The 229,879-nt window shown below is 55.5% G+C and overlaps 68 protein-coding genes and 1 non-coding gene across 69 annotated transcripts; 41 read left to right on the top strand and 28 right to left on the bottom strand.

Moving 5' to 3' along the window:
- Window positions 1-3,847: 3,847 nt before the first annotated feature.
- C8Q71DRAFT_782783 (uncharacterized protein) lies at window positions 3,848-5,299 on the bottom strand. Its single transcript, XM_047924946.1, has 2 exons — window positions 4,532-5,299; window positions 3,848-4,213 (listed from the first exon to the last, which is right to left on the bottom strand). The coding sequence occupies exons 1-2, from the start codon at window positions 5,231-5,233 to the stop codon at window positions 4,124-4,126; spliced, it is 792 nt and encodes a 263-aa protein (XP_047774282.1). The 5' UTR covers window positions 5,234-5,299; the 3' UTR covers window positions 3,848-4,123.
- A 1,764-nt stretch (window positions 5,300-7,063) lies between these two features.
- C8Q71DRAFT_861855 (uncharacterized protein) lies at window positions 7,064-8,158 on the bottom strand (the record flags this gene model as incomplete). The annotated part of the gene is made up of 1 exon (XM_047927956.1): window positions 7,064-8,158. The coding sequence occupies one exon, from the start codon at window positions 8,156-8,158 to the stop codon at window positions 7,064-7,066; it is 1,095 nt and encodes a 364-aa protein (XP_047774283.1).
- A 1,811-nt stretch (window positions 8,159-9,969) lies between these two features.
- On the top strand, window positions 9,970-12,481 carry C8Q71DRAFT_715876 (MFS general substrate transporter; the record flags this gene model as incomplete). Its single annotated transcript, XM_047921072.1, has 17 exons — window positions 9,970-10,151; window positions 10,206-10,317; window positions 10,369-10,447; window positions 10,510-10,582; window positions 10,648-10,667; window positions 10,727-10,797; window positions 10,864-10,924; window positions 10,980-11,007; window positions 11,077-11,095; window positions 11,145-11,195; window positions 11,251-11,330; window positions 11,385-11,462; window positions 11,520-11,712; window positions 11,768-11,800; window positions 11,856-11,945; window positions 12,001-12,107; window positions 12,166-12,481. 17 exons carry the CDS (start codon window positions 9,970-9,972, stop codon window positions 12,479-12,481), a joined length of 1,593 nt encoding a protein of 530 aa, XP_047774284.1.
- A 422-nt stretch (window positions 12,482-12,903) lies between these two features.
- Window positions 12,904-14,026, bottom strand: C8Q71DRAFT_715864 (uncharacterized protein; the record flags this gene model as incomplete). The annotated part of the gene is made up of 4 exons (XM_047921071.1): window positions 12,904-13,257; window positions 13,308-13,490; window positions 13,553-13,714; window positions 13,769-14,026. 4 exons carry the CDS (start codon window positions 14,024-14,026, stop codon window positions 12,904-12,906), a joined length of 957 nt encoding a protein of 318 aa, XP_047774285.1.
- A 2,082-nt stretch (window positions 14,027-16,108) lies between these two features.
- Window positions 16,109-18,778, top strand: C8Q71DRAFT_715771 (uncharacterized protein; the record flags this gene model as incomplete). The annotated part of the gene is made up of 4 exons (XM_047921064.1): window positions 16,109-16,234; window positions 16,296-16,613; window positions 16,674-18,366; window positions 18,417-18,778. The coding sequence occupies 4 exons, from the start codon at window positions 16,109-16,111 to the stop codon at window positions 18,776-18,778; spliced, it is 2,499 nt and encodes an 832-aa protein (XP_047774286.1).
- Window positions 18,779-22,513: 3,735 nt separating this feature from the next.
- C8Q71DRAFT_910790 (ABC-2 type transporter-domain-containing protein) lies at window positions 22,514-24,652 on the top strand (the record flags this gene model as incomplete). The annotated part of the gene is made up of 4 exons (XM_047929101.1): window positions 22,514-22,707; window positions 22,764-22,959; window positions 24,180-24,362; window positions 24,417-24,652. The coding sequence occupies 4 exons, from the start codon at window positions 22,514-22,516 to the stop codon at window positions 24,432-24,434; spliced, it is 591 nt and encodes a 196-aa protein (XP_047774287.1). The 3' UTR covers window positions 24,435-24,652.
- Window positions 24,653-24,720: 68 nt separating this feature from the next.
- C8Q71DRAFT_782794 (nicotinamide N-methyltransferase) lies at window positions 24,721-26,116 on the top strand. Its single transcript, XM_047924947.1, has 8 exons — window positions 24,721-24,775; window positions 24,829-24,879; window positions 24,935-25,074; window positions 25,132-25,264; window positions 25,329-25,427; window positions 25,477-25,584; window positions 25,631-25,819; window positions 25,868-26,116. The coding sequence occupies exons 2-8, from the start codon at window positions 24,832-24,834 to the stop codon at window positions 25,943-25,945; spliced, it is 795 nt and encodes a 264-aa protein (XP_047774288.1). The 5' UTR covers window positions 24,721-24,775; window positions 24,829-24,831; the 3' UTR covers window positions 25,946-26,116.
- A 142-nt stretch (window positions 26,117-26,258) lies between these two features.
- On the top strand, window positions 26,259-30,325 carry C8Q71DRAFT_305682 (uncharacterized protein). The gene is made up of 19 exons (XM_047917693.1): window positions 26,259-26,806; window positions 26,865-26,882; window positions 26,941-27,074; window positions 27,136-27,204; window positions 27,251-27,383; window positions 27,437-27,459; window positions 27,522-27,573; window positions 27,631-27,778; window positions 27,832-27,879; window positions 27,935-28,022; window positions 28,069-28,187; window positions 28,245-28,398; window positions 28,453-28,464; window positions 28,521-29,118; window positions 29,173-29,434; window positions 29,500-29,694; window positions 29,759-29,784; window positions 29,839-29,986; window positions 30,051-30,325. The coding sequence occupies exons 1-19, from the start codon at window positions 26,397-26,399 to the stop codon at window positions 30,249-30,251; spliced, it is 2,838 nt and encodes a 945-aa protein (XP_047774289.1). The 5' UTR covers window positions 26,259-26,396; the 3' UTR covers window positions 30,252-30,325.
- Window positions 30,326-30,600: 275 nt separating this feature from the next.
- Window positions 30,601-33,066, bottom strand: C8Q71DRAFT_799051 (uncharacterized protein; the record flags this gene model as incomplete). The annotated part of the gene is made up of 4 exons (XM_047925865.1): window positions 30,601-30,657; window positions 30,708-32,334; window positions 32,382-32,738; window positions 32,792-33,066. The coding sequence occupies 4 exons, from the start codon at window positions 33,064-33,066 to the stop codon at window positions 30,601-30,603; spliced, it is 2,316 nt and encodes a 771-aa protein (XP_047774290.1).
- A 302-nt stretch (window positions 33,067-33,368) lies between these two features.
- C8Q71DRAFT_799052 (uncharacterized protein) lies at window positions 33,369-34,052 on the top strand (the record flags this gene model as incomplete). The annotated part of the gene is made up of 2 exons (XM_047925866.1): window positions 33,369-33,610; window positions 33,665-34,052. 2 exons carry the CDS (start codon window positions 33,369-33,371, stop codon window positions 34,050-34,052), a joined length of 630 nt encoding a protein of 209 aa, XP_047774291.1.
- A 490-nt stretch (window positions 34,053-34,542) lies between these two features.
- Window positions 34,543-35,673, bottom strand: C8Q71DRAFT_850858 (mitochondrial ribosomal protein L16). The gene is made up of 5 exons (XM_047926737.1): window positions 35,642-35,673; window positions 35,164-35,540; window positions 35,056-35,111; window positions 34,936-35,003; window positions 34,543-34,880 (listed from the first exon to the last, which is right to left on the bottom strand). Exons 2-5 carry the CDS (start codon window positions 35,527-35,529, stop codon window positions 34,744-34,746), a joined length of 627 nt encoding a protein of 208 aa, XP_047774292.1. The 5' UTR covers window positions 35,530-35,540; window positions 35,642-35,673; the 3' UTR covers window positions 34,543-34,743.
- On the top strand, window positions 35,674-38,000 carry C8Q71DRAFT_782804 (pre-mRNA processing factor 3-domain-containing protein). Its single transcript, XM_047924948.1, has 7 exons — window positions 35,674-35,785; window positions 35,837-35,843; window positions 35,932-35,964; window positions 36,014-36,274; window positions 36,327-36,995; window positions 37,055-37,151; window positions 37,204-38,000. Exons 1-7 carry the CDS (start codon window positions 35,721-35,723, stop codon window positions 37,896-37,898), a joined length of 1,827 nt encoding a protein of 608 aa, XP_047774293.1. The 5' UTR covers window positions 35,674-35,720; the 3' UTR covers window positions 37,899-38,000.
- Window positions 38,001-38,178: 178 nt separating this feature from the next.
- Window positions 38,179-40,109, bottom strand: C8Q71DRAFT_782810 (uncharacterized protein). Its single transcript, XM_047924949.1, has one exon. It carries the CDS (start codon window positions 39,611-39,613, stop codon window positions 38,285-38,287), a length of 1,329 nt encoding a protein of 442 aa, XP_047774294.1. The 5' UTR covers window positions 39,614-40,109; the 3' UTR covers window positions 38,179-38,284.
- Window positions 40,110-40,116: 7 nt separating this feature from the next.
- On the top strand, window positions 40,117-43,137 carry C8Q71DRAFT_850861 (uncharacterized protein; the record flags this gene model as incomplete). The annotated part of the gene is made up of 3 exons (XM_047926738.1): window positions 40,117-40,617; window positions 40,664-40,778; window positions 40,823-43,137. The coding sequence occupies exons 1-3, from the start codon at window positions 40,459-40,461 to the stop codon at window positions 43,135-43,137; spliced, it is 2,589 nt and encodes an 862-aa protein (XP_047774295.1). The 5' UTR covers window positions 40,117-40,458.
- A 2,526-nt stretch (window positions 43,138-45,663) lies between these two features.
- Window positions 45,664-47,365, bottom strand: C8Q71DRAFT_841670 (Peroxin 13, N-terminal region-domain-containing protein). The gene is made up of 3 exons (XM_047926538.1): window positions 47,147-47,365; window positions 45,988-47,089; window positions 45,664-45,937 (listed from the first exon to the last, which is right to left on the bottom strand). The coding sequence occupies exons 2-3, from the start codon at window positions 47,035-47,037 to the stop codon at window positions 45,803-45,805; spliced, it is 1,185 nt and encodes a 394-aa protein (XP_047774296.1). The 5' UTR covers window positions 47,038-47,089; window positions 47,147-47,365; the 3' UTR covers window positions 45,664-45,802.
- Window positions 47,366-48,814: 1,449 nt separating this feature from the next.
- Window positions 48,815-49,300, top strand: C8Q71DRAFT_861870 (uncharacterized protein; the record flags this gene model as incomplete). Its single annotated transcript, XM_047927957.1, has 5 exons — window positions 48,815-48,915; window positions 48,976-49,004; window positions 49,079-49,096; window positions 49,153-49,213; window positions 49,267-49,300. The coding sequence occupies 5 exons, from the start codon at window positions 48,815-48,817 to the stop codon at window positions 49,298-49,300; spliced, it is 243 nt and encodes an 80-aa protein (XP_047774297.1).
- Window positions 49,301-50,088: 788 nt separating this feature from the next.
- C8Q71DRAFT_850864 (uncharacterized protein) lies at window positions 50,089-54,117 on the top strand (the record flags this gene model as incomplete). The annotated part of the gene is made up of 3 exons (XM_047926739.1): window positions 50,089-50,254; window positions 50,317-50,956; window positions 50,987-54,117. Exons 2-3 carry the CDS (start codon window positions 50,461-50,463, stop codon window positions 54,115-54,117), a joined length of 3,627 nt encoding a protein of 1,208 aa, XP_047774298.1. The 5' UTR covers window positions 50,089-50,254; window positions 50,317-50,460.
- Window positions 54,118-57,884: 3,767 nt separating this feature from the next.
- Window positions 57,885-60,243, top strand: C8Q71DRAFT_782844 (uncharacterized protein). The gene is made up of 4 exons (XM_047924950.1): window positions 57,885-58,266; window positions 59,032-59,360; window positions 59,423-59,903; window positions 59,993-60,243. Exons 1-4 carry the CDS (start codon window positions 58,075-58,077, stop codon window positions 60,032-60,034), a joined length of 1,044 nt encoding a protein of 347 aa, XP_047774299.1. The 5' UTR covers window positions 57,885-58,074; the 3' UTR covers window positions 60,035-60,243.
- Window positions 60,244-61,247: 1,004 nt separating this feature from the next.
- On the bottom strand, window positions 61,248-64,191 carry C8Q71DRAFT_861873 (uncharacterized protein; the record flags this gene model as incomplete). The annotated part of the gene is made up of 4 exons (XM_047927958.1): window positions 61,248-61,322; window positions 61,380-63,131; window positions 63,739-63,908; window positions 63,969-64,191. 4 exons carry the CDS (start codon window positions 64,189-64,191, stop codon window positions 61,248-61,250), a joined length of 2,220 nt encoding a protein of 739 aa, XP_047774300.1.
- Window positions 64,192-68,501: 4,310 nt separating this feature from the next.
- C8Q71DRAFT_882507 (glutathione S-transferase) lies at window positions 68,502-70,054 on the bottom strand (the record flags this gene model as incomplete). Its single annotated transcript, XM_047928502.1, has 7 exons — window positions 68,502-68,892; window positions 68,950-69,103; window positions 69,163-69,312; window positions 69,373-69,462; window positions 69,516-69,568; window positions 69,627-69,765; window positions 69,862-70,054. 7 exons carry the CDS (start codon window positions 70,052-70,054, stop codon window positions 68,823-68,825), a joined length of 849 nt encoding a protein of 282 aa, XP_047774301.1. The 3' UTR covers window positions 68,502-68,822.
- A 315-nt stretch (window positions 70,055-70,369) lies between these two features.
- C8Q71DRAFT_910805 (calponin homology domain-containing protein) lies at window positions 70,370-73,104 on the bottom strand. Its single transcript, XM_047929102.1, has 8 exons — window positions 72,831-73,104; window positions 72,625-72,778; window positions 72,420-72,563; window positions 71,895-72,367; window positions 71,144-71,842; window positions 70,821-71,080; window positions 70,681-70,766; window positions 70,370-70,627 (listed from the first exon to the last, which is right to left on the bottom strand). The coding sequence occupies exons 1-8, from the start codon at window positions 72,905-72,907 to the stop codon at window positions 70,583-70,585; spliced, it is 1,938 nt and encodes a 645-aa protein (XP_047774302.1). The 5' UTR covers window positions 72,908-73,104; the 3' UTR covers window positions 70,370-70,582.
- Window positions 73,105-73,249: 145 nt separating this feature from the next.
- On the bottom strand, window positions 73,250-75,592 carry C8Q71DRAFT_306174 (amidase signature enzyme). The gene is made up of 8 exons (XM_047917695.1): window positions 75,377-75,592; window positions 74,714-75,319; window positions 74,479-74,665; window positions 74,346-74,421; window positions 74,209-74,296; window positions 74,082-74,146; window positions 73,680-74,035; window positions 73,250-73,623 (listed from the first exon to the last, which is right to left on the bottom strand). The coding sequence occupies exons 1-8, from the start codon at window positions 75,406-75,408 to the stop codon at window positions 73,363-73,365; spliced, it is 1,671 nt and encodes a 556-aa protein (XP_047774303.1). The 5' UTR covers window positions 75,409-75,592; the 3' UTR covers window positions 73,250-73,362.
- Window positions 75,593-76,088: 496 nt separating this feature from the next.
- C8Q71DRAFT_782873 (uncharacterized protein) lies at window positions 76,089-78,579 on the top strand. Its single transcript, XM_047924951.1, has 10 exons — window positions 76,089-76,414; window positions 76,463-76,611; window positions 76,668-76,829; window positions 76,883-76,910; window positions 76,960-77,105; window positions 77,170-77,355; window positions 77,414-77,591; window positions 77,645-77,764; window positions 77,814-78,374; window positions 78,429-78,579. Exons 1-9 carry the CDS (start codon window positions 76,153-76,155, stop codon window positions 78,356-78,358), a joined length of 1,776 nt encoding a protein of 591 aa, XP_047774304.1. The 5' UTR covers window positions 76,089-76,152; the 3' UTR covers window positions 78,359-78,374; window positions 78,429-78,579.
- A 320-nt stretch (window positions 78,580-78,899) lies between these two features.
- On the top strand, window positions 78,900-80,923 carry C8Q71DRAFT_306235 (kinase-like domain-containing protein). Its single transcript, XM_047917696.1, has 3 exons — window positions 78,900-79,058; window positions 79,114-79,851; window positions 79,905-80,923. The coding sequence occupies exons 2-3, from the start codon at window positions 79,275-79,277 to the stop codon at window positions 80,798-80,800; spliced, it is 1,473 nt and encodes a 490-aa protein (XP_047774305.1). The 5' UTR covers window positions 78,900-79,058; window positions 79,114-79,274; the 3' UTR covers window positions 80,801-80,923.
- A 457-nt stretch (window positions 80,924-81,380) lies between these two features.
- Window positions 81,381-82,283, top strand: C8Q71DRAFT_691601 (kinase-like domain-containing protein; the record flags this gene model as incomplete). Its single annotated transcript, XM_047919867.1, has 2 exons — window positions 81,381-81,939; window positions 81,988-82,283. Coding segments are annotated over 2 exons (855 nt in total), but the record flags the coding sequence as incomplete, so codon positions are not given.
- Window positions 82,284-83,300: 1,017 nt separating this feature from the next.
- On the top strand, window positions 83,301-84,348 carry C8Q71DRAFT_782879 (uncharacterized protein). The gene is made up of 2 exons (XM_047924952.1): window positions 83,301-83,832; window positions 83,936-84,348. The coding sequence occupies exons 1-2, from the start codon at window positions 83,388-83,390 to the stop codon at window positions 84,070-84,072; spliced, it is 582 nt and encodes a 193-aa protein (XP_047774307.1). The 5' UTR covers window positions 83,301-83,387; the 3' UTR covers window positions 84,073-84,348.
- A 1,328-nt stretch (window positions 84,349-85,676) lies between these two features.
- On the top strand, window positions 85,677-87,295 carry C8Q71DRAFT_306367 (uncharacterized protein). Its single transcript, XM_047917697.1, has one exon. The coding sequence runs from the start codon at window positions 85,841-85,843 to the stop codon at window positions 87,068-87,070; it is 1,230 nt and encodes a 409-aa protein (XP_047774308.1). The 5' UTR covers window positions 85,677-85,840; the 3' UTR covers window positions 87,071-87,295.
- Window positions 87,296-87,426: 131 nt separating this feature from the next.
- On the bottom strand, window positions 87,427-90,641 carry C8Q71DRAFT_782893 (kinase-like protein). Its single transcript, XM_047924953.1, has 11 exons — window positions 89,884-90,641; window positions 89,793-89,817; window positions 89,672-89,739; window positions 89,515-89,621; window positions 88,957-89,320; window positions 88,831-88,904; window positions 88,705-88,782; window positions 88,446-88,649; window positions 88,249-88,396; window positions 87,854-88,198; window positions 87,427-87,783 (listed from the first exon to the last, which is right to left on the bottom strand). The coding sequence occupies exons 1-11, from the start codon at window positions 90,421-90,423 to the stop codon at window positions 87,604-87,606; spliced, it is 2,133 nt and encodes a 710-aa protein (XP_047774309.1). The 5' UTR covers window positions 90,424-90,641; the 3' UTR covers window positions 87,427-87,603.
- A 532-nt stretch (window positions 90,642-91,173) lies between these two features.
- On the bottom strand, window positions 91,174-93,731 carry C8Q71DRAFT_882561 (uncharacterized protein). The gene is made up of 21 exons (XM_047928503.1): window positions 93,543-93,731; window positions 93,402-93,483; window positions 93,332-93,345; window positions 93,244-93,280; window positions 93,129-93,193; window positions 93,052-93,061; window positions 92,982-92,999; window positions 92,900-92,925; window positions 92,813-92,838; window positions 92,709-92,761; window positions 92,627-92,651; window positions 92,559-92,570; window positions 92,488-92,503; window positions 92,374-92,420; window positions 92,220-92,316; window positions 92,090-92,149; window positions 91,994-92,021; window positions 91,877-91,940; window positions 91,796-91,820; window positions 91,613-91,738; window positions 91,174-91,541 (listed from the first exon to the last, which is right to left on the bottom strand). The coding sequence occupies exons 1-21, from the start codon at window positions 93,611-93,613 to the stop codon at window positions 91,475-91,477; spliced, it is 969 nt and encodes a 322-aa protein (XP_047774310.1). The 5' UTR covers window positions 93,614-93,731; the 3' UTR covers window positions 91,174-91,474.
- Window positions 93,732-95,026: 1,295 nt separating this feature from the next.
- C8Q71DRAFT_715751 (fatty acid desaturase-domain-containing protein) lies at window positions 95,027-97,146 on the bottom strand (the record flags this gene model as incomplete). The annotated part of the gene is made up of 12 exons (XM_047921062.1): window positions 95,027-95,212; window positions 95,270-95,337; window positions 95,393-95,441; window positions 95,496-95,654; window positions 95,843-95,958; window positions 96,010-96,092; window positions 96,146-96,166; window positions 96,229-96,389; window positions 96,444-96,494; window positions 96,551-96,616; window positions 96,731-97,031; window positions 97,109-97,146. The coding sequence occupies 12 exons, from the start codon at window positions 97,144-97,146 to the stop codon at window positions 95,027-95,029; spliced, it is 1,299 nt and encodes a 432-aa protein (XP_047774311.1).
- A 1,630-nt stretch (window positions 97,147-98,776) lies between these two features.
- On the top strand, window positions 98,777-100,338 carry C8Q71DRAFT_715759 (uncharacterized protein; the record flags this gene model as incomplete). The annotated part of the gene is made up of 2 exons (XM_047921063.1): window positions 98,777-99,079; window positions 100,186-100,338. 2 exons carry the CDS (start codon window positions 98,777-98,779, stop codon window positions 100,336-100,338), a joined length of 456 nt encoding a protein of 151 aa, XP_047774312.1.
- Window positions 100,339-100,984: 646 nt separating this feature from the next.
- Window positions 100,985-103,301, top strand: C8Q71DRAFT_306710 (amidase signature enzyme). The gene is made up of 7 exons (XM_047917699.1): window positions 100,985-101,133; window positions 101,179-101,784; window positions 101,846-102,111; window positions 102,166-102,253; window positions 102,308-102,369; window positions 102,422-102,777; window positions 102,834-103,301. Exons 1-7 carry the CDS (start codon window positions 101,099-101,101, stop codon window positions 103,092-103,094), a joined length of 1,674 nt encoding a protein of 557 aa, XP_047774313.1. The 5' UTR covers window positions 100,985-101,098; the 3' UTR covers window positions 103,095-103,301.
- Window positions 103,302-104,375: 1,074 nt separating this feature from the next.
- C8Q71DRAFT_715796 (glycoside hydrolase family 51 protein) lies at window positions 104,376-107,651 on the top strand (the record flags this gene model as incomplete). The annotated part of the gene is made up of 21 exons (XM_047921067.1): window positions 104,376-104,505; window positions 104,866-104,901; window positions 104,956-105,117; window positions 105,170-105,507; window positions 105,561-105,614; window positions 105,674-105,774; window positions 105,833-105,906; window positions 105,959-106,029; window positions 106,086-106,125; window positions 106,177-106,244; window positions 106,297-106,316; window positions 106,371-106,429; window positions 106,479-106,562; window positions 106,615-106,655; window positions 106,714-106,737; window positions 106,788-106,958; window positions 107,015-107,035; window positions 107,090-107,112; window positions 107,168-107,234; window positions 107,263-107,376; window positions 107,424-107,651. The coding sequence occupies 21 exons, from the start codon at window positions 104,376-104,378 to the stop codon at window positions 107,649-107,651; spliced, it is 1,926 nt and encodes a 641-aa protein (XP_047774314.1).
- Window positions 107,652-107,705: 54 nt separating this feature from the next.
- C8Q71DRAFT_715676 (uncharacterized protein) lies at window positions 107,706-111,048 on the bottom strand (the record flags this gene model as incomplete). The annotated part of the gene is given in 11 exon segments (XM_047921056.1): window positions 107,706-107,961; window positions 108,010-108,165; window positions 108,221-108,363; window positions 108,380-108,580; window positions 108,653-108,870; window positions 108,923-109,219; window positions 109,272-109,413; window positions 109,461-109,676; window positions 109,725-110,541; window positions 110,596-110,698; window positions 110,847-111,048. The coding sequence occupies 11 exon segments, from the start codon at window positions 111,046-111,048 to the stop codon at window positions 107,706-107,708; spliced, it is 2,751 nt and encodes a 916-aa protein (XP_047774315.1).
- Window positions 111,049-113,587: 2,539 nt separating this feature from the next.
- C8Q71DRAFT_861890 (uncharacterized protein) lies at window positions 113,588-114,349 on the top strand (the record flags this gene model as incomplete). Its single annotated transcript, XM_047927959.1, has 4 exons — window positions 113,588-113,627; window positions 113,774-113,880; window positions 113,940-114,149; window positions 114,206-114,349. 4 exons carry the CDS (start codon window positions 113,588-113,590, stop codon window positions 114,347-114,349), a joined length of 501 nt encoding a protein of 166 aa, XP_047774316.1.
- Window positions 114,350-115,144: 795 nt separating this feature from the next.
- Window positions 115,145-117,585, bottom strand: C8Q71DRAFT_307777 (MFS general substrate transporter). Its single transcript, XM_047917701.1, has 6 exons — window positions 117,020-117,585; window positions 116,370-116,829; window positions 116,209-116,323; window positions 115,881-116,160; window positions 115,551-115,825; window positions 115,145-115,492 (listed from the first exon to the last, which is right to left on the bottom strand). The coding sequence occupies exons 1-6, from the start codon at window positions 117,500-117,502 to the stop codon at window positions 115,270-115,272; spliced, it is 1,836 nt and encodes a 611-aa protein (XP_047774317.1). The 5' UTR covers window positions 117,503-117,585; the 3' UTR covers window positions 115,145-115,269.
- Window positions 117,586-118,218: 633 nt separating this feature from the next.
- On the top strand, window positions 118,219-119,843 carry C8Q71DRAFT_782995 (uncharacterized protein). The gene is made up of 4 exons (XM_047924954.1): window positions 118,219-118,510; window positions 118,579-118,612; window positions 118,673-119,082; window positions 119,135-119,843. The coding sequence occupies exons 1-4, from the start codon at window positions 118,351-118,353 to the stop codon at window positions 119,671-119,673; spliced, it is 1,143 nt and encodes a 380-aa protein (XP_047774318.1). The 5' UTR covers window positions 118,219-118,350; the 3' UTR covers window positions 119,674-119,843.
- A 682-nt stretch (window positions 119,844-120,525) lies between these two features.
- C8Q71DRAFT_850883 (drug:h+ antiporter) lies at window positions 120,526-123,399 on the bottom strand. Its single transcript, XM_047926740.1, has 15 exons — window positions 123,337-123,399; window positions 123,066-123,279; window positions 122,959-123,011; window positions 122,787-122,899; window positions 122,712-122,736; window positions 122,586-122,654; window positions 122,430-122,533; window positions 122,224-122,375; window positions 121,944-122,166; window positions 121,696-121,886; window positions 121,567-121,642; window positions 121,385-121,514; window positions 121,200-121,321; window positions 120,857-121,147; window positions 120,526-120,803 (listed from the first exon to the last, which is right to left on the bottom strand). The coding sequence occupies exons 2-15, from the start codon at window positions 123,222-123,224 to the stop codon at window positions 120,697-120,699; spliced, it is 1,815 nt and encodes a 604-aa protein (XP_047774319.1). The 5' UTR covers window positions 123,225-123,279; window positions 123,337-123,399; the 3' UTR covers window positions 120,526-120,696.
- Window positions 123,400-125,044: 1,645 nt separating this feature from the next.
- On the top strand, window positions 125,045-128,450 carry C8Q71DRAFT_861894 (uncharacterized protein; the record flags this gene model as incomplete). Its single annotated transcript, XM_047927960.1, has 10 exons — window positions 125,045-125,426; window positions 126,209-126,253; window positions 126,305-126,528; window positions 126,587-127,231; window positions 127,288-127,515; window positions 127,577-127,723; window positions 127,784-127,904; window positions 127,959-127,970; window positions 128,026-128,124; window positions 128,182-128,450. The coding sequence occupies 10 exons, from the start codon at window positions 125,045-125,047 to the stop codon at window positions 128,448-128,450; spliced, it is 2,172 nt and encodes a 723-aa protein (XP_047774320.1).
- An 863-nt stretch (window positions 128,451-129,313) lies between these two features.
- Window positions 129,314-130,993, top strand: C8Q71DRAFT_882647 (major royal jelly protein-domain-containing protein; the record flags this gene model as incomplete). Its single annotated transcript, XM_047928504.1, has 8 exons — window positions 129,314-129,382; window positions 129,438-129,623; window positions 129,694-129,803; window positions 129,855-130,398; window positions 130,451-130,481; window positions 130,537-130,740; window positions 130,803-130,876; window positions 130,928-130,993. Coding segments are annotated over 8 exons (1,284 nt in total), but the record flags the coding sequence as incomplete, so codon positions are not given.
- Window positions 130,994-131,904: 911 nt separating this feature from the next.
- On the top strand, window positions 131,905-133,329 carry C8Q71DRAFT_726994 (Pkinase-domain-containing protein; the record flags this gene model as incomplete). The annotated part of the gene is made up of 3 exons (XM_047921812.1): window positions 131,905-131,919; window positions 131,969-132,548; window positions 132,602-133,329. The coding sequence occupies 3 exons, from the start codon at window positions 131,905-131,907 to the stop codon at window positions 133,327-133,329; spliced, it is 1,323 nt and encodes a 440-aa protein (XP_047774322.1).
- A 107-nt stretch (window positions 133,330-133,436) lies between these two features.
- Window positions 133,437-136,064, bottom strand: C8Q71DRAFT_715878 (wings apart-like protein regulation of heterochromatin-domain-containing protein; the record flags this gene model as incomplete). Its single annotated transcript, XM_047921073.1, has 7 exons — window positions 133,437-133,942; window positions 133,996-134,307; window positions 134,364-134,769; window positions 134,821-134,880; window positions 134,937-135,149; window positions 135,207-135,327; window positions 135,382-136,064. The coding sequence occupies 7 exons, from the start codon at window positions 136,062-136,064 to the stop codon at window positions 133,437-133,439; spliced, it is 2,301 nt and encodes a 766-aa protein (XP_047774323.1).
- An 882-nt stretch (window positions 136,065-136,946) lies between these two features.
- On the bottom strand, window positions 136,947-139,895 carry C8Q71DRAFT_816549 (uncharacterized protein). Its single transcript, XM_047926119.1, has 4 exons — window positions 139,521-139,895; window positions 139,338-139,470; window positions 139,160-139,269; window positions 136,947-139,105 (listed from the first exon to the last, which is right to left on the bottom strand). The coding sequence occupies exons 1-4, from the start codon at window positions 139,844-139,846 to the stop codon at window positions 137,023-137,025; spliced, it is 2,652 nt and encodes an 883-aa protein (XP_047774324.1). The 5' UTR covers window positions 139,847-139,895; the 3' UTR covers window positions 136,947-137,022.
- A 181-nt stretch (window positions 139,896-140,076) lies between these two features.
- On the bottom strand, window positions 140,077-141,612 carry C8Q71DRAFT_783037 (kinase-like protein). Its single transcript, XM_047924955.1, has 2 exons — window positions 141,019-141,612; window positions 140,077-140,970 (listed from the first exon to the last, which is right to left on the bottom strand). Exons 1-2 carry the CDS (start codon window positions 141,590-141,592, stop codon window positions 140,318-140,320), a joined length of 1,227 nt encoding a protein of 408 aa, XP_047774325.1. The 5' UTR covers window positions 141,593-141,612; the 3' UTR covers window positions 140,077-140,317.
- A 519-nt stretch (window positions 141,613-142,131) lies between these two features.
- C8Q71DRAFT_308068 (uncharacterized protein) lies at window positions 142,132-143,506 on the bottom strand. Its single transcript, XM_047917702.1, has 2 exons — window positions 143,474-143,506; window positions 142,132-143,407 (listed from the first exon to the last, which is right to left on the bottom strand). The coding sequence occupies exon 2, from the start codon at window positions 143,069-143,071 to the stop codon at window positions 142,181-142,183; it is 891 nt and encodes a 296-aa protein (XP_047774326.1). The 5' UTR covers window positions 143,072-143,407; window positions 143,474-143,506; the 3' UTR covers window positions 142,132-142,180.
- A 5,434-nt stretch (window positions 143,507-148,940) lies between these two features.
- C8Q71DRAFT_861901 (uncharacterized protein) lies at window positions 148,941-149,677 on the top strand (the record flags this gene model as incomplete). Its single annotated transcript, XM_047927961.1, has 3 exons — window positions 148,941-149,079; window positions 149,132-149,311; window positions 149,376-149,677. 3 exons carry the CDS (start codon window positions 148,941-148,943, stop codon window positions 149,675-149,677), a joined length of 621 nt encoding a protein of 206 aa, XP_047774327.1.
- A 192-nt stretch (window positions 149,678-149,869) lies between these two features.
- Window positions 149,870-151,263, bottom strand: C8Q71DRAFT_308098 (uncharacterized protein). The gene is made up of 4 exons (XM_047917703.1): window positions 150,616-151,263; window positions 150,457-150,554; window positions 150,009-150,405; window positions 149,870-149,952 (listed from the first exon to the last, which is right to left on the bottom strand). Exons 1-4 carry the CDS (start codon window positions 150,923-150,925, stop codon window positions 149,927-149,929), a joined length of 831 nt encoding a protein of 276 aa, XP_047774328.1. The 5' UTR covers window positions 150,926-151,263; the 3' UTR covers window positions 149,870-149,926.
- Window positions 151,264-153,652: 2,389 nt separating this feature from the next.
- C8Q71DRAFT_861903 (uncharacterized protein) lies at window positions 153,653-154,074 on the top strand (the record flags this gene model as incomplete). Its single annotated transcript, XM_047927962.1, has 2 exons — window positions 153,653-153,687; window positions 153,756-154,074. The coding sequence occupies 2 exons, from the start codon at window positions 153,653-153,655 to the stop codon at window positions 154,072-154,074; spliced, it is 354 nt and encodes a 117-aa protein (XP_047774329.1).
- A 297-nt stretch (window positions 154,075-154,371) lies between these two features.
- C8Q71DRAFT_308194 (uncharacterized protein) lies at window positions 154,372-155,478 on the bottom strand. Its single transcript, XM_047917704.1, has 3 exons — window positions 155,112-155,478; window positions 155,021-155,059; window positions 154,372-154,959 (listed from the first exon to the last, which is right to left on the bottom strand). Exons 1-3 carry the CDS (start codon window positions 155,338-155,340, stop codon window positions 154,466-154,468), a joined length of 762 nt encoding a protein of 253 aa, XP_047774330.1. The 5' UTR covers window positions 155,341-155,478; the 3' UTR covers window positions 154,372-154,465.
- A 2,532-nt stretch (window positions 155,479-158,010) lies between these two features.
- C8Q71DRAFT_850892 (uncharacterized protein) lies at window positions 158,011-159,519 on the top strand (the record flags this gene model as incomplete). Its single annotated transcript, XM_047926741.1, has 6 exons — window positions 158,011-158,108; window positions 158,162-158,434; window positions 158,477-158,572; window positions 158,625-158,705; window positions 158,760-159,415; window positions 159,477-159,519. 5 exons carry the CDS (start codon window positions 158,011-158,013, stop codon window positions 159,292-159,294), a joined length of 1,083 nt encoding a protein of 360 aa, XP_047774331.1. The 3' UTR covers window positions 159,295-159,415; window positions 159,477-159,519.
- Window positions 159,520-162,877: 3,358 nt separating this feature from the next.
- Window positions 162,878-163,523, bottom strand: C8Q71DRAFT_799078 (uncharacterized protein; the record flags this gene model as incomplete). The annotated part of the gene is given in 2 exon segments (XM_047925867.1): window positions 162,878-162,962; window positions 162,982-163,523. 2 exon segments carry the CDS (start codon window positions 163,521-163,523, stop codon window positions 162,878-162,880), a joined length of 627 nt encoding a protein of 208 aa, XP_047774332.1.
- A 2,096-nt stretch (window positions 163,524-165,619) lies between these two features.
- Window positions 165,620-166,668, top strand: C8Q71DRAFT_783088 (uncharacterized protein). Its single transcript, XM_047924957.1, has 4 exons — window positions 165,620-165,849; window positions 165,906-165,972; window positions 166,029-166,191; window positions 166,247-166,668. Exons 1-4 carry the CDS (start codon window positions 165,750-165,752, stop codon window positions 166,469-166,471), a joined length of 555 nt encoding a protein of 184 aa, XP_047774333.1. The 5' UTR covers window positions 165,620-165,749; the 3' UTR covers window positions 166,472-166,668.
- A 123-nt stretch (window positions 166,669-166,791) lies between these two features.
- On the bottom strand, window positions 166,792-169,556 carry C8Q71DRAFT_308315 (peptidase S8/S53 domain-containing protein). The gene is made up of 9 exons (XM_047917705.1): window positions 168,663-169,556; window positions 168,499-168,606; window positions 168,310-168,438; window positions 168,149-168,256; window positions 167,984-168,096; window positions 167,750-167,932; window positions 167,494-167,684; window positions 167,284-167,431; window positions 166,792-167,219 (listed from the first exon to the last, which is right to left on the bottom strand). Exons 1-9 carry the CDS (start codon window positions 169,405-169,407, stop codon window positions 167,055-167,057), a joined length of 1,890 nt encoding a protein of 629 aa, XP_047774334.1. The 5' UTR covers window positions 169,408-169,556; the 3' UTR covers window positions 166,792-167,054.
- A 601-nt stretch (window positions 169,557-170,157) lies between these two features.
- Window positions 170,158-170,875, bottom strand: C8Q71DRAFT_715862 (60S ribosomal protein L18A; the record flags this gene model as incomplete). Its single annotated transcript, XM_047921070.1, has 4 exons — window positions 170,158-170,307; window positions 170,361-170,537; window positions 170,617-170,668; window positions 170,742-170,875. 4 exons carry the CDS (start codon window positions 170,873-170,875, stop codon window positions 170,158-170,160), a joined length of 513 nt encoding a protein of 170 aa, XP_047774335.1.
- A 306-nt stretch (window positions 170,876-171,181) lies between these two features.
- On the top strand, window positions 171,182-171,275 carry C8Q71DRAFT_t140. The gene has a single exon. It is a non-coding gene; the product is annotated as a tRNA-His (tRNA).
- A 179-nt stretch (window positions 171,276-171,454) lies between these two features.
- On the bottom strand, window positions 171,455-173,525 carry C8Q71DRAFT_783117 (uncharacterized protein). The gene is made up of 14 exons (XM_047924958.1): window positions 173,346-173,525; window positions 173,248-173,282; window positions 173,065-173,189; window positions 172,970-173,017; window positions 172,796-172,859; window positions 172,643-172,740; window positions 172,512-172,582; window positions 172,440-172,447; window positions 172,238-172,378; window positions 172,171-172,186; window positions 172,073-172,115; window positions 172,014-172,022; window positions 171,925-171,962; window positions 171,455-171,875 (listed from the first exon to the last, which is right to left on the bottom strand). Exons 1-14 carry the CDS (start codon window positions 173,390-173,392, stop codon window positions 171,563-171,565), a joined length of 1,056 nt encoding a protein of 351 aa, XP_047774336.1. The 5' UTR covers window positions 173,393-173,525; the 3' UTR covers window positions 171,455-171,562.
- Window positions 173,526-175,382: 1,857 nt separating this feature from the next.
- C8Q71DRAFT_861910 (uncharacterized protein) lies at window positions 175,383-176,027 on the top strand (the record flags this gene model as incomplete). The annotated part of the gene is made up of 1 exon (XM_047927963.1): window positions 175,383-176,027. One exon carries the CDS (start codon window positions 175,383-175,385, stop codon window positions 176,025-176,027), a length of 645 nt encoding a protein of 214 aa, XP_047774337.1.
- A 1,136-nt stretch (window positions 176,028-177,163) lies between these two features.
- On the top strand, window positions 177,164-179,569 carry C8Q71DRAFT_727006 (uncharacterized protein; the record flags this gene model as incomplete). Its single annotated transcript, XM_047921813.1, has 4 exons — window positions 177,164-177,368; window positions 177,415-177,606; window positions 177,653-178,373; window positions 178,435-179,569. 4 exons carry the CDS (start codon window positions 177,164-177,166, stop codon window positions 179,567-179,569), a joined length of 2,253 nt encoding a protein of 750 aa, XP_047774338.1.
- Window positions 179,570-184,237: 4,668 nt separating this feature from the next.
- Window positions 184,238-185,218, top strand: C8Q71DRAFT_715794 (uncharacterized protein; the record flags this gene model as incomplete). Its single annotated transcript, XM_047921066.1, has 1 exon — window positions 184,238-185,218. The coding sequence occupies one exon, from the start codon at window positions 184,238-184,240 to the stop codon at window positions 185,216-185,218; it is 981 nt and encodes a 326-aa protein (XP_047774339.1).
- Window positions 185,219-190,274: 5,056 nt separating this feature from the next.
- On the top strand, window positions 190,275-192,701 carry C8Q71DRAFT_861914 (uncharacterized protein; the record flags this gene model as incomplete). Its single annotated transcript, XM_047927964.1, has 8 exons — window positions 190,275-190,485; window positions 190,545-190,604; window positions 190,659-190,804; window positions 190,863-190,942; window positions 190,998-191,442; window positions 191,491-191,952; window positions 192,003-192,623; window positions 192,681-192,701. The coding sequence occupies 8 exons, from the start codon at window positions 190,275-190,277 to the stop codon at window positions 192,699-192,701; spliced, it is 2,046 nt and encodes a 681-aa protein (XP_047774340.1).
- A 3,242-nt stretch (window positions 192,702-195,943) lies between these two features.
- Window positions 195,944-196,636, top strand: C8Q71DRAFT_676500 (uncharacterized protein; the record flags this gene model as incomplete). The annotated part of the gene is made up of 3 exons (XM_047919713.1): window positions 195,944-196,057; window positions 196,109-196,328; window positions 196,386-196,636. Coding segments are annotated over 3 exons (585 nt in total), but the record flags the coding sequence as incomplete, so codon positions are not given.
- A 1,006-nt stretch (window positions 196,637-197,642) lies between these two features.
- C8Q71DRAFT_861916 (uncharacterized protein) lies at window positions 197,643-198,351 on the top strand (the record flags this gene model as incomplete). The annotated part of the gene is made up of 2 exons (XM_047927965.1): window positions 197,643-197,801; window positions 197,857-198,351. 2 exons carry the CDS (start codon window positions 197,643-197,645, stop codon window positions 198,349-198,351), a joined length of 654 nt encoding a protein of 217 aa, XP_047774342.1.
- A 605-nt stretch (window positions 198,352-198,956) lies between these two features.
- Window positions 198,957-200,341, top strand: C8Q71DRAFT_727010 (uncharacterized protein; the record flags this gene model as incomplete). Its single annotated transcript, XM_047921814.1, has 4 exons — window positions 198,957-199,103; window positions 199,156-199,692; window positions 199,749-199,902; window positions 199,959-200,341. 4 exons carry the CDS (start codon window positions 198,957-198,959, stop codon window positions 200,339-200,341), a joined length of 1,221 nt encoding a protein of 406 aa, XP_047774343.1.
- Window positions 200,342-207,899: 7,558 nt separating this feature from the next.
- C8Q71DRAFT_727011 (uncharacterized protein) lies at window positions 207,900-211,385 on the top strand (the record flags this gene model as incomplete). The annotated part of the gene is made up of 12 exons (XM_047921815.1): window positions 207,900-208,043; window positions 208,114-208,552; window positions 208,709-208,912; window positions 208,973-209,191; window positions 209,246-209,329; window positions 209,511-209,800; window positions 209,862-210,215; window positions 210,265-210,507; window positions 210,540-210,725; window positions 210,782-210,870; window positions 210,923-211,009; window positions 211,058-211,385. 12 exons carry the CDS (start codon window positions 207,900-207,902, stop codon window positions 211,383-211,385), a joined length of 2,667 nt encoding a protein of 888 aa, XP_047774344.1.
- A 707-nt stretch (window positions 211,386-212,092) lies between these two features.
- Window positions 212,093-213,085, top strand: C8Q71DRAFT_799082 (uncharacterized protein; the record flags this gene model as incomplete). The annotated part of the gene is made up of 2 exons (XM_047925868.1): window positions 212,093-212,099; window positions 212,274-213,085. The coding sequence occupies 2 exons, from the start codon at window positions 212,093-212,095 to the stop codon at window positions 213,083-213,085; spliced, it is 819 nt and encodes a 272-aa protein (XP_047774345.1).
- A 2,347-nt stretch (window positions 213,086-215,432) lies between these two features.
- Window positions 215,433-216,400, top strand: C8Q71DRAFT_783126 (cyclophilin). Its single transcript, XM_047924959.1, has 5 exons — window positions 215,433-215,518; window positions 215,586-215,771; window positions 215,829-215,874; window positions 215,943-216,077; window positions 216,132-216,400. The coding sequence occupies exons 1-5, from the start codon at window positions 215,504-215,506 to the stop codon at window positions 216,236-216,238; spliced, it is 489 nt and encodes a 162-aa protein (XP_047774346.1). The 5' UTR covers window positions 215,433-215,503; the 3' UTR covers window positions 216,239-216,400.
- Window positions 216,401-219,915: 3,515 nt separating this feature from the next.
- C8Q71DRAFT_680457 (uncharacterized protein) lies at window positions 219,916-221,973 on the top strand (the record flags this gene model as incomplete). The annotated part of the gene is made up of 6 exons (XM_047919744.1): window positions 219,916-220,055; window positions 220,385-220,402; window positions 220,458-220,536; window positions 220,611-220,873; window positions 220,931-221,060; window positions 221,143-221,973. Coding segments are annotated over 6 exons (1,461 nt in total), but the record flags the coding sequence as incomplete, so codon positions are not given.
- Window positions 221,974-222,939: 966 nt separating this feature from the next.
- C8Q71DRAFT_727014 (uncharacterized protein) lies at window positions 222,940-223,832 on the bottom strand (the record flags this gene model as incomplete). The annotated part of the gene is made up of 4 exons (XM_047921816.1): window positions 222,940-223,142; window positions 223,233-223,460; window positions 223,515-223,652; window positions 223,706-223,832. 4 exons carry the CDS (start codon window positions 223,830-223,832, stop codon window positions 222,940-222,942), a joined length of 696 nt encoding a protein of 231 aa, XP_047774348.1.
- A 1,108-nt stretch (window positions 223,833-224,940) lies between these two features.
- C8Q71DRAFT_715813 (uncharacterized protein) lies at window positions 224,941-226,615 on the top strand (the record flags this gene model as incomplete). The annotated part of the gene is made up of 4 exons (XM_047921068.1): window positions 224,941-225,247; window positions 225,315-225,567; window positions 225,643-225,695; window positions 225,837-226,615. The coding sequence occupies 4 exons, from the start codon at window positions 224,941-224,943 to the stop codon at window positions 226,613-226,615; spliced, it is 1,392 nt and encodes a 463-aa protein (XP_047774349.1).
- Window positions 226,616-229,879: the final 3,264 nt, after the last annotated feature.

Consider the following 229,879-nt stretch of genomic DNA (forward strand, 5'->3'; position numbering starts at 1 on the left):
CATTCAAGTCCGTACTGTATATTAGGATGTCGTCTAGATATACAGCTACTTTTCCAGCGGCGATGAGATCGACGAAGATGGAATTCATGAGCGTTTGGAATGTCGCTGGGGAATTGGTGAGGCCGAAGAACATGACGTTCGGCTCGAACAGTCCGCGGTTGGTTACAAACGCCGCTTTCCATTCGTCACCTTCTTTGATACGGATATTGTTGTATCCCCAGCGGACATCGAACTTCGTGAAGTACTTGGCTTGGCGTAGCCGGTTGACTATGTCGGTAGCAAGCGGGAGCGGGTATCGGTTCTTGATCGTGACATCGTTTAGCTTACGATAGTCTTGAACCATCCGTAGCTTGCCGTCCTTCTTTTTGACGAAGAAGACAGGCGAAGCGATCGGTGACTTGGAAGGCACAATGTAGCCTTTCCGGAGGTTCTCTTCTAAGAACTTGTCTAGTTCCGCTTGCTCGTTTACCGGCATTGGATACACTTTCGACCGTAGCGTCTCGGGCGCGTCTGGCTTTAGGTCGATCGTGTGATCCCACGGCTTGTGCTCGGGAAGACGTTCCGAGTCTGCCTCCGAGAAGACTTTGGCGAAGTCTCGATAGTGCTCCGGCACCATCTCCTCGAAGGTCTTCTTGGACTTCTGCTGATTGGCTTGGGCTGCCAGTGTGGTTGAGTACGTTACACCTGCGCAGCACCAGAGCTCATCGGCCAAGTCATCTATAACTCCGCGCTTCTTCCATTCGCGCCGGAGTTTCCTCGTCCCGGCGATCTTCTGAAAGGGGAGATCATCGTTCTCAGATGAAACCGGCTCCTGCGGTTCCTCGTCGAACGTGACCGTACCCTCCTTCCAGTTGATGCTAGGATTCACCTCTCTTAGCCACGGAATACCCAGTATCATATCTTCCTTGTTCAGATTTGTAACTAAAAAATTGCACACCTCATCAAAGCTACCTACTTGTAATCTAAGACGAGCGTAGTGAGTGATGCTACCAGCTTTGTTCTTACTGCCATCGATGTTATACAAAACGATCGGATGTTTCATAGGAACGGTAGTTACATGATTTTCTAGTACAAAACGAGAAGAAATGAACAACCCCGTAGCGCCTGAGTCAATCATGGCAGCTACTTGCTTTTCTCGACGTTTTCCGGAGACCGATACATCAATACGTAAATGTACATCTCGAAGCTCTGATTCTGGTATAGTACAACTAGCTATGCGAATAGAACCGAAGAAACGCCAATACCTGTCCCACGACCACGACGCCGCTGCCACGGTAGCGTGTGGTCGATCTAAAAAGCCTTTTTGAGGGCTTCGATCTGCGCTGCGAGCTCAGCTTGCTGCTTGAGCATCGCGTTCACCACGTCGGTCATCTGCGAGGTGGCCGCCACTGTCTTCTCCTCGCTTGTCGACGAGGAAGTTTCCGGAGAGAAGATCTCATCCACTTCCTTGTCCGTAGAGGACGTCAAAGACGTCGCGGCTGCCGTTGCCTTCTTTGGCAACCCGAGGAACCGTCTTTGGCAGACCGGGGTCTTGTGCCCAGTTCCACCGCACCAGTCGCAGACGTCGCGCTCGTGACCACCGTCTCGCTTGACGTGATCCTTGGAGCCGCAACCGAAGCAACGACCGCCCATGACCTTGAGAAAGTCCGCCCGGGTCTTCCCGTTACCGCCTTTCGGTGCCTGCAGTGTCGCGTCGATGTCCATCGCGTTCGGATCCTTGCTGATCACGAACGGAGCCGCTGTTGTCCTGACCGGGGTACTCGTTGACGAGGTACTCGACGTTTTACCAGCCTCGCGGGCCTTCTCGGCACGGCGTTGACGCAGCCGTGTGTCGAAGTCCGCAGCGACCAACATGAGTTCATCGAGCGTCTTGGTAGAGCGCTCGGTCGTCGGGAGGAGGTCCTTGATGTCGTTGCTGAGATGCTCGTAGAAGCGATCTCGCAAGTCACCGTCCGAGTAACCAGTCCGTTCCATGACCTCACGGAAACGCGCAGCGTATTCCGGAACTGAGAGCTTGCCCTGATACAGCTCACGAAGGGCCTTCTTCGCGTCTGCTGACTCGTCCTGGGTCTCGAACCGCAGCTTGAATGCCGTGACAAAGGCATCCCAGTTCGTGAACGCAGGCTTCTCAGCCACCATTGCCTCGATGTAGGGCGTAGCCCAGACCGCAGCTTCATCTGTCAGGAATGACAGAGCCGATCGTACCCAGCGCTGATCATCACGCTGCCACAAATTACCGACGCGCGTGTTGAGCTTGCTGCCCATCTCCTGCGCATAGAGGGAGAAGGCAGCCACGAAGCGTCTGGCATCCGGGCTGGACTTGCCGGAGTAGGTACATCAGGATTTCGTGCAATTCCTCTGAGGGCCCTGTCAGGGGCTTCATTAGCGCTCAGAATGCTTCAGATCGCATCAGAGCAGCTCATCTGGCCAGCCCTCAAGATTGCGACTTTTTGTGAATTGTTATCGTCAGACAGAATCCTCAGACAGCCTCAGGTGTTCTCAGAGTAGCCAGAATACTCGTCAGTGTGTCAGATACACCAGAAAGACTTTATCACACAAATATATTTGTTGTACTCTATACGACTCATTCGTCAGTGTCTACTCTAGCTAGTATAGTACATTCGCGCAGGCTACTGTCCTGTCCATGCGCGTCGTGTTAGCGGTGTACCAGCGTAAGCTCAGACTCGCTCTTTGTGTACTTGCTGGTCGATGTGTACACTGTACAGCTCGTTGCGCTTGCGTCTCCTCGCGCTCGCGTCCGCCAGGCTCATTATCTTGCACCGTCCATCCAACTGCGAGGATGTGCGCCGCGCTCCTCGCAGTCGACAAGGCTCCGCTCATTTGACGAGTGAATACCGCTGCACCGGCGTGCATCCAATGCAAAGACGGCGGAACAGCCTGCCGCGCGACGCTCGAAGAACAAGCGCACGCGCACGCTCAACGCGAGCCACTGCCTACTCCCGCCGCCGCCGCCTCGCCGTGTTTGCATGGACAAACCTGGGTACACGCGCACCAAGAACACGAGCACGAGCTCGAGGCTGCTGCCCTTGCAGCCCAGACAGGCGCGCCGAGGCACCCGACGGAGACGTGTCGCGCAGCGAGAACGAATGACCGCAGAGACTCGCGGGTGGAGGAGCTACCAAGCGTCGGAGATGGGCTGGCTGCCCATTTGTCGTCTGCGTACTCGGTAGCATGGCTCTTTCTCGACGTGTGATCCTCTTGAGCTGTCTAGATTACGCCTAGCTTGAGCGTGCGTGTCGGCGCGTGCCGCATCGTAACTGTGTGAGGTAAGTTCGTGTTGGCCATGCCCATGCGCGGCATGTCCAGGTTTGTCCGCTGATGCTTACCGGGCTTGTGTCAACAACTCCGTGCCACTTGGGCATCATATGCCAGCGTTGTCTTCCACTGCGCTGGTCCTTTCTCGTACACACATGCACCACGGCCGTCTCTCCCATGTCCGTCTCCGTCAAGTTGTCCTGGACAGTGGGCATATGCTTGTTCAGTTTGTCTGCTGTTCAAGTGGACAAGCGAAGTGTACTCACTGAATTCGCCGGCCTGCAGCCTGCTGGCCGCCCATTCTTTCTGTCATAATCCTCCGGCACTCTGCGGCGTGTTGCTGGAGCTTCAAGTTGTTGCGGCTGTTGGGCAACGCGATCGCGGGGCGCGCGGCAGGTCGATTCAGTCGACGTCACTTGCGGACGGGCCCGCAATTTTATTCTCGAGATTGGTGGCAAGAAGGGAAGGGCGATGCGAAGGTCAGTGGTGATGAGACATGTGGTGATGTGAGGTGAGAGCGAGAGGAAGGTAGCGAGCGCGTGTGTCGTGGCTGAGGCGCTTAGCACTTCAACCGCGACCTGCGCCTCCGAGTCGTGACTCACCGCATCCACATCGTCTCACTCAGCCGCCCCAGCCGCCGTCGGACCATTCCACCCACTCTACAGCTCGACGTTCAAGCCCGACACTGCGAATAGCAAGCTGCGCCAAACACAACGGGGATGCGAGGGTGGCAGAGACGGAGGAATCGGGGCATGGCAGGGAAATTACCGCTAAGTGTTAGCACTGCAACCGTAACTCACAGGCTCCACGTCGACGTTCATCGACGTTCATCGACAACGTTCAACATTCAACATCGTGCGGTGAGTACACTCCACATGCGACGGGAAAGTGAGGGCAACACGGAAGTGGAAGATCGGGCACAGGAGCGATAGCTCAGGTGAGTGTTCTATCGGAACATACCTCTTACGCTTCGAGTCGTTCTCTAGTTGACTTGCACGCCTTGCGCATATCCCCGCCCGCTCACTGGACTGCGCTCACTCATTCGACCGCCCACTCACTCGGCTGGCCACCCATCGCTTGTCCGCCTGCACGTATGTTCGCTCGTTCTTTGTTCCCTTTCTTGCTCACCCACCCACTATGTTGCATGCTCTCGGATTGCCTGCGCCATCACCCACTTATCCATACATTCTCCCGCTGTCTGCCCGGTCATCCACTCGCTCAGCCCTTTCCTTCTCCTCTTTTTCTCCTCTTTTAGCACATCCCCTTCTCGCGGGTCACAGACGGGCTCGCGGTGCTGCGCAAGTCCCTCCGCTCCGAGGAAATGCACGCTCTGGGCACCTCGAAGACGCGCGCGCTCGTGCTCGTGCAGCGGCAGTCTCACTTGCTCCCCTGATTGGCATAGAGGCCGAGCTCGGCTGTGCCGTCTCCCTGGCTGGGCGAACAAAGGCAAGATTGACAAAGGGCGCAAGAAAGGCACAGACCCTATCAACGTCGAGATGAAGCGTGTCGCGCAAAAAGCGTGCACGCAGGAGTACGGCCGACTCATGCACAAGTTACGCTCCTTCGCCCTTCGCCGCCCACGCCCTTCCGAATCCGACCCGCCCTGCAGCGCCTCGGCCTCCACTGGCACGACCCCTCTGAGGCATAACTCTGCCGCCGCTCCTCGACCTCGGCGAGCACACGCTCGACTTCCGGCATGGGACGTTCCCCATGCTGTGTGCCTTCCGCCCAGATGTGGACCAGCACGCGAAACTTGTATGTAGACCGCCCGCTCTGTGACGCACGCCATAACCTCGACATGCCCAGGGCGGTCAGCGACTGGCACGCATGGCTCCGGACATGGGCGTGCATCAAGAGCGAGCGTGGGGAGTGTAAACGGGATGGCACAGGTGTGGATGGAGAGGGTGCACGAGATGAGGTGTGCAGTTCGACGAGACCGCGCGCAAACACGCCCCATTTGTGCGCTGTAGAGATGTAACACAATGATTGTAACTTTCAAATATATTGCCTTTTCGATCTTCTCTAGTGAGGTTTGTGCCAATTCTAGAGTAACTATTGTCTGATGTACTGCGCTATCTGGCACTGTCTGAGGTCAACTGAAATGATCTGATAACGCAGGATGCCTGAAGTGTCCTGATGCCTCTGAAGGCTGGCTCTCAGACACACATACCATCAGAGATTGCACGGTTTCCTGATGTAGCCGGGCGCTGAACCGTGCTTTTGTTGTCGGAGGGCCGACCCGAGTTATTGGCGAGAGCAGCGACCTGCGTGGTCAGCTGCCCGAGCGTTGTCTGCGTCGCCTGCAGGCCTTGGGCGAGACCTTGGATCATCTCCAAGATCTGGGCGCCGGTCATTGCGTTTGCCATGTCGTCGACGTTGACTGGCGGGGAAGGTGCTTCTGTTTGGGGAGGTGCGGGCGCTGTTTCTTGCGCCGGAGGGATATGAGTGTGAGAGGATTCAGCTGCTTCTTCGCTGAAATCCGATTCTTCTTCGAGATTTGCGTTCTCGGGGGTGCACTCCACGTATCGGGTACTGCGTTGATAGGTGTTGGTATACCTGTTCGGGCAGGGGTGGGTTTTGCACGCAAATAGTTTGCCGGCGAGGGTTACGTATGTATCCTCGTTGTCTTGGACGTCGTAAACGTGCCGAAGACCGTCGCAATCCAGGGTGTCAGAAATATTGAACAACCTGCTTCCTTTGGAGACGCCGTAGGCCTAACCCCCGTATCACGTCTCTTTGGGATTAAGGCTATCTAACACTTCTATGTGAGGGACCCCGAGGACCCTTATCCTATCACAGGATTCTTAGAGCACAAGCGTACGTACTCAACAGAAATCCGCTGGCTGCTTTATGCCTGTTACGGTATAGCCCGCAGGTTCCAGGAACCGCTTTGACAGCTCACGCAACGTAGCTAAGCTGACTGCCTTGGATACGCTCAGTCTCCTCGACCTATTGCGCCTGTCTGCCTACAGAAACACGAGTTCTGTGGCGCTAACCTTGGCTTCCGCTTGCCGCTTTTCACAGCCTCCCAAGGTCTAGAAGACCAAGACTTCCACGTAAATCTACACCCGACCTATAGCCTATGGTAGGGCCGTGTCCAGATGCAGGGCTTAGGGATGTAACCCAAGCGCTTACGTTTCCGTGTGACTATGCGCGTGCGCACGGGGTACCAACGCTAGGAGTTCTGTACTATGCTAAGGGTTTAGGCGACGACGCGGCCAACTGCGGCGTGTCAGGTAAGAAGAGGTAGGAGCTCGTCCTAATGTCGCGGAGCTAGGTCTGACGCGACTAGAAACAGAACTGGGAACAGAAACACTTGACCTCAAGGTGTTGGACCGAGGTCAACAACAGTCTAACAGCGTCGAACGCAATGCTAGCAACTCCAAGTTAGTTACATTGCACTCTACTTAGTACAATGTGAAGTGCTTACCTAGCAACTCCAAGAGGACGAGCTGGAGTGCTAGGCAGCGTACAGGACCCTATATATACTGGCTAGGTTGAGGGCAGGTCTACCTACGCTGGATCCGAGAACTGAGGTCATGTGTACGTATGAGTCAGAACGAGTCAGAACGAGTCAGGTGGCTAGGCGCTGCCGCAGGGCACATGATAAGTTACATAAGCAAGGCCACATGATGAACGAGTCACAAGACAAACTCTAGCACGTGATGTGTCACGTGGCTAGTCAGAAAGCCGTTCCAGGCGAAGTCTACCGTACAGCGTATTGTACAAGTCCATAGGAAATGAGCAAAAATAGGATAAAACAAAGTAAAAATACGGGGCCTCCGTGTCATACCATGACACCGCCCAAGAAGAGACCGTTGTCAGCACCGACGGCTGGATTGCCACCCGCGCCGACGACTGGTCGGTTCACCACAGGTGCGATACCACGCTGGTTCCATTGATGTACTGCGCGGGGGACTTGTTGGTTTCCAGCGCCGAAGAGTTGCTGGTTCCTTACCCCGCCGAGTTGCTGAAGTGGATCCATGAACTGTTGCTGGTTGTGTGTGCCCGCGAGCTGCCTGTTCGCTATCCCAAGACGAGGCTGCATCCCCATATCCCAGAACTGTTGGTTCTGTGCGCCCGCAAACGGCTGGAAGCCTGCACCCATAGTTGACCGGTCCATCATGCCCTGGAAGGATTGACCGGCGATGGGAGCGCCGAGCATCTGAGCCATTGCAGCTTCAGCAGGACCGAACAGAGCTTGCCGCTGGCCAAGCCCGAACGGTCCATCGAAGTCTAGGATGGGTTCGCCCAGTATTTTGGGGAAGATGAAGTCGTTGGCCTGCATGTTACCTGCCATCGGGTCTTCCAACCTCCAGCGTCCGCCGGGCGCAGCTTGGTGTTGAAGCATGGGATTGAGATAGACGTTGTGGCCCAGCATGCCACCCCGTCTGAAACCGGCGGGGCGGCGCCACTGCACGCGGTCGGGCACGTCGTTGTCATCTATCTCGCCCCGGTCGTTGTCGCCCATCGTGGAGTCACCATCGGCATCCGTTGACGCGTAGTTGGATCCCTTGTCGATCTCACGTTCGCCGTCAGCGTTCGTCGTGCCACCGTTGGAGCCAGCCTGGGAGCGGACGTGGCTGGAGCGCGCAAAGCCGAATCTCTTGTGCATCGCTGTAAAGGCCGAATGTTTGCGCATTGCACTGCGCGGAGTCGGCTGCTGGCGGGTCTTTTCCTTCGCATGCCGTGTCGCGGGAGCGACACCATTGACGTGCGTCATCTCTCTGACTCTCCTGCCGCGCGGCGTCCTCTCACGAAGCTGGTGTACCTTCGCGTTGGCCCGCAGCCTCCTGTTTCTAGAGACGGCACGCGTGTTGTATCTGGGGGTCGCCTCCATGGCATCAGTGGCCGTCACAGATTTAGTGGGCGATTTGGGCATTGTGTGGCGCTGCGAACAGTAAGTATGCGAGGGTAGTGTATGCGCCACAGGTACTCACAAGCTGGGATGCGTACGACTTGCGAAGTTGCGACTTGCTTGCGGTGGCTCAGGCTGTTTGGCGGATCGAGCGCGAAGTTGGATGGTGAATCCTTGCTCTCTCTACGCCGTTCCGTTGCCCCTAAATACTCGAAGGCTGATGCTGTCCTCCATCTCGCTAGGGACCAAGATGAGCTGACGTCGCCTTTGCGGCGGTACACTCGCCGCGAAGGACTCATGCACCTGGCTACCTACGAGGACACGCGTGTTCGCTTTGTTGAGTTTCCCGCTCATTCTGACCGATGTATCTTCTAAGAACGCAGGGTCGCGACGTGCTTTGTCCGTTGTCGTAGCGCGTGGCACGCGTGTTGTGGTTCGCGCCATGACTGGACAGTGGCCAATGATCGATGATCATTGGCCAACACCAAGTCACCGATGGGAAGGTCAAAGCAAACGATCGTGATTTCCCTCGATCGCATTTCGCAGGCAGTGCCAGGCACTACGTCTCTCAATTCTCGACTTGACTTCCTCTGCCTCGAGGCTGCTGGCCATGCAGATCAGAGAGCACCGATTAGCGTGTTGAGCGTCCACCGCTCAAGACCGCTCATAGCCCTTACGCGTCCAAGCCAATCGAAGTTGCGGTCCAAGGCACCACCGGTGAGGCTATACACCCACATTGTGCTTTGATAGGCTCGTGAAGCTCGAACAACCTGTTCTTCCTGAATGGCTTTGTAATCTAAAGCTTCCGACCGCGCCACTCAGCGTCAGGCCGGACCATCGCTTGTACAGTAGCGGAGAGGTGAGGGCCAGTCGATAATCCGTTACCCAACATCCAACATCCAACACTGACGCAGCTGACAGCCACTGGGGAGTTTGCTCTGCAATTCCATTCTCTGGGCGAGAGCAGGCTTGGCGACCTTGTGGCGACCCCAATATTCAACTCTCGGGCATAGATGCCGAATCCACCTGGAAACCGCAGTCCCATGGTGCAGTTGTCTCCCAGACGTGTGTTCACGAGGGAGGATGCATCAGGGCAAAGGTTCATCCCGTGGCACACTCTTCGATAGGACGTGCACTAACTTGTTTTTGTCGCTATCCGTCCCCATTAGCACTCTTAATAGAGGACCGGGAACGTCCTCATGACATGGTCAGCTTCGATCACTGTGTCGCAATGGCGCCTATATTGCCGAAACGCGCAGCAAATGCGCAGGTCTGGGATTCATTGATGATTCCCGGCGACTCATGCTCGTTGAAAACAGGTAAGTTACATGTTTGACGTGCGATGGGTTGCATGGGTTGCACGGGTGGCCACAGGGTGGTCAACTAGAATGCGTGTCTTGTATCCACTGGCAGGATCCTACGCGTACGCACGAGTGATAGGGTGGGTTTGTTATTCAACGGTATACCATTGGTATACCATCATCTGCAATCTCACTGTTGGGGTTCTTCGTGGCGCGTGCCTCGGCTACTTCACTTTGGTGGGAACGCTTGGAAACACTGAGAAGGCATGCATGCCCTTACCAGGCTTCTTCCTTCACGCTGCTCTCACCCCCATGTACACATGCGAACAAGATCTTTCTGCGAGAAGCCACTAGTCGGATTTGCGGACCCTCGCCCACGCTATCTCTGATGTATAAGGCTGCTTCACGGAGAAGGGGCGAGATCCTCCGTCGTCAGTGCGATTCCTCTCTCAACTGACGGTATCCTTCCCTTCGCTGTGATTCAACACTGGCACAGAGCTCGGCGACACCGAACGAAGGCTCGGTCTCCTAACGATGTCAGCAGCCGTACCTAGCGCTCGGCCGTCTGCCTCAAGTAGCCTAAAGGACCTGGAGAAGGATCTGGGGGGTGACAAGGTCGTCGTAATCCGCGAGCAAGAGACATCTGCTTCAGTGGGAGAAATCGATCTGTTCACTTACCATGAACGTAATGCTGGAAGGCTCGTCATTGACCCCGAGTACGTTACCTTGATTCTGCTCGCTTGTTATTGCGTAATTCGACCTCAACGTAGGGAAGCAAAGATTGAGTTCGGGGAAGATGTCGCTAAGCGACTGAAGTTGTCTGCGGATGGTACCAAGGTCCTGTGGCCTCAACCCACTGACGATCCGGAGGATCCCCAGAACGTGAGCTATCATTCTTTCTCTGTTATGACGATGGCTCACTGTTCTGCGCAGTGGTCGGACCGGCGGAAGAACTTCCAGTTATTCATCATTACACTAGCAGCTATCGTCCCGGACTTCGATTCTGGCATTGGTACGCAGAGCGATTACGAGCAATTACCTGTATTGATTAGCCCGTACCTTGACGTCTCTCAGGCATTGCGTCCATCTTTCAGTTGGCTCAGACGTACAATACCACCACAGGTGTTATCAATAACTTGACGTCGAAGTACGTGCTAGCCAGCAGACCGTACGGAAGATGACCGCGCTGATCATTCACGTGCTCTGACATAGCTGGAGCATCTTTCTGCTAGGTAGGCGGCACGCAATCCATGGACAAATATCTCCTCATCTGTTTCAATTGAATTGGAAGGCTGGGGAAGCATCTTCGCTGTCATGCTGATGCGACGGTATGGCAGGCTGCCAATCTTGTTTTGGTCGCAGGTATGTACTCTGTAGCTTTTGCCCATGCATACATTGTCTCAACAGTCCTTCTGTCGTCGACGATAGGTCCTGGCCTTGGGATTCTTGATCGGCTGCACTTTCGCTCCGAACCTCAATACATTCACAGGTTCGTCTCGTGGGAATCACTCGTTTGGAACAACGGCATTGACTTCTGCCTGCAGCGATGCGATGCCTAACCGCATTCTTCGGGTCAGTATGCTCGCGCGTTTTTTTTAGTTTGTCAACCCCTTGTATTGACGAGGAACTATGCGCCCACAGAACGTGCCCACAAGTCACAGTACGTACCTTACCTCTTTGATTCCTTGCATCGTACTGAGTTTGGAAAGGGTTTATATGTAGTCACAGATCTATATCCGTTCCATTTGCAGGCAAGAAAGGTTGGACACGAGCCTCTTTGTCGATGACTATCGTTGATGCAAATCTTACACTCAGCTGAACATCTGGACCATGGGGTTCATTATTTCTCCCTTCTTGTCGCCCTTCGCGTTCGGGTTCCTCGCAGCACGTGCTAAGTCAGTATCCTCTCGCATCCCGAATTCGTACTCCTGACGACTCTGAGCGTATAGTTGGCGCTGGACATATGGCATCGGTTCGATGTACGGCGGGCTCGTGGTCTTTATGATTACATTCTTCCTCGAGGAATCGTAAGTTTGAAAGTACCTGCTCGTTCTTCGCATGTTGACAAGAACTCGGTTGCATAGTATGTATGACCGCTCCATGCCTGATCCAAAACCAATTCCAAGGCCCAAATCCCGGTTGCTCTACCGCATCCAGAACTTGGTAGGGATCACGGGCTGGCGCATGGCCAAATATCGTGCCCGCTGGCGGACGGTTGTATGGGCGTGCGTGGATCTTGTCTGGCGCCCGCACATATTCAGTATCCTGGTCTTCGAGGTACGCATACCTTTCAGTCACGGAAATGCCTACCCAAGCTGTGACCCTATGTTAGGCCCTGATCTTTGGATTCACTACTGGTATCAACGTAGGTATCGCTATAGACGACGAGGTATGTTTTGCTGATTACATTGTTGCGATAGACGACAAATGCGGTCATCCTTGCGGAAGCACCTCCAAAAGGCTATGGATTCAGCGAGTATGCCATCGCGGGTGCTTATGGCACTCCAATTGTGAGTGTTGAACAAGCTGAGGGAACTCCGTTTACCAACTGATCTGAGCACACAGGTAGCGGTTGTCCTGGGTGAGCAAATCGGACACTACCTGAACGATTGGATCATGGAAGTATGCATCCGCCGGAACAAGGGAGTCTTCGAGGCTGAAATGCGGCTTTGGTGTGTTTCGTCGCATCTCCATCTACTGGTTCTGGTGCTCATGAGCAATGTCCTGAAGGGCGTGCTATGCGGCTGTCGTTTTGTACATTGTTGGGTTTGTCGTGCTTGGCGCATGCATGGAGCAACTCAACGTCGCCGGTCTGGTCCTCGGCTGGGGCATCGCACAGTGCGTGGTGGTCTTCAACACAGTTGCAGTCTGTGAGTGCCAATACACGGTTAGCCGCCACATGCTTACATCAGGAAAAAAGATAATTGCTATGTTGGACAATATAGTAGATGTAGAAAGCATAGGCTCATTGCGAACCCCCTACTTTATAGCAGTTTATAGATTGCCGGCTGAGATCATAGCAGTCTGTAGCGCCACTGCCAATTGACATAGGACGACATAGGACGCTGTAGACACACTAGAATGATAGCACAATAGACTGATAGGCTTATATAGAGTGATATATATGAGTATAATCAGTAGTTGAGTGTATACCAATCGTACTTGTTGCTAGTACTTGTGATTTGGACCGTTGGCAGGCAATACAAGAATATTAGATCAAATGTATTGCAAGGCTCAGCAAGCAGTGCTACGGTAACCAATGTCCCACGGTGTTCAGCAATTATGATCAAACTAGTAAAGTAAGGCAGTAGCAGTCCGTAATATGTATATGAATCCAACTATAGGGGTATTGATTAGCAGGGAGTAAGTCCATTCAGTACGAGAAGACTGCAGGCTAAGACATACGGTGGGTCAATCAATGACATGACCCGGCGACAGCAAGTGCAAACGCACCATGAAATGTCCTATCTACGTGTCGTCGTCATCGTCAGGATCACCAGCATCCAGGGACTGCTGGAGCGCGCGCGTCAAGGCATCGCGTGAGAGTGTACTGGCTGTGCGATCTGTATCCTCCGCGCCAGAGTGGAATCTGTACATCAACAATGAGCAAGACCTGATTGCATTCATTAGAAGTAGACTATACCGAGCTTCCTTGTAGAGCTTCTTGCGAAGCTTGCGGAGGAGACGGTGTGCAGCGTCAGACAAGTCGTCAAATGCTGTGAGATTCTCCTTGTGGGAGAGGTAGATCGGCTTGTACTCGTTTTCGTAGAAGCTCACGCCCGAGTGCTTCCCTGTTCCCCATTCATCGATGCAACACTGAACCTAGATATACATCAGCATCACACACAGAAGGGAAGCTTGAACAACGTTACCGCTGTGAGAACAAGTGCGATCATCCCAATGGAAATCGCCGGGCCGAAGAATTCCTTAAAAATGACACCTTCGTCGCTTCTGTTCACAAACCAGGTTGCGTTGATTGCCTTCTGAATGATCGGATGGCGGTATATGCCCTTGCGCTCTGCCTCCGCACCCTGCGGCTGATTGATAGCAGGATCCTGCGTGCCGTGAACATCACTACATGAGTACTCGTCAACATGTATTGTTGCAACATCCATACCTCATACACAAACGCTGAGTCGCTTGTGAGTGCGACCGCTTTATCACGGTTCTCGCGTATGGCTTTCTTCGCAGAAGAGCCATTGAAACTATACAAGCTCTCGACAAGTGGTCGAACTTTACTCTTGAGCTCGCCGCGGAGCTGCGATGTACGCGCAGTGATCTCAATTGTCTCATCAGCGAACGACATCGGTTTGCTGTACTATAAATCACTCACAATCTTGATCACTCTTTGATCAGCGGCGTAATTGACATCGAGCGTCTTGCAAGCCTCGCCCCAGCAGATCTGGGCCCATTCTTCTTCAAGCAAGTCGGTCGGAAATGCATCGATGGTAGACACCCGGCATCTGAACAGTGAATTAGCAATATTCAGAAGGGCCTTCACATCCGCGTCATAGTCCTTCGCGCGTGGTCCATGTTTAGATGGAGTGCTGACAAGCTGTGGGCAAGAGATATCTTGGTACGTAGGGCACATTGAGATCAGCCTCACGTGGACGTTGATACACAGAAAGATGACACATAACTTACCGCCGTTCATAGAGCTCCCTTCAGCCTCACTTCCTATGTCGTCCTCCACATCCACTGGGACTTTGCGTGGCTGCTCCTGGTGTTCCTCATCAACATCGTCATACAGGGAGATAGACCGACGTGGAAGAGGACTACTGGAACGTGGCGAAGACGGCACACGCTCGAGGGGCTCGTCATCCTGCTGACTCAAGTGTCCCTCGTCATCCTCGTCAAAGTCCCCAGCGTCATAGACAAATTGACTCAGGGCATGCTCGTTGCCGGACTGATCGTCGTCGAATTGCAGATCGTTGTCGAGACCGTTCCCGATCTTGCTTCCCTCGTTGTCGTCGTCATATTGGCTTGCTCTAGGATTGTCCGAGTCGGCATGGGGGCGACGATACCGAGATGCCATTTCTTCGTCGTCACTGTAGATTGGGACGGGGTCGGCGTTGCGGGGACGTCCTGAAGATACAAACTAATCAGTAACCCAGCATCTGATTAGTAACAGAATAACTCTTAACCATTAGAGCGGCTCTGCATGTTGGAGCTGGAGTAGACTCGGACCTGCCTTGACGCGGAAGCAACATCACCGCGAGCTGACAAACAGCTATGAGTTTCCATCACCATCGCGCCATGCACGGAAAGAACGTACCTTGTTGTCGTTCCGACTGATTTGCGGTTCCGTAGTGCTTGGAGATCGCCGGTGGTGGTGTTTCCGAGCGCCTTGGTAGTACAGGCCTCCGAGATGGTTCCGAGTGTCTTGCTCTTGGAGGCGGCGATGACTCAGAGTGCCTCGCTACAGGCCTTGGACGTGGCTGCTGCTGCTCAGAGTGCCTTGATACAGATCTTGCAGCAGGCGGCGACGGTAACTGCTCGGAGTGTTTGGAAGCCTGGGCTGCGCGTGGCGGGACCTTCGTTGTACGCTTGATAAGGTTCTTGAATGGTGCTTGGTTTGGTTTCGAGCTTGAGACATTCTGCGTAGTAAACTGCCAGCATGTGATGATTAAACGACCTTGTCAATGAGCTGAGATTGTATGGGAACACCGTACCATCGACGTCTTGCTGTTGTTACCGTGAGATGGACGAGTCTTCTTGCGTGACGTGTCACCGGATGCCCTATTATCGTCAGAGCTCTCGGCCGCAGGTCGCTTCTGTGCCTTACGACTCTGCACAGATTCTTGTGCTTCATCTATGTGATCTCGACTAGATGAAGACAAACGCTGAAGGAGGACTCGAGACAGCGTACCCAGTTGGCGCTGTTTCTCTGTTGGACGGCGTGTGCGTTTCAGAGATTCGTCTGGTGTGCTGTTTGACTGTTGCCTAGAAGACTGAGACATGGAAAGAACGATGGAAGTGATAAACGAATGTAATGGACGAACACCATGTACTGGTGATGTCCGTCAGGCTGCAAGGAAGTCAAGACGTGGCGGGACGCTCGCCTAGCTAGTCAGCAACTCGTTGATTGGGGTCCTGGTTGGGGTCCTAGTCATGTGGATGGACTCAGACCCGGATACTGGCCTGCATGCTGACAAACAAAAGTGATCGTGAACATCGGAATCGACGATTGTGCGCAAATTGAAACGTACACATCCTGTACACATCCTACGAGCCCAACACTACCCGACTCTAACTTGGCTGGCCTGTTTGATTGTCCTCGATGCCTCGCTGCGGTTACTGTAAACGTCAACTGCCTACAACGAAAGGTGTTCGAGTCCACGTCAAGAACTCACCACGTTGCCGTCGTAAATGGGAACGTCAACTCGCTCGAGTTGCCCAGGTGATTGCATCAGCTCGGAACATCGCTGCTATTGCCGTGGTCGCCGCAGCCTCATCTAGGGCAAACTCAGGGGCTGACGACCTGGAAGCCAGCTCTCACCTTGCACAAGTTGATGATGACGATCCAATGGACGGCGGCCGATCATCACGCCAGGCGTGAGTCGAGGACGTACCGGAGGATGAGGAAGATGCCCGCCGATATGTCGAGAGCTACCCAGGAGTCGTCGCGACAATCATTCGTGAAGATCACACGCTATTCGAGCAGTGGTGCGCAATGCGTGCCGAAGCTGAGGTTGACGAGTGGGCACCATTCAAGGACGAAGAAGAGTGGGAGTTGTTCCGGTGGCTGATCAAGCATGTGGGTCAAACCAAGATCGACGAGTTCCTTAAACTTTCAATTGTACGCACCATAGATCTATTTCCGTCATAGTATTCAAGTGCACTAACCAATCTCCTGACAGATACGAAGAAAATGCAGTTTGTCAGCCGACAGCAAGTACAAATTCTTTCAACAGATTGACGACCTACCTACTGGAGTCCCTTGGCACTGCGACGTGGTCTCCGTTCAAGGCGATCGTATGGGCGATGATGGGAAGTTCTTGCAGGAACAACTCGAACTGTGGCGGCGCGATCCTGTGGAATGTGTGGAGGAACTCATCGGGAACCCTACGTTCGACGGAAATATTGCTTACGGGCCAGAGAGGGTTTATACGGAGGAGGCGGCTACCATACGACGGTATGATGAGATGTGGACAGCGGATTGGTGGTGGATTACGCAGGTACGCCGGCACAATGTCATAATCACCCAACCTGCACGAGAAGACTCACTAAATTCATAGGGAAAGTTGCCAGAGGGTGCGACAATCGCACCTGTAATCCTCGCGTCCGATGCCACGAAGCTCACAAACTTCGGCGGCGATAAGAAGGCATGGCCGGTGTATCTGTCCATCGGGAACATCTCAAAATCCGTCCGACGTCAGCCTTCGCAGCGCGCAACAATCCTCGTTGGATACATACCTGTCTCGAAGCTCGACTGCTTCAACGATTCGACTCGCAGCCTTGCAGGCTATCGCCTCTTCCATCACTGCATGTCCCTCATCCTCAAGTCCCTTCGCGAGCCGGGCCTCAATGGGAAGGAGATGACTTGCGCAGACCGCGGTGTTCGGAGGGTCCATCCAATTGTTGCCGCTTATGTTGCGGATTATCCCGAACAGTGTCTTGTTTGCTGCTGCAAGGAGAACAGCTGCCCACGCTGCACTGTGCCTCCCCTACGACGTGGCGAGCAGCTTAACTGTGATCCACGTGATGTCAAGAGCACCAAAGACGCACTGCGCGACCACCAGAACGGAAATGACTCACCACGCTTCACTTCCGAGCAACTGCGGCCCGTCTACGAGCCCTTCTGGGCAGACCTCCCCCATTGCGACATCTTCTCATCTATCATGCCTGACATCTTGCATCAGCTCCACAAGGGAGTCTTCAAGGACCACTTACTGTCGTGGTGTACATCAATCGTGGGCCCGGACGAAATCGACCGCCGCTTCCGTGCAATGACCGACTTCCCAGGCCTTCGAAACTTTCGCAATGGCATCTCGCATGTTTCGCAGTGGACGGGTAAAGAACATAAGGAGATGCAGCGTATATTCGTAGCGCTGCTAGCTGGCGCGGTGCCTGCGGAGGTACTGGAGGTGGCGCGTGCGCTCGTGGATTTCATCTACTACGCGCAACTTCAGTCTCACGATGACACGTCGCTCACTCACCTGCAGTCAGCTCTCGACACGTTCCATCGCTGTAAGGACGTTTTTATCAGGCTAGGGATTCGCGAGCATTTCAACATACCGAAGATACACTCACTCCTCCACTACGTCGAGGCCATCCGATCCCGTGGTTCCTGCGACGGCTACAACACCGAACTCCCCGAGCGCTTGCATATTGAGCTGGCGAAGAACGCGTACCGTGCAAGCAACCACCGCGACTATACAGAGCAGATGGTGACGTGGCTCTCACGCCAGGAAGCGGTCGACTTACATGCTGCATACATCGCGTGGTTCCAGGGTCTCCGTACGGAAGAAACGGCGGATGAGATAGCTGAGGAATCAGACTCAGAGCCAGAAGACGAGCCAGAAGACGACGAACCTGATGAAGACGAGGTCTCTCCTCTGCTCCCAGACGGGGATCAAGAGAAAACCAGGCACACGTACGCAATCGCGAAGCACTGTCCTCTTCCCAATGTATCCCTGCGCTACCTGCTTGCCGACCATGGCGCGAGCGAGTTTCTACCCGCTTTGACCGACTTCGTCCAGACTGAGCTACCTCAGGGCACGTTACGGCCGAACCAAATGGATCGCTACGACGTTTATAAGGCCATATCAGTTACTTATCCAGGAGATCCTCATGGCGACGTACCAGAGCATACCGACCGCATCCGGGCGGTCGTGGCCAAAGCAGGGAGGGGGCGAAAGCAGGCCGTGGCTGCACACTTCGATACCGCGTTTATCATCGATCCGGATATTCCTGTCGATGGACTTGAACGTCGGAGCCCACGTTCTATCTTGGGTGAGTACAGTCACATAGAAAGGCAGTGAACGCTTACCTGATTCGGCGAGAACATACAGGAACAAGGATAGCACGCGTGCGCGTCATCTTCGATCTTCCTGCGCAATTTGGATCACACCCGCACCCGCTCGCATACGTCGAATGGTACACGCCATTGCGGCGCAAGGATCCCGGGACCGGTCTCTACCTTGTCTCCCGCTCAACACGCAACGGCAAGCCGAACGCTAGCATCGTCAGCATTGATCAGATCCGCCGCGCCGCGCACTTGGTTCCGAAATCTGGCAGAGAAATAAGCAGGGAACTCACCAAAGATAGTTCACTCGACGTCGCAACAGAATTCCGGGTGAATTCGTACATTTCAGTTGACCTTAGATCCATGACAGTTTGAACTGGTGCACTAGTAGCTAGATAATCTACTCTTCGTCTATGAATTGCATACCCGTGCTGAAATGCCATGTATGTGTTGCGACTTGCAGCACTGTTTGAGTCTGCATCTCAGACTTTATGCTACTCGAGCGACGATCGCATAAGCGCCCACGTTAAAGTACCTCCCCACCTCAGCGTGGATGATTAAGCCTCGAAAATTGAAATTTGGACAGAATAGACCTACAATGTGTGATTCGTGCAAACACGCATCTTCGGGAATTGCATTTGCTCGCACAAGTTCAATAGTTTTGCTGAGCAGCTGCGCCACCGCGACCGGCGCTTCTACTGTCGACGCGCCCAAGGCGCGTGGTTCTGTGCTTCCCTTGCCACTACCCACCATCTTCTTGTACCGTCCCTCTGCATCATACAACGCCCCCAACCTTTGCATTCTATGTCGTCGCACACCTGGCGGCACGATGGTCACCGTGGTCCGGGCCAGCCATGCAAACAGGCCGCCCAAAAACACGTCACCACCTTTCCGAGTCGTCTCGCGGCCTCTCCGCCACCCACCTACCCACTATGCCGCGAACCAAGGAAAGGAAATGCTGCGGTCACCGGTTCTAATGAGTAGGAAGACGAAGCAGGAGAGGCAAAAGGCATTAAAATCAGTGAGTAGATGACTCTTTCGACCGAGCGTACCTCGAACATGCGAGCGATGTGCTGCTCCTATCCCCCTACTCTACCTATCTTACATATCTCGCTACCAAGTGTGCATAGACGAGTTGCTCAGTGCAGACCTGCGTTGATGTTCGCGTTGGGGGTCGGCCCGGGTGGTTGCATCCGCGGTCTGCGGGCACTCTCAACTATCCACTTGGTCCGAGTAAGCACCCATCAATGACCATCCCCTATCCTGTCCCCTCGTCCCGTTCCCCAACCCCTCCTTTCGATATTCCGGGCTGATATACCTCTGAGTGGCAGACTACTTGGTATCCTCGTCCTCCTCAACATGGCGTGAACAAGGATTGCGGCTGGACAACAACACTGCGACGTTCTTCTCCAAGGGCGGTGTTCTTTTTTTGTGAGTGATAGAGTTGATAGTGTGGCCTTAACTTCTGACGCGACGACCGCAGCGCCCTCCTTACTACGGACAGGCGACGGTGGGGGAGGGGAGGGCGGGCGGGCGGCGGCGTTAGGGACGGGTGTGCGCGGTGGTCGTCGCGCGCACGACGGTGCGTGCAGGCGGCGCAAGGACGCGGCGAGGAGGGCAGCGGTCGGCGGGAGTACACATTCTCTTCGCTGTTGGGAATCCTCTTGTGCGGGCGATGCGACGCGACGATGCGGCGCCCGCGGCAGGCGCTAACGTCGGACGTGGAGTGCGGGCGACGCGAGGACATGGCGAGGCGGGCAGCGGCGGCGTGACGGGGCAGCGGCGGCGCGACGGGGCAGCAGCGGGTGCGTACTGGCGAGCGGCAGTGGGTGAGTTGGCGAGCGGCGGGTGCGTGGGGGCGACGCGACGCGGTGAGGGATGCAGTCGGCGAACGCACGCGACGGGTGGACGCGGCGGCGGGAGGCGGCGGCGGCGGGGGCGCGGGCGACACGGGCGGGCGCTCTGCTGGTCTGCACAGTGCTGGCGGGCGGCGGCGGCGGGTGCGAGTGACGGCGGGTGCGTGCTGGCGGGCGGCGGCATGGGAGGGCGGCGGTGACGAACGCGGTCGACGTGACGACGCGTCGGACGCGGGTGGGGGCGACGCGGGCGGCTGGTCTGCACACCGCACGCGCCCCTGCTCCATCCCCGTCAGCAGATCCTGCGGCTTGATCGTAGACGGTTTCGTGCGCGGCGAGAGACTTTGACTGGAACTTGGACCGGCGTGCGCGGCGGGGAGGGTTCGCGCGATGCGGACGTCGATGGGCGCGGTCTGAAGTCATGCGTGTCTTGCGAGTGGGCTGTCGTTCCGAGAGTGGTAGCAGACATGGATGCTTGGGTGTTCACTGAGCCAGGCAGGGTGAGGGTGGAGGCGAGCGAGCCGTCAAAGTCCCCGGCGGCAGCGAGCGAGTCGGCTAGAGAGTGGAGGTCGGAGGACGACATTGCACAGCGTCTAGCAGCGCATGTCAGGCGTTCCGTGGTGCGTGTCTGTGTCCGTCAGCAACCGGGTGAGCTCGTCAGACAGAGCGGCACGCTGAGACTTGGCGTATAATCTCAAGTAGTACAAGCAAGGTCCCGTAGTAGACGAGAACGGTGGTCGGAGGGCGCTGGCGGTGGAGGTGCGTGGCAGACGTGCAGAGCGTGAACGTCGGCCGCATTCAATGCCCTACCACCTGTGGGCCATTACCCCGGCCCAGCTAACGTTCCAGGCAGGCCTCGCTTGTTGAGTAGGTGTCGCGGAAGTGTGCGGCATGGCCAGATGGCCAGCATTGCACGACGCTGTAGCTGTATTGTACCTCAGTATGCGCGCACTTGACGACGCGCGTAGTAGCTAATGAAATATTACCTATGGGTGCAAGAGCACCTGCTGCGGTATACGGCGGTCGGTTGGAATCAGGGGGAGAAGAAGAGCGCACCCGCCGGACAGAATGTCTTTACTGTTACGATGGGGCACGGTGAGAGGGCGCATTGTTTGGGTGGTCCATTTATATGGCCCAAGTGCCGAGGCGCTCCACACGTGCATGCGTTAAACAAACGCGACGCGCGTTGTCCACGTGATCGTGTTTGCCGACGCGCCCGCAAAGTGTGGCCTTAACCCACCTCCTACTCTCAGCTTGAGGGTTTGGTCAATAAAAATTTGGAGATATGTTCTTTGCATATAAAACAGGCATTCTGCGTACAGAGAGATTTTCGGGAGTGCGGTCTTCCGCCAGGAGTTGAATAGCATTGCTGCAATCGCGCGCCACCGCGCCGGCGCTTGTGGTGGTGGCTAGCGTCTACTCACGTTGACTGATAGCGACGACCGCCAACTATCCTCAGCCTTCGCCGCACTGCTTTCCTCTGGTAAACTGGATCTGCGGAGCACTGCGTCGTGCGTGTTCCCCAACAGTGCGTTGACGTTGACCGCGCGGTGTGTCACGTATGTCGTTACCGTTACCGCAGACTCTCCAAACCCTAGACTAGGCAACCTCAGGCTCATCCACTCGAGGCGGTTTGCGGCTCCCTACAACACGACAACCTCATACTACATACACCCTTCTCCCCTTTTGCGTGTCAACTCTCGACTCTTGCGACTGCCCATTGGAGCTGGGCCAACAGCGTGCGAAACAACAAGTAGCCGTCGAAGCCAGACGGCGGCTACGAAATGAGCATCCCCGGAAGACGGAGGAGATACAGGGTTCCATACGAGGTATGTTTTTGGCTGCTTCAATTGTCATAAGTGGCCATTGACTATGCGGCCTATGCGGCCAGCAGACCCCCTCCGGTTCTCCTCAAGTGCGCACGCACTCTTTGCCCATTGACACTGCAGACGTGCGTCAATGTACACGTTGCGGTTTGGCTCGGGTGACAGTCTGCGGGCAAGGTTTTTGGTGAGTTCTTCTTGTCATCGCCGTGTTTGGCAATGCAGATATGACGAACTGATGTCCACTTCCCTCGCAGGTTCTATGATGACTGGGCATGAACTTGCGTAGGTGCCCACGGCTTCTTGCCCTCGACGTCGTACAGCCCCGCGACCGAACTCAGCGTGCCCGCGCTCGAGCCCCGGCGGCTCTCTCCCCATCTCAAACTTTAAGGCGTGGGGCCTTCGGAGTCCTGTTTGCGGCACTCTCGACCATGGCGGAGATCCCGGCACTCTTCATCCAACGACCTATCGTACAGCGGCACTCGCGGGCGGCGATGTACCATCCGTTCGTTGAGTCACTCGCGCTGACACTCGTTGACATTCCGATCACCATCCTTACGCTCGTTCTGTTCACTATAATTCTCTATTTCCTCGTCGGTCTGCAAGAGGATGCGGGCAAGTTCTTGTGAGTGTCAAGTTAATACCTTTGCGTCACGGTTGCGTTGACTCACGGACGTTTAGCATCTTCCTACTGTTCGTCTTCGCTATGACGATCACGATGAAGAGCTGGTTCCGCGCGCTCGCTGCGCTGTTCGCGAGCGCCGCCCCCGCCCAGGCTGTCGCCGGTGTCTCGGTCTTGATCCTGACCCTCTACACGGGTTACACCATCCCCCAGCCGTCCATGATCGGAGCTCTGCGCTGGATCACCTACATCAACGTAAGCGTACTTCTGTCTGGCAACGAGCTCCCTTGCATCCACCGCCTTCACCTGGACAAAGTGCGCGCGCTGTGGCTTGCCTCGAACCGTCCCGCGCGTGTTTTCGACGTGCCTCAATCATGGAGGAGCCAGGATGAGGCATGCCGGGTGTACCGGCCAGCAACTCATGTCGCGCGGCATCGCCACTTGACAACAACAACACAATACGGGTCGCGCGTCGTACGCAATCGCGAGCATGAATGTGAGGCTCGGGACACAGCCGGCGTACGACCGCATGCCAACAGTGTCATTGCTCCGAGCCGTGGCGGGACGCGCTTCGCTGATGCAAGCACAGCGCGCTGCCTATGTACGTACTAACTACTTACTACTTACTACTGACGCCTTCCCATGTAGCGCAACCTACTCGTCTCGCTCCCCTTGCATCTCAGTCACCACCGGCATCGACAAACGTCGAAACGAGCAACCGGCGCCCGTGATTCCCATCCGTGCGATCTTACCGGGAAGGCACCATGACGGCCTGCCGCGCTTCGCATGCCCTCGCACCCCCGACGCGCAACATCCAGCTGACCAGGTGTCGACACAAGGATGCCTCGAGGAGCTAAACGGTGAGCATGACCCTACATGTCGTGCACGCGCCAGTTGACAATTGCAAGGCCTGCAGAGTATATACGTCAGCAATGCACTTCGTACCGCGAACCACCGGACGGCCACTGCTCGGACACGTGTTGGCTGGTTACAGATCTGCCGTCTTGTACATGTCCCGCTGTGTATTATACTAGTCAGGAAAATGTAATGCTAGTGGATTGACACTACAGAGATATATTACATTTTGGGTGGCTTCCTGATGTCAGAACTGCCGCAAAGTCTATGATCACAACCATTTCTCTCGATACCATTATCAACGGTACTACGACACAACCTATTCTACAGCCACAATGGACTGCTATCTACCGTAAGATATTCCTATGGGACCCTATCTACCACCTATGATCGTCTACAAGGCGCTATGGACGACTATATAGTAGGTGCCAGCAGCTATGACACTGATAGCACCTATCCTGGCGATGTATCTAGGGCAGCCGCTATGCCTAAAATACCTTTTTCCTGATGTACTTAGTGCTGGTGGTAGATGCTTATTGCAACGACTGCTTCCCCGACAGGCAGGTGGGTCTACGTCGTGCCTTTCAATGTGATCTGAACTCACCTTGCCCGTGGCACAGGGAGAAATCTCAGCTCTCGTGAACCTTTGCAGGACACTCGGTGGATTCAGCGTTGCCTACTTCCAGGTGCCATGGGCGACGAAGTACGGCGCTTTGCAGGCCTTTGGTGTTGAGGCCGCGATTGTCGCCGGATTATTCCTACTGATTGTGCCCGCGTTGCAAATCAAGGGCGCTTACCTGAGGGTGAGAGACATCTGCGTGCCTTTATTGTTTGAGAAACTTACCGAGGACGGAAAGGCTCGTTTCTCTGGATAGGTCCCGGATAGGTTCCTTGATCTCTGCAACCAGCCACTTCAGGCGGGATTGTCAGCGGCGCTGGAAATGGCGCAGGCTATTGGGGACGCAACATTTGTAGCGTGTAGCATAGGTGTTTCTGACTATGCTTATGGAGGATACACATCTACCAGTGTACGACTTGTGTTGCGGGCTCAGTGTCCAACGTTCGACTCTGAGGCCTGAGGGCTCGGAGTGAGCGATGAGAACGGCGCTTGTCAACATGAGCGCTTGAGCGATCTTCAGTTTCTGCGGGCGCTTACCCACTCTCTAACCTACTCCCATTGGCGATCATACGACGTATCGTGTTCAGAGTCCCACAGGTAGCACCTTATCACGCGTCCAGTAGAGTGTCCATGTAGGCTAAACGAAGTAGAACATGTCAGACACAGAAGAGATCGATCTGGGTCTCGACTCAGTATTCACGGTGAGTGAGCATCGTCTTCATGTTACAGCTAACATACGAGATTCATGGAAGATAGGAGCAACCAAGACCACCTTCTCCTGAACCGACGACATCTATATACAAGCGAGAAAATCGGGATGGTACGAGCGATCATAATGATTGGTCGGAAATCACCATTCGACTGGTTGGGTCGCATCCACTGTGGGGACATTACTTGTGCGTACCTGCGGGCTTCGTACTACTCTGTTCAGGGCTCCGATTCACGACCTGCAGATGGAATGCATCTCGCGCTTTTGCGTCGTATCTCGATGCCCATCCAGACCTGTATCTTGGCCGTACCGTGCTGGAGCTCGGCGCTGGAGGTGGATTGCCTGGTATTGTCGCCGCGAAGAATGGCGCTCGTACGGTTGGCGAAAACATATTCGCTCCGAAACAATTGCTGATCAGTTGCACATTATATATCCTTCCAGGTCGTGCTGACCGATTATCCGGACAGAACTCTTCTCGAGAACCTAGACTTCAATGTAAACGCGAATGTTCCACCGCATGAGTCGCACGTACAGGTTAAGGTGAGGCTGTGTTGCAAGCGTATAGTATGTGTTCTGACAAGCAGACAAGGGGTACATCTGGGGCAAACCCGTTCAACCGCTCCTAGAAGCCCTGGGTCCAAACGCTTCAAGATACAACCTGATCATTATGTCCGATTTGATCTTCAACCATTCCCAGGTCTGTCGTCTCCCCACCATGTGATGTCTATACTTACATCCTTCAGCACGACGCCCTCCTGAGTACATGTGAAGAAACGCTATCTGTACGAGAGAGGTCTGAAAGAGCAGAACCATGTCTCCTCGTCTTCTACACGCATCACAGGCCACACCTTGCGCACCGGGACATGGGGTTCTTCAGCAAAGCTCAGGAACGCGGATGGACCTGCGAAGAGATACTGACCCAGAAGTTCCCCGTGAGTGATCTTGCGACCATGTGGGTTGACGCTGCTTGACGCATGCAGCCTATGTTTCCCGAGGACCCCGGCGAGGAGGAAGTACGGGCTACTGTGCATGGCTGGCGGCTTACCCGCCGTCTGTGAGAATAAGCTACGGTGCAATATGCACTTCCGGAAAGAGGGCAGCAGCCCAACAGCAGCCCTCGCTGCGCTGTCTGCACCGCTCGGCGTTTCATAGGCTTACCACCATCATGTGCATCGTATACATCACACTTGCCAGTGAATGTACTGCGATTCTGGCCCCGTCAGTTGGAATTGACTTCAAATCGTTCCGCCGCCCGCTCACAGAGTTCCTGTGTAACACAAAGGCACAGGTCGAGTGGCTTGTACATTCGACTCATTATTCAGCAGGACAGCGTAAATATCGTGAATTGTCGATCGTTCTAATGATCTCCGAGTTTCTCGGACTTCCACGACCCCATTGCGCCGGCTCGAGTGATGGAATATCGCGCGACTGTGCTCCCTTCTGACGCTCACTATCCCATATACGAGGGGCTTCGACTCGACGGCGAGCTACCTGCCTTGTCTCGACAGGATGGACAAGCAGCGAGTCTCGAAGACGAGGGTTCTGCGCTTCATCGCTGCAGGCTTGCTGACTCTCAGTGCTTTGGTCTCTGTCTTGCTGTCTCACGCGTCGTTCATCGCGTCGGAACGCGTCCAGCGCGTCCAAGTACCCTTGCATGCGGCAGAGATACTACGGAAATGTGCTGCTCTCGAGCTGAAGCCTGGTCCGCCCCAGGACTTCCATACACGGGCACAGTCAGATAGGTTCCAGCCCGGGACGAAGCCTCTGCTTATCCGCAACGCGACACTATGGACGGGACACTTGGATGGTCTCGAAGTGGTGCAGGGCAATCTGTACCTCGACAAAGGGCTCATTGGCGATGTGGGAGAAGTCGCCGTGGATATGTTGGATGAGGAAGTGACAATCATTGACGCGAATGGGTAAGTTATGTTGCTTAGCGGCGAGTTCGTCTGGAGTTGTGATTGACTTGGTGTGTAGAGCGTGGGTCACGCCTGGGTGCGTCGGGAAAATGGCTCGCGTTGTAGGCCGTATCATTGACATAGTAGACGCGTAGGATCATCGACGTCCATTCGCACCTAGCGGTGGAAGCCCTACCTGCCCTCGAAGGCGCGATTGATGGGAACTCCCTCAAGGGGATCACGCAGCCATGGCTGAGGTCTATCGACGCCTTGAACACGCATGATGAAGGTTCTATTGCATCAGTTAGGTCATTGAAGCCCTATCCGCTGAACCGCTCGTGCATCTCAAGGTTTTAAACACTCCATGGCTGGGGGCGTAACCACTTCGTTAATCCTTCCGGGCTCCGCGAATGCGATCGGTATGCACGTACTCAATGACCTACGCGTAATTGACACCTTGTCCAGGCGGCCAGGCATTCGTCATGAAGCTGCGACCGACCAGGGAGCGTTCTCCGACGTCCATGCTACTGGAGCCGCCATACAGTCTCAACGGGTCCGACGTGGACGCACCGTCTCCGCTACGCTGGCGATACATGAAGTACGTTCCGATGTAAATAACTCGACAGAAATCAAAACTCAAGCCTGCCATAGACATGCGTGTGGTGAAAACCCATGTGCGTCACACTGATCGAGTCTAGATCTTAGTACAGTCCATGATAATGAGCTGTACCAATAGCTCGCGTCTACAGCGGCACTCGCATGGACACTGCTTGGGCGTTCCGTTCAGCGTGAGTACCGCACCAATCTTGTGGCACTTGACCTGAGAATGCTCCTGGGACTCCCAGATACGACCATGCTCGCCACATCAAGGTCGCACAAGATGACTACTGCGCCAAAGCCACAGCCGGCGATTGGAATGCAGTCGCCGAGCAGACCTTCCCGGAGGACCTACAATGGGAGGCGCTCGTAGACGTGCTACGAGGTCGCGTCAAAGTGAGTGACCATGTACACACTAAGGTTTCCCCCTGCGTTTACGATATGGTCAGGTCAACACCCATTGTTATGAGGTGGTCGACTTTGATGACTTCGTCAGGGTGAGCGGTGGTTGAAACGACAGGGTGCTATGTGCCTACTTACTCTCTTCTGCAGTTGTCGAACGAGTTCAAGTTCGAAGTTGCCGCGTTTCACCATGCCCACGAAGCATATCTTGTGCCAGACCTGCTCAAAAGCGCCTATGGTATGCAACCCAGAGGTCTCACTGAGTGAATGCTCATGAGAGACAGGCCGTACGCCCGCGATCGCGATGTTCTTCGCGTTTTCGAGGTATAAGCGCGAGGCCTACAGGCATTCCGAGTTCGCACCGCGAATCTTGGCAGACAATGGAATACCCGTCATCATGAAGGTGTGCGTCCCATTGATTGATGGGTGCCAGTCGCTCATCAGGTTGAGTCGTCCTTAGTCGGACCATCCAGCTATACAATCGAGGTTCCTGGTGAACGAGGCCGGGTACGCACATTATTACGGCCTCCCAGAGAATATCGCTTTGGCGTCCGTCACGTCGACGCCCGCCAGGACTATTGGACTGGACCATCGGATTGGGTTCCTGAAAAAGGGTCGGTTCTGCATCACATTTCAATCGTAATGTCTTTGACGTTAGCCTCGCACAGGGTATGACGCAGGTACGCACTGATCGAGGGTCCAGCCACACGGATTGTACAGTGACGAATACTTGCAGACGTCGTCATCTGGGACAGCCACCCGCTCTCTCTCAGCGCCGCTCCCGCCCAAGTCATCATCGACGGCATTCCACAGCTCAACCCGTCTTACCCAGCAATTAAGCCCGCATCCTCCCAGCAAGCCCCACACACGCCGAATTGGGACGAAGAGGCCAAGACTACGCTCGAACATGAGGGACTGCCCCCGCTGGAGCCGGCACAGTCGACAGAAGGCGTCGTCGTCTTCACCAATGTGACGAGCGCGTGGGTACGCGATACCGGGGACTCGGAGATAGTGAATTTGCTGGCTGCTACGGGGGTCATCGGCACGGTCGTTGTCCGCGCAGGCAGGGTCGTCTGTCATGGCTCTATGTACGACTGCGTCTCGTACACTTCCAGTGCCGAAGCTACGCACGTAGACCTGCAAGGCGGCGCGTTGCAACCTGGCCTCATCACTTCTGGCTCCGCCATAGGGTTACAGGAGATCGCCATGGAGGTGTCCACGACAGACGGGGAGACGTACGATCCCCTCTCCGTAGATGTGCCCGCCATTGCTGGCGGGCTGGGATACATGCCCAGAGCTGTCGACGGGCTGCAATTCGGCACGCGCGATGCTTTGTGAGTTCAGTGACTACGATACTCAAGCGCACTTTGTACTGACGAGAAACGAAGACTGGCTTACCGCCACGGAGTCACCGTGGCCGTCAGCGCACCCATCCACTCATCCTTCCTAGGCGGCCTGAGCACTGCCTTCTCTCTCGGGGCCCCGCACAAGCTCCAAAAGGGCGCTGTCGTGCAGGAAGTCACCGCTGTGCACGTCAAGCTGGCTCCCGAAGGCGTGCCTAGTGTGAGCACACAGGTCGCGACCCTCCGGCATCTGCTGTTGAATCCTACGGATGGCGACGCTGCGAAGTACTTCCGACTCGTGACGAACGTCAGTGCTTTCACCACTTCCGCAACAGGGTCGTCAGAATTGACTCTGACTGGGGACTCGGACAGGGCACGCTTCCTCTTATTGTGGAGGCCAACAGCGCGGATATCATCGCTACTGTCATTCAGCTGAAGGAAGAGGTTGAGGTTGAGACGGGAACCCCTTTGACAGTGACGATCTCTGGTGGCGGCGAGTCCCACATATTGGCGAAGGAGCTGGGTGAAGCATCTGTGGGTGTCATTCTGAAGCCACCCAGGCCATACGTAAGCCTCTTTTCGGATCGGTGTGATGCTTGGTGTTTACGCAGCTTGCGACACATGCACGTAGCCCATGCAATGGGATCACATACGATAGTAAGTGCACACTCGCTTCTTGATTCATTGGCTGAGTAAGGTTCTTCTCTCTAGCCTCCCGGGACCCCCTGCTTCCGCAGATAGCGCAATTGCCGTCTTGCTGAAGCACAACGTCACCGTCGCACTCGGACCCCAGGGTGTGACCAACGAAGACTCAATGTACACATGGGCTGTCAGGAACCTTCGCTTCGACGCCGCATGGGTGAGCTCTTGCTGTCAGTCATAGCTAATAGCGCGGGTTGACAATCGATTGTCCTGGACCTTAGGCGCACTTGGAGGCACCCGACGTCGTGGATAAGGCCTCCGCCATTGCAATCGCCTCGTCTAACGTAGTCAGGCTGCTCGGCTTGCAGATTGCGTTTGGTGACGAGGACCTAGTAGCCACCATTGGCGGTGACCTGCTCAGTTTCGAGGGCAAGGTCGCAGCGGTGATTTCCCCGCGCAGGGGTTCGGTCGACATTTTCTGAGCCAGCGCTACGCAGCTACGTCAATGCAAAATGCAGTCTCCCTGCAACTCTTGTGGGTTTCATTTTGTAGTCAACTGCGACATCGCCGCGACTACGGATCATCAAGCTACTAATAGCACTACGAAGGATACAACATGGGACAGGCCACTACGGAACCAACGAAATGAACAAAGCTAGACATCGCATGATACAGAAATCGACGAACGGGTTGCGACTACAGTGGGATGAGTGAGCGACTGAGGTATGAGATGCGGTGATTTGCGACAGGACCAGCGTGCGTGCAAGATCGTCTAGGTGTAGGCTCATAAAGGCGTTACAGGTCGTACATACTTGAGTCTTCGTGCGTGCGCTAAGCTGCGTGGTGGAGATAGTCCTGGTACAGTTTGTCTACGAAAGTTTTGTCTGTCTGAAGGATGTGTCAGACGGCAGAAGTGCAACTGGACGAATGTCACTTACATGAATAAGGGCGAGCAACTCCCTGACGAATTCATTTTTTGGGAGTTCTTTGCTCAGTTCTTTTGGACCGATGGATGCAGCCGCCACGACTGCGTCCCGCGCAGCGTTGACATATAATCCTCCCGCTGTCACTTCCTCTGAGACATGGCCATTGGTGGCGGGCGCAGCCTTTGCCACGCCGTTCACTGCACGCTCTTTGCGCTTCCCCTTCGCTGTCTCGCTCGGCCCTGGCACAGGCGCCGTCGAAGGAGGCCGCACCCCCACGGTGACCTCGCCCTTAACGGGGTCGTCCCAGCCGCGCTCGATCTCCTCACGCTTCCGATCCCGCTCGGCCGCACGCTCCTGGCGCGTCTTCTTTTTCTTCCCTTCCTTTCCCGGGCCCTGACTCTGCTTCTCCTTGAGTCGGCTCGAGAACATCGCCGGGTCGCTAAGTGCACGCGTGTCCGTGAAGTCGAGCTCGACGATATCCTCCTGCGAGCGGTCGTCAAGCGGTGCGCGCGGATAGGGCCACAACTCCGAGTCGGCCTCAAAGGGCACGAGCTGGCGCGGCCCTGATGGTGGCTGGGGAGCAGAGTTAGCGGCGGTGACCGTCGACGCGGAATCGGACTGATTGATGCCATTGGTATGTCCGTTGGTAGTAGGCGGAAGAGCCGCGGGGGATGGTGTAAGGTGCTGCTGAGTGCTTGAGCGCGAGACGGGCCTCTGTGGATGCAAGGGTGGCGAGAAGGGGCCGATCCCTCGTATAGTCTGGCGGGGTGTCACGTCCCCTTGCACGCTAAAGGAAGTTGTCGCGCTCCTCGTGTCGGCGTGCTGAATAGCCAGCAGAGGCAAACCAGAGGACGAGCCCGCAGACAGGATCGCTGGATCGGCATCGACGTCGAGGGCCGTGCTTGTCGCCGAGTAATCAGATACGGACGCTATCTCGCCCTCGCTGTACTCCGTGTCGCCTTCGTACCGATTCGAGCGCGAGCGCCTCGAACCCGCAGAACTGGGTGCGGCAGAAGAAGCGCGGGAGTTGGAGTCGAAACCGAGCAAGGACGAGATGACGTCCTGATTGAGGATCTGTGGCAAGGTACTCGACGTCGGCTTCGGTGAGACGATCTGAATGTCCTCAGGATGGGCTGGAAGCGAGCTTGAGGGTGCCATGGGGGGCGCCTGAGGCGTGTGGCTGGGCCCGGGCATCGACTGCGAGGGGCCTTGTCCGGGAGTTGCGGATGCGAAGATTGAGTCGAGTAAGGCAAGACCCCTGTTGGGTGTAGGGGCCGACGGCGGGGGCACGGGTGGAGGCGTAGGTTGCGATAATTGTGGGCCTCCCAAAGCAGCGAACAGGTCTTGCACCGACATCTTCCTCGGTGCCGACGGTGCAGCTGCAGATGCTTCAGGCACCGGCGTGGATGAGGCACTCGGAAGAAGCTTAGCGAAGAGTTTGTCGAGCTCCGACCCTGAGACATTGGGTGTGCTATTGCCGCCATTAACTTGTGCTTCCTGTGCATCCACGGCCTGGACACCATTGGAGACAGATGCGCGACTCGCTGTGCGTAGGTGTGGGTTCGGAGGCGGCGGGTGGCCCGGGCCGTACCTGAATTCGTCGGGATAGGCCTTCCCTTCCTTAATGTAAGAGTGCAGGCTGCCGCACAATTAGGCACAGTGCGATCATGAAGGGAATGTACTCACCGCATCATAACATCTTTCAGGGGTTCCCTTGCATCCGTCGCAAACATCCAGAGCCCGATGGTGACAGAGGTGCCCTTCCATTCCTTGCTGGTCGTGGACGCGCTCTCCTGACGCGAGACAGCCACCTCCTCTGGAGTCAACTGTTTGAGCAGCACCGCATCGAAGCTCGCGCGATGTTCCGGTGGAACGGGGTACGGCAGGTTCATCGCGAGCCGCACTTGTGTAAACTTGGGGTAGTAGCGGAACGCGAGGTAGTCGCCCACAATTCCCACGTCGTCCTCGGGATAGATGGGGCGGATGTAGTCGTCTGTGCCTACGCGGTTCAGGATGAAGAATCCGTACGCAGGGTAGGTCTGTCTGATGTCAGTCCATCACGGCGTGCCCAGGACATGGACAGCAGTCTCACGCACTTTTCGAAGAGGAACATACTCCCCTCGTAACCCTGCTTCTCCCACTTGTTTGCATGATAGTGGTACACACATACATGGCTGAACTGGTCAAATATCGATAGGATAGACGGTTCACGTCGCCGGAGAACCTTCAGGTTGTTCTCGTAGATCGCTGGGGTCAGGCCAAACTGGCGCTGTGTTGCGGGCGATTGGGTCCGCTGGACGTAGGAGTTCTGAGCATCGTCTGCGTATACATTCGCAGCGTTTGATGCAGAGCGATGTCGTCGGGGGGCCATCGTAGAGTTCGTCGCTGAAGAGGTTCAAGTCAGGGTCGGGCTTGCCGTTCGCAGCTCGCGGTGGAGGCGCGTCACTATAATACTGAGTTACTACTGATAACTCATTGTGCAAAACAACTCAACTGAACCAGTGTAGCGAGCATAAAGTCATTGTAGGCTGGCTCACAAAGATTCAATTCATTAGTGCCAATAAATAATAGTGGAACCATATACTCGGGAAAATTGACCAAATATCACATAATAGCATTCGCGCCTCGCACTCGTTGCGACCGCGTAGATCCTACGCCAAAGTCTCCGCCAGCATGGTTCTAGCTGCTCTGCATCCCTGGTCCCAAAATGCAACAAGGGAAGCCAGACGTCTCATATTATCTGTGCTTCAGTCGCAGAAGGAACCTGTCGGCATCCACGACCTCTTGAAGCTCGTCGTAGAGCAGGAAGCTCAGAAGTCGAGGGCTTCACCCTCAAATGCGGACCAGCAAACCCTTCCGACATCTAGCAATACGCCCGAGCCTCCGTACCCAACCCATGTTATCAGGTCCATGAAGTGCGTGACTTATTCAGCTGTATATAATATTGTACTGAACGATACGGTGTGTAGGTACCTCAGGAGTATAGTCCTCCCTGATCTCATGCGCACGAAGGACGTTCGACGCGTCTACATTCAGAAAGAGCTTACTCCCGAGGAAATCGAGCAACGCAAGCGGACCGTCAAAGGGCACCGCAAGCAGGACACGCTCGCATCGACGACACACGGCGTCTGGAGGTTCGAGTTCCGCAATAGGCCTGTGCTGCCGAAGCCGAAGGAAGAGGTGATTCTTGGGGAGGAGGTGGGCGTCGGGGCCGACTGGTCGCACCTGAACCGCAGGAGGGGGAGGTCGAGGGTTCTGTCGGTGGTGAGGGACGTGAGGTGGCTGAAGAAGCTGGAGAAGGCACGGGAGGAGGCACTCGGGGAGTCTAATGAGACTGCTACTGTTGCATCCTCATAGTCCTGTACGCGCTCTACGTGCCAACTGATCCCAGTATTTGCTCAGTTCTATGGACGCGCGTGCCATTGCAACTCCTTGCGTGCTGACGGGCCATGCCACCGAGCGAAGCAGATTTTGCTGCTACTCCTCCCTACGACCGCACCTCGTATATCAGAGCTGCAGAAACATACCCAGTACGTGGAAAGCAGCAACAGTCATTCATTATTCCACGCATGACCGTAACACGCTGCTCATCAACCGAGTGCTTGATCCTGACGTGTTTGTTCAGCCTGCCGCTACGAAGCACGCACCTCGGAGGTGGACGATTCGTCTGTTAGTGCAAGAGATATGGTGTACAGGACACCCGGTTTTGACAATCTAAGCCGCAGAAACCTGGGCGAGCAGTTCCGACAAAAGCAAGGGCTTCGGCCTACTTTGGGTCGAGCATTCATGCAACCGGTCAGTCAGGTCATCTCAGACTGCCGTAGCCTTGTTTCGTGAGATCTGCGCACGTTTAGAACTCACTGGCAGGCCAAGTCAGACTTGCCGGAGACTCTTGCTGGACTTCCAGAGAGCAAGAAAGCGGGATGCACTACACTCTTCTCGTAGCACTGTACTTATGTACCCACTTACTACGGCGATTGGGGGAACGACACAAGCGACGGAGCACCCTGGTGAGAAACATAGGGATTGACACAGAGCGGTGCCATTACTATGGAGCGCGGTAAGGTGTGAGATCTAGCTTCGCAAGCTCCTCTCTCGGCAAGACCAAGTTACCCAGACGCGGTGGGGTGCTCTTCGTGATGAATTCCATGACACCCGGAAGCTTGGCCGCACCCAGGCGCAATACTGGGCATGGCCGTGTCAGAGGAAACCAATGTAAGGGAGGTAAAATGCTGCTCACCTGTGCGCGCGATTTCTGGTCGTATAGGGACACCGCCAATCTCAAAGATTACGCGACCGGGTGCAACGCTGCACACCACCATTAAACACACAGTCACACGAAGTCAAGACGTCAACGTACCCTGTCGCCCAGTACTCGAAGGTACCCTTTCCCTTACCCATACGGGTTTCATTTCCCTGCACAAATGTTAGTGCCATATCATACGCAAGTTCGCCAATGTTCACGCACCTTGATGCAAACCGGGATGTCAGGGAAGACCCTCAAGTATACCTTCGCGCCCTTCATTGGCTTGATAGCCCTCTTGATCGACTCCTCCGCCGACATAAGCTGCCTTGCAGTCATGCGCATCCCGTTTTCCTTGATTCGGATGCCATATTCGCCGTACGCGAGGGTTGTGCCCTTGATTGACCCGCCAGTTGGGATGGGGAGGAGACCCTTGTGATGTTTCAAGTACTTGACCCTTTTCGGCGCGAGCACACCCCTAAAGCGTACTCGAGATGGCGCAGAGGCTAGCGGATTCGACGCATGAGAGAAAATAGAGGTCGCTGGCCGACACGCTGCTAGCAGCGAGCGGGCAGATGGAAGTGCGAACATGAGGATGAAAGCTTCAACAAGACCGTTAGATTCGGTTAGAAGGCAGTAATAAGCGGGAGTTGAAACGTGAATAGTTCTGCATCATCGGAGGTTCAAGTATACTAACACTCCCCTGTTATGGCTCATCATGGACCGGCGCCACCGCCTTGCAGCTCTTGTCCACCACCCCCACCGCCACTATCTCGCTCGTTATGAGTGACCGAAAGCGACCCTTCGAGGGGAACGGCGATGCCGGAGTCGCAAAGAAGCTGAGAAGGTCAGTAATTTGCACATCACCATCGTAGAGTTACTCACAGCGAGCCCATAGTGACGCGGTAAGTCGCCCTCTTCTGTCTTATTCAAGGTGAATTCGTCTCTCACTTGCGTCGTGTCTGCTTCTATAACCCGTTTGTGCCCGGCCAGACGTCTGCCAATGGCTCATCATCTGGTACAGCGGTGAGTAATCTCCGGCTTCTGGTCGCGCTTGGCCCTCATGGTTCCGTAGATGTCTGCAGAGGTTCTCATCGCACAGAAGAAAGCAGAAATAGCCGCAAAGATAGCCGCAATGAAGAGGAAAGCTCCAGGAGCAGTAGCAGCATCGCCTTCACCCGCTCCTAAGCCTAGCCCTAGCCCTGCCGTTGCCACTCCTCCGCCTACATCCCATGCGTCGACCCCCACGGACGACCTCGCACGGCGGGTCGCTGAAGCGAAGAGGCGTGTTGCTGACGCGCAGAGCAAGTTGGCGGTGAAGGACAACCCGTACATGGTACGTTGTCACAGTGTCTCATCACATCGACTGGTCACTAACCTACGCACAGTCGGCTCCGCAGCGCGGCAAGAAGGCCCCGCCCGTCGTTGAGCCTACCCAGCAGGGTGCTGGTCTGAAGATGGCTGCACACCCTCTCCTTCTCGATACTTCGACTCCGGCCCCCCAGTCGAAGAAGGACCGCTACAAACCCATGCAGCCCAAGTTCGCCTCCATAAAGGCGAACGTACGCAATGCCCCTACACCACCTCCTGCCCCAGTCCCCGTCGCTCAGAAGGAAGCTTCCGCGAACCCGTACGCGGCGGGTGCAGCAGCAGCAGCAGAGAGTGGCTTCGAGGGGGCTCCCAAGGAGCGCGTCGGGCGGAGCATCAGGTTTAACCCGAAGGGCAAGTACGTCCAAATTGCCAATCAGGTCAGGCAGGAGGCGAAGCTCGAGGAACTGAAGCAGCGTATCGCCGAGAATGCTAAGAAGGCCGGCTTGGACGCGGAGTTTGAGACGCTTGAGAAGACTATCAGGCGCGAGCCGCCGCCTGCATCTGAGTGGTGGGATGCTGCCCTGCTGCCCAACAAGACGTATGACGACCTTGCGATGGGAATTGGTGCCATGAACATCCGCACGGACAATTCCCCGATCACGATGTATGTTCAACACCCCATACCCATACCCGCTCCTGGTGACAAGAACAAGGTGGCAATGAAACCCTTGAAGCTGACGAAGAAGGTTAGGGTTGAAACGAATAGCTGCTAGAAATCCACTGATATCGTTCCCTTCGTCTACAGGAGCAGAAGAAGATGAGGAAGCAACGTCGGCAGGCGGAATTGCAGGACAAACGAGACAGGATTCGTATGGGTCTTATCCCCCCGGATCCACCGAAGGGTATGCAAATTCCGCTATTGTTGCTTACTTCGATTGACCATGTCGATCACAGTCCGCTTGGCCAACCTGATGAAGGTCCTGACGTCGGATGCCGTCCAAGACCCGACGCGCGTCGAGGCTCGCGTCCGGCGCGAGGTCGCCATGCGCAAGCACGCGCACGAGAAGATGAATACGGAGCGGAAGCTCACGGACGATCAGCGGCGAGAGAAGATCGAGACCAAGAAGGCCGAGGAAGAGAAGAAAGGCGTCTACGGCGCGGTTTTCAAGGTCAAGACGCTCTCGGATCCTTCGCATCGCTTCAAGGTGCGCAAGAACGCAGAGCAGATGAGCCTCACAGGCGCGTGCATCTTCAACCCTGCATTTAGCCTGGTGTACATCGAGGGAGCGGCAAAGTTCATACGCCAATACAAGCGGCTCATGCTGCACCGTATCGCGTGGACCGAGCCGGCGCGTGAGCGTGGTAACGAGGACGTGGAGTTGGATGAAGGCGAGGAGGGTGAGGGTAGCCCTGACAAGGGCAAGGCCAGAGCCGTATCGGCGAGTCCCGGCGAGGAGGGTGCGGTGTCGCTGGAGGATAACCACTGCTGGATGATATGGGAGGGTCAGTTGCGCGATCGGGCGTTCAGTAACTTCAAGCCGAAGAGCTGCCCGACGGATGCCGCTGCGAAGGAAGTTCTAGGTCAGAAGCTGGCGGGGTACTGGGACCAGGCGAAGAACTGGAAGCCCGAGGAAGAGGAGTTGTTCTGATCGCTGGCTACCTAGGTTCCGCCTTGCTGGTATGGTTCTGTACGTTAGTTGCGCCTCATTAGTTAAGCATATGTGGATCTGTGCATTGAAGTCCGACGACGGTTTCGTAGAGACGTTCGTTGCCGCCGTTTCCACTGCAGGAAGCTGTCATACGGCCGTCGATGTGAGTGCCCGGACGACAGCGTCCCGACGGTACAGAGATGAGGAATGGTTGGGTACGTATCATTCAGATATGTTCTCGCACCACGCAATGCAGAACATAGTCTAAGAGATAGTGATAGACGGGCATACATGGTTATACATTGTACATACAGGCATAGGGGCATATTGTTCGCACAATCTACTTATCAGAGTCGTTCCGGGTGACGTGCATGGGCTCGATACCATTACGCCTGCACTTCCGTCAGAAGAGTCGTCAGCCAACGCTCAACCACGCCGGCACATTCCTTAGCAGCCTCCTGGTGGTCCGACCGCACCTTGAGCAGAGCGACCTTCCCGAACTTGTCGGAGTGCCATCGCAAGAGTTCGGTGATGACCTTCTTCCTAGACGACATCCCCCGTGCGCTCGCGCGCAACGGGTGGAGGATGAACTCCTTCACCGCCTCGTAGGTAATGTGCTCCGGCGAGTAGACCGCATGGAAGACCGGCCAAGGCATTAGATCTCCCGGGATACCCGTTAGCGCCTCTGCACACTTCAACGCCTCCCATTTCGCATCGTAGAGCTCGAAGGCCTCCACAACCTGACGCGCCCGCTCCTCGTTTGCGCGTCGCTCCTCTGCTCTGCGGAGGGATTCTGCTTTGCGACGCGCTTGCTCCTCTAGCCTCTCCTCTCTCGCCTTTCGTGCCGCCTCAGCACGTCTCTCTTTCTCCTCACGTCTGCGTCTTTCTTCCTCTTGCTTGCGTCGTGCCTCTTCGATGTGTTGCTTATGAATGGCATTCAGCCTTGCGAGCTTGGCGAGGCGTTCTGCTTCCTGGCGGCGTTCCTCCTGCTTCCGCAGCCTCGTCAACTCCCTGCGTTCCCGTTTGAGGCGGCGCCTCTCCTCAGGCGGTGCGGCTTCCATCGCCATGGCCTGGCCTGCCTCCGTTTCGGGTCCGATCTCCCGCTTCATCTGTTCGAGGTATTCCGCGGCGTACTGGTTCAGGGCCCGCGTCCGCGAAGAGTACTTGGCACGCTGCACCTTCAGGTCCTCCTGGTGCAACGTCTCGTACCACGGCGCCAGATCGGCCATCTTCGCCAGCTCGTTGGCCATATGGATGTCGTACTTATCCAGCGGTTCGGCGAATGCATTGTCGACGTGTTCGGGGTTGGTGTACGCTTCGAGGATCTCGATGGCGCTCGCAGCTGAAATGAGCTTGTCTTGCGCCTTTCTGTCCTTAGCCAAGGCGTTTCGAGCGTTAGACGCACGATTCGCTTTTTTCTTGGGAGGGGCGAGGGGCGTCTCGACGGGTGGTGCTGCAGGAGCTCCTTCGCCGCCAGGCTGTGGATTGGTGATCAACGGCGGGGACGCGTTGGCATGTACCGGTGGCCGTACTCGAGCACCAGGTCGCTTGGGGAGTCCTTTGATGTCGAGAGGAAGCTGGGAGGCGTAAGGATGGGCGCGACGACGAAGCGAGCTGGTAGTCTTACGGCCACGGCCATGGTAATCGGGCGGAATAGGCTTCGTGCATGCGCCCGCGCATGCGTGACCTAGCAGTCGTCGGAAGAGGCCGACCATCACTGTATTTGTCTCGTTGGCGGTTTCGCTGGGTGGAATGGCTTCCGATCACGCTCACAGCCCAGCGATGCAAGCACTACTCTGCGAGAGTGACCTGTAGTTAGCATAGGCGGAAATGGGAAGGCTGCCACTGGACACGAACCTTGACGTAGACGGGTGGGTGGCGGCTTGATCTTGACGACTTCGGACGTACTCTGGACTGTCTTGATGGGCGGACGGACGAAAAGGCGGGTCTGACCTCCTTTGGCAGCAATATATACTCACCGTCGTAGGGGGCCACGCAGGCGACCATAAAACGCCTCCCACGAATGGAATAGTGCATGATCTTCAACGCCACATGGCGAGGTGGGCAGTGGCAGGCTTTGATGACATGCATCTGAAAGTGGGACGACGATGAAGCTGACGAAAGAGCCGCTTCGGCTCGAACATTCGAAGTTCTACCTTCTCGCCACAAGCAATATGCCCACCTATCACTGAGCCGGCGATCTGGAATGTCACTTCGTGGCACCGGTTAGAGGACAATGGACCCTGAGCTTCTGTTCATGCCTTCGCCTCGTGGTTGGCTTGGGTGCACAGCCCGACTAGTCGTACCTTGAACCGGCGTGGCCACATCAGGCACATAAGCGAAGAACGAGAGCGGTGCACGGGCGCTCCGTGATCTTGTGTGGTCAGTAGCCTCGAGGCACAGAAGCCAAGCTCAAGGGCTCAAAGTCCGGATCTGACGGATACAGTGCGATCAGAAGCTAATCTCGATCCTTTGCTTTGATCTGTGGCGACACTGTGGCGACCGATCTCCTCCTCCTACTCCTCCGCGGACGGTCATCGCCACGTCGGGCGCTACTCCAATGGACAAAGCACATCAAAGACACCATGGTCGGAAGACAAGTCTTCTTAGTAAAGCAAGGAGCAACAAAGCCATTGAGCGCAACTTCGTGATGCAGCCACTGGGCGCGCGGTGGTCCATGTCAAAGCGTGGTGCAGCCACAAAGGCAACGTCCAGCTCGGTGAGTCTTCTTGCGACGAAGGACAGCATCGGCTTCGAGTATTTAGGGGGGCAGGCAAGGCGGGGTGGAGAGCAAGGACTCACCATCTACTCTCGCATTCGATCCGCTAAGCTCTCGCCTCAAATCCGTCGCAAGTTCGCAAGTCGTACCTGCCTCAGCCTGTGAGTACTTGTGGCGCGTCTCTGTACATCCACATACTGACCAGGCCTTTCGCAGCGTCTAGCCATGCCGAAAGTCTCCACCAAATCTGCCAAGGCCACCGCTGCCATGCAGTCGCACCCCCGATACAACACACGCGCTGCTGCCGCCGCCAGGAAGAAGGAGCAGGAGGACTCCAACGCCGAATTACAACGCCAGCTCAGGAGGACGCCACGAGGATGGAGGCCGAGGCCCTCGAGCGTCACGCGTCGCGGTCCCGCAGCGCGGAAGGCAAAGGGCAAAGGTCGTCAGCAGCCCGCTAGTCCTCGTGGCGCGACGCCCGGGCCCTCAAGCTCGACGCCGAAGCCCAGCAGCTCCAGGAGGGTTGCCTTCGCACGTGCTAGCCAGGACCGCTCCGACGACGGCTTGACGGACGCTGACGCGGAACACGAGATCGACGACATGGGGTCCGTCTCCGCATCGACGGATGCCGACGGTGACACCGCGATGGGAAACGACGACCGCGACGAGATAGGCGACGACGAGGCACCCAACCGCGGGCGGTGGGGCCCCGTGACCGTTGCGAGGAGGGGAGGCATGCTGGGCAACGGCCTCCACCCCGTCGTCGATCACCAGGCTGGGCCAGTCAACCCTCAGCTGCCTACGTTCTACCGCAACATGCAGTACAATGACTTCAACCTCATGGGCGATGCGATCCCTGGTGGGCTGAATCTTCAGGGACCGTTCGGGTACGGCCAGCACCAACCCCTGATCGAGCAATTCGGTCAAGGCGCCTTTCCTCAGCCGCTCGGCGCCCCCGTCGGTCGACCCTTTATGGGCATGATGAACCATCAGGCCATGCCAGCGGGCGCGGCGTTCCAGCCTGCCGGAGGCGCAGGGAACCAGATGGCCATGGGCATGGGCATGACGCCTAATTTCGGTGCAGCGAACCGTCACTTCTTCGGCCAGCCACTCGCGGGCGGAGGCAATCAGCACCTGGGCGCGATGGTACAGCAGCTCAACGTCAGAGACGGACACCCGCACTCCTTTGGCGCCTATAACACACAGTTCGTCAGCAACGGAGGGAACCAGCCGTATATTGGTGCTGGCGATCAGCAAGGCATGGCACCTTTGGCCAACCTACCCTTCGTCAACGCGGGTAACCCAGTCGTGCCAGTTGGCGCCGACAATGGTCTCTTCATGGGCGACGCAAACCAGGGCTTCATGGGTGCCGCCGCTGATGCGTCGGTCCTCAACGGGCCTGCACAAGATATGCACGTGCAGCACCAGAACTGGGACGGCGACGTCACAGGGGAATACTTGAATGCCGACGAGCTCGTCGCTAGGATGCCTTCTCCACCCGAGTTCTTTGACCAAGCTCCCGTTGTCCCCCCCTTCCAGCCTCTCGCCGACAATCGCTCGCTGTCGCCGGCGTCGGCCGCCGGAACCACCGCAGGCGATGTCCAACCGCAGGCGGGACCATCATCCTGGCAGACTGCCGACGGTTTCCATTCGCAGGCAGGTTCCCCGTACGAGCAAACAGCGGTCACTCCCCAACCTCAGGCGGGACCATCGAACTGGCAGACTGGGGCCGAGGCTGTCCCATCGCAGGCAGGTTCCCCATACGAGCAAACAGCGGCCACCCCCCAGCCGCAGGAGGGACCATCGAACTGGCAGACTGCCGACGCTGTCCCATCGCAGGCAGGTTCCCCATACGTGCAAACAGCGGCCACTCCCCAACCGTCGAACTGGCAGATTGCCGAATCTGTCCACTCGCAAGCAAGTTCCCCGTACGAGCAAACAGCGGCCACTCCCCAACCGCAGGAGGGGCCATCGAACTGGCAGACTACCGAGGCTGTCCCATCGCAGGCAGGTTCCCCGTACGAGCAAACCGCGGCCACTCCCCATCCCCAAGCGGACCCTCCAATTCACGCGCAGTCCCCTTCTCAGTCTTCATCCGCGGCGACACCCAGAGGGGAAGATCAGTCCCAAGCGGACACCCCTGCGTCGCAAGGCCAGGCGAGCAACGGAGGAGCGGCTGATGAAGAGTCGGTCGCTGACGAGGACGATGTCGAGTCGCAAGGCAGTAGGGCATCCACTGAACGTCTCTACTCCGACAGAGAGCAATCGACAGCTGCGTCGGAGATCTCTAACGACCCACCAGAAATCTCTGACGCGGCGCGGGACTTCGACTTCGGACCGAGAATTCGTCAGGAACAACTGGGGCCTTCTGGGCGTCGCTACCAGAGGGCTAACGGCACCTGGGTCGACGTGATCGAGAACGCGGATCCGATGCGTGTTTGGGGCTTTGTGGAGGGAACCGGGCTGCCGTTCGATCCTGCACGCGTCAAGCGCTTCAGGTGGGACGTCGAGCTGCAATGAGAGTCGGATACTAGAGTCTTCTTTTCAGTCTCAGATATGATTAATATGCACGCACACTCTTTCTCACCATGTCTCAGATACTATGTCACACACTCCCTACCATGCTTATTTTTCTTATGCATCCCGTGTCTTGCAAATGTTGCCTGTGCTATACTAGTACTCAAGTAGATTTCTGCATTAATGTGATTTTCTGCGCGGAACGAGAGAGGGGCCTAGTAAACATTAATATTCATCGACGCCGGCGTATGAGTACAGTCACAGTCACATACACGTCCTCCGAGGTAGACGTCGGACGACTGTCTGTCATGGAGGTTAATATGTGTACAGCTATCTATAAACAGAGCCCCCATCATTCTGCATCCTGCATAGAGCGTGGAGGAGTGACATACGCACCATGTCGAGGCTGTACCGCATGAGCCCAGATCAAAATTTGTCAAGGCTTTGTCATACGTGACAGCATTTGAACTATTGATACTGTCGAGGGATTACCAAGGTCGAAACTAGGTTTAAGACCGCTGACAAGTATCATTGTGTGTCACTGCAATGGTGCGTGTGCTTTACCAGACCATAGTGTATGGATCACCCCGTACAACTCGCCGGATGAGTACTCAGAAGTCACCCGTCAGACCATGGGCCGTATGGGCGACGATCAGTAGGGATCTACGGCCTCGTAGAATTCGGGCGGGGGATACGAACAGATGACCCCGTCCGTCCTGTTTCGTGGCGGCGCTGAGGATACCGCACGGTGTCAATGCAGTGTCGCCAGAAACCACCGGCGAAGAACGACGAACCCCAAGATGGGCCACCATATCACAAAGGATTCTTTACATCGGATCATTAAGTTTGGAAAGGCGCCAAACTCACCAAGGTTGTGTAACAGGAGCGCTGATTGAACGATGTCTCCATTGAGGCCCACAGCTTTGCCCTTCCTCAAAATACCTGGGCGAACGTCTGAGATCTCCCAGTGTTACCTTCTGCCTGAGCTTCCCTTCCGCCGAAGTGAGTGGCTATAGATAGCCTGCATACATCGCGTCAGCGCTTGGTCATTGACCGTCTTGCCAGAAATACCTGTACCGATGTCTCCTATTGCTCAACAGCCCCTGGACCTTGGCCGTGACTTCGAGTCTTGCAAGTTCACGGGGCATACGTGATCACCTTTGGAAAACCCACCGTGGACGTCTGGCGATCCGCGCACGGCCGACTCGACCATGTAGCGCGTCTCGCCGAATTCGTAGAAGCCCCTCCACAAGGGCTAGCTCCCATCATCGACGCCGAACGCAACCTCATCATCATCCCCGACCGCGGCCAGGGCTCGCCCATCCTCTGGGTCTTCAACCTCACCGACGGTCAGCTCATCCGTAAGCCTGAGCTCTACGGCTCGTTGGCCGGCGTCCCGCTTCAGTACGCCAATGGCAAGGCCCTCGTCGCCGTAGAGGAAGGCGAGAGCCCTGACAAGCCCGACGGTCTCACCACCCTGCTCCTCTGCGATGTCGCCGGCGACGGCTGGCTCCTCGGCGGCGTCAACCTGCCCGCGCGCCTCAAGGCTCGCGAGCAAAAGCGGCTCAACACCGTCGGAGGCGTGCTCGTACCTGTCCAGCTCCGATCTAACGGAGACATCATCGCGACGTCCTCCGAGGCGTGGCACGACAAGATGGACGTCCTGCACTGGCGCGGGGCCTACGTCCCGGACTTCCCTGATCCGGATGTGAGCTTCGAGCTCGGATTGTCAGTAGAGGACGGCGACCGCATCCATCCGACATGCAGCGCACCGCTAGATGACCGCAGCTTCCTAATGGCCGTCTCCGAGGCGGACAGCGGTGCACTTTCTTCTGGGGACGGGTCCCAAACCTCGATCTACGCCATTGATGCGGAGGCTATGTCCGTCCGGTGGCGCTCAGAGCCTGTCGGAGGTTCTGTCCATGATGTTCGATATGTCGCTCCCCTTGACGTGGTCGTCGCATTCGGCAAGCACGACAATGGAGACGCCGTGCAAGCCGACCCGTTCGCCTTCGTGCTCGTGCTTGACCCTGCGACAGGGATCCAGCGACGGGTGGAGACCATCAGCCACCGTATACACGGCAACCCAGTAGCACAATGCCAGCTCAGCCAAAAGGCAGACGGCGGTTTCACAGTGGTTGTCGTCTTCCGGGATGGATCAACGTGTGTCACAGACTTGAAGCAGTTCTTGGAGCGAGGATTTCTGCGGGAAGGCGAGCGTCTAGTAGTGAAATCGCCACGGGAGATTTTCAGGGTATTAGAAGCTGTGGGTGTAGTGGAACAGACGGTAATTATGGCTACCAATAATGGGAGTGGGTCCCTACGCACCCAGTACGTCAACCTCGAGTAAAGCAATGTACCTATGTCTCCCACCGTGAATACGAATCAAAACGACTGGGTCAGCCCCTACCTTCAATCCGTTTCAGGACGCAGATATTTCTGGTGTTGTGCGTGAGAGCTCTCGTGAATGTGGACCTGAAAGTCAGTAACGGGAAGGGAAGTGATCACCTCACGAGCCGCACGCCTGGTGGCACGAGAAAGCGATGCATAGAGATAATCCAATAACGACTAGAACCAGGCAGTGAGTAGAAGTACAACAAAGCACAACGTGAGGATATCATCAAGTAAGTGAGTGTATCCAGAGAAATCCAAACGAACGGCACCGCGCTCACTCGACCTTTTTCGGCTCGGCTGCTGGTGCATCGATCGGTTTGCGCCGCTCGAGCAGCTGGATGAACTTCTTTGGGAACCAGCCTTCCCGCCCCTCACGCGTCCGACCTTTCCACCACTCGCTGCCCTCCACCTGCCACTGAATGTCAGAATATCCCATGTAAGCACGCGAGCATAACACACCTCCAATCGTGGATCGACCTCAGCCCCCGAAACAGGATCGAGCTTGCCCATGATGGCGACGATCTCGTTTTCGCGCAATGCGAGCTCCGCAGGCGAAGCCGCCTCAAAAGGATAGAGCGCACGCGCGAACATCAGTTGCGATGGATCGAGTGGCGGCAGACCTGCACCCTGCTGCTCGGCGAGCGCCTGCTGGCGCGCAACGAGCGTGCGCACGAGTCGATGCATGAGATACGGCACACCCAGAACGGCGAGTAGGAAGATGATGAGCGGCTTCTTGCTCGCGCGCGGGGCAGGGGGACCCGCCTGAACCTGCACGGGCCGCCCAGCAACGAAGTCCTTGAACTCGCTTCGGAGGGGGTCGCGCGTGCGTCCGGTGATTTTGTCCCGGAGCCATCGCACCAATCCGAAGAGGCCAAGCACACTCCCTAGCGCGGCGCGTAGCTGGCCGAGCTGGTCTATGACACCGACCATGGCGAAGAAGCTAGAGTGCGTCGCGACGAAGGTGGACTCGAGCATCTGGGCGACGCCCCCAAATGTCTGCACGATGCTTTGAATGAGGGCGAATGTGTGCTGTGTCGCGCCCTCGAGTGCCTGCGTCAACGATGGGTTGTTGGGGTCTGCGCCGGGTAAGGGCGCGCCGTACATGCCCCCGCCGTAGCCACCCATCCCTCCTCCATAAGGAGAGTATCCACCATAGCCCATGCCCCCCATGCCCCCCATGCCCCCCATGCCCCCCATTGCCCCCATGCTCCCCATGCTATACCCCATTCCTCCTCCGTACATGCTGCTCCCGTAAGGCGAATAGGAGGAACCGTAGCGGTTGTAGGGACTGTAGGACGAGTACGGTGATGCGCCATATGCGGAGGTGTTTGCCAGCGTCGACGATGCGCCAGAGAGAGTAGTGGGGCGAGCAGGGACGCTTGGTACGGAACTGGAGGGTGTAGCCGTCGAAGTACTGCTCGTCGGCATGGATGCGGGGATTGGCGCAGACGAAGCGGCCGTCGCTGCAGTTGCGCCGGCACGTTCCCAAGGTTTGGGCGGTGAAGGCATTACCAAAACCACGAAACTTTCTTGCCTTCAATGGAGTGGAAGCCCGACACTGCTTGACCAAGACATAATAAGCCAATGCTCTTGATTCGCCCAACTGAATGTAACTCACAGACCACGCTGCGTTTTCGCTCCTTGAACAAGGTCACTAGGCAAGTCGGACAGCAGATTGAACGTCCAAGCGTGAATGGACGCAGGAGCGAAAGTGTTGCTGCCGATTGTCTGGCACGACAGGCTGAGGTCGTGGTCAGGGGGAAGCCTTTGGCCTTGTGGCGCGTGCTCGGTCGTTGTGCGAATCCACTGCTCAGAAGGCCCAGTCGCTCAATGATTGTGAACAGGATGCATATGTTTCCTTAGTACTACGTATTATACACCCGCATTTCAATTCGATTCGTGAGCAACATTCGATGACGAAAATGATCATTGTCAATAATTCAAAGTGCCTGCGAAGATTCATCACGAATTTGTCCCGACGAACAAATAACCGTAAACAAGCTGGACCTCGATGCCCGCCATATTGGACGTCGGTTTATTTCAGCGTTCAACATACGACTGACTAGCAACCTGCGCACTTGACACCGTTCATGCAATGGATTGTGCCAAATATTCTGAATTCGGCAGAAGTGTGAGGCTAGTACTGTCTTGCTTTCCATGGCTTCAAGCGCGTGAGCAACATTCCGCGAATTCGAAATATATTCAGTACGTGGTGAAGTATTCCACGTTGTCCGTACTCGACAATGAGCAAATTTCACAGGTGCTATGCCGACACATAGGAGCTTCATGGCAGTCAGTCTAGACCGAAAGACTGGATGTGCAATAAACCACTGTTGTTCCTGACAGACACGTCCACCGTATGTTCGATTACACCTGCTGCCTCGACCCTGGACCCTTTCTGCAATAATGACTCACTGACTATGAGCCGCTCGCCATCATTGGGGAAGCCGTTTTCCAGGAAACGCTCTAGGTCAACCGCACACGTTGTCCCATTGCGGAAGACAACAACTACCGTGAACCTATCTCCTGCGTGACTGAGGCCGCAGTACGGCACCGCCTTTACGCGGTTGTTTACCGTCTCCAACCGCCGCCGGGCTCCCGTAGCAGGGTCGAGTACAAGCAGGAAAGCAAACGGATCGGCGTCCTTCTTCCGTGCCGTTCGAACGCGGCCCTGCAGCGAACACGGCGATTATTCCGCCAAGGTGTGTTTCGAAGGAACTTTGGGCGACGTTCGACCACTGGTTGTTCAGTGTTCAAGCGTCTTGATATGATGGACCCTGCGTCCCGATCATTATAGCATACAACTGACTCGGGGTCACCGCGGCATACTGTCTACGCTGATCTAAGTAGAGGACATCGACTCATCCCTCGCCTTGCTATGGTTCATGTAGACGCGTATGTCTCACACAATGCTGTCGTCCGTCACACTAGGTCACACTGCCAGAGCCTAGAGGAGGAGGAGGAGGAGGAGGGATCCATTTAGCCACACAGTGTCACACCACGCGCATCGTACGCGACGTATGACAGCGGAATTACCACGTGCGAATTCCTTCCATAACGGCGGCACTACCACCTGGGGATGACGTCATCATAGGAGGGAGACATCATACATGGGGGCCATGGGGCATCCGCACCGCACGACAGAGCTGCGCAGTTGACTGAGGTACAAAAGCAGCCACGCATTCTATGTCCCAACCTTACTTCTCTTCACGACTTCCACGACCCGTCCTACACGAAGGCTGCCCGCTACTTGTTTATCCACTGCTCTGTATTACCGATAAATACGATGGCTACAACGAAGGGATATGGTACCACGACCGCCGCCCCTGCTGCCCCGAGGCGTAGGTCGTCGCCTACGCACGACGTGTGTCTCTACTTCCTTGCCCTGTGAGTTGTGCCGTCACATCTAGCGATTGGGAACTTCTCGACTGACAATGCAAATCTTAGGATTCTTCCACCTCTCGCCGTGTTCTTCAGTAAGTGATCACAGCTCAGCCGATCCGGCGCGGACGTATGTATCTAACGACGACGTGACTTCCCTGTGTATCAGAGAGGGGTCTGCTAGCTGGTAAGCCGTGCATGTACCACCTTCGCTCAAGCATGGCGATACTCACTCACATATAGACTTCTGGATCAACGTCTGCCTCTCTATCCTCGGATGGATTCCGGGTGTTCTGCACGCTTGGTCAGTTATGTATATCTCGATGTATCTGTTGCGCATGCTGAAAGCGACGACAGGTATATCATCTCGAGGAGCGAGGGTGCTATGTGAATGTCGTGCCACGAGAAGTCGACATGATAGCGCTGTACATCCAGATACCCTCTCGGACTTACTAATGCTGGAGATTGTACGATACGTATCAACACATAATGATGTTGTACTTGCGCCCCGCTGAAAACTTAGCAATGAAACGGCTCGTTGCAAAGGGAATTCGACTGAAAGTGTACCGGTACCAGTCAATATGGATTCGATGCGCGTCGCAATAGGAGAGTGAAACATTGTAAGGACGGACCCAACATAGTGGACGCTTGCTGTCTATTATCGTCTGCAACGAAGATTAATCCTGGCCGAGGCTGCAGCATGCCCGGAAAGGACCTGCCACAGTATCGCAACACCTTGAGAGCCCTGCGAGGAACAGCGGCTGCTAATGCGCAATTTCCATTGCACGCCGGATCACGTCCCACTGGTAGTCTTCTGGGCTCCGAGTAGTACTTGCAAACATCAGTCGAAAAGATCGACGAAGAAGAGAGGAATCATACGGCGTGCCCAACATCATCGGTATGTAAGTAATGTCCGCCGCCACCGCGTACAGGAGGGGAAGAGTTCTGACCTTCCGACTCGGGGCACCCAGCAGTAGGCCAAAATCATACATTACCCGTCTTCAGACCATTGGCCGCAGCACCGGTTTGGGATACCCAGTTATGAGGAATGGACAGACAAGTCGCATTTCGACCGTTTGGACGCGAGGTCTAGAACGCCAATGGGAGTTGCCGAATATGGAAAGGAAGGGTCCGATGCACGCTGCGGTGGTAGCGCCCATAGAACGCGTGGAGGGCAGAGGAAAGCCTTCTAGCGAACGCGTCACGCAGGCCTCGACGATACCATAAGATCAACCATCGCTATCGGGGACAGCGTCCTCGACGGCCTGACAGCGGATCTGCTCTCTCTGCTTTCAGCAACATTGCACACTGCTCACCGAGTTGACCTGCGGCGCGGGTCGACCAGGTATGTGGCGACTCACCTGCTTCTCTCCGAACGTGTGCTGAACATGAGGCACGATCGCCCAGGACTTGTATCATCACTCCTCTCCGCCGCTCTGGCATGCGGCCTGGTTGCTGAAGCCCTCTTCCTGCTCTCGTGCTTGCGCAGTCTGTGCTTGATACCTTCTTCTATTGCTCCTCCAACCTACATCTGTCGACACCTACCACCCAATGGCTACGCTGGCGATGCCCACGCTCTTGTCAAGCATCGAGGAGCAAAGCGTCTCTTCCCCGCTCGTTACCAGTGAGGGCGTGGATCCCGATTTCGACGCAGACCTGAGAGCGAAGATCCAGGAAGGGCTCAGACATCTCGTGGAGGGAGCGAAGGCGGATAGGGATGTCCAGTTGCAGTCGCGAGACCTCTCCGACGCCGAATGCGAGAACATCATTAGGAGATTTGACGACGAAATGAAGAGTGTTCGGCGATTGGCTGAGGAGCAATACCAGCAGATAATGGCCCGCGTCAAAGCCGAACGCGAATGGACCGAGGGCACACCCGCCCCCGAACTTTTGGTCCAGGAACAACAGGCGATTCTTGACGCGATAATGCGGCAGCATGCTGTTCGTCCTCGTCGCCCGCCTTCTCCGCGTCCTCGTAGCTCGTCGGATGCCTCGAGTGTGGCTGATAACCAACGTGGAGAGCAGAGTGCGAGGTCATCGCGCGCAGGTGAGTGAGCCTCCACACGAATGACGATAGAGAAGCTTACGGCGGCCTCTGAAGATGATGGAGAGCGCCCTCCTGAGCGGTCACGGAGCTCGTACGGTCGGCAGCCTGCTACGCCGAGCGGTTCTATCAGAGGCGGTGTGCCTCAGCCAGTGTCCGGTATATCTGCCTACTTCAATGGTCCAATGTATGGCGGCCCTTCGGATGCGGATGTGGCTGAACCCGGCCGAGGAAGTGTTAGTCGACGGCCCAGTCAGGCTTCGATGCCTAAGGTCTCTAGGCAGGAGATCTGGATACCTCCAAATACACCTGATGAGGCGAGACCGGCATCGCATACACTTGCCCATGCGTCGTCAGACTCGCCCGTGGTGCCACAGTCGACCAGACGCGAAAGCTTCGCGAGTAGCGGTGGACGGCTCTCGAGATCGGGAAGCATCCAATCCAACGTGGTGCAGACAGATCCTGATTTGCCCCCGTCTACCCATGTACCGAGAGAGAGGGATGTGCCGGAGGATCACTGGCAGCCGTCAGCCAGAGCCCGAGAGAAGCAGCGCGAGGCGCAGCCGCAGCTGGTCCGACCTCGTGTATCCGCAGACATAACTAGTAGACGGAACGACGACCGCGCCCCAGCGGTCCCCTCTCCAGCATGGTCACAGTTCAGTGCTGATGGCCAGTATCCTTTCTCTGCTCACGCAGGCAGTAGCATGGACTACTCCCCTTCACCGACCGAGAGGAGAGGTATCCCTATCGTCCAGGGCTCTTCTCGCTCCTCGTCTATGCACCAAGGATCTCCAGAGAGTCTACGACCCCACCCTGCGAGGGCGGCAACCAAGAGCTCTTGGTCGTATGACTACAGCCCCTTGGCAGCGGGACCCTACGCCTCACAGAGTCTGCAGAGCAATCTGGCCACGGGACCTAGGGCGTTGGCTACAAAGCGATCATTCACCGTCGACGACGACCTCCGTCCGGCTCAAGGTAGTCCTATCATGCGGACGTACGGCCGAAGGGACTCCACCGGATCGCGATCTGTTCGCTCGCAGCGCTCCAAACCAGACATGTACGGTCGCCATCTAGGCGATGGCTCTAACCTGTCGCCATTACCATCGGATGATTCTGGCATGGATGGCTTTGCCATTGATTGGGATGACTCCGAGTATGGCGTGGAAGCGTTCGAGAGGCGTGAAGAAGACCTCAAGTTGGACCGAAGGGCCGAGGAACTGCAGAGGCGGGACGTGGAGGTCAGACAGAGGGAAGAAGACGTCAGGAGAAAGGAGGACGACGTCAGGAATATGGAGGAGGACGCCAAGAAGAAGGATGCAGACGCGAGGCGTCGCGAAGACAAGGTGAGGGAGAGAGAGCACCAAGTCAGGAAGTGGGAGGAGGAAGCCAGGCAGCTAGAGGATGAGGCACGGAAGCTGGATGCTGCTGCGATAAAGAGAGAGGAGGATGTACGACAGAGGGAAGACGAAGCCAGGCGCAGGGACCGAGAGGCGAAGCGCAGAGAAGACGAGTCCCGACGGGTGGAGGACGCGGCGAGGCGCAAGGAAGAAGACGCCAAACAGAGAGAAGACGAGGTTAAGCGAATGGACGAGGAGGTCAGACAGCGAGCCCAAGTTGTGGGCGTCTTAGAAGAGGAGCTGCGGGTCCGTCGGGGGGAGCTAGACCTGAGGGAAGAAGAGCTCCGACACAAGGAGTCAGATATCAGGCGCAGAGAAGAAGAGCTCCAGCGTAGCGAGTCGGACATTCAGCACAGAGAAGAAGAGCTCAAGGCCAAAGAACTAGGCATACGGTCACTCGAGGAAGACATGCACAGGCAACTCGATGACGCGCAGCGTTTAGAGGCTGAGAGTCTCGCGGAAAGGACGCGTGAAGACGAGGAGAACAGGCGGCGAGCAGAGGCATCTCGTCAAGCAGAGCGCGCTCGAGTCGAGTCGAGAGCGAGAGCGGAAGCCCAGGAAACTGAGCGCGTCCGTGTTGAGAGAGCAAGACGAGAAGCGCAAGAAGCGCAGGAAACTCGCCGACTTGCGGAGGCGAGAAGAGCGAAGGAAGAAGAGACGAGACGACGTGAAGAAGCGCGGCGGCTAGAAGCACAGCGACTCGAGGAAGCCAGACAGCGCGAGGCGGTACAGCGACAAGAGGTCGAGGCAGAAGCGCGGCGTCGAGCAGAAGTAGCACAACGAGAGTCCGCAGAGCGCCCCAACGGTGACCGGGACGAGGCACCTCGTCCGGACTCCGACCTCAACGTCAACGATCCAGACTTGATCCGCGAACAGGAGGTGTTATGGCGGAAATATGGCCGCAACCGGAATGACAGTCTGTCATCCGATGGCTCCCCTCGTTCCACCACATTCGCGTCGGCCTCGCAGTCTTCGGCGCCACGCAATATTCCCGGTCGTACTGGGTCGACAGCGACAAGTGCATCCGCGGATCGTAGTAGCACTGCATCATCGTCGAGCTACGGGAGCACATCCGGCTTCTCATCCTTCTCAGGCCATTCCAGTACGTCCACCTATACGCAAGCTTCATCCGCTACACCAACGAGCACTCCGACGCCGAGTGTCAAACAAACTCGCGGCGGTTGGAAGCCAGCTGGCGCGCCTCCGACCAGTGCCACAACCGGGCAGCAGCCATCCGCGTCGTCGTCTTCGCTTCCGCCTCCGACACCGCAAGAGGAGGAGGAGTGGAAACGTCGCCAGAGGGAGCACGCCCGGCAACAGGCAGAAAAGTTTCAGCGCATGCAAGAGGCCGCGGAACAGGAGAGATACGCCCGGTCTGCCAAACCATTGTCCAGGGAGGAAGTTGTGAAGGTCTTCGAGGAGCACGAGCGTCGTTGGTCAAGATTGGCGACGTTGGATCTGCTTACCTGGTATTCGTTCCCCTGGCCGATATTACAGCGGGCGAATAGTCCGGAAGAGTTGACGGTGCAAGCCATACATGCATACGTCTTGTCGCCGCACCATCCCAACGAGAAGAACAAGTCAGCCAAGGATCTCATCAAGGACTACATCAAACGATGGCATCCTGATCGCTTCGAGACCAAGTTTCTGCCGAAGGTGCGCGAGGACGATCGGGAGAAGGTCAAAGAGGGTGCCGGAGTTGTTGCGCGAAATCTTAACGAGATGTTGACTCGACAGTCGTCAGCGCTGCATGATTTCGCGACGTGATTTCAAGGAGTGAGTGCCACTGTCAATGAAGCGATCCAAGTTGCCGTACGCTGACCTCGTTTCATCAGCTCAAAGACAATTGTACTGCGATATACCCACCATGCAATGTATACTATCCATCCGGCAACCGTCAGCATCATATGTATCACTGCGTGCTGTACGTTCTACTGTAGGAGAGACGAAGCCGCATCCGAGTAGCAGTTAAACGTGACCAATGTACACTAGACTATGTACTCACCGCTCAAGCCTGACACCCAATGTAATTTGACATGCGAGACTCCGATGTTCCTGTCGATTGGAGGAAATCACCGCCCTCGTCTATCCACGTGTGGCGATGGCTTCAGCCACGCGCAATTGGACTGTCCAAAGCTTGTCCAGGGCTAATAAGTAGGAGAGCAGGATTCTCGAGTTTGCAGATAGTCGGTTGAAGTTATGGTCTGGGTAGTGGGTCAACGCTCGCGTGACTGCATGGAATGAAGTGCGTATGAGTGGACAACCGACATATGCACGCCATGGCAAAGTCACCGAAGACTATCGTCATTCCTACGCGCATACAGAGTAGTATCGTCAGGCGCGCACTGTATGACTGAGCCACTCGCGCAGTCATCGATATACCTAGCGCATATATCCATTGCAAAGGCACAGAAGTGGAAGAGCTTCACTCACCACGAGTATTACATCCCAGAAAATGTCATGTCACGGTATGCCTAGCACGTACGCGCGATGGCTCGGTCCGGGCGTCACTCTAGAGCAGCGGAGTGCGGCGGGCCACTAGTACGTCGAGAGATGGTAATAATGCCTACGGACACGCTATAAATCACCATGTCTTGTGCCGTAGATTCAAGAGATGGTGCTCACGGAGTATGAGATGGTGGATGCGGAGGAAGAGTGCAAACCTACTAAAAGTGTCCTACATATCAGGTTCCGCATTTGGAAAGTGATAGCCGAAAACGTACCATCGTCTCATGCATCAAGCTTCAAATTGAAGTTGGACCTACCCACTGGCAGGCTCTTTGATTGTGAGGCCACACCCGGTTATTCTAATGACGCGGGGTTTACACCAGAGAATAGACAAGAACGGATACCGTGAACTTGGGAACCATTGTCAATAATCGCTGGAATCTACTACTAGAACCTGGCCCATTAATATGAGTCGCAGTAAGACTAGGGTAAGACGGTCTCTCAGATTGGCACTGACCAGCTACGTAAGCTGGTATGAATGCATGCCCTGAAGGTGGCTAAATTGTGCTCCAGGCTACTCGGCGTTTTTGTCTTCCGGTCGACGATACTTCGTACTAGGCGAATACGACAACCGAGTGAGTGGTTCATTCTGCAGATCTGAGTAATCGATAGTACCCTTTTCCCCTCCAAGTTGGCATCGGAGGCGTGCTCGCCAGCGAAGACTATGAGTGACGGTTTCGCGGTAAAATATTTACTGGCAGGTCGTAGTTCCGCGGCGATTGACTTACTCTGAAGACTTACTTTCGCGCGACTTAGACTTAGTGCGATTGGCGCCCGCCCGACGTGCTCGAGGCGGCCTTGCCAAATCGGGATGAACATCGCATTTGCCAGGACCACTGCGCCAGACGGCTTCCCCTTTATTCTCTGTGACGCATGACATTTCTGTATTGAATTCATATGCTCGTAATTCATATCACAATATCTGTCCCTTTCGACACTATGAGAACCGCGGGCTCAAGGTCATGGCTCTCCTACTGAAGCATCCCGGGCCATTCGTCTCGTCAATAGTGGGGGCTATGGAGTGTTAAAAGGCATTTCACAGCTCCGAGTGTATAATGTCATGATCGGGCTTCCGGGTTCGTTTTCTCCATGTCATGCAATGGACAGTCGCAGTGCGCGTAGACAGAGTTGCCACAATTGGCTAATGATTCCGCATTAGGCAATTGATCAGCCGCCGAAGTGGACTTGGGCATTCTAGGTGAGCAGACAACGGGTGTGTCTGGGTGTGTCTTACTGCAAATTATATACAGTAGTAGTGACTAGACAAGAGATATGCATGATTGTAGACACCAAGTGCACGAAACGGCATGAATCTATGTCCAAAGTGTACGGCTCACGTGTCAACTAAGTAGTAAGTCTTACGCGACAACTAAGTTTTCACTGTAAGTATTTTTCCGCGATAACGACCGTCATAGAAGACACCCTCCCAAGTCATCATTACAGCTTGGCTGACAGTCTGATAATTTTATTAATTGTGCATAGAGTGACTCGTGCTATGAGCGTCGCGCTTGGCACGAAGTGCAACCCAACTATACTTACAGCAAGTTGGTCGACGAAATTGCGATCACTTTGTTCTTGTTCTGAGTAGCAGACAGAACGTAATCTTTGCCGCCTGACAAGTTCCAGTAGCGCATTCAACGTCACCTCTCGCCAGACGAACTGTGGCTCGTGCATCCTATTTCCTAGATTTACGCGACGAGACATTTCGTCTTCAGCAACTCTAACCAGAGTTGCGCATTGCCAATGAAGGTGCACGCCGACGCGCTATGCCGCTTTCATCAGTTGTACAACCCCCGGCTGCCCTCGGGGACCGACCGAATGGCGTGCGCATGATGGGAAGTTGTAGCCAAAGGACACCCCCAGATGTGTCTGCAAGTCTCAGTCTGTGTGCCTGGAAGACCACCACGGACACCCTAATAGCACTGTATTCAGTATCTCCCAACCCTATTGTATGTGCCTCCAAAGCTTCACCCCTGGGCCGCGCGCCGCTTGGGGCTGACCGTCCGCGGGTCTATGCGTAGGAGCATGGCACGCCACGATCACGATCGGGATGGAAGACGAAGGGTGCTTCAACTGAAAGCGTCCGATATCGTCATGTCAGTCCTCCTTGCGAATGGAGGCTTCGGCGAGACACACGGACTCCAGAGAAGGTGCAGACGCAGCTTGTGCGGCGGACGCTGCAGCGCTGAGCAGTGGGTGACATATGCAAACATTGTTATCGCTCTTCGAATTGGTCGACAGGGCGAGGAACGTGCCTTCAGGACTTCATGAAACACAGGAGGATCCTGGGGAGTTGACAGTTCGATGTGAGCGTGCCAGGGATTGGGCGTATCTGAGCAAACAGTCAGTCGAAAAGTCTGTCGCCCGATGCATTCGAGGAAAACTAACGACAGCTCCATTGACATCAGACGGGAGACATGGCTCCACATAGTGAAGACGGATGGGCCCGTGGTATCTACTCGACAACGCCAAGTCAGGGGCTCTGAACCTCTGCTGTCGTGGACATGGTCACGGTCTGGGAGCATCAGTAGGCCGACCAGTACGGAGCAGATCGTGGCAGGACATACTTATTAGAGGACGAGAGATAATGCGAAGGTTCTGTTCACCCGAACGCTAAGTGTAAAGCAATTGTGGTCTTGTGCAAGGACTGTCAGATGTCCGGATTGAAATCTGAGTCGTTGACGCAGCGCCGACGGTCAGCGGCCTCAAGGCCGAAAATCCACGAGGCCAAAGCGGCGGATCATCATCGAGGGAAACTGTCAGAGCAGGATTCAATGAATTTTAGAGAAGGTCCGCAATGAGCACGGTCGTGAACGCACGATAGAATTGTTGAGGTATGCGCTTTCAATGGCTTTCTGAAGCACCGAAACAGCCAGTACTAATGCTCGAAGCTGGTGTCCGGTCTGCGTTTGAGGCAAGATTGAGAGACTTGAGAGTGTCACTGGGTACACCCGCCCAGGGCCGACGCGACCACGTGGTGTCAAGTTACGGGCGGGCCCGCGTCGGCGCGCGTCACAACTGACATTGTACGCCTTGCACTGGCAGTTAACCCGCGTATACTCTGACTAGTGCTTCATATAACTTGCCCACGTATTCGCTGGGGCGACAACGCAAGTTTCTCGAGCTTCTGAACCCCCAGCTTCCTTACGAGTCATTGGCACCGGCAACTCGAACGCCTCCCCGTCGCAGGTCTCCTGGTTCACCCCGCAACTTGTTATGCCAGAATCCTACCTAGTGACTGGTGGAAACGGCCTCTTAGGAAGCCATATCGTCCGACTGCTTCTAGAACGCAGTGAGACCGCCGTGGCTGTCTTCGACATCGCGCCGTCAGCGGATCCTGACCCACGCGTCAGAGTATTCTTGGGGGATGTTACGAATAGGGAGGATTTCGCACGAGCGGTGAAGGATGTGAGTGGCACTTTGTTTGACAGCACGATTGAGGATGTGAGACCGCCCTGCGCTGCATACACTGACCGACATCAAGGTTACATCGTTTGTATACTGGTTGTCGCATGCGCGCGCGATGAAAGACTTGTTTGGACCTCTTTGCTGGCCCCAAAGCACCACGGTCCACTAGACCTGGTGGGTCTCGTTGCCTGCGCGGAGTGCGCAGAGTGCGTTCATGACGATCTCCTCTCACTCTGGTACTCAGGATGCTTACCCTGCATCCTTGAGGGTATCTAGCACAATAGAGTGTATCCAGTAGCGCACGGTGGGACCCTTGGGTTCGGTAATGGCGGAACTACTCCGTCCATTGATCTCGTGTGGTATACAACGATAGGCATCCACTCCGGATATCCTCTTGCGCCAGGTACTCCGAACAATCCGGACGAGGGGTGCAGGTGCCGTGGCCGTCCTGCCGTGGCGGGTCGGGGAGCCACAATGTCACAGATACGCTGGGAAACGACCCAATCTTTGAGATGACTGTGACTATCACAGCGACTTGAAGCTCCGCTGGCCCGTCGCGATCGACGCTCACGGAGCCCAGTACACAGCACCAACTGTGCCACCTTGGCACAATCGGGTCGTGTAGGCGCAGGGCAGTCTATCGTTTGTACTGGCATTCTGCTCATACACTCCTTGCACACTTTCTCGGTTTCACGGGGAGAATTTGGCCCGTTATGATTCAAGCCGCGGATTTCTGACGGTTTCTGATCAATATCTGATTCATAGAGCAATCCAACATGTATCATACATACTGCCGCGCTGATCCAAGGCGCACCGAAGGATGCAATGTTCCGGGTCAATGTGGAAGGTACACGACGGGTGATAGAGGCGGCGAGGGCAGACTGGGTGCCGAAGCTAGTATTCACGAGCAGCGCGAGTGTCGTCTTCGATGGGCGAGACCAGGCAGGCGTGGACGAGAGCGCACCATACCCGGATGTTCCATTCGACGACTACAACGCAAGCAAGGCCATGGCCGAACGCCTCGTGCTGGCCACGAACGAGGAGGGGGACTCAGGGTTGAAGACATGTTCACTACGCGTCGCGGGTCTATTCGGGTATGTGTCCAATAGACTATCGTCGGTTTCGCTCACCCTCATGCTCTCGTCTTCCCTTCTAGACCGGGCGATCGTAATGCTATTCCTGGTCTCATGGGTGCGCTCGAAGCTGGTCGGACGAGCATGCAGATCGGGAACAATACGAACAAGTTCGACTTCACCTACATCCCGAACGCGGCGCTAGCGCACCTCCTGGCGGCGGACCGCCTCTCCCCGTCACACCCGAAGCACGACCTCGTCGCCGGCCAGGCGTTCTTCATCTCGAACGGCGCGCCCGTGCCGTTCTGGGACTTCCCGCGGGCCTTGTGGAAGGAGGCGGGCCACGTCTCTGCGAAGATCACCGTCCTCCCGCGGGGCGTCGCGATGGTGCTCGCGGTGCTCTTCGAGTTCTGGGCGTGGGTCACGGGCACGCAACCGCTGCTGACGCGCTTCAGGGTCGCGATGGTCACGACGACGCGGTGGTGTGACATCTCGAAGGCGCGCGAGGCGCTGGACTATGAGCCTAAATACAGCATGGACGAGGGGATACGCAAGTCAGTCGAGGTGCGTCTGTTGTGCGCTCACCCTGCGTCCGAAGTTGACACTAACGTGATGACTTTTTCTTCGCGCCTCTTCTTGCGCCCCGGGTGCAGTGGTGGATGGAGTCGAAGAAGAGTCGAGAGAAGCAGCTCTGAACCAGGAAGGGCCTGGCGCTACTCGCTGCGTTTGTATGCCCGAAGTCGGCGCTCGCGTCTGACATGCTCAGCCCGTTATAAGACCACTCTGCTTAGCTCTTCACGTACATTTTGGGACTGTATAATCTTTGAATAGGGTGCTTGTCGCTTAATTCTACGCGCTTCTCTCCGCCTATTACGAGGCAGGCTATTCACAGATGCTCTATGGAGTCTCGGAGTAGGAATGGCTGCATTGAGAGAGGCTACCTGAAAGCTCAAGACCCTTCTGATTCAGGTCGCGCGCCGCGTATGCCACATACGCATTGGTGACTATCGAGGTATGTCACGCGAATGCTTGCGCAAGACTCGAAGAACTTCTCGTCGTGACCGTTGAGTCGCTGGACGGCGGTCTCGGAGACAGATAGGCTTCATTGTCATGGTGTGTTACGTAGAGGCTTCCCGAGCCTGTCGTAACTATGTCCACGAGGCGAGAAGCTGCGTAGGTCGCAGAAAACCCCGCGCCGGTGGTTTCCCATGAACGTCTCTGCGGGCGCGCAGGGCGCGATGTCCCACTCAGGTGCGACGACACATACATCTTTTCCGTCGCTCGAGGCGACGTTGCGTGCGGCGATTCTAGCATGTATTAGACAAACTACTGTTACAACGTCCTATGATACTTTGTACTACTGCACGTCCAGAGTTCAAACCTTCTCCTCTTGGATCGAACTGCCCCGGAACGGAGACAGACCCGCCCTAGCGGCAGGCCATAGTATACTTCTATAAAACAAAGTGGAGCATGCAGATAGATCAGACAGCGCAATGGAGACAGGAGGAGAGATCCGGGATGCAACGGGGACACAAGAGAATCCAACAACAGAGCAGGAGCGGCAGTAGGCTGAGGCGGAAACGAGCCAGTGCGCGGGCAGCTGACCTGCCGACGCGACGAGCGTTTCGTGGATGACGACAACGGGTGAATGGAAGCAGTATGCGAGCACTAGGGGAAATGGAAATAGCAATGAGTGTGATATGCGATCTGTGTTGTACAGTGGGGTGGGAACCGTGACGAGCGCATGTAAGATATCGTGATGGTGAAAGAGCGTGGGCGCCGCATTTGAGCAGTGGCCGATGGGAAACGAGAGTGAGCGACCCGATGAGGGCGGCGCAGCAAAGAGCCCCATTGATGAAGTCGTCGAAGAGCGTGGTGTTGGAGGTCGGCAGAGCGGCAGCGGGCCATTCAGTTGATGAACTGCCAGGCCAGGCTGACGCGGCCAACATCCTTAATGTACACCTGAGCATGAACCCGGCACACCTGCAGGACGGTCGACGCGTCAGTGAGTAACATGTAGGAAATGACAGAGTAACGCACCATGTCTGCCGACTCCCAATCCCGCCAAAACACATGCAGAGTGCCGTCTGGTTTACGCTCGATCTTTCGAACCTCGCCGAACCCTTCGCACCACCTCACAACATTCTCATAGCGTCTCCGCTTCTCGTTGGCCTTCCAGTCCGTATCCTTGCCGTCATCTGCGTCCTCCAGTGGCACACCCGTAATCACAAGCTTTTTGTCTCGCCGCTTGGTGCCCATCTTGAAGGGAAGCGAGGCGAAGAACGACTGGGATCGTTGCTGCGGGGATGAGAGGAATGACGCGGAAGGCGTGCCAGGCGAAGGAAGGGGCAGGGTCGGTTGTGGCGGGGGAGAAGTGGGTGGCGTAGGCGGGCGATGGTGCGGCTCATACACGTCTTGGTACTCGAACGGCGGCAACAGTGCGCCGCCTGCGCCCGGTCTCGGATTGGGGGCGGCGTAGGCTTCCGGCACGAAAGAGCGCGAGTCTGGCGAGAACGGGTCCATGGGCTTGGTCGACGACGCGTGACGGTGCATATCGAACGACACGGGCGTCTGAAGGCTAGACGCGGAGGACGCGGCTGATGAGGTCGTTGAGGTCGACATGGACGTAGAGGTAGAGGTAGATGTAGATGTAGAGGTAGAGAAGGACGTCGTCATTGGCAGGGGCGGGGCTACTGGTGCGCTCAGGGACGGACGAGGGGAGACTATCACAAACGGAGGCTCTCTTGAAACCGAAGATCGCGGGAGCGGTATATTATCCTGACCGGAGTTGGCCGGATTTGGTATGGGCGGGGTGCCCTTGCCAAGCGAGCCTGATCGGCCGCGCGTGATGAAGCTGATCAGTCGGTCCCGCTTCCTACCCGTTGTGGGAGTCTGGGGAGTGCCCGAGCCCGAGGGGGAGTCCCCTATTGGGTGGAATGACGTGGGCGATGGCGGAGATGCTACCGAGTCCAGCGACCACCGCGATGATGGCTGAGACTGCTCCTCGGGCGATACGTCGCCGGCCGACGCCGCTCCCATCGAAGGAGACGTGGGGAAGCACTCGTCCACAAGCGACGTGGCGGGCGTAGTCAGCGGAGGAGACGGGACGACCGTGGAACGAGAAATAGACGAGCTACCAGACATGGACGACCTAGCAGAACGCACCCCAGGTGCGGATCGTAGCTGAGGCGTAGACACTGAGGTAGTTAGCGCAGGGAGAATGGGCCGCTGAGGCCGCTTCGGAGTCGGGCTAACGCCTGCATTGGTAGGCTTCATGGCCTCTCCGCCGCTACGACCAACACTTCCGCTTGCGCTTCTACTGCGGTTAGTCGCGTGGCTCGTCGCCATCTCAGGCGTATCCGTGACAAGCACACCCAATCGTTTCTCCACTGGCGACGCTCGCTCTTCTAGGAGCTCCAGAGTCGAAGTTATCGAGGGATACGTCGCATGACGCTGCCCGACCGGAGGACGTCCGGACGAAGGTAGAGCGCCTTGAGTGGCATCTGTACCGCTCGGCTGCGGCCCCCGCGGAAAGGTACTCGCTTTAGGCGACCTAGGCGGAGACGAGGAAATGCGAGGAGACGCAGGAGGTGTATTCCTAGGCGTGTTCGGGGCTGCCTGCGTACGAAGGGAAGACACGGAGATTGAAGTCTTCAGAGGCAACCGAGGCGGCGAGTTCGAGTTCGAGTTCCCCGGCCAGAGTTGTAGGGGCTGGGGCGTGCTAGGCGAGGGCGGGGGAGCGTCTGGTACGCCTCGACGAACAAGCGATGGGCGGGGAAGAGGGGGTAAAGGCTAGAAGGAGGTCATGTCAGCAATTGCCCGAATAGCATACGAGGAAGACCTGTTCTCGATGCGGAAATAGCTCTTCGGGGCTGTGCAAGATAGAACCCAGTGTTGACCGCTCTCACACCTTGATTGCCGTACACATTCGTCCCCATCAAGTGTGACTTTCCCAGTCTCACCACCAATTAGACATGGAAGAGGTCACAGCTGCTGTGCGCAGCAGTAGGTGAACACGATGACCCATGCTCGAGCGATCACGATGCAACGCGGGTACGCCAACAAACGCAACGACAGTTCGCAAGGTTAACCGCAACCACGGCCGCCAGCACGCTCGCCGATGCTGACCACGACGACGACGCCGGCGCGAGCTAGTGGAGGGCCGCCCACGACTGTCGCAACCCTAAGTGGTACTAGTCCTAATGGGGAAGGCAACCTTCGCAGCACGTGCCTCCTCCGCATTCCGCGGCACCGTCGCCGGTGAAGAAGGTTGGTCTCAACCAATTTCCCGCCATCAGCTATCCACTCTGCCGGCCACTGATGGCCCGCTAAACGACGTCGAGGGCCCAGAACAGGCCTCGGAAAAGCAGGGTGGACAGCGACCAGAAGACACTCGGACGAGCAACAGTGCTCGAAGCCAAAATGTGAGACTCGCCTTGTCTTTCTCGCTGTATGCGCGGTGGTGCAGCTTGTTCGTGGGTTTCGTGGGAAGCGTCGAGGCGACGCGGGGATCGGAGAACAGCGTAGGATCATACAGATGCGGCATACACGCATCCATGTCCTCTTCTTCTGTTGAATTGGGTGAGCACATGAGCGCGCGCAGAAATCATTACGCCCCGCCATACTCACCCTCGTCGAGAAAGCTGACTGTGGAGGTCGCAGCGGACTCCATGGCCCAACCATACTCTGCCTGGATCCAACGCTCGTCGAGGTACGACGTCCTGTTCCGGTGGTGTGGGTTGTCGGGCGCCTGGAGATCCGCGGCGTCCTGCAGACATAGTTGCTGCAGCAGCTCAAGCTTCATGTCGAGCTCGTCGTGGCTGCTCTCGAGGGTTCGTTTGGGGCGCTGCATGGTGGGCGGCCGCAGGTTCGTAAAGACGCGTCGGATGCGGGCGAACGCGACGCGACGTGAGGCGACGCGTGTTGAGCGTTGGGTACGTGACGGCGCGCGGGGAGGCAGACGCGGCTGCGAGGGCGGGTGCAGGCACGCGAGCGCGAACGCGACGTAGGGAGAGAGCTCGTGGTCGTGGCAGGTGTCGTGTCGAGCAGCTGACGGGGGAGGGAGGGATCAGACTCAGAGGACTGGGCGGACCCGTGGGCGGGTATTTGAACGGGGACGGTTCGCAGCCTGAGCAAGTCTTCGCTTCGCTTGCCTGCCAATTCCGAACCCGGCACATCAATTCCAGAACAGGGCCCTGGATATGCGAATTTCGCAGTGCCCAAATCCGGCGGGGTCCTCGACGCCGCATCAGCCCGTTAGGTAAGCGTAACCTCAAAGTTTAACTTTCCGCCAATCGGAGCTGCACGGGCTCGCTCAATGCCATTGGCCCGCTCGGGCGATGCATCTCGTCGCCTTTCCATGCGGTTCGCGGTGGGACCTCTTGGGACGTCCAGACCGCTGCTTCCACTCCCCTCCAGCCAAGTTTTGCCCAGGAAGAATCTACGTCTAGCAGGGCGCCTCAAGGACGCGCCGCTGCCACGACGACACGGACTCAGGTATGTTCAATCCATGCTGCGGGCATCACGGGCGATGCGGGAGGGACTAGTACCGGCATCCCCCACGAATCGCAGATTCCGTGACCGAATTCCTCGTCTAGGTCCCGTTATTCCAGCCCTGGGCGTGACGCCGCCTTTTGGGTTAACGGCGAGTGATTGGCACTGCGCGCACACCCTGCAGAAAGAAGCCTGCCACGAGTAGGGGGGAAGCCGTCTACTATACGCTCGCTGCGGCCTTGCGTAACCCATTTCCGAGATTTTTGCTCACCCAAGGCGCCGCATCTGGGCGGTTTGTCCGGTATTTCGGACTCATATAGGGTCTACAGCGGTAACGCTAGCTGACGTGTCACTGGGATGATCCTGCGAGATCGATGGTTGTGCGGTGTCTACTGGTAACGCTTCAGCGAATGGAGCTCGCCGAACAGAACGACATTTCGTCCACACAGGAAAGAACGTCGAACACTATGACAATGGTAAGAGACGTCAGCAAGCTGCCAGACGCATAGGGGTCGGGCTCATGCATGCTCCAAATGCCCTCCTCGGTAAGTCTCTAGGCACGCTAAACAGAGAGGCGTGTCATGGACGATTGCGGCCTGGCAGCCCTGGCGAAGAGGGCAGTCTCGACTCCGGCAGCGGTAGGAGGACTCCGTCTGCCTGCCAAGCTGTCGCTTCGGTCGGAGCCTGTGCTATTCAGGTCAGCATTCGAGTTGCAACACCCAAAGGGATTACCTTTCCAAGAACCTTCATTGATCGCCGCTCTACGAACTTCCGCAGAGCGCCGGCGTGCAGGATTAACGCATACTGCGCATAACTTCATGGATGATGAGGTATGTGGCTGAGGATAGCATTCGGATAAGAACGACGACAGTACTTGCGATACTGCTCTGATTACTATTCGGGTCTAGGAGCTGCCAAGTGTACGTGCCGGTTATCAGACTCGTCGGTCGCCGCCGGACGTCGAACCTCGCTGGAAGAGAGTGCGCCAGTCCATCTATGGTGCTGTTCAGCGATTGAGTCTCGCTCATTGAACGGCCCCTGACCACTTCCAGTGGTACGTGGCCTTTGCATCATCTTCTCGTCGCTATCGTATGCACTATCTTGTCGGTCAGAAGGTTGGCAGGAGAGAGCCCCGACGCGAACTGCTTATGCCCTGTTCGCCCTGTTTGTCCATCTATGCTGAACCTCAACAAATGCGTGCTTTCTGCCATGTCAACGTTAAAAGCTCCCAGCCGCTCGGTAGCAGCATGCTACGCCACGTACCGATGGAATGTTGCGGCCGGCGGATCTAATGACCTATCGCGCGCTGTCGAGGGCGATCGTACGGTCCTCGCTGTGGGGGGTCAAGGCCAGGGGGATCACATCCCCCATGTGCCGGCGTCGACTCGCTGACTGCTCGGCTCCAGCATCCCACTTCGCGTGGATCTGTCAGCCCCTCCCGCGGCGTTAGCACTATTTCGTGCGCAGATATTCTTTCTGCACTACCATACGTGCATGTATAGAAGATCATGCAGCGGCAGAGTGTGTCCCCGCAGCCCGCTCGATCTCCGCCGCCGAGGTGCGTCTACGGCCTGTATACCTTCGATAACATGCGTGTGGCTCGCGGAAGCCCGGCTTCGCTGCTGGCCTTGGTTCGATGACATTGTTGACAAGACGCTTTCGATGCATGCACTGTTCCCCTTCCATACCGATCGTGATCGTGGCGCACGCTCGCTGCTAGCAGCTACGACCGCGGGTGGTCTACAGCTCCACTTGTGCAATAGGGTGCAAATGAAGCCGCTGGGAGCTATGCTTCCAATGCACTTCAATGTATTTGTGGCACTCTTCCAGGGGGATGGCGTAGCTGGGATCATCCGCGTGGGCGTTCCATCATATACTGAAGGCTGTTTTTGTGTAGTTGACGATCGCCGTTACCGAGAGGAGCGGTAGACGATATGCAATCATTGTGACCCTGCGTGCAAATGTCGCACTGTCACAGTATATGCGACAGCGTAAAGAACTCCACTAAATGGCTAACTGTCGAGTATACGTCGATAACTAGACACAAACCGGCATCCAAACATTGCCCTCGAGCCACTGTTCGTCTGGCTAGCGCCATTTTGAAGATGTTGCTTGATTTGGACTATCGCTGGGGTGATGAAGGTGTGCCACTACGGTTGAATCACAAAGCTTTGATTTGAACCCTCATCAAATCCGTTCTTTCCTAGTGCGCCCTTCTGTTGGCGATCGCTGCCTGCTGACAGGCTTAGTGTCCCGCAAATCCTGATGTTCCCGTAGGTATGCACATGCGTCTTATTCCTTTTGCGGCGTTGGTTTGGCGAATATTGTTCAGGTCTCCTTCAATAACCTCAATCAGTATTCACTCGAGAGCAGCTACGCGTTCTCATGAGGCCGTTGTTGACGCCACCAGGTGACAAGCACCTCTGGTTCCTGTCCAGAACTGAAGATATCGGTACCTTGCAGACTTAGAGCGATGTGCTTGCGAATTCGCTGCTGTTGAATGCGTTCAATAGTATTGATCGGTATCATCCGCCTGCCACGTACGGAGATAGCAAGGCAGCCTGTGAAGCTTTGAAAGTTGGGCTTCTGTTCCGCAGATGACCATCCTCAACAGAAGCACTTCGCGCGAGTGATGAGATGACGTCTTGCCTGCGAAGTACATACGCGCCGGTATGTATGACTGTGCATCTCGGCGACTGAAATTGAAGCACAGACCATGTTCATCTGCTACTGCCACGGCCGGACTTGTGCCATGCGTGTGGCAATATCAACGCAAATCTTAATGTAGACGGAGCTGGACACAGCGCAAACTTGCGGAGATGCGAAGTGACATAACAGCCGTCTCTGAGGTTGCCTCATGCGGCCTCCTTGCGTCGAGCGTTGCATCCCGGCGACGGTGCAGGCTCCCCGCCGAAAGGCTATGCATTCCGTCGAACCATCCGCTCCACTACTTCAAGGTCGCCACTGCGAATTTGAACTTCCAGGTCTCGCACCTTGCGAGCACGAAGACTGCCGTCATGTCTGCTTCCCCGCGCCTGAAGCTGAGCTTCCCCCTATGATCTACTGGCTGTCGTGGCGTATATACGCACTGATCGATCGCCAAGCTTCAGTATAAGCTTCTCTCGATTGGTGAGTCGGTGTCCGTTCAGCGTTGTGGAGGCGCGTCTGTGCAAAGAAGCGTTGGGAGCAGGCTTTGACGCTGCTCCGGGCCCGTCATCCCACTCTACCTCCGACTCGGCGGACTATATACTGGCGAGGCAGTCGTGCCAAGAGCAAAACTGACCATGCATCTCGCTCTTTACTACCGACCACGGAATACGAGAGGCTGTGTATTCCATGGCGAAAACACCCTGGATTCATGCCGACTCTGAAGCCAATGCTGGAATGTTCAGATCCGGCACACATTCGTAAGTCCCAGAACAATGACGCACAGTGTACTTTCCAGCTGACATGGTCTAGTGGTATTCCTGCGCGCCGAGCCGTGAAATTGGGGCCGGCGAGCGTTCTCCATTGCCTCGAGGCCGTCGCTCGTGTGGATAGATTAACCTGGTCGGTGGCAACGGCTCCCGGCATGCTTCTGGTCTCCCTCTTCGCTTAGAACGAAAGGCTGTGTACTCCCCGGACGACATACACTCTGGTATTTTGCTTCTGAGCATATCTCATTGCGAATGGACCCACTGGCACCGTACTTCTGTGCTGCGGAGACCTCTGGGGATAATCCATGGGCTGCCAGCCACCTGGTGAGTCTCGCAAGACGCACGAACTGAGCTTCGTACCGGACAATCCACGAGGGCAGCGGTACTATGAGTCATCGGGCATAGCAAGCCAATGGGTGCAGGACTTCATCGACTAGTTGCCCGCCGCTGCAAGTCTCTGGATTCTTGGCGGACGTTCGCGCGCTCAGTATCGGGATATCGTACATACATACACCACACAGTGCGACTGCCGGCTTCCCACATGCCGTATCACTCATGGATCCTGACCAGCTCCTCACGGGAGTGTTGTGCCGGCATTGATCGCGTTCGCAACCTGGCTCGTGTTGGGACGATTGTGTGCGTATCTACGAAGCGACGATATCGGTAGCAGCTCCGTAGACGCTGTACGTAGTGGTGCTTACCGCTCGTAGCTATCAATGTACAGGTCTTCGATGCTGCATGTCCTCTTGAACGCGGGGTAGTTAAAAAGGCGGTCGAGGTAAGCCCGGAATTGTGGCCCTGCTGGTACAGCAAATCCACGGTAGTGGACGAGCACGTTCGTAGACCGGAAGAGCCCTGATAGAAGGATGTGTTAAGGCATTTCACAATTGTGAATGAAAGGCGTGGGTACTCACAGGGTCCAGCCACAACATCAGCCAAGCTGAGTGTGCCGCCCTCGCGCCACAAGCCACAAGTGGACTCGCCCTCTTTCTCTGCACGTTGGAAGAGCTTGATCAGGCCGTGAATAGCTTCAACGAAGTCTTTCGCGCCCTGAATCTGTTTCTCTATTGCGGTTGTATTATATGAGAATTCTATGCACAAACGTCCCATTAAGTCAGACTTACCTTCGTCCTGTGCTTGGATGTAGCGGTAGAAGGCGGGGACTAGCGTGCGATTGACATGGTCGGCCTGCAGATGTATGAGGGCTCGCGCATCTGCCCACGTAGTCAATATCATACGAATACACGCTGAGGTGGGTCATTCATACATGGCTCAGTCACAGGAGGGAGGAGGCTTCGTTTTGTGGTAGATGCTGCAATACTACAGGCATTGAAGGCTGAGCTGCTGAGGCATACGCGCGAATATCGGAGGCACTTACTCTTCCAGGAACTCCAATATGACCGTACTCTCGTTCACGGCGCGCGGCGGGTTGTAATTCTCGAGCCTCAAGGCTGGTACTAGGCCCTTTGGTGAGACCTCTAATAGATCGGCTGGTTTCTTGTATGGATCGACCTCATCTATGGTATGCGATCGTCGTCAGTAAAGCGTTGAGGGAATGACCTCGAAATACTAGTCACTGACAGTACTAGTGACCTGTCAGTGGATCACATCACCGTATAATCGGACCCGCACCTTATAGTCTATCCCGAGGTATTCGAGCGCAACCCAGACGCGCTGAACGAAAGGACAGAAACAGCTCCCGAACAGCGTGATGTCTTTGGCAGCGTTATGAGCATCAGCGGTCTCCTTCGCCACGCCTGTGCATTGCAGGTGGTAGGATTTCCCACTGTCAGCTTTGTTGGACATGTTGGTATAAAGCCTGCACCCGAATGGTCTGGATTTGAAGCTGTGGGCAAGATGCTCAGTAAGCAACAAGTCCGACACATAAGTAGATACATCGTTCGTGGCTTCATGCATGTCGTCACACATCGCCACGGTCACATGTGCTCCTTGGCTGACTTAATTTACTTCGTTGCGAAACCACGCGAGGCGTGTACTCTGGGCGAATAGCGAGCGACGCGCAAAAGGAGAGAAGCCATGAGTAAGTAGTGTCAACGGCACGGCCAACGCACCAGACGAGTGCACCACCTAACGCTTGCGTCATACTCAGCCGCGACCCAAGTACAAGCTACACTGAGATGATTACAAACGCCGGTTTCATTTTTGTATCGTACTACATCCTTTGAGGCTCTTCTCCAGTCTTCGTTATTCGTGAGACATTACAACGTGAGTTATATGTGATACATCACATAGCAGTCCGTTCCCCTTCATCGATACACTAGCAGCCGTCGAACCGCAGGATGGTAGAAACATAGCTTAGATAACTTGATAACTTCACTGGCTGCCGATCGCCATGAGACTGCCGACGAACGTCATGATCTACGATAGCGTATGAGCGAGCAGCTCAGAGAAGACGCGATGAAAGGACTCACGAGACGTGGCCGAACGTCGACGATATCCTCGGGCACGAGGAAGATCAGGGCGTTCATCTTACGCGCAATGGAGATGGCGAGTTTCGCTGAAACACAACAATGTCAGCCTTGGAGTCAGGGTACGGGCTATACATACGTACCGTTCTGTCGGCGATCTTCGTAAGCGCCGGTCTCGCTGACCGGGATGATCAGGCTAGGGTCAACGATGCCAGGGCGCAACGCCTCCAGCAGGTCGAGGAAGAACAAGCCAGTCGTAAGCGAAGGGTCCTTGAAGGACCTGATCGGCTTGACTCCCGGCTTCGCCTTCTGGGCTGTCGTGTTTGCCCACTTGAGTATTTCGGTGTCGGTGATGGGACGGCCCTTGCCCGAGAGCGAGCTCAGCGTCCTGGTGATATTCATCCTAGCGGCAAGTGCTCAGGTGTCAGCAAAAGGTTCACGATGGAATACGATGAGTAGAACTGACCGCATGAGCTGCCACACGAGTCCAAGCACAAGAGTCCTGGACCCATCGACGATGTCGGCGCCCTGAATGCCGACCATGTGCATCCCGTTCTGTCTCGCCAGTTCAATAGAGTAGTTACAGTTCTCCACCTGCTTGAAGCGCGAGAGCTTGGATTGGTTCGGCGTCACGCCGATGTCCTCCTCTTCCTCGCCGTCCACCGTTGGGTAGGCCGGAGCTGCGCCCCCCTTCGGCTTGCTCACACGGCGCCACACCACGCTTCCGGGGGAGATCTTATCAAACGCCTGGAGGATGACCAGGCCGTCCTTGAGGTCCTGGAACAGGTTGAACACACCGGGCTCGACGCCGAGAGAATTGAGCCAGAGCGTGAAGACGCGCGCTTCCCGCTCGCCCTCGGCATCAAAGTCCTCGACCGCGCCGTAGTCCTTCGCCTCCTGCTCGTCGAGCGGGTCGAGGCCCGGGTGGTTGTTGAATAGGTTCGCGACGAAGGCAAGATTCAGGCGGGGGTTGCCCGAGACCATCGATGAGGGCGTCAGGTACTTCCGGCACCCGATCCTGTCCGCGTTCTGGAGCACCTGCTCGGCGCGCTGGCGCAGGTCGTGTGTCTGGAGGGGTGCGCGCGAGCATTCGTCCGGCTTGAGCTGGTTCAGGAGGATCGTGTAGTTCTCGCCGTCGGAAACGTCACGGCTGAAGTTATTCACCCTAAAACGCGGAAGCTCAGTACTTGGTCTGAAGGCTCATAGGGATAGCTGACCTGCGATGCCAGCCAGCAGCCTTGAGATGGTAGTTGAACCACCGCAGAAGGATCTGGTCAGGGGTCAAGCGGAGCAGGTCCTCGATGGTCTCGCCGTCCTCGCACAGACGGTACAGCTCAGGGTGGATCTTGATGTCGACCTGCGCAAGCAGTCCGCGCCGGATGACCTGCCAAATGAGACCGAGAATCAAGTGTTCCCTGCCCTCTGCGATGTCCGTAGGCCCGATGTTCACCACAGAGCACCCGATCGCCTTCGCCGACATGATGACGACGTTATTGTTCTCGGTCATCTGGAAGGCGTTCAACGGCTTTCGCGGTGTTGGCTTGTTCAGTACACGGGGATCGATCGTCTCCGGCACAGAGTCGTTGATGAGCTTACAGAGGATGAGACCGTCTCTGCACTCATCGAAAAGCTGCATCGTATTGGTGGGGATCGGCATACGATGGCCAATGTCTGAATCGCCTTCCAGGACCTGGACGATATCTGGTAAGAATAATGCAGGATAGTGACTCGGCGGCACGTACGGAGTTGATGTGATTAGTGAACTCTGCTCGCTCGTCTTCGTTGATAGTGTGGCTCACGTTCGCGTTGGACCCCTGAACGGTGACCTTGCCCTTGTGCGATGGCAGGACGGAGGCGGGTGCTTGTGTCTTGAGCTTCGCGTTCAGCTACACCGACGACTCGCGTTCAGCACCACGACACAGGCGAATCGAGAGCGATGCAGCGCACCTCTACCCAATCTTCCAGTTCCAGCTTCCCGCTAGCATCCACCTGTACATGCTTCAGGGTCTCTCGTGCGGCATCGTAGGATTTCCCGGAGGCTTGCAATGCCTGCAACGCGCTCGCTTTGTCGACGCGACCAGGAGTATCGGTATTGAGAGAGCTGCCGGGCTTGTGAGATCGTAGATTCCGCGTGCGATGGTTCTAAGACGTACTTGAAGCGGTTGATGAGGTCAAACATCTCATCCTGAGAGACCTCCGGGAACTTCTTGCGCAATCGTAGGGCTTCCATGGCGGGTCAGAGGGAAGGGACAAGGGGTTTGGTAGAGAATAAGTTCCTCCGCAGTGACGTCGCGCGCTGCCCTGCCTGATATAGCTGGCTGCGCCCACACAGCCTTCAGAAACTCTGCACTACGCACCACGAAGATCACCTGTTACCTCTGCTGCGCTCGGACGATGAAATATGCGTACAACTAACTAGGAGTGAGCAAGAGTAATCGCAGTTCGTACGGGGTCGGCGCCACACCGCCACCTGCGGAGATCATTGCGGACCGACAATATTGGCGTGCATTGGCGAGCGGAGCTCATTTTGGCAAAGAGGAGTGCGACCGGCCCGCGAAAGCGCTCATGAGCAGTGAATGATTAATGAACTCTCAAGTTACCAGGATGATGATCGCGTCGGTGAACACTGAACAGCACCAATGGCCCATATCTGCAGAACAGAACTCGAAACGAGTTGGGTTCTATCTAATCGTCTGATTCAAACAGGACATAGGCTTTCCCCTCCTTCCTCAACAAACTCTCGATAACCTTCATTCCTTCGAGCACCTTCTCCTCTTCGAGACGTTTTCCGACAACCTGCACACCAACAGGTAGCCCGTGCATCTGCTGCGCATTATACATCTCGTATTGCCCGGCCTCTATCGCATTCTTAGGCTTGAACCGACCGAGTGCGTCGAGAGCGGCATCGACGTGTGTCACAGGTAGTACCCCGGCGGAGTAGTCGAGCTACGTGCAAGCGATGCATGAGTTCAGGGAAGCCTAAGGGTAAAGGCGAGGCTCACGATGTTCCAGAGAAACGTGTACCCGCACGCTTTCCATCCCGCTTTCATCCCACCAATCGGCGGAGCAGGCAGCGAATTCGGTACCGTCAGGATGAAGTCAATCGAGTTCGCGCGCATGAACTCGAACCACCGCTCGCGATAGCCCTCTCGTTGGGACACGAGGGTCAGATACTCCGGCACAGTCTTCTCGTACCAGTTCTCCACGAGGCCGGCATAGATTTCGTCTTTCTTGATGTAGCGCAGGTACCAGGTGTAGAGCTTGCGCACGAAGTGCGGCGCGCGGAACATCCCCGCAGCTTCCCGCACACCTGGGTCGTTCGTCTCACCCACGCGCATTGGTATCATGCAAGTCTTCGCTGGGGCAGGATGAGTTATTGACTACGGAGCGCCGCTCGAACTCACCTCCGTCGGCCATCAGCAATTGTGAGGCGATCTTGAGACCTTCGTATGGACTCGGTGCATCTTGGCTGCAAGGTCCTCAGTCAGATAAGTTAGTGCCCTTCAAGGGGCGAATATTCCAAATACGTACATTGTGGATACTTCATGACCATTGGATTCAAGGACGGAAACCACCTCTTGCAGGGCACGCCGACAAGCAGGAGATGGCGTTACCACGCCTACAAAATATCAGCCCGAGTCCTCGCACAACGGGGCGAATATGCATACCATCGTCCCACAACACACCCCATCGGATGGGTTTTGACTCGGCCAAATTCACTTCCCGCCAAGGTATGTGTAACACCTGAGTAGGGGCGATGTACATGAAGACATCTGCCTCCCCGTGTCACTGAGTACTCACCGAATGATCGTATTCCCATGGTTGCATGCTCATGATCGCCCTCCAGAACATCTCCAGGTCCTCGAGGGTGCGCGTCATGGGCGAGTATACTGCCGGGATGCCTTCCTGTCCCGGCATACTCGTAGGATTTCCCGTTTTCAGGAACCGATGCATCGAGGCCTTGATAGTGTAGATGCCCGAATAATGTCTAGGACGACATAAGCCCAGCTGCGGACTATCCACTATGCGAACTCACGCTGGAGCGCGGACAGAGCCTGCGACGTCCGTACCAATACCAAGACGCGAGGCTCCATAGGAGAGGAGAACGGCTTCACCACCAGTCGACCCACCGGGGGTATACTTCTTGTTCCATACATTTGTCGTCGTCCCAAAAACATCGTTCGAGCACTCCAGAGACAGTAGCGTGATCGGGACGTTCGTCTTCACGAACGGCACGGCGCCGGCGTCCCGAAGGAGGCGCACGAGCGCGGACATCTTCTGCATGGGCTTGCCCACCCACGCGGAGTAGCCCATGCACGAGTCGTAGCCGGGGATGGCGGACGTGTCCTTCAGGCTGACGGGCATGCCCGCGAGCGGGCCCTGCATGTTGCACGACTTCGCCCATTCCTCCGCGCTGGGAATGAGGATCTCCGTCAGGCAATTCGTCGCTGCGTGGGCCTTGAACGCCTTCTTTCCGTACGCGACGAGGACGTCGGACGGGTTCAGGGATCCACTTTGGACGTTCGCAACGATCTGGTACGCTGGTTGTGCTAGGATACCCTTATCTTCCGAGCTCAGCGGGGCGTGGTAGACCGACGCAAGACTCTCGATGCGTTCCTTGCGTTCTTGTTGCTTGGCAGCGCTGGCGTGTTTATGGTGAGACGGCTCAAAAGGGACAAATAGACGACATATGACTCACCAAGCCTTACGATGTGCCAGAAACGAGAACATCGCGCCTTGCCAAACGCGGGAGGACTCGAAGCGAGTGTAGGCTGCTTGTGAGGGGCAAGTTGACACGGTACTTAAGCACTCCCACGAAGAGCTCTCGGTGCCAGAACCTAATCCAGCACGAGATCATTGACGCGAGTCCATTTGATTCTCGAAATGTTCGAAGGTCCACGGAGATAAAATTGTATGACGGCAGTCGATAAGGCATATCTACCTCGTCACAGGACCTGCAAGCAGTGAGAAATTAGTGAGCAAGTACTGAGCACTGGCAGCGAGGCGCCGGCCTTGAGTACTGAACGCCCGTACACTGGATTTCAAGCAGTGAGGACTCAAAAGCTAGACTATATGTAAGACTGTTCTGAATGGACAATTCACTTGCCGTACAAGACCCCGCGCGCCCAGTACGGATTGAGGAAGGACGAATCCGGATTCCGTTTGCAGTGGAGTCGAATAGGCACCCTCGTGTGAAGCGCGGGCTTCAGAATGTTGATTTGTTGGAATAATGAGTAACCTGCATGCTGGCTGTCTGTTCTGACAACAAGATTTTGCGAAGACATATGAACGTTATCCGAAGCCCAGTAATTTTGTGTTAAGGGAGTCGGCATCGCATTGTTTGCGTGTGTTAGGAATAGACGGTCTTGCATAACAAAACCAAATAGATAAGCGTCGGACCTCGGAAACGACGTCATCAGGACATAACCGACAACTTGCACTGTGCTTATCTGTTTGACTTCGGGAAATCTCACTATGTCGTTTGAGAGCCTACATTCCTCGCGGAAAACGAAGGAAGCAAAGTCCTTCGTACAGAGTGCACCTGCACTGGCGGATGTACACGGGCCATCGCAAGAAGTAGGAGCACAAAACCCTCTTCACACAGGAGAAGATAAATCATGCAATTCAGTACATGCACCCATCAGCGACGCTGAACAGTTACCCCTTCAGCCATTCCAAGTCCGTGAGTCGAGCATAGCTGGCCGTGGCATTTTCGCAACGCAAGCGCACAGACCTGGTAAGTAGCTCACAAACTTCCGAACAAACTTTTCTGACAGAAGTACAGGAAGTATAATCACAGCGATAAAACCATACGTCAGCGTGATGTCTACACCGTACCTGGCGGAGTTCTGTACCAATTGTAGCAGCCCTCCAAAAGAGTCGATGAAGTTAAGAAGGTGCACGCGATGTCGCGTAGTGTGGTATTGCACAGACGTACGTATACATGCAACAGCTTTTTCCACTTGGCCGCTTACCTTCCTAGGGCTCAGAAATGTCAAACCATCGACTGGAATGTGCACAAGTACGAATGCAAAGCTCTGCGGAAGTGGGAAGAGTCAGCACCCGCCACTGCTAAGGTGCCAAGTGATGCACTCCGATGTCTCGGTCGCATGTTTTGTAGCTTCAAGCTTCATGGTCTGGATAGTGAATGGGTGAGTCTTCGTATCACCTGTCCATAAGGGGCTAATACGTCTATGATGGGTAGACAAGGGAAATAAAGCAGATGCAGTCCCGTACGTCTCTGTCTCGTAGATGTCAGAACCAGACTCAGTATTGAATCAGACAGGACTTCATTACCGCCATCTGCCTACGAGCCATACACTCATCTAGCGCATTCCTTGATCCGCTACCTGGGCGTTGAATCGCCCCTCGAACTCGAACCCTATGGCATCAGGTCTACCGCAGACCTCGTTGATTTCATCTCCAGGGTAAGCGCCTATGGCATATCTTATTCCTCGACTACGGCTCACTAGTCACGATGCTCATATCCAGTTCACGACGAATGCCTTCACCCTGACCTCGTACACGCTCGACCCCATAGGTGTGGCTATATCCCCTGTCGTCGCGGCTATCAACCACTCCTGCGATCCCAACGCGGTGGTAATCTGCGACCAACCTCATGAACAAGAGCCTCAGATCAACTTGGTTGCAATTAAACCCATTGCCCCTGGAGAAGAGGTATGACGACTTGAACAGTGCAGCCAAAGACACTGACATCTCTGCTCATTTCGTGTAGATCGCCATATCCTATATCGACATTACTCTGCCCCGCCAGGTCCGACGGAAGGAGCTCAAGGAAACGTACAACTTCGACTGCAAATGCGTATTGTGCTCTACGCCCCGCTACGATGACCCGCGGACGGCAATGTTTTGCCCTGCGCGATGTGGCGGCCTACGCCCTGTCCCCACAGAAGGTTTGTACAGTAAAGTCCACCTTTCGCGTGTCCATTAACTGAAAATGTACCAGGTGGCGGATCTCCTTCATGCAACAAGTGCAAGGCCATAACGAAAAACCTCGAAGGCGAACTCGACGCTCTCAATGTTGGACAAGAAGCCCTTGGAAAGGCTACCATGCTGCAACATACAGGTGACTTTACTTCGTCTCCGCTGAGTGACCGACGCTGACGTTCGTGTAGACCCACAGAAAGCTAAACAGCTCACGTCCAACATCATCCCCATATTGAACTCTGCTGGACTCGCTCCGTCATGTCATCCCCTTCTCGCCATGGCTCGACTGCACCAAGAGCTTCTCATCGCGTCTCTTCCCGAATCCATGACCCAGGAAACGCTCGACGATACGATCCGCACCGCGGCAAGGTATGCCGCCGGGGTCTCGGCCATACTCCCGGTGGGGCACCCAGTCCGCGGCGTCGCCCTCGCGGAACTCGGCAAGCTGCTCGCAGTTGACGAGCCGTCTCCGCCCTCGAATATGGCTGGCAGCGCAGACCGCTTCCCGCCATCCGGATCCGCGCGCCTGAAGCTCGCACACGAGACATTGGTCAGAGCAAGGGAGGAGCTGTTGATCGGGTTCGGGACGGATAACGGAGGCGGGTTGGTCGGAAGGGAAGCGAGGGAGGCGATAGTCCGGTTGGAGAAGGAACTGGGAGCGTGGACGCAGGGCATCAACAATGCGTTGGAGGATGTGAAGGCTACAAAGACGGATTTGCCGAGAACCTGCTAGCATACCATCAGCAGATGTGAGTCGACATCATACTTAAGCGGATGGTTGTTGAAATGTAGAGAGTTCTTAGATTGAACATGATAACACATGATTCATGAGGACCCGCATTTCGTTTTTGACGGTGGCCCGTTGTGGAAGGGAAACCCGGCTGAAGGCTGGAGTGACGCGTAGTGTCACGTTTCCACTTCTGTTCAATGTTGGCTCCGTTGGCTGCCATAGCGCACACTGCATACAGACATTACCTCCAATACGAACCTCAGTCTACTATGCCATCGACTCTACCGGCGCGCTCGCGAGGAACCGTAAGACGGAGAACCGACCATAGGGCGAAGGCGAGCAACGTCGAGCAGAGTGCCGCACCTGTTGGCCGGGGGCCCGGGTCGCAAATGTCAATAGCACAGCCCCGCCGCTGTCAGCCCCGCGCCGAGACCATGGTCCGCCGTCTAAAGCCGGAAGGGGAACTAACGGGTGCGCCTCAAGTCGAGGAAGTCGAGACGCGGTACGCGGAACAAGCCCACGGTCAAAATCACAACGGCCGTGCCCAGAATTGTGCGGACAGTATAATCATACTGTCCGCATAATTCTGGGCTCGGCACGGACGAGCGACGCGACGGTCGCGCGTGCGCCCCCGAACCTAGCACTGCGCGCGAGGGAGAGGGGAGATGAGTGAGGAAGAAATGGTACCGAAAAAGGAAAGTAGGTCCGTATGAACACCCGGATGACGACGTGGGTTTCCCGACACTGACCTCGGATAGGTGTGCGGAAGACGGAAGACGGATGGCGAAGACCAAGTCACCAGTCAGGTGCATGACAGCGTATAAATACGCTGCGTACTCGCCAAGTTCTGGTCCACACATTTCGAACTTCACGCTCATCGGCACCGGTTGCCAACTATCGTTCTTTCCACGTCTTCGTTATGCCTCGCCGTTCGCATACTCTCCACGATCTCTCGATGAAGTTGATCGACAGCGGTCGACTTCAACTGCTCGAAGTCCTAGGCGCAGGCGCCTTTGGAACTGTATACCGCGCCCACGACCGCGACTGCTTTGGGTCGCCCACCTTCCGCGCGGTCAAGGTGATGCACAAGGTCACCGACCGCAGGTCGGAACGAGGCAAGCTCCTCGAGCGCGAAATCATGCACCACACATACGTCTCCGGTCACCCGAACATTGTCAAGCTCCATCGCATCGCCCACGACTCCAACTACGTCTATGTCGTGCTCGACTTCGTTTCGGGAGGCGACCTTCTCGGCCTCATCCTGAAACACCGGATCGCGAGGAACGACGAGCTCATACGGACCATACTTATTCAATTGGTGGATGCCGTGTATGCGTGCCACCAGAACGGCATCTACCATCGCGACATGAAGCCGGAGAACATCCTTGTCAACGAGGATATGAGCAGCGTCTTCCTGAGCGACTTCGGTCTCTCGACCAAGAGCTCAGGTAGGAGCATCATGTTCCGCGTGGGGACGGCGAACTATATGAGTCCAGGTCAGTGGCGATACTTTCACACTCTCGCTCTGAGCTAACATGATCATATACAGAATGCTACAATGCGACTGGACTATGGGACGACTACGACCTTCGGCGCAACGACATATGGGCAATTGGGATGATCGCCGTCTGCATGATCGCCGGTCGTTGTCCTTGGAGACGAGCATCCACCTCGGACGAGAATTTCTGCGCCTATGTCGAAGATCACCGCTACCTTCGAGCGGTGCTGCCGATCTCCGAGGAGATGGACGAGATCCTCAGGCGCATCTTCACCATACGAGAGGAGGATTGCATCGACATCCTCGAACTGCGTCAGCTCCTAATGAACGTCGAGACGTTCTACGTGACCGAAGCGGAGCTCGAGCACGCGCCCCCGCCAGTCAAGGCGATCTACGAGCTATACCCGCCATGCCTGAACCCGGAGGGTGACATAACGCTCGTCGATGACGAGTCCTCGTCTGTCTACCTCTCGACGTCTGGAGAAACATCCGGATCTCGATATACCGAAGAACGCGCGCCCAGCACGTTCCCTCGTCCTGCGCTGGACATCGACGCTAGTCCATGCAGCAGGTTCGTCAACGAATCGGAGCTGCCAATGATTCCTGAGGAAGAGAGTCCTCCCCCTCCCCCTCTCGACGTCCCTGCCGTCCCCGAACGTGCCTTCACCCTTGGTACCACGGGGTCCTGCTCGACATGCGACACCTCCGACTCCGACTTCGATTCATCCTCTGAGGAGGAAAGCGACGGCCCTATCACTCCCGAGACCCACGCGCAGGATCCGGGTGTCGCCGTCCCAGAGCTTTCTGAAGGAGCGGGGTTGGGTGCGCAGGCGGTCAAGTTCAGCTTCGAACCGTTCGAGAAGACACGACGGAGTCTCACAGGGCCACAGTTCCGTGTCCTCAGTGGGTTGATGGAGAGTGTCAGCCGCATGCTTACAACTATGTAATGGACAGCCTAGATCGGACTACACATCTATTACGCACATTCGCATTACAATTTATGACAATGGTATTAGTAGGACTCACTAGGATCGGTAGAATAAAAATATGAAGTTCATGAAATGCGTGCACCGTGGCCAACTGCCATCGCTTACTACAGAAGGCATGCGCAAACACGTTGCGGTTGCACGCCACACCTCATGTCGAGTCTGTACAACAAGGGGCGCTTCTCGACACTTGAACCCCACTTCGAAGTCGGCAGTTCTTGTCGAATCTGAGCTTACGGTGGAATCTGCAACGGATAGCAAGTGTAACTCCGCTTTTTCCCATCCGTTGCGATCTTGACCAACTGCGAGCCCGTAGCAGTTCTGAGCGTACCGATGAGTCTATGTGCATCCGCACACGAAGCGGCAACGGAGGCGGATGGCTTTCGCAGGATGCAGGATGCACTGGCCGCATCCGAGGGTAAAGGTCTTAAGGGACATAAAAGAGCGGCGAGGTCTACGGGTTACCGCACCTTATTCTGCCTGAGTTCTGCCCATCCGAGTCACGTTCGCCATTATGGCTATCGAATCTATGGCTCGCCTCATGCCCGATTTCAGCGGCATATTCATCGACGCTGGTCGTTTCGAACTGGTACGACTCCTCGGCGCTGGCGGCTGTGGAGTCGTGTACCTCGCCATCGATCACCACGCCTCGACCTCCTCCTCGAGCGCAACTCCCGTTCATCGGGCGATCAAAATCGTCCGCAAAGTCGGCAGGCCCGATATCGAGTACCAGAAGCGGGAAATCGCCCTACACCGGCTCGTTTCAGACATCCCACACGTCCTCACGCTGCACGACGCCTTCGAGGACGAGTACTACTTCTACCTCGTCATGGAATACTGCGAGAGCGACATGTACAAGGTCCTGTTCGAGGGCCGGATGTACCACGAGAACGACGAGCTGGTCCGCTCCGCGTTCTTGCAGATCTTGGATGCGGTGCAGGCGTGCCACCGGAGACGGGTGTTCCATCGTGACCTAAAGCCCGAGAACATCCTCTGCAACGCGGACGGGAGCGAGATCTACGTAGCCGACTTCGGGCTTGCGACGCAGAACTCGCGGAGCGCCACGTTCGGCTGCGGTAGCGCGCCCTATCTCAGCCCTGGTAAGTATGATTGTCGGTCTGCTGAGAGATTGAGTGCTCACCGGAGAGTAGAGAGCGTTGGTCTGGAGTTCAGCTACCGGCCGTACTCTACGAAACGCGCGGACGTCTGGGCACTGGGAATCATCCTCGTCAACATGATCACTGGCCTCGGCCCTTGGGAGAAGGCCGTGACAGAGGATCCCCGCTTCTGCGAGCACCTCCTCGACGGTGGCTACCTGGAGCGCGTCATCCCAGCCTCGCAGGGTGCCATCCAGATCCTAAAGAGAGTATTCAGGATCAACCCGCAGTCGCGCCCTAGCCTGGAGCAGCTACGCAGGAGCATCCTCAACCTCGACACCTTCTTTCCACCAAGGAAGGAGGTCATCTATACGACGTCATCAGTATCGTCGCCAGTTCCAGGCAAGGAGCCCACGCCGGAAATTGAAGCGGCAGACGTCGAGGCCGAGGTGGTGGCCGAGGTCGAAGAAGAGGAGGTCCGGGCGAGCAGTCCAGAACGATTCTACTCGTTTGATGAGGAGGAGGACCAGTCCTACCTGGACATCATAGCCATTGACGAGTTGACGGATTGCGATTCCGAGTCGACGTCTACCGACGAGAGCGGCCCCGTCACGCCCAATAGCTTCCCTGACCCCGTGGACGAGTTAGCGTTCGCAGAGGGCTTGGAAAAGGCACTCCTTCCCCTGACGGATGCGAGGAAGCTGGTTGAGCAAGCTGCTGCAGAGTTCAGCATCGTTGAGTGCTTGGATTTACTGGACTTCGAATAGCCTCGTTGGCGACGTTCGATGGTTCTGCGGGGACAGCGTGTCGTCTCCTACTTTATGGGACGAGGGAGACACGCGGAGAAGTGGAGAGAAACCATAACAGTACGCTGCGCGTACCAAATGGACTTGGACACTATGGATCCGGACGTTGTACCTTGACGATATTACGGACGCTGTGCCAATGGACTTCACAATGTAACAGTGACATATCTAAAAGAAGCCATGGACACTTCAGATTTGTACTAGTATACTTTCAATGATCGTAAAGAAAGCCCGAACATACCATCTCGTATGGGCGGTCTGACTCTGACGTTGAATGAGGCTCTGAAGCCACACGGCGGGGCAAGGGGTCTGTTGGGCTATGTGTCGTCGAGTGTAGATGGTATAATTCAACCAAGATACATAGATCGGCGTATACAAGCGACCAGTACAATGGTGCCCGGTATTCGTTGTTTCTCAGTTTGTGTTCGAGTCGAAGTGGTGGTGGATTTCCAGACGCCGGCCCGCTGCGATCTGGACAGCCGTCCGCGTGACGAGGTAACGTGTTACGGCTGTCACGCTTCCATGAGTGTCGCCACGGTGCTCTTCCACCGCGTTTTGCACGCTGCCACCAACGCTGCCTCAACCCGCTCCTTGTTCCCTCCTCCCACGTCCCAGGCAGTTTCGCAGTCGTAGCGGTCCCTAGTCATGCCTAGTAGCTCATCGTCGGCGTCGAGCTCGATATCCATCCCCGCGAGCGCACCGGCCGGCGGTCTCACCATCACACAACCGCCGCAGACGGCGACGTCCTACTACAAGATCGCGCCGTCGAACAACGTCACCTTCGCGTGGAACTTCACCAGCCTCCTCGTCACGCCGACATCGCTCACCGTCTCTGCCATATGCGAAAACGGGAACACCTACCCCGTGGGACCGACGGACGGCATCATTCCCGGAACTGCGACGCAGGTCGTCTGGGATCTGTGGGCGTATAACCAAGCGAATCCAGCGACGCCGCTAGCACCCACATCGTACACACTCGAGATTTGGGGAGATCGGGGGAGGAACGCGCTCGCGACGGCAGGGCAGCTGTCGTCGAATACAAATCTCAAGTTTGCGCTGTACTCGCCGGCATCCTACACTCCACTAGCAAGTAAGTTATTCCCACATTTCCTCGAAGTCGCCAGACCATAGTACGCGTGGTCTGTTGACTTCGATTTGTCACTTGGATTTCATTGACACGCACGGTCATGTAGGTTGGACATGCCCAGGCTGCAATGTCAACGGCGCACTATCAGACTATGTTGCGCACCCCGCCTTCGCCAGTCTCGTCGTGACCGTCCTCATCATGTTCCTCTCGGGGTACTCGCTCATCCGACAAGCACTCCACTAGTTTTCCGGCGGACGCTAGTATGGACCACGAGAGTAGACGGGATCCATGGGGACCTTCCTTGTACGACTCGACGTACGATTTTGTTTGCATTGACACTGGTTTGAACGGACTTTCCATCTATGGGGTACACTTGTGACGCTACGCTACGATACTGCTTACACCTCCTTTTCCCCTCTCGTTGCACGGACTTAGCTTATGACACATCGCATTTGCAGCACGCTGCTTTGTAATGGAGCGCGTATGGACGGACTTGCGCGGTCTGCATCTGGTTGACATTGAGCACTGCTCCAGCGCGATACGACGCTAGCACGACTGGTGAGTCCCAGTACAACCATCCGGTGATACGTCAGTTGAAGATATCGGGCGTTCATTCTGATAGGCTATGCTAGCGTTGAACGCTTTTGCTTCTCATTATTGGGACTTGGTGCTGCCTACGACTACGCGAGAGCATTGTAAGAGATGACCAACGCAAGTGGCGAGACGGGGACAATCCCAGTCCAATCTGAACGCCTGTCACGAGCGCTCGTGTGTTTTCAACGTTCATGTCCATGTGCACCACTCACTGAATTTATCTGGGCCAATCCCGACTCTCCGCTTTGCGTGCACTGTGAACGATACGAACAGCCAGGCTTAGGGTCTGCATATGTAGGAGATGCTCAGCAGTCGAGCACCTCTCTGAAGGTACGTCGGCATTTGATACAACATATTGTGAATCGCTCATGTCTTGGTACAATGGTAGCAGCGCGTGGTCGTTCAGACTCATGGCCCATTTCAATCCGAATTTCCATGACATGCGCCATACACGTTACAAGCCTGCACCGCTGTGTTGACACGTCGATTGGAAACGCAACCTAGTGATCTAGTACAGGTAACAGCATGGCGTTCGAGCTTCCATGAGGAGCTACTCGTGTTATGACCACATCTGAACAGTGCAGGTGGTAATCCAGTGGACGTAGGCTATCCACTGAGCGGTCGTCTGCAACGTGCGCGTTATACTTGTCGTGCAGCGCTGTTAACTGTGCCCGAGTTTGCAGTGCTTATGCATCCCGGGTGCTATGGATCCTGCGGAGCTCTACGCCCATTGGCCCCCGAAAGCCACATAAGTACTCGTTACATGAGGTTACGTGGCTCGTATGGCTTCATCAAAGTTGATCACAGCGACTTTGACCGGTCGCTTACGCTGGCAGCCACCATATGCAGATGCTGCTGGCACATGTGCACCTCCATGGTCGCATCATCTGCTGCCCGACCCACGAAGCTTGATGGCACTGTCACTCTCGGATCAGCCACCAGATATGTCGCTACTCATGGGAGGATCGCCTTCCAGGCTGCAGTCTGCAGGCCATCGATCGAGCCACATCCTGCAGGTACGTCTGGTACGAGAACCAGTATTCTATCTCTGGGTGCACATCTGACTCGTTCTACAACGTTAGATGTAGACCCGTGCGTGCTATCACTCCGGGCACTGCTTCAGGCTCGGATATGGAAGGTCGTTGATGCTTCTCTCTCCCTGCTTCGATCGAGGGCTCAATGGGGCCCTAACCGCCCTAGTCCCCGTCCGTCTCGGTTTCTCAGCCATCGCCTCACTTCCCGCAGAGTCTGATGAGTCTCTGCGGACACCGGCCTCGTCTTGGCAGACAACCCCTGTCTATATATACAATGTTCCCTCCGCCTTCCGTCCCTTCTTTTCCCATTGCTATCCTAGACTCAACTCCCGTTGACCCGGGCCCAACTGATTGTGCCTGCCACAGCTACGGCTACTTCACCCATGAAACGGCGCCGTGCTCCCTCCGACTCTGTTCTGCATTCCAACTGGCTTTCCCCACGGGATCGTCCCAACCCGCTGAGCGGTGGACGTGCAAGACCCTCGCAAGCGAAGACCCTACCGGACACGATGGCTTGGAAGCGCTTGTTCTCATTCAGAACGACTGCAACTCCAGTCCATACCCCTACTCCGTCACTCGAATCAACAGGCATTGCCCTGTCCGAGCTTTCTCCCCCAGCTCCCCCCTCGACCTCCGATGCCACCTCAACCTCTGCGAGTACGACCAACACGTCCTTCAGCCTTGGTACAGAGGTGCAAAGCTTGAGCGACAGTAACACTTCAGGGCCCAGTGCACAGCCTGGAACTGGGTCCTCGAAGACGTCTGTGGAAAGTCCCAGGCCACGTTCGCTCGACCTCTCCCCCTACGGCTCTGAGAGGGCGCAGACCCGGTCGAGCTACAGCGCTGAGAGTCTTCTCCTCTTCAAAAATCCAGAAGGCTCCCGATCTACTCTCTCCCTCCCCTTCTCCTACCGTTCCATGCACGAAGCAAGACTGCGGAGCCCGGTCGCAGTGGCAACGACGTCGAAGAGCGCGGACACACTGCCTCGTCCGCCGCACAAGGCGCGTCCCAAGCGACGGGAGTTTACCTCATACCCTTACTTCGTGACGCCGCTCGCCTTCGCTTCCATGAATCCCTACATCATGCCGCCGACCCCGCCCTCGTCGCCGCAGAACACCAAACCCAAAAAGACGCTCCTGCTCCCAGCTCCCCCAGACCCAGTCCTGGCTGAGGGTATCCCTCCGCGCGACACAGCTCTTCGCAGGGTCTCCATCGAGGCCACATCCAGCCCTGCCGAAGATGAGGTCGAAGTACCAACATCGCCGCCTACATTGATCTTCAAGAAGATCACAGGCTCGCCCAGGCGGCTCTTCTCCCGACCATCCATCGACGAACTCACGGCATCATCCACACCAGCCGCACCTGTTCGCCGACACTCCGAGGATCGCCCCAGTCCGACAGCTGCCCATCATCCTCGTATCGACGCTGGTCACGGAACTCCAGCCGGCGATGCCGTCCCACGCACCGTTACGACGCTCCCGTCGAGTGCAGCCACGGAGAGGGAGCGAAGGCTCCATATCGCCGTTACCAAGGTCAAATTGGATAAAGAGGTGCGCGAAGAGCGCGACGTGGGTGACGTCCTGCCCAAATTGCGAATGCTCCGGGCTCGGTGATCCCACGACTGCGGAGGACGGTCCCCAAGCTTGGATACAGAGCTCGTCCGCTCGTCCGTCCTGATTGATGGACTCCATCGTGTCGTGATAGATGCCTCTGTTAACGGGATCTGTGCTGCGTTCAGCTCTTCTACTGATCACGATGAACATGTTCCCGGAGTAGGTGCATTAGCTGAGCGGCTTGCCCTGCTTTGGTTGTCTCGGGCCTACTGCTACTATGTACCATTCTTGACCTTGCCATTGCCTCGGCCGTTATTTAGTCGCGCTCTGTACCACCACTTCATCCGGACAATACTGTAGTCTTAGCCCCCGCTCCCTCTGTAAGACATATTTTCACTCTCAAAACTCCCGCTCATCTCGCTCTGACGGCATTCAGAGGTGCTTGTACAAATACAAATGGCAAATCAAGGGCATGGTGGTCATATATTCTAGGATGTGCTGCATGATACGATGGACTTCGTAAGACGTGATAGACTGTCCGATAGAAGACGATGCGATGATATGGAGTTGTCCGACGTTCGCGCCACCGCCGCCTACACGCAGCATCGTCCGCTCCAGCACGCCAGCCGCACAATGACGATATGGAACACGGCAAGCATCAACGTGAACGACATGCTATCGAACCAGGTGTCCGCAACAGCGATGCCGAGAATGAACGTCGTGAACAGCAGATGCGGATGTGCGTCAGGACACATGCGGGTCATGCTCCACACCTACACGTACATGATAGCGAAATTTCGGTTCGTTAGAGACGTCATGGCGGGGTGGAGGCTGGAAAGTCACCTTGAGCATGAGTACGCATGACTTGACTGTCCTTGGCCACATCACGCGTGGGATCCGCACATGGATCTGTCGCCCGCCAACGTGAATTGTTCGTGCCCACACCCCGCTGGTGTTGAAGGCCAGTGAAGGTACGTTGAATGCTCGCTTCTTCTCCTCAACGTGGGCAGGCTTCGGCGACCTCTTCGCACTCGCGTCGAGTTCCGCGGAGACACGAACATCTAGTTCCGGCGTCTGTGGTGTTGACTCGACGAACGAGGTCGCGGCGTCGAACACTCGGCGGATGGGGATGGGAATGGGAACAAGTGAGTTGCTCCGCGGAGTGCCTTCCTCACGAAGAGGATCGAGCTGTTGGACATGAATATGCTAACCACACGGATGAATGACTTTGTACTCGCCCTACCCTCGCGAATCGCGCCAAGCACTCGTTCAGAAGAGGGCCGTATAGACGGGCTGATGTTGAGAAGTCCTTCGAGGAGGACGAGATAGGCGCGTGGCAGCCGTCTTGACTCAAATGCTGTCATGAGGGAACCAGAGGATTTGAAGCTGGTTCAATATCAATATCGCACTCACGCCCTAGCAGACGACTGCGTACCCAGCATACGTCTGAACCTCATGTTCAAGCTGATCCGGCGCCTCCCTTCCGCTGCGAGTGTTGTCTGACGAGTTTGCGTAGGGAAGCCTAAAGAATAGCAACTTGTGCAGGATCATCCCGACAGACCACATGTCTGATTTAGAGTCGACCTGCAGCAACTCGCCGGTCGGCGAAGGGAGCGACTCAGGAGACGAATACTCGAGGCTGATCGCAGCTTCAGTCGCATGATGTATTATATGAGAGAGCACAATGGACTTACGTTCCAGTGTTGCCAGATCGTGCTCGAGCTTTCAGCATGTCCTGCGATGTACCGAAGTCGGAGAGCATTGCGCGAGGGCTGCGTAATGTTAGCACAGTGACAACAGAAACAAGGGGAACAACGCACATCAGTCGGCCCTCATCCCATGTCAGTAGCACATTGCCTGGCTTCAGGTCAAGGTGTAGGATCGATTTCTCATGCTGCAGTGGCCATGAGCCAAAGGAGAGGTTTATGCGACGCCAGAGCACGCACCAAGAACGCAAGACCTGACACTACGTCCCCGAACAGGCTCTTCACTTCCTCCGCACTTAACAGGTGCACCGCTTTCCAGTTCGCAGGTCCCTTGGTCCCTGCTAGACCATCCGCTGCCAACCCGAGTTCACGCTTCAATCGTTCGCGCTCTGTGGGAGATGCCCGCTGCAGCGCACGAAATGCCTTGATACGCGCCGAGCGCGAGTTCGGATTCGGCGAGGGCGGTGCCTCGGGGGCAGGGGACGCGCTGGGTGACGATGAAGCGCTCATCGTGGCGGCATGCGGGAGGTTCGTGGCACTACGGCCGAGCCGGGCGTCGATGAAGTCGTCGAGGCTCCCGCCTTCTGCCCATTGCATCAGCACGCTGGACACGTAGTTAGTCGTTCATGACGAGAGATATAACAAGACACGGCGCGGGGATCCAGTGCGCAGAACATCCTGCTCAATATGAAGCCGCGGGCCCTGTCACGATACAATACTATGGGCGCGACGCTATTCATAGAGACCAGAATGTTCTCTGGATCCCGGCGCGTGACTTCTGAATGAATCTGGACTTACTGCAACGTGGGCACTTGCGGACCGAACGAAGAGAACTGGCAAGTCTCGAGCCACGCATGATGATAGGTAATGATGTTCGGGTGATGCAGACGTTCCAAGAGCCGGACCTAGATGACGTCAGACAGAAGACCGTAGCTGCGAATGGTGAACTCCCCACCTCGCGCAGGATGTTCAGCAGGTATGAGTGAGACTGGCCTACTGCGATCTTCTTCACTGCGAAATGCCCTATTCCCGCTATGAGTTGTGAATGACGAGGTCGTCAATATGATGCAACACACCAAGCGAATTGCCGTCCAACATGTGCTGAAGAGCATTATGGACCTACGTTTGCCCCTGGACCAAGAATCGAAGGGGAGACGAGAGACGCACCTGGCATAAGAACACAGAGCCGTTCGCGCCCATGCCGAGCCTGCACTCCTCCTTGAAGAACGCCTTGAAGTAACCCTCTGCCATATTCTCCGGATTGAACGCACCCGAGCCTGAACCGTTAGCGCTCCCGCTTGGGATCGTCCTCGCCGTACGCCCAGTCCCCGGCCGTGATGCGGTTTCATTCGCAATCTGCAACAACTGAAAGTAGTTCGCCGCCCGGCTGCGCGGGCGTGAATGAGCAATATCGTCGTCTACATCCAGATCAAGTTCGCTGTCCATGTCACTTTCATCACCGTGCTGCTCCGGGTGGACTTCGGTGGGTAGGGTTCGATGACAAAACGGACAGCGATTACCTGCGTGGCGTTGAACGAGGCCGGAGCTGGTGTCTCTGGGGTGTTTGTGGATGGAGAGGGCATGCGAAGTCGGGTTATACAATACGACCTGGTTCGAGAGGTGGAGAATGGGTCGCCATTCGGGATCGAACGAGGCGAGGGCGACGAGCGCGTTCACTGGGGAGGGCGGCTGGCTTTCGTCGTACATGCTCGAGAGTGCTTGCGCCCTTTGGCGATTCACTGAAAGAAGGGAAGAATACTAGTACCTGTACGGAGATGTCGTGAGCACTGAGCAGACTCGGAGCAGGAACAGTCCTCGGTTAAGTAACACCGCGCACCTCCAGCACTCGCAGCGTGTGATGGGCGTGTCGCACAGCTACAAGAAGTCCAAACGACCTCGTGTCATGGTAGAAGTGGATGTAAGTGGTTATTTAAAGTCGTTGAGGCGCCTGCAGGCGGGGCGTGGCTGAGAAAGGTCACCTGCACGTCCCACGCTCGGTACTCTTCAGCTCAAATTCCTCTCGATTATAATACAGCAAAGTCTTGCTGCTTCAGTCGATGTTACTGTCATGAACGGTGTACACACTACGTGATCGCGAGTGGATCTTCAGTCCTATCCGAACGAGGGTTGTCAGTGCTTCAAGTTGTCAGTGAGCAGTGAGCGCACAACGCGGTAGATGGAGGGCGCAGATGAGTGACATGTTCACGGAAGCAGGTCCTGTTCGTCGTATATATATACCGGACAAATGGATTTACAGGAGAGGAGCTACCACAGAAGCCACTGCGGGGCTTTTGAAGGGACACGAAAGAGCTTGACCTCTAACGGATTAGGCAGGTGCCCTTCCTTAAGAGGAAGCTGCTGTATGTCAAAAATCGTGTCCGAAGATGTCGGGCCAAGGGCGGGCGATCACCGATCGGGGCTTCAGCGCGTAAGTACCTCCCCTCATTTGTCGGGAGTCCTCGATACTTGCTTGCGCGACCTGACCGAGGCTCAGCGCTCAACTAGGGCGCAATACAATGTTCTTGTAAAATTCTAGTCCGTACGACAAGACAACATTCGTCGATAGCGTCCGAGATCTATGCAGAGACGCATCCCACCTACGATATTGGGACTGTGCGACACTAATGGACTCGAAGTGGGCGTTCCTACTGTGAGATAAAGTCCGAGTCCGTGTGCTCAAAATTCAATCTGATATGCAAGATGGTGAGAAAAGCGTTCAAGGAGTTATGACCCAATCGTCTGTGCTTCCCCTTCAAGTTCAACGATCAAAGTCTTCCATGAAGCTTGAGCCTGCTAACGTCGACGGCCGCGAGGCGAACCTCTCCCTGCACATCGTCAGAGAATTGTCTCAGCAGGCTGTAAGGATGCTAATGTAGCGAGTTTGCATCAAACGTACCTTCGTGTTGGCGTCTCCAGAGAGGAGGACCTCATGGAACGGTCCTCGAGAGATATGTCGGCGCCACCCCATGTACTGGGAATCGTCGGCGTGCCTATCTGTGTAATGTGTTTTCGCGCATTCCACCTGTGACGATTACACGGAGTCAGCGTCCCTCTTGCACGGAGGGGAAATGAAGCGAACATGGCAAGAAGAGAGTTGACGTAGACTGTGGTCTCATGTCTCAGTGTGCATCGACGTAGGTTTAGTATGTAGAGACCGTACGTGTACTTGCCGGGATGTAGAATATCATAGAATACAACGTATCATTTCGTGAATCGACAAGGAACTGGTTTTGTGTGAGTTAGGCACAATAGTGTATCCTCGATGCTGACTGCTCACGAGGGCGAATGCCAGGACTTGTGCGACACTGAATCACCGAACGTGGGGTCAGGGGACAACCTAAATGAGATACTCATCTTATAGAGTCGTACTCACGATGTGCAAAACCCCCGGGTTATCGCGTAGCTGATGAGCTTTGTCACTATGGTGTCAGAGCTATGTTGCCGAAGCGCACGATCAGTGACAGGCGTTACGACGTTGATGCTGTCAATCCGAGGATGCGTACCGTTTGTGACCTGTCCTGGCGTCGTGTAAATGATAGCACAACCACACGGTGATGTAGATGTCGACGATCGCAGAACATCCAGGACGGATCGACCCAGCTAGCTGAGGGGAGAGTCAGCAGTGCTGTCGGAGACTCCAGTGCCAGCACATGGCACTTGCCTTGGCTTTCGACAACGCCATGTCCATCCCATCAGCCATGCGACTGCCAGCGAAGTAGTCCGCCACCAGTCAGGCTGTTATGTTCATTGGTCGAAGTATAGGGTACGCACATTTGCATAGCGCCAACTGTGACAAACAAGTCAAGAGCTGCAGGAAACACCGCTTTTGCAGAGAAACATACCTAATCCAGCGACTAGAACCAGTGGCCTTGAGAGAGTCATTGTAATGCATAACAGAAGAATCACATACTGAGCGACACTACGGTCAATAGTAGCTGTTCAAGGCGGTTAGGAACGCGAGATTCGCAGGGTCAATCAGTGATCGCACACACCGGCGGAAGCATGAAGAGTACCCAATGCCTGTGATGTTGCGACTCCTTGAGGACTGACTGCTGTCGAATTCAATGAGCACATATCCAGCGTGACACGCACTCACATCTCCATATGGTGTGTAGATAGCAGCTACCGTGATGACAGCCGGCATCACTATTGCATCGGACGAACAACAGAGTAGTAAACCTACCATTGTATTATGAAGATGGTACTGCACTAAGATGAAACACAATGTCAGTGTCACAGTAGTGACTCGACGCGGGAAACCGTACGGAAAGGACGAACTCGCCCTGGTGAGTTGCGTGTCAGATTGAATGATCTCGACGTAAGGACGACGCGTACCGGTAGAATGCTGCAGTTGCGTGCCACTGAGCGAAGCTCCAATAGTGCTGAAAGGATGCGGTCTAGGTGATGCTCACCCTGGTAATCTTGCCAACAATGCAAAGGCATCTCCATGGGTCCAAACCAAGAACTCCCAGCCGCACTAGCAAGTTGATAGGTGAATGTATGTTATTCACTATGCAAACGACCTACAATCATATCCACTATCGTTTTGCCCGTGTCCAAGATCCTGCTCATGAATATCAACTACGTCCGACTTGACGATGGATGCCGTACTGACCAGATGAGTATTACCTGCAGGGCCGAGATCAGTCTTCATTGACCGAGGCAGGCATTGAAGGGACTCTCACAATGATCGTAATGTATCTATGGTCGGTGAAACCGTAGTGAGTGATGTAGTACAGGACTTGGCCGCACGTGCAGCCGTACAGCCTATGTTTCGGTCCTATAGTGGTTAATAGCGACGAGACAGGAGGATTCGCCAGACTCACATCAACGAGAATAATCCCACGAAGAATATGCAGCCCAAACTTCCATCAAGTTCCAGCTTGGGTTCGGTCATCGTGGTTCACGTGGAGATGGGCTACAAGCTCAAGAGTTGGAAGACGAGGATTCCCGTAGTCTGCGCGACGGCCAACGCTTGGAAATCAGCAGGGCATTTATACATAAGCAGACTGGCCACTGACCTTGCTGATCGTCATATGCAAGAGAGCCACAGGTAGTTGCCGCCGGGTCCCACCAGGACACATCGCCACAAGGCGTTGCCTTTTTCTGGTGATCTAGTTGTCAGTGGAATACCAAATTCGAGCTAGCTTCTACAAGTTCTATATGATCAAGAGTACCACACCTGTCGTCTCATCGAGCGGGCACCACTCTTTACAACCTCGATACAGAGGGCCTCGCCGTGTATGCTCAGGTGTAATAATGCTACATACGATTCAGCTCTTGTGTTCAGCTCGCGAATGCAACATCGTAGTGTTATTGCAGTAGAGGTTTAGGCGTTGACCTGAAGAGTCAGCATCATCTACATGGCGTATGTCAGTCGACGATCAGGCAACAACGAGTGTCAGTGACCGTACCTCGACACGGCGGAGATCATCGCCGGGATTTTGCATGTCCAATTCCATCATATGGAGACGCATGCACCACTGCAATTTGACCTACACGATCAAGAAGCACGTCGCATCCCATGAAGGAAGCGGCGAGACGTCCAATCCTCCGGTTCAAGAGACACAGCAGGTACGTGCGACCAGTGCATGTTCGACGTCGACGCCAGCTGGCGAACACGCATTGCGTGGTCGATCACGCCATGAGAAGGTCAGTGTGGACAGTCTGTCATGCAGCGCGTGGCCGTGTCTCGCATTTCTTTGAAACACACCTGACTGACACTGTTCGAGGCGCGGGGGACGGGGGGCAAATGCTTGCGTGACGGCCTCGATTCCCTAAACGCCGATTGAGGTCAATCAATGTGTGGAATCCATGTCAATCAATTGGAACACATAATAATGCGACGTATTGCTCACCTTCACTGTACATACATGCAAAGTACTGCCGCGGTAACCTGTCGCTCGAGTGAAATGCTACGGCACGCCGGCTGCATCACAACTCAAACGACGTAGCCGTCTCGTCGCGACGGAGACAAAAGGATGAACCTGAACATTGCGGTGAATGTTGAAGGTGCAATGCCTCGGGGCACAACCCAATGATCGCGCAGCGATCGACAGCTGCCAAAGATGATTCAGTCGGGTAAGTGTCCAGTCACTGCTGCGGTTGTTGGCAGCGAAGGTGCGCACAGCAGGTCGGCAGCTACCGGAGCCGAGGGAAGTAGAGTTGCCCTCAACGGACGTCCGGAACCGATGGTGGTATGAGGAACACTTCAGATCAAGGTCATCCGATACTCTGTCACTTAAACGAAATAGGGTCAACTGTTGTACATCTATGTATCCAGGCTAGCGTTGCAGCACAACCCGCACCATCACTCTACCACCTTAGTCCCGTTGTCTTGCTCCTCCGGGTTCCAATTCTCGTCGACCTGCTGAAGCTTGTCCTTCGCCACACCACGGACAGACTCGCCGAACTTGTTCCTGTAGAACACGATTGACTCGTCATCGTCGACGTAGATGCACTGCGTGAACGAGCGGTAGAGGGCATAGAACGTGTTCTGCGCTCGGACATGAGTGTCGGACATGCCTGTGTTGCCGACCCACGTAACGCTCACCGTCGAATCGTAGTTGTAGTCATCCTTTAGAACCTTGCGCACGCATCTAGTTATCTCCGGTTGGTGGTCTAGGCGCCGTCGTCAGTTCAGCGCTCTGGGCCCTTGTGGGAAACCTTCGCTCACAGAACGGGGCGTAGGAGAAGAAGTGGTGGGCAACATGGTCATGAGAAACCTAAAGCGCGCTGTGAGTTGACGATTACCAGAACATTGGCTCCTTCTCTCTCACGTTGTGCAGGAAGAACCTGCCGGCCCATCCGAGGAGCGGGCGGTCAACAGTAGCTGCGGCCCCACGCACCCACGACCACTCGTCTTTGCGGTAATGAGGGATTGTAGGGTCGGAATGGTGCAGGTATGTTAGCATTACTGTAGACACGTAGACGCACTGCTGTTAGAGCGGTCAACATATGGCATAGAAAGGTTCACCAACCAATCCTACGGTGTGATTGAGCAGTTTGAACCTAGTGTTATCATACAATCACATCGGATTTACTGTAGTACTCACCAGTGATTGCAGAGCTGTCAAACTCACGTCTTAGTTTGGGGCAGGGTGGAAATCAGAACCGACTGACGCACCACGTAGGGAATGAAATAGTACATGAAGACCGCCCATGCTCCATATAGGTTCGCCGCCCGTCTCAACACCAAGCCCATCCCAAGAATGCCGATGTCGGAGAGGAGTATACCAAGTCCTGAGCGAATCATGTCAAGTTCCACAACATTGATCAACACTGCGATCGTACTTTGGTCGGGACGGAAGAGTGGAGAGTACGGTGAGAAGTGATTCGTTCCCTTTGGATATCGGTTGGAGCCCGCAGCATTTATGCTAGAAAAGCGGTTATCATGGCCCGCCGCGTAGCGGATAATGTCCTGACATACGTCATATACAGCCACCAGCCCCTACGTCAGGATGCAATCAGCATGATCACTATGCAACGTACGAAGCAAGAGGAAGGACGTACATTCCCTGCATGACGAGCATTCGTCCCAACGTCAAGATAGGCGTCTCATCGAACACCTCCAAGTAGTCGACAGACTTGGCCTTCTCCTTGGGAGGGAGCGGATAATCGCTACGTTCGTAGGGCACGTAGTTCTCGTCGCGTTCAATCGATGCGACCGTTCTCTGAAGGCATGAGCTAAGCCATGAAGGAACAGGATGCTAGGCCACAGAGCTCACATGATGCGCATTGTGGCTCGCTTTCCATGCAAAGAACGGTGCCATGATGAGCTGCACGGATGTGGCGGTCTATCATCTCGACAGACTTGACTTCATGTCATACGTACTGTGTGGAAGAAGTACCCGAGTGTGTCGTTGACATATCGATTGTTGAATAGCGTTTGGTGGCCGAGCTGGTACGTGTCAACCAAGAGACTCTCGAGGAACTACAAGACGAGTAACACACCTCATGCGCTACAAACGAGCACAGCTGCCTGCTCAACAGTTGTATACCTCAGTCCATTGACTGACTTACCAATACAGAAGAAGCCCGCGAAGGAAAGACCCTGGAACCACCAATACACTAGCCAGAGCGCGGCCCGGGCAACGCGGATTTGCCACGCAGCGGACAAGGGTACGAAGCCACCGAAGTTACCCGCGAGGATGTGCTCGATCGAGAAGCCATAATAGAATATGGCGGCACAGCACACTACGTCGCGGATACAGTAGTAAGATGACAGCCACGGGTTCTTGCGCAGTAGGTGCTTTGGGACCGCATCGTGGACGTCCTTGAGAGTGATGGTCGGGGGCACAAACGGCTTCTCCAGCCTGGAGCACAAAGGTAGATGACGCAGGTGTCAGTCATGACAGTGATATTCGCGGCAGAGCCGCTACAGACGTCGAACACTTGCCGAGCTTTGTATTCAGGCCCGTGATCAAACATATCGAATGAAATGAGCAGTTGAGAAGCGAAGGGCACTCGCAGGAACAGAAGGGAGTCCCGTAGGATCCTCCGCGTAAAGAGACGTGACACCCTTAAGTAGTCGCAGCGCTGCCTGACATACAGTTTGATTTTCCTATCAAAGTGGACGCTCAACTTACACATGCCCCGTGCCAATGTGCCGATGCCCTGAGAGCAGCCCATTGATTCCGGATCGAATGCAGGATAAGAAGGAAACTCTTGCTTCGAGAACAGGCTCGGGGTGTGAACAGTGAGACCGAGATGACACCTAGCGAATGTATATGCCGTCAATTGACAGGGCATGGAGCGACACTCCGTGCACTCACAGTGACGCTCATACAGAAGAGCTAGGTCATACGGCGTAATCAATGTTCTGCGTCCTGTGGCCGTTGGAAGTGAATGTGCGAATGACTGAGCCCGACCACATCCCCGAGGTTGAAGCTTCGTTTCGGACGGCTTGCAGAAGGACCAGTGTTCGTCCGCGATAATTAGCCCCATGCATGCGCAGCGCTCCGAGGGTTTCATCCCATTTAGCCGTTAACGTTACAATGCGAGTAATGAATGAATGGAGCACTCGATCTTGCACCCTTTGGCAAAGCCTATCAGTTTTAGAAGGAAGGCACGAGCATCGATGTGAAAGCACGTCGTGCAGGATGAACGTGTCCCCGGAACCACTCTCCAAACTGGCCAGAAAAAATGCGTTTGTGAGAAGAGGAACGACGGCTATGAAGCTTCGGGCAATATGCACAGGCAACGTGCCCGGCAAGCGCCGTAATACTTCCCATAGTAGTCCGGATGAGTGGATCGCTGGACACGATCACGAGCAAACTCTGTTCGAACGCCGCATATTGAGCGAGCGACCGAATAACCCGAATGGAGAATGTAAGAGCGTAAACGTCCGACGCTCCGACAGCTGCTCGTCAGTGACTCAGTCCCCATGGGGCTCAAGCACCAAACGGTCAGCCCTTCAGGGACCGCCGGATTCACTTCTCAGCTAAGCAAAGATAGGGATGGCATGGCGGGGAACATACTATAGCTCCGTACATAGACGGTGATAAATGTTGTGAACTGTCACTGACAAGGGAGTGTGTTGCTCATGGATCAGAAGCTCGGTTGCGAAGAGTTGCTACACAGTGCGAGATGGCGCAGGTGATTGAATTAGCAGCGTATCTGCAACCCTATGAATAACTGACATACCAGTCGTGTCGATTTGGCATCGGACCCAGAAGCGAACTTGAAGTTAAGGATCCGACGCATCGTAACTTGCCAGGCTAGCCCCAACTTTCTTGGGTATAGTTGAAGAGTCTTTCATGTCGCATTTCAAAACGAATGCTTGATTGGTAGGCGGTATGTACGTGTCAGGACTTGCCGTACTTATAGAGACGTGAGGAGGAAGAACCTGACAGTGACGGCGTCAGCGGGGCGTCAAGATGTTCTCGCCGCCAAAGTGCGCGCCACCTTGTTGAATTTCTCACGACTGCACTCACGTGCTAACTACCATCTCTTGCTTCCTCCCACCACCGTCTCATAGCCTCTGTACTACCGCTCTTGCCAAACCCGTTCTCTCTCCCTGTCGCTGCCGTCGTTAGACGCGACTGGAGCACTTGCGAACATGACGACCCAGCAAGTCAACCTCTCGATGTCTCAGCTTTCGCTGAATTCTAACGGCTCGGCCAGCGAGGCGGAAGATTGGGACCGCTCCATGAATCTCGACACGCAAACTCCGCGTAATTCGGTCGCGTTTCCTGGCGGGGAGGGAGGAGAGGGGGAGGCAGCCGCGGCTCTAGGACGAGGGCAGGACGGGAAGTCCAAGCGCACGCTGAGCGAGCTGCTGAAACTCCATGCCGAGAAGGGGAAGGACGTGGCCTTCAGCCCCGAAGAAGCGAGCAGAATAGCAGAGGTCCTTGGGCAATGGGTGAGTACGCTCGATTCTGCGTACTTTTCGCGCGTTTGTCTTTCTCGGATCACCGCAAGCACCGCGTCTCTTCCCCTCCCTCACTGTGGAGGTTACCTTCTGCTAGAGGGAAGTGTAGGACAAGCGCGTTCTACACGCGCTGCTGTTCTCAACGTCGCGTCGGTCGGTACAACAGGGCGCTATACTCTCTGGACATCCTCATCAACGAGGACCAGAGCGTAGTGTCCACTCTGCAGCTCTTCAGTGGACCTGCTCTGCACGGGGCGCGCATCCGAGATATAAACCAGTGCCCATGATCGCTGTACACGCGGGCGGCTATATGCCTTCCATGGCCCCTGATAATATGCGGTCGCTTGATCCGCGACTCGCAGGATCTGACCTGGACCCTGCCTTTAGCAAGGGTTGGTACTCTCGCTGTCGTCGCGCTGACGCCGTTCGCGAGAGCACCTGGGCTGGCGATGCCCGGATGCTCCGCACCCCTCGAGCAACCATTAGTACATGCCATGTCCGGGCAATTCCTCAGCCCTTCTCAGCGGCATTCACCCATATGTCCGGACAAGAGTCAGCCCCAACCCCTCCGGATTCTATCCAGGCGTCCTCCCCAATTCGCGCGGGGGGGGGGGGTGCATCCCTTGCTATCGTACCAGCAAACCCCTGTGCAACACGCGGGATGCGGTACGTGATGCGCTGAGGAAATCCGTAATGCAAGGGATAACGCCAATGTTGATGGAGGATGAGGGGGGAGGCTCAGAGTCCTCGGTTCCCGTGTTCGATATCGATGACAATTCGCAGCCGTGTCGTGTACAAGGCGGCCCCGACGGCTGGTCACGCGCCATGGGTGCGGCAAACATCGATGCAACATGGGTCTCCCAGCGCGTTTCGCTCTGGAGAGAAGGCTATGTCTGCTAAGTTATTTATGTCCGCCTCGCTGCTTGTTGCAACGAGAATGCATATTGTCGAGCCCTACCGCGATGAGTGTACTTCGGTTTTGCCGTTTACATGTGCTCCGATGAGACGCGGTGGCGCCATTATTTATACAACAAGAGTCTTTACCTTGGTTGTACACTTGCGTGTGAAGCAGCATCATTCTGACTGTCATCCCGCAGATAAACTCAGGGCCATCACCATATGAAGGCGAAGACGACTTCTTCGCACGATCGCAAGACGATTCCGCGTTGGGAAAGCGCACGCCGTCGGCACAATTCGACGCGACGGGCAGGCCCAGAGGGCAGAGCGAAAGTGTCATTTCCCAGTCATAACCGGTGGCACTCCGACACCTGCGCGGAGAGACCGGTCTTCATGTTACCTAGAGAAAGAGCTTGGCCCCGTCATCATTGTCCCGGTGCGTCTCCAACTTTGTAGCCAACAACGCGCGTCTGACCCTTGATGTCCTAGGCCCGTCTGCGATATCCCACCACGAATGTATCACACCGCACTCACGACCCATCACGACCCTTCACGATCTGCTACGACCTCTCACGCTTTCCCGCTTTCTGCTCGCTATCTATGTCTGTATCCTCATCACAACCGCAACTGTACTCCTCGTCTTCGCTATCGAACGACTCTAATCGTTTCGTTTCTCTGTACATACTACCTATAAACAGCGAGAATCCGCTGAAACCGCCGCGTGTATTGGGGACCGTCGAAGACTCACTGCCTCCACGGTGGAGCGCAACGAGGTATGTAGGTGCAAGTCCGAAGTCAGCGATGGTGCTTCGCCACATGCGAGTAGTGGTAGTCAGTGGGACGACAGAAACAAGCGTATCGCATCGTTCGCAGTGGAGTTTATACCAGTGACGGTGAGATGTCATTAGCTTCTACTGGCTTTGTTTCTGATATAGCTCGCGTTAAGTTTCAATGACAGCGCAGTCCCGGAGCGAGGCGGGAAGCCGCAGAAGAGAACTCTCATGACTGACATTGCTTATCCGAAGCAAGGGGCGCGAAGCCAATTCGCGGCAGCGGGGTATATGGTCTTTGCAGACTGGAAGCAAGACTGGTTGGACTTCCGCTCGTGTGTGCATGATGTTCTCGTACCTCGCTCACCGTCGCGCTTGGTAAGTAGCACATTCCGCCGGCAGACCTTGCCTGATTTTGTGCAGCTATGCGAAGCAACAAGAGCGCCGCGACCGCATTTACAGTTTGTCGCCCGTGTACGGCACACCTCTGTCGGCCGCCGATAAAGACATCCTCTCGAAGCCCATCGCTGGAATTGTCTCGGGCGTCCAGAGTGGTTCCCTGCAGCCCAGCGATATTCTCCTCGCCTATGGCAAGGCCGCGCTGAAGGCGCATGCCGCGACCAACTGTTTGACCGAGGTTCTTCTCCCCGAGGCCGAGGAATGGGCGAAGAACTGCAATACCAAGGGCCCCTTAGCGGGCATGCCGGTCAGTCTGAAGGACGAAAACTCCGTCGCGGGCTTCGACGCCTCCGTGGGGTACTCCGCGTGGGTCGGCAAGAAGATGCAGAGAGATTCCGCGCTCGTGAAGGTGCTCCGCGCGGCGGGCGCGGTGCCCTATGTGAAGACGAACGTGCCGATCACGATGCTGTCGTTCGAATGTGCGAACGAGGTGTTTGGGACGACGACGAACCCGCATGGGAAGGACTTCGCGCCCGGTGGGTCGTCGGGCGGCGAGGCGGCGCTGCTTGCCTTTGGGGGCTCGAGGGTAGGCGTGGGCTCGGATGTTGCGGGTTCAGTTCGTATCCCGTCGTGTGTAGTCCATTCTGTCGCTGCACGTCTGGCGTGCTGATGGGCAGTCACTCGGTGATAGACATTACTCGGGGACGTACACGATCAAAGCGTCATCGTACCGGTTCCTCAAAACAGGCAACGCGCACACGAGTATCCCCGGGGAGGAGGGCGTGCCCGTCTCGTTCTCTCCGATGACGCGAACGCTCGAGGACCTCGAGACTTTCTGGAAGGCAATCATGAGCATGAAGCCATGGGACTACGACCACGCAGTGCTTCCCATTCCCTGGCGCAAGATCGACCTCTCCAGTCAGAAGGGCATCCGGTGGGGTGTTATGTGGGATGATGGTCAGTAATGGCATTCTGCGAATAGAGTGGTGAGGCTAACCTCTGCCGGTTAAGGTGTTGCTGCCCCTTCGCCCGCTTGCCATCGTGCATTACATACTGTCGCCAAGGCGTTGGAAGCCCATGGTCATCAAGTGATCCCCGTGTCTGTTCCCTAATGTATCAGAGTGACGTTGAGACTGACAGATGCGCCATATAGCTCTCCGCCTAGCCCGTATGAAGGTCTGAAGATCGCGGCCCAATTGCTCATGGCGGACGGTTGTAAGTATCACGTGCGACTACGTTCATGGAAACATACCTTACGGTTGTGCAGGCAAACTATGCATTGAGCCTATTCGCACCGGCGAGTTCAACGACCCCGGCGTACGCGAGGCTCTAGGGATGTTCCGCGCTCCACGCATAATCAAGAAGCTATACGCCTGGTACCTCCGCTACATCAAGCGCGACCCACTCTATGCGGGCCTGGTCGAGGCCTGGTCCGAAAAGACGGTGCCCGAATACTTGGCGCTCGTCTCCCAGCGCGAGGCGTACAGGGAGCGCTGGTTCGAGTTCATGAATGAACAAGGGTTGGATTTCATTTTGACGGTACCAAACTCGCTGCCCGCGGTACCGCACGGAGGCATGAAAGAAGGATGGAAAGCATGTGGATATACATTCCTGTGGAACCTGGTGCGTAGACCCCTGGAGTCTCTCGTTTCCCAGTCAATAACTGATGCATTCGTCAGCTGGACTACACTGGAGGAATCTTGCCTGTCACCCACGTGGACCGCGCACGCGATGCTTTAGGCGCATCCAAGGCCAGGAACGCAATCGAGGCTGGTCAAAATCGTATGTATGACGCAGACAGAATGCACGGCCTGCCCGTCGGTGTTCAGGTCGTTGGGAGGAGGCTGCAGGAAGAGAAGGTCCTCGAAGCGATGAAGATTATTCATAAGCTACTGAGCGAGGAAGGAAAGCCGTATATCCCACTCAGCATCCCTGAATAGACTACGAGTATGTCGCTACTGGTGTACAGCTACTGATATTTCCCTCATACCGCGTCCACGATATACTGAGCTGTTGGTACGAACCGCAGCATTGTGCTGATCTTGTCGTAGTCTGGGTGGATCTGAAATGTTTCGTGGATCCCTTGGGTTGTCGATTAGGCGGTATGGCTAAGTATGGTAATAATATATGATCATGTTCTGCAGCGCAAACAACTGTATTGCGCCAAATGTCTAGGCGCACAAACATTCCAAAACTGAAGCTGACTCTGAGTAGCTCTGAGTGCCTCCGATCACTGGGATCATTGAAATGATTGGATGCATATGATGACATAATGCATATACAGTACCGTCGAAGCTCTGATGCGATGGCCGGAGCACAATACGTCCTATATCCTGGGCTTTGCAAACAACAGTAGTGACCGCCTTCCGAGCCAGTGTGGATCATCTGTGGTGCGTGTATGCGCAGTGCGCACACATTCATATATCCGCGAACAACTGTGAACTACAGCTAATTCCATTTAAGTAGGCCCACGTCAAGTGCGGACACCGGGGGAGTGCGTCGGACTCGGTACCACAAACGTGATTCCATGATTTCTATCATCAACGTTTGACTGGAACTGGTACCGGTCGCATCTTCGAGAGCGAGCCAGACCGAGGTGTGTCGCTGAGGTCGACCGGCAGAACGTGCGGATCGCCCAAATACAACGTAACGGCCCGACCTCCTGCTCGTATTTTTTCGGCGACGTGTCTCGTCATATGGATCAGTTGTGAGTGACATGCAGTGGTTTCTACTACCTGCAGTGCTACTTCCTGTAGGTGCAGGTACTGCTGTTCGGCCCGTACCCTTGGCGGATTGCTTCCGATCTCACACTATATGCCAGCAGCATCCGTGACCTTGCGATTAGTATACGTCGGATGTTGGGTCTCCCGCAGTGTGGGTTGAAGCCATTCCACGTCAGAATAGAAGAGTCACAGGTCCATGCAGCCACACCATTCTGCGCAGCCCGCGGCCCGCGGCAAAATGTGAGTGCTACAGTCTTCCCAGAACCTCCGTCACGGGGCCTTTCTTTGGCAAAGCGGGGTTGTGATATTCTGACGACACGGCGATCAGGACACGGTCACCAGAGGCCATTCACAGGAACAGCCGTGGACATTGAGTGATGTAAGACGACCTTTCCCTCGTGCAACGACGTGCTTCTCGCCCACGTAAACCTGGATCACGGACCGCTCTCACCCATATAAGCCAGCAGGAAATGTGGGCTTTACCGGTGGAACACGGCCATGACACCGTTAAACCTTCGGTCCTTCTTGATTCCTGCGCTTCTAGGCGTACTGCACATCCCAGCATGTCGTGCCGTCACGACAGTATCCGTGAGTGCAACGGCAAGTCATACGATCCCCACGACCCTATGTGAGCCGTCATGCTGTGCGTTTGTAGTTGTCTAGTACTAATCGGATGTCGTCTAGACGGGCAAATGTTTGAAGTGAGTTTGTCCGCTTCAGAGACATCAACCATCCCTCATGGGTATTTATCGCCACTGCTTTGTAGGATATCAATGTGAGCATACTGCCTTCGCACACTGTAGTCCAACACTCACCTCGACGTTTAACTCCAGCACGTAAGCCCAGTGTCATAATTTCCAGCGCTATTAGCATATGCACTCAAGTATTTCGATATTCTCTGAAGAGCGGCGATGGTGGTCTATACGCAGAAAGTGAGTCCCGGTCTTCTCTATCACCCCATTAGACCAATCTTCTGATCGTGATCCAGTACTACAAAACAGGGCCTTCCAGCAGGTTACTCCTAGTGAGCGTACAGGGTAGATGCGCAGGCATCTGTGAACTTACCCAAGTGTACCAGGCGATACGAGCGCCCTGGATCCTTGGGTGGCTGTCAACGGTGCTGAGCTCGAGGTTATTGCGGATACAGACCCTGTGTCAAGCGCGCTTCCGAACTCTCTGCAAGTTTCGATACCTTCGGACGCGACGGGCTCGGTGGGCTTCAGTAATCCTGGCTACTGGGGTATCTATCTACCTCCTCCACAATGCGGAGTCATGTCTGACCGTTGTTGTAGGTATCAAGGTGGACTCGTCCTGGACCTACAATGCGTCACTCTACTATCGCTTTCCATCAGAGTCTTCTTACTCTGGTACTCTCACTGTCGGTCTTGAATCAGACACCGGAGAGGTCTTCGCGTCGAACTCCACCACCATTGACGGTTCGCAGACGTCGTGGGCGAACATTTTCCTGACGTTGACGCCCTCGAGTTCTGCTTCAAACACGAACAATAGCTTCTTCGTTGCCGTAAATGGCTCTGAGGCTGCGGGCAAAACTATCGACTTCGCCATGTTCTCGCTGTTCCCGCCCACATACAAGAATAGGCCAAACGGGATGCGTATCGATATCGCTGAGGTTTGTCGATTCAGTGGGGGTTTGACTGATTCATTGCTGATCCGTATCTGCAGACCCTTGCTGCAATGAAGCCCGCTTTCTTCCGCTTTCCGGGTGGTAACAACATTGTGCATACTGATATCAGTACTCTGACCGACATACTGACGAGGCGACTGATTATTTGCAGGAGGGCCAATCGTTTGATACACGCTGGCAGTGGAATGCGACAGTCGGTTCTCTCTTGGACAGACCGGGTCGCGTGGGTGATTGGGGATATGTGAATACGGAGTGCGTTGTACGACTAGCTCTCGGTGCGAGCGCTCATAAGATAATCGTGCATCTGCAGCGGCCTTGGTCTCCTGGAGTACTTGACATTCTTCGAAGATGTCGGTATGCAGCCGATCATGGCAGTCTGGGCAGGTTAGTATGCAACGCTCAGATATCGAACACTTCGCTTCATGTAGTCCGACAGGCTACTCCTTGGACGGAGAGAGCGAACCTGAAGATGCGCTCGCACCCTTCATTCAGCAAGCGATTGATCAGGTATGAACGTCGCCTTTCATCTCTCGCATCCTCCCGTCTCACTAACTTCTGCTCAGATTGATTTCGTCGTCGGCGACCCAAGCACCAGCGACGCAGGTGTGCACGAGATGATGTCAATAGTGTGTCTAGAAGTTGATGATCGTGCAGCTGCCTTGCGAGCCTCGTTGGGCCACCCCGAACCATTCTATCTGAAATACGTTGAAATCGGAAACGAGGTACAGATTATGACTTATATTGACGTATCCATCTAATACATCGTTTCTTTAGGACTTCTTTGCGTCGGATTCGTGAGTATGCTGTGTGATGTGTGGGTGTAGAGCGCTGATGACGATGCGTTGCAGATATACGTACAGGTGGCCGGACTTCTACGGTAATCTGAGCGCGGCATTCCCAGATTTGAGTGCGTCACTACCATCGTCTATCTGGTATGCTGTGCTGAGGTACACTAGCCTTCATCGCGACGACATATCCGTTTGATCCTGTCATCTACCCGACGCCTCCACATTACGATGTGCATGTTTACCAAACACCAGGTAAGCGTTCCAATACTTCAAAGAGATAGATTCCAACATGTTGGGATCACAGAATGGTTTGTCGAGAACGCTTTCTATTATGATAACTTTGAGGTAGGGCATGATGTCCATGCAGTATAGCTTAGGACTGACGCGGACGCTCGACGTGTAGCGGAACGGGACGACTTACTTCGAGGTGAGTTCAGCTGGTACACAGATATCCTATAGTTTGCTCACGACGCTCAGGGAGAATACGCATCGATCTCTACGAACGCCAGCAATCTCTACGGGACTTCAGCAGAGGGGCGCTTCTTGTATCCGACCATGCAGAGTTCGACGGCGGAAGCTGCCTTCATGACAGGTCTAGAGCGTAATAGTGACATCGTCTTCGCTGCATCATATGCTCCTCTACTTCAGGTACGCAGCGGTTATACTTAGGCTTGTCTCATGCGTCTGATGTGATCCTGCCGAAGCTCGTGAATGACTCACAATGGGTAAGTTTTCTAGCTGTCTGAGTACCGTTACGATTTATCTTCTTTATGTCGCAGACTCCTAACCTCGTCAGCTTTGAGTAAGTCACTCTGTTACCCTTCACTCACTTTCTGACGGCCTGGTAATCTTCTCAGCGCGGGTAAGGTATACCCTTCTACGAGCTACTACGTACAACAGGCAAGTTATGCTAATGCGCGGGATGTCAAGGTTCATGCTGACGATTGAACAGCTCTTTAGCGTGAACGTCGGCGATGAATACCTCCCTAGCACACTGCCTACGGAGAACGGCGCGCTCTACTGGACAATCTCGCGCAACTCCACTTCCAACGATGTGTTCATCAAGGTAGAACTTCGAGCAGTGCCATAGCGTCGATTCTGATCGCAGTTTAGGTCGTCAATCCGGTGTCGGACGAGCAGGACGTACTGTTCGACTTGGCCTTCACCAGTGTTGCGAGTTCTGGTACGCTGCAGCTCTTGCAGGGTAGTCAGAACGATAGCAACACGCCGGAGATAGCAGACCTGGTAACACCACATACGAGCACGATCGCTACCGGACAGACGTTCGACTATACGGCGCCGGGCTACAGCGTCAGCGTGATCACAGTCAATGCGAGTTGAGCTAGTTGTAGTGTATTAGCGATGTAGGTACAGTAGTGCTCTATGCATGCAACATCAGTCCCATGCTGAGAATGTTGAGTTCTCGTCTATATCATCCTTCGCTACATCCCCTAGGTTGAGCTCGATAGCAGGTAAGTAGAACTGCTGTTTCCACATGTCGCCAATAGTGAACTTCGTGCAGTCAAACGCCAGCCCAAGATGTGGACTGGGCGCAGGGCTGGCTCTCGGACTGTCCGGCAGGGAGGTAGTTGGGGGGATTTTAGGATAGCGGGCAGAGAAGTGGGTAAGGAGGATGTTCTCCGCGTGCATGCTTATGAAAGTCGTCAGCACCAACCCTGCAAAAAGAAACGTGACATACTCGTCGCCAATCTGCAGAGCTTGACTGAACGTGCTGTGACCTTTGGCCCTGGCCTGATCTGCCTCTTCATCTCCCATCGTGGCCTCATGGATGAGTAACGTGGGATATTGTCCGGCGTCGACAAGAGCAGCCGAAGGCATAGTGTCTGCGGAATACCTGTGTATTAACGAAGTGAGCCCGCTGAAATAATTTGTTGAGCGCGGACACGAACACTATACTCCAACCATCGCGATGTTCTATAACCGCGCCGTAGCATTTAGTCTTGTGTTCAACGTCTACAGTACGGAAGTGCTTCAGCCCGAGGGTGCTTTTGAGGTCCTCGATATACTGTCGGTTCCTAGCCCGTGTCAGCGACTTTGATTGGGTGCACATGCGCAGTATAGTAGTACCTGTGCGACGATCCGCCTTGGTGTCCATAGCCCTGGCACAGAAAGTTCGCTGAGATCATTTTTACGCCGTTACCACCATTTAGATCTAAACCGAGGTCTTCGAGGTCTTCAAGCTCTTGAAGGTACATCAAGTGAGAGGGGAGACCGATGAGGTGAAGTGGTTGGGCCGGCGCAGGGTCCATCTGCGATGTCGTGTACATCATGAACAAAGTCAGAGGTCCGCAATCAGCCGACGAACGATGGGCGAAACTCACCAGTCGACGCATAGCAAGGATCTTGCTGAGCCCCAAGTGGTGATCGCCATGCATGTGACTGACGAAGATACAACGAAGATTCCTGAGGATCTCCCAAACACCCGTTGCTCGATTTTGACCGTCATCTCCGTACATACGGGCAAGTTGCCCCCATGTACCCTCTCCCGCATCTAGCAGAATGCCCCCGTAGCCTGGGATTCTGACGAGCAAGCTGGACACTTGAAAGACGATGAGAGAATTACAGCCAGCGTAGGGACAAATTCGACGAACCGTTTCGATATGCAGTTGGCGTAGCGCTGCTCGACCCAAGAGGTATGATCTCAACATCATCACCAGGCCGTGACTTCCGCGTCAATCGCTTCTGAACTTGTTCGATCTTGCCCTTCGCCGTGCCAAAAGCATGGACCACATTCTGGGGGATTCGCACGGGCGAACCCTTCTCTACCATAGAATTGAAGATATCATTCTTGACTGCGAACGGATCGAAGCAAGGCTCCTTGACAGGCCTCATCTCAATGTGGCAATTTGCGTACAGATGGTGTACTCGAGCGGGAAGGCCAGGGATGGCTACGTGAAGAGGTGAATAGATATTAGCATATGGCAGGAGAGACGTACACACATGCCAGATCGCAGCGAGGGCGCAGTGTGTGTACTGGAAGCGGAAACATGTCCGGGTCGAGTGTACTGAGTTGGAGCTGGTTCAGTGCAGCCTTGGTGAACACCACTCGGTTGTCGCCATGTTCACGCGAGGATATGATATGCTGTACGACGTGAGCATTTGTGACGACATGTTTACACACTGACTTACGTGCGTATCTTCGGGAAAGCCTCTCATGAAGTTTTTGTAGCGTTCATCCTCCAATACACCTACACCGCACAGGTGGTACACAGCGTACACTATCGGTTCCTGCGCGCTTGCAGGCGTTGCCTTTGAGCGGAATTTGGAGTAGAAAGGATCCTGCGTGAATGACTTGACTAGCTCAGAAATATGCGAGGGCGTTGGAACGTCGAACACGAGCATGGCCTGAATGGATCTTAGTACGTAGCTTGATAATGCACTCATGAGACTCACCAGCGGGGTCTCGGATGGCCCCATACATTCCTCTGGAGCGACAGTGCGTTCAATCCTGTTGCCAGCACCGTCATCCACCGTGAATGTAATCGTCTCCCCTCTGGTAAGTCTCGACCGCTCAGCCCCATGAGGCACCTGGAGCTGCTCCGCTTTCGCGGCGTCAAATCGACCTCTTCCGGCGGGCCCAACCAAGACATAGCATAGTGAGGATTTCCCTTCCGGTCCATAGGCAAAGCGCGGAAGCCTCCATGCCCGCTCTGAACGTATGGCATTGGCCTCAGGGCACAGTGGAGCAACCGACGACGACGATTGTCGGAGCTCTAAAGGTAACGGTAGACCCGCGTTTTCGTAGCCCTGGCGCCTCTTCTTGGCCTTTAACTCTCGTTTCCGCCTCAGATATGCGTTCTCTTGTGACTCCTCCGGAGCCTTGAATGGGAACATGTTCTGGATCACCAACCTGCGCCACTCTTGTGGGTCCGATTCAAAAAGAGCGGCAAGATCGTCCGGGGCCGCTGCTGCTACCTCTGCTTCTTCGGGAGGAACATAGGGGTCCAATGGTTCCGCCGCCTCGTCCACGACTTCAGGGGCCACGTCCGCCAGAGGTGTCCGCTTTGAAGGGACGTCGGGTGAAGGCGATCGCTTACGTTTGGCGAGAACCGACGAGTCAGGCGTCAGCGCTTCGTCTGCGGAGTCGATTGTAGAGGCGTGGATAGGAAGTGCATAGACCTTGATCTTGTCGTCTGAATACACGGGCGTCGGTGTCACATCTCGAGCCACGGACGGTGGTACCTCATTGTGCTTTAACTCCATGTTCGCGCTGCGATGCAGTGTTGTGAGCTTACGTCAACTGAGAGTTAACAAGCACACGAACCGCCTTAGACATAAGCGCATTGAGGCCAGGTAGTGCAGCAGACCAGATGGACCTGTGAGGGACACTTTCTTGCTCCCGGAATCGGCGAAGAACATCAAGAGGCCTGCGTCGACTCGTCAGCATCGTCAAACAATAAACGCACAACGTCGTTAGGCTCGACGTCTCCTATTCCAAACGGCATGAGAAGGGAAACAAGCAATGACGCGTGACAGCGCCGTTTAAGGAAGAACTCTGGAACTTGGCTAACTCACCTGACAGCCCACTGGCCCGCTGCGTGTCCACCGACGTCAGGAAGATGGCCTTGGTCTTCTTCCAGCCGTGGTTGCTGTGCAGCCAAGCTCTTGAGGTGTTCTCTCCAACATTGAAGAGGTACTTTGCGTCGTCAAACGTGACCACAATACTGGGCTCCGTGTCGGCCGTGGCGGATGTTATGACTGTGGCAGACCAGTTCATGGTGATGCTGATGTCCTTGTGCTTCACGGATCGACAGTAAGGCGAGCTGGAGAATGACCGGATGCGACTAGATATACAACGTTTCGATGTGGGACATAGTGCCCAGGAGAACATGCAAGAAAGCAGACTGGTGGCTGAGGGTGGCAGAAGGAAGCAAAATATTCCCTTTGGCAGTCGGTCGTTGCCGAGCATCCCTTTTTGGCAAGCATTGAAGCAAACTCGTTGCACTTTGTTCGGACTGCCACGTCGGACTGCTGTGGCTCAAGCACACGTCCAAAATCTACACGACTGACCAACTACTAGCCTACTTGTTGTTGAGGTCGCTTTATACTTACTTATTGGAGGCTAGGTATCATCGAAACCCCTGATCTTCCGAGTCCTTCAGCTGTGCGAGTCTATCGACTCGTGTCGCCCCCTCAGGCCGTCCCCCCGTCGAAGAGGTCTTCTCGTGGTAATGCCTAGGGGAGACAATCACCGACCATTGTATTCCTTACAAGTCCCGCTGCTCGAATCGATTCAATATCAAAGTACGCGTCAATGACAGTGAGTTTTGCGCATGTTACATTTGCCTGGGTTCAAGGACTTCGTTGCAGGGCGGCCCGTGCAGGCTCAGGCGGGTCCTCCTGCCCCGCGCGCGAGCAAGAAGCCGCTCATCATCTTTCTACTCGCCGTTCTGGGGGTGCTGTGTCTCATGCATCGAATCGTGCGCACGCTCGTTGCGCGCCAGCTAGTCTCCCCAGGCAGACGTAGACAATTCCTTCAACCTTCGTGCCTCAGGATATCCTTGTCTGACGCGCCAGCAGGCGCTCGCCGAGCAGCAGAATGCAGGTCTGCTGCCACCCGATCCATCGCAATTGATGTTCGCGCGTGCGCTCTATCCTTTGAGGACGCCGCCGAGGAGCCAGCCGTCGCCGGCGACATCGCAGAGGAGCAGGGTGGTGAGACCGTCGGGTTTGTCAGGGCTCTCGCCTTCCTCTACGGCGACGAGGACCTTGCCATCAGCGTACTGGAGCGGGACGCCGGCCAACGAGCCGTAGAGCTCAGGCTTACGGATGAGCTGGCCGTCGGTGAGGTTGAAGACCCAGAGGATGGGCGAGCCCTGGCCGCGGTCGGGGATGACGATGAGGTTGCGTTCGGCGTCGATGATGGGAGCTAGCCCTTGTGGAGGGGCTTCTACGAATTCGGCGAGACGCGCTACATGGTCGAGTCGGCCGTGCGTGGCTGCAGAGCGCCTGACGTCCACGGTTGTCTTTTCGAAGGTGGTCACATATGCCCCGTGAACGTGCAACGACTCGAAGTTACGGTCGAGGTCCAGGGGCTGTTGAGCAATAGGAGACATCGGTACGGGTACTTCTGGCAAGACGATCCATGTCAGCGCTGACGATGTATGCAAGCTATCTATAGTCACTCACTGAGGCAGAGAGAACGCTGAGACGGATGGTTACAATGGGGGATCTCAGGTGTTCGCCAAGATGTTTTGTGGTCGGGCAAAGGTGGGGGGCAAAGGTGGGGGCCTCAATAGAGACAAAGTTCAATCTAAGCTCCTGTTACACAACCTTGGTGAGTTTGGGCGTTTCCATACCTAATGATCGGTACTTCGTTGTCAGGAATCTTATCTGATGATGACCCACCGAGGAGGAGGAGGAGGAGGATCTCTTCGCCGCCGGTGCTTTCAAAAGACACTGCATTAACATCCGCCCGCGAAGTAGGACGGACGGGTTCGTCTGTTCGCACCCCAAACGTACGAGGCCATAAGTTCCCACTGACCGCAAATGTTTTAGGCTTGTAGCCTCCTAAGGGCGAAGAGCTTACGAGTGGCTTCTGAGTGCTGATTCTTGATTCTTTGACATCCGTCAGGTACGGGGTGATCTATACACTACAGTCTCATAGAGCACACGCACCATTAACACACATTGATTCATGACAGCGGTTTGTGGGCATCAGCTCATGGCACATACAAGGCCCCGTTTATTCTCGGGGTTGGGTCGGATTTTGTAAAGCAAAACCTAGTCCACTGACCGGATCCAACCCGACCCATCCCCGAGCATTCAGGCCTTGACGCGGCTGCGGTTGAAAATGCGAAGTTCGAAGGTCACGTTTCAGGTTTGGACCCGCAGAAGACGTATGCTTCAGGGTACGTGCCCCGCCTGTTGATCCTATTGAGCGATGTTACATGTCGGTTGAGCCATCTAGCGCCTCGTTTCGTCTGTGTGTCGGCATGATTCACTGTCCCGCGCACACAGGTTGCCCGGGGCGTCAGTTGTTCACAACGCGGTGTATGAACACGATATGGGCATCGTCACACGTCCGGTCGGCGTCCAAGTGGGGATAGCAGGTCAACAACGACTGATGGCATGCAAAGTTTGCAAGACAATAAAAGGCAGGACGCGGCGAGGATGAACCCTAGGCCGGTCCTCCACCACTACTACTAGTACTGTAGTTCTTCCTACTATCATTCAGCTTCTCTTTACTCTTTAGGCTACTACCCACCTTGCAATCTCTCTTCTTGATATTTTCGCTTTACATCGACTTACTCGACATGCGTTTACTACCTCCTTTGTCGCCATCGTCATCTTTCTGTGCGCTTCCCTTTTAGTGTAGGCTGCCCCCGTTACTTTGGACCCCCGGGATAACGCGGAAGTCTGTGCGAAACTGACAGACTGTGACTCGTGTGGTACGTTGCCATCATCCGCTCATAATTGCTTCCACTGATGCGCCATCATAGTCAAGAAGAATATCTGCGGTTTTACGTTCGACACGCAGAAATGCGTCGCGAGAGAAGGCCACTCCGGCCTCGCCACGACTGCAGCTCAATGCAAGAAGATCTCTTCCGTAAGCGTCCGAACCGTGTTGCTTCATGGGTGATGGTTCTGATTAGTAGATGATACTAGACACCAACTGCAGGCAGCGAGGATGACGCTGCGAGAGCGAAGAGGGCAGCCGAAATTTGGATCGGCATGAAAAATCACGTTCTGATTGGACGGAACGACAAACCGACGTCTGGTCGGCACCTGACATCGACCTGGCTCCCGAAGAATCCGGACATCGCTAAGGTTATGGAGATCAATGAAGAGACGTCTCTTGCTCGGGTTCCCTTCGGTGTATGTCGCATTATAGTCATATACGGCGCGCACGGCTGACCATGTCCACGTCACAGCAAGATGGATCGAAGAGAAAGACACTGTTCATTAACGACCATGTCATGGGCCTCGTTAGCAAGAAAGAGAAGGCCTTCACGGGCAAGTACACTGAACAGATCGTCGGGGACGTCTGCAAAGCAGCGATCGAAGCATCAACTTGAATGAGGGCGGCCCGCTCGACGACGGCAGTGCAAGTGAAGCCTGGCCAGGACACTGGCTCGTTCTCTGTTAAGACGCCCTTCGGCCTCAATATTTGCGTGGTGACCAGGGCTAGCTGCTACCCGGCCGGTATCGCAAGAGCAAACGAAGCTCCAGGATCTGAATGCACACCCAAGGAAGGTACGTCTGCCAGTGATTATCAGGGCTGAATATGTACTCCCAGATCTCTGCATGTCGAACATTGTTGTGGTGATTGACAAATGACGTCTGAGTTTCCCCGCCACGCAGCGGACAACAGGTTTGGGAGTTGCGGGCAGCAATTTCTGCGATGATCCAGCATAGTAACACGAGTCCTGATCACCGCGCTGCACATGTGGTGTTGGTCCTGCATGGTTCTGCCTTAAATTTCGAGTTGCAGCACACCCTTTATCGACATTGCCTCGCCCATTGTGAGCATGAATAGACGGTGGCTGCATAGCAACTTCGACAATGAAGGCGATGGTCTGCGGCAGGTACGTCCGGCTTGCCCGATGGTTGTGATGTTCAAGCCGGAACGCACAACGAGTCGTTGACCAACGCTCGCCTCTTAGGACCGTAGTTCGTAGTAGGATGATACTCCGTGATTCCAGATGTTCGTTCAATCGCTGTCCATGCAAACCCTGATCAGCACCTTGTGCGGCAGGATCTTGACAGAGTGAATCTGACGGTTCTTCCGAACCCACGCAAACTTGCTTTACCGGGAATCGTCTACTACCACCCCGCGGACTCAGTATTCAGTGTCATCCAGTGGCGCCCACTTCAGAAAACTCCGATGAATATTGTATCTCTACCTATCATCGTAAGGTATCGTACCCGTCTAACGTACAGCCTATGATACAGAACACCCAATGCGCAATCTATACACTGGCCCCCGAAACATTCCTCAGGCCTGAGCATACCGGCTCCTCGCCCGAATCTTGTGGCCGTATCGATACAGAACGAACGGAATCGGAATCATCGCGATGCTGATGCCGCCCAGGATGGAACACGCCTGGCCGACACCCTCATTGTGGAAGAAAGCTGTTGAGAACAGCGGAAACCCAGCGCCGACGGACGCCCGGAACAAGTCGTTACCGGCAAGGACCGACGCAGCGTACTTCGGGTAGCTGCAACACATTGACGGTCAGCTCATGAGTTAACGAAGAAAAACTATTGAGAACGCACCAATCTTGCAGGTAGTTCAACCCCGCATTGAAAAGCAGGAACGTACCGATGGAGAAGAAAGAGCTGCCGATGATAGGAACGATCCACGGGATACTCGACGAGGCCGTCCAACCAAACCAAAACAGGCTGATCGGCAGGCAGAACGCTCCCACCATCGCAGGCGGCAGCCTGTCTTCCGGCGTGAAATTCTTGCCTTCCGCGAACTTGGGCTTGACACACACGATGAAGTACGGCACGTAGAGCATATACACGACGAGAGCGCCGACGAACAGTCCCTGCACCCACGCACATCAGTAGGCCCGCGAAGGACGAAGTTGTATAGTGCGTTACCATGAAGGCGAGCCCGTTCTGCCCAAGGTTGAACCCGTGCCTCTCGACGAAGACGACCTCGAAGGACTGGATGAAGATGTACAGGATCCCGTACACGAGCATGATGTACAGGTTCCAGCTCGCCACGATTGGCTCGCGGAAAGCGAGCACGAAGGGCCGGACGAGCGTCATCTTCGCCACTTCACCGAGGGTCATCTCCTCGCTCTCGATCTCGCCTTCCGACTTCAGATTCTGGTTACCGGTCAACCGGCGGAGACGGACAGCGCGGCGGTACAAGATACTGCATACACCATCAGGCTATGCATCCGTGGTTGGTGAGGGTACTCACGCTGAGGAGCTGGTCTCCGGGAGGAGCACGAATAAAAACGCCAGGGCCGCACCACTCAGCCAGAGCAAAGGCCAGATCGTCCAGCGCCATCCGTTCGCTTGCGCAGCGAAGCCACCTGATTGCAGGTAAGTACCTGCTCAACAACTGGTGTTGCTACTCACCGATCAAAGGACCCAGCACCGGACCACAAATCGCCGCCAGACCCCACAGGCCGATGACCACCGCACGGTCCTCCGGGCCCCACATGTCGGCAAGGCTTGCACCTCCTGTCGCGAGCGGCGGGCTGCCCACGAAGCCCGCGAGGAACCGCAGCGGGAGCAGCGCCCCGAGATTCTCGCACAATGCCGTCGGGACTTGGATGGCGACGAAGATCGTGAGCGTAGCGATGTACACAAAGGTTCGCCCCAGCTGCGGGATCTCGGAGAGCGGCGAGAGGAACATGGGCCCGACGCCATACCCGAGGACGAACAGCGTGAGCCCGAGCGTCGCGGCGACGTCGGAGATGCCGAACTGCTGCGCAATGAGGTCTGTCGCGGGAGAGTAAATTGCGGAGCCGATGTAGATAGCGAAGGTGATGAGGCAGATGTCGAACGTGACGAAGCAGCGTTTGGCGAAACTCCACTACGGGACGGTCAGCACGACGGAATGATGGAACAGTCATTCTTCAGGTAGAGGCAAGGCAGGGGCTTAATCCTGAGAGGTCTCATCCTCCTTCACACCGTTGTCTCATAGCCTGATGCACGCTCGAGACAGCACCATGCAGAATCACCATTCAAGAGTCTGGAACAATGCGGAGGAAGACGAGACTTACGTTCATAGGGCATTCCGGGTCATTCGGCCCATACCAGTCGACGAGGTTGGCGTTCACCTTTTCCTCCCTGACTTCGGCGGCCTGATTCTGCTGCACCTCGGGCGGCAGCATGCCCTCTTCAGGGTCGCCTTGCTTCTTGGGACGAAGACCGCTTTGCCCCGCCGCGTCCTGATTCACCAGTGTGCTGCGGTCGCTCGGCTGGGACTGGTCCGACGTCCTCGACTGGCCAGAGTTCCTCCTTCGCAGCATCCCGCCGGCCTGATCACTCACCGCCGTTCCGGAGTCGGATGGTGGCCGTGTAGATGACGACGACGGGCGCGCGGCCGACTTCTCATTCAGCGGGGCTGTTGCGGACGCTCGGGCGTACCTCTCTGGTATCTGGTAGTCATCCTTCTCCTCGGCGTACCGGAAGAGGCGTCGGCCAGAGACATAGTAGACGATTTGGCCGAGGGTGGACTCGCGTACGAGGTCGGGGACGTGCATTGTACCCTGTTATCGTCGTCCAGTCGTCGCGCGTCGTCCTTAAGAGCGGGGGCGTAGGCTGTGGGGTAGGCTGTGGGGTTGGAGGATGTTGTGCGGCGCATTGGATTTATTGGTGGCGTCGTGGCCGAGTTGGTGATTTTGCTGTCGAACGCGCGACGCTGAACTTGCTAAGGAGGCAGCGGTATGACGTCCCGCGCCCTATGGCGATTGATGTGTCGGCACGCTCCACCGTAACTGGTACTTATGTTGCCGATCGCTCTCGAGTTTCCAGCGAATGCACAAACGAGCATGATGACTTTGTTCGGTGCTACGTGGCACGTCCCCATCCTTTGTAGATGGATGAGTTTGACGGTGGTTGTGCCACGGTGAGGGCAAATGGCTGACATATTCTGATTGAACATACCGATCACAAGGCTGTACTTCGTTCATTGCACTTCACATACTGGGATGTTCCCGGAGCGACAGTTACCGACATATGTAGAGGCTAAGTGTCCGCCGGATGCCAACAGAGTGGTGCTTGAACACATTCCGGTAAGTTACGGATATCGAATTCTGTATCGCCGGCAGTATGTTAGACGGGTACGATACATACAAAAGTAGAAAGACAACATCCACCAAAGCAAACACTTCGCATGGGTGTACTTATCGCGGTTGACTGCGTTTAATTTGGCAGTGGGTGAGTGGACGCAGAAAGCAATGCTATTAATAGCCCTGGCGTTGCGATTGGCCTGGTTAACACTGCTGAGGTTACGTAAGCAGTCCTTGCCGCCTCGTCGACAACGTTCCCATCCTCGTCCTCAACGCCCTCGCTCTCCTCGTTTCCGTTTCGCCTCCCCCATACCCCCGCCATGTTCCGGCTCCCGACCCTCGTCTCTCTTTTTGCTCTTGCGGCTGCAAAGCTCGCCCAGGCTACGCCATGCGTGTCATTCGACGCCAACTTCAACCTTCTCGTGTTCGGTCTTGACGGAAAAGACTGGAATGCAGGGACTCAGGATTCTTGGTCAAGCGGTGAGTGTCTTCGCTACGAAAGCTGAGTCACTACGTGCTCTAGAGTCTCATCGTCCATCCATATGTAGGTTCTGCTACCGACATCACCACTTCCGGTCGTCCGTGAGTCTAGAGGCCTCAGACGTGTTAATGGAATTGGTCCTGACGTTGACCGTTCCTCAGATCATTCGACGCACCCAACACTACCTGCTACCTCTCCCAGTACTACAACGCTGTCTACGTCATGAACGGCGACTCCTCCGACAAGTCGGCAGTGTACATCTACGACGCCGCCAAGAAGTCATGGTCCACGCAGTCCGTCACGACCGGCAAGTTCGACCCCTCGAATTTCGTCGCTGTCCTCGACCATGACACCAACGTCTTCTATGCCATCTCGGGCACCGACCTCTATTTCCTCAACATGGGCTCGGAGACGACGGCCAACTCCTCCGCACTCTCGTGGGTCGACGTCGAGACGGACCCCTTCCCGTCCAGCTACACTGCGCCCGTCGCGGCACTTGCTCAGAACCACATCCACTTCCTCGATGTTCCGAACGTACCTGCCGGCGAGGCCAAGATCTTTGTCATTCACTGTGAGTTCCTTTTGGTGCACCTCGACGCGCATGATTAACACTTCTGCCCTAGTCTCATACTTCCAGCCCGACGCACAGTCGTATCCCGCCTCGAGCGGCAACTCCTTCCCCGCCGCGCACGGCAAGACGGCCTCGTTCTTCCAGAGCGAGGGCGTGCAGCAGGAGTTCGCGTTCATCCCCGACGATGGCTCCGCGACGTACGTGATTAACGTCGAGAACAACTCGACGACCTCGTACGCGGGCCCGACCTCCAAGGACGCGGGCTCGGTCTACGCTGCGTCGATCAGCGCGCTCGTGCAGCTCGACAGCTCCGGCAACCTCTACTTCTTCCCGTACACCGAGGGCGACGCCTCTGCGAACACAGCCGCGGCGTGGACGAAGGTCCAGGCTGTCTCGAAGGTTGCGCCCGCGAGCTCGGCCGCTGCGAGTGCGACTGGCGGCCACTCTGGCTCAGGCAGCGCGACGGGCTCCGCGGGTAGCTCGTCGTCGACCGGCACTTCGGGCAACACCAGCGGCGCTCCGGCCGCTGTCAAAGTGAGCCGTGGGTTGGCGGCTGCTGGTGTGCTGGGCATCGTTGGTTACCTACTCTAATCCCTGGACGTTGATAATACGTCAGGAACCCTCTACTAGTATGGAGTCCTCTATTGATGCACTCTATGGACCTGTTGTGACGATCGTATTGGATTCTCTCGTCTGTCTGAGTATTTCGTGGTATTCCAAAGTGAGGTCGTCGGAGGTCATATGCATGACATTGACAAGGAGGTAGGGTTTGCAGTTTAGCAGGAACACCAAGGCTTCGGGCTGCAGGCAAGCCGGCGGGAAGGCTGGACCGGACACAAACCGGACAGGGAGCCAGGTCGGGCCGAGTACGGCCCTGTACCGGCCGTGTGCAGCCAAGTCAAAAACTGGTCGACTCAGCCTAGCTCAGCCTCAGGCCGAGTCCATGGTACATGTCTTGGTGTATCTTGGTCTGTCTTGGTTTGCGCAGAGTTTTTGAGTTGTGTGCCAAGGGCGCATCTGAGATCTGTAGATAGAATGTTCCATGGCCTCGCAGACGAGGCCACGGAAGATCGATATCCAGCCAGATCTCAATGGACAGCGCCGCAAGACTACCTCTTGCTGTCCTCTGCTAATCAACCTTGATCGAAATCGTGTTGGCACGTTTAGCTGGGGTCTCTGGACTTTGACAATATGAACGCTGGTACTTTTGTTACGCTGCCGGACGTCGACTGTCCTACAACATATGAAATATCATGTCTCAGCGCCCGCCGCGTTACTAGACTCAACGTAATACTAAGTAAAGATCGATGCCATTGGATCGCGGCAGTGAGACCCTTCAACCAGTACGAACTTAGTCATGCATGGGATCCTTCTGCTGACCTACTACTGTGTTTAGGTGGTGACTGCATCTGCAGGTATACCTCCGGACAAATTCAGCGCACGTATGTTGGAACATTAGTCTATACATTATACTAGAACATGACGACACTCGTGAGGACACATCTACTGGTAGCACACATGACGGGGTGTAAGTAAGTAGGAGCATGGAGAGTCTGGTGATCCTTTTACTATGCTACAGTATCTAACCCAAGACGAGAAAGAGAACAGGAGGGATCATACATCGCGCTTGAGTTCGGGCTCGATCGACTCTTCGCCCTCGATCGTGTGGCCCCGGATGTCCTTGACCTCGACGGCGTTCTGTGCACCCGTGAGGTTGAAGTCTACTCAGGGGTCAGTACGCAAGCCACGACTGAATTTCCAAAGAAATACTCACTCTTGCAGGCGAACGACACAAGGAACGCGACGCACGCCAAGACGATGGCGGGGATGAGCATGTCGTGCATCGCCTGGCTGTACGCGGTGATAATCTTACTGCGCACGTCGGTGGGGTACGTCCGCGCGTAGGTGTACGAGCCGAGCACGTCCGCGATGACGGTCGAGTTCAGCCCCTGTTGCTCGAGCTTCTTGGGCAGGACGTTGTTCCACATCGAGCCGGCCGCGGCTTGGCCGACCACACCGCCGACCTCGGCGAAGAGGAGAACGGCCGCGGTGGCGACGGCGACGTCTGGAGCAGGAGTCAGAGGTGGGCGCGAGGGAGTAGGATGGAGACGACGTACCTTGGTGAGGAACAGCACCCTGGGCACCAACTTGGGACGCGACGGCGGCAATACCTCCACCAGCTCCCTGGATGACCTGGGTCATGACAAGAGCGGCGGTGCTGAAGTGCGAGCGAGCGTAGCTATGGTAGTAAGGACGGCGCCGTCAGAGGGGCCACGTCGGTATGTAAGTCGTTGATACTTACAACATGAGACCGACACCGATGATGCGTAGGGCAAGTCCAGCGACGAAAGACCACTTGTAGCCCATCCTTCCGCCGACAAGGGCGACGATAGCACCCCAGAGGAGGCCGAAGAACGTCAGGCAGAGCGATTCTACGGACGTTAAATGGGTCTCAGCAGTTCAGCCCAGAGGGTAACAACATACGGGCAGTGCTGTAGTAGTTCAGGTTCGTGAGGTCCCAGTCAGTGGCCACGTAGGTGAACGTGTAGAGGTAGCTCCACTAGAGGCCAGTCAGTCCGTATCCATGCCATCGTGTCATCGTGCTGCACTGACCGTGAGGTAGAACGAGACGAAGTCAAAGAAGTTAACGATACACGCCACGAGGACCGTCCGGTTCCGGAGGAGACGGAAGGGGACGATGGGGAACTTGGCGCGCTTGAGCTCCCAGTAGATGAACGCGGGCGCAGCGACGACACCACCGATGACCATCATGGCCGGGATGGCAGGATCCGTCCACGTCGTTGCTGGATATCCGGTCAGTCACGTTGTTGATATCATTCCGAGACATATGGAAGACACACTAGCATAGGATCCACCCGCAAGCACGAGTGGCAGGAAGACGAGGGTGATGGTGGCGCCGAGGAAGAACATGCCGACGAGGTCCGCCTCGATCACGAAGCTCCACGCCTTTTCGAGGAAGGTGCTCCCAGCGAGACTGTCGCGGTAGACGAGGTTTTCCTTCTTCGCGCGGTTTTGCGCCCAGAAGAGCACCGCGATAATGGGACCAATGGCGAACACGAAGCACTAAAACAGCGAGTCAGCATCTAGCTTGCAAGCCGTTCGCGAAGTGTGAAGACGTACGATGCAATAAAGACCGTAGCCCCAGCGCCAGCCGAGACGGGTGCTGGTGACGATTTGAACCTCGATCTGGGCGCCGGCGTAGAAGTTGATGAAGTACGGCACCGAGGTGAGCGCGCTGACGAGCGCCCGGTACCGCAGCGGGGTCAAATCAGCTGTGCATGCGCCGTCAGAGCTGCTCCGGAGCAACGATGCCAGGAATAACTCACCGATGACGATCTGGATGGCAATCTGAAGTCCGGAGAAGCCAATCTCGTAGATGACCAAACCCGCGCCGAGTGCACCCATGGTTTGGGCACTTGCGCAGATGATGCTGAATTGAACAGTAAGAGACGCGCGGCGTGAAGGTGGGCAGAGGTACGTACTATCCGAGGCAGTAAAAGAAGAGACATACGGCGTAGGCCTCCGCACGGCCAATGACATCGGTGATCTTTCTGTATATGCCAACGGTGAGTCACCGCATGAATTTCATGAAGTGATGTTCGACTGACGCAAAGAAGGGTTTACCGAGCGCGACTATGAAATTGTCTTAGCGATGCGGTGTAGCAAGATAGCTGAGCACTTACGCAAAATCGCCATAGCACACTGGATTGCGCTGTACCAATTGGCGTGACCGAACTCATTGGTCGCGTACGTCCCGAACTCCCAGCTAGTGTTGTTGTCCAGGCCATACATGTAACTGTGGGAGATCGAGCGTCAACAAGTGAATCCCCAATCGAAACACGGCAAATCATTGACCTGGCCAGTCCGATACCGAGCCATAGCAATGTCTTGCTGACCGGTCCCCAGACCTATCAATGGTGCGTGTGAGCTACTTGCACTGGTGCGCCGTTCATACGACCTACATTTACTGCGGCCTCGACCTTCCAGATACCGGCTTGCGTCTGCTTGACAAGCAGCGGCGTGTCATTGTCGTTGCTGTCGTACTTCGTCAACTCGTGCGCTGCGACCTGCTCGCCTGCGCCGTCACTGTTCTGATAGGACTTCTTCTCTGTGTCCGACATGGCTGCAGAGTACACGCTGCCAGTGAAGAGTAAGGACAAGAGGGACTAAGAATATCTGAGAGACAGCGTCAGTGCTTCTGCATTATGTCCCGGACTCTGTAAATTGAATCACCGAGCTAGAACTCTGTCTTGAGTCGCCCGCGGCGATAGAGAGATACTGGCTCTTTCGAAGTCGAGAAGGACAGTGATCCCGCTCCCGCGCATCCAGTGGGCTTTTATCAGATAATTTTACGAGCCGATCTGAGATCTCATCGCCTAATAGATAAGATATGCCGTCCGCCACGGACCCATCGCATGTGGCGGTGCCTGGCTCGATCGCATTTGTTCCGCCGATTCAGACGTTCATCATGGAGCGTAAGTATAAGCAGGCTATCAGTTGGCCATAAGTAAGTCATAGTATGTGCATGTGGATCCCACCGGTGCAGGCGAGTCGTTACTCACGTCGACCTTGGGGCTTCGTTCTCCGCAGTAGCTGGCCAATCGTCTGTGCATCAAGCTAAGATGATCTGCTATCCAATCAGCTCGCTTTCCGATTCACCTCGGCCGACATGATCGAAATTGCAAACAACCGTCACGCCTTGGCCACTGGGCCGCCAACCTTGGCCCAACCGTTCCTGAAATTGGGGAGCACTTGAAAGTTGACCTCAACCACAAGACTCCGAGACGCGTCATCTGCTCATCTGAAATGGACAGTGCCTCAACCGTAGATCACGACAGAATGATCCATGCAGAGTTTAGGTTTAACCGGTGAGCAACTTCATCTTCCATAAGCTTCAAGTACTTATGCTGGCGGCCTATAGATGTCCTCCAACAGGTGCCAGTGAATTTCCTCATGCCACCCTGTCCACGGATACAATTAGCATATTGTGGACCATGGGAACCGGGATTCCGTGCGCAGCTGTGGACACTCCAATCAAGTCAACTCCAGAATAATTCGCCACCACGACGCCTACTTGATATCTACTAGATATCAAGGTGTCGCATCAAATATTGTATACAAAACCTGCATTTTTCCATTGTTGGCATCGTTAAAGCAGCCCCGTCTCTGGCTGGTGCCAAAGCGACTGTGTTGCGGCCTATGCAATGACGCAGCGCGCAGGGAGTTTCGCCCGATAGTTCTCTGCATGATGCATATCAATGATGAGCGTCGTAGGGGCTGGTCACTGTGCTCACTCAGGGTCAACTGGATAGCCCTCCATGTACCATTTTGATTTCCCCCCCTGTATGTAGTTCTCGGTCAATGGTCGCCTTCCTACGCTCACTAGCTCAAGGCATTGCCGCCCATAGTCAATGTGCGAAGGATCCTTCAGCCGACAACAGTTTCTACCACGCCCCTTGATGTCTTCTCGATGTATGCCCTTGACCAGAAAGACGTGCAACGCGTGCTGCCGCGGCATGAATGTGCAGGTACACTGGGGAAGGCAGCGCCGCCGCGGCGACTGCCTGAGGTTCTGCAGGTCTGGAGTCGTGAAGGCACTGGCAGTGACGGTACGTCCAGCGAGTAAACTATGCATGTGGCTGGTCCTGAGCAATGTCAGTGTATGTGCAGCCCCGGATAGAAGTCCAGTATGTGGTACTAGGTGGTACTCGCGATATCCGAGGGTGACGGTCTAGTCTCCGTTGCATACCATAATAGCCGGCAAGCTCGTCGTGACGGTCGTCGAGGGGACGCGTGCAAGTTGGAGTGTCGTGGTAAAGTTGCATGTGATCGCGACGCGCGACGCGTTAGGATTGTTCTCACGATTGGAAAGAGACGCTGGGGCTGAGCGAAGTCCAACTTAGCCTCGACCACGACCACGGCGGCATCGGCGACGACCAAAATGACGAACAAGCACCCCACGATACCCGCGTCCGCACCGACAACTCCTGCAGTGACCCGCAAGACAGATCGACATGGCCCCGTCACTCCCCAGCGCATCTCCTACTCGGCCCAGGTCCGCTCGGTAACCTCGCCATACTCCCCAGCGACGAACCTCTCGACTCCCTACACCCCGTTCAGTCTTCGTTCAGTCTCTTCCTCCTCGAATGGCTCCAACCTTGCGACCCCCGCTTCCGCGGTCGGCCGGCGGCGTCTCAGTCTCTCGCTGTCGCCGGAGGTCAACTTCAACTCGAAAAGTCTCGCAGACATCGCAGAGAACTGGAGGACGCGTGCGAATGAAAATGGTATTAAGGTTACTTCTGGTGATGACATGCAATATGAAGGTGAGTATTCGCGCATACAGCCTGCTGCATCGACTGTTCCGCCTACCTGGGGACACCGCTTCCATGCTCTGACAGCCGGCATCGCCACATACCACCGAACGAGCGTTCAGCTGACAAAATATCAGCCATTGCCGTGCATATCTGCTGCTATATGCGCTATGATTCGGGCCTAGTAGCTGTCGTTGCGGCATTGCACCAACATCCGTGTCGCACACTGTCTCCTGCGGCATAAGCAGCATGCCAGTGCGCATACATGTCGCATGCTGCCCTAAATTGTCGGCTTTGACGCGTATGATTCGTTGCAATATTGCGAACAGCTATGAGATACGTCTTGGGAACACTGCCTTTCATGTTCAGCGGCTACCATGATGCACCTTGGAAGGCAGTTCTAGGCTTGTCTCTGCGAGGCTCGGAGGATGGATCACTCTATGCTCACGAAATTCGCTGTTCTGCGACTTCGAGGCTCGGCGTTGCGGGCGCTGAAACGAAGGCGTGGCTCCCGAATATGGGCGGCGCTTCAAGGATTTGACTGCACAAGTGCAGTGACCTATGACTCGCAGAGATAACCTGGAAACGTGTGCTGCCACGACATTCCGCACCTAGCGCCCACAGGCAGGAGATTGCAGAAGGTATTTCGTCCAAAGTTTATAAGTATGATATTGCATGTCTGCACAGTGGTACTACGAACATGGACGTCGATCCTGATGCACTTCACGCTTACTGTCGAAATGTTATCATCTCTTGTGACGCATAATCAGTTGCTGACAATGAGCTCCGCACAGCTGACGTATCAAGTCTCGACATTAGCATGCCCATGATAGATAAAGGTACGTGGTGGGTTTGTGACATGGAATGTACCGCTCACCGTACTGCGTTAGCCCTGCTGCCTGCACCTTTTCTCTCATCTCAACGTCGTGCTCGTGCATTCTCGCAGACACAGGCGCCTCTTTCTCAGATCACGGACCCAGCCCAGCTTTGTACGCCAAGTCGTGTAATCAGACAGCCAACAGTCTTGGACACCCCACCTCCCCAGCCTGGCTTCGGACTTCGTGGTAGTGTCACAGATCCCGCACGTCTACGTCGGCGCCCCACGTTCGAGCAGGTGCGTAGAGCCGAGATAGAGCTAGTAGATTCAAGATCTGATTGGTTTGTCTTTACAGACGGATCTCTTTGATATTGATGAGAACGATTATGCACCATATCCCCAGGCCTTCGTCCCTGTCGTAGCCAACCAATCTTTGCCGCTGTCCCTGACGCAGCACTTCAACCTTCAGCAAGATTTCTCCGCAATATCCGAATCAGCCCAGCTATATGAACCGTCCTTCTATCCTACGGAGCCTGAGGAACCCGAAGAGGCAACTCCATTTGCCTGCTCCGTTTGCGGCGATTCGGGTGGCACTCTCGCGGTCTTAGAACCATGCGCCCACCCGCTATGCCGTCAATGTCTTACGAGCGCGCTGAACATCGTGGGCGAGAAGGACATGGAGTGCGCTGTGTGCAAGTCTAAGGTGGACAACTTCCAGTTACACAAGGCTCCCCCTACTACTGGAGCGATACCTGGCACGTCGGGCGCAGGCAAGAAGCGCGCGGCCGCGTTCGGCCCCTCCGGTTTATCTCCGCACGATAACTCGATCCTGCAAGGCTTGTGTGACGCTACCAATCGAGTGCGCGGAAATGGTGGAATTGGTGATTACGATGATTTCATGGATCGTGCCCAAGGCTCTTCTACTCCCGTTCCCGGGTCTCGTGGAGGTCATCGAGGCACAGAGGAAAGCGTGGTGCTTCGGGTTGACAACGTTCCCTGGGTATGTTACCCGACTGCCGCAGCTATCACTCGCCCACTCAACGAGTCTTTGCTTAGGATATCACGCCTCCGGCCATTGTCACTTGGTTGAAGCACCCCGTTCAGCGCGTGCATGTCTTGCTCGATCGCAAAGGGAAGACGCTTAGCCACGCGTACGTCGAGATGGCCAACGCGGACGGCGCCAAGGCTGCTTTGCGGAGTGCTCAAAACTCGGTCCTCGGTCGTGGCAAGCGTGCCCGCGGTGTCACAGTGACCAAGAGCAGCCAAGAGGAGTTGATGAAGGCGGTGAGTGCGCTCGACACTCTGCATAGCGGCATTGGCTGAACCGCACGCCCTTGAACCACAGTTATTCCCGTCTTGGCAAGGGAACTTCGACGGCTGCCGGCCCTCCTTGTCCGGCCTGGACAACGAGCGTGTCATCTCGACGCTCCAACGTGGGCTCATCTCGGAGGCCGAGCTCAACTCCTTGCTGCACCTCATTCGCTCACCCGACGTACGTCGATGGTTATTCTTTCCACGCATGGGCATGCTCTAACGGCACCTCTTCATCCAGAGCCATTTCTTGAAAGTTCCGTCGCTCCCTTTCCACTCTTTGATTAGCATTCTTTCGAAGTTCCCATCCGACGACGATAGTCGGGTATTTTGGCCGAGCACGTTGCGAGACAAGCTGTATGGTAAGTGCCCGGCACACGTTGTCGCAACGATGTGCGCTGATCTGCTTGCTTTAGAAATTACATACTGTATGTTCGAAGCTGTCTCGGTGCCTGGTTTTCGAGTCTTCTGACGTTGTTGTAGCTGCTGTGCAGGTCCTCCTCGTCCGCAACGAAGACAATCCATTGTCTGACTGGGCCGCTCTAATAACCCAAGTGGTCCGTGCCGCAATGGATTGTCAGGGTACGTGGGAGATCGAAACCGCGAATTCGGTTGAAGTTCACGCGTACTATTTTTCAGCATTCACTTCCGACCAAATGAGCAAGCTCTCGGACATCCTAGAAGATGCACTTCCTAAATCCACCTCTTCGCCGCCTGGCCCCCGTTCGCGTTCTGAGTCTCCTATGGATCTTCAGAGTGAAGTAGAAGAAGCAATGCGACCGGCCGAGAATGAGAACCGTGGCATCCCCAGCCCAGGTCGCGGAACGTACGGTGATCTTGCGCAAGAATTCGGTGTGGAACCTCACCTGGTTGAGGCCTTGGCTCGACGGCTCTCCGCGATCCGCTAGTAGCGAATGGAGCGGCCCCCGACATGTGACATGGTTCCTTCTTCCTAACACTGCATGCATTCGCCTCGCCACCTTCTATGCACGCCTTGTTCGCATGGCTCATCAACGATCCCCACTTCCATCCGCTCTCCCAAGTCATGGGAGACGTTCTCGCCTACTCTGAAAGCTATGTTGATCATACGCCCTCGGCCTCATCGTCGCTCCCGTCCCACGCTCGCTCTGCCTCGCTCTGCCTCGCTCTGCAAACTGTTGTCGATTCCTATGGTTTTATGTTCCCGGATTGGTCCCTTCGCTCGTAATGTTGCGTGTTCTCTGAAAGATGAGCCGGATAGAACCGCCCGTAATGAACCTGCAATGACAAATCGTCGTGTATATGTGATCGTGGTCGGATCTTTCCCCGTCGGGAACTTGGGTCTCTGTCAGGCGGTAAGTGCACGAAATTTACTAGAGATCCCGGCAAGGTCTACGGGAAGTGCTAGGTCTCGAGCTATACTAGCCGCGAACCTCATCCGCCCTTCGTGACCAGCTCACGGCCTCCCGTGCAACGTATACACTAACCCGTTTTACGGCGCAACCGGCAATACAGCGAACATGTGGGGTGTTTCACAGAAGCCAGAAATCGGTAAGAGTATTCATGCGAATCTTCGTTTCATAGCTCGGTGCTCACGCGCACGAACATGCCTTCAGCCTCCGTGGCTTTGTAAGGACTCATCAGGCTCTACGTCATAAAAAACGGTGCTCCTCGACGTGCAATTGCTGCACGGGTCTGTGGAAGACCTCGGCTATGTGGTGGTCTTGCAGCACCCGGCTTTGCTTAAGGTATAAAAGCCACCGCCCTGAGTAGAGCTCCCCCTGAGTCCACGATGCTTTCGGTACTCTCGACCCTGGCAGTCACTGCCGTGCTCGTCTCGGCTCAATCTTCAATCTTCGATGTATGTCGGGAATCTTGTTGTAGCGCCTGCGATAAACTGATCTTGCTCCCCGTAGTTCCCGGAGTACCCGCCCCCAGGGGAATACGATCCGAATGAGCTATTAGCAAGTGCTGTCGGCACTCTGCCCTACGGTATCAGTGTAGCCGACCAGTCCCTCGCATCGACACCTGTGCACTACGACACTGGTTTCTTTGGTCCTCAGCTCGAGCTGGTACATGCGTACTACGACTACTGGCCAACTGTATGTGCTTCGATACCGAGCCTCTCGATCATCGAGCCTGATCAGTTTCTTCATTGGCAATGGTTCGTAGGGTGTTGGTGTAGGCAGTGATGGCATGGTCTTCACTTGCTACCCTCGTGGAAACGAGACATACACCCTTGGCCTCGTCACTGGACCCACGACCGAGGAAGCATGGCCTAAGTCAGTATGAGCCTCATCACGAGAAGACAGTTGACTGACCTTTCGTCGCAGTGAGGAATGGAACACGCCCCCGGCGTTCGAGAACGCTACCAACCCGGGATACAGTATTGTTTCCGATAAGCTGATCTTCGTGCAATCTGTGGTTGTGGACGGGTTGGACCGTGTCTGGGCGCTCGACACCGGACGCCCGCGCGTCAATGGCACCTATCTCTACGCACAGGTCCCGGGTGGCCCCAAGCTGGTTGGGTTCTACATGAACGGCACGAATTTCGCCACGTACACCTTCCCCAGCTCGGTCGTGTACTCCGACTCTTCCATCAATGACGTGAGGTTTGACTTGAGGGGCGGAGGGTATGCATACATCACGGATAGCTCACCATACCACGCTGCGTTGATTGTGGTGGATCTTGCTACCGGAGAATCTTGGAGGCACCTCGATGGGCACGCTGCTGTCAGCCCCGATCCAAACTTTGTGCCTGTCTACAACGGAGGTGAGTTTCACCAAGAAGATCGCGGGTCGATGCTGACTAGTCACTCAGTTCCTTTCTACTACCACACGCTGTTTGCCCCAAATGCTATCCAGTTCATGACTGCTGTTAGTAGCTCATTTAATTTGTCGAGTCCTGCGGTCTCACGGTTCTTCGCAGTTCGCCGCAGACGGTATTGCGCTGTCAGCAGGTGCGTAACAATGTATGCCTAGCATTTTCCGGACACTGACATCCATGTATACAAGACGGCGAGTACGTCTACGTCACGCCGCTCACGAGTCGCTACCTGTACCGTGTCCCGACGTCGTACCTCAAACAGCAGCCGTCAGGCAATAACCCGTATGCCGCCCTCCTAGCAAAAGAGGCCGTACAGGTAGTCGCCCAGTCCGGAGGCCATGCTGACGGTCTCGAAACGGACGCATCCGGATACATCTACATTGGGTCGCAGGGTGAGTCATATGTGTCATATGTGCGCAGGCGACCGGGGCTATCGCTCACCGGATGATTATAGAACACAATGCTATACATCGCTTCAACGCGACGACCGGCATTGTGGAGCCGTTCATCCGCAACCCAGTGATTCAGGTATGAACCACAGGTTCGATGTGGTTGGATCTGACGAGTAACGTCGTTTAGTGGGCCGACACCTTCTCGGTTGTCACGCTCGCAGAGGGTAACTTCCTCTACTTCACTGTCAACCAGTACGCTTCCGAGAAATTTCATGCATGATATCCTCTCTGACCGCGTTCTGCTAGGCTCTGGCTCGCACCCGACTATCAAAACGGGCAAGTATTATCCTACCTACGTGACGATCTCCCTTTCGCTGACACGTTCTCTTGTTCAGGACTGATCTGCGCACCAAGCCGTACGCAATGTACCGTGTGCCGCTGGAGACCGGTCGTGCAAACCAGACTGAGTCTGCTTGATCGTTTGTTGACGTGGTCGGACATCAGATGAACCAAGATGTATGATGAGCCGAAACGGACATAATGTGCCTTGCAATGATGCTACTTACGCTTTCGTCAAGGAATGCAGCAGCCTGTGACTATCAGTGAATTGTACACATCGGTTTAATGTCCGCGTAAGCCGTGACTATCTCCGCTATCCGCGCATCTGGGCCATGTCTACATTCCAATCTGGGCTGACTCAATGCGGACTACAACTGTGGGCTTTGTTGTAGAAGACTACTCCGCAAGGATGCATACAAAGTGTGTCGCCGCGAGCAGCTCTGGTGGGACGTCGACGTGAAGGCCAGGTGCCGTCAACAGAGTATTCGTCACCAGTCCATGACCCAGGGCGAGGACGGTCGAGACCATGCATATCCCAGCTGGCGGGTAGAATCGAAATATCAACGGATGTGCTTACAGTACGTTTGCGGTGCAGGCGGGCCACAGGACCCCTGCTTCGAAACCACACACGGATACGGATAGACGGGAATGGCTCGCAAGAGCAGCCGCCCTCCCTCATCCGCCGTACATATATAAACCTCGAGCATCGCCGGGCGAAGCAACCTTCATCCACACTATCGACCTTCACTTTCGACTTGCCGGACAAGTCTCTACCCGTACTTCATTCATTCATCACATCCATCCATATCTTTCCTGCCAGCTACTATGAAGATGCATACGGTGTGTCATTACCCCGCTTAGGTTGTGCATTCTGCTCATCCACGATCAGTCTGCGTCCATCCCGGAGATGTACGATCATGTCATAGACGATGGCCGCCTCCAATTCATTGAGAAACTCGGAGAGGGTGCATATGGTGTGGTCTATCGGGCGGTGGACTTGGACTCTCCGACGTCCTCGCGCTGCCCAGACCCCAAGCAATACGCCATCAAAGTCATGATGAAGGCGCAACCGCGGACCCGCCAGCAGAGATTCCAGCGGGGCGAGATCGCCGCCCACCGCAGGGTCTCCGCTTACCCGAACATCCTCACGCTCCACAAAGTCATTGAGGACAGCGCGTACATCTATCTCGTGATGGACTATTGCCCTGGCGGCGATTTGTTCCACCACATCACGGAGCGCAAGACGTACGGAGGGAGCACGAACCTCGTCAAGAATGTGTTCGTCCAGATCCTCGACGCCGTTCGTGCATGCCACGAGCAAGGCATAGCTCACCGCGATATAAAGCCTGACAATATCTTGTGCATGAACGAGAGCGGCTCGAGGGTCGTGCTTGCGGACTTCGGCCTCTCGACCAGCTCAGAGAGGAGCTCGACCTTCGGGTGTGGTAGCTCGTTCTACACCAGTCCTGGTGAGTGACCCTTCCGTGAGCGCAGTGGTTCCGTATGCTTAAGCGACTTGCAGAGACCAGCGGTATAGACTTCGGCTACAAGCCGTACGACGCTAAGGTCGCCGATGTCTGGTCTCTTGGTGTATTGCTCGTCAACATGATCGCTGGCCGAAACCCGTGGACGTCTGCCACGATAGAGGATCAGTGCTTCCTGCGTTCCATGACGCGGCCGGGATACTTGCAGAAGATGCTTCCGATCTCGGACGAGGCGGTCACCATACTGCAGCGGATCTTCACCTACGACCCGAAGATGCGCATAACTATCCCCGAGCTCCGGGAGGCCATCCTCAAGGTCAAGACGTTCTTCATGACCGAGCCGCAGCTCGCGAAGGGCCATCGCTTCGCCCAGATTGCCGCGAGGACCTATTTCCAAAAGTACTACTCGCTCACAGAGGAGGATTACAGGGAGATGAACGCGCTGGAGGAGGCGGAATTCGGCAGGCGAGAGAACTTGGTCGAGGCACTCGTCGTAGAGAGTCCGACGAACCACTTTAGGCTCGTCGACTGCGTCGGATCCACTGGCATGCCTTCTATGACGAACAGCGATTCGGACTCGGATGCAGAGAGCATCGGGCCCGTCACTCCCGTGCGGAACGCTGTGGAGGTAGAAGCATTGGCTGAAGTGCCACCATTGAAGGACGGAGAGGATATGGGTGTACCAGTCGTGCCCACGGTGGTCAAGAAGAGACGCGACCGTCCCTTCGAGTCTCTTGTACATTTGATGGAGCGCTTTGCCTTGTGATGTGCTTCTAAAGATATCATAATATCACATAAAAATACAATAATGTTACACTCTGTGGCGATCTGTGAGCCCACTCGACGATCAAAAAGTTAACGATAGATAGCAACTCAAGAACTACTCCGTATCAATGACTCTAGGAATGACACAACGTCATTCGCGACGGCCTCCCCATGCGAGTCACTCAACATCTTGCCCACTCGATCGTCCTCGCTAACGGCGAAGCCGCCGAGGTCTTCTATCGGGCCATCGTCGTCGTCTAGGTCGAAGGATTGAGACTGAGAATGGCTGTGAACGACTTGCGATATCCGTCGGGTGAAGTCGACATAGAAGCTCGTAAAGTCTCGTGCATGTTCAGTGAGCCTCTCAAGCTTCTGCTTGTCCGAGGTCCCGGGGAGGGTGTCCAGCAAAATACGCTGGTTGTCCGGGCAATCTCGCATGAGTAAGCCAAAGAGGACGGCCATGTGCCCACGGATTATGGACTCGACGCCATCCTCCGTCTCAGACTTGGTATGCTGCGAGTAGACGAGAGCCAGGCAGGAGAGAGCGCTGACGCGCGAGGTACAATGGCAAACTGTTGTACAAGCGCGCTTACCAGCGCATTGGAAGCTTAGCCCTGTCATCGCAAGGATATCAGTCCTGTGTCTGTGTTATTGACTCAATACTTACGTGTGGTTCGGAGAATATCCTTAGCGGCGTACGAAACCTGAGCGAGGTTAGTGAGGAGCCCGAGAGCGAGGCATTGTCGATCTAGAGACGTAGCCGCACGCTCGCCATCTGCGACCAAGTCATCGAGATCAGACTCGGCTTCCTGCTCCCGTTTCAACGGGCGATTGCCTAGTGATTGATGTCGTTGTGACTGCACGACGAGGCGTACAATCCACAATGCGAGCTGGCCATCGAGCACAGCTTGGCACCATTGAACGTCGTCATGCGTCAGGCTGATGAGGACTCGAAGCGCCGACTCCATGCAATTAGAGGCTGTGTGCAGCACATCAGCGACGTTGCAAGCCCTGGTCTAAAATATCGAAACTCACCTGCGATAGAGTGCTCCTCATGTTCTGGATCCCTCGCCACGACATCGCACACGCTGCACAAGCTCACAATCCCGGCTGCTAGACCCTCCTCGCGGTCGGAATCCAGCCGTGTGTCGGCGCTGGATCCTTGAGATTGCGAGGACCCACTGCTCGTCCATCTGCCTAGGAGATACGAGTCTAGCAGCCGCAAGCAGTTGTCCGCATGTCCGAAACTGGGAGCATCCAGGCTAGATGACGCAGATAGCGGAGAGAGGATGGGTAAGCCGGAACCGTAGACCGAGATACGAGATGGGAGTGGGGCGAGTTCGTGCTGGAAGATGCGCAGGAGAGATGAGATGTGTACGATGTCTTGACATGAGGATGGGAGAGCTGCCAGGGCGGTTGATACGAGAAGTCGGTTGGAGATCTAGAGATTTACGATTAACGAAAGGAGAGAAAGGTATGAACGATGACTGACTGTCTCATCGGGGTCGAATAAACCAGACTTCTTTTTCACTAGTTTCTCAAGCCCTGCAAGCTGAGAGACGCTGCGTTAAAAACCATGTCCCATGCTACCTTGATGGAATGACTCACCAGCGCCTTGTCTGCTCTTTGGATACCTGCTCTTCTCAGCTCAGCATCGCTAAGAGCACAAGAGATCAACCATAGAGGATCGTTAGCACGCTCGAGGCCATCCAGCATGTTATACAAGGCGGAGAGGAAGTCTGATCGCCCTACGAGATCTGTTAGGTCGCGAGTGTCTCGTGATACCAAAGCGGCATAGAATGCCAGGATAGTATCCATAACCTGCAAACAAAGTCAGCAACTAGACCGGCCGCCAGGGGATCGATCATTCAGTCGTACCTTGTCCCCGTTGCCTGCACCCGCCTCACGAAGGACCTGCCATGTTCGCTCTAGAAAGTCCGCAGCCTTGGCCTTTCTCGCGAAGTCTGGTTCGCATAACTTGGTCACAATTTCCAGCGCGCTGGACATCCGTCAGCGTCTCGGACACTCACATACTTCACCAAATGACACCCACCTCGCTCTCCGCACACTCAGGGGCGAGCTCGCCTCGAGCCCCTCGAACAGGTATCCGACGTCGTCCAAGAAGCGTCGACTCTCGCCCTTACTCCGCAGCTCCGTGATACTCTTCAGGTCGTTCATCATCCCGTTCGGTAGCGGGACGGGCGGGGCTTCTACCAGCTTGCCCTTGCCCTTCCGTTTGCCCGGACTGGCAGCCTCCGGCGGCGGAGACCACGGGCGCGGATCGTCCTCCGAGTTGTCAACGCCCCAGCGGATGCGCCTGTCCGTGTACGACTCCTCCAGCTCGAATTCATCCTCTTGGCTGCCGATCAGCGCGCTCTCGTCGAGCCCCGCGTTGTCGGAGTTCGAGCGGGAGAGCCCGCCGACGCCTAGCTGTGCGGCGGGGAGCGCGACGAGGAAGGAGCGACTTTTGCCGGCGTAGGTGCGCATGTTGGTTGCGCCGAGGGAAGGGCGCACGGGGTGGGGAGGGGAGGATATGTCCTCCAGGCTTTGAGACTTCTGGGAAAGCTGGCGAGAGGATGGAGAGCCGAGCGTTAGGTCTATGATCGAGTCCGAGCGAGTTTTGGCGAGCTTAGTGGGTGTCCGTGGCGCGGAATGCGACTGGTTGTGGTTGTCTACACTGGAAAACGAGCCACTAGGACTGGAGGTGCTAGACTCGGTTGCAGTGCGACGCAGCATGCGCTTCGCCACACTGGTCGACGGTTTCGCTGAATTCGAAGCGGCACCATCTCTTGAAGGCGTGAAGTCAAATAGACCCGATAGGTCTTTTGCCCCCTTTACTGGCGACACTGAGGCAGCTCGTGGGGATGTGTCGATATGCGGCAGTGTGTCGGAGCGCGTAAGTGGTCTCTGAGACGGCCTCCTTATGCTGTCTTCTGGCTTGGTGCTTTTGGTACTCCGACCAGTGGAGGCGACGGGATGTTCTGGCTCTGGGTCCGATGAAGACGTATTCAATGCTCGTTTCTTGGCTGCACTATGCTGGGTTTTGGAGACTGTTCACCGCATGAGCCAACGTACTGTGGCGAGTAGGAAATCAACGCACCTGGTGCTTTCCCGCTGCCTAGACGACCACTTCCGCTCTTTCTCGTGCCGGCAGGAGTGTCATGTTCCCTCACGCTGGTTGATGTTTCCGCCTTTGCCGTCAGTCTCTGCCGTTTCGCTGGAGGTTCGGTGGGCTCCGAGTCCGAGCCCGACGATATGGATGTTGGGCGCTCCGAAAGTCGATTGCGGCGGTTGGCCCCTTTCCGGCTGTAAGTCTTCTGCATCGCAGCACTACAGCTCCTCGTCTGGGGGCTATGGAAGAAGAAATCATGGAAAGATGGTGGACGTGAAGGACCCAGCAGTTGTAGCTAGTAGCGCCGGTCGCTTGGTCCAAGCGGCGCTCGCGGTGTGATTCTGAACCGTTGGTCACTGTGTGTGACGCGACGTGACATAACGCGTTCGTGACACCACCGCCGACTCTCATCGAAGGTGTTCAGTGTCAGTACTGTAATAAATATGTATGTACGTAGGACATCTCACGCCCTCAGCGATGGAATCGCGAACGACGATTGCGGGAATCCATCAAAGCTCTCACATGCATTACACAGCGATACGACAGCGAGACTACGACCAGTAACAGCGAACAGCAACACGATCACAACGCCTCAACGACCTTCCTCACCTCCGCCGCCTTCTCCCTAACCGCAGCAATCCGCCGTTCTGCCTCCTCCTTTAGCAGTCGACATTCTGCCTCGATCTCGCGGCGAATCCATTGCTCCACCGTCAGTGAACTCTCCTCCTCCGTCAGCACGTCCAGCCGGTGCACGGGCACCATGGGCAGCATCGGTGTGAAGGGGAATGAATCATCCGGCTCAGACATCGGATTGTCTTCTGGTGAGGTCGACGCAGGAGGAGACGCGGGTGGGGGCGTGACCGCTCTGAAGGGATCAGAGGGTGGCGGCGTTGAGGCGGAGGCCTCTGCTACGTGCTTGCTGTTGATTGCAGCGACAAGTCCACCCGGCCCTTTTGCAGAGCTCCTACTACCGGTACTTGTTCGCGTTGGAATAAGCACCTCAACCTGCACCTTCTTCCCTTTACTCGATCCGGTTGAAGTACGACTGGTAGGAGACTGGAACGATCGCGAGGGCATCGCATCGACGTGTGCTTTAGCCCTCCCCTTCGATGATGGTGCCTCCGACGCTGCAGACGTCTGCGACAGCCGTTTGTTGACGACAACCTCTGGCTGCAGTTTCCTGCCTCCCTTCGTTGCAGCGGCCGATGCTGCTCCCGTCTCGCGTAAATCACGCTGAGGCGGAACATCGTCCCCTTCATCGTCGGATATCTCGACAATCTTGGTCCGCGAGCTGTTGACCGTGCTGGTGCTCGATCGCGTTGTCTGCGACACTTTCGACTTCCCACTGACATGAGAGAGTTTTTTGATGGCAGGATGACGATGACCCGCAGCGTCTGAGGACGTCGAGCGCGGGGGGCTCCGCCAGTCTTTACGTCTGACTTCGTCCTTGGGCTGCGCTGGTGCGTGATCGGTCATGACCACGTCACTGTCGCCCTCATCCTCGGTCGAAAGAACACGCCCTCGATGCTTCGTTGGCGCCTCGTCCGTAGTCCTGGAGGGCCTCCCTTTCGAAATGCGCGGTTTTGGAGGCTCCGCAGTCGCATATCCAGCGTCGTCGGAGGCAGACGATACATCCTCTTGGGGTCTGGCAGGTGCCTTGCCTTTTGCGGTCCTGGCCTTGGTAGCCTTCGCTGTGGCTTTCATAGGTTCTTCCTCCAGCATCTCGACGTCGCTGTCAGGTTCCGGTGGTGTGACCTGCTTCGCTTTGCTTCGAGACACAGTACGTCCCTTCACGCCCTTGCCCCGAGAAGGACCCGGAGCGCCACTAGGCGGCTCGGAGTCCTCGCCCTTCCTCGTCTGCCTCTTCCCAGGCCCAGGCTTTGCTGCAGGCACTTCCTGGATCTGTTCATCCTCCGTGTCCGGTATAGGCGTTTCCTTCGCCTTCGCCGTCGTCTTGCGTCTGGACCCCGACTTCGAGCCTGAAGTCAGCGACTGGGGCACGTCCGAGTCCGACGCGAGGTTCGCCTTCGACCGTGTCCGCGCAAGGCCTTTCTTCGCAGGCTCTTTCGCGGGCTCCGGCTCTACCTCAATCTCCTCCGCGACGCTCTCCGGCTTCTTGTGTTTTGGGGGGCGCCCAGGTCCCCGTTTAGGTTTGGGGAGTGGCTCCGCCTCAGCCACTTCGTCCCTCCCGCCACTGTCAACAACAGGTTCCACTTCCTCTTCGACCACCTGCATGCGATCCTTCGCCTTGCTCGAGGCGGCGGTGCCTTTGCGTTTCCCTTTCGTCTTCGACACCCGCTTGCCTGCCTCGCTCCCGCTGGCGTTCTCGGTCTCTGACACCTCCGAGCCTGCTAGGGGTGTAGTGCGACTTCCCGTCCCCCGCGTAGAGCGCCTTGAACCTGATGCAGGTGTCTTGGATGCCGATGTAGAGGCTGGCGCCCGGTTGACTGAACTCCTCATTGAGCGCGACACGTTGGAGTTCGAATTGTATGCTGACGCGATGGAGCCGGCCAGTTCGTCTTCTGACGACGGTAGCATAGCATGCGAGGAAGGTTTCGAGTCGGTAGCGCGGGATGGGGCTTTGGCTTGTGTGCTCTTGGTAGTGGATGGATTCAGGAATGGACAGAGCTTGCCGGACCTGTTGACGCGCTTCACGTGTTCTTCACTGCGGGACCCTGTCAGCACGCATATAGCACATCAGCAATAAGGAGCCACTGACGTGGGGTCATCATCCTCGTCCCACCCGTTGAGTGCGAGGTCACAATAGAAGCACGTCGCGCTGTCATCGCCCAGATGCCCCGGCGTGAAAACAAAGCCAGCCTTCGCCATCTATATGAATATTCTTGTCAGCACCATATGTCTGACGGTGCCCGGAGCAGAAGACAGTGCATACGTACCTTCTTGGAATTGGCACCGTGCCCTTTTGTCGCGTCGTGGGGCCACCCGTTGTTCAACGCCGTGAACGTTTCTAACCGTGCTTTCTCCATAACCTTGCTCGTAGGCATACGCGACGCGTCTGGGAAGTGAAACCTTGCAATCACAATTAGCAATACATACTATACGCACTGGACGTCACGTACTGTCCGTTCTTCCCCTTCTCCAGCTCGATCCCGCACCTAGCACTCGCCCACGCGCAATTGCGGTTGCACTTCTTGTAATGCAGCTCGAACGGGTCGTCTTCAGGTTCCCACTCGCTGAGTTCCTTTCCGCAGACGAAGCACGTCACATTGTCCGGCTCTTCAGGGCTCGGATCGTAGTAGAATCCTGCCTCTGCAAGCGTGCGCGGAGTGGCTAAGTAGCTAGGAGGGTGAGGCCATTTCGGAGCGTTGCTGGAGGTGGATCGCACTAATGACTGTTTCGTGCGTTTTGCCTTGTAAGTGTCCAGTCGTGCTTGAAGGCTCTCCATGATCTGCGAAAGAAGGAAACTGTAAGAATTGCAGAGAAGTAGAGCAAATGGAGGCCGATAGGAAAGCCCAATTTGGTAAGTAGGACGTACTTACTTCAACGTGTCAGGTGACTTCACGCTCTCGGAGATTGAAGTTACAACTCGCGGATCGTTGAACGTTCTCCTGTCCTGCAATCCGACGGTGATAATCGACATGGGACCTTCACTTCTTGAGCTGCGCCAATGCCCGTCCTCAAGACTCAGGAAGCAGTTTGGTCGCTTATGCAGCTTGAAGTGCGCGGCTGTATCACGTGTATAATTGGAGAGTCGGCACGCGTTTGTGGCGTCGACCTCAGGGTCCTGACTCCTCAACTCCTTGAAGTGCAGCGTGTACTTACTACTTAGCGAGTACTCAAGTCTTCATTGAACGCCTACACAACCAGGTTACCGTGTGCGCAAGATTACATATCTCAGATTTGTATAGCAAAAGTATTACATATACAGTCTCCCCGCCATCCGCTTGAAGAAACCACGCGGCGGCCCTGCCTGTCCATTCTCCGCTGCTACAAGTATATCACTGCGGCCCAAGCTGTCATAATCAGGCAGCTCGGACATTGGGGGAATGTCGTGCAGCTCCTCTGTCCGATCCGGCGTCCTTGGCCCATGGCTATCGGTATCCGACGCCGATACGACGTCCTGGCTCGTTCGCTGCGAGCGCGGAACTACCACGACGGCTGGTTCATATGTGGGTGGCTCGATGTAGTTGGGGGGCTGGGGCGATGACTCGCGTCTCTGAGGGTGTCGCCTCCTCCGGAAGAACGAGCGGCGGCGAGGCGGCGCTGGCTTGAACAGCTCGTAAAACTTGTCGATCGAGAGGATTTGGAGGCGCAGGAACTCAAGGGTGATACGGTTGGGAGACGGAGAGAAGATGCGCTTCAGGACATCGTTCACCTCGTCAGAGATGGGCAAGGTGTTGCGGAGGAACATAGGATCTTCGATGTAGGCGCGGTAGCATGCGTCGAAGTAGGACGCCTGATGCCATGGGTTGTGTCCGGTGATCATGGCGGTAAGAATGATACCCAGCGCCCACACATCATTGGTGCGCGTGGAGTACGCTGGGTCAACACCAAGCTTGCCCAGACATTCTGCGATCGTGTTAAGAAGTGACAAAGCATGATCTCTGGACTGCTTACCTGGGCTCATGTAGTACTGGCTTCCACAGCCGAACGTCGTGCTGTATCTCTGCGTAGTCGACAGCCCGAAGTCACTGAGGTAGACCCGAGTTCCGTCGGTGTTAATCATGATGTTCTCTGGTTTGATATCTCGATGGAAGATGCCGATGTGGTGGCATTCTCGCACCGCGTCGATGATCTGAACCATGATTCTTTTGATGCGAGTGTCGTCTCCGCGAGCGATACCACCCCTTGCGAGGTAGTGAAACAGATCGCCTGCAGGGTAGTAGTCCATGACGAGGTAATAGAATCTGTGGTCCTCGATGACACGGTGTAGAGTGACGACGTTTGGGATGGTGGATGCCGCCATATGATTCTGGATCTCCTGGCGCTGATTCCTGAATCTCCGCGTGCCGAAAAGCGCCTTGGGCATACACTTGACGGCGTAATAATGTGTGTGTGTCGATGGGGATGCGGTGTCTTCCGCTAGGAAGACAACACCGTTCGAACCGGCGCCGAGGACCTCGATGATAGAGAGACGCCCAGCGTCGATGGTTTGGCCGACCAAGTTCGGCACAGCACGTCCTTTAGGCATATCGTGGTATTGAGGTCAATGAAGTGGGTGAGTGATTGGTGCGAGTACAGACGCGAAGAGCCTGTCTTACATACCTGAGGGCTAACACGCATATCCGCGACCGACATCCTCCCCGCGGCGGATATCTGAAGGGGGCATCCGATCCGCATTGAATACCCACAAAGTATTTGTCTGAGTTGTAGCGGAAGGATAAAGCTGGGAGCGGCGGGCCACTGGTTAGGAATTGAATCCGCCCGAGCTCCTGGGCGCCCGTAGTTTTGCATCCGCTCCCGTCGTCGTAGTTAGGAGGAAAGCGGTCGACGGCAACGGAGGTCGCATATGGCCATCCCCAAATCTCGAAACACTGTACCCCGCATCAGTGATATCATTGCGTGTGCGGTCCAGTTGCGTTACGTTACCCAATCTGCTGCACAAAGGGCGATGCGGCGACGGGACCGATTGCAATCATGACCAGCAGATTCCGGGACCCATCCGCATTGCCAATGGACTGATGGATTTCTCAAAACTTCGACCCCGGTGCAATTAAGCTAGCATTGAGGCACAGGACACAACAATGGCAAGGCACGAGAGCAATACACCAGAGACAGGTCACCATCCCAAAGGCGCAGCCATACGCATGAAGCTTGTCTCGTCGATGGAGCTGCTCGAATGGTCGTCCAAAATTCCTTCCGTATCGGATGCTTCCGCCTCACCACCAATGACTAGGCCTTGCGCATCAATCGGCGAGGATATGGTATCCGAGATGATGGGGAGCTTCTCCTCCCAGCTCCCCGACGAGTATGCGGACGGAATTGTCGGGATGTCCGAAGACAAACGGGGGCCGCCCTCTCGTGTCGGTAACCCAGTGATTTCACCATGGCCCGGGACGCATGGCGTGAACGGTGTGGCACATCGGTATCGGGGTGTCTGCATCTCCAAAGCGAGTTCGAATCCTTCGTCGCGACGTCTGATGTCGTCCCTCGCCAAAGCGTCTTGTAAAGTGATGAGGTGTGGTCTGGGTGTAGCAGCAGGTGATTGATCAGATCCTTGTGTCTTGAAACCTTCCGCGCGTCTTTGTATGCACCAGTGGGCAGCCAGTAAGGGGACTAGAACTTGTTTGTCACTTCGATCGGTCACGAATTTCGCCCGGCTGCTCCGGAACGAGTCGGTGTCGCGAGTAGTAGAGACCGTGTGATTCGAATCGCCGTAGAAGTATGCAACGTCAAAGTCGAAAGCGGACCCATCGCTGATTTCTTCGTCACGCGACTGAATCGTGCAATGACGTGGCAGGAACACTTGATTTTCCACCCCGAAGGTGGAAGATACGGTCACAGCCAGAGGTAGCGAAATACCCAGAGAGGTTGTGCTACACTTGACGTGGAGACGGCTACCTCGAGTCGCTGCGCCAGGCGGCTCGCGAAGTACCGGGGTCGACGCGTCGTTCTTGTCCCTCAACCTCTTCAACCGTGCAGTTAATCCGGGCATTGGGAGAAAGTACATGCAGTCAGCCGTGCGTAGGATGTGCTACAACAGCTCGGCAGCCCAGCTTGATGGGACAGGATTGTGGATGGAACGTGCAGATGCGATCCTATGGTGTAACAGGAGCGCCTTCAGTATCGATGCCGACAGCGAGCAAAGCAGATACACAACAAAGAGGTACGTATTATTGGCGAAAAAGATTTGCTTCGCGATACATTCGTTGGCTGGCTGACCGTTAGGCGGCCAACACACCGTGAATTCGTGTCAGCCTCGGGCTCAGTCTAAGTCGATGCCGAGGACGAAGGCGGTGTAGAGACGCAGAGGCGGACCCCGTTCATAGTTCAATTTGGTAGGTATCTATCGACTCGGGAGTGGGTCAGCTGGCGGTTGTAGACTAGGTGATACAACGGGTCATGCACGTACGGTATCCTATTCGCTACTTTTGATGGCCGAAGCGAGAACGGCGGCGCTAGCGCCACAAGATCCGATGGCGTATGCAAATTAGGAAATTACCTATTTGTGCGGTACATCGGCGCCCACGGACCGGGCTTTGCGGCGTTCGACAACGAACGCGGCGCTCTTGTACACCAGTCATAGTCTAGTCATTCGAGGAGCAATGTACGGCTTGCGTAGTATTTGCCTCCATTCCGTGCGTCTACACCGCCTTGCTTCGGCTCGAATACCTTCGTTCGCATTGGCAATTCAAACCACTGTCTCCGGGCGCAACAGACTTAGCCCCCGGGCCCTCACTGCAACCTCGGCGGCGGCGGCAACTCGCAATCTCTGTCACCTCGTATGGACCGCCAGCATAAGCTGTCAGTCAGTTACCCCATTAGAGTGCTTCCATCCTCGGGCGTTGGGCTGTAATGGCGCATCAGCGCGCCCTTGCCATCATTGCGTCGACGCATGACCGGTGGCAGTACTTGTTGTACAAACACATCACAGTGTGGTTATTAGGTATCGTGGGGCAACACTTCTCGAGACTGCAACTAACCGCATCTGCAATCTACAGGACGACTTCCCTGCGTACCTGCCCTCCGAGCCGAGTGGCAGCATGACGGACGGCCGGGACTTGTATGCGGTTTGCGAACGGCGCAGCCATGAGATGCTCTGTTGCCGGGAATATAAAGAATGCAACGCTACAAGTCTCACCAACCATATTACAACACTGTCTACCCACCTCAGGCAGACGAGACGGTCGCAACTTAGTAAGTAAAGTTGACCGTGCAGTTATAACAGAACTCGTCAGCATCCCCCTTCCACCCCACGTCTATGGTCCTAATTACTGACATAAGATATTTTAGGATCGCGCGAACCTGTTATCCGTTTTCTCAAACGTCTCCTACGCGAATATGAGTGCACGATGCTGCTTTGGCTCTTGCGGTCAACTCGTTGACTGCAATCATCAAGCTATAACAAATCATCTGGAGATGGTTCACGGTGTCAATCTCAGCAACCCGACGGCGATGCAAACGTGCCAGTGGTCAGGATGTCGTACACCGATTCCGGGACCGTCTCTCGTCCGCCATATTTTGACCGCACACTTAAAGTAGGGGCGATAACCCAGGTAATCTAAAGCCACGTTCTCGCCGGTTTGGGTCTGACGTCCTTCCAGGATCGCCCGTACTCAACTGATGGTTCGCATGAGACCGAAATAATACATACGCTCAGTCTCCCTCTAGTAGTACCATGGACTTCTATCTACCTCTCGAACAAGTTCTTGGACCCCTTACTTTACCTCTGCAAACTGTCTTGGACCATAACTCTACATACGCTCCGTCTCCCTCTACTAGTACCAAGACACACAGCTACTGTAGCATTCACATATCTCGCTGTGCTGCTAAAAAAAATTATACGTCAATATATCGGTGAGACAAAATTGTAGACGACTGTCCGTTGTTATCTCAATAAATGACCAACGGGTTCCCGAGCCCTTGCCACCCACTCAGGGCATTGGCACCTATGTAGATGTCAGCCAGCCACGTTGATTGGTTCAATTCATTGTCTTCGTAGCAACATCGCTGCACATTTTAAAATACCCGTCAAACTGGGGTCCTAGAGTGCCTACATATCCTAGATGTACTATGCGGCGACAGCCCTACTACTAGTAGCAATGTTAGCGTACCGGCTATTATCGCCAAAATACCGCTGACTTAAGACGATAATTATCCGGCCTATTGCGTCTTTCGAGTGTTAAGCTTGAAGCTGTTAGACTCTTGGTCAAATGTTCATTGCGGTCCACGCTGATTAATGACATGAAGAACGCGTCCAGGAATGGCAGGATCACAACGCGGTAAATGGGCACGTGATCGCGTCCTGGCAATGCCGTCGGCGCGCGCCAAGTCAACAGATACAATACGTGGCGGGGCCGCAGGCACAGTGTGCGGATTGTTCCTACCAACTCAGGTATTGCGGTCCAAGCCTATGTCTGACTCTCTATTACAGCCGTCATGGACCGCCGGAAGGATTTCTTCCGGAACGCTCACTCTGAATGAGTCTGCCGGCCCGGGGGTCTCGGTGCGAAATTGGAAAGAAGGATGGCCTTCACCATTTTGCCAGGTATAGGTACGCCGCTCAAGCCGATTATGCTCCACAGCTACGGCGTAACCGTAGTGTGTGCGCCGCTGGGCGCTGCGGGCGCTGTGGTCAAGGACTATGCGGGCAATTAGCCCTTTATCGGCCCGCAGACCACTGAGGCCCTTACTTGTGCGCAGCGGACAGCTTGCCAATGAGGCGGCTGGCGTCGGGAATGCCTTGCGGTTGCCAAATACAGATGTAGAATCCGCTATTCTCCTCAACATGCTATGCCTCCTGTACTAGGAACGAGTCAACGGGTATGGCAACACAGTGGTTGCTCTTCCGTTGTATGTGGACGCGGTGCCCGGAACTTGCGTACTCAGCCTCGCACCTCTGGTATAAATTGGACTTCGAATGATGCATCGAGTCAACGGCCTGCCAGGGATCCCCGCCTCTCAGTCATTCTACAGCGCGCCTTTTAAACCGTTGAGTGTTCCATACGCCGTCTTTTGCATCTAGTTTAACCCACTGTGCTCTTCTCAGCGCATTTGGTCTGCACGACTTTCGCCCCTTCAATCTTCGGCTCCCCCGCTTCCGCACGCTACAGCAAACAACATACGCATCACCGTTCGCGTCACGATGTACCAGCAGCCCGTCGCAGGCCAATCATATGCCCACCATGCCTATGGGTACGCCCACCTTCCTCCCCCTGGTCACCCTGGCGCAGGGGGAACACCACTTACGACGGTCTGCAAATGGTCTACGCCCCACGGGCGTTGCAACCACCTCATCATGTGCACACGGGAGGGTATCGATGGGCATTTTCGGGATGCTCACCCTAACCACAGTCTCAGCCGCGGCACAACCGTCGTGTGTATGTGGGACAATTGCAACCATCCCATGGACGCTGGTAGCTTGTCGAGTCACATTGACCGAGGGCACCTGCGCATGCACTGATGGGTGTCGTCGTCTTCCATTCCCCCAGGCTCGTTGACCTGCCTCCGATGACCATTTACGTTCTGCTTCCGGACACTATGCCGCTACACGGACATATTTCTTGTTGATACCCTTTCTCGCTGTATTCCGAAGTGTTTCCATACATGTACCGTACAGGCCGACCATTCCGCTGACTCTTGCTTGGAGCTACGATATCACCTTTCTTCAGACTTCGAACCTCACTCGCCAACAGACCATACTCCTTTCACGCTGTTAACGTTACAAAGCTCAGTATGTATTTGGCTTTCTTTTGACTCTGTGTCTTCCTCGGTTTGCACAACGATGACAGCAGTCCTCGTGCCCCTGATCCGACAAGTCTATGCAGGTGAGTCACGAATGTGGCTACGACACTGCTGTCATCGTGACAATACCGCGGCCGCGCAGACTCCATGGCTAGAGGCATCCGAGCGCCGCTGTGCATACCGACACCGCGACGCAGTATGAAAAAGCCGGAGAAGACGAAGGTAGGTACATATTACGGATAGCAATGTGTGGTTTATGCGTGCGTCCGCAGCATCGCACTACCCCGGCGAATGTGAAGTTGCACCTCCGGTGGGCGGTGCATCATTCACATTTGCCAGGGTGTATACTCGCGAGTGGCGAGGAGGAACTCGGACATGAGTCACAATTCTACCGCTCCTCGACGTGTGAGTTGTAAGGTACAACACCGATGCATAATACCAACTGATAAGGACACAGCTTCGTCGTTTCTAGCTCTCGCCCTCACTGGAAACCTTCGACGCCTCAGGTGACATGATCTATATCTTCATGCAAGACGATTGTCTGACAGATTACACAAAGCTACCCGATAACAGGACTCTGCACCGAGCTCCGCCAGAACCGTACGCAGCTCCGTGGGTACTAGCCTCGGTGTTGAGGCCGGAATTGTAGGACTGTAAGAGCCGAGCACTCCGCTCACAGGATTAGGACATCTGCCGAGTTCGACGACGGCTAAATCCAATGCCTGATAGTGGACGCACAACACACAGTGTCCAAGCGTGGGTGAGCAGTACACTCACTCTCGGTGGTCGTCTCCACCTCCTCCGCGGCTGTCGAACGCATGTCCAAAGACATGCTCATGGAGTTGCGCAATTCGAACGGCGGTGATCTACGGCATCGCCTTCCCCGGAGAACGGATGAGTACCGAGGATATGATACGCACCTAAGATTCGTCGATTGAACCGTGTATCAGCTTCTGCCGAGTGCAACGAGTGTGGGTTGTGCACTCGGCACAGCTTGCTTTCGTCATATCGACCTTGCGCCCACTCGACCCTAGTGGTCCCCTATCGCATATGATCGCGCCCATACACATACGCAGTCGATTGCATAAGTTAGTAGTAGAATGACCGAAATCAAAGAGGACGCTACTCACAATTATCACCGGATGACTCTTTGACGTCGCTTCTGTATTTCAACGGAGACATATCAGGAAGTAGGTCATGAGTCAGTCTCTGTCAACGCAGTGCAAACACCGCGTCCGAGGCGATTGCAGGTTCAGTGAGTCTGCATGACTTCAGCGCTTCATCTTCAAGCTTCAGCGCGCAAGGCCGCTCCCATGGGCCATGGCCAGCCTCGAGGCCAGCGAGATCCATGCCACAGATCGGATCAATGGCACCACCTGCGGCTCTCAGCCACCAGTGGCACCAGGGATTCCGGATCCAAACTCCCAAATCAGCTTTGAACGTTGAACGCCTCTACTGGGACTCATTCCTCTACTCGAGTTGATCAGGAATACACGCATTTTTAACGTGTCTCTAGCTGTACACAAGATATACTTACCATCATATGGGTTGCAATTTTGTAGTTAGTGAGGCTAAGTGAGCGCTGGCGCCGTCAACTTGAAGAAGTCGAGGCGCGCTTGTGCTATCGGCCGGTGGCTAAATGCACCCGGGCCCCCACCTCCTCCTCCTCCTCCTCCTCCTCCCCCAAGGGGTCTTTGTGTTGGAAACGCGGTGTTGAAGACAACAGAACCCAACGTCTACTGGACGTCTAGACTCCGACATGACGCATTTATTACTAAGTCTTGAACAGGCTAGAGTTCATGTATCAGTACGAACATGATGTGATCATTCCCTCCACTTGGCGTACGGAAATCATCATCACTACATGCAAGCCATACCTATTATATTACAATTTACTGGCAGCGACGAACGTTCCCATCAGTTGACGCAGACAACTGATGGATCAGTCGGGCCGCCTCGCATGGCGAGCGGCGAGGGTACATAGTAACATACCGTGGGCATTCCTTGATCCATATTCAAATGAATCCCGGGAGGCTAAGCCTGGCTAAGCGCCTCTGCTCCCTGATCATCGCACTCACGTCGGCCCTTTAGAAGGAGGATCCACCAACGAGCCCACCTACCGTCCTCAGACTGACATGAACCCGAAGCTCCAGTATCTCTTCCCAAAGAGCTTCCAGCCTATTGTGTGGGTTCTACTCCTGGTTAGCTGCGTCTTCAACCTCCTTTCTGTCAAACACTTCACCCACGGCCCGATCCTGGACGATAGTTGGTACAGTATGTGTAGTTCTGACTGCCCCTGCCGAGTGCTACTGACGCTTTCGTCTAGGTTACGCCGGTGATGACTACCCGAGCGAGCTGCCTATTCGCCTCGACGCTGTTAAGATGGACTTCGAGGATGTATCAGGAGATAGCTGGTACAGCCAGACGGGGTTCGACGCCTGGTTGCAGTGGCACGCCTTGGACCATTTCCCTAGGGCGCATGGCTTCGTGGAGCTCGGTCGTGACCGTAAGTTACACTCATCGAATAACGGAACACCGTCCGACGGTTCTCATCGGTGTTCAATTTGCAGGTAGGCAATTCGGTATCTCGATGTTCCACCAGATCCATTGCCTCTCGATGATTCGAGAGTCGCTGATCAACGGCATAAACGACCACGCCGCGCACTGTCTCAACTTCATGCGACAAGCGGTGCTGTGCAACGCGGACACGACGCTCGAAGCGATCACGGAGACCACTCATACGTGCAAGGATTGGACGCAGGTCTACGACTTCATCGCGGAGAATCAGAATAACTGGCCGAAGAAGGCGTCTAAGAGTCAGGCTCACAATGACACTGAGGCGGATCCACACGCTGGACATGACCTCCGGTAGCACAGATAGTCAACGTACTATATCATCGCGCTGTAGGAGTTCTACCGACAGTCCTTGCCGATCTCTTTGCAGAGTTGCAGATCCCCTTCTAGCAAACAATGACGGCCACATTCCGCACGCGTGCGTTCACACATAGCAAGGATTGCGTGCACCGTCATTACACACAAGTACACTGATCTTCATCCATAGCCCCTTGACAACCTATATCACGAATCGTGTTCCGTCACTTTATACTTGGTTTATGCGTGATCAGGCGATCTGGAGGAGATCGAATGCTGGGGAAGGACATGAGTACCCATGAACCATGAACACCAGTAGGATTCGCCCATACCCATAGCAGGATCGGAGAAGATCTGCTCGAACTCAAGGGTGCAGTTGTCGCACGACACCTCGAACGTGAACCATTTCTTCTCTGTGCAATCAAAACGCGGGGTCTGTGGCTTGAGCTGCCAGCCGTCCTCCCAGTCGAGCTTCTCCATCCGCTCCTTCTCGGGCATCCATGCGACTATCCCGAGGAGCTCGAGACGCTCTGGACGCGTGTTCCAGCTGAGGCTATCCATCCGCTGCTGGGGGTACGAGACGTTCCAGACTTGGATGTTCAGGAGGTTTCCCGAACCTGTGTAAAACTTGCCCGCCTCCGCACCTCGCTCGGGAGTGGGCACCACCGCGTCAATGTAGCACCACTTGAATTTATTTGGCTTGATGCGGAACTGGTAAAACATGTGGTCCTGATGACTGGACGTCAGATGAAGCTGGAAGCGGGAAAGACGGAATCTCACGTTCTCGCTCAAGACAATGTGCGAACTGCTGGTGTACTCTTCGTCCGGCGTGGCCTTGTTCGTGCGTATCATGGGGCCAGGGAAATACATCATCGGGCCTGGTAGACAAAGTGAGTGGTCTCCCATGTCACTGTATTGTATATTGGAGTGACGACCTACCTTTGCGCTTCTTCTGGAACTCTGGCACGTCAGCCAACCCAGGGTATGGGTCAGGTTTGCGCAGGCCCTTCGCGCTCCGAGGTTCAATGACATGAGTCGAGTCGACATATAGCGCGAAGGAGGTGGTTAGCATGACCATAGCGAGCACGAGCGTGACCCATTCGGTCAATGATCGTCCCTTGGAGGCCGCCGGTCGAGCAGCATCGTCTTCCGTGACAACGAAGCCAGAGTGCAGCAGGGATTGCTTGACAGTCTCATCGACGTCTGGCGTTTCCGGCTCCTGGCTCTGCAGGGGGAGGTACGACGCCATGATGGTCCAGGATGGGCTCGGACGGGAGGCGGAGGCCGTTGTAGTCTAACGCATATGCTGCCCGGAGGTACCCGTTCATGCAGTGTCAATCAGACAGGCGGGGTTTGCAACTGATGGTGCAGTGACATTGATCGGTGGCCTGGGATGTGCCCGTGCCAGTGCGGCTGAATGTAGTTCTGGGCCGCTTCATAAGCCAGAGTCCGAGTTGAAATGCCAACAAACATGTAGCTTGACAGAACGCGCGCGATCACTGTGCAGACCAGCCCCAGCCTCCTGCAGGTCGAACAGGTCCACGAGAGGACAGCGGAGATCTTGTGAGAGCGCTTGACCGCCACGCTAGCACTTACATACAAACGCTATCGGCGCCTATGATGATGATATAAGTACTACTTACATGTCAGATAATCTACCCTAGAGACCATTATGTCATGCAATATTAACGCCCGCCACGTACTTATGTCATTAAACAATGGAACGTACCGACGAACATCACTGGCATTTGCATCGACCTGTCTCAAATGGCAGATTCAATCAGCGCAACCTGGCAGGTAAACCTCACCGTAGTCGATAGTGATAACTTACTAGCGACTCGCGAGCTCCGAAGGAGTCCGAAGCCTCCGAATTCTGTGCCAGCGCTCTCATAGAACGGCACGTGATTGTCATAGCGGAGGAGGACTTCTTCCAAACGGTTTCTCACGACTGGTCCGAAGTTCAGAACGTTCAGAGTTCTTGAATGTCCACGTCTTCCAGTGCACTAGAAAGCCTATCTGTGTCTTTGGCTCTGCAGCATGATGTAGCCTGTCGTTCGCCAGCGCGAACATTTCCATTAAATGGATTACGTTTACCTATACGGGCAGCCTACGCTTCACTGCTCCTTCGGTCCGACGGAACACGGACAACGTACACCAGGTGCGGGATGAAAATTAGCTTTGGCCGCTATCTTAGTGTTGTTGGCATGGCGTACTGTAGTATACATTGCTCACCTCGAACCACTACAGGCTGTGCGCTTAGTGTCCATCGTGGAATCCGAGTACGTACGTCGTGCCGCTGGAACCTTCCTCAATTGCAGCTGCTCCATGATGGCCCTGGAGGACCTGACAATCATATACACCCGAGCATCATGTCATAGCACGCGACAAGATGAGGTATTAAGCAGCCCTGCATGCCGGCCGAAAGGATGCTACCATGGTGCGCCTCATCGATCATTATCGGAATGGAATGGAGCAGGCTTCATACACAAATGCATTCAGACGTTTACACGAGGAGGATTTAGTGCCGGAGCTTCGGTCCTCTCAATATTTGCTTCCGCAATGTTCCCAGGAGGGGCCGTCTTTACCTCGGTACTTTCTTGTCGCCCGGTCTACAACAGGCATTCAAGATAGCGTCCAAGTTCACGTCTGCTGTGCCGGCGGGGAAGGCAAGCCCGGGATCCCACACTGGGGCCCGGGACGTCATACCTCGACGGACTCCGAGTCCTTGTGACCCGTTCCTCGACGGTGGGCTTACCAGGTACCTGCCAGCACGTTGCTCGCGTCGCTTCATCTCCCTAGCGTGATCAGCCATACGGCTGCCATGCACATCTGTTGGCGCTTGTGTACCACATCGGACGAGCAATCGACGCATGGGCACGTACGAAAGTCGTAATGTTCCCTCCTGATCTGCATCTACGGCTGAGCGCATGCGTATGGTGCGTGTACGCAAGCCTCTTGCGTCGGGAGGCCACGGGGCAGCTATTGTGATCCGTTGAGCTTGATCAATGATTGTGTCGGACAACTACAGTTGCCTCCGTCTTCCCTTATCGATCGGTGCGTCCGCTCCATGATCAAAGAACACTCGTAATCAAGTGGCGGAGGACCTGACGTAGTTGTCCGAAGAGCCAGCGCCCGAGTTTGTTTCCTGGACTATCATGTTCAAGTGCCCGCGCAAGGGCAACTCAATTGTCTTTGTTATCGGAAGGAAGGTTGTGGTGGGAGAGCGGGTCCGTCGACGCCGATATTGCATTATGTGGTCGCAGAAGCTCACGCGTTCACGTATGCGGCGACAAGCTATGACAGTGCAAGTGGGGTAGTCGGTGCGCATAGATCCGGATGTCCTTGCTGATAAGTCAGACCATCACTCGCATACAATCCGACATCGTTCGCAGCGCATCTTCCGCGTTGCAAACCTTCATCGGTGTGCGACGATCCGGGACAGAGATGACGAACGCTCACAAGGGTCCGCAATCGATCCATTCAACCTTAAGCCAAGTTACTTTCCGTTCGGAGCGCCCACGCTGAGGGTGTGAACTTCCATGCTATGTCGCCGGATGCATGCCCGAAAGAGGACGACAGTTGTGGCCCGCAGCTCCAAAACGTGAGATCCGGGATGACTACGAGCGTGGATGAGTGCCTCATGGAGGCACTGCCGTGGAGGCAAGTGATGTTACCATTGTTCTCTGTCGTCTGCTGACCACCGAGATTGTCTTCGGCGATGAAGGTCACGAAGGTTCGGGGAACGTTTTCCAGAGATGGTTTGGACTGATGCGCTACTTGCGTGCCACAGAGACCGTCGGGATGGGTATAAAGGAATACGGTCATTGTTTCCGACGGCTCGTCAACACCTTTCGACCGCTCTGCCCCTTGTGCCTTACGCCCCTTGTCTGTGAGTGTTCTCCGAAACACTCGCGGGTCACTCGCGTTGACTGCGCCTCCACAGCTCGTGTCCATCTCGCTTCGACACGTCCATTAGATGGTGCCGTATAACAGACAGCAAGGGGACGATGGGTAAGACCCCTATTTGCCCTGACTGTACTCCTGAGACCAGAGTACTCACTACATGTCTTTTTACATAGCGTGACACACGCCCGCTGTACATGGGACGGCGGGATATGCGGCATTACGCTCGACGACCTGACGCCGTCCGGCGTCATCCGCCACCTCAAGGCGTTCCACTTCAACAACCCCCTGAACGCCTGGGAGAACAAGAAGCGCGGTGTGTGTCGCTGGGGCCATGACTGCTCCGGTTGCGAGATGAACTACGAGAGCCTGGGCAAGCACATCGCGAGCGTCCACTTGCGCAGCACGGCGCGCCCGTGCACAGTCTGCGGGCGGCAGTTCGCGAGGACGGATACCCTCAGTCGACACCAGTTGGAGAATTGTCCAGGCGCATGAGTGCCTTTGGACTTGCTACAGATGCAGATACCCAGCTCTACGCTTGACGTTGTCATTTATGCTTGTATATTGAATTATGATGGTTCATATTATGTCCCGAAGCGCCAGGCACTAAGCTATGTTTACCGTCGCTGTCTGATACTACTAGTACTACACGTCGGCATGAGGTTCCCCGTGTCCATACACCAATACACTATAGAATAACGAATTCAAGTTGTCGCTACTGGGAAGCTGAGTTGCTACGAGGGCCTCCGACCCAATCGCCAGCGACTGGGGTGGTACCCGGGGCCCGCCTAGTGCAGACACGGACGCGTTGTTTGTCAGCGAGACTATGGCCGCCATTCGCGCCTACGTGTCTCGTCAGAGAAGCACGCACAATTAAGGGGCATGCTCACCGTGTGTCACGCTCGTCTCTTGGGGCACGCCTGCAATATCTCTGGATATGGAGCGGCAGAAGCCCGGGCCTGCCAATGTCTCGATGACAGTGCGGGCATTGCACGCTGTGCCGCAGGTGCACGTAGGAGACGTGCTTGCCGAAGCTGGCGTGGGCCATTTCTTTGCCGCAGCCGCCCGCCCATTGGCAGTAGTCCCTGCGTTTCTTGTGAAACGGTCTTTCGGGACTGTTGAAATGCCATTCCCGCAGGTGGCGCATGATCCCGGAAGGAGAGGTGTCGTCCAGCCCAATGTTACAAAGGCCCCACTCGCATCTCGCCAGATACAATGGCTCCCCTGCAACGTCGAAATTTGGGACGGGTAGATCATCCTCGATGATTGCTGCATCAATATGGGGTCGAGCATTGGTAGGTGCCGCAGTGTGCTGAGCATAAGATGCATTGTATGCAGATGATTCTCCGATATTCCACGAGCCGCTTGATCCCGCAGAGTCTGTGGCAGGATGTCGTCAGCGATAGAACTGAGGAGTACGAAATTAGACGAACTCAAGTACATCGGAAGAGATATAGAAGTGTTGTGAATTTAGGTGATACTGGGAGATTTCAGTAGATAGATGGTAGACTGTGAAGAATGTGCCAGCACACCTTCGAGCTTATATGTATCGTCCGTTCCCGAACTTGACCAAATGGATCGCACAGCATGGCCGCGAACGGAGGGCGAACGCGTGCAAAATGACTGATCTTTGCAGCTAGGACGCATTGAAGCAACCGAAATGGGAGCCATTTCCATCGTTGACTGCGAGAGAGCACAGCTCAGGACGATGCGGCAGTACTGACTCATGGATTCATAGACTGCTACAAACAACTTTAACATCCTCCCCCCGTGTGCGCGCAGCGGTGGGCAGATGCCACGTGGAATAGGCGTGGCGAATCTCCCGATCTGCTACAATTGCTACTCAGCGAACCGAGGGCGAACGTACTGTGGCACTGACAACTCGGTATCATCTTGGCGTACAACCTCTCCGCGATCCTCGTCTCCCCCACACAACTTACCGCCTTCCCCTTCTCTCTTTCAAACCCTGATATCTCTGGTTCTTGCGCGCTCCAGGCGCCATGTCAAATGAAGTCGGAGTAATCCACGTTTCATACGCATGGTCTCCTGGCCAGACACGTACGTCAAATCCCGTCCTCTTCCGCCACCTCGCGCCGAGGCTATGTGGTCCTACGCAGTCCGTCTACTTCCACAATTGTCCCAAAGACACGTTGTAGGCGCGAGGGTTGGTTCCCTGCTTCCAGTCATGCAAGTTTAGACTCGGGGCTACTGCAGTAACCTGGCGCCAAAGCTACTGCGCCCGAATCCTGTGTGCATGATCGACCTGGCGCCACGCCACGGCGGAACCTTTGTCTCGGCTCGTCTGCGTTGCGGAGGTCGTTCGGAGGTCGGCGCAGATATGTCGCAAGCGAAATGCGGTGTTCATAGCGGCGTGCTCGTGCTTCGGCGCCGTTACCATGCGCAACGTCGCCTATAGTACAACGTGCACTGGCAAGAGGAAAATTTCCAGGTCCTGCGTCAATATTTGTATGGCTATGTCATTTCAACACAGGAATGGATATCGTCAGCGTTGTTCAAGCAAGTCTTGTGTTGGACTGTGCCTTGCGCTCGAGTACTTGAGTCGGGTTTACCCACAGTGCGTTGCTGTGCTGGTCAGTAGCATGTGTATCCCTTGACAGAAGTCCGGCGCGCTCGGTATGTGGCAAAATTTCCTCAGAGGCGCCTCGCTGATGGAATTATATAGCCGGCTAGTGTTCATTAACTTTCTATTGATCTCCACTGCGGCCTGTGAATGATCTGTTGGTCAGCAGAGGCCGCGTACTTGATCGAATTGGACGATCGCACGATCATGACAAGCCTTTGCTCGACAGTAATCGACCCGTCGGCGCATGCGCACACTTGGCCGCTAGTCAGCGATCTGCGGTCGAGTGTGTATCCGACCTTTCTGTACGCTCCCGCGAACGACGGCGCGAGCTTGTAATCGAATCCCTGTAAACCATGCTGACACCATCATAGTATCCGCGCCGACATAACTGCTTTCTAGGGTGGCTACATACCTCGTCTCCTGAGTGTCTTCAATGCAGCTGTATCATCATTCATCGCTCAACATCAAACGTCAGCGTAACGCACATGCATGTATACAACCGGCTAGCTTCTTCTAAGGACGTTACGATAATCCCCGTGCCATTCGGGAGAATTTTCAGATGTCATTTGTGAGTCCCGAATCGCCTTGCTCGGCCATATTTGCTAATCGTTGCCCGGCTGGTTAAGCTACCTTGAATCCCGGCGAGTCGGCGAGATGGCTACGTCGCCTCTGCGGGATAGTGTCAAGGTGTATCCGCACTCAATGCCGAAGATAGTCGATGGAGACGCCAGCTGGGCCCTTAGCTTCGCTTTGAAACTCGTGCCATGTTCTGGCCTCTCCCCGCGAAGGAGGCATGTCGAGACGTAAGAATTAGGTGTCACCAATGTTTCCGAACGGCTACACGGCCAACGGGACGTCAGTAATTTGCGCAACACAGTCGATAGACGCAGGAGGTGTGGGAGAAAGGCCTGGTGCGCTGTCGGCGCGGCTTCTGGGGATTGTACGAGAGGGGCAATTAAGCTCCCGACGGGTACGTATCCAGTATTGTTGTTTCCGGATTTCATATAGACGTGGCGTGTGCCTACGTGCATGCATGCTGTAGTTCCCCGGGCTCTGGACGAAGAGATCAATCGGTACTGACCTCATCTGCATTCAGGCATCAACGCGTGCATGTTTCATTGATTGACCGACTTGTGAATTCCACGTCCCGATGCCAGACAGGCATAGCTGCGCTCATCCCATATGGAAAATGACAGTCCCGAAGCCGTCCCTTACGAGCCGGATGACGGTGCCATCTCAACGTCAACTTCCTGCGCAACCGCTCGCGCTACGGTTACAAATCTATGACACCGTTTACCGAGAATCATGGAGCCCGGTCCAGACGGCATGCAGCACGATGTTTGCCAATGCGACGCCCGCACGGGTGACCCAAGCGCGGGAGAAGAGACAGAAACGGAAGCGAAACCCGCGAAGGCTGGCCGTGTTGTTGTACTCGTCACGTACGCTGTCAGGCTGGCCGCCAGGCCCACGTTCCAATCACTTCTTCGCGCAGGCGTCACCTGACCACGCCCCAGCACCGAACTTAGTATTGTTTCCTCAACGATCAATCCTTCCATCGCATGACTATACAGGCCTCCCCACGCCAGTCGAGGATGAATTTACCTCGGAAGCGTCTCTATATGGGTTCCCTTCTCCGAGGATGACATGGACGTCTTCGATGCAGGCCGTTGCGAGAATTGTCCGAAAATGGCTTCTGGCTTCTGCTCCAGCGACCATATCACAACAACTACCGGAAGTCGAAGCAAATCCAGCGAGGCTGAATGGTAGAAATACCAGTCCACCTGCCCTACTTAACTCGTCGTCTCTCACTCGCTGCTATGTCACTCTACAGCATCCTTATCTCTACAATGCACGCCCACAACACGCTTCCGACGTACGATCCCGATTTCCAGAACCCTCATCCCGACTATCCGCCTCTGCAATCCTATAACGAACCCGCCATGAGGTTTGCGCTGTTCCTTTTTGAGCGACTGCATTGAATGTTGACCTGGCCCTCAGCAACGACCTCGCTCAAGCCGACTATGGCTCGACTAACGACCCCTTCGCGTCCACCTCCCTGCCAGTCTCCAGTCCAGCGCAGTACTTCGATGCAAGTCTGGCACCGGCATGGCCGCAAGGCTACCCACCTTATAGCAGCGATCAGCAAACGCATTTCGTCCAGTCCACACTAATGCCAGGATACCAATGGCAGTCGCATGGCTATCCCGCCGCCCCTACACATAGTCTTCAAGGCTATAACCAGACGTTTATCCCCAATCTTCCAGTGCAACTGTGCGTCATTTGAACGTGCGTTGTGGTGTTCTTGGCTAATAGCCGACCCGCGCTGGCTAGGTCGGCAGCAAACGTGGCGTATCACGGAGCAGCCGGTATGCCTACAGTCCAGGCTGCGACGCCTGCACAATATCATTCGTGAGTCTGGATAAATTTATGCAGAGACAATGGCTAACCACGTACCATACAGAGAGATCGCCATGGGGCAGTCGCATCCTGCGCAATGGAGTGCAAACATGGTGGAACAACCTGGCAGCAATGTGGGGCTACAGTGCGTTGCCTCCGAGACACCGTACGACAGAGCTGGCGTTGACGCAACGCACAGGCAGATGACGCACCCGAGTAGCCTCCAGCAAGGCCCCTTTACGACCGTCCCGGCGAGCAGCCTTCACGGCTCTCGACAGACGGCTTCCTCGGGCCAGCGGCGCCCTTCCCCAACGCAGTCAACCACCCCGAGTAGGCGACGAAGTCCAGCTGGCAGCAATAGGTCCGGACATACGCCAGAGCCCCGCCCGTCTTCGTCTCGCCAGCCGCGGAGCCCGACCCAGACACCGTGCTGCTGGGGCGGCTTTTGCGGGACGTCGCTCGAGACGCTGCCCATCGCCGCCATTTCGCACCATCTCAAGGAGGCGCACATAGATCGCCACACTTGGGACGGTCGCGCACGGGTCGTCTGTCAATGGACGAGTGGAGGCGCCCCATGTGGTATGGAGATGTACTATGACAACATCGGCAAGCACATCGCGGCCGTCCACCTCGGGAGCACCGCGCTGTCATGCCCATATTGCGACAAGACGTTCTCGAGAGGCGACTCCTTGTGTCGTCATGTCCGAGAGGCTTGCCGCCACGCGTCATCATAGTGCCCCCGCTCGTCGTACCAATAGACATCGACGATCCGCCGCGCTCGCTTCGGTATTCCCGCCAGCCAGCGCCTCTACCAGAATGTACTCATCGCCGCGGTGGGGCCCTCTATAGTAATGCCTCGTTTTGGTCTAAGTCCGGGATTTGCTAGGTGATAGTAGTAGATAGTGTGTATACGTACAAGGAGGCATGCCTTCTCGATGGATTCCAACCAATGACGATCGCTTCATCCGGCCACCATAGTGTTCTGAATCGCAACGCCCAGGCGACTTGTCGCCAGCGTCACACCGCCACAGGCCACTATTGACCGAAAATGCCAGTCGTGAAGGCCGCCCGTCCATTCGAAAATCAGCAAAAGCACCTGCCAACTGCAGAGCAGAGGTGTCCGTCATGGCGGATAGACATCCGAGTCGGTACACTGCCAGCAGAACATGCCGAGCTGTGCGTGCAGTGTCAGCCTGGGAGCTCATAACATAGGAACGCCGTTCAAGTTGGAATCGGCCTATATTCACATGCTTTATGGAGCTCAAGATGGACCCTGCGTCAGGGAGCTTATGGGAGAGAAACTTCCATACAACCGCTAGCTCGTGGCTCTCCCGTGAACCATGATACGGATTTGCACCCTGAGAGCATCATGGTGGACGCTGTAGAACTGCGGCAAATGTGAGAACCAGCCGCCCGCTGTCCCTTACCGCCTCGGTCCTCCAGGACAAAGACTTCATAGGGTGCGATATCCGTCGTGGTCGCTTTAGATGTACTCCTGCTCGTGCTCAGCTCACCTTGTACGGCAGGTCGCCCACGGATCAGGGTCCAGCTCCGAAGAAATCGCCATACTAGGCGATGTTCGCCCGAATAAGGTGCCCGTCGAAGCAACCTCGAAGTCGACTCGTAACAAGTCGGGTGCCTTACTTAGCGGCATTGAACTCTTTGACCAATCGATCTCACACATTACATGGGCACCTCCTCACAAGTTCCAGTGTTCTCGACTTGTAAACAGAACCGGGCCCGTTCGTCATCCCCATCGATGTTCACGGCGCTCAATCTGAGTCGCTGACGGGGCGCTGAGTCCACTCTTACCATCCTTGGACGAACCCTCCTCCGGTGCCCCATTACGCCAAATCAGGATGTCTCCTCTTTGTTGGGGCGTGCATGGCTCCAATACTACCTGGAGCGCCTGAGAGCCTCCCGGCCACCGGCTGGCCTTATGTTGGCTGTTGGCGCCAGACCACCCTCTCGCGGAGGAGGTTCTCCGCCGACGCACACCGCCGGTGCCACGCAAGGAGAGAGAGTGCAGATTCTGCAGGATACAGGGATCAGTGGAAGATGAGGTGCATGTGCTACTACGGTACTCAGCCGACAAACCGCGTCAGACGCGCGAACGCTTTCTCAACGCAATACTGCCCGACAGGCCGCTGTGGCGCGTGAGCCGCGAACGGATGGGCCGGAGCGCTTTCTTGCAGATTGCAGCGCAGATAAAGACGTGGTCGCCGTGTTTGCTGAGTACGTGCATGCTATCTTCGAGCTATGTGATACTGTCCCCATGGCGGACGTCCCAATCGGGGAGCAGGTCCAGACCGTGGCCTAGCTTCCGCCCCACAAAGTCGCCCCGCGTGCGACTATATCATCGTTGCAAGTTATGGGACTCACGGAATGGCTACCAACGCAAGCTACTGGCATGCGACTCTACGGTGCCCCCGGTCCCTGCCCACCACGCCAGGCTGCAGAAGGATGTGGCGCGACCCATCCAGACTTCTCAGGCGTTGAGGACAGCCGACGGTTGTCACGAATTGGCCTGGCGCTCTGTGAGTTTCGTCAGACGTCCGGAGAACCGGCACTGACTCCTGGGGGTTTTTTTCGGGTTTTTTCCCACCAGGTTTTAGCAGAGCGACCCGCCCCGCCGGTTGTTGGCGAGAGGGCCGGGGCCGCGAGAGGTGACACCTCTCGGGATGAATGTAGGGCAGGGATCAGGGGGGCCGGGGGTCATGTAGCGAGTAGTAATTGGTAGTCTAGTACGTAGCCCTATGGCCTGCGATGTTGTACCTAGTGAGCGCCGTCGCCGTCAAGAAGTCGAGACGCACGTGCGTTATCGGCCGGTGGCTAAATGGACCCCCCTCCTCCTCCTCCTCCTGCTTCGTGCGCCTTCGTTTATTTGTTCGCACGCATTCGAAACATTGAGCATAAGGCCACAGAGAACCCGAATCGGCAATAGAGAGACGATAAAAGAGTGCAACCGGACCGACCTCCTCAGCCCCGGATACTCCGAGGTTGCATCGTCGTGGTCCGAACAATTGGAAATCGGAAGAAAAGCTTGTCAAGGTAATCTCGCATGTCCACTTGCTGACTAGACTGGAAGCTCACATTTACCTTTTGACGTGAACGCCGCGGATATACTCCAATGGTCCCCAACATACCGGTAACTAAGTCCGATATAGGGAGACCGTCTCATTGGCCCATGCGTACGAGATGAAGCCTGGACATCACAATTCCAGCTTTCGCGGCCACTCAGATCCAAGGCTTGAATCTGCGTATTGAGAGATCCCGCCGGTAGGGAAGCCGTTCATGATCCGAGGCTGTTGGTGAACATTTACCGATTTCATCGGACAGGCGCAAATTTCACCTCAGGCGATCTAGATGTTCAGGATGGGGTTGGATAGGCGATAGGGAGCCAGGGCACACGCAGGAAGAACTAGGCTTCTAGCAGCATGTCATTCATTCCTAGCTCCGTGTTCGACCGCACTGATGCTTCCACTACCTGCACCGAGATACTGTATCAACCAACTGAAGTCACGGATGCAGCGTAGACCCAAGTTACCCCATATGTATGAACCCGTTGGAAGTCTTTGGTCGCCGGACTCCTGACCTTCTAGGCGGTAACATGATAGACTACGTCTTACAAGGCAGAGGCTCGCACCATTCCCAGTCTGAAGGCCGCAGTAGCGACACTCAGAACCGGAGCCAGAAGGCTTCAGGGCCCAACAACTAAGATATGATCCAGAAAGAGCCCCTCGAACTCAAGAGGATATGCCGACGCGTCTTTGACGTACTGTACGGGTGCAAATATGTCATTCAAGAAGCCGATGCCGTGGTATGGAATACTTTTGAGAAGGAATAAGTCATACGTACGGTGCTCCATTGAGCCCGCTACTAGGGAGATTGTTCAGATCGACACAGGGTCTGATAGAATCGCATGTCAAACACACGGTGGCCGAGGCATGGAAACCCCTCGACGACGCTGCGCGAGCAGACCGCCTTCGAGAATGCGGCAATCAACACTGTGTAAGCCCAATGACGCCTCGTCCAATGCCTCCGCCAGACTCCCTGCGCTAGGAGCACCGCTGTACGTCCCAAAGGCGGAGCTCCGAATGCCTTGTGTCTTTGGGACCTCGGCGTGCAGACTTCGCGAACGACCCACGCTCGATCGGCGGCGTGGCAGAAGCACGTCCTGTGAGTGGTCGTGGAATGGGTGTACCGATTGCGGAACAGTTTGCTGCCACTTAATGCCGCTTTCTGGACGTGTGGGCTTCGGTGGTGGCGTAGGCGGGCGAGCGGCGTCGATAGGCGGAGGGGGGACTGGCTGGGCGTCTAGTGCACCGAGTTCGCGGAGCTCGACTTGTTCCCACTGCGGGCAAGCACACGTCTTCCACGGGCTCCCGCAGACGTAGCAGAACTGCATGGCGCAGACGCACGTCATATGATAGCAGCCACTGTGCAGCTCGATCATCTGGTCGCATGCGGGACACCGTGTCCATCCCCTTCTCCGGGCGAGGTCGAGCACCTCACGCTGCGAGCGGTCGGCCTTGCAGACGTGTTGCGGGCCACCCGGGGCAGGGGATACCGTCAACCTACAGCTGCTGCACGTACGCGCGGAGCAAACGGCACAATAGTAATTGATGGCGTCAGGAGCGTCCGTTCGAGGGCCCAGGAAACGGCTGCACGCAAGGTTGGAACAGTAGACACGCCGGACGGTGGAGAACTCTGCAACCTTCTCGCGATAGGTACTTGCGAGAGCAGGTGGCATGTACCGCTTGAATACCCGCTCGCGGATGGGCTGCTGGCAACAGCTCGGAGGAAATAAGGACTGGTCATGGGTTGACGCCTCGACGAGGTGAAGCAAACATTCTACGTGGTAGTAGTGCCCACAGTGGAGACGGATTTCACGGTCATGAATGATGGTTTGGCAGACAATGCAGTCGTGTTTGGTTTTGCTGGTCAAAATGTATAAGCCCATATCCGACTCGATTGAAGTGACAGACCAAGACACACCAGATATACGGCATGGAACGGAGTTTGTGTTTGACACTCGAGCACCTGCGAGTGATCCGAGACGCCGCAGGTGCAAGCAAACCGGGGACTTGTCGTGAGCGTCGTGCGAACCTATGGAGAGGTGAGAAACCGTGCCGAATGGGCGTATTGTTACGACTTACCACCGAGGTAGCTTCAACGGATCATTTACAGACAATAGAGCACTAATCAGACTTGTTGGATTGCCGCAATGCGGGTCTACGAGGACAGAGCACCGCTGCAGTTCGACATCGAAACCGCGTAGTGAAGCAAGTTCATGATCGTCGTCACGTAACGCCGCCGAGAGGCGACTAGGCGGGCGCGGTGCAGAGGTGCGTTGCAGCTTCACGTCCTCCAGACCGCGCCGGGGCGGGAGCAGCGCACCAGCCACGTCGCTCTCGAATTGTTCAGCTAGCAGCCGCGCGACGAGACCGAGGTCCTCAGCGTAGTCGACCGGCGAGGGTGATGGGCGGCGGGTATCTGGCGAACGTGGGAGATGAAGGTGAGGCGTCAGCGTCATGTAGCGTGCAGGCGGGCGGGTGCTCACGTCGAGGCCAGTATTATACTGACCTTATCGTCGCCGCGGACACGTGTTGTCGACCTAGTCAATCTGTGAAGGACGCAAGCTCCGTGCTTATGAACTCGCACAGATGCCGAACATGCTGTTCAGGCGCGTCAGCCCGTCGACCGCATCAACCCACCCACTCGTGCAGCCCTGGCCCACCGGCGAGCCTGTGGGATGTGTGGCGCACGTCGTGCACGAGCTATGAGCAGCACAGAGCCAGATGAAGGGCAGTCTACCGGAGTCGTCTTCTGGATGAGCCACCATCGTCACCCATGAGCAATGTATGGGCATTCGACATCACTTCCGCCGTTTCCCAGCACGCGGTGGAAATTAAACCTTCTCCGTGATGATTGTTGGCGGTCGGCTTTGCTGACGACGACCCCCTATCTACATTTGAAGCTGTGTCGGATCGTCTGCCTGCAATTTGGGAGAGGCTGATTTCCTGCGGTAACGGTGCATCAGTCAGCCAGCCGTGGTACGTGTACAATACGCAGTTCTGCTTGGAGATAGCGAGATAGCGATCGATGAGGAGGTCCTTGCACCGGCTTTGTAGACAGGGATAGTAGATTATATGCGTGTTCCGCGGTCATCACAGGCAAAATCACAGGTCTAGGAGTCGGAGACGCACGGGCGGTGCGCAATCCTGTGTCAACGAAGTCTCCGGGACTCGGGATAACAGCCTGCTACAGGTTTCAGTGACATGTTCAGTGTGCAACCACTGGAAGCAGGGCGAGATGAACGAGCAGGGGGTGATAGTGTGCAAGTCGAGCAATCCCGCGGGCGCCATAGCTTCTACTTATTGAAACGCATATCAGTGCAGTGCAAACGGAAAGTGGATATTGGTTGGGTCCGATCGTTGAGTAGCATCTCAACAGCGGTGGTGTGGAGTACGATGATTCGGACCACTTGGAAGTGGTACTTCCCGCCACTGTCTGTGCCCCGAAAATGAGCCACATCGCCACCCGACGTCGCTCCGGAAGTTCCAGATGGTTGCCCGTAATATCGAGCCAGCAGTGCACATGCCTGGTGTTCCGAATCTGAATGGACGACGTGTACGTCTTTCGTGAGCCACACTGGTAGGCGCGAGAATTGACTGTAGACGCAACTGCGCAGCTACCGCGCGTCATGGCTGCGGATCGAACTATGATCATCCTATAACTTACTAGACAGCCAGCGTCCAGCGTACATTTTTCAAAAGCACTCACTGCGTTCAGCTTGGCCACCCTTTCATGGAGTCGCTCTGCATCACAAGTGCTATGGACACGTCTGGAGGGTGAAAGCCCGAGCTCTATTCAGCCGTCCTATCGCCTTGACACACGAGCAACACATGTCGTGCTTCCGAGTTCATACAAACACTGTTCAGCATGCAAAAAGGCAGGGCCCCGAGACGGCGGCGTCGTGGACGGAGAGACGACAAGGGCGAGGTGGTCCGAAGCCTGTGGTCAGCCACCCGCCACTGGCAGCCATGTGCTCTGCCACGGCTTTGGCCGCGTCGCGTATGGTTGTCTCTCTGCCAAGTCTCGCACGAGTCGCAAGCTCTCCGCTTCCCACCACCTCGACGCCCTCCTCCCCGACGCCCTCGCCGCAGGCCTCAATTCTCTCGCAACCATGAAGTTCTCCACCGCCTTCGCGACCCTTGCAGCGATCGTCAGCGGCGCGGCCGCCCAGCTCACCATCCTCAGTCCCGGTGGACCGGACCTCTGGTGGGGTGCGTTCTTCTTTTTGCCTGGGCCTGCGTGTCGGTCGACTCAGGCGTTGTTGCAGTTGACGGTGAGGTGAACGACGTTACGTGGACCTGCAACTCGTCTCCGTACCAAAACTTCACCGTTCTGTGAGTTGCTCGATCTGTATCTCCGCCGCGCGTGCCTGACGCAACAAATAATGCAGCCTCGGCAGCTCGAACACGAGCATCCTCACGTCTAACTATGCCTTCGTCGCCGAGCAGCCCAACTACCAGTGCTCCGTCGAGATCTACTCGACCCAGCTCACGAAGTTCCCACCCGCGGACGGCTACACCATCATCTTCGCCAACATCCTGAACAGCTCTGATGTACGCCCCCTTTCCATAATTTAACACACGAAGAGACCTTATTTTTGTCGCGCAGATCTACGCTACCAGCCAGCCGTTCGAGATCAAGGCCGAAGGCGCACAATACCCTGCGTCGTCCGCCACCCCGACGGGCACCGCTACCGCAACCTCCTCGGCGGCCTCCGCTTCTGGCTCGAGCTCGTCGGGCTCGAGCACCCAATCGAACGGTGCCGGCGCGCTCGCGGTGCCCATGGGCGGCCTTGCCATGGTCGGCGCCGTCCTCGGGCTCGCGATGGCCTGATCTCCTTGCTCCTATCATCTTGAGCCTTGGACTTGGCATCGGGCTCGTCGGGTTGCATGCTGTCGGCTCATGTGCTCATAGGCCCAACACATCACATCTCTTCCATTTTGGGACATTTGAAAGTCACTCTTGTTGCTTAGGGCTCTGCTTGTACTGCCCACGATCGTTATACCATACCGCTCCTTTAACTGCTCGAACTCCCCGCATGAAAGCCGAAAGAAACGACGAATAATGCAAGTCAGCCAGCTGCTGTAAGTACTGCGCAGCCCAGGCCGTGGCGAGATTACTTCTGTCTCATTATACTTAACTTCATCGTATCCATACCTACAGGAAAGAGCGTAACACATACAGGAGCGTGTACAGGTAAGTAGAGGTCTCCGACGTGCGTATGCAAAAGCGCGAAATTCCGAATAGTAGAAGCAAAGAAAGCAGTCCATCATCGCATCGAACGAAAGCAGATGGGCGATTCACGATCAAAGTCCCATATCCTAGAGTCCGAATGGCATGAGTGAGCCCATCCAAAGTAGTGGTAGTGTGAGTAGTGCTGGGGACGGCGCCGACGGTGTATGCGTCGTGAGTGTGCTCAAGGCATTGAAAGCCAGAGATCGCGCAGTTTGGGGAAGTTCGGCGTGCCCAGGCCTGTGACGGGGTCCCAGCCTGGCTGCGCGGAGAAGCCGTCCGTACCACAGCCGGGGTTGTTGCCCGACGTGATGTCGTTCCACGCGCCAGTGAAGTTGGAGCTGTAGATCTGTACGAGCGAGAACCAGATCGTCAGCACCAGAGTGAAGTGGGAGTGAGTTATTGCGACGTACGGTGGGATTGATGAACCCAATAGGGCTCTTCCCGACAGCGAGTCTGGCGTCGTTCACCCCGGAGAGGATGGCGGCTGCTACAGGCGCCGCGGCGGAGGTCCCCGCGACGAGCTGTGTGCGTCCGTTGGAGACGACAGAGTAGTTCAATCTGTAGCACACGTCAGTAGTCCATACTCCATCTGTGGCTCGAGGGAAGCTCATGACACCCACCCATTGACCGCGATGTCCGGGAACGCGCGAGAGATGCCCGAGGAGTTGTACACGTCCGCGGCGTACGCAGGCGGGTAGTTGTCCAGGAAGCCGTGCACCGCGTCCGCCTGCCACTCCGGGAGCCCGAACACGTTCGAGAACCCACCGCCGGAGTAGATATTCGTGTCGCACGCTACCTCCGGGTCGTTCACCTGGCATATCGACATCAGCGTAGTGAGTTGTCGGTGTCATGCAAGTGAGAAATGAGGTGACGCACAGTGTTACCGGGGGAGATTTGCGTTGCACCGACGCTTGTCACGTAAGGGCACGTCGCGGGGAAACCGGGATTGTACCGCGTACCGCTGTAGGATTCAGCGCCGTTCGCGTCCAAGCACTCGCCGTTACCTGCGACGCCATTGTCGCCCGAGGCGAAGATGAAGGTGACGCCCATGAGCCCAAGCTGTCAGCCTTCGAGTGAGCTGAGAGCATTGCGAGTGTCGAAGCTGCGTACCTTGCCGTACTCGTAGCACTGGCGCTGGATGTATGCCGAGCCGAGGAGGGATTCCGTGTATCCATACGAGGTGGAGATGATGTTAGTGAGAGGGGCCGTGCCGCAGTCATCACCTGTGGGGCACGATGGTTAGTTGACGTCGTAATTTGGCCTGGATATGCGTACTCTTGTATTCAGAGTCAGGGTAGATGCCGTCGAACGAGCTGTTATCACCACCTTCATATGTGCAGTATGATGCGTCCAGAGCATCCAGGAAGTTGTTGAATGATGCACCTGCGAGCTGGTCAATCCGACATGCGTCAGTCTCGCGCTGAGCGGAAACGTACCTTCGACGAGATCGCCAACTTGATACAGGGTAACATTCTGGGTGGCACCCACGAGCGCCATGGCGTACTGTAGATCGAGATTCGCCTCTCCGTTGATACTAAAGCCCTGGAAGCTCGTTTGCTCGTAGCCTGTTACATGGCAATCAGCGTGTCTAGCAACGGTTCGTGTTGGAATGAATGTATGCATACCACCATCAATGCTCACAAGAGCCGGCCGCTGGCCGACCTGACTTGGCGAATAATTCCCGAAGAACATGTCCATGTCCGCAGGCAGATACGCTACGGGCGTATACTCGACTGGCGGATCCGTGCGTCAGTTGCTCCGTTGATCCATAACATACATGTGGGCGCACCTATGCCAATGCTATTCTTGTCCGTCGCAACAGGCGTGTAGTCGAAATCATACAGCGCGCGGAGGCAATCGGGCGTAATCTGCTTGTTGCACCCAGTCAGGTTCGTCAACACCACCTCGATCTCGCCTATGAGCTTCGGGTTGACGATGCCCGCGCCCGGCTGGCCGATGGACTTGTCGACCGACCGCTTCCTGTTCATGTGCACGTCAAAGTGCAGCGTCGGCATGACCAGGTCAATATGCTCCGCGACATGCTCCGGGAGGTGGTACTTGTCGACACAGGCGAGGTGCTCGATCCCGCTCTCGCTGTGCTGGTAGACATGGTATTCCGTACCTAGCAGAATTTCGGCCTCCGCGACAGTCACATTGGCGTGGACCCAGCTTCCGCCCTGGCTGAGCTTCACCCGGCTAGCTGCGAGCCCTTCGTCCTCCAGCCACTCCAGCACGGTATAGATAGACGCAGCGGACGGTCTAAACGTCTCTGCAACCTTCGCGGGGCTCCAGTTTTTGCCATAGTTCAGCGACTCCGGGTGCGACACTTCGAGTAGGTAGTCGTCCAGACTCTCAAGATTGGGCTGCGCGAGACCGATGCGCAAGGGAAGCATGATGTTCGCTTCTGCGCGGCGTACGGGTGCCCATCCAGACGGGGCTACATCCCGCTTCTCGTGGACAATATGAGGAGAAACCGTGGCCGTGGCGACGAGCGAAAACGTGAAGAAAACGAGGGACTGGATAAGGAACGGCATCGTCGTCGACGAGGAAGAGAGGACGTCCTCTGCGCAGCTGGTCGAAGGCTTGCCGACATCTTAAAGTTATGATGCGTCTTCCTCGAGGCTTGCCGCTGGGCTGGTATTATACTTCTAAGTTCTCTCGGGAGATCCGTCCAGGAGAAGTCTTTTACCACTTGAGAATGAAAGTAACGTCCCGATATTGACGATCTCCGGAGTCCCAAAGCGGCTAGCACAACGTCTCAGCGTCGCACGGCTCTCAGTAACGAATGTCAACGAGATGCTCCTGCATTGAATACACATGCAGACAGTACTGTGGTTCGATTCAGAGGGTGTCAGGTACATGCATCTCGAGCCCAGTACTGTACAGTATGATACATGCTGTCGATTAAACGTCTGATGTCAATATCACCAAACGATGAACGTAAAACTATCCTCAGCACCTAAGCGAGGATTTTCAGGAGGCAGGGCCTGGTACGACGGCGTTCGGTTCGGGGACGGTTTCGAACTGCATGAGTCTGTGCAAGACCTTCCACCATAACTCAGATATGGGTGACTCAAGGCTCACCTCATGCTTCGCAGGATCGATGGAAATTTTGCCGTCAATCGTAAGGGATTCATCACTCCGTCAAAAAAAGTACTGTGCATGTCGTAATCGTATCGTCATATTGCATGATAGCGAACAGCAAGTGACATATCCCAGAGTCGACCTTTTTCTTCAGCAGCAACTCCCAAGCCACGATACATACCGGGTCAAAGCATGCGAGCTTAGAACGTCGAGGGGCGGTGAGCGACGAAAGTCGAGCGGCTCTTGCCAACACGGTGAGGCAGAGGGAACTTGAGCCTGGGCGTGAGGAGCTGCTTGATGTAGGGCCGGCGGACATCATCGCCCTTCTCAATCTCGACGACGCGGAGGATCTGAAGCACATTTGGTCAGAAAGACTGGCGGCGTGGGGAGATGCAGACCGTACGTGGATCGACCGGAAACGGGCACGGTGCCTCGCAGCCATGTCCTGGTAGAGAGACTTGACGGCATCGGCGCGGGTGAGCTCACGGAACTCCTTGTACATGTTGTGGGTTCCGGAGCGCGAGTCGTAGCGGATCCAGATACCGAAGTTCTTGACTTTCAGCGGCTTCTTTTCGTGGATCTAAGGGGGCAGCCATACAAGGCGCCGGTCAGCTCCCATTTCGCTTGCCATTTGAACGGCTGCAAGGGACTCTACTAACGACATTGACGCCAATGATCTCGCCACTGGCCTTCTTCACCTTGTCGAGACGCCTGCGCACCAGGTGAGTGAGTGGGATGCGGGATGGCTACAACTGCGTAGCGCGAGGCAAGAATGGGTGCTCACCTCAGGAAGTACCAGAACCGCGACTTGGCGACGACCTCGTTCGGCGCGAAGATGCGCATGCGGTAAATTTTGGGGCTGGGCTCCGACTCAGTCGGGAGATGGCGCCCGACGACCTGGAACTCTTGGAGGGGCATCTGCAGAGGATACATGTGAGTTCTCTGACATCCGGACGAGAGCCATGCCATCCATCCATCCCGCTACAGCATTAGGCTTTGACTAGCACAGGAATGGACATGGGACATGGCTAATGCATAAACTCACCTTCGGTTATGTCTTGCTTCTTGACGTGGGCGTTGTCGACGGCGTTGAGGTCGTTGTGGAGGGCCTCGGTCGGCGGTGGCGGAACAGAGTTGCGGCATTCTCCGACTGAGTGTCAAAAGTCAGGTGCGCCTAAACCTTGTCTGCGGCCTCTGATTGGACAAAGTGAACTCATTCACAACGTTCCCATCGATTAGTGGTCAGATCATCACGTTGTGGACTTGCTCCGGCGAGCGCAAAACCGTGGAGACGGGGGCTCGACTCCCCCTGGGAACATTTTTTTCATGTCAAACCACGCAGTCACTCCGTGGGTTTTCTCTACGCTCTTTGCCCTTTTGGTGGAAACACCACTACATACACGACCATTCCATCATCTCAGTCATTCTGAACCTGTTCTGAACACACCGAACCCTCAAGCTCATCCAGCAGGGTGTCCAAGGGACCAGCCTCGACGCTCCAGTATCGGTACAACAATACCATAATATAGTACTAATTGATACACCACTAATGCAGGATACACTCTATTACAATGCCAGAGAAAGTCTGTTGTTCCTAGTGCACGATCAGCAGTCTGATCCAGTCCTCGCTGTGCTCCGGCGCCTCCGGTAGTCCTGGGGGACCATTTCAATCTCCTCTGGCTGGTCCACTGGCAGCACGTCGTCAGTTATCGTCCCCTCTTCGGTGTCTCGGTGATTGTATGGGGAGACGTCCCTCGCTATCGACATTGTCAGGATATCGCCCTCCTGTATGCCTATGCCAGAGGTGAACAAGAGGGTTGATGAGTTGTCGGTGGAGAGGTTTGTGATGGTCGATGAGCTGATACCTGCGCTCTCGTGCAGGTTGAGCATGAGGCGCGACATCATGGTCACGGATACGCTTTGCTCGATCAGTAAGGAGGCGGGAGTTATTCAGGTGTCAAACTCACCTGCTAGCGAATGTCGACAGAACACCTCTCAGAAGCGGCTACGTGGATTCTCAGAAAGGATTTCGAGCCCAGAAGAGCAGCATCGTTACCTGCAGAAACTGGAGTACTATCAGAGAGCGTGAGGTGCGTGTATGAAGCGGCGTCTCACGTAGAAGGTCAAGGTGTTTGACAAGTTGACGGACGCCATTACACTGCGATAAAATGAAGGTCTGTCCACGCAATCACTTCAGGAGGGCTTGGCCTTACGCGAAGTACATGGCACCTGGAACCGAGTCAGCAAGGAGCGTGTATACATAGATGAGCAAGTTCGTACCATCCCGCGATATGAGGGAAACGAGATCGAGCTTATCGGCAGGTACGAGATACAGCGAACGTTGCTTCCACGTCTTCCACATTGTCAGAGAGAAGATCATGCAGTCAAAGACGAAGAGGCTTTCCCACGCGACTGCGATCCCTGCAGCAAGCGTTTCGTCAGCATGTTTACTATACGAACTCACGATGCATAGAAGACGTACGGATGGCACTTCGTGCCGCCGGTAATCTTAGAGGTCAGCATGCGGAGAAGAATGGAAGGTCGCTGCACGTACGTTATACGGTCAGCGGCGGCGTGGCAGCCTCCATTAACGGAGATGCTCTCATGTTGTCCGATGACAGCGTACTGTGACAAGGGGGAAATGATCAGGCTGCCTGTGCGTTACGGACCAGTGACCATACGCACGATGGAAAGGCCAGCGAGGGACAGGCCAACGATTAAAATCAGACTTCTAACGAATTTGTTGCCATTGTAGAGAGCGGACGTTCTCAGATACAATATGACTACGGATGAGGTGAGCGAGGAATGGATCAGTATACGGGATGAAAGTGAGCCCACAGCAGACGACTACTTGAGCACCGATTAGCAGAGCCTGTCTGTAGAAGGCATATTGACTGCAACTACATAGCGGCAGGACTTAGTCGTGCCACGCTGCAAACATGGAGCGCGTCAAACCTCTATCAGGAACATGCCATGAGCGCGGGCTGACGAAAGTACAACAAGCACACTTACGTGTGTTGTTTTGAAATCATAGAAATTGCCGACGTTGACGGCGACATCCTGCAAAGCATGAACAAGAGCGAGTGCAGACGAATAAATCTGCTCACGCCGAGCAAAGTGAGGTAACGGTTCATAAAGAAGAGATAGTTCCTTGGTGCACGTGTTGCTTGCTGCCTCCAGATTCGTGTATACTCGTCTCCAAATGTCAAGGCGTAGTCGTAATAAAGAATAGCTGACAAACGGCATCAAATCAATGCTGTGGTCCTTCCAGTCAGAACGGTTCAATGTACTCATTCCGACAAGGTGCAGGTAATTGTGGAGGAAACTGCAAATGGATATACGTCAGCTATCGGACGGTTGGCCGGAACACAGGTACAGTCTTACAGACATTTGGTAGCGCTCGGCATCCGGGTCGTCGGGGTATATATCGCTCATCGTCAGGACGGTCAGCCAAGCCTCCTAGATGGTAGCTCGAGCAAGGCAGAGCTTGTCAACATATGGCGTGGACGCGAGTGGGAAGGAAGAGGCACGGCCACGGCTAGTCTTCCTTATAGCCGCGACGTACACCTAGGCTCGTCTCAGATCGAACGCGAGATCGGATGCCGTGAAGGTGCTGATGATACTGTACTCAGCTTGATTGGATCATCCAGCCCTCATGAGCCCCCAGCCTATCGTAGATGGAGAACCTTATGCGGCTCGAGGCAAGGCACGACAGTCGCGACAGGGCTCGGCGAACACAACTTGAACCGCCCCGCACGCGTGATGCCCATTGGCTCAGGCGCGCCCACCGCCGCTGAGTCTCTGTCAGTGACGTGGCCGGCCACCTGTCCGTCGAGAGCTACCATCTGGCTACCATGGCCAACCACCGTGACCGCCCAAGCGAACGTAATATCCCTGTTCGCCCTTTCGTCGAGGGCGTCACCGCCCCAGTCCTCTTGAGACACTCGATGGCGGCGTGTCTAGTGAATCCGTACCGGATCATCCTCGCGATACAGGGCCAGAACCACAAACAAGCTATCGTGCCTAGCTACTAAGCTGGCTGGTACCGGTTCTTGTTGCGGCAACAGCGCGCACCAGCCCTCGTGGGAGGGATGAGCATGTACTACTTAAGTATTATATACAACGGTGTTTGTTGCTCGAGATGCCGATCGCGCTCATCCCGAGATGTCGGACCACCGCAGAGCCTGGTCCGGCCGGTGCATTCCCCCTTCCCCTGCTCCCTCCACCAGGGCGAAAGGCGGTTCGGAGCCAACGACGTTCTGCGAGACCTATGACAGGAAAACTTCGCATGGCTGTAGGGGATCTTGGCAAGTTGTGGCTGTTCCGCGGGGAGCAGCCCGAACCATGGCTCATTAATTAAGAGTAAGTTATAGACACTCGAGATGCATCCTCGATTGCCCTCCTGACAGTGGGTTGACAGCTTCATGACAGACAACCCTAGTGGCCGATCACCGAGATCAGATGGCATCTGCAAGGGGAAGACGTTTCGCATTGACGGTAGTGGACCGCGTAGAGCCGCTGCGTCTTGCAGTTCATCATAAGTACTGCCAGTCCCCCCGGGGGGGACTCGTCGTCGACGAGCCCTGCGCAGACCTTCTCGTGGTCCGGGGGGTAAGTAATCTCCTCTGGAGATGAAACGAACATGCGCTATAAGGTCTGCTACATGCCTTCGCGCATAGCGACCCAGGACCACGGTACATCCAGTCCGATGGACACCAATCCATCCCCTTCCAAAGCCCTATACCACGGCAACTTAGTCTATAACGACTATATAATCCTAGCTACGACAAGATGAGCTGAATCTGACGCGTTCAATCAGCAAAATAGCATGAAAACCAGAGTTCACCCAGCGCTGAGCCCAATACAATAGACGCTCCCTCCGGAACGGCGCCAAAGTTAAAGTTTCAGCCACAGGAGTACACAATCGCTGAATTCAGTGAATTGCCTATCCAAGTAACGAGTGTAAGATCCGGGTAGCACATTGATGCAACCCTGATGGCCGCACTTCGGGCTCATCCTCTGTCCCTCTACCATACCTCCCACCTCCTAAATCTCATGGCTTGAAATGCCTACGCCTACACGACCAATCCTCAGCCATCATACAAGCACCACGACACCTCCATAACACGTACCGTCTTTACGTATGGTTAGACCGATATGATCGTACTCCTGGCCTACTCCCTGCCCCCATGCCTTACATTTTGAACCTTATGGCGTGGGACGCCCACGTCTACCCAATCAACCCTCAGTCATTTCACAAGCATTACGAAATCCCTACAAACACGCACTGTCTTTACGTATTGCCTGAACCGATATTCGCCGAAATATCGCATCAATGTGCAGGAACAAACCGCTCCTCCAGTCTGAGTAAACGCCCATCCCTAATGATAAAACGATGGACAGCTAAAGCACTGAATACACAGAGATGCCCCCTACAAGGGACCCACATACCTCTGTGCACCCAAGACAGGGTAGCAGAAGACGCCAGAAGACAACGGTCAATCGCAACAATCCACCTCCCCTATTCACCAGAGTCAGCCGCCCTCCACCACCGCCATCCCTCCCGATCCTTCGCATCCCCCTCGATCCCGAGCTAGCAACTACGGTCGAGGTCAATGCGACACCAGAGAGAATAGGCACCCGTTTGACGTGGACGGTGGAAAGACGCCCTGAAAGACAGATCGGGAGAGACGACCTCATCATCCTCACAGCCGGCCGGATGCGCTCCGGCATTGGTCGGGCTCTGGAAGTAACCGAGTTCCAGAGGCACTGGATCACATGGTCCGTCTCAGGCGGCCCCGGTCCGTGCTGCATCACCATCCCAACCTCGTGGTCGAGATTCCAGGCCCGCGAGAGAATTCTCCACTTCCAACTCTACCAAACTCTCCCACACACTCCTGAGCCACACCCACTCTTCCGCGACGACCAAACCCTAACTCAGGGCACCGAATATCCGTACGAATTCGAACAAGACCCAGATCCAACAACAGAACCCCCTGCTCCAAACTCGCCGATTGCGAACCTCTACACGAACTCACAGTGGGCCGAGGAGCGCCGACTGCGCTTATAATAGCTAGAAACCTCCTGTCGCGTTCCCCGTGGAAACCAATCCCAATTAGTGTATGGTAGATAAATGATCCCACGTCAATCACATCCCACAGCCACCAGCAAAACTTAATCTAGACGCCTCGGTCCCTGACAGTACACGCGTAGCCACAACCTGAGCACCCCAAAATATCTCATGGCAAGTTGACTGCCCGAACATGCAAACAACCGAAGCCACACCCATTAACTCAAATGCTACATATGAGACTATTGCGGAGGAATAATGGCATGAAAATGAGAATTCCCCTAAGAGATCGCCCACAACCTCAACAAAGGAAGGAACAAATGGACGGACTTAGACGTAAAACAGTCGAGCCCGATCAGACACCGACCGGCGCTTCACCGAAGCCCCGAACATCAACGCCACATCGCCATGATGCGCTCTCCCATCCTCCCGCCCATACCCTCCCCGCCCCATCTATAACCAACATCCCCAGACGATCCTCAGGATCGAACTCACAACCTAACCTACGATGCCCATGACGGACCAAGGCTCCACCGACAAGAACAACCCACAGACGAAGACCAACGTAGAGTACACCGGGACCTCAGAAGAAGTGACGCGGACATTACGGAATGACTTACCCAACGTGCGACGTGAGCGGCCTAACTGAAATTGCACGGGTCCTTTATAACATACACAGCAATAGACCAGCCGTCTACGTACTCCATCGCTGACAGAGAAGTAGCAGCCGCAGAAAGAAGCCCACACCGTCCCTACTTCCTGCAGCCCAGCTGCACAATAAGCGACGACTAAGCGCACCACCACCAAACGGAGAACTCCACTTAGGCGTTGACGAGATTCGACGCCGACAAGGGAAGCCGCCCCCGTATGTCTCCATAAAACATTACTCGTGTAACGCTAAAAATGTTTGAATGGGCGCAGCCTCCCGGACCCTGAGTCTCGCCCCGCCAACCGTTATCACGACACCCACTGCCCATCGAATTAACGTTATTCGGACGGCGTATCACGGACAGCGCAGAAGGGAACGGAAGCCTGCCCAACACAAGGATATAAAACCCCCCGAATGTGAGCCCACCGTTGCCAACCCGTATCCTGAATACACCTCAGTATCCCGAATACTCCTCAGCTTCCCAAAGATGCAACAGAACGTCCTCCCTCTGCCTCACGAGCCGACCTCGCCCCCAGGCGAGAGCACCCCATCACCATCGATCATGCGACTCCGCGACGCGTCGCTCGTCAAAACCGCGGCCAAGCGTATCAACGCCGAGCCTATCGCCCTCCCCTCCGCCAATCCGTGGAAGTCTCCGAGAGCGACCTCGCCTGTGGACAATGGGGGCAAGAGTAAGCACCTTGAACGCTCACACACTCACTGTCTAACCACCATCAGGCTACGCGGACGTCGTAGCGACTGCGGCTAACACGCCGCCGCGCGAAACGACTCCGACCCTAGAACCGGCTACGCCCACCCAGCAACCACAATCGCCCGTGGTGAAGACGGAGCAGGACGAGAACATCATCCTGCAGGTCACAACCGTCGAGCCTCTCGTGCTAACTGACAAGGACGGCGATGACACCGAGGGTGAGACAACCCCGTTGCATAACTATGAACACATCTGACCATAAAGCTCAAGAAATGAACGAACCCCTTGACCCTGACGTGAGCCGCACTCGCTCGGGCAAGGTAATTTCTTCCTCGAAGTCGAAGGCCAAGAAGACGAAAGCAAAGAAGAACGTAAAGAAGACGGAGGACGTCCTAGCCCTCGGCGAAGGCCTCCCCACGTCTCTTCAACACCAGGTCGAGACGCCAATTCAGCAGGCCACGGGACCTTCTCGCATCGTCAGCGAGTCTCGCAAACGCCGCCGAGTCACCACGGACATCGACGATGGAGAGTCCAACACCACTGTGAACCGCACCCAAGACGCCCCTGTCGTCCCACCGCTCACGCCCGCGAAGATCACCGTCCGACGCTCCTCGCCTCTATCTTACCTCGACGACACCCCTCCGAAGGACCGTCACGACCCCCCCGCGATCACCACCTCTGATCTCGAAACGTCAGACATCGAAATGATAGACCTGGACGACGAAGCTGTGAACCGCACGCTCCACCGCCCCAACAGACCCCCAGCGAACCTCTACGCCCACCACGTCACGGGAACCACCGGTCCTAACGCGAGCTCCTCTTCCAAACGAGAAGGAAAGCGTCCCGCTCGTCACGAAGACTTCGACGGGATTACCTCTCAAACAGGGCCAGCTTCTGGAGGACCACCGCACACGCATTATAGCTCGGCAAGCCACAACCGCGCGGCCCAAGGAGACCCAGAGGCCCCTCTTCTCTATATGCACGAGTACGTCGCCCCACACTAAAAGACATCCACAAACGTCCTAACTTTGACAATGTCCCCATAGACGCGGACCACAGCTCGACCATAACCGCCCGCCCACACACCCTCGACCAGTGCACTACGCCCCCGGGCCCTTCCCTCTCCTCCCCGATGAGCAGGCGCAGGCGATGGCGCCCCTACCGACTCTACCTCAGCCGATGGCCCTTACCCGCCCGCCGCCCGATGGCCACGTCCAGATTCAAGGGAACGACCCGTACTTCTTCCTCCATAATATCCTCGTATCTCAACGAAGCTCCTGGTCCACTCTCAAGGACATCTTCCTCTTCATTCAATTCCCCGGTCGCGGCGCGCAGGACAGCGGTAACCACGCGCGAATGAGTTCTGCGGAGACGGTCCTGACAAAGTACCTTGATATCTACGGGTCCTCCTTGATCCAGCCTCTCCCGGAGACCACGCAAACCAAGCCGAACGAACCTCCCCACTGGTATCGTCTCGGCAACCTCACTCAGCAGGGCCGTGACAAACTCATCAAGCGAGTCTGGTGGTCTGCGCCGGAGGGAACCTTCAGCGTTATCGACCCCGATGGCAGACCTCCAACTTACATCGGCACCTGGCGGGACGCGCACCGTCTTGGATCCACCTCAGAAGCTGGAATGGCCATTGGCTTCCGAGCGACGCTATGCGACGACCAGGCGGCCCACTTCATCAAGTCGATCCTGGTCGACGAGTACCGTAGAGGACGTCTAGGGCCCCGTCAACGAACAGACGACACCTTCGACGAGATCATCCGATCCGTCAGGGTGAGGAAGTTTATGTGGAAGGGTCCACGAAACGGTGAGGAAGAACCGGTCGCTTCGCTCTACATAGACTCCCCTACACGAGACGCGGCTGAGTGGGCGGTCTTCAAGACCTACCTGCGTCAACTAACGTACGGAGGCGCTCACGCTGGTCCACCAGAACTCATCGTCGACGCTTTCTTCTGCGCCTATTGCCACAGCATCGATCACCCTACCTACGCGTGCACGGTCCCACTGACTCCTGGATGGCATGGCCCTTCCCTGGAGGCGGCTCGGGAGTCCATCACGAACGAACGTCGCGGCATGGAGGCCGGTAATGGCAGAGGTCGCGGGAGAGGTGGTCGTGGACGGGGAGGCCGAGGACGCGGCCGCGGTGGCCCTCGCGGTCGCGGAGGAGTCTAGAAGTCCTCGTAGGAATCTGACCGCGCTATCATACATTCCATTTGTAACACATCAACGAGTAGCTACACCTACTCTACGTCTACATGCCAATGCATTCTCGTTTTCTTGACTGAATAACTCTATGTGCGAACTAACCCTACCAACGGTCACGGACTAGCAAAGGCCCAAATACACTGACCGTATATCGGGACAGGAAAGCCCCACACTGCCGTGACCGCCCCCACAGATCTCGGGCACTTCTAGACTTGCCCGCACCGAGAGGCGAAAGCTACAGAGTAGCATGTCACCTGAGAGGACCAGGAGCGTCCTCCGCCCCTCGCGGATCGTTGTAGCGAGGAAGTGTAAAGCAACGGCACCAAACGAAACAATAACAACTCACACGGTCGTACTATCGGCAACTGGTCAACCTCTCCTCCGACCTAGAGAGAGTTTCGTGTCCCCCGCCCTCGAGAGTCTTAATGACGGGACGGAGGAATTCGGTGACGGGGCCGCTTCCTGCGACGTCACCCCTGCAAACGATGTTGCAGGAAGCTGCGGTTCGAGGACGCAGGACGAGCCTAATAGGACTCGTGGAGCTAACAATAAGCCCAAACATCAAGCTGGCCAGACGAACGGCCGCAGAACGAAAGCGAATATATACCTGTGTTCTCTCAATATCAGCGGAAAGGGCAGCTTGTCCGGTCCGCGCAATGTCAAATGGAACGCTTTGAATCAGATAATGCGAAACGACCGCATAGGCATACTATGCCTACAAGAAACACACCTAACGGTAGATGATGTCACAGACCTACATCAATTGTACGGCCGACGAATGAGCATCTGGAACTCTGGAGCAACTAACCCTAGCTCCAAACATGGAGTAGCGATAGTCCTGAATAGAGAAATTGTGGACGTCAGTAACGTAGCAACAGAAGAAATCATCCCTGGAAGAGCTATACTCCTCAGGATGCACTGGCACCAAAACACGATGTTAACAATCCTGAACGTTTACGCACCCAACAACATGACTGATAACGCTGCCTTCTGGCGAACACTCAAGAAGAGGGTCGATAATAAGAGTATAACCAAGCCGGATATAATCGCAGGCGACTTCAACATCGTTGAAGAGGCCCTTGATCGACTACCCGCGCATGAAGACAACCAATCGGCCGTAAGGAACCTCAAGGAGCTGATGCAATCCTGTGGACTACAAGACGGCTGGCGTTTATCGGAACCCAACACGAAGAACTATACCTTCCCCCAACGTGCAAGCCCTTCGAGATCACGTCTCGACCGCATATACACAACGGATAAGTTGATCAATTTGTCCCTGGAGTGGACAATAGAAACGCACGGCGTCCCATCCGACCACCGCCTAGCAGGCGTACGCCTATGCGCGGCTAACGCACCATTCATCGGACCAGGACGATGGAGTATGCAACTAAACTTACTAGACGACAAAACCTTCATCGAGTCAATAACCAGAGTTGGCCATAAGGCACTGAAGGAAGTGAGAGACCTAGACTCGAAGGATCGCAACCCAAGCCACACAATCCAACACGTACACATGAAATTCAAACAGGATATCCAACGCATAGCACAACAACGATCACGAGCAAAACGCCCCAGGGCACGCCAAGAAATCGCTGCTCTCTCAGCAAACGTGAGAGAAATTGAATCCGACGATCGATATACAACCTCCCTAGAACTACAGCACGAGTCGGAAGCTATACATGATCGCATACTAGATCTGAAAAGGAGGGAACAGAGAGCAATCAAGCAATCGACGACAACAAGATACATGTTGAACGGCGAACGAATCACCAAGTACTGGTCAGCAATCAACAAGGACAAGAAACCGAGGGACCTGTTGCATCAGGAAAAACGTTCGTGTCTTAAGTGGTCTTGTGGAGAGCCAAAAGTGACATTATGTGTCACTATGTACCACAAGAGCCTTAAGGTAAGTCAATTTCTTAAATTGTCTTACTTAAGTTCCATTAAGTAACCAAAGTAAACACTCATTCCAAGCAAGAATGATGTTTTTTCATCATTACTGGGGTGACTTCTCTCATGATTCTGCTGTGTTTGTGCATATGCTGTCATAACAGGCATCCCAGATGCAAAAATGTCACCCAAAATAATCTGCCATTTCCCAGAATTGAACCCCTGACCTGCTAAACTAATTTCCCACACTCTCAGCACAAACTTGTGACCACTACACCATAGGTCCCTGTGCTTGTTCCCTTCTACAATAACCTATATTGACTATCTTTCTGGACTTAGAGAAATCTGCAATTGCTGCCCCCTGTTAGCCCAGCCCCTGTGCATCCCTGGGCTCTCAGACTGGCCTCATTTCTTCTTGGCACTATCTGTTGCCTTGCAGACCTTGTGTAGACTCATAATTTGCTCAAGGGCAGGCTTCTTGTCTCACTTTGCATGCTTAAGTGTTCTTTTGCTGTCTCTCAACCTTAACAGGTCAAATATGTCCAAATCCCTGACAATATGACTTTGACCACAGCATCTGTTGTAAGTAGGGTAATATACTCATAATCACAGGGAAAAACAAATAATCTTTATTTGTACCCCATTACTGTTGCCAGATATAGTATGTGTTAACTTGTCAGGTGAAATCTTGGTGAAGTCTTCATATTGAGCAATCTGACATCTCATCATGCATATTTTCTAGTTAAGAGGTCATTTTCCAACTAATGTGTACTTATGTGTCTTAATCTGCAGAACTAAAGTTGCATATCTTCCAACTTGGGCACAAGACAAATTTCTCAAAGGTACTATAATTAACTTCAGTAGTCTTCATGCACATGGTGCACTTAATTGAGGAACACAAGTTGTGAAAGATTGAATAAGATCAGGTGTTCTTCATTCAAGACTGCTGAAGTTAGAAGTGTTTTTCCTGATGTGCTCGCCTTACGCATCCCAGGCAGTGACCCGCCCAGATACGAGAAAAGATCAGACGGCATGGCCGAACTGACACGCAAGTACCACAATGACATCCAATATCAAGATAGTCCGGGCTTCACAAAAGAGGCCCAAGAGAGAGCTATAAAGGACGTCCTCCACGAAATACCCACCACCCTGAACACCCAAGAACAGGAAATAATAGGCTCGGATATATCTGAGAAAGACATTGAAGACGCACTGAAGAAGACGCAAACTGGAAAAGCAGCCGGGATCGACGGCATCCCATATGAGTTCTGGACGACATTCATGGATGGAGTCTGCCTAGAGGAGAAACGTGATAAATACGAGTTTAACAGCGTCAAATATCTGACCGCCGTGTTCAACGACATGGAGGCCCACGGGACTATCCCAGAATGTCACTTCACCGACGGATGGCTATGTCCACTCTATAAGAAGGGCGATAGGAGGAATATAGCAAACTACCGCCCTATTACACTACTGAACACGGACTACAAGACGTATACTAGAGCACTCACCTCCAAGTTAGGCCAAGTAGTCGACCGAATAATCCATATCGACCAGGCAGGATTCGTGCCGAAGCGACACATCGAAAACCAGACACAAATGTGCCGCGTACTCGTAGACTACGCGGAAGCAACTGAAGAAGAAGGAGTCATAATAGCCTTAGATCAGGAGAAAGCCTATGATAAAATCGATCACGCCTACCTGTGGAGAACACTAGAAGCCTTCGGCTTCCCGGCGAAGTTCTTAAAGAAGGTCCAAAACCTATATTCCACGGCCCAATCCATAGCGATAGTGAACGGTGAGAAGAGTAAGTTCTTCCCAGTGGTCAGAGGGGTCCGCCAAGGCGACCCCCTCTCTTGCCTCCTTTTTGACCTAGCAATAGAACCCCTAGCAATACAGCTAAGAAGATCAAAGATCGCAGGATTCAACATACCCGGAACATTAGAGCGACTGATAACCTCCTTATTTGCTGACGACACCTCAGCGTTCCTCTCGAAGACAGACCGATGGTCCGAACTATGGGCTGTCCTCCAGAACTGGTGCACCGCCTCGAGAGCAAAATTCAACGATGGCAAAACTGAAGTAGTGCCTGTGGGCCCGCCTGAATATCGTGCCGCCGTCATAGAGAGTAGGCGCATAAACCCAGAGGAAGGTAACTCACCGGAAATACCAACCTCGATTCGCATAGCAGCAGAAGGTGAACCCGTTCGGGTTTTAGGGGCATGGATAGGCAATGGTGTCGACCAGATATCGGTCTGGACACCGGCCATTCACAAGATCAAGGCCTTCCTTGACCGCTGGAACCGATGCCGCCCAACTATGCTGGGCAAACGCCACATAGTTCAGATGGGCCCTGGCGGAATATCTCAGTACCTAACGGTAGTACAAGGTATGCCACGTACAGTAGAAGACGAGTTGTCGAAGATGATCAGACACTTCATGTGGGGATCGAACGCCCCACCACCAATAAGTATGGCAACCCTACATAAGCCAATACGCGAAGGCGGCCTAGGAGTACTAGACATACGAGCGAGAAACGAAGCTATCCAGCTTATGTGGATAAAGAGATACTTGACACTGACGAAGAACAGACCAAAGTGGGCCTTTGCAATGGATGCAATCCTAGCAAAACACGTAGTGAAAAGCATAGGGGCCATCGATAGAAAGGCTCAGTTAAACACCTTTATTCAGAACTGGTCCCCAGCTTATGCGGCCCGATCAAAGCTCCCAAGATACATCAAGGACATGATAAGCATCGCGAAAAAACACAAGACTCAACTGGAAGCCCTAAAGGTTGACTCGGAGACTAAATCTCTTCTTCCCACCTGGTACCATATCGGAGCCACGAAGGCACTCAAACGCCTGAACAATACCGCTGTAAGCAAGTGCCTACGAAATACACACGGTGTGATCCTGATATCGGATCTACTCAAAGTCACTGAAACAACGTGCGGTAACGAACCTACACCAGACAATGACCTAATCAACAACGGATGCCTATGCATCGAATGCCAAGCGATGCGTACCATTGGATGCCGACACCCAGGCTCGTGCAAACTAGGAGCCTTCCGCATCCTAAGTGAGATTCTCCCAAAGTGGAACCCCCTCGTTCCGAATGTACAGGATGGCCTAACCCTAATGGCAAGACGAGTGAAACAGAATGAAAAAGCAGTCCTCAGTGACGGGGATCGCCTCACCTTCGACCCATCTATCACCTCGAGAGGCGGCCTATCCGAGCTCTTCCGCATCTTCGTCAACCAAAGCACTGTAGATCATCCACCGTCAGTACGAATCAAGACAGGTAGACAGGTGGCGGAAGAAGCGATGGAGATCTACGTCCTCGACACATCGAAGAACTTCAAATCAGAAACAAGAGGCAAAATGAGGGAACCCTATAAGCAAGCTGTGTTCTTCGGACGAGGAGATGAACGCAACGCAATCCTCCCACCTGTACGTGACAGGATATCACAAGCGAAGGTTCCAGGATCAATAGTGGCGACCCTGCACGCGGCACGCCATGTCCCGTTGGACGTCCCCCTCCACTTCGTATATCAGGACAACGACATCATATTCGAGGCCCTCTTTAAACACCTCCCGGAATGGGAAGACAGAGGCTGGATAGACGTACCCTTCCACAACCACCTCAAAGCCCTGGTAAGCACCCTACGCAGCCGATGTGCGATAACATCATTCCGGAGGAAGGCCAACGCATCAGGAAAACCCTGATTTACTGAAACAGTCTTCAGCTAACATATTTGCACGCCGGCCAGCATTTGTGACCATCAGTGATCTTCTCACTACACCAGTGACTGGCTCTGACTATCAATGGCCAACTGAAGTAACGCAAAGTGCCAGTTGCATACACTAATGTAGACTCTATATCAACTCGGTCAAGTCATTCAACAGCAAGGCAAAGACTCCTGCGGCGTCCAAGACTGCAGCTGGATCATCGAAGGATGCAGCGAACGCAGAGAGTGGACCGTCACGTCCGTCGCGATCGAAGTCCGGCGCGAAGAAGGCCCAGGAGAGTTCGGGGGAGCAAACTTCCAGCAGCGAGCGTGAGGTCGATGAACTCGGCAATGAGTGGTAAGTCAGTCAGTGTCCAGTGGTTTCTTTGTATCTCACTGCGAGAGGTACATCACCAAGATGTCGTAGTTGTCCTGTCGCATCAAGGCCGTGAACATCATCAACTTTGTCTGTTTCGCGTGGCAGGAGCAGTAGAATCGGTCCATTTCCAAGGCGAGTGTTTCTATGCCCATACCACCTCTATCTACACTTACTCATACGACAATCCTGCAGCTACTATATCTATCATCCTCTGTACTACTACACATCAGACGTGCGTGCCTGCTACGTATCCCACTCTCCCTCTACTACTATTTGCCTGTCTCAGCCGTGGTCGTCATCCCGGCGCTGTCTGACCTCGAGTCTATGCCTATCTGTATCTCTCGTGGACAACATACTTAATCTAACGTGTAGTAGTAGGTACATTCTGAAGAACAAATGTGTCATGCGTCATATGAAGTATGTGTAGGACAGACATATGCTACCATAGGGTTTGATACGCGTACTTGGAGGCAGAGTTGTTCAGTAGGAATCTCTGCGCAAGATCTAATACGGTATTGGTGTTCCAGTCCTCCGGTATACTATCAGGTTTAGTACCATCATTAGACCTAGGAAAGCAAGGCACTAGCTGACAAGATTGGCGTATAATGGAAATGGGTATGATATCGCTGGGGGGCAGACCATTTGCGCGCAACGGGGGCTTGCTTACAGCGTACATCATATGGTAAGGATCCGCCTGAGCCGGTAATTTTGCATACCATTCAACGTACGCAAGGGCCCCTTGCTTCGTCCACTCCAATGGGGTCTGCAAGGTACGCTGCGTACGAGGGTCCTTCATCTCCGGTGGCAACTTGAACACCACCTTCACTCGGCCAATGCGAGTGCCTGGAAGGTGAACAACGGTGAGCGCACTCTGTATGTCAGGCCACAGGTTTACACACCTTGTAGCCCAGTTGCTTCAGCGTCTTCCCCTCGAAGTACGACAACAGTGTCGAACCGCGCTGGCTGAGTTTCTGTGAGCGGCCTAGCTTTCACTCCATCCGTCTCCTGCTTGTCGTCTGTCAAAGACTCAGGCGCGAACTTGAAGCCATGGAATATGTCCACATGCGTGAGTGGCATGTTGTTGACAGCGGTCTGGAGCTGAGAGGAGGTGAGAGCGCGTCCTTCCTTGAGCTCCCAAATGTACTGAGCAAGGGAATGTATGAATCCGGGAGCATCATGTTTGTTGACAACGGCGTGAAGAGACTGGCTAGGAGAGGTAGGGTGCTTGGGTAATTTGATACGAGCATTGTGTCTTGGGGCAGGTATGTTGACGTCTTCTTCGACCACTTCATCCTCAGATACATCACCGTTCCGTACGAGCTGACGGCGAATGGATGCGCCGAGGACTACCATCTTCTCGCGACGCTCCAGCCAGCGCACCATTTGGGGGCGAGCATCGCGATGGTTGGACGCTCTCCACGCGCTCTTCGCAAAGTCGATGTGCAGGCGTTCAAACGCCTCGGTGTTGTAGTTGTCCGTGGTCCCGAGAAGGCGGATTGAGTCGACGTAGTGTAGTAGAGAATGGAATTTGGGTATATTGAGATGTTCGCGTACTCCGAGGTCGACCAGAACGCTTTTGTTCTTGTGAAAGGTCTTGAGAGCGTCGTCCATGTAACTGAGTGTCGTGTCGTCGTGCGTAGTGTACTGTGCAAGGTAAATGAAGTCCAGGATTGAGCGAAAGGCAAGGATCGCCTTCTTGGGGACCTTGCCTACCAAACACGCGAGGAGAATTCTTGCAATGTGCTTGCGCTCGGTGCCGGAGACCTGCGACAACGATGATATTCCGTTCTTGAAATGGCGGGTACCGAAAGCTGGAGGGAGAGAGCGAATGCGTGCGTCAAGTTCGCGTTCGTCAACGAGTTCCGAGGTCCATTCGATGATATGTTTGAAGACGCCCTGGTAGAGCTGGTGGAGAACATCCGGCGTGATGCATGAGTGAATGTCGGTGTAGGGAAGATCGCGCCAGAAGGGGCGTACGACATAACCAGAGACGTTCAGCTCCTGACATGCCTTCTCAAAAGCATTGGAGCCGACCTTTCCCCCGCTATTCTTGGCTGCGCGACGTAGGACATCTAGCGTCCACAGCGAGTTGCGAGGCATCCCTGCCTGAGGATCTTCAAGGCCGGCTTCTGGCACCTGGCACTTGGGACAAGTGCCGTACTTGGAGCAGGTCACCAGACACTGCTCCGGGTAGTCCGCAACGTAGGCGGCAAGGACGGGATGAACGCGGCGGACTGAACCGTCAGCTGCGGTCACTTCGATTCCATGCTTGCCCGCTTCTATCAAGGGCTCCAGTATGGTGCTGACGGAAGCGTGGAATAACTGTTGGACGAGGGCGCGTTGTTTGCGCTGGGTGATGCCCTCTCCGCTCACCTTGTCGGTGGAGAGATAGCCTATAAGGATACAGGCGTGTTCCGAGGGTTTGCGACGAAGATCCCTAGGTATGTTGCCAAGCGTCATATAGACCGGGTAGGCGGACTTGCCACCAGAAAACTGGGTCAGCTGCGTTTTGTCCGTCGCTATGATAACTGGCGCGACCGCAGAGCCGATAGGTAAAAGACTCTGTGAAGGTCAACGCACAGTGAGAAACCCGCGTAGTACATCGCACTGAATCTGTACTTACCTGGACGGCATGCCACCACTTCCCTGTCCACATCTCGTTGTAAATTCTTCGAGTACGTGAGCCATCTGAGAAAATACGTCGAGGTCGGTATACAATTCGTTCCGCGTGTTCCGGATTCCCCAACAATGTGAGTATCGCCTGTATGATGTCACGATATTGAAGCAGATGCTTCTCGTTTGGGCGGTCCTTGAACGAGAGCCAACGCTCCTTCCATTCGGCTCGCTCAGGTAGGGAGTCAACGCGCTGTAGCAGCGCACGCGTGTTGTGGTATGTCAGTCCCAGACGCTCCTTGAACTAACAAACGTTAATACAGAGAGTTAGTGTCAATAAATACTGCGCTGCGCTCTCACGTTTGGTATGTCCAACGCTCGGTCAAGCGAGCTCAACTTAATTCCTTCTTCGATGGCCCAGTTTGCAAACCGCCAGTCCATCTCTGTATCAAACGGGTCCCAAGGGTTCTTAGTATCGTCTTCAGCTTCGCCTTGGAAGGCTTGTCAGACTATCTGAAGAGGAGACGAGCAACTGTGCTACTCACCGACATGCGTCCGACTTTCTCTGGCCTGTCGCCACCTCCTGCGCACCGCTTTATCCACTCGTAGAATCTTGGCAGCCTCTTCATTCTCTTCCTCCACCCGTTCGTCGTCGTTGTCATCGTCAAGTGCCAATGCCGTACGTCTTGTACCTGTGGATGCTGATGGCCTAGACGGACCTGCCTCGCCTCCTCCCCCGCTGTTGGATCCCAGAGGTGGGCACACTTCAATGAAATCGTAGAGTGACGATAGATCGTCCTCGTCATCAGACTGCTCCGAGTCCCCATCTTGGTCGGTGTTTCCATCTCCTCCACGCTGGTGATATTCAGCTTCTAATTCTGCATCTTCTACGTCCACATCTGAGCCGCTCGCCTCGGCCTGTTCAGAGTTGCGTATTGGGCTATCAAATTGGACCAGTGAGTCCTGAATCCCAGTAATATTGGGACAGATCACCGACGGTTTGTTCTCAATCTGAACGTTATCCTCCATGTCTTCTAGGTCTGGGACCTCATGCCCTTGCCTTCGGAACGCGAACACTTCCTTCAGTTTGCCTTTCTTGTACCAGGCACATTTACGGCTTGTGCTCTGGTGTGCTGCTAGGCCTTGCACCGTCTTGAAGGTTTTATGACATGCCCCACATGTCACATCCATAATTTGCTGCAGGGTGCGCTTCTTCCCGAGTCCGGCCAGCTTGGGTCTGGTCATCTTCTGCTGCCAGAATATGTGAGTAGCTGCCTTTGCAGACGGAAGAGCGATAAAGCTTACTATCCAGTACACAAAAGTCGTAGGAAACCTGCAACATTCATAGTTGTCAGCGCACTGTCACTTCAGCGGTGCTTACGTCTCTTCAGCGCTACCCGGCGCTACTTATGGGCGCGTAGGCCTACGTCCCGGCTTGCCTCCTACCTTCACACTCCTTCAACATAGTTCAGTTGGTAGTTGGTAGTTGGTACGTACCTTTGTGCCCGGGTTCCTTGTTATTTGCTCTCACCATCTTACAGGTTTCAGCCCTCTATCTGTTGTAGAGCGCCACGGTACTCTAGAGTCTAAGGTGAGTACTTTGTCTCCTGCTCTTTTTCCTAGAAGGTTCGGCGGCGCATCCGGTGGCGTGGGAGCGAGCCGCCTCGCGGAGGCGGCTCGCTCCCACGCCACACGCTCTCGCCGGACGAGCGACTCAGTGTCGGCAGGGACAGCGTTGTGGGCCCCCGAGTCTGAGGGGCGTTGAAGGAGCGCAACCCATTCGGGCGTCGACAAGCTAAGGCGAAATTAGCGCAACGGGACCGAGAACTCTTGCGTACGACCGCACGATGAGAGATAGAGCGGGATAGAACGGCTGGCGAAGGGGCGTGAAGCGCGTGGAGGGCTTAATTGAAGCCGTCGGCAGTGCAGGTGGCTGGTGGCAACCTGGGCCCGTCACACCCGTCCCTTTATGTGGTGCTCCGCTTGCTCGTCTTGCGCCCGTCTATCCTTGTTCATCCCTCCGGTCTTCTCCTAACTTACGAGAGGACTTCTCACATCCACCATGCCTACCACCACTTCCCGCCTTGCTGTTCGATCCCCCCCTTCTCGATCCCCCGGCCCTCCTCGATCCCCCGGCCCTTGGGGTAGCCCCCTCTTGAACTCCAAGCCGTTCAGAGACAACGAGGTCGACTCGAGGGACGGGGGAGCTCAGAGATTCTCTCAGCTCCAACTCAACTCGCGCGGTGACCGCAACCGCAAGCCCACCGAGAACGGTGAGCTCGTTAGATGATGGGATTTGAGGTCATAATCAACTCACATATGCATGTATTAGGTCCCAAACCAATTCATTGTCCTCGGTCCAAGATTGTCCAACCTACCAACGCTCAGCCAGGTGCGTACACAACAGTCTGTGTCAAGCACCCTCAGCCAACATCCAGGACGATAGCACAAGCTGCCCCCAAGAAGGCAGAACCACCACCGTACGAACCAACACCGATCTTCCCCAAACAGCTGTTCCCCGCCGTCGTGCACAAGGTCTTTGGCGAGGATCTTGACATAGTGCTCCTACACTTTCAGCGTTATTACTCAAAGGTGAGCCAAATGGTGGGCCGCAAAGCGTCTCATTTCTGACAGTGCGTCGCATGCGCAGACCGTCAAGGACTTCAGCCTAAGCGACTGGCAGGAGCTCTGCCAATTTTTGGACGAAGAATTCACATTCAGTTACCTTGAGTAAATTATTACATAATCAACTCCAATCTCTGTTTCGCTAATCAGATTGGCGCAGGTGGGAGTACTGCACGGACACTCAAGTCCTCATGGTTGTATCACTCAGTCACAATCATCAGGAGATGGTTAGCATCCGTAATGCGCACATTGAGGAGGCACTCGACATTATCCGCGCGGTCCCAATAGTCCTGAAGAAAATCATGGCACCGAAGGTGGTTTTCGGCGGAGATACCACACAGCTCTACTCCGACGCAAAGAGTCATAACGTCCTTACGCAGAAGGTTCCCGACGTTTTGACGACACTGCGCACGAAGCTCACGGATGACCTCGTGAGCCTTGATGAGATCATGTTCTCACAGCCGGATTACACGCCTGAGCCGAGGCCGCGCAAGGCGACGGCTAAGGCGACGGCTAAGGCGACGGCTGCAGCGACGGCTGCACAGGCAGATGGCTCAGGGACGACGAACGTGAAACGCCCCACTAGCGAGGGAGGGTTCACCAAGGTAGACCTTACAATCGATCAAACAGTTACCACCGCTGACGCTAAGTAGACCCTGATTTACATCAAAGACCGGGCGACCGCGATGCGTGAAGGCAGGACAACCCCTCTCGAGAAACTGTGCTCTGTCAACGTCATTGCGTTGCGCGAGACGTTCGAGCCGAGCCTGGCCAAACCCTATCGATCCCCTGCCGGGACGTCGAAGAAGTCGGCTCAATATCGGAATGCCTCATTGTGCAAGGGGGAAAACATGGAGCTCGACAACGCCATGTTCAGACGGATGCAGACCGATCATCAGCTCAACAAACACAGTTTCGACTACAGCAAGCACCTGATACAGGGTGCTGGACCGTGGGTCTGCAAAGCCGAAGGACATTCGTACATCTGGCACGGTGCCATGCGGGCCTATTGGGTCCACGTCAATATAGCAGACGACGATCAGGTGCAGACTTTCACTGAGCTAGTGGAGCGCAAGGCCGACATGGTCGAGTACCTGGAGGCGGGTCTTGGAATTGTAAGTTCAGTCGTTGTTGGGATCACTGCCTAGCTGACAGCAACGTTTAGGCTCTCCTCAATGAATACGAAGGCGCCGACCAGGAGTGTCGTGATGTTTTCCTGGGGAACGTCGCGCGCGATTACCAGAGGCAGCTCGACTGTCTTTTAGAGACCTTCCAGCACCTGTTCTTTGAGAAGGTGTTTGAAAAGGTTGCCCGTCTCCCGAGTCAGGAGGACCTTGACGTTCTCCATGCCCACATCGAGGACTCGGATGTCGCCAAACCCATCTCGCACTCGGACACGCAGGAAGGAGCATTGGAGGAGATCGAGCAATACTGGAAGGCAATTCGCGGCCACGCTGCTCAACCCATCGACTTGCGCATCAACATGCACGAAATGCTGCAACAAATGGTCGAGACGCTGCAGACCAGCTCCAAGAGCACCGCCCAGTGGCGAATTGAGAAGCACATCGGTGAGGTACAGGAGGCGGCGGTACGGGCGGCGAGGCCCTCGGCACCTCCCATGTTGTCCATCGAGGATCAGTTCGCGAGAGCCAGGCAAGCCTTGAAACGCAAGCGAGGCACCTCAAACGCCGCCGCTGACGACGAACGTCGCGCTGGCCCGAGTGCTGGCCCGAGTGCTGGCCCGAGTGCTGGCCCGAGTGCTGGCCCGAGTGCTGTCGATGGAGATGTGAGTCGCTACCAATCTCATACTTGTTGTCCGTTCATCATCTCATTGGCATGTCAGTGCGTCATCCGGGTCGTCTGATCATCATCGCTATTCTTCTATCGTCGCCTGCAAGTCATGGACCAACCTCGTATTTACCCTTCCCCTATCACGTTGACACCTTTATATATTACGAGCTATCGCTCGTTGTACAATAGAGCACCCTCTTCTTGTGTTACCCTCGTGTTGTTGGTCCTGATTTGCGCTGTTGCTGTGTTTGTTTGCTCGCGATACTTGTCCGCGCTGTCTACGCTCTCGATTCTCGCTCGCGCTGTATACGCTCTGGATTTTCGCTCATGCCTGCCTTGTTGGACATCGTAATATGACATCAGTGTATGGGTTTGTAGCACTTTGAGTTGTTATAGAACATGAAAAACAAGAAACGAGATTATATCCAGAACATACGTTCATGGCAAATCGGCAGTCACGTGACTGACACGTAACTTGAAGCTTTCAGCTCAGCAATACTCTCAACTCTCTGCAGCAACGAGCTCATCTTTCTAGTGTCGGCCTGCTATCCGGTACGCAGCAACCCCTACCAGCCTCTGATCATATTTGTTTAGGGCATCTTCGACCGTGGAGGCGACGGGAGGGAGCACAAGCACACTGGTCTTCAAGAGGCGCCCGCCCAGCGACCGACGGGAAGACTTCGCCCCCGTCCTTCAACAAGGCCGAAACTTTCTAGTCTCGGCCTGCTATCCGGTACGCAGCAACCCCTACCAGCCTCTCACAACATTTATTTGTAACTTCCTTGACCGTGGCGGCAACGGGAGCCAGCGCGAGCACGCCCCGCCAGCCCAGCGACTGACGGTGAAGACCCGGCTTTCCACCTGTCAAGCAGGCCAAAACCTTTTGGTTTTGGCCTTTTATTCGGTGTGTAGCAACCTCATGAAGCTCCTCATGATGTCCACTTGGGGCTTCATCGGACGCACATAGTCGTATTAGTATTGTTGTATCACGTATAATCAACAGAAATGCATTATATTCCCTTGAGGGTGCTGTACATCGCAACAGCCAACGGTTTGAGGAGATTGTTCCACGACCGGTACCATATGAGAAATCTATAGGTCAGTGAATTCATGATGTCTAGTTTTAACGCTCTGGGACATCGGACCACCGTGACAGGAGAACTGTCACTACTCATCCTCAAACATGGTGTACTTGAGCAATGCTGAGGTTTTGGAACTGGGAACATACCTCTCACGAGCTGATACACTCAGCCCAACGTTGACAGCTTTACTGGGGAGACTGAAGCACAACAATGAAGACGCTTCAGACCAGTCTACGGGGCGGTGCGCCGAGGACTATGTGTCCATGCAACCGTCGGACTCTACACAACCTAGTACAGGTGAAAGTATTACATACCTACCTCTTGTACAAAAGCTGACCATTCAACCACTTGATTAGCAGGATCGACACCCTCGTTGCCTCACAATGGCAGTAATTCCAATGACAGGGAGCGTCCCAACAGCCTGAGTGCGACTGGGCCAGTTCGTGCACAAAAAGCATCACGACAGCGGCGGAAGCTGGCCAACGCACCGTACCCTGGCGGTGGTAAAGAGCAACAAGGCGGGCATGATCCTCAACCTCCGCGGCCTTGTCCCAGAAGCGGGACTCAATACATTGCAAGTCGCAGTCAGCCGCATGCCGCCTGGGAGATGATGGCGCAACCACACCAAGGGACGAGCACAACAATGGAGAACTTTCTGTATACACTGGCAGCCTATGACGTGAGGGACGATGCTCTACGTTACTATTCAGCCCTCTGGTCATCTCCTGGCGCCATGTCGCTCGCTGGACGCAGTGATACGCTGGTCGATCTGGTGAACAGATGTAACCAGATAGACGACAGAAGAAACGTTATCGAGTTCCACACTATGGTATTGTACCTACGCTTGGCCTTCAAATGCGCAAGGTAAGCAAGATTCGCTCATCTTTAAAACGTAAGAACCATTGATTATTGGACGTTCAGTATGTCAGGCTGGTCGGACGTGAACATCGCTGCCCTGTGGCGAGAGCATCTCTCGAAGCTACCAAAGGGACCCAGCGAACGCACGCTGCAGAAGTGGTATAAAATAGGAAGTAAGCTTGCGAAGCTAGCAGAGGGCGGTGCGTCTATGCGCGTCATATGTTGTCGGCGTTGAGACGGACAATTGCACAGGATCAATCTACATGCTTCTCTGGATGGGGTTCACGACCCTCAGAGTGCCATTTGTCGAGGCTGACGGTACATTGGCTTCTGATGTTGCACACATACTGAGGCGCTCCAATGCCGGTCAGTTGTTCACTGACTAACCTGTGGCATATTAACGTTCAAGCGCAGAAACGCCCCTTGGACGGCTGGTCCGACAGACCATAGTGCCAATCGTAGTTTACCTGAAAGATCACTGTCCCATGAAGTTCGGCGACCTCTTTGCTGAAGATATTCTGCTCGCACTGGGCATCCATCCTCATTGCCCCTGCAACGATTTGGCAGCCACGGATTCTTTGTTCACCCGTCTCCCACAAAAGTGAGTGTAGATTCCTAGTATCTGTGTGTTTTTTACAATTGAGAGCAAATACCGGACAGTTCCTTTGCTGGCATACCTCGAGACAAAGATGCATGGGTTGCATTCGACTCTTCAGTCGCAGCTACAAACCTAGGCAATGACTCACTTATGGCGTTGTCCCCGTTGACACCATTGTCCCGGTTGGCGAGTCTCAGCCCTACAGGTCGATCAGCCTCTCCCCGCTGTTCAATGCCTACGCAGCCTCTCAACCTTACAAGCGCGGTTCCAGGCCCTTCCACGATCACCCCGCCAGTCAACCTATATTCAGTGAACATGACATGCGGTGCGAGCATGGTTCCAAGCTCCTCAATATCTACCATAATATCCAGCTTCGATCCCGACCATGAGCACAACAAACGATTCTCGCCACCCAGAAACAGAGATAAAAACGCACGTTGGACGCAGAACCAACGCGAACTAGCTAGCAAGGCCACCGAACCAGCAACTCTCGAGGAACTGGAATCATTGGTGAGTGACGTACTCCTGTGCCCATCGTTTCTGACTCATGTATGCTAGTTGAAATCGATTTATGTGGACGGTGTTCGTCCCACTCAGAACGGCTATGTGAAGATCAAACACGACCTCGTCAAGTGAGATACACCGCTACTTCACTCTGTGAATGGCTTCTCACAAGCACTTAGGGATGTTCTAACAGTACAATCTCAAAGCTCCACCATTCTTGCGACCATATGCACGTCGATGCCAGAGAGCCTACGAACCGACCTTCTTGGACGCCTGGCCGCCTGCCTCGAACCGGATGTCATACAGACATTGGACACAGCGCAGAGTGGCGGCAGCCACGTCTTCAAAGTGCTGCACTTCACATGGTATAATCGCCATTGTACGACGGTCAGTGCATTGCCTTTGGACTGGGAAAGCAGCTAACTCACTCATATACAGGGAGAGGGCTCACCAGATGACGTACCACCTAGCAACCTCAAGAGAACCGGCGGTCTCAAGACTAACTACCACCAGTTCATACCGTACCCATCCAAGGATATGACAAACTCGACCAACCAATCGATCTACCAGTCCATGAAACAAATTCTGGCCCCTCTGTTCGACTGGTTGGATTTAAAGGTGAGTTGCTTAACCATTAAGGAGTTAGTAATGCTGAGATGTACCCGGCACTTTCAGATTCAAGAGATTGCACCAGATGTATACGACCACCTTGAAGCCTACGTCAGGGTGTTGCCTGGAAACAACCGACCGCTCGCCTCTCCTTTCCTAGGATTGGTCGTCAATATGAATGTCACCACGGCAGCACACAGAGACGGCAAGGACGACGGTATTTGCCTTGTCCTTGCCATCGGTGACTTTGAAGGCGGTGAACTCGTTCTCTACGAGCCCGGACTCATTGTACCTCTATGGAACGGCGACTTCATTTTATTCCCTTCCTGTGATCTGACGCACTTCAACCTACACTACAAGGGAAAGAGAAGTTCTATTGTACTCAACACGGACCGAGAGATGGCTAAGTGGTTGAAGGAACGGAATGGATGGTCTCACAATGTACATTTTGTTTGACGTGGCACATGTCTTGTACGCTCTTAGAATGACATATTATATATTCATCGGATTTGGCGCTTACCTCGGCGGTACATATTGAACCGTGTGTAATCGAACCCTCGATTATCTCGAGTGGTCTCCGTTTCATTTCGCGGTGAGTATCATCTCGCCTTAACTCTATCGCCCTGGTCAAATCGTACAACCCAAATGGACAGACGTTGATGTGACCGGAAGCACCACAAAGGCCACACACAACACACCCGACGAAGGGCGAGCAACGATATGCGAGACCTAGTGGCTAGGAGGGTGTACCGAGATGGTACGATGGTCGATAGTGGAAGGAGCGAGGTCGGCAAGGCTTCGCGCAGGCCCGATCTGCTTCTACGACAAAGTAGCGGACGCTTCGAGACGGGTCGACCACGGTCACGAACCGAACGAATCGAGGACTTGACAACGAGACGAGGGACTAGACGAGGCAAGCGATGGCAGAACAAGATGTAGAGACACCACTCGGGGCGTTGACGAACTCTGACGGACTGACGATCGTACTGAATGACTTCTTGCGTACGGACTGACTGCTGACGGACGTACGACGAACGGACAAGTTGAGAGGGTAAGGGTATCTGGTATTCGAGGGGGCTCGCCCCGCAGTATATACAGGATAGAACAATGCCTGCACAAACAGGAAAACACGTGCATATAAATGATCCGAGTCGAACGATACGAGCGCTGTCCAATCGTAGAGGCCAGCACACCGGCTATCGAATTGCCCGGCGAGCACACACAGAATGCGCCAGAATGGCGTAAGACCTCGGCCCTGTTGAACGTGATTAGCTCCGGGCAACCGCCCGAACGGTACTTGGTTAGCCGTAGCACCGCGACCATACGACCGAGGCTGTCTTGCAGATTCTTCCCCAACACCACCATGCCCAACGTACGCGTCGAACCGACCGCGGAAGCTCACATCGCCCGCTACTACCGCTTGATCGAAGTCATCAAGGGTGAGGCCGCCGTAGAACCACGTCTCCTGCCCGTATCTCGGGGCGAATGGCTGTCGTGGGCCAACTGCGTTCGTTGGATGCTCGTAGGTCTTCTGTCGCCTTCGTCGGCCAGGGATAGATCCTCACCGGCTTTTCCAGCGCGGTCTCTTCGAGTCCTACTGCAAGGCGGTCACCGATGATCCGAACTCCGTCCCATCGCCGTACTCCTTCAACGACGTCGTCGAGGTCATGAACTACATCGACGAGATCTTCCAACGTTACAAGCTGCCTCACGACTCGCTGGGCGCACCCTATCCGACCATCGCCTGGTCCGAGGAGTCCGTCCTGCATCGCGAGGCTATTGACGAGCCTCTGGCTCCGGTCTCCTACCAACTCGACCCACTGTATGTGCCGGAGTATCGCCGCTTGCCCGACAACTTCAATCACTTGGCTAACGCCGTCCACCGCCTGAGCGAGGACCAGCAGGAGATTCGTAGGATTCTCGGGTCGCTCTCTACGAGCGTCGCCGAACTGGGAGGGCGCGAGCGAGGCATTAACGTCGGCGAGCCTGTTCGAGACGCAGCCGGTCGTAGGGGAGGTTTCCGAGGTCGTGGTCGTAACACTGGGCCCTTCGGTGGACGGGACTTCCGCTAGAGTCTTCTTAGTGTAGTCGTAGCATGCTGGCCAATGTCGAGCAATGCCTAAGTCGGTGAACTGCGCGCGTGAGCTCGATACCTCACGAATCGGGGTGTAGTCCAGATGGGAGCGTATCATCTCCCCCTGACTGAAATCTGGGCCGTCCTCGGTCCACGCTCGACTTGCACGAACCGTGCTCGCGCAGCGTCCTTGGCCAGGCTCGATCGCGCTTCGATGGTCACGTATTCGCGCTCACGCCGTTCTGTCCGATCCCGCGACGCCCCATTTGCCTCCGCGGCGGTCCTTCTAGCAGTCCGGCACAGCCGCGCGAGTCCCCAGCGAATCAGAATAAAGTGCTGGCACGGCCTGATGGAGAAGGAATTGATGATTGGCTAGTCACAGCGCCGAGCCGAGCCGTGTTCGACAGGCGTGATGGAAGCGTCGATGGGGATACTTCCGGGCGCTGCTTTGCCCAGCCAGGAAGGTGGACCCACAAGACCTGGCAGAATATATACCTGGAGCTCCTGACGACGCCTTCCCTGCCCAGCTTTTCTCCTTCGTGCTCGCCTTGCCCGATCCTGCTCCACGACGCTGTGCCTACCACTCCCGACGTCTTCGACGCAATGTCCGCTCCTGCCGCCTCTCGCGCCCCTTCGTCCGCCGCTTCGTCCGACCCCACCAACGTCCTGCGTGCCTGGCTCGACGTACACCAGCTCCCGGTGGCTCCCGAGGACGTCTTGGAGTTCCTCGATGGCCACTACGTGGCTCTGGTGAGTATCGCACACCCTGTTTGGTTGGTCTCTGCGCTCATCCCGCTCTTAGAACCGTTACCGACGCTTCGCGCGCGGCCTACCCCTCGAGCAGCTGCTCGTCGACGTCGTCGACATGAACCTTCGTACTGCCGCCCGTGCGAACCTCGACGCCGCCCACCAAATGGCCGAGTCGACCCCCGACTTCGCCGAGCTCGCGACAGCTATCGCGCTGATCGAGCGGGAGGTGGAACTCCGCCGCTTGCAAGAGGAGAAGGAACACGCCGCACGTGAAGCCGAGGCCCTCCGTGCTCGCGAGGAGGAACTCCTCGCCCAGCAGGAGCGGGAACGTAAGGCCGCCGAGCAGCGCGAGGCGATCGCGAAGGCCGCCGAAGCTCGGGCTGCCTCAAACCGTGACGACGACGTCGAAGACATAACGGACCAAGCCCCCGCCCCTCCGAAGGACAAGGGCAAAAAACGAAAAGCCGACGACCAGTCCGAGGCCGACAACGACGCCCTCTCGACGGTTCGAGTCGATCTGTCGCACCTCCAGGGGGTACAGAGGGTGCGCGCGCAACGCGCGTACGACTTTTGGAACGCCAACCCGGTCGTAAGTCCTTCCTCGATAGCTCGTGCTGTTCTAACCTCCCTCGCTTTCTGGCCTAGTGCGACCGATGCGCGACCGGCTTCGCCGAAGTCCGTAAGTGCGTGTTCGTCGAGGAGCACAACCTCAAGTGCGACTTGTGCTTCTCGCAGCACCAGGCTTGCTACTACGGTGGCGCCACGTTCAACGGGCAGCTGAAGCTGTCACGCAGCGGTAGTAAGTCTCTCTTCGTCCACCTTCTACTCCGTTCGAGGGCTGACGTATGCTTGCAGAGGGCAAGAAGGAGAAGGAGGAGCCACTCGAAGTTGCGGTCCCCCGTCCGAGCAAACGCCCCCGCCTCGAGGATGGTAACCTCGGCGGCGGAAGCCTCGTGAGCTTCCAGGGTCGCGTGCGCGAACTATTCGGGGACTTCAGGTCCATCCCCGAAGCTGCGCGGACCCAGGCGATCGCCCTCGGCACTCAAGCACGCGTCCGCCAGGCGTTCGAGGTGGCCGCCGCTCGCGCCGAGGCCTTGACCACGCAGATGGAGGTCCTGTCCATCGAGTTGTCGTGCGTCGAGGCCGTGCGCGACCAATTGGACACCCTCTCCAACGAGGGCTTCGAGGCTCGGCAGGCTGAATTGGGCGCGTCGAAAGCGGGTCCCTCGCGTACGTAGTAGTTTCGTAGTACCTATTCGTCGGTCTTGTACGTTGTTCGTAGCTTGCACTTGCTAGGGTTAGGAATGAATGGCCGTTCGAGTACCTGTCCTACGCGCAGTCTCGAGCCCGGTCCACTCGTCGTAGTGGGAGCCAGCCCTGTTCGACATCAAGAAATCTGATAAAATAACAGACGGAAATAAGAGAGCAGGGTATATAAGGGCTCAGTTGGGGAGGCCTGGGCTTAGTCGTCGTCTTCGCCCGAGTCCTCGTCTTCGTCCGTGCCCGAACTTTCGCCCTCCTCTTCGTCGTCTCCCAAGGTCGTGGTAGCCTCCATCTCTTCTAGTCGCGTGACCGGGATGTCGAGCTGGTCGAGTCTGATAGGTATCGAACGTCTCGCGAGGTAGGGTATCACCCTGAAAGCAGCTATGGGCCGGTCGAGCACCGTTCCGTCGAGCTCAGCAATGATGTATGCTCCTCCGCGGTTCCTCGAGATGACGACCATGGGTCCTTGATAGCGAGGGCGCATCTTGCGGTTCAGTGCCTTTTCGATCGCGGTGTTTCTGACTAGCACCAGGTCGCCTCTTCCGAAGTCAAAGTCCGCGATCGTGTATCGGTGTTCACGTTCGAACCGTTGTGCAGCTTCGCGACGTGCCTCGTAGACCTTCGAGTAAATCCGCTCTAATTGTTCTGGTCGCTTCTGCAGTGCGATGGCTCTTCTCGCGATGAGCTCGGTGGTGTCGATGACTGCGTCTGGTGGCGGGACCAAGTAGGTAGCTTCGATAACGTCCAGAGGTAGGATAGGGTGAGTCCCGGTCGCAGCAAAGTACGGCGAGCAGCCAAGTCGGCGCCTTGTCGTGATACGTTCGGACCATAAGACAGAATGGAAGACCTGCGACCACTTTGACTGGTCTCCGTCTGCTGCCTTGAATAGTGCTTGTCTCATGTCGAAGTGCGAGCGCTCGACGATGCCATTCGCGCGCGAGTTGTACCCGCTGATTCGGATGTGGTTAATGTGGTACTTCTTCGAGAGGTACTCGAGTGCCTTGACCCATGGAGCCCCGTTGTCCGTGACGACTTCGACGAGCATGCCCCAGCGACATAGCAGGTCCTGGTACATCCAATCGCCTAGTGACTGGGCCGTCTCGCGCCGGAGCATTCGTCCTTCTGCGTACGCTATGGCCGAGCATCGGGCCGACGCTATGAGCTTGAAACCTCCTGATAGAGGCATGAACATCGTGTCGCCGAACGCTTTCACGAAGATTCCCGCTGGCAAAGGTACCGTCGGTGGGATGAGGATCTGCCGTAGCTGACGCTTCTGGCATAGATCGCAGGTGCGAACGTACCACGCTACGTCAGACTTGTGGTCGGGCCACCAGAAACGCTCTGTGACTGCGACTATCGTTGCGTGGATACCTCGGTGTCCAATACGGTCGTGGCTTTCCCGTAGCGCTCGAATCCTTCGTTCCTGCGGTAGTACGACCTTGTGCGCCCCTTGGGAGTCTCGTCGCCATAGCTTTCCTGCCGTAAGGAAGAAGAGGACGGCGTACTTGTAGAATGCTTCGAACGCGCGGTCTGCCATTCCTTCCGGTCTCGCGGGCTGATCGAGAAACTTCCTGACGTCGATGAGTCGTTCGTCGAGCTTCTTTGCCTTGTCTGAACGAGGTACTATCGAGTAGTCGTCGCCATCCTCCCCCTGACTGAGATTCTGACCGTCCTCGGTCAGTGCCAGGACCGCGATCGGCTCATCGTCCTGAAAGATGTCTGGAGGGTGGGATTGGGTGGGCCGGAGAGGTTGGACCATGTGCACGAACGAGTACATGTTGTCGATCCAGTCGTCGAACCCGTCGTCTTCGTCGACCGCCGCATCTCCAGGCTGAGGCGTCCTTCGTGAGAGTCCATCGGGTCCGTGCGACGAGCCCGGAACGTGTACGAGCGCAAAATGGAAAGTCAGAATGGAGACGATCCAGCGGTTAATGCTGGCACTGGGCGCAATGTCTGGGTTGGCCAACATTCCCTTGATGTAGCGAGCGTCGACTTCTATGACCAGATTGCGGACGCCTATGAGGTAGAGCCGTAGCGCGCGCAGCGAGCGGAACAGGCCGTAGATTTCGAGCTTGGGTTGGGAGAACCTGCGCTCGCGATCGTTGAGCGTGATGGAACCGAATCGACTGTAAAAGCGTTTTCGTGGGTCCTCTTCGTCGCACTGGCACAGGAGATATCCGACGGCGATATATGACGTGTCGACCGCCAGGATCACCGGCGACGTGGTGTCGTACTTGATCGAGCGTAGAGCGGGACTTTCCAGCAATGCCTGCTTGAGGTCGTCCTGGGCTTGCTGCTGCGCCGGGCCCCACTCGAAGGGCACGTCTTTCCTGGTGAGTCGTACCAATGCGTCGGCACGATGCGCGAAGTTGCGAATGAAGATTCGGCACACGCCCATAGTTCCTAGAAAGGCTCGCACATCGGATAAGGTATGGCAAGGCCCCCAGTTCCGTATCGTAGCCACCCGGGTTTCGTCGGGTAATCGTCCCTCGGGCGTGCAGCGGTGACCGATGACCATGGTTTCGCGAGCCGCGAGGACGCTCTTGACGCCCGAGAATGTTCCTCCAGCGTAGCGCATGCGGGTCACGATACGATTCAGGTTCTGGAAGTGCTCCCACACGAAGCGTCGAATGCCTGGGTTCTGCGGGATGACCTCGCCGCCATAGTCGGTTGCTGGGCCTTTCGCGGGTACGTCGTCGATGTACGGTATCGTGTACTCGGGAGTCTCAGGTTGCAAGATGTAGGTAACGTCGTCGTGGAATATAGGAACTGCATTCGTCCAACCCATGGGAAGCGTCGTGAGCCTCATCGCACCGTAAGGGGTCTGGAACGTCGTGAGATCGCGCGAGCTTTCGGAGATGTACCGTTCGTCGTATCCGACATAGAGGTCGAGCATCCCGCCGCACGCCCGTCCCCCGAATTGTTCGGCCAGGTATTCCGGTGTGGGTGGAACCCCGGAATGTTGAATCGTGACTGCGTTAAGCGGTTCGAGACTGTGGACGAGTCGCAGAGACTTCCCATCCTTCTTCACAACGCAGAACCATCGCGAACGGTAGGACGAGTTCGAGGGTTCGTACACTCCGGAGTCGATCTTTCGTCGGATGAGTGCGCAGACTTCGTTGTAGAGTCCTGGGGGGATCGGTATGTTCTTCTGGACCCAGGGCGTGTGAGGAATGACCGGAAAGTCGATTGGCGGGAAGTATTCGGCCTTGAAATTACCACGCTCGTCGTCGGACCACGCGAATGCGTCGTTATTCGTAGCCATAAAATGATGAAGGAGGTCCCGCTCCGCGGGTTGTAGAAGTCCATCGTCGTGCAACTTATCGGTGGTCGCTGCCCGCTCGGCGGTATAGCGGCCTCTTGTATCGGACGGCGGTGGATTCGGGTTGAGCTCGCGCATCGTCGAGAGCGGGTCTCCCTTGATGTCGCGTATGATGCGGAACTCGGCAGGCAACGAGCCCAGAACTGGTCTAGTCTTGCGTGCGACTGGCTTGTACTTCTTCTTTGATTTTGCTTGCGCGAACGTTGCGACGTCGGCGTCATCCTCGATCGAAGAAGTACTACTATGGGTATCGCCAGCGCGGGTATGAGAGAGAGGAACAGTAGAAGGAACGTGGGAAGCATAGGTGGTATTCGTCGATGACTGGCTGGCTTCTGTACTGGTTCGGACGCTGTCGAAAATAAAGTTGGAATAGGTGTCGGGTACTGAGAGGTATGTGGCCGCTAGGACCGGGTTATCAAGCGAGGAGATATTGGCATAGGCGGAAATGGAAGGGGTATCGTTCTCGAAGTCGATCACTAACGCGACCTGTTCATCCTCTTCGGCTTGAACTAGATGTTCGAAAGTGTCGACGATCTCTTCTGAAAAACCTCTTGGAATCGGGGGCGTCCTCGAGGCATCGTCGGAATGGTCACCTGCTCGTTGGTGTTGGGACACACGAGCGTGATCGTCTGGTTCTCGTTGAAGTAGTTCTTGACCACGCTCTCCGTGATGACGTCGAACGGCCGACCCAAGAGTACGTCGTACGATGCTCTGCGGATGACGTGGATCTGGAGGTACAGTGTGATCGGTCCAACTTGGCAGGGTACGTTGTGGACTAGGCCCAGCGAGCGGTCGACTCCACCGTTTGCAGACTGCATGCTGAGGCAGATCGTGGGGTCGAATGCGAGACCGAGGTGGTAGCAGAGAGCTTCCGACATACAGATGACCTGTGAACCAGGGTCGAGGATGCACGCGACTTTCTCCTTCCGGTCGATGAGCAAGTCAACGGTACGCAGTGCGTGCGACTCAGCCGCGACAACTAGCTCGCTAGGCGGAACCCCCTTGGGCAGAACACGGAGATACGTTTCGTACGTGTCAGGGATGATTGTCGCGTTCGGGTCCAGCTCGTTATCGTGACAGTCGAGCTCCTGTTCGCTGCCGTTCGCGCTACTTTCAACAGAGGCCATGTTCGTCGACACCGTGTTGGCATCGTGCGCTACTCGGCGAGGGGTAACAGCTTCGCGATACTTGTTTCGGATGTCGGGCGAGATGCTGAGGAGCTCTTCAATAGTCAAGCTGACAGTTGGAGTGGTCATAGACCGCTTGTAAACGGTTTCCGCGATCTGGGCTTGAACTACCGGAGCGAGGTTCGTGTACGAGCCATCGCGATTCTTAACCTTGGTCGGTGCGGCACCGAAGTTACGGGTAGTTGGCGGCACGTAGGTCGCGTCTTTCACGTTCGCAAACGGGTGAATCGTCGCAGACTTGTCGGCTGTCGCAGCGTTGCTAGGCGTCGACGTGGTCGGGGTAGTGCTCGAGCCCGCTGGCGCGTCCTTCGCAGTGGCTGTAGGTGGCGCGTGGCTCGCGGATCGTGCAGTGGACTGTTCGACCGAGGGCGTAGTACTCCTGCTCGTAGGCGGCGTCTCCGGGGGGGTTTCGAATCTGACCGTTCGTTCGCTTGACGGTGCCCGAGCCGGGGACTTGCCCTTGTCCGCGGATAGGTTGGCCGGCCTGGCGGTCGACCTGGTCTGACGTTTCTCTATCACGACCCCGTCGAAGACCGGTCTCCTCCGCCGCTCCTGCGCGTAGATTTCCGTTAGATACGAAAGCTCGTCCTTAACACGGTCGAGGCGTTCCTCGAGACCGAGCGAGTAGGTCGCGGCTTGGTGGCTGTCGACTGTTTCATATAGCATGGTGTCAGCCCTAGAGCCTTGCAAGATCGCGTTTGATCCGGTCGCAGGCGTCGAGGCGTGTCCTAGCTTGCCCATGCGATGCGCGTATTCGAAGATCGCGTCACGTAGCGTCTGGCCGTCGCCGCGGCTCATGAACTTGCCATCGAAAGACACGATTTTGCCCTCCGCCGTGCGTATACACAGTCCCTTCTTCGTATCCTCGTCGAAAAGTTCGCAACGGCCAATACGACACTCGGGGCGTCCACAGTAGTAACAGAACGGCCCATCTCTCGTGGTCGAGTTCGACGCGGCGGGTGCCCGACCGCGGGTCTGCTGGTTCTCGAGCGTCTTGATCAACGTCTGTAGTAGGGGTAGTAGTTCTTCCGCCTTAACACCACCAGCCGTGGTCGCAGGGGCAGCTGTCGGAATCGTCGAGACCACTGGGGACATCACTATGGTCTGTTGAAACGTCGATGCCGGGGTAGGTCCGTCGAGGACCCACTGCGCCGCCTCGTAGATCATCGCAAAACTCCACGGCTTCTGACGAGGGTGATCCTGGTATTTCAGTAGAAGGCGCTGCTCCACTGGCGTCCACAGCGCCGGCGAGAAACCGAGTTGGAACTTTCGGTCCTGCTCGAGCGTCGATAGCGAGCCTTGCGAGATGAGATATTCGGAGATCATGTAGAAGTCTCGGTAGTACGCTGCTAGGTCGAGGGCATTGGACAGGCCGAGCCGTACGCGGTCGGTGACGACCTTGTCTAGATCCGCGATGGAGTACTTGTGCTGGTCGTCTGCCCCCGGGTAGAGCTGTCGTAGCGACCTCTTAAGGTCGTCGTACGTTTTGGTCGCATCCTTAAACGTAGGTTGCATCTCCCATAGCTCGGAGACTCGTAGCGGAGGGTACCTAGTGGCCCACGACTTCTTGTCTCCCTCGGTCTTGATACCGCAACGCGAGAAGTGGGTTTCGAGATCCTGGAAGTATCTGTTGAACGAGAGAGGTTCGGTTTCGTCGAAGACTGGCGCGGTCGAGTGACCTCGGGCAGGCATGGCAGGCGGGTGCGCTGCGACTGCAGCAGCTGGCTGAGCGGCGTGAGACATATCTGGCTCGTTCGTAGGAGTAGTAGAACTGGATGAGTTGCGGGTTTGACCTGTCCTCGATGTGGACTGCACTGGTCCGGGACGGGCTCCGGAACCTCGACGACTCGTGGTAGGTGGGGGTGGAGTTACGGGAAAGCTGCTCGAACCTCTACGCGTAGTAGGCGTGTTCGCTTTCGGGGCCACCTCGTCAAGGGGTGGCGACGGAGATAGGGAGGATAGTGGTGAGCCGAAAACTGACGAACGGTCCTCCGATCGGTCTGTCGGAGACGAATGACGACGGGGATCCTGCGAGGCTGACTGAATGGCAGTTGGACGTTGTGCAAAGGAGCTTTCTGGTTCGTCGGAACCAAGAACACGCTCTACTTCTGCGGGAGCTTGTGGGATAGGGGTTTGAGTCGAAGGGAGTGTACCAGGTCTACGACGAAATCGTGCTGCGGCCCCAGGACCTAATCGACTCTCGATTACCCACGCGAAAATCGGTTCTTCGTAGTCCTCGTAGTCGGCCGGGCTGATGTCTAGCAGACGGGGCCGGGAAATCCTGCTTTAACTTCACCCCCTCGCGGTGGGCTCCAAGATGATGTGACCGGAAGCACCACAAAGGCCACACACAACACACCCGACGAAGGGCGAGCAACGATATGCGAGACCTAGTGGCTAGGAGGGTGTACCGAGATGGTACGATGGTCGATAGTGGAAGGAGCGAGGTCGGCAAGGCTTCGCGCAGGCCCGATCTGCTTCTACGACAAAGTAGCGGACGCTTCGAGACGGGTCGACCACGGTCACGAACCGAACGAATCGAGGACTTGACAACGAGACGAGGGACTAGACGAGGCAAGCGATGGCAGAACAAGATGTAGAGACACCACTCGGGGCGTTGACGAACTCTGACGGACTGACGATCGTACTGAATGACTTCTTGCGTACGGACTGACTGCTGACGGACGTACGACGAACGGACAAGTTGAGAGGGTAAGGGTATCTGGTATTCGAGGGGGCTCGCCCCGCAGTATATACAGGATAGAACAATGCCTGCACAAACAGGAAAACACGTGCATATAAATGATCCGAGTCGAACGATACGAGCGCTGTCCAATCGTAGAGGCCAGCACACCGGCTATCGAATTGCCCGGCGAGCACACACAGAATGCGCCAGAATGGCGTAAGACCTCGGCCCTGTTGAACGTGATTAGCTCCGGGCAACCGCCCGAACGGTACTTGGTTAGCCGTAGCACCGCGACCATACGACCGAGGCTGTCTTGCAGATTCTTCCCCAACACCACCATGCCCAACGTACGCGTCGAACCGACCGCGGAAGCTCACATCGCCCGCTACTACCGCTTGATCGAAGTCATCAAGGGTGAGGCCGCCGTAGAACCACGTCTCCTGCCCGTATCTCGGGGCGAATGGCTGTCGTGGGCCAACTGCGTTCGTTGGATGCTCGTAGGTCTTCTGTCGCCTTCGTCGGCCAGGGATAGATCCTCACCGGCTTTTCCAGCGCGGTCTCTTCGAGTCCTACTGCAAGGCGGTCACCGATGATCCGAACTCCGTCCCATCGCCGTACTCCTTCAACGACGTCGTCGAGGTCATGAACTACATCGACGAGATCTTCCAACGTTACAAGCTGCCTCACGACTCGCTGGGCGCACCCTATCCGACCATCGCCTGGTCCGAGGAGTCCGTCCTGCATCGCGAGGCTATTGACGAGCCTCTGGCTCCGGTCTCCTACCAACTCGACCCACTGTATGTGCCGGAGTATCGCCGCTTGCCCGACAACTTCAATCACTTGGCTAACGCCGTCCACCGCCTGAGCGAGGACCAGCAGGAGATTCGTAGGATTCTCGGGTCGCTCTCTACGAGCGTCGCCGAACTGGGAGGGCGCGAGCGAGGCATTAACGTCGGCGAGCCTGTTCGAGACGCAGCCGGTCGTAGGGGAGGTTTCCGAGGTCGTGGTCGTAACACTGGGCCCTTCGGTGGACGGGACTTCCGCTAGAGTCTTCTTAGTGTAGTCGTAGCATGCTGGCCAATGTCGAGCAATGCCTAAGTCGGTGAACTGCGCGCGTGAGCTCGATACCTCACGAATCGGGGTGTAGTCCAGATGGGAGCGTATCAACGTATGACCCGATCCGCTGCCTCGAAACAAGCAGAGAATCCTGCAGGCCAGCGAAGCACAGCCTCGAAGGGTACTAAGGACAAGCAGAAAGTGGTAAAGGCGGCTGCAACATCGTCCGCCGCAGCTAAGAAGAAAAGTCAGAAAGCTCAGGAGAAGCAGAGGGAGAAGGAGGAACGAACGGATAGTACGTGCCCTTGTCTACTCCAACACACACTAATCAACTTCACTTTGCTGTGCGTGTCAGAGATACGCAAGAGAAAATCAAAGATGATGGAGGAAGATGAAGCATCGCATGATGAAGAGGACGTAAGGCCCCAGAAGAAGAAGTCGCGCTCGCGCAACGACAACGCACAGGAGGAGGACGAGCCTGCCAATGACACGGCGCAAGGCAACAAGGTAGCTGACGTGGTGATGCAAGACCAGACGGCTGACAGCGAGGGCGAGCAGCCCAAGAAGCCACGGCGTATGTGATTCATATACATTGGCACATGAAACTCACAACACCACGCTGCTCTAGCTATGCCAAAGCGGAAGTACGGCCAACATGCAGAACCTGCGCCTACGCTAGACGCGGACGAGGAGGACCTGGCACGAACATTGGGTAAGTCCTTTGGCCATCGTGCATACATCAAACTATGACCACCTGCTAGGCGGCGGACGAAAAGAACAGAACGCTCGGGCTCCTCCGAGCAAGTCGGTCAACAGCCCCTCACGAGCGACAGATGCGGCTGCAAGGGTTCGCACCCTGTTCCGTAATTTGCTCTTGGTGACATGACTCATAGTGACGTTCACGAAGAAGCAGGACAAGGGTAAGAATCGCGCCAACAACAACTCGGATGACGAGCGTAGCAAATCCCCGGCCGCCAGCGACGATAGTCGCAAGAATTCTGACAAGGCCAAGCGCACGGCTGCAGGCCCACATGACAAACCATCCGATGACTCAGATCAGGACGACAGCAGCAAGGATGATGATCAAGAGGAAGGAGAGGCGTATGAAGACGACAGAGATGAGGAGGATGAAGAGGAGACAGACCACGCAGAAGAGGGACAGAGCGACGACGATGGGATGATCGTCAGTGTCAATCATCTCTGCAATCATATTGAATGATGCAGACATCTCTCACACTTTACAGGTCTTGTCTGACTCCAGGCGCAAGGGCAAGGGTGCTCGTCCCAAGGCGTATCGCACCGGTGGGGCCAAGGGCGCGCGCCTCAGGGTGTCAGACTTGCCAACATGGCTTGTTCCACTTTTCCATGCAGCACAAGATGCGCTGCGCCTCCGCACCGCTCTGAAGTCCGCCTGGACGAAGGAGCCGTCAGTCGTCTCCAAGCGGCTGCCCAGCGTGGATGATCTCATCAAGGCGAGCGTTCAAGATGCATATGAGAAAGGCGACAAGAAGGTGCGGGATTCCTGGAGGATGTTGCAGGATCGGAAGGGCAAGGACAACAGCCAGAGAGAGCGTCATAGGCAGGACATGCACAAACTGGTAAGCAAACAGATCTTCTGATGCGTTGGCATGAGCTGATATAGCGGAGATCGTGCGCGCGTTATCTCAAACTCGAAACGAGCTCAAGGGGAAGGCGTCCCAGGTGATCCAGAAGGCTTACGACCTGAGCCCTCACCTATACTCTCTTGATGACAGGAGGCCAATTGCGTTGTGGCTGATCGGCAAGGTCAGCGTGAAGATGGGCGATCGAACGGCTTTGCTTCCTCGTTTCATCTTCGGGGAGATAGAACACAACCTTGGGAAGGAACAGGGCTCGTCCGTGGAGAAGAGTGTGAGTACAATGCCTTAGCTATACTACGGAAGGAAGCGCTGATCATGAATTACATCATGAGCAAGTACAACCGCTTGCTACCTTTCAGGCACCCGGCAATCCAAGAGCTGATCTACCTGTACTGGGGGCCCGCCAAACGTGAGGGTGCGTGCATCAAGGCGGCGATGGTAGACTTCAAGAAGGTGCCTCTGAACCTCATCGCACTAGTGTGCACCGCCGTAAGCCCTATTCCAATCCACGCACAAAACCAACTGACGTCATTGCACTTGTGTAGATAGAGGGAGCATTGGCTGACGTCGCCGCGCAGGTGGAAGAAGACAACGAAGTGAACCTGAAATTTGCGAACTCGGTCTACGCCAAGAAGTAAGTCTGCTTACCTTGTGGTATCTATACTAAATGTTGGGCGCAATTCAAGATGGGACAGCCTGATGAGTGCACTGGAGTACATGAATAACAAGCCGTACCTTCAGGAGACGCAGTCACTAATCTGGTCGTATATAAGGTAACTTCTCGCAATCAATATGGCTTGGTTTGCTCACTAGGGACGTAGGTCGAAGATGCAAGGGGACGAGGATGGTGATATGGACGCTGTGGAGGAGAACCAGGAGGAGGAAGAAGACGGGGAACGTGTGGGCGGTGCGGCTATCGACCTCGACCAGCTGAACGTCACCTTGCCAGCCGTGGCATCAGGCAGCAAGGCAAAGACTCCTGCGGCGTCCAAGACTGCAGCTGGATCATCGAAGGATGCAGCGAACGCAGAGAGTGGACCGTCACGTCCGTCGCGATCGAAGTCCGGCGCGAAGAAGGCCCAGGAGAGTTCGGGGGAGCAAACTTCCAGCAGCGAGCGTGAGGTCGATGAACTCGGCAATGAGTGGTAAGTCAGTCAGTGTCCAGTGGTTTCTTTGTATCTCACTGCGAGAGGTACATCACCAAGATGTCGTAGTTGTCCTGTCGCATCAAGGCCGTGAACATCATCAACTTTGTCTGTTTCGCGTGGCAGGAGCAGTAGAATCGGTCCATTTCCAAGGCGAGTGTTTCTATGCCCATACCACCTCTATCTACACTTACTCATACGACAATCCTGCAGCTACTATATCTATCATCCTCTGTACTACTACACATCAGACGTGCGTGCCTGCTACGTATCCCACTCTCCCTCTACTACTATTTGCCTGTCTCAGCCGTGGTCGTCATCCCGGCGCCGTCTGACCTCGAGTCTATGCCTATCTGTTGATCGTGCTATACCAGTAGTTATGTGTCTGTATATGTTGTACAACAACCCGCACTGCTAATATTTATGATGTGATCTGGTACATGTGCATAAGTGGACATCAGCAGACTTAATTCTGTACATAACTGTACTTCAGCACGCCCACTGAAGTACATATTGTAGGTGAAATAAGGGCAACTAAAGACCAAAATGACAACACAATTAAGACTGAATAAGACACAAGATGTCTTTATTGCGTACATTAGTGCTCTTATGCATAATATCAAAGACACAATAAGACGGGGACTTGTCTTAAGTGCCATGTTTTGGTCTTATGTAACATTTTATGTCTTTTGTGTCCTATACGTTCCTAAGATGTCTTGTAGATGACCTCTGATGAGACCTTATGTAGGCACGGTTTTTCCTGATGACGTTCGTGAGCAAGATATAATGAATGATGCGCGAGACGACGCGTCAGCAAAACCGCCCCGAGGTGGCTTCAAGAACGTACCTGAGCCAGAGATACCCGTCGATAACCCGCTCGCACTGTCCGGAGCCAAACTTCAGGCTCTAACGCAAGCCATAGCCTATAGAGGTGTGATGTCCCGAAACGATACGAGACAAAGACGACTAACCGCTTTGAATATCTCCTCGGCGAGACATCTCCTAGAGCAGAACCAACCTCCGATATCTGACGAAACACTATGGCGAAGCTTGTGGCATGAAGACTTCAGCCGCCCCTTCGCAGTCCTACTATGGAAAAGTATGCACGGTGCCCTGAGATGCGGCGAGTACTGGCTGAAATTCAAGGGATATGAGCACCGGGCTCAATGTTCGTTCTGTGATGAAGAAGAATCCCTAGAACACATACTATTACGATGTCCAGCGACCGGGCAAAACGAGGTATGGGAGGTACTAGCCCCGCTGTGGAAGAAGAAAGGTCTCACATGGGCCCGACCAAGTATGGATGACTTACACTCACTAGGCTTAACATGCTGGCGCGATAATAAAGGACGTGCTAGGACAGGAGCTACGAGATTATGGAGGATAATGATATCAGAAGCTACGCACCTTATCTGGAAGCTCAGATGTGAACGTGTTATTGGTCATGCTGACCAAGAAGGCTGGGATCACGATGACTCAGCCGTCCGCAACCGGATCGCCAATGTGCTTCACAATAGGTTACGACATGACCTAGAAGCCACCAAGACCAAATACAATGAGTTATCACTCTCCGATGAAACGGTCTTAGCAACCTGGCACGGTCTAATCCAAGACGACCCAGCCTTACCATGGAACTGGACGAAATGCAGCGGTTTTTTAGTGGGTAGTGTCCCTAGAGTATGCCTAAATTTCGACCCAGGCTGATGAGCCCCACACTGGCCTTCGAGCCGTGCGTAAAGGCATTTTTCTCCTTGGACTGCGTATTCGATCACTTATCAAGACTCAAGCTGGACGGTTGGGGCCCACCAATTGTGGCTTGCCACCGCCCGACATAGCTATCCAAAAAAAAAAAACAAAAAAAAAAAAAAAAAAAAAAAGTACTGCCAGTCAGACTGAAATCAGAGTTTCGCAAGACAGATATCTGCCTTCCTCTCTCTCTGCACTGCCCCGCGTCGCTCGATGTTCTTCTTAACGAGTGGCAGCGATGCCGACTGAAACGTCGGAAACCAGCGACATGATGTGATGGTGTATATGACAGAAAGTTTGTTGACGGCGTCGCTGCCGCCGATGCTCTATGTAGAATCAGCGCATCCCCAAGAGCGGGAAGACAGCTAACATCATTGCGTGTGGATCTGCGCTTTCACTCGGGGCAATAAGTCCGGACAAAATTCCCTGTTGCGTGGGTACAGGCCCTGGCACGTTTGCAGCAATGCAAATCGGAAATTGCTGTGAAGACGGAGAAAGGCATACAAAGCCCAATCCGTTCCTTCTCCCGATGCGTCACGTCCGCTCGCCACCGAGGTCCGCGGCCCCCTTTCGCGGTAAAATTGCGAAAACGCGGCCACCAAACAGAATTGTAGTGAAGGTAACAACGGTAGTTGAGGTTGGAGATTTACAGGGAACACCGATCCAAGCGTCATTGCGGACGTGACAGATGCGCCGAACCATCTATCATCCATACAGTTGTGCCGGCGGCGAAGGGATTACTTCGCGTGTCTCTTGCCAGCTTCTTGCGCAGATGGACTCATGTGCCAAGGGATCATGCACCATCCGGGAGAAGACGAGAAGGTTGATGAATGAGATATTCCATGCCCCACAGCAAGTGGATTATTGCGATGGAAGACGGTAATAGAAGCCGTACGCTGGCCGGCAAGACACAGGCGTAGAGGTTGAACATCGCGGAATCGAGGCAGTGCCGCGCAGGCGGCTACAGACTAGCTGCTCACTGACGGAGCAGTCGTCTGCCAAAAGCAGTTTCCCGCTCAGACAACTCTGGGAATGACAACGCGACTGCGTGCTCAGCGTCCGCGCTTCGTGGATCACGCCACTGTCCACATGAATATATCCATTGGAGATGATTCTACATCATTGACATTAGGACGTCCACAGCTGTAAACGCTCAGTCAAGGGTCTCTTGCGGTAAGATCAACGTTGGTCTCACCCTAAAGTTGATGCAGTCACCGTCGACAAGCACGTTGATACAGATGACGGATTGTTGACGGTACAGGTCCTAAGCGGAGAAGGTACTTCGGTGTCTTGGGCTCAAATCGCTGAGCGCTGAGCCACGCTGAGCCTTCCAGTCAAGGTTTCATGCCACCGCATATGGTTCTGGCATGCATCTACAAATGCAAAGCCCAAACCCGTCAGCTATATCAGACACGCCATCCCGAGGACGGCTCGATGTCCTCTCGCGGGACTGGCTCGCAACGTTTTCGGACATCCGCCACGGCAACCCGATTGGACAACTGCCTCTGCCACCTACGAGCATGAGATAGGAAACATCGGAGAGATCTACTGTATACCGGCTTCGGATCCGCGGGTATCCGAGCAGATCAGGGCAGTGCAACCCGGGTTAGCAGCGCACAATGCACATAAGAAGACTCACCGCGAAGTGCTGACTGGTCGGGATGCATATACATAGATCGCTACCAATCGCAAAATCTTCAGGCAACTCGGCGACTGGTCGAAGGTCTTGCAAGCATCGCATGCACGATACAAGCCCTGGAATGTATTCGGGGTACTGTACTTGGAAGATACTTAGCTCGCTGCCCTGGATCCGGGCCGCTGCAGCCTTGCCACAACAGCCTACCATGTAAGTTACTGCACAGCCGAGTGAAGTCAGTGAACTTCCTGGGTCGCCTTGGGTCGCTTGCACGGATTGGGGCGACATGTGAGCCGGGAACGACATCGATGACGCCAGTAGCGTATGCTGAGGACCGCACAGCATAGTCAGCGCCTGGCTTCGGTTTTCCCGTCTTCATGACGAGACCCACCTCCATGCAGCCGGACGCCACGGTCCCCGGCGCGACGGAAAGCAGCCTGGCGATACAGCGAGACCGCGTGCCCTCCGATAGGCTGCTGCTGGCGGGAAAGCGCGACTAGAGTTCGGTGCACGGGATGGGTGCTGTATGCTTGTAGTGGAGCTGGATGCGCGGAGAGGACGTCGCTCGGATGCGGCAGGTGGCTGAGGCGGTGGACCGTGACCGATGGTGACCGATTGTCACAGCGGCTAGATTTTATAGCTGATGGAACGTGATCGGTGTTTGCCGGGGGTGCCTCTTAAGAGGTCCTCTCTGCGCTGCCCCACACCACCATCCCTTCCTTTCCTTCAGCCTGGTTGATATGTCGAACGTATTCGTGAGTACCCAGCCCGCGCCGCCCCTCGCCTGCTGCAAACCCGCCCGAAATTGACCTGTTTGTGCAGTTTGACATCACCGTCGATGGCAGGCCGCTCGGCCGCATCGTCTTCAAGCTCTACGACGACGTGGTCCCCAAGACTGCGAAGAACTTCCGCGATCTCGCGACGGGCGCGCACGGCTTCGGCTACAAGGGCTCGTCCTTCCACCGCATCATCCCCAACTTCATGCTCCAGGGTGGCGACTTCACCCGCGTAAGTTGCGATCGAGATCTCGCCGCGTCATAGCGCGGTCCTGACCGCCATCTGCAGGGTAATGGCACCGGTGGCAAGTCCATCTACGGCGAGAAGTTCGAGGGTGAGTGCGCGCCGTGCGCGATCTGCGTTCTCCGGGCCGTGCGATGTGCTGACGGCACTCGCGCACAGACGAGAACTTCAAGCTCAAGCACTCGAAGCCCGGCCTTCTCTCGATGGCGAACGCCGGCAAGAACACGAACGGCTCGCAGTTCTTCGTTACCACGGTCGTGACGTCGTGGCTCGATGGCGCCCACGTCGTCTTCGGTACGTAATCGCCCGGGGTTAACGGGGCGAGTGCGCTGACTGTCCCCGCCACAGGCGAGGTCACCGAGGGCTACGAACTTGTCAAGCAGATCGAGGGGCTCGGCTCCGCCTCTGGCACGCCCAAGGCGAAGATCACCATCGCCGACAGCGGTGCCCTCTAAGCGCGCTTGTCGATGGCGAAGATGTGGGGCGAAGAAGGGAACAGAAGATAACATATTGTGTATATCATTGAGGGCGGAGTGCTCGTGCCACGCCCCTGTGTTTCAATAGAACACTGTTCGAGGAGTTTCACGAATGTTTGAGACGAAGGCAACGAACCTTATGAGCGATTGGGGTTTCTGGAAACGCTTCCCAGGTACCGATATGTACGACGCGGTGCACTTGCATGATACGGGTCCGTTGTTGTGCTCTGGTCTCAGGTGGTGTCGAAACCTGTTGATTGGTTTGTCGTGCACGACATGTTATTATGCGCAATCGAAGTGCAAGATGACTCGGCTGAGCCTGAGGTACGAGGGCACGGTATACGCGAACATTGTGGTCCCAGAACCCTTACGACAACGGCTAGAACTTCGGATCGACCGAGTTGCATGCCGACTACCCATGTGCGCGAGTCTGGACTGTGTGCATATTCTGAGATCAGTATGCTTACCACCAATCTGGGCGCGCGCAGATCGGGGATGTGCAGGGAGATCAAAGCCTGGACCCAGCCGCATGGTGTCCTGTCGCAGATACTCTCGTAACTTATGAGGGACTTTCCGCTACGAATAGAAGGTGTAGGAGGATCTCATCTAGGCAAGCCGTGGCAACATGCGAGGGGCTGGCAGACTCGCTTCGTCCGAGTTTACAACTGAGCCCTGGGCTTTGGCTACCAATGACAGCACGTTCCTGTGCAGCTGCTACTCCTGCCGTTGATTGGCGTAGTGCATATGCCAGTATTGTAGCAACATCACTATACACCGCTTGCAAAGTGATCTCCGCTCCGAGTCGTCTGTGAGGTGCACGTCCACCTCCGGGCGCCCCGCCCTTGAAGCCCAAGAATAGTTCGAACGATCACACTTGCCATTTGGGGGAGCGCACTAGTCACGTGCATCTAATGGCTGTCGGCGACGAACCGATGCGCAATGGCGACGAAAGCGACTCGTCCTGAACGTCGTTGCTGAATCGACGCAATCAGACTGTGGCAATACTGGCAATACATATGTGCAAACTCTGCGTCTATTGGTCGCTCACATCACTCGCGATGACACTGGCTGACCTTCGATGTCTTGCTTGTGGCGAGTCGGACGAAAACCCAAGAATTCTGGGGTGAGTTTTGTTAGGGGCCATGCGAGAATATGCGGCGATCGCAGGTCCTTTCGTGCAAGCGCATAACTTCTGCGGTATGCTTCACATTCTTCAAGCGACTAGTGAGATTCTGAACGCACGTACACAGGTTTTCCAGGTAGTGTGGCCTCCGTCCAGTTCCCTGCACGGTACCGAGGCGAGACATCAAGAGTGTGAAGACGCTCCCCTCGCTGTCTGTATGTCGCCAAGGCTGACATTCGGCCGTCGATCCATGTCAGGCTTGACATCATCGCTCATTTTGGCTTCTGCGGATGACGCGTCGTGTCCCATTTTGATCAAGCCTTCCGGCAGGACAGGAATATCCTTCACGGAAGCCTCGGAATAGAGTCGCGCAGAGTGTGCTAGTTTCCTGACGACAGCAGGATGTTCTCTCGGCGTCAATTATAAGCCAGGAACGTAGCAGGTGCTGCCACGGACATGAACTCCCCTGGGCGAAGAGAGGAGGGAAACACGGGGTGGGGACGGTGACCATTTGTGGGGATGTGCGTGCCGCATTGACGCGTCGACCACGTGACCGCGACAGGAAGACTCCGCGAAGTTCTGGTTCTGTCGCTGCTCCGACATGCACGACGATCCCAAAACAGAACCCCCTCAGTAGCACGGTCTGCGTCCAAGTGGCAACGCCTTTTCTGCATCCCCCGCAGCGTGTTGCGAGAGCTGACACTGGCATGTGGATGGGCGCCAGGACTGCCCACGGGGGGCCGCTGGGTGGGGGGCCGACGAACGGCGTCGAGGACACAGGAACAAGAGGGCAGCGAGGACGCCACAAAGGACGCCACCCGCCGAACGCGGGCGAGATCGAGGACGCGGGGGCTGCGCCGGGCATCTCCCAGGCATGCTTCTTCTCGTCAAGCGCCGTCCACTCTGGGCGGTCGCCTGCCCAAATGAGGAGCAGCGCACGCCGGCAGCCCCAGCGGCCATGACAGCGGCCGCACGCAGATCGAGCGACGTGCCCCGTCCGCCCCCCGTCCTATAAGATCCCCAGCCCCGCCGCCACACGCCGTCCGTCTCTCCTCTCTCCCCCATCACGCTCTCTCCCCGCACAGCCCCCGCCTTCTAGCACAAGTATCCCCAGCCTTCCACCTACCGCTATCCTACTATCTGCCAGGCGTCACATACATCGCACTCGCCCCCACAAAAATAGCCTATATAAGCCCGGTACGTCCAAGGCCTGCTATCTCCCCCGCGCATCATTGACGAACCATCTGTCTCCGCTGCAGGCTCATAGCCCGTCCGCGCAATCCACGCACGCCGTCGTATCGTCTTCCTACGTTTTCGCTTTTCTTTGCACGTTGAATTCCCTGCTATCCAGTCCGATACCCATCCGCGCGTGTCCACAGAAGCTCTCTTATACGTCCATCGCATCTCGTTTCGTGCAGCATGCAGTCTCAGTTGCCTTCCGCTTCCGCTTCCGCGCAATACCAGCATACCCAGCCTCTGTTGGCTCCGCTTCCCGTCTCTGACGACCGCTCGTCTCCTTCACCAGCACTGCAGAATGTCTCCCGCGACACCTCTACCAGTCCACTTTCCATTCCAGACACCACTCGCTCGCCTAGCTCTGTTAACACGTCCACGCCACAGTCGCCATTGACGCCGTCTAATTCGTCCCCACGCAGCTTCCGTTCGTTCTCGTCTCAGCAGCACAACTCCGACTCGCATTCGCCCCTCTCCGCCTCGCCGCTCAGCGCCAGCTCTCCTGGAGGCTCGACTTCATCGCACAGCCGGCTGTTATCGGGCCTTGTCAACGCGGCTCCCGCACGGATTCGATTCGATGATGCAGTGGACGCGTCTGCTACGCCAGTCGTCGCTTCTTCTTTCAGTCCTTTCAATCACGACACGTCCTTCGCACATGCCCACAACACTCCTAATCTCTCTCGGCCCGCTCCTCTATCTTTGTCTCTGTCTTCGTCGACAGAGAAGCCGGACCACCCTGACGTCCTCGGGACGCCTATCACTAGCCACGGTCTCGCGAACGGTCAGGCGACCAGTAATGCGAGGCCGTCTGCCTTCCCGGGTGACACCACCTCTATCGCGCATACGCCTAACTCTACCGCCACATCGGCAGCATTAGCTCCGACTTCTCCGTTAAGAAGCCTCATTCCGAGTGACGGTTTTGGTATGTGATCTTCCGTCGTCGTATGTTAACGCGCGGCTAACTACCTTATACGCAGCAGCGCCGAAGGCTCCCGCTCTTTCTCCCCCCAACCGCATCCCGTCGGCAGGGCAACCTGCTCTCTCCTTTGTCTCCGCTTCACCCACGAGCAACGCTACTCTGAAGACTTCCCAGACGTCTCCGTCGCTCACAGTGGACCAGTCGCAGCTACAGAGCCCCTCCGCCGCTTCTTATACGACGCAACCACGAGGTCCGACTCTCGCTCCACCTGACGCGCCGTTGGGTTCCCCGGGCTCGCAGCGCACATTCACCCCTTCACAGCAATCGTGTGGGGCCACCTCTGACTCGCTCACAAGCCCTGTCGCGGGCACGCCGGGGACGGCGGACTTCCGCACGCCAAACGTGTATATTAATGGCCTACCCCCGAACTTCCCGGAGGAGGAGCTGTTCAAGATGACGCGGGAGTTCGGGAATGTCATCAGCGTTAGGACATTCACCCGCCATGTTTGTGACAAGCCATCGTGAGTGACGGTTCACTTTCGTTCCTTGGCCCGAGCGGGACTTTTTGTGCGGGAGGTCCGAGTAGAGTGCATCTATCCGTGGCCATTCGTCAGTTAGAACTCTGATCTCATCCCGCGCGGTGACCAGGGCTCTGGCGGACGGGTGGCGAACACGGATTGGTTCATCGACAAGCGCTACGAGATTGGTCGCCAGGGTCACCTTAGACTCGATCTGTCGCATTGACGGCAACCATTATGGGTGTTCCCCGCCATGTCATTTTATATGCCGAGTTTCAGGGACAATGCTGACAATTATCTGCTTTTTGGGCGGCGTTCACTCCGCGGCGTAGGGGCTATGGATTCGTCTTGTAGGTGTCCACCCATCAATATATGCGCTGTCTATGTTGACTAGGTCATGTCTAGGTTTGAGTTGATAGACGCGGCGGAGAAATGTATCGAGTCCCTGCGCAAGTATAGGAACCTCCATCCGTCCTTCTCGAAGGTACGCGTATCCGTCATTCCCTCAGATCTCACTTCCCTGATATGTCCATTTGTCCCGTTTGCTGTATTTTCCAGCAAATCCACAAGATACCTGGCACGGTTTACTCATCGCCAACGTTCCAGGCGGCCGCGGGTGCGCAGTGCCTTCCAGCCGATTCGTTTAAAGCGCGGATGGAGCAGCTTAAGGACAACGCGTCGACGAACCTGTACATGGAGGGCCTACCGCTGTCGATCGACGAGATGATGCTTGGAGCGTTGGTGAAGCCGTACAAGATATGCAGCAGCCGGTTCTTTCAGACGAGGTTGAGCAACCCACCGAGGATGATTGCGTTCGTGAGGTAAGTGTCACAATGTTAGCGAGCTGCTCTAAGGGTGACGTTGATTGTTCCGTGAAGGTTCGAGTCTCGTACTGCGGCCGAGGAGATTATTGAACGCTTGCACGGGCGCATTATCCGTGGTATGGAGGATTCGGGCGCGAGGATCTCGGTCAGGTTCGCGGACACGACTGAACAGCGGGAGCTAAGGGTAAGTCGTTCGCGCGGGTAGCCTCTCCTCGGGTTCCTTCTGCGCCGCGGTGTTGACTACAGAACTGACGCGCTTCTTGCAGCGCATGGAACGCACTAGCCACGACGGCGAGCACTCCCCTGGTCGACTGTCAATGGCCCAAGCCGCGCTGCTAAACTTAAATGGAGGTCAAGTCCCACTCCCTCATCTTTCGCCACATATTTCGCCGGACCTCGGACGACTGTCGCCAGGCGGAAACATTTCTCCTTTGCTCGTCGGCGGGCACCTGCCCGCGCAAGTTCCTCACGTCCGTACCCCGCTTGCCCCTCTGGCGGCCGCCGCCGCACAACTTCCCTTCCATCAGCAGCAGGCCATCCTGCAGCAGCGCATGCAAGATTTGTCGCTCGCTGGACACGACTTCAGTTCGCACGCGTCGCCGTACCTCCCCCAGGATCTTCGCGTCACGCCGCACTTGGCGCAGATGCGAGACGAGCTGCTCTCGTTGCAGGAGACTCAGGCACAGCTCCACCTCAAGCGTGGTCTGGGTGTGGGAGGTTCCGCCCGCGCGGACAATGGGTACACGACGATGGAGAGGATGATGCTCCAGGTGCATGCGCAGCGACAACAAGAGCAACAAATTCTCGAGGCTCAGGCCCAAGTGCAAGCGCAGCGCGGACAAAGCAAGAGAAGGCTCCTCGACGTGCTCCAACCGTGTTCCATCGAGGACGACTTCCACGCGACTGCTATGGCAGGCAAAGGTGGAGCGCGGTTCGGGTCGCAGACAACGTCGCAGCAGCTTGGTACGGGCACCGGTCAGCGGCAGAGGAACCAGACGCACGCCTCGAATGCACGGGTCGCCGATGTCCCTGGCGGACTGGACCAGGCGTTGCACCTCCGGTCGACGACTATGCCTTCGCAGTATCTGAGCTCGCGCGCTTTCGACGGGAACGGCGGGTCTATCTCGACGGGTGTTGACAGGAGCCATGCTATCGGCCCGACGGCGAACAATAACATGTTCTCTGTCGCTAGCAAGAACGCCACCAACGCGTTCACGAGGAAGTCGTCCATGCATAACATCCAGTGCCTGAGCCAGACCCTTCCGCGCGGCGTCAGCTCGACGACCACCCAGGGGCACGGTAGTGCGCAAGACCACGGGCACGGTCACGGCGCTGACGTCGATGATGGCGAGCAGCTGGCATCTCCGGGTTTGACGTTCTCGCCGCGCACACCGGCGACGCTGAGCCCTGCTACGCCTTTTGGCGGGTTCTCAGGCTTCCACGCCGCAGAGTCGTACGAAGGGAGCGGGATGGTCGGCGTTATGGAGAAGGGTCACCACGGGTTCGCGATGGGACATCACCAGGAGATGGGCGCGCATGCGAAGGAGGAGGCGAAGAAGATGGGCGGCGTGCATGGTGGAGTGGGTGTGAAAGGTGTGCATGTGTAGTTAGTTGTCGTCGGTGTTGAGAAAGTAGAACTTGCAGATTAGGTGTGATGTTGAACGTCTCGTTGGCGTAGAATCCAGTATCGTACAGCACTAGCAGAGACGTAGATAGGTAGTAGTTGTGTAAAACAGTAGCGTTTCTGCTCCAGACGTGCAGACATGAAGTCCATGGTATCGAATATTGGATTCGGACAAGGCCCACATGGGGCCGCCATCAGCTAAGCTCATGCTACGAATGCAATGGGCGAGAGTGTATGTCAACATACCTACGCACTTGCTCGTCATTGAGGTCCTCTACATGAACGCGTGCCAGTGGTTGCGCGGCACTTTGATAACTCACATACGAGATGCAAAAAGTGAAAATGCGGTTTGCTATGCGTATGCGACTATGATAATGTACAAATGCGTTCACGTTCACTTCACGTTCAATCCTTTATCCAACCCCCACAAACCGTTTACCTACCGCACCCTGCGCTCCTGCGTGCCGCTCTTGTACAGCTCGCCGGGCTGCTCCGCCTCAGCGTCAGGGCCGATCTCGCGGGGGATGGCGCCGGAGCCGAACTGGTCGGCGCCGCGGGGCGCGTGCTTGCGCCCGTGTTGGCCGTCATGGTGCAGCTCGGAGGAGGTCTGGCCGGAGCCGGGGTGGCCCAGGTGGGCGTGCACTGGGGGTGGGTGGGTTCAGTTTCCGGTCGCTCAGAAGAAGCGGGGTCAAGAGGGAGGAGGATGGGGGAGAGAGGGAGGGGAGGACTCACCGTCTTTGGACGTCGCGCCGGTGAGGGTGTCGCCGGCCGAGGTGGGCTGGGCGTACGGGTCGCGGTCGACGACGGTGTTGCTGTCGGGCGCGGGCGCGAGCTCGACGGGCTGCCCGGTCGTGCGCGCGGTTTGGATACGGTGCACGGCAGGGTCGGTGTGGTGTACCTCGTCGGTGTGTGCGGGGCCGCGGCCTACGGGTGGTGCGGGGTGGCCGGTTGATAGTTGGTCTGGGGAGGATTGTGAGTGGGTGCGCTGGGGGATGGAGGGAGGAAGGGACGTACCTCCAGGGATGACCTGGGTGATGTGTGGCCCGACGGGAGGGACGCCGGCCGCTGGGGGCGCGTCGCGGCCTGTGGAGGGCGGGAGGTGCTCTTGCGGGGGGTTGGCGTGGGCGGTGCCGTTCGGACCCGGCGGGCCGCCTGTATCAGCGATGTGAGTGGGATGTATGCGGATTGAGTGAAGGAGGATGTACTCTTTGGGAAGATGGCCTCGTACTGGTGGCCGGTGGAGGCCTTGTCTGCGCCGGGGATGCGGCCTCTGGAGGCGTCGCCGCCGACGTAGTCGTTGTGGCGCTGCGCGGTCATGCTCTCTGCGGACATGGTGGAAGTGTTTGTTGTCGTGAAGCGAAGGATAAAGCTGGGTGTGCGAATGCGAGCGTGCGTGGAAGTCGTGAGGGAGGTGGTGAGGGCGGAGGACGGCGGGGAGGGGCCTTATATAGGGGGCGGTGGGACGGGTTGCATCATCGGCATCATCGTCGACCCAACTCTGGAGGGTGGGCGCTGGGCGTGGTGCAGCGGAGAGCGGCCTCGCGTGACGTCATCAGTACGCGTCGACGTTGCGGAGCCTCGTGTCTGTGCCGTTTCGGGAACATCCCTCGCTCTCGCGGTCACGTGGGCTGCGCGTCACAGCCGGTCACTGCCTCTTGACGAGACTGATGTTTGTTCCGCGATCCGACATATTCCTCTGCGGCTCAGCGCTCAGCGCTCAGCGCTCGCTCATCATGCAGTGGTGCCCTGACGGTTGCGGAGAGATCTGCTGCATTGGCAGCTGGCTGAGGTCGATGCGTCCGAGTCAAGTTCGCTCTCTAGCCTCGGTGCGCCATCTCTGGGTCTATTGCTGGATACTGTCATATTGTGTCAGTCTTCAGAGGCTGGCCGGTATCGTACGCGACATACGCTGCCAGTGAGCTCCAGATCCAAGTGTGAGCCGATGGCTGATGCTGCGTTACAGCAATACAATGTCCTTTGGCGGCCGTGGGCGACGAGCGTGGATCGCAGACGTACATCGCGGATGGTTCTTACTCGCATCACTTCCTATGCGTCCTTCCTGATCTTCTTCAATGACATGTCAGATTGGAATGTGGCTCGCTGTTATGGTTGCTCCCACCTTGTCTGCAACAGAGGTGAGATACACTACTCACTCACTGGATCTGTGCAACTGGGGCACGGGTGTCCCAGGCCGCAGGTCAGCGAGGTGTGGATTCGGGACACAGTTACTGCAGGTATTCCGCTCTGCGCGAGTACAGGTCTACTGATCAGATCAGTAGGAGTAATTCGCACCCGGGATGGAAGCCAGCCGATCTGGACAGCCCGTATTAACCTCCATGATCCTTTTCCACAGGTGTGTTAATAGTAGGTACGCCAACCCATCAGACGTCGCCCGCAGAGCAAACTCTGCCATTCCCCATCCCGCCTCGCCTGCCTCTTCATGTGGCCGCGACACCCCCGCTCTCCCCCAGCGACGTCTCTGTTTCCAAATCATGCTGCCTTCGCGGCTCTGCTCCTGCTTTCACTCGGGTATGGCGCAACGACCCCAGTGAACAGGACGATCGACGACTACCTCGGCGACTCCGCGACGGGCGCACGCCCCGTGTTCTCGCCCGGCTGGAACTACGGGCCGACGTGCCCCGGGTGCTACGTCCAGCCCGACATCGCGCTCACGTTCGACCGCTCCTGGCACGACACGACCGTCTCGGTCTACAGCGTCACCACGAACATCTCCATCGAGTTCACCGGTGCGTCTCCCTTGCCCCTCACCGGCCTCACCCCTTCCCCCGCTTAGGGCTGATGTGGGGTGCGCAGGGACGGCGCTGTGGGTGTATGGCATCGTGCCGAACTACGTGCGCAATGCGAACACGCTCGTCAACGTTTCCTTCGCGCTCGACGGCGCGCCCGCGGGGAACTACACGCACCAGCCGTCGAGTTCCACCGAGTTCTTCTATAACGTCACGCTCTTTAGTACCACTGCGCTGGAGAATGTGGCACACACGCTCGTGATGACGCCCCAGGGGACCGCAGAGGCGTCGTATCTGGCGTTTGATTGGGCGGAGTATACGTGAGTGCTGCTATTTGGGTCGTTTTGGGGATGTGGGTGAGAGGTGTGGTGTTGATAGGGCTGTGTGATTTGCAGGTATGAGGAGGAGGTCGTGTCGAGCTCGACTGTGCAGTCTGCTGCCACTAGTAGTGGTGAGTCGCGAAGAACCCTGGTCGGAGCGACGACATCTAAGTCTGCAGCTGTGCTGACTTCTACGATCGCCTCCTCGCTGTCAAACGCCATGTCACCACCCCAATCCGCATCCACACTACAAGCAGCATCACCAACAGGCTCATCGTCGATACCGAGCCAGACACCCGCATCGCAATCGACAGAGAACGCAAACACGACCCCAAAGCACAATCCACCAGTAGCAGCCATCGCAGGCGGAGTCGTCGGCGGCCTCTGCGGGCTCGCACTTTTGGCCATCCTCTTCTACCTATGCCAGCGAGCCAGCCGGAGAGGCAGCACGACCGGGCGCGCGGACGCCGATGGCGACCCCATGGCGAAGGTGGACCCCTTCCTCTATCCGTCCACGTTCCAAATCGGTCGAGCCGCTGGGATTTCCCTACACGGGAACCCGTCTTCACTGGCGTCACCCAGTGCTGACCTGCGAGCACCCACTTCTTCCCATGGGGAGGATGGGGCGTACGTGAGCTCTGCCGAGCTTTCGAGCGAGACGGGCGCGTTGCCCGTGAGCCTGGGGGCGAGGCGCTCGGTGCTGCCACGTCCGGCCGCGCCGCGCGCGAACCAGAAGGTTGCGAGGAGACGCGAGGAGATCTCCCGCCAGGTGCGCGACGTCGAGGACATCCTCGCCGAGCTGCGCCGGCGCCAGTCCGTGCTGTCCGCGCGTTCCAGTCCGTCTGTGCTTCCGGGCGGGATGTCAGACGCACCAGTACAAGGGGGCGAGCCTCCTCCGTCGGTAGCGCAGGCGTTGCTGCCGGACCAGGATGGGATGGTTATGGAAGAGTGGGGGCGCCGGATTGATCGGCTGCAGACGGAGTTGGAGAGGTTGAGGGCGGAGCAGGAGGGGATTGTGTTGAGGGATCCGCCGCCGGCGTATGTGTAGCGATCTGCGTATCATCTGTATGATGCTTGGGCGGGTGGCCATTCTTTGTGTCCAATTGTATTGTGATACGATGGTTGGAGGGAAGGCGTGGGCGACGCAAAGGTAGTGCAATTGTGAGTGAGCCCGCCCAAGGTGACCTGGAGGCCGGGTACCTACACCCGAGTGAGAACTTGAATGCGAGGTGCGGAGATTACAGAATCCGCACTTTGAAGACATAGACGCATACATGACGGACCAAGACATACGTTGATGAATAATATGGACTCGTCGCGCGCGCACTCAACATAGCTGTTCTTTGTTACCCTACCTACGTACGACGTGCGCGTACCAGCGACGTTCCTTATCGAGATTCCACATGCCAAGGGATGACTGATCCTCCCTGAACGGCGAGGGGGTTGCTCGTAAGAAGATGGAGCTGCGTCACAAGCCAATCCTTGCTACCGCCATCCGCGGCTGCTTATGCTGGGATCCTGACACCCCGGCTTGGATAATGCGCACTGGATGCGCACATCGTGACTCGACTGGTGATGAACGAAAGAAGTGTCCTCGCGAGATGTTTGGTGTATGACTTCGGTTAGCTTCGGTTGCATATGCTATCAACGATGGACCAGAATTGGGGATGTTGCATATTTGATCTAGATGTCCACTTACCTCCGAGTCACTGACTGTTCCATGTCTTCGATATTCTTTAGCAAATATCCGAGAAACTTGATACACGTTCTATGCGGATCCGAAGAGAGATTGTTGCATCTACGCACACTGCGTAAGCCATGAGTAACCCGTTGGCAGAGTATTGCGATCGTATCACTTGAGTGGTGTACAGGGACCCGACTGTTCCATCAGTTCTTGCATATTGGCCTCGTACAGCGGAGGAAAAGGATCATTGGAAAGGGTTGCATTCAGATCGTCCGACGCGTCTCACATTGACATCATACCTCACCCGATATAGTCGGAAAAGGCATCCGCGCAGTCCGCGCTTGTCGGCATGTGCCATATGTCCGAGCCAAGGATCGGTAGTTGGCAGTTAAACATTGTGCCATCCGAGAGCTTTCCCGACACTTTCGGCGCATTACTACATAGTCGAGAGGTTCGGGAGGTTCGAGACATTGAAAGCCCAGCGACGCGCTCGCGGCTTGGCGGCCTATCATTACGGCACCGGCCATTCTGGACGTACGATGTGGGTCGCCGTCAAACATACGGGAGCATTGGTGCTATGCAGGGATCCCTGTTTGTGTTCAATGTGAGAATAGTAAAACAACAGAGGGCTGTAGGACAGAAAAATCGTTGGGAACGAACCGATCTGAACCAAGAACCGAAGACATGGTAGGCACTCCACTCCACAAGCGCCCTCGAGTCCTTGATGCCGAGACGTGTGAGATCTGTGAGATTCAGGACGCTATCGCAGAGTTATGCGAAGCTGAACAGTGGCAGTGTGTACCTTTACATGCCGACCCGAGCCTGACTGGTGCTGCTGTAGATATGAACAAGAAACCTTGCGCGGACCACTCCTCGCATACGGGCGACGCTCTATACATCTCAGTTCCGCGAAGCAAAAGCGCAGAACGGTCTACATTCGACCGAATTAAGACAACTTCGCCGGACGGAAAGGCTGCATGAATGCCCGAGCGCTTGCAACGTTGCTGAGAAGAATGACAGATCGGGAGGCCTGGGTCGACGAGGAGCGTCCAAGAGAATTTCGTTGTTGAACGCGCGTCACTGCGCGCGCAGTCACAGACGATTTCATCCGTGTGTGAGCGCGAGTACACCAATACGTGATCATACCTGCAGTGAACAGAGCTATGGCCTCTGATTTATCTCCTCCGTGATGAAGACTCGGTGCACCACCACAGGAGGCTAGCGACAGAGTGAAGGTCTAGGCATTCGAGGATTCGATGTGCACTAGCGCCATGCAGGCAGCTCGGAGCGCGTCAAATCTTGATGAATTGGGTTAAAAGACCGGACGCCCGGCTACCGCTGTAATTAAAGACTCGATATCAGCATGACTACTTCGCGATTGGATGGCCTCACGTCTGAGAAGATTGGGTACACCGTTACAATGGTGCCATCCGAGAATGCGCATCGAGAGGGATCTCTGAGACTGGTTCCCAATGCATTGGACAACATGGAGCAACACTGAGACATTTTCCGCAGACATCAGGCCCCAGTACATTCCTGCCAATCCAGACTAGTTCAATGACATTACGATTAACACATTGGATCAGATAACAATCTACTCACAGTCTTCCCCAAGTCTTCCCGAACATCACCGTGTCAGTGCGAGTAGAACAAACACGTGTTCCCGGATATGGGACATGGTCAGTCGCGCGGTCCCCTCGGCGCACTCCCATCGGAGATAGACGTAGTGGGTGCTGCGAGGAAGGCCTTCGATGATTGGCGGGATCTAGAACGGCGAGTCTTAAGCCGCGATTTGTGAAGCACTAGCAATATATCTATGGCGCGCTGCGTACTACTCACATTCTGCCCACGGATGACCGTGGATTCGCAGCCAGCTGAGTTCGGTTCATCGCCGACAAAAAGATTGTCAATCGCCTCGACTAGGTGGTGCGCATCTGTGGCCAGGTGAGGGTCAGGGACATCATGTCATTATGCCGCCGCCGGCCACCATGTGCTGTGCAAGAATACTTAGTACGCCTCCGCCGGGGCGCGCAAGATCTGCAAGATCCGCGAAAAAGCGGTGCCTCCACGCGAGTTCGTGATGCGCCGCCCGTCCGCTGCATGTCGACTTGTCGGTGCGAAAGAAGGACCGAGCAGTCGTCGACGTTGACGCGTTGACGCCCCTCAAGCGTTCAACAAGGGGAATAAAATTGCAGACGCGCAAGATTGGCAGATCTACGGGGCAAATCTATAACATTATGGGACGACGGTGTCGATGTGGCGCGCGTAACTCGCGTGGCAAGCCACGAGAAACGCACATGGAGAGCACATGGCGTCCACGTTCGCCGCGTGGGCTCAGCCACCTACCGGCCGGGCGGGTCTCTGTTCCCCGGCGCCTGTGACCCCCGCCCGAGCTATCCCCGAGGCGGGATCACCGCGCGAAATGTAGGACAACTCAGTACCGGGAAAACAGGCATCAGGACCGGGAAATGAGACCTGTGAGTACTGAGGTGTTCCCGAGGCGAGGGAAAACAGTAATGGGAGAATGTGACATAAATACCAGGAAAATGGGCAATTTCAGTACCGGGAAAACAGGAAGACAAGAAATATTGCTGAATGTGTGCCACAGGCCGGGAAGCATTGAATTAA

The sequence above is a fragment of the Rhodofomes roseus genome (assembly GCF_022264815.1).
Source record: "Rhodofomes roseus strain CIRM-BRFM 1785 chromosome Unknown C8Q71scaffold_27, whole genome shotgun sequence".
Taxonomy (NCBI): domain Eukaryota; kingdom Fungi; phylum Basidiomycota; class Agaricomycetes; order Polyporales; family Fomitopsidaceae; genus Rhodofomes; species Rhodofomes roseus.

Excerpts from the sequence above, each read along its gene's own strand:
- C8Q71DRAFT_782783 (XM_047924946.1), bottom strand. The coding sequence starts at position 5,233 with ATGGGGCGTGTTTGCGCGCGGTCTCGTCGAACTGCACACCTCATCTCG. Across the intron at positions 4,214-4,531 it reads ACCCGCGAGAAGGGGATGTG|CTGAGCTATCGCTCCTGTGC; the intron begins CTAAAAGAGGAG and ends TAGAACACTCAC.
- C8Q71DRAFT_782794 (XM_047924947.1), top strand. The coding sequence starts at position 24,832 with ATGTCAGACACAGAAGAGATCGATCTGGGTCTCGACTCAGTATTCACG. Across the intron at positions 25,075-25,131 it reads CCACTGTGGGGACATTACTT|ATGGAATGCATCTCGCGCTT; the intron begins GTGCGTACCTGC and ends CACGACCTGCAG. Across the intron at positions 25,820-25,867 it reads TACTGACCCAGAAGTTCCCC|CCTATGTTTCCCGAGGACCC; the intron begins GTGAGTGATCTT and ends TGACGCATGCAG.
- C8Q71DRAFT_305682 (XM_047917693.1), top strand. The coding sequence starts at position 26,397 with ATGGACAAGCAGCGAGTCTCGAAGACGAGGGTTCTGCGCTTCATCGCT. Across the intron at positions 27,075-27,135 it reads CTTGAACACGCATGATGAAG|GTTTTAAACACTCCATGGCT; the intron begins GTTCTATTGCAT and ends GTGCATCTCAAG. Across the intron at positions 27,574-27,630 it reads GCTTGGGCGTTCCGTTCAGC|ATACGACCATGCTCGCCACA; the intron begins GTGAGTACCGCA and ends TGGGACTCCCAG.
- C8Q71DRAFT_850858 (XM_047926737.1), bottom strand. The coding sequence starts at position 35,529 with ATGTTCGCACTTCCATCTGCCCGCTCGCTGCTAGCAGCGTGTCGGCCA. Across the intron at positions 35,112-35,163 it reads ACATCCCGGTTTGCATCAAG|GGAAATGAAACCCGTATGGG; the intron begins GTGCGTGAACAT and ends ACATTTGTGCAG. Across the intron at positions 35,004-35,055 it reads TTCGAGTACTGGGCGACAGG|CGTTGCACCCGGTCGCGTAA; the intron begins GTACGTTGACGT and ends GGTGGTGTGCAG.
- C8Q71DRAFT_782804 (XM_047924948.1), top strand. The coding sequence starts at position 35,721 with ATGAGTGACCGAAAGCGACCCTTCGAGGGGAACGGCGATGCCGGAGTC. Across the intron at positions 35,965-36,013 it reads GCTCATCATCTGGTACAGCG|ATGTCTGCAGAGGTTCTCAT; the intron begins GTGAGTAATCTC and ends ATGGTTCCGTAG. Across the intron at positions 36,275-36,326 it reads TGAAGGACAACCCGTACATG|TCGGCTCCGCAGCGCGGCAA; the intron begins GTACGTTGTCAC and ends ACCTACGCACAG.
- C8Q71DRAFT_782810 (XM_047924949.1), bottom strand. The coding sequence starts at position 39,613 with ATGGTCGGCCTCTTCCGACGACTGCTAGGTCACGCATGCGCGGGCGCA.
- C8Q71DRAFT_841670 (XM_047926538.1), bottom strand. The coding sequence starts at position 47,037 with ATGCCTTCACCGCCCAAACCTTGGGAACGTGCCGGCGCAACTGCAGCG. Across the intron at positions 45,938-45,987 it reads AGGTCGATCCACGATTGGAG|GTGGAGGGCAGCGAGTGGTG; the intron begins GTGTGTTATGCT and ends ATTCAGTGGCAG.
- C8Q71DRAFT_782844 (XM_047924950.1), top strand. The coding sequence starts at position 58,075 with ATGCCAGAATCCTACCTAGTGACTGGTGGAAACGGCCTCTTAGGAAGC. Across the intron at positions 59,361-59,422 it reads CGCGTCGCGGGTCTATTCGG|ACCGGGCGATCGTAATGCTA; the intron begins GTATGTGTCCAA and ends CTTCCCTTCTAG. Across the intron at positions 59,904-59,992 it reads GGATACGCAAGTCAGTCGAG|TGGTGGATGGAGTCGAAGAA; the intron begins GTGCGTCTGTTG and ends CCCCGGGTGCAG.
- C8Q71DRAFT_910805 (XM_047929102.1), bottom strand. The coding sequence starts at position 72,907 with ATGGAAGCCCTACGATTGCGCAAGAAGTTCCCGGAGGTCTCTCAGGAT. Across the intron at positions 72,564-72,624 it reads AACTGGAAGATTGGGTAGAG|CTGAACGCGAAGCTCAAGAC; the intron begins GTGCGCTGCATC and ends TCGTCGGTGTAG. Across the intron at positions 70,767-70,820 it reads CGAAGATCGCCGACAGAACG|CGAAACTCGCCATCTCCATT; the intron begins GTACGTATGTAT and ends GTTGTGTTTCAG.
- C8Q71DRAFT_306174 (XM_047917695.1), bottom strand. The coding sequence starts at position 75,408 with ATGTTCTCGTTTCTGGCACATCGTAAGGCTTG. Across the intron at positions 75,320-75,376 it reads CTGGCACATCGTAAGGCTTG|CGCTGCCAAGCAACAAGAAC; the intron begins GTGAGTCATATG and ends TAAACACGCCAG. Across the intron at positions 74,147-74,208 it reads GGTCATGAAGTATCCACAAT|CCAAGATGCACCGAGTCCAT; the intron begins GTACGTATTTGG and ends AGGACCTTGCAG.
- C8Q71DRAFT_782873 (XM_047924951.1), top strand. The coding sequence starts at position 76,153 with ATGTCGTTTGAGAGCCTACATTCCTCGCGGAAAACGAAGGAAGCAAAG. Across the intron at positions 76,415-76,462 it reads AACGCAAGCGCACAGACCTG|GAAGTATAATCACAGCGATA; the intron begins GTAAGTAGCTCA and ends ACAGAAGTACAG. Across the intron at positions 77,356-77,413 it reads CCATTGCCCCTGGAGAAGAG|ATCGCCATATCCTATATCGA; the intron begins GTATGACGACTT and ends CATTTCGTGTAG.
- C8Q71DRAFT_306235 (XM_047917696.1), top strand. The coding sequence starts at position 79,275 with ATGCCTCGCCGTTCGCATACTCTCCACGATCTCTCGATGAAGTTGATC. Across the intron at positions 79,852-79,904 it reads GGCGAACTATATGAGTCCAG|AATGCTACAATGCGACTGGA; the intron begins GTCAGTGGCGAT and ends GATCATATACAG.
- C8Q71DRAFT_782879 (XM_047924952.1), top strand. The coding sequence starts at position 83,388 with ATGCCTAGTAGCTCATCGTCGGCGTCGAGCTCGATATCCATCCCCGCG. Across the intron at positions 83,833-83,935 it reads ATCCTACACTCCACTAGCAA|GTTGGACATGCCCAGGCTGC; the intron begins GTAAGTTATTCC and ends ACGGTCATGTAG.
- C8Q71DRAFT_306367 (XM_047917697.1), top strand. The coding sequence starts at position 85,841 with ATGAAACGGCGCCGTGCTCCCTCCGACTCTGTTCTGCATTCCAACTGG.
- C8Q71DRAFT_782893 (XM_047924953.1), bottom strand. The coding sequence starts at position 90,423 with ATGTACGACGAAAGCCAGCCGCCCTCCCCAGTGAACGCGCTCGTCGCC. Across the intron at positions 89,622-89,671 it reads TGCTGAACATCCTGCGCGAG|GTCCGGCTCTTGGAACGTCT; the intron begins GTGGGGAGTTCA and ends GACGTCATCTAG. Across the intron at positions 88,783-88,830 it reads TGGGATGAGGGCCGACTGAT|CCCTCGCGCAATGCTCTCCG; the intron begins GTGCGTTGTTCC and ends AACATTACGCAG.
- C8Q71DRAFT_882561 (XM_047928503.1), bottom strand. The coding sequence starts at position 93,613 with ATGACCGAACCCAAGCTGGAACTTGATGGAAGTTTGGGCTGCATATTC. Across the intron at positions 93,484-93,542 it reads GTGGGATTATTCTCGTTGAT|GCTGTACGGCTGCACGTGCG; the intron begins GTGAGTCTGGCG and ends ACCGAAACATAG. Across the intron at positions 92,839-92,899 it reads ACCATCTTCATAATACAATG|CTGCTATCTACACACCATAT; the intron begins GTAGGTTTACTA and ends TCATCACGGTAG.
- C8Q71DRAFT_306710 (XM_047917699.1), top strand. The coding sequence starts at position 101,099 with ATGATGTTCTCGTACCTCGCTCACCGTCGCGCTTG. Across the intron at positions 102,254-102,307 it reads GGTCATCAAGTGATCCCCGT|CTCTCCGCCTAGCCCGTATG; the intron begins GTCTGTTCCCTA and ends TGCGCCATATAG. Across the intron at positions 102,778-102,833 it reads ATACATTCCTGTGGAACCTG|CTGGACTACACTGGAGGAAT; the intron begins GTGCGTAGACCC and ends TGCATTCGTCAG.
- C8Q71DRAFT_307777 (XM_047917701.1), bottom strand. The coding sequence starts at position 117,502 with ATGCACGTCCCCGACCTCGTACGCGAGTCCACCCTCGGCCAAATCGTC. Across the intron at positions 116,324-116,369 it reads GGTGCTGGGTCCTTTGATCG|GTGGCTTCGCTGCGCAAGCG; the intron begins GTGAGTAGCAAC and ends ACCTGCAATCAG. Across the intron at positions 115,826-115,880 it reads AGAACGGGCTCGCCTTCATG|GGACTGTTCGTCGGCGCTCT; the intron begins GTAACGCACTAT and ends GCGTGGGTGCAG.
- C8Q71DRAFT_782995 (XM_047924954.1), top strand. The coding sequence starts at position 118,351 with ATGTTCCGGCTCCCGACCCTCGTCTCTCTTTTTGCTCTTGCGGCTGCA. Across the intron at positions 118,511-118,578 it reads TCAGGATTCTTGGTCAAGCG|GTTCTGCTACCGACATCACC; the intron begins GTGAGTGTCTTC and ends ATCCATATGTAG. Across the intron at positions 119,083-119,134 it reads CAAGATCTTTGTCATTCACT|TCTCATACTTCCAGCCCGAC; the intron begins GTGAGTTCCTTT and ends CTTCTGCCCTAG.
- C8Q71DRAFT_850883 (XM_047926740.1), bottom strand. The coding sequence starts at position 123,224 with ATGTCGGACACAGAGAAGAAGTCCTATCAGAACAGTGACGGCGCAGGC. Across the intron at positions 123,012-123,065 it reads AGGTCGAGGCCGCAGTAAAT|GTCTGGGGACCGGTCAGCAA; the intron begins GTAGGTCGTATG and ends CACCATTGATAG. Across the intron at positions 122,167-122,223 it reads GCTACGGTCTTTATTGCATC|TGCTTCGTGTTCGCCATTGG; the intron begins GTACGTCTTCAC and ends TCGCTGTTTTAG.
- C8Q71DRAFT_816549 (XM_047926119.1), bottom strand. The coding sequence starts at position 139,846 with ATGGAGAGCCTTCAAGCACGACTGGACACTTACAAGGCAAAACGCACG. Across the intron at positions 139,471-139,520 it reads GAGAAGGGGAAGAACGGACA|GTTTCACTTCCCAGACGCGT; the intron begins GTACGTGACGTC and ends TGTGATTGCAAG. Across the intron at positions 139,106-139,159 it reads GACGAGGATGATGACCCCAC|TGAAGAACACGTGAAGCGCG; the intron begins GTCAGTGGCTCC and ends AGGGTCCCGCAG.
- C8Q71DRAFT_783037 (XM_047924955.1), bottom strand. The coding sequence starts at position 141,592 with ATGCCTAAAGGACGTGCTGTGCCGAACTTGGTCGGCCAAACCATCGAC. Across the intron at positions 140,971-141,018 it reads CCAGTACTACATGAGCCCAG|AATGTCTGGGCAAGCTTGGT; the intron begins GTAAGCAGTCCA and ends ACACGATCGCAG.
- C8Q71DRAFT_308068 (XM_047917702.1), bottom strand. The coding sequence starts at position 143,071 with ATGTACTTTCTCCCAATGCCCGGATTAACTGCACGGTTGAAGAGGTTG.
- C8Q71DRAFT_308098 (XM_047917703.1), bottom strand. The coding sequence starts at position 150,925 with ATGGCGTCGTACCTCCCCCTGCAGAGCCAGGAGCCGGAAACGCCAGAC. Across the intron at positions 150,555-150,615 it reads GTTCCAGAAGAAGCGCAAAG|GCCCGATGATGTATTTCCCT; the intron begins GTAGGTCGTCAC and ends TTTGTCTACCAG. Across the intron at positions 150,406-150,456 it reads ACATTGTCTTGAGCGAGAAC|GACCACATGTTTTACCAGTT; the intron begins GTGAGATTCCGT and ends TCCAGTCATCAG.
- C8Q71DRAFT_308194 (XM_047917704.1), bottom strand. The coding sequence starts at position 155,340 with ATGTTAAAGTTGTTTGTAGCAGTCTATGAATCCATGAGTCAGTACTGC. Across the intron at positions 155,060-155,111 it reads CGATACATATAAGCTCGAAG|TATCACCTAAATTCACAACA; the intron begins GTGTGCTGGCAC and ends GAAATCTCCCAG. Across the intron at positions 154,960-155,020 it reads ACTTCTATATCTCTTCCGAT|ACTCTGCGGGATCAAGCGGC; the intron begins GTACTTGAGTTC and ends ATCCTGCCACAG.
- C8Q71DRAFT_783088 (XM_047924957.1), top strand. The coding sequence starts at position 165,750 with ATGAAGTTCTCCACCGCCTTCGCGACCCTTGCAGCGATCGTCAGCGGC. Across the intron at positions 165,973-166,028 it reads TACCAAAACTTCACCGTTCT|CCTCGGCAGCTCGAACACGA; the intron begins GTGAGTTGCTCG and ends CAAATAATGCAG. Across the intron at positions 166,192-166,246 it reads ACATCCTGAACAGCTCTGAT|ATCTACGCTACCAGCCAGCC; the intron begins GTACGCCCCCTT and ends TTTGTCGCGCAG.
- C8Q71DRAFT_308315 (XM_047917705.1), bottom strand. The coding sequence starts at position 169,407 with ATGCCGTTCCTTATCCAGTCCCTCGTTTTCTTCACGTTTTCGCTCGTC. Across the intron at positions 168,607-168,662 it reads CAAGAATAGCATTGGCATAG|TCGAGTATACGCCCGTAGCG; the intron begins GTGCGCCCACAT and ends CGGATCCGCCAG. Across the intron at positions 167,432-167,493 it reads CCGGACATCGCGGTCAATGG|ATTGAACTACTCTGTCGTCT; the intron begins GTGGGTGTCATG and ends CGTGTGCTACAG.
- C8Q71DRAFT_783117 (XM_047924958.1), bottom strand. The coding sequence starts at position 173,392 with ATGAGCGATATATACCCCGACGACCCGGATGCCGAGCGCTACCAAAT. Across the intron at positions 173,190-173,247 it reads CCTGCACCTTGTCGGAATGA|CTATTCTTTATTACGACTAC; the intron begins GTACATTGAACC and ends GCCGTTTGTCAG. Across the intron at positions 172,741-172,795 it reads TGCTCAAGTAGTCGTCTGCT|TCATATTGTATCTGAGAACG; the intron begins GTGGGCTCACTT and ends CCTCATCCGTAG.
- C8Q71DRAFT_783126 (XM_047924959.1), top strand. Across the intron at positions 215,875-215,942 it reads CTACGGCGAGAAGTTCGAGG|ACGAGAACTTCAAGCTCAAG; the intron begins GTGAGTGCGCGC and ends ACTCGCGCACAG. Across the intron at positions 216,078-216,131 it reads TGGCGCCCACGTCGTCTTCG|GCGAGGTCACCGAGGGCTAC; the intron begins GTACGTAATCGC and ends TCCCCGCCACAG.